Here is a 288,358-nt window from a genome sequence, read left to right on the forward strand (position 1 = left end):
TAGTAAGAGCAGAGTAAGCCTGAGACTCTAAAACTCTAATCATGAAATAAAAGCTTAATATGTAGCAAGATTTTCTTGAAGATCTTGCTGCTCTAGCACTTCAAGATGAGACTTTGCTGAAACATTTTCTGCCCTCCGCAAGGTCACAAGAGACAAAATACATTGCTATAGGATGACAAGGTTTGTCTCTCTGTGGGCTGTGAGGAGGGCTGTTGAATTGTGTATAGATTAGACCCTTAAATCTGGTGTTAGTGTGCTTTGGTAAAGCATATTGCTGTGCTTTGAATTCTAAATATGAGAGCAAATCCAACTAGACTAATAGAGATGCTTTCCAATAAGGGTGATGTGAGCTACTTCATTCAATTTCTGCCTTGCTTAAAGAACTTTTTTGGAAAACCTAATGCTGAAGGCAAGAGGAACATGTTTGCTGGCTTTTTTTCCCAGCTACTAGATCATGGTGAGCAGATTGTTAGGAGAATGTCACTCAATATATACTTTATATCATTTAATTAAGGAATTTTTATACAATACTTGAACACTGTTTGTTTGAAACTCATATCACATAAGTTTCGTTATGTGTCAGCATCTCTTTTGACTCTTGAAGGCGGGTTGTATCCAGAAAAGCTTTAGTATGATGTATTTGCTGTTAAGTTCTGCCTCTACCCAACATTTTGGATTGTGGCTTGGGCCACCTTTTTTTTTTACCTCTGTTGGACACTTAAAAAAACCAACCAAACAAAAAGAACAAAAACCCCACCCACGCACTCACAAACAAACAAAGTTTCTCAAATTTTATTTAAGGTTATACTCTGTCTTTTGTACAGTGAATGGAAGCAGTGAGAGACTTAGAGGTGAAAATAAGCTCTAATCTCTATGTGTGAGCATAACTTCAAGAAGCATTTTCCTCTATTAACATTTTTTAGACTGACTTGGTTCTGTGTACGTTCCTGTTTTACCCTTTAATACACACTACTACAATTTAAAATTAAATGCATATCTCATTCTTCTGGAAAACTGTCATTTCAGAGATTGGGTCAGAAAGTTTACTTCCTTGACTATTATGTTACCAGAGCCTTCTCAGAAGTGTTCAGCAGCTTAGCTAGTTTTTAAGGAAAGAGTGTAATATACTGGGTGAAAATTGTATGTTGTCGTCATTCCTGAAGTGGGAGACATTGCCAGCACAACTACAACAGCAGATTGGTAACATGGACAAGACATTGATGACAACTCTGGAAGGTGTGCTGACGGTGAGCCTCATTTTGTCCTCTATGTTAAGATTTGCACTCCAGTGATATAGTTAAGACCAATTTTTGTTTTGTTTGCTCAACCACCCCCCCACCCTGGGCACAAGGGGAACCAGTCCACATGATCACGCTACACAAGTGTGAGCAACAAAACGAGCTTTCTGTTGTTTCAAGAACTGAGAAATCATAAACCACTGTGTCAGCAACACCTCATACTAGCTAACCTCTTCTTTGATGTATAATCAGAAATTATCTGGCAGTGATTTCTCTGGGTGTAGATCAGGCATACTCATAGTCTGCTTCTAGGAGGCAGAAGAGTAGTTTCAGATTTATTTATCTTTTTTTTTATAATTTTCAGATGAACCGAAAAACTTCAAAATATCAAAAATGAAAAAAATTTAAAAATTCTCTCTTTTAAAAGGTGTAGTTCCCTACTGGACCACAAAAAAGATGAACTACAATATCCCCATATACTAGACCCTTTATATTAATTTAGCCACTGTTGCAGTGGTAAGTCATTTGCTCTGCTGAGAAGAAGCAAGGGATGCTTCTGAACAGGACAGGAATAATTCATGGCACTCAACGTAGGCTGTGTCTCCGAGTGCAAAATGTCAGCTGTAAAAGGTGATTTGTCTTTGTCTCAAACACCTGGTAGAAAAAGAAATATGATTGTGTCTAGGATTGAGTGGGAACATTTCTATTTTATTTCCTCTTCTAACACACCAAGGATAAGTTTTTGATTTTTTGCACAAATCTGCTTTTCCTTACACTATCTCATACTTGGCACAATTTTTGCAGCGAAGGAGAAAGTCTACCCAAATGTCATCATCTTTGCTCTTGATGTAATATCCATCATCACTATGGAGTTCAAGTCTAGACAGCACAATAGCTAAAATAGAAGTGTCCACCCACCAGTAAAGATGACATTATTAATAAACCTGGTGAAGCCACCCTGAGCTGTAGAAACCTCAGGGAGAAAGATGACAGACAGGTTAACACACACTTAGTAAGATTCACGCTTGCCCAGCAAACAAAGGAGAATGCTAGCAGATAAAGACAGCTAACTATAAAAGTAATGTTGTTATGCAGCTTATGCCTTCTGATACTACCCCAATCAGCAGCATTGCTCCTGTACTGTACATAAGCATGTACATTACTCCAGCCTAACAAAATGCTAAATGAAGTAGAATCCCCTAACACCGATCCAGCAGGCAGCTATGATGCTGGGGAAAGCCAAGGTGAACAGATTTCAGGAAGCAGCTAACTCGCTTGTCTCCCCAGGCAGCAGCTGAATTGCCATGAATTAGATGGACCATTAGTCTGACTCAATGGGGCATTTCTCGTGAGGGCTTGATTTTGTTCACAACAATATTCTTCAGAGGCACTCGAGGTTTGCAGTGCTGCACCACAACTGGATATTAGTGCCTGAGAAATTATGAGAGGGCTGTGCACACAGGTCTTACCTTCTGGGAAGGCAGACTGATGAAATGTGGAAAATAGCATGACACCAGACTGAGACAGTACTGCTAACGTGCCCATGTGTTAAATTTTTTAACTATTCAGTACAGCACTCAGAAAAACTGGGAGGGGGTTCCAAGGAAGGAAACTGTAGCCATGCAGAGCCTTGTTTTGGAAAGAAGGGTATGAATGGCAATCTGATTCCTTCCTGGTAACATGCCAGTCATTTCAGCAGTTTCATTTCACAGTGAAGTACCGACTCGCTGTGAGAGAGTACTACCTTCCTATCAGAGGCATTGGAAGTCAAGTAACACCAGCACCTCAACTGATCCCTGTAATTCATTCATCAGACCATGAATTAGGGCTTCCGAAGGGCAGATCCTCTTCAGTCCTGTTGGCTGTGCTATGCAGGTGGAAAACTACAGCAAAAAGGTGAGAATGGTAGAACTTGATAAACTATGCTATTTTTTTGCCTGGGTCTCCAGCAATATGCACCGTGCATAGTGACTTAATCAGCTGACCCATAAAAAGTCTGTACTCCAGCAGGGAAGGAGGTGTTTATTACTGTAGAAATGAAAGATTTGAAGGAATGGGAAGGTCTTCCATACCTACTATACCCACTACCAAACTCCTCCCCATCAAAAGATACTAGACAGGAGTTCCTGAACTTGTTGATTAGGATAGTTAATAGAGAGGACTTCAGGCTGAAGGTAACATAACAAATATAGTTTACACCACCATAACTATTGAAGAGATGTAACCTGCTATGCCTTGTATATGCCAAGACAATGTAATTTTTCACTTATGCTTCAGTGGACCTTACACAGGTGAGTTACTCATGGAGGTCGAAGGTATGAGTGGAGTTCAGAAGTTGTGCTAAGGACTGAGTGAAGGTGGCAATGGTTAACTTGGATGGAACAATATACTTATAGTTGAGAAGATTTTCCCATACTACATGCCTCTCACAGGTTGCCATAGAGAAAGGGGATAAAGAGTGAATGGAAGAGAAGGCAATAAAGAGTGGAAAATGGAAGTTAAGCCAGCTGGCAGGGCTCTGACAACCTCTTGCACAGCTGGGAGATCCTATTGCCACTGATTCTGTGAGGAACTGGTAAAAGCAGCAATGTTGCAGATCACTGAGCACCTGTGGGCCATGCTGAGACCCTGAGGGAGGACATCTGTAAATTCTTAGATTGCTTTGACTCCATCCTCCTGGTCAGCACGAGCCTCAGTTACTAGTCCAGGTGGTGGCACACAGCCTATGGCAGTAGCCTCTCATCCAGGGTAGCTTGTTCTCAACCGCTTGTGAGGGAAGGCACCGGTGCTCACCACAGTGGGCAGGGATCAGGAAAAGAGCCTTGTAGTGGTCACCTACAGTCTTTGATGGCCATGGAGCAGGCAGCTCCTGGGGCTGAGGTGAGGCATGTGTGTGGAGCCTGGTGCTGGTGGCAGCACAGGGGGCTCGGCCTCAGCCATGTTCCCCCCCGAGGGCTGCTGGCCCCGTCCCAGCGCTCCGTCCCTGGCATGGCTGAACATGAGCCAACAGTGTGCCCAGGGGACCAAGAAGGCCAATGGCACCCTGGCCAGTATCAGAAACAGTGTGGCCACTGGGACTAGGGAAGTGATTGTCCTCTGTACTGGTGAGGCCGCACCTCAAGTTCTGTGTCCAGTTCCGGGCCCATCAATTCAGGAAGGACATTGAGGTGCTGGATCGAGTCCAGAGAAAAGGGGAATGAAGCTGGTGAAGAATCTGGAGCACAAGCCCTATGAGTAGCGGCAGAGGGAGCCTGGAGAAGGCTCGGGGGGACCTTATTGCTCTCCACAGCTACTTGACAGGAGTTTGTTTGTAGCCAGGTCGGTCTCTTCTCAGAGGCAACAAGTGATAGGACGAGAGAACATAATGTTAAGCGGCGCCAGGTTGGACATCAGGAGTAGGGCGACTAAATATTGGAATGGGCTGCTGAGGGAGGTGGTGGACTCACTGTCTCTGGAGGTGTTTAAGGAAAGACTGGACGTGGCAGGTAGCGCCACGGTCTAGATGACAGGGTGTTCGATCGTAGGTTGGACTCGACAGTCTCAGGTCTTTTCCAACCCACGCGATTCTGCGCTTCTGTCCCGCGGCGACCCCGGGACCGCCCTGCCCCCAGCGCCCCCGCCGCGCACCCCATTACGTCACGGGGGGCGGTGCTCCGGGGAGACACTTCCGCCTCGGTAGGGCCCGGCCGGCTCGAGCCCCGTGCGGGCACTTCCGCCTCGGTAGGTGTCATGGCGGCGGGGGCGGGCGCCTCACGTGACGCGGCCGGGCCCGGCGCGGTCTCGCGGCAGCTCTCGCGGTGCCTCGCGCCCCCCCCCCCCCCCCCCCCCCCCCCCGCGCGCTCCCCCGCTCGGCGGCCGTTCGCGCAGTCCTCGGCTCGCGCTATATAAAGGGGCGAGGCGGCAGCGCGGCGGCTGCAGCCCCGGGGCCGCGAGCGAGCCCGGCACAGGCCGCGGGGCCGCCCCTCAGCCGGGGCGGGACGCGCGGGCGTTGGGGGGACGCAGCCGGGCAGGTTTATTGTTTTAGGGGCGACTCCCCCCCCCGCGGTTGGGGGCGTCCCGGGGGGCTCGGGACATGGCGAGCTCGACTAACACAAACCCCGTGGTAAGGACCGGGTCGGGGGGCGAGGGGGGCCCCGGGGGCAGCGCGGGCGGAGGGGGCCTGCGGGGCCCGCCGCCCCCCTCCCCTGCGCTCCCTTCCCCTCCCGCCGCCCGCCTCGGGCGGTCCCGGCCCCCGGCGGGCAGGGGTGGCGGGGGGCGCGGGGCAGCCTCGCCCCCGCGGCGGAGCCAACTTGTGGCGCCCGGCGGCGGGCAGAGAGCGGCGGCGGGAGCGGGGCGGTGGGAGCGGGGGCGCGGGGCGGAGGCCCGGGGACGGCCCCGCGGGGAGGCCGGGGGTCTGGCGGGCAGGGGAAGGGAAGGAAGGGAAGGGCCGGCGGGCGGGGGGCGCCGCCGGCGGGAGCCGCCCGGCGAAGGGACGAGAGCCGGAGGAGCGCGGGCGCTGCCGCCCGCCCCAAGGCGAGGGGAAGGGGCGCCCGAGCCAGGTTTCGGTTTTGTGGTGTCGGTGGCGGGGAAGCCCGCCCGGGCTCCGCTGGAGCCATTTTATGTTGCTTTGTACGAAGGAGACGATGGTTGAAAAGCACTTATCCCAGCCCGGCCGGATCGGCTAAGCCGGGCGAAAAGCCCTCAACTCCCCTTTGGCGAGCGAGGCAGTATTTATTTTAAAAAGAGAGAAAAAAAAAAAAAAAAGCCCCAGACCTGTCCCCCCCCCGTTCCCTTCTCGTGCTTTCTGCACCTTGGCGGGTGGCTCGCTGCTGCACTTGTACTCACAGAGGTTTTGCAACAAGCAGTCCCACAGCCCTGCGCTGCCACCGAGCCCCCCCGGCCGCCGCTCCGCTCCCCGGCGCGCCCCCGGCCGCGACCCCCGCCCCGAAGCGCTGGAGGAGACAAACCCGGCGTCCCGGCGGCGGGCTCGGCCCCCTTGTTTGTGGCTCTCAGATCCATCATGGCTTCCCCCTGCCTTTCTGCCTCCCTGCTCCTTGTGTTCCTCCTCCCTGTGGCTGCCCTGTTTATATAGAGCTATTGCCGCTCTCTAATATAGACTCTGCTAGGATGGGAAGGTGCTTTCCAGCCCCACGTCACCGCCTCTCCATTTAAACACCACATCAGCCTTTAAATAGGGAGCGAGCCGCGGAGCGCGGGCTGGGAGGTGCATGCGTCCGCGGCGGAGGCTGTGAGACGGGCGGCTTGTCCCTCGGATCCCAAACGGCCTTTTCCACCGCTTTCTTTTCCCTCCGCGCCGCCCGAGCCCGTCGTTACCGGCCTGCGGGGCGGTGGTGCTTTCTGCCGGCTCCGGCGCGGGCGGGGGTGTATCCCAACCGGTGTAAATGGGCTTTCCTTTGCTTTTACGCATTGTACAAAGACAGTTTTCATCCCCTCCTGCATTTGAATATGTTTACCTTTTTCTTTTCTTTTTTTTTTTTCATTTTCTTCTTTGTTCGTTTTTGAGTTTTAGTGGGTTTTTTGATTATTTTTTTTTGTGATTATTTTTTTTGTCAGTAACACGCAGCTTGCATACCTTCCTGTGCTGCTGTAAGGTCTTCGAAGTAGCTTTTCTGCTGCGTGGGGAAAGTAGTGTTTAAACGGTTCTTACCCAGTATATCAAGGAGAGATGTAGTACTTTATGGCACTTTGCCAAGGTCTGACTACAGCTGTCATCCTAAAAGTGATGTTAATATTAGTTTTGTGTATGGATCATGGGCTCCTGTTACTCAATGATTTATGTGCGTTTCTGGTGACTAAGATGTACTAATATTTTATTACAGTCCAGGCAGAGTAGAGGTTTTAAAATTTTCACTAACACTTTGTTTCATTACAATATTTGGTATACTGCAGAATATTATACAAAAGAAAATGCAAAGCATCCTAATTTTCTTTTCCAAATCTGAAATTTTACAGACTTGCCTGTGAGTTAGGGTCATGCAACTGCAAAGAAACATCTTTGCTTTGATATTTTGTCAGCTTTTGTATCAGAAAATTTTAGGAAAGTAGTCAGCTGTTACACAGATGATGTGTAAGATGCATACTGAATGTGTGTGATCTGAATCTGTTATTTGTCCTTCTGTTTATAAGCTTCTGGCTTCATTTTTTTATTGCAGGAAAGGGATCTATTTCTGTGTAGTAAATGAGAGGGTTTGCTTTTCTTTCTTGATCAAGTTAGTATTCAATAGCAAAAAATATATATGTTGCATAATCTCCAGAGTACTTGTAAATATCTTGGACTCAGCAATTTACTAAGACATGCTTTCTCTCGGCTGTATTTCTGTACCGTCCTAAGTTCTGTAAAGTTCTCTTGAAAGGTGTCAGTGTTTGAACATTGTGTTTGGATTAGCAAAAGCCAAGCTTAAAATGAGCCTGCTTCAATTAGGTGTGCTTTAGGCTAATTTTCAGTTAAGTACTAAAACCTTGCAATGGTGCTTGGTCAACTTTGTCAAATTCAGGTCTCGTTCAATAGCAAGGATCACATTGCTTACCCAAGGGTTACCAAAGATGAATGGGAACATTTTGAAATGCTGCAGCCAGTTGGCTTTAGGAAGCTGGACTTGGAGCCTAATATGTCAGTAGCATTGCGTAAGCATCCAGTCAAATTTGAATTGCTAGAAATCTGTTCTCCCTAATAAAGGACAAGTATAAATGTAAACAGTTATATGCAGTATCAGATTTTGCAGGTGACAAAAGAAATTTTTTTGTAAAAGTCCACAACAACGTAAAAAAAGCTCAAATTGTAGTGCTTGCATTGTAGATATATACGTTACTTCTTTCTGTGCACATCTTTTATCTAATTGTGACAAGTTACCTTTACAGTGTGCTCTTCTAGCTGCATATGGCCAGCTTACAGCAGTAACTACATGGCTGGTAGGAGGATTAACAGTGTTTCGGAGAGAGCTGCAGAAGCAACCAGGAGCAAACTGCTGTCAAATGCACAAAGCATGCTGTGGCATATCTCTCCGTAACGTGTTGGTGATTGGAAACCCAAACTGCTGAAATCCCAAGTGTTGTGATAATAATTACAAAGAATTGCAGTTTTTGTATCCTTGAAATGGAAGGAATGTAGGAAGTGTAAGCCCCCGAAGGCATGTGGTGTTTCTTAAAATAGCTTGCTCCTCAGTTTGGAGTGTGTGTGCATGTGTAGCAGTCTCACCATACTCAGAGTTTTCTTTACAAGATGCATAAGGAAAGTGAAATATAATCATTTCCTTATGTTCCCAGAGGGGGAAATACTAGATTTCAAATCTCTTCTATGTGTTTGTGGTTGTATCTAATAAATCAGGAATTTTAATTGTTGTCTTTTATCTGTAGTAAGTGTTTGGAATAGTGTTTATTGAAGAGTGATTTGAGTATTTTGCTCTTAAAAGAGCTTGAAGTTTACAGCAATGTACTCTTTACGAGGGAGGCACTTTAATATAAACCAGATGAAAACATGATTAATTTAATAGCAATCTTTAAAGTCTCCATTTGTTCTCATTGCTTTCTCTGACTGAATGCGGAAATTCATTGGAAAGCTCACCTGCTATCCCATCTTTAGACTTATTCAAGAATTGTATTACCATGTTTATTTTTTTAGTAAGCAGTGTATGAAAATAATTTTGTCATCCAACTCCAGAGTCTTAGATGGCTTATATAAACAGCCTGAGCATCATATAAATAATGCTTAAAGCCAACACTTAGCGTATATCTAAAACAATACAGTGTGCTTCCTTTTAAAGACTGGAGCTTAAGGCTGTTTTGTAATTTTACTGGGTATGCCTATTGAGGTAGGAAAAGAGTGTTCTGTGATACTCTTCAAAATTCCGCTGTGAATGTCTCTTTAAGGCATTACTGCTCCCACTGTGGAAGATGTTGCATCCACCTGGGCTGGATGCTCAGTTGGAGTGTACAAAAGAGAATGTTTTCAACCAGACAGGATTTTTCTGGGTATTATATGAATGTGTAAAGATAAAATCAGACACTGTTTCATTATAAGTGTGCAGATACTTTCTTCTCCCTTCCTTTCCTTCTAATCATGTAGCCATGAGTGTATCATGTGATCAGAGCAGCATCTGAAAGTTCTGAACCACGTTTAGATCCAGTGCACTGTGTGGCTAATGCAGAGAAGTACATGCCTGTACAAACTGCTTGCAGGCTTGTTAACATGCATGGCTCTTGACTCACTGCACCCCTGCAGGACTGTCGTGTTTGTTTACCTGCTTGCTTTGGCTGCTGGAAGTAGTGGAGAAGGATGCTGTGTCAACAATGGCAGAGTGAACACCTGTACTCTTAACCTGCCTCTCTGCTGTCTTGCTAAGCTAACACGGAACACTAGAAACCCCTATCTGCTTGAATTTGTTTATTCTCTTATTACACAGGGAATAAAAGAAATTCCCAAGCAGATTGTTGGGCTGTAGAGTCAGTTTGTTGTATCTGAATGTTGATATCTTTCTTATGAGGCTTTACAGACTCAGGAGGCTTTGTGAATAAACCTTAGAAAAATGCCTGACTGTGGAGAATAGGAGGAGGTATCTACTGGTGGTAATTATTAGGGCCTGTTTGCGTAAAATCTGTTTTGTTGGAAAAGTGGACCTAATAGGTGATTTAAGGAGAGAAGGATTAAAGGAGAAAATGTGGTCTGCATCCTGCAGGAATTTTTATTGTGATTTCAGGCATACAGGTATTTCTCTTGACTTAAGTAAAGTAACTCATGTGCCCGAGGTTAAGCATGTTTATTTGCAGAGTGTGGTTTTGGCATTAAGAAACAGATGCTTTTAATATAATAAGGACCAATATATGGAATAGGTTAAGTAGTATTTCTGTGCTAGTTGAATCGCATAAGCTTTATGCAATTTGTTTAATTATAGAAATAATAGGACTTAATGTTATTAAGTAGAACGTCTTTTTGCATCTGTTATGAATTAAATCTAAGTGGAAAAATAATCCTGTTAATGGTGCTTGGTATTTCTAAGTTACTCACTACACAGATTTAAAATATTAGCACTCAAGAGTAGTCTGGCTTTGGAAGTCTGTTTCAATGTCTATAAGCACATTTAATGCAGTATTTGAAGCCTGGATAAGTAAGCATACAGTATGGCATGTTTTGTCTATTTGGAGCAATTAAGTTCTGGACATAGGTGCTGTAAATGTACAAAAGTAATTGTAAAGGATGGCAAACTTACACTGTTATTTGAAGCCTGAATTTATTTTTTTTTTGAGTGACAAGTAACAGAAGGATGAATTCTAGCATTTCAGTTACTTGATTTGCAGCAGCATGTTTTAAAGCTTCAAAGTGATCAGTAGCATAGAGTGGTTGAGTTTTGTTGATTTTTTTTCTTTTTCTGTGGTGTTTTTTGGGGGGGAGGGGGTGATGGTTTGTAAGAAAAATCACTTGAGCATGCCCCTATGAAGAGTTTGTTTTAAACAGTAAGGACATAATGCACTAAGCAGCCATCACACTGCTTAGTTCCAGATTTCAAATATGTTTTTTTATCCCCTTGTAATCTCCATGCATTTCTTTAAAGTTTTTTGATTTTGTTTTTGGTTTCTTTCACACATTTTAAAGCAAAGTTATTCAACTTCTTTTTTGTGCTTACTGGCCATTCAGCTTTTTTGTGGACTAGTAAATCATGTGCTGCTATTCTTGCATTATTGTGTAACTTAGGCATAGCATCTCCGTAATGTGTGCAGTATAATCTTGGGCATGTCTGCAACAAATTCAATACTTCTGGAATGCATTAAGCAACTATACATGCATAAAATAAATGTTTCAAGTGCATGCAGTAAATTTGTGTAGTTCCAGCACCTCTGCACTAACTGCTTGATGCAGATTTCCCATGAGTGCATTGGAGGCACAGTTTTCTTGGGGTGCCAAACCCACTGCACCAGTACAGGATGATTGTTTTGCATGTATACAACGTATCTGATATGTGTGGCATCATTAGGGATTTAAGGAAGCATCATTAAGGAAGTTAGGGAATGGGGTTGAGGAGGTGAGGGATGAGGAGAAAGCTGTAGCTACTTTCAGATCATTTTAAAATTGGTGTATGCCCAGCCCAAGAAGCAGCCTTTATCAGTGACATATATATGGTTCACAAGGCTACAGATTGACCAACCCTAATTTAGAGCTCATAGTGCTACCTTGCAATTATGTAGCACAGATATTTAAACCTAGCCAAAATCCCGTTGAGGTTCTTACACAGGAAGAGACATCTAGCTGTACTGTTTAAAAGGTACAGCACGTGCACAATACAATTTTTGTATGGTCCTATGAATTAAATTTTGAGCTTTAATTGATAAGTTTAAGTGTTTACATTCTCTATTTTAAATGGTACCTTCATTTTAAAATTCACAAAATGGCTGATGTTGGAAGGGACCTTTTGAAGCCTTCTTGCAACCTCCCTGCACAAGCAGGGCCTCCTGGAGCCGGTTGCCCAGAACAATGTCCAGGTGGCTTTTGAGTATATCCAGGAATGGAGGCACCAGAACTTCTTTTGGCAACTTACAGTGAACTGATAATTCACTTTATCTTTGATAGTTTAGGCATGAAATCAGTGTAATAGAATAATAACGTATTTGTAGTGCTTTCCCATGAAAACCTTGTAATATAAAAGCATAACTACTGATTGAAAACAGAAATCTGTCTAGCCTAATATCCTGTCTGCAAGAGTTTTTGTAAACAGATGTGTAAGGAAGAACAGAATATGCACGTGAATGCTTCCAGTTTTTTGGGCCTTCAGTGGGTTTCAGCTCAAGATCATTCTGAGCCATATTTGGTACCTGTTAAACTAGCAAGCGCTAACAAGTTTTTTGTCTGTATTTGTCTTAATATGTTTTTGAACTCTTAATGTTCTTTGATGTATTTTGCACACATGCAAGTATTTTTGCATATTCAGTATCTACATTTGCAAGCAGAAAACAAATTGACTGAATGGAAAACAATCTTCTCTGTTTTGAATTATATACCTCATGGCTTGATAACACTTGTGCTGTAGTTATATCACAAGAGGTCATGAGTAGTCCCTTCCATTTTCACCTTGTTTGAGCTGTTCTTGCTTATTTGTACCTCTTTGGATATTTTAGTCACTTGAAAAGATGCAGTGTATTCTGTAATGCAGTTTTCAGAATTTTTTTATTTTAAATCATAAATTTCTTTCAAAACAGTGCTGACTAGTTATTGGTTTTTTTAAAGCCTAAATTGTACAGGTCTGTTATTGAAGATGTCATCAATGATGTCAGAGAAGTTTTTCTGGATGAAGGAGTGGATGAACAGGTTCTTATGGAACTCAAAACTGTAAGTTGCAACTTTAAAGTTCTTTTAAATAGACTAATACAGTAGTTAGTTTCCAAATCTGGTTACTGTTGTACACAGTAGAAATACTAGTTTTTAGTTAGTTAAGCATTGTATTAATCTGCATATCTGTAGTCCCTTATCATTTGAATTACACTGCCGTATAGAGAGGTTTGCTCACCTTGTTTACTTTCCCTAATCTGACAACAGCAGGCATCTGAATTCAGTGTTATTTTGGTCCCCAAAACATTGTATCTTTAAAAAAGGGGAAGATGTTTATTTTAGAGACAGACAGCTCTTAATGTTTCTCTGCAGGGAAAAAAAAAGGTCTGCTCTGCTTGATGTTTTTGTCTTTCTGAAGAAGAAGAGTTGCATTGTTGGATGCGTTGTCAGATTTTTGCATGTATGGTTTGTGGTTTGCAGAAATCTTGTCTTTTGGCAGGTGGAAAATAATAAATCACATTGTATTCATCGCAATTTTGTCAAGGTCTTGGATTCAGAATTTTTACACAGAGTGAGGTTGAGCTGTTTTCAAGAGTCCAAAATAAAGGCAGGATGTTAAACCTGAGCTAATGGGTCTTCTGTGGCTTTCTTCAAATTCTTTCTGAGTGAAAGAAGCCATTCGAAGGGGAAGAGAAAAGACAGGGGGAAAGCCAAAACAAAACCAACCAACCAAAAGAAATAAAGCAAAAGGAAACTGGGAAAGTAGGTCCTGTTTGTCTCAGCTTCTTCAGAGAGTGTAGTGTCCCACACTCAGTATTTTTGAAGTATTAAAAAAGGGATGGAAAAGGAAACAAATTTTGAATTTGACTAGACAGAAACAGGTAAGGAGTTCTTTCCCATGAGACCATGACCTGTCTTGGTGGAAGTGCAGTGAGCGCTATAAAAAAGGCACTTTGGTTTTTGTGACACAGCTGTGTTCAGCAAATGATGTCAGAAAAGATTGAGGAAAGAGACAAGAAGGAAAATGAAGTATTGAAGGGGAAGGGAGCCCTAAGCAGACTTAAGTCATGAGTCCTAGGTGCCTGTAGTCTTTTTGACTCTGATGTATTAGAAATACTTGCATTGCTGTCTTTTTGCAAGAACTGCTTTTTTGCATCTGTGACTGTCCTTTGGAGACACATCAGCTGACATAAAGAACTGTAGGGCTGGAGAAGCTGAATTTGATACTGTGGTAGAAACTGCGTAAATGCTTGTAGAGAGGCAGTATCTTAGGTATGCTGGTAGTTTCTGTTGAAATGTGTTACAAGGCAGTAGTTTTTAAGCAGCTTTTATTGAGGAGTTCCAAGAAGAAATGTCTTGAGGAAAGCTGTAATAAAGGAATTATTTTTGTGATTATAGAGGTAAGAAAGAATGTAGGGAAGTGGAAAACTTGAAGGCTTATTTAAAGTTACCAGTTTATCTCTATTCGTGCTTCTATTAGAGTTGTTATGAATCTTCCACACATGGAAAAAATAAAGAATATAAAAGCTTGAGCTTGGACTGACAGGAGATATTTAACTCCTTTTCTTAAAACATTACCTCTGTGGAGTTACCTCTCCAGTCTATATTTGCCTAAAGGCTTTTTGAACTAAGTAGACTGCACAAAATAAACAGTGAAAACAAAATCAATTTTGGATTACTGTCATTATGTTGTTACAAATCCCATTGAGTAAAAATTGTACACAGATAGTTCTCTTTCCTTTTCCAAACTAGCTGTGGGAGAACAAGCTGATGCAGTCCAAGGCTGTAGATGGCTTCCATTCAGAAGAGCAGCAGCTTTTATTGCAGGTGCAACAGCAGCAACAGCAGCAGCAGCAACAGCAGCATCATCACCACCACCATCACACACAACCTCAGCCACAGCAAACTGTGCAGCAGCAATCTCAGCCACAACAGGTCCTTATTCCAGCATCTCAGCAAGGTCAGACTTAATCTCTAAACTCTCTGGCAAAAGATTCTGAAGTTAGTCCAACTCCTTAACATATTCTAAATCTAGGACAGGATGGAAACCTTTTAGTCTTTCTATTTGCCTCTATTTAATGGGTCAAGAGAGCTGTCTTGGTAAAAAGTATTTTGGTACTTTAGAAGATTTTGGAAAAGCTGAATTTTCTTGGTCTCCTACAACATAACATATTTTGAGAACACATGACTTTGAAAATTCCATTATCAGCTCTAAGTTCAAGCCAATATACTTGTGCAGTTGACAGTTTAGTCATGAGGTAAAAAAGTCATTAGGAGCAAATTATTTCAAAAAAACCATTGTCAAGCATAACTCAATACTAGGACATGAAAACTGCTTGTATAATAGTCTGAGAATATATATCTATAAATATATATAGGTATTTTTGTGGTCTTAGAAGATTGCACGTTGTGTAGATGTGGGTGTTCAAGGTGTATTCTAGGTAGCCATAACAATAAATATTGTTTCTTGTAATTACTGGCCTGTGTATTCTTCATTAATAATTTAAGGAAATTTTTTTCAGTAATTATAATTTTATTTTAAATATAAGAAATATTACTGGATTTAACTGTATATATACTGAGTAAACAAATCTGCCACCTATGAAAGGCTTGATAGAGTTTTTCAGTGCGTTAAGTTTATGGCATAAAATATTTATCTGTGGTAGTCAGACTTCAGTCTTTTTATCAGATTTCATGGATCAGAGAACCTATGTTGTCATAGTACAAAAGATAGATATGAGTTGATTTCCCACCCTGCCCCTCCAAAAACCAGCCAAAACCCAACCACCATATATTCAACACAGAATACAACTAATGTGACTAGAACTGGTTTTTGTGGCATTTTTTTACCGTGGTGTGGGGTTTTTTTTGTGGTTGGTTTTGGGCACTTCTTTGGTTTTTTTGGGGAAAAGGGGTTGATATCTTGTTTTCTTCTTATAGTACTTTGTGTTTTGGCTACACATGAATCAGTTTTTAATGTTGGGATAAAATTAATTTTGAGATTAAGGCCCCTAAATAAATACCTGCGGTTCCAAGGGCTCCGGGAGTCTCTGCCGAGAGAGGACAGTGGCAGAGCCTGAGGCAGCTGCTCACCGCTCCCTCTGGTGGCCCCTTCGCGGAGGAGCTGCGACTTTGCCAACCTAGGTTCCTTCCACTGACCAGGAGTCCCCCGTGCTCTTGGGGTTTTTCTTAGGGTACAGTGAGATCCTACCTATAGTAACACACTTAAAGCCAATTTATTGTTGCCAAACGTTGTGGCTTACGAAGAAGTGACAGTGTGGAGGCTAAATGAAGTTAGGATATCAGAGCACTTTAATCACAGACATGCAGTTTTATCAATTACTTGACTTCCCTGTTCCACGGTGGAAATGGTAGTTCCTCTCATGACCTAGTGCAGTCACAGGGAGAGATCAGAATGATCAATATGATGATTCCTACTGTCCTTTGTGTGGTCCTGGCACAGATTCATGAGATTTCATTAAACTCTTTTGCCCTCCTTGGGTTCCCTGAAACTTGGAGAGATGCCCTCAGATCTTGGTGCAGGGTTGCAGGGCTTTCCACCCCAGAATCTTTTCCAGAAACTCTGTTACCCCTAGTATTCTTAAGTGTCCTTTGTTAGGGGTTTGGATGGAGAATAGCTTGTCAAATTACTGTGCCGTTTTTTACTTTACTGTCACAGCTAATAGTAGCGGCAGCCTGCTTGTTCCATAGGCTTAGGCACTTGTTTTTCTGGATGATCAACAGATTGTTTATATAGTTTAGCTGTCTGTTTCCCTTAGCACACCAAAACTGCTTTGTTGTGTGGGACAGGTAGTTGATTGCATTTCATCTGCTTCTGCTACACGAAGACAGTGAAAATCATGAGCTAACAGCTATGCTAACTGCTTGTAACTCAAGCTAGCTGCAGCATCCTGTTACTCTTCATCTTACAACAGTCCTCGCTTAAGTGTGTTTTAAGAGTTAACTATTTTCAGTTGATGTTTTTGAAGAACTGTGATATTGGACATCATCAAGTTCATCAACATTTTACTAATAGCTTTAATTTCAGAAATACATTTTAAATCTTACTTTACTTAGGTTCAGAGTAGGTAACTGAAGTCCTTGAAATAAGATCTGTAAAGGCAAAGTAGTCATATCACTTCTCAGACCTGCTGTTGTATATTGTCTTGAGAGTAAAAATAAGATCAGAGATTGCTTAGTAGTTGTTTTTGTGATGGATGTTTGGGTTATGTTCTTTCTAAGTTACTCTGGCTGGGATGTTATTTTGGGTATACACTGTATTTTTCATTAAACACTGTTTTTTGTTTCCAGCACCTCAGCAGCAGGTTATTGTGCCAGATTCCAAGCTGATACCACACATGAATGCATCAGGCATGGTAAGAAAAGCAGAAGTTTATACAGGCATACACTGTCATTTTGTAAGTTTTTTTGAGTAAATAATTAACATGAATCTGGTATTGGTCATCAGATGCTTAAAAGTAATTTAAGACACACTGCCAAAGCTATCTGCTATCTTTGAGTTTTGTGGCTGCACTTACAGTCTGGGATCAGTAGTAGTCCATGATGTCAGTTCTGATAACAAATCTAGGACTTAACCTTGATCCTGTGCTTTAACCAAAACTTTTTTTTTTTAAATCAGAAATTGGAGTTCTGTTGGTATACGTGATGATATGCTCTTATAACAACACACCACCACTGACTGATGCAAGCATACCGTATGTGCTAGGTGCAGGGAAAACCATTGACTACTCTGAAACTTAAGTTTATCTCAAGTGAGATATGATTTAGCATTTCACATAGATCTTTGCTGGTCACATTAATTTGATTCACTAATTTTGTGACAGTATATAAAGCTGAGTCTGGGCATTTACCCTTTTCTTGCAGTTTATATCTCTAGAGGTTAATTTTAATTATCTTCTCTTGCTTTAAATTCCCTGGCTTAATTAAAAGAAAAATAAATTGTTTGCAAAGCCATAAGAAGAACAGCTAATATAAGTTAAATATGTGTGTTAAGACTAGAATTCATTCCATTCTTACCAGTTCTGTACTGGAAGCCCATGAAACAAAATTTCATGATGCAATAAGTTTTCAAGTGCAACGGCTTGCTTAGCATTCACTTCTTTGTTATCTGCTGATGTTGCTACAGAAAAGAACCTGAACTTTGTTACTTGAATAGCCTGATGTACCTAGAGGCTGAGAGCACATAAACATTCACGTTTTTCTTTTCTGTTTTACAACCATTACAATGGGATTTGTAACTTTTTAAGTTCAACAATAAAATACTTTTTTCCTGTCTCAATTAGATCTTGTTGAGGGGTATTGCAAAAATAAGTATGCCAAGCTTTTTAAATTCTGCTGCTGTCAAAATGCGGATGAATTGTAGACCACAGGGGACTCCTGTTCAGCAAATGGTCACAATAAATTTGGAAATATTATTTGTGTTTATTAGAAACACTTAAGTTGATATAAAAGAGTGGATCTGACAGACTGTGAATATCTTGGAAGGCAGAGAATAATGAGAGTTTATTTATCTGTCTTTGGGATGGAGTATGCATAGAAGCACACTTCAGTTTTGCTTGGTAATCTCTAATTTTGGCAGTTGTAACTACTATATTGACCAGCCAGTATGGGAAGATCCTGTTTCTTATAAACAGGAAGTATGCACTCTGCCTAGTAATAAAGTTTAAATCCTTTCAGTAGCAAAGAGTAATCAGCCATGGTTCTCTTATAAAGGGAGGCTTTTCCACAGGCAGCTGAAGTTAGACCCTTGAAATGGAGAGGCCTCTGGAGAAGTCCATTGCCCTCTGCGAGTTAAGGGCTTAAAGCAGATTGTTGTGTTTGGAGCTCCCATAATTGTGTTGGAATTCAGTATCCTTGCAGGTTCAAATCATTACCCATTGAAAGTCTTTCACTTTCTCTTCGAATCAGCTGTCTTGAGAGAAAAATGAGTCATTCTGTGAACAGTCAATACACAGTATGCGTGTATTCACTCAAAGGAGCTGTGTTATGTGGACTTGAAGTGCAAATCACTTACAGAATGAAGAAAAGTGCAAACCTGATTACTACTCCCTGTGAAAATGTGACAGGTGAACGTAATCATTGCTTCAGTATCTTACGTTTCTTCAGATTTTTAGGCCCATACCCTTGGCTGCGCTGAAAAAGTGTAACTAAAATTACCACATGAGCCATGCAGTGTTACTGTATTAGTAGATTAGCAGAGAAGGCAGAGGAGAAGAAAAAAAAAATCTGCTGAGCTCGCAGATAAAACAAGAAACCACATGGAGTTAGAGTTAGGGTGTGATACTTAGTGATTTTTTTTCAGCCTTCCTCCTATTAACAAAGAAGGAAAATAATTTTTATAATTAGTATAATGTATGCCAGAAACTGGCAGGCAAAGACTGTAAACAGCAATAAAAAGGTACAGGCAGTAAGTTGTGAGATGAAACATTGGCAATAATGTTTGTGGTTAAAAAGCTTTTCTGGTATTTCAGAGTGCTGCAGCTACAGCAGCTACGTTGGCTCTCCCTGCTGGTGTTACTCCAGTTCAGCAGATACTTACAAATTCAGGTAAGATTGAGAACAAACCATAGTTTAGAGAGTGCTTGGGAGGGAGAAAATCTGAGATTTACTTTCTGTTATTTACTGTTAAAAAGCAGAATCGAGGAATCCACCCTTATAGTAGTGGTAGTCCCATCTTTCAGATATACTTAACTATTTCAGTAAATGGGGCTTGACGTTTTGCTCTGGAGGGAGAACAGGAAATCTGTCTCTGAGGGAAATGTATAATGTTCAAGATTATGTAATTTAATTTCCTTTCTTATTCCACCTTTCTCATTAGAAATGTGAAAAACTAATGTTGGAATGTATCTTAGCTCTTACTTTTCAGAATTGCAGGCTATTCTCAAAGGTGTGTATGTCTTGGACGTATTTTGTGAAGTGATGAAGGGTAATAAAGCTAAAGGATAATGAAAGGAAATCAAGTACAGGTATTATGGGAGCAGAAAGGAGAAGTGGACAAGAAGTGTAAGGATAGATTTTTTTTTTTATTTCCCAAAAAACAACTGCACATTAATACTGCAAAGAAAGTTATACACAGAGTAATTTTTTGAAATGTAATTGGAAGGAAAAAATTCTGAGGAAAGGACATCATCTTACAGGACCCTGGAAATATCTTGGTGCTAGCAGCGGATAGAATTTTTGCATTGTGAATACCTGTGTATTCCTATTTTTGTTTGATTTGTCTTTCTAGCTGTAAAATCTGTCTTTTGAAACATGAGGTATGTATACAGGTGGGAGCTTTAAAAATGCTATGTTAAAGGATTAGGCTGTGACTTGCAAAAGTAAATGCATTTTTGGATTGCATACCTCATGATCATATTTAGATGGTAAACAACCCTATTCTTTGTTTCCGGCACGGTTACTATAGCATAGTATCTTTTCACTGATGAAAGCGAAGCATTTTAGTGTTTCTCTCTTTTAATTGTCATTGGTATTCTTCCAGGAAACAAGCTTCTAGATGAAGATCATTTAAAAAGTGAACTTGTACATTTGATTAATTTGATATTTTACTACAGGTCAGATCCTCCAAGTAGTTAGAACTGCAAATGGAGCTCAGTATATAATTCAACCACAGCAGCCAGTTGTTCTACAGCAGCAGGTCATACCACAAATGCAGCCTGGGGGAGTACAAGCACCTGTTATTCAGCAGGTAAAGGAAAATTTTTGAATAGGTACAGTTGAAAGAAAAAAACCCATAGTAGTAATTACTAAAAAGGCTTGCATTTTTATGAGCAAATTGAAATAGAACACAGTCAGAAATGGTATATCTAAAAAAATAAAAGTGTGGTGTGGAGTTTCTTTGCGTTTGGTTGTTTGTTTTTAACTGACTCATTTTGAAATGTTGTTTTCAATGTCACTTTTATTCTTGCCTGACTGGCTGCAGTTTAAAATTTCTCTTGGGCATCTTCTGATGACAATAATTATATTGTGTGCATAATCCTAGTCTACATACTATATGTTAAAATGTGATTATTGGTTAAAATTATTTCAAGTCCCATAGCACACAGAAGAAAATACCTAAATTCACACCTTCATACCCCTTGGTTATTTTAGTAGTGAATACAGTGTGTTTTACAAGGACTTTTGTTCAATTACAAGGACAACTCTGTGTCCAGACTGTAAAAGTATTGAATTTAGCATAGTGTCACAGTTCTGCAGTTTCAGCATGAATAACAATTTGTAGGGAATTTAAAGTTATATTTTTTTTATAAAGAATGTTTTTTAAAATGATCTTTCACCTGAATAAAGACATTCCTCTGCTGTGCTTGGAAATCTGTGGTAGTAGTGCTAGTGTTTTACAATGGATAGACAGTAGGTTTTCTCAAATTTATCAATGCAAAATGTAGGAAATGAACACCTACTAGTGAAGAAGGGTATGTGATTATAATTTAAACTATGTATCTGATATAAGTGGAATATTTGTAACTTTTTTCTAATTAGTGCAAGTCAAATTGATATGCCTTGATTGTTTGAGTAAGTGATGTGGTCATCTGTCATGTTAGCAACCACAGTACTTGCAATGATATTCCATCAGGTTTTGGCTCCTCTCCCTGGAGGGATTTCCCAGCAGACAGGAGTGATTATTCAGCCTCAGCAGATCCTGTTTACAGGAAATAAAACACAAGTCATACCTACAACAGTGGCTGCTCCTACACCAGCTCAAGCACAGATACCTGCAGCTGGTCAGCAGCAACCACAGCAACAACAGGCACAACCACAAGCACCACTTGTTCTCCAAGTTGATGGAGCAGGGGACACATCATCTGAAGAAGAAGAAGATGAGGAAGAGGACTATGATGATGATGAAGAGGAAGACAAAGAAAAAGATGGAGGCGAAGATGGCCAAGTTGAAGAGGTAAACTGTTATTTCAGAAGACTGGAGCACAGTTGTTTTATTTAAATTTTTTTGTCAACATTTTAAAGAAAAATGTTTCAAATAATACTGTATTTCAATACTTTTGAGAATATAACTTTTATCCTTGTACTTAAGGTTCATTATTTCCTATGTTGAAGTTGTGGAAGTGGTGTGTATTAGTAAAGCACCTTGAAATGCAGCTGAGGAAGGCGGGGGGACTGTGAGCCATCATGGATGCCCTTTTAAAAACTTTATCAGTAGTATTTTTTCATTTCATGGAGAGGTCAGTCATGGAAGTATGAAACCTGCATGAGCAAACAGAAATAGTCAACTCCACTTGATGAGACTGAGTGCATAAAAAAGCAAGGTGTTAAGAAGATTGACAAAAAAGAGAGCATGTGTTTCAGTTCACTGACGGGACCAACAAATACGGTCTCACCTGCATCTTACTGGCTATTCCATTGCATTCTGTTACACTAGAACAAGCTTGACAACTCAAATTTGATTATAAAGCACCTACTAGAAACACATCTGACCTTGATTTAATAAAATCAGTAGATAGGAAAAGGAATGAATTGTTGCATTCTTAATATATGCTTAATTTAGACTTTGAATTTGCTTGGTTATGGACTTCAGCCAGTGGTTCTTAAAAAGCGTGTTGCACCAAAAAGCTCCACAAGAATAAGAAATCTTGAAAAAAGGGGTAGGGGGCAGGCGGCAGGTACTAGTAAGTTAAAAGTACTGATATTTAATCTCTGACAGGAAGCTTGGCACTCCCTAAATCTGTCTCTAAAATGCATTTTGAACTGTCAGATTTCTTCCAGAGTTTTCTACAACTTTTCCAATGATTTTTAGATTCCATTTAAAATGCCAATATGAGCAGTATTTCACAGTAACCCATGCAGGATACTCAGGTCAAACTTGTAAATTTATCGAGGAGTTAAATCAGGTTTTCTGTAGTATATTTACAGTGGTGTCTTAACACTGTTGGGTTCACATCGCTTTTCCATTATATTGATCAGCATTGATGTCAGTTTGAATGTTTTAAAAGTTGCCTTAGAGGTCATGCTTAAATAATAGGTGTTCTTTAACACTTAATGCTAGCATTCTTGAGAAAATTTTTTTTATATGCCAAGACTTCATTATCAGCGTGCCAGAGATCTGTTATTTTTGCTTCCTTTACTCATCAGCAGCTACTTTGTGTGGACTGGTTACTTAAAGCTTTTGAAGTCAGTTAAGCATAGCATTACTTTGAAGGGAATTAGGACCTCTAGTACACTTTCTCTCACTAGCATCTGCTCTGTTTAGCTTATGTACTTGGGAGTAGGTGGGGAAGATGAGGATTGTACAGCAGACTTATTGCTCTGCATTTAGTAGAGGTTGTTTTAGCTTTTGAAGTGTTTGTTACTGACATGGGATGAAAAAATCTTGCTAAATTTCTGCTGGAACAGCGTGTTAGCAGAAAGAAAAAAATAAAATTAATTTTTATGGACATGAAAATACATTCTAGAAGGTGTGGAGAAGTTATTTTTCTGTGTGTCTATGCAAGATCATATTAAAGCATTCCCCCCCCTTGTAAAAATTTCCTGTGTATGTTGAAGTCTGTTTTCATTTGTGGTACATCAATTTCATTTGTGGTACACAAATGTGAATAAGCCTTGGAGTTTTTATTTTTAAGGGCATGGTAGGGAGTGATGTGACTAACATCACCTTTCCACTGCTTAGATGCTTTAGGAAAATAAAAATCTGCATACTTTTGTGAAGAAATTTTGCAAACATCAGGAGCAAGAATTATTGTGACAGAAGGCTGCAGTGCTCAGAATCTGGCCTGGACACTGGAGTCTCAGACTAAAACTGGTCATCTTAGGAATAAGGGTAGGAAGGAAATGTATGTACCTCAGCACTCTACTAGAAAGCCTAATATTCCCAACCTCAGATGCATATTAGGTCCTGTAGTTCATAGACATGACTGTAGCCTCATGTAAGTAATCATCTAATAGCTCTGTAATCAAAGTAGGAGCTCTAATCTTGCTAAACATCCTAACTTTTTGCATGTGTTTGTTTCAGGAGCCTCTGAACAGTGAAGATGATGTGAGTGATGAGGATGGACAAGAACTGTTCGATACAGAAAATGTTGTTGTGTGCCAGTATGATAAGGTAATCTTTACAAAACAGAATCCAAGAGTTCTACTTTCTCTGTTCTTCCTATCAAGTAATAATTTTTTAAGTAGTATCTTTGTGACTGTTAAGTACAGGTAGATCTGTAAAGATTATAATATGATTGGAAATATGTTTTTAAAACAAGTTTATGTGGCATGTTTGTACTAAACTTGGTAATGAGTAAAGCTTGGAAAAATTTGGCTGCATTTTATTTTTCTTCATCGTGTCTTTTTGTGCCCTTTAATGAAAAGGAAAGACCTCTGGGCTCAGGAGAGATGAACTGTTATAACTTTGTACATTTATTGTGGCTATGAATAGAAAAAGTAGCATTAGGATTTAGACTTCTGGAAAACTGTTCCTTGATCACCAAAAATGCCTCTTCTGGATGATAGAGTAGTTACCAGAGGAGAATGTTCTTTCTGTGTTTTGCATTGTGCTATACAAAATGGCAATATGGAATGTTTGTGCTTGTTTTGCTTTGAATTCTGCTGAACTGTCTTACCTCCTCTGGAATTAGTAAATTCTTGCATGTTTTCCCTGGAATATACAAGGATTCATCTGTGCCTGGAATTTTTTAAAGTGTGTCTAGAGGATATCAGACACCTTTTGGCTGAGGTAATATGCAGAAAGATTATTCAGTGTGGATTGTCTTTCTTTTCCTGTGCTAGATTAATGGGACTATGATAAATAAGGATCCTTTTTAAAGCAGAAAAAACCCCGTAAGCCTGTTGAATAAAAACTCCTATGTTTTAAAGAATGACTGTGTTAGAAAATCTTCAGTTATGCCCAAATTCTGCTTAGACTTGCCATCAGATTCAACTGAGAATTGAAGACACAGAAAAGTGTTATCAGTATCTACATCCCAGCCATCTGTCTCCTCCAGACTGTAATCCAAAACTGTTTGGTTTGAGGCAATTTGTAAGGATAGTGAGGGATCTCAGAATAGCAGTCTGGAAAGCTTGTTGGGAGCTGCTGAAGCTAAGTGACAGGAACTACTCTGAAATCCTCACCCTCTTAAAAGAATGGGAACTCAGTAGGGGATAGTGTCCATCATTAACCTCCAGTGCCACATGCTCTGAAAGGACTTCATCTCTTATCAAGCAATCATTGATTTGTTTGTCTCTAAATTACACAGGATCAGCTCAGATCTGAGCAGAGATCCCTTCTGCCCAGCATCCTGAATCAGCTGGTAGTGGATACCTCTGGAACTATAAGAGAAGGGCAGAGAGGTAGCAATGCTCATGTAGAGAGCATTTTACCATCCTTCTGTAAACTGTCTCTTGAGAAAGAGATAGTGGCGTCTTATCAATGACCAGTGGAGAATTTTTTCCTTTATTTGTCAGAAATTATTTTGATTATGTTTGAATCCTTGAAAACTTTCTTACGACAAGAAGTTTCATACATGCATTGTGTGATGTGTGGAGAATCACGTAATTTTTAAACCCGTTAGTTTCATATAATACCTCTTAGTTCTAAACAGTGTTGCCTTTTTGTTTTCTTGGTGTCGTTTATGGTATTGCAGACCATCATAACCCTCTTCAGTCATCTCTTTGAAATCAGAGCTACACTTTGCTTTGTTATTTGTACAGGTGTTCAAACATTTAATTGTTCTTACTTTCATTCTCCAGATGTGTTTTATTTTTCTGTATCGTATTTGGTAAGGGTAGATAAGGTTGAGGGACGATCAGAGCTATTAATAACACAGGTGAACCTTCCATTTATCAAGTGGTGTCTCAATGTTCTGCAATAATTCATGTATGCTTTTGGCCCTGCTGAACACAGAGCTGATATTCTCGTGGAAAAGTCTTAGAACATTGGGATCTCATATCTGACTTAATTGTTAACTCAAACCCATCATTTTTATTGTCCATGTAAATTGAAATAATTTTTTTCCCTTGTTACTGCCTTCATGTACATTGAATGCCACCACTGTTTTATTACACGAGTAAGGACAGTAACATTGTTCTGCAGCTCTTCAGTAACTGTTCTTTTGTATCATCAATGACGTTTTGTCATTTTCCAGATGCTTAGTGAATTCTTAAACTGCAGACTCCATTTGCTGAAATGATCTCATTTCACTGTAAAAACAATGTTCTTACCCTCGTTTTCCCATTTTTATTCAGTTATTTATCCATCTGAGGATCTTCCTTCTTACCTCATGGCATCTAAAATGCTTCTGGTGAGGGTTTTTTGTTGAATGCCATTCGGTAGAGCAAATAGCATATATAAGCCAGACCTTTCCTTGTTCATTTATTTGCTGACTTTTGCCACTGACTTCTTTTTTTTACTTTTTTTAGCTTAAAGTGAGAACAGACCAAGCAGTATTACTAATAAGTAATTGAGTGATATGGTCATATCTGTGCTGGTACTACTTTACTGTTCCTACAACGCTAAGAGTAGATGGGGAGACTTCTTATGCTTAATGAAAATTGCAGAAGGATTTTCTGGTTTTATACCTTTTGTAAAATTTTCTTAACTTTTTCTAGGCAGGCTTAATTACATTTTTGTTTTGTCTGTGAAAGTTTTTTGTAATCTTTCCTCTTTTGGACAGCATTTCAGCTTTGTTAAAGTTCTTTGAGTATCTGGTACTGCTACTTAATTGTACTGGTGATCTTTTGCTCTTTCTGATGACATTTTTGGTAGATGACAAGTATTTGTCTGCTCTACTCTTACAGTATGTGATGGGTTTTTTTGTTTTGTTGGGGTTTTTTAATTTTTTTCCCCCAAAAGTTTACTTCTTGAACTTTACACTGAATTTTGTTCAACTTCCTTTAGTTTTAAATTAAACCTATAGGTTGGACATCAGGAGGAATTTCTTCACAGAAGGGGTTGGTAAACATTGGAATGGGGTTTTTTTGGTTTTTTTCTGTCCTAATATTTCCTGGGCTGTTGCAATTAGTTGAAGTCATCTCCCGGCTTAATCTTACAAACTTGTTTTAAACAAAGCCTTAAAGGGGCCAATATTTTAACTGGAAAGACTATAGCTTAAAGCTGAAGCTTCAGGCCTCATTCCCAATACTGGAGATACTACTTTTCTCATTGATTCTTTACAATGAGAATTGGAATGTAAATCATGGAACAGACTCGCTGTTAAAGAGTGATTTTACAATATAACACTACTATGTATAGAATCATAGAATTGCTTTGGTTGGAAAAGACCTCTAAGGTCATAAAGTCCAACTGTTAACCCAGCACTGCCAAGTCCACCACTGAAGCATGTCCCTAAGTGCCATATTTACATGTCTTTTAAATCCCTCCAGGAATGGTGACTTAACCATTTCCTGGGGCAATGTTCCATGTTCCAGTGTTTGACAATGGTTTTTGTGGAGTTTTTCCTAATATCTAATCTGAACCTCCCCTGAAGCAACTTGAGGCCATTTTCTCTTGGCCTATCACTTGTTACGTGGGGGAAGAGACCCTCACCTTGTTTTGTACCATAGAGATTTTCAGACTAAAAACCTTGTAAATAATCCACTTACCTTTTAACCAGAACTTAACTTTCAGAAATCCAGAGTCAAACGCTTCAGATTAGAAGTGGAATGTTTAAGTAGGCCTGCTATCTATATATACATAACCTAAACTAGTTTTCATGCAGAATAGAAGTTAGATAAGAGGTACAAATAATGAAACTTAGTGTTTTAGCCTTTCAGGGCTGTTTTAAAACATCAGTCTTTTTGTTACAGCGGTTGAAATAAGGATTTCTAGCTTTCAAGTAGAGTTTCATGGCTGTTGTAATCAAAGATAATCAAATTAAAGCATCAGAGGTGGATATATCTTTATTCTTCTTTTCCAGCAACCTGTAAAAATGTGCTTTATGCTTTGGATTTTGAAGTGTCTCTGTGCTTGCATGATTCTGTGACAGTTACTGCCACTGATTAAAAAAACAAAACCAGAAAACACTGATATATGCATAATTAGGTTTTGTTTTTCATACCTAAGTGCACAATTGATTTTCAACATATTTACAGTAACTTAGTAATGTATGTATAATAGTTATTCCATCTTTTCCCGCCCTTATAATTATACATTTTTACCCATTTCTGATGCAGAGTAATAGTTCAACTTTTTCCATCTGTTTTTAGATTCACAGAAGTAAAAACAAATGGAAATTTCATCTCAAAGATGGCATCATGAATCTTAATGGAAGAGATTATGTATTTTCCAAAGCCATTGGGGATGCAGAATGGTGAAGTTTTAAAAGACAAAACAAAACAAAAGAACTCCCTGTAAAAGGAAAAAAATCAAAAGCAGGAAAGGCTGAGACTTGGATGTGTACTCCAATCAAAATGTGTGTCTGCACATCAGAAATAAACAAAAGTATTGGAACAAAGGTAAAATGTGGCAACAAAGACACTACTTCAGATGAGCAAGCCATGGACTGTAGCAGCTATAGCATTGTCTGGGAGCTGGTTTTGTGTGTTAGGAATACCTTAATTATCAATTCTACATACAGGTACCTACAGCTGGTATTTAGCATGTAAGGCTTTGTCCCCCTCCCCCTTGATTTCAGATTTTAAAATACTTCTTCCACTGATTGAAGGAACTATTCCCTTTAATAGATTATTAATCTGAAAATGCTTATTGTGTGTACAAATCTTTGCTTTGAACACTTCCTTTTGGTAGTGAGGATGGTCAGAATGTTACTTAAACTGCGTGCAAGCTTTGTACAGAAGGGTAAGACTTAAGGTGTTAAATTTTAAATAACTTGTATAAGGAAAATATTTTTAATTCTGATATGCTCATTAATTATTATATCTATTTGTTGTTTTCAATGCAGTTCCCCATAAACAGGCTGTTGTTCCTAGCAGTTACAAAATGGTAAAATGATCACTTATATTTCAAAATTATTTTAATTTCATGCGATAGATTTTTAGGGCTTCATTTTTCAATTTCTAGGCACCTGTAGGTCCTCCCTGATGAAAGATTGCTTAACTTGTTAATGATATTCTTGCTCTTTGGTGGTGGTTCAGCATCACTGAACTGAAACAAATAACACAGTTTCCATTGATTCTTTTTTTTAATTATTTTTTTTCTTAGAAAGGGTTTGGAGACTTTTTGAATCAAGTGTAGGTAATGCCGTAATAGATCCATTCCTTTGTCTTCTTACTATGTGTGTAGTCCACACATCCACAAATAATTCAACAGACCACAGGAATGACTAAATTTTTGATATAGAAAATTGTATAAAAATTCTAACTTCCTGGCTGCAACTCTTAATCAAGGATCTGCTTTACTAAAAAGTATAGCCAAAAGTTACCTGCCGCAGTTAATCTCTCTAAAGTTTCCAGATGGCATGTAATTTCATGAAGAGAGCTGCACAGCTTTGAGAACACAAATTTTGTTAGAGTATCTTTAGACTGTCTTGGTAACAGAAAATCAAGCGGTCGGATGCACTAAACCTTGTGTAGTCACTTTTTCACTTGCCTTTTTTATTATTGTTTGTTTGGTTGTTTTGGTTTCGTTTTGTTTGGTTTTTTTTTTTTTAATTTGTGAAAAGCAATGAAGTTGTTCCTCCCCTCCTTCCCTTCCTCTCCTCAGAAGGTGAACAACTTGTCTTTGTGCGTACGTCATTCTTGCAAACCCTGCTTTTACAAATGCAGTTACTTTTGAAAAAGGAGAGGGAATGGGCATTATACTTCAGAAACTCACCATTTCAAAAACAATTTTGTGTTTCATTGGGTGCTTGGAAAGATTATGAAAAAAGAACATAGCAAAGAAATTTTCAGTAAATTAGGGAAGACTTTGAGAAGCAGACATGAATTCTGATTTTTACTTGAGAATGAAACTTCTGAATCATTTAATGAAGTCACAAGCATATTTTAGCAGTATGTAACTTTTATTCACTCTTATTTATTTGCCTCCAAGTGCTTTTGTAGTCTCAATAGTACATAGAAAAATCACAACAAATTGTAAAGAGGTTCTTTTGCTGTGATTTTGTACACCTGTGTTCTCATTGATACAGACTGAAACTGCCTGTAGGCTATGTCTAGAGCCATGTGGTTGTTAGAAAGTCATCTACGTTCATAAGCTTTATGACAAGTTAATTGATGATTCTTCTAATTAATTCTTTATTAGTGGAATCATCATTTAGAGTGCATTTTTAGCTTGAGGCTTCAAGGTATCTCAAACTGATCAGTGTTTGCTTTTCTTCTGAACAAAGCAGATATTCTATTTTTTTTACCACTGTTGACACTTCTATGTACAACTGCAAGGAAATCAATAATATACCAACTAATTCCTTCTCTCACCTTTTCCATGTCTGTTACCAGTAAGTCTTAAGTAGCGGACTTCAGAAAAATTCCCATAATGCTGCACAGCCAAACCAATCAAAGGAAAAAATATCCTTTTAGTTATAGATTCCTTTTTGTACTACTGGAACCCAGATCAATTGTACAACACTTTGTTTTCATACGTTTTAATTATATTTTTCACCCACATACATATGCTAGAAACTGCATCGCCTTTCTATTTATTTTTAAGGGGTAGCTGAACTTTAAAGGTAATTAAGCTTAGTCTGTTCTGAAGGATGTTAGAAGCTTTCTGAACTTGCACAGTCTCTTGCAAGCTAATTGTATGGTATGCTTTTCAGATAAGTTTTGTCTTCAAATACAAATATCTGTGAAGTTTTGGGAAAACCAGTCAGACCATGCACATACCAATCTGTGCTCTTATCGCTACATCAAGTGTTCCTTTTTTTAAATCAAAAAGCATGTTTAATTTCATTTTATTGTAGCAGCTTGCTGTAAGAATGTAGTTTGCTTAATTTTATTATTGTACTTGAATTTTTAATCATGGTTTTAACAATATAACTGAACAGACCATTTCATTAGGTTCAAAAGAGACCATTCCTTTCAGAGGGCAAGGGATTCTCATGTTCATAGTTATTAAATGAATTTTTCCCCCTTTTAGAAATAGCTTTTTTTGTTGTCGTTGTTGGGTTTTTTTCAATTTAAATAGTTCAGTATTAATGGAAACAATTAATGGTTTCAAGAGGGCTTATGTTAAAATTTGCACAGATAATGGAGCACCTTTTTATGATAGAAAAAAATGGGGAAAGATAATTTCATAATTATAACCATGATGGCTGGTGGAAACTTGTAGAGCAACTGGGCAAAATTGAGTCTTGTGCCTTTTCAGTTTGCAGAATACCTGTTTTGCCAGTATGACAATACTTTTTTTGATTCCTGAGAGAGTAAATTTCCTGCAGTGCTTCAATCAGAAAAGCAACTTTTTTGCTCTAGTTCTGTTGGGTTTTAGTGTGTGCAATTATTTAAAAACATCTAAGTGGAAGACAAATTGAAATATGTTTTCTTTTAAGAAGATAATAGAGAATTTAGTCACATAAGGAACTTTATATTGGACTATTTAAATAAAATATGTTTTTATTCCCCCTCAGTTGCTGGATAGCGACAAGATTTCTTTGAGGCTTCATACTCCTTGTTTCCTGCATTGTACTCACAAGTTGCATTTGAACATTATTAAGTTTCCAAAACACTGTTTAAAGTGATAATTGTGGTCCGAATTTATTTCCAAGAACGATATGTGATTCTGAAGCACATTTTCTAGAAGAGAGCAAAAAACATGTTGTGTCACATAACAGATTTTTTTATAAATGTTTTCTTATCTCTCTGCTGCACAATTAGGAGTGTTAAAGTAAACTTCATTGAGTCTGTGAAAATAATTCCACCACTTGACAGTTAGCAGTAATTATGTCACCACATAACACTACCAGAGTAAAGTTTCTTAATTTCAGTGAAGGAGTCAGAGACCTTGTTAACTAAAGTTCATATTGATTCAGTCTCTTCAATTTGTAAAAGCTCCTTTAAAAACAATAAAGCCCCTCAAAATTTCCCCCAATGCAAAAGCTTCCTAATAGATTGCAATAAGATGTCCAGGAAGTGAACAATGGTTTTACAGTAACACACACTGGATTGATACTGGGCTGCCTTACACAGCATTGTGGAGTTTACTGTGTGCCATCCCACCCCACCCACACCCCCCCGACTGAGATTAGAGTTCTTCTCAGACTTTGAGATCAGTGACTATACAAGATGAAGAAACTTGCATATTGTTCTGTATTGGTGTCTGGCATTTAAAGTCTCGTTTTTCCCATTGCTGTGATTGGTTGGGAAATATGTAAAAACCAGTACATTGGTTTCCATGTTGTCTACTTTTTTCAGGCAGTTCATGCAGTGTGTTTTTTAATTATTATTTGGTGGATTAGACGTTGTGAAACAAAAGGAGCTTTTTTAAACAGGAAGAACTACCTTGGGTTAGCTGTATGTACAGTCATCCAATGAGACATGTTCCAGAGTGCATAGGGTACCGGTAGATTATGGAGAGGGGGACTATCCTTTTTTGCTGTTCTGAGCTACTATTGTCAACTGCTGTTGTACATATACTGTTATGTGTAAGGGGGTAAATATATTTATTATGTTTGTAAAATTCATTCTGTACAATTGCAGATCAAGGTTGCTCCTCTGTGATATACAGGATATTATGTTTCAAAGGCCATGCTTGGAATACAATTAGAGAACTTAGTATTTTGATGTACTAAGACCTATTTTAAGTTTAATATTTTGCCTTTGCAAAAACTTTAATTAAAGATGTTATTTAAAAATGTTTGCCACTTCATTTACTATCTTGCATATGCATTTGTTTCGTATATAAGGCTTATGACTACTACGTAATAACACTGAAGGTTCTGAATTGATTTTCATCTCATGCAGGTAATTTCACTGTCACCTACTTCTTGAATTTACCTTGCAGACTTTCCATTTAATGTCATCACAATGTTATAGAAAAAATTCACAGTTTAATCTTGAGGCCAGACTTGTGTATTTGTTTCAGTATTTTCTCCCTGTGGTAACCTGAGTGTTAGGTGTTGAGATGAGACTGATTGAACCAACGTGGTGTTAGGGCCAATGGTATCCCGGGGTGCATCAGGAAGAGTGTGGTCAGCAGGTCCAGGGATGTGATCCTCCCCTTCTGCGTGGCCCTAGTGAGGCCACATCTGTAGTATTGTGTTCAATTCTGGTCTCCACAGTTCAAGAAAGACAAAGAGCTACTGGAGAGGATCCAGTGGAGGCCACAAAGATGATTCGGCGTCTGGATCATCTCTCTTGAGAAGAGACTGAGGGAGTGGGACCTGTTCAGTCCAGAGAGGAGAAAATGGAGAAAGGTGTCGCATTAATGCATACAAATATCTGAAAAGCTGGTGCCAGGAGGATGGTGCCAGACTCTTCTAGGTGGTGCCCCAGTGACAGGAACAAGGAGTAATGTCCATAAACTAAACCACAAGAAGTTCCACCTCAACATGAGGAGGAGCTTCTTTACACTGAGTGGCAGAGGACTGGAAGAGGCTGCCCAGGGAGGTTATGGAATCTCTTTCTCTGGGGACATTCAAAACCCACCTGTGACATTCTGTGTGACTTCTCAGTGCCAGTCCTGTAAGTGGAAGTGCAAGACAATATCAAGAAGTAAAATGCAGAGTTCTTGAATGATAGCTGGCTGATCAAAAAGGTTTCGTCTTCATCAATTAATCTAATCTGACAGAATTGCTTTCTAGCATAAGCAGCTGACATATTTTTAGTTCTTGTCTAAAAGCAGTACCTTGAGACATGACTTGTGATTTATTTTTAAACCTAAGTTTTGAACTTGAAATTCTAATATAATTAGAAAGAAAGTAAGCTATAAGCTAAACTGCCTCTATGGTGATTGTATTTTGTAATGTGGGATTTTGACATAATCTTTTAGTATAGTGGTGTCAAGGTATAGCAAACGAAGATTCTTAAGGAGTGATGTGTCTTGGTTTGGGTTTTTTCCCTGGTACTCAAGGGTTCTTTCCTTCCCTCCCCCATTTTAATACTCCTCTTTGCCTTCCAACACTTGGACAAGTCTGAAAAAACACAGTACTGCTTTTTCCATAATGTTTGCCGTACTTGAAAAGGATTTGGAGTTGATTCTGGATAAATATCAGAAATCAAGATGTTTTATCAAAAGAGATCATCAGTCTCTGAGCTTGCATACTACGTAAGAAAAACAGGTCAGAAGAATGGCCTGTTATATTGGCCAAAATGTTTTCAAAAGGACCCTAAAAAGAGGAGGCAAAACAGAATGATGACAAATTAGTAGCATACTCAAGTTAAAACATATAAAAAAAGCTGGATTTAATTCCTGTAAGGAAAGATGAGAATGTTATAACTAAATGTTAATTGCACTCTCCCAGCTGTATTGGAGCAAAGTATTTCAAGGATTTTTTTTTTTTCAAAATCAAGTATATTTAAAAATACATGAATTTTTTTTTCTGTCTGATTTTTTTTTTTTTTTTATAGCTTGTTTCTTGCCATTGCAGAGGTATGAAAGGATAAGAATCTTGGGACATTAGCGTAGCTTTCAGTATATCCCCATTTAGTTTCAACTACACATCTTTCCTTACAATTCCTCTTCAACTGTATCAACTTTTGAGTTTGTGGTGGTTTTTTTTTTCCTAACTCAGACTTTTGTTTGTGAAATACTCTGTTAAAGACTTGCCCCTTGTTTTCAGAGCAGATCCCAGCAGTCTTTTTTCAAACTGTTTTTATCACTAATGGGATTATGCTAAACTCTAATCCTTTTAGATGTAATGACATCTGTAGTACAGTCAGATGAGCTGCAGTTGAACCACATTTGACCTTCAGTGTGGATATATAACATTCAGAAAATTGTTTTTTATACATGTTTGGCTTTGGAGTGAAATATTTCCTAATTATTTTTGTGTGAAGTGCCTGTGCACTTGCATCCTTTGAGGTAGTATAAATATGGATGCCCTTATGTGACCTGAAAGAAGGTTATCTGAAATAAAGAACATGGAGAGAAAATAAATTAAATAGTGCTTTACATTACAAATGATACTGAGTTGCCCATTTACCCCATAGGTCAAAAACTGCTCTCTGAAGATGGATGTTGGTGAACTGCTATTTTAAAATGCTTTTTAATGATAACTATGTATCTAGCTTTGTTTCCGTTTTTAATTCAGTTTTGGAAATAAAAAGTTACTGAACTGAAAACATGGTGTTTAATTTGGATAAGTATATTTCAGTAGCAAATCCAAAACAAAGACTACCATTGAACTGTAAAAATAATTTTACAAAAATCTTGTAACAGCAAAAAATGTTACGTGTGGACATGTGGTTCTGTCAAGGTAGAAATGCTTTTCCTTTGCTAGAGGAATCAAATGAAGGAGATCTGTGCTGCGGAAAAATTCCTCTAAGTGTCTGAACAGAGGACAACGTTTGAATCCCAAGAGAGCTGGGATGCTGCTTTACAAGTGCCGGAGCTGTCAGGATTTAGTGCCAAGGTTAAGAAAAACCCTTCCTTGCTGGTGATGGAGAAAACCATTTTGACTAGCAAGATAAGGAAGGTAGTCTTGCCTGCCAAGGCTCCTAGCTGCCTGATTTTTCCAATTTCTCCTAGGAATCCTGCTGTACCTTTTCCCTCAGGAAGAACTGGCTGACTGGAGGTGGGCTGTCTGGTTCCAACAGGTAATGGATTCTGGAAAATGTAGCATTCTGGGAAGTGCAGCATTTTTAAAAAGGATTTATTGCAGAATTCACCTTGTGGAAATACTGCTTGTAGGTTTTGTTTTGGCACAGGGTTGCCTTTTGTTTCAGAAAATTCAAATTGTTGCAGAATGGAAGCTCTTTCCTCCTGAGCTCACCTTGTTCAAGCTTTTAACAAAGAAAAGGCATTAGTGCTGGGAATAATATTTTTGACATACTGGTTTTTGTAGGCTGGATTTGTCTGTTTGATTTTCATAAGTAGCTTCAGTCTTAAAACAATAAAGCGGCATCTAATGAAATTTCGTGTATGTTTAGAGAGTTGACAAATGGCTTGATAAGTGTGATGATGGTACTGGTGTTAAAAATGAGTTAGGTAAAGGAGAAGTACATTCACATCACAGACACTTTTGCATGTATCACTTAAGCTGGTTTTGGGAAGGGGCAGAGGAAAAGGGGAGCAGTTCTTAATTTTAGCAGATCAAATGGCTGTTAACCTTTATTTAGTGTGTCTTTTAGTGCTCATTTTCTGTCCTGAATGATTTTCATATCCTGAAACAACTTTCTCCCTGAGGTTGCTGTGTTCCCATTTCGCCTAAATCACTTTAGATAGTAGGTGGAAAATGTAATTCTTCAATCAGAGTATAGGGTTTCTTCCATGGTAGCAAAAGGAGCTGTAAAGAGAAACTGGAAAGAGGAAATGAAGAGTACAGAGGAAAAGGTAAAATAATGCAGCCAGCCTTTGAAAAAAAAAAATCAAGGAGAGACTGCAAATGTTCTTTCTTGTCAAAAAAGAAGTGTATGTATGAAATAAAAAAAAAAAACAACACAAACTTCTTTTTTTCCCCCCCTGAACCTTCATGAGAAAGTGCATATGCCAGTGTATCAGCAATCCTCCTAATTAGTTTTAAATGAAAATATACTTCTTGCTGCTTTATACTGACATGTCATTGCAGGGTTTAATTGGAAATTTGTAGCTGGCTAAAAAAGAATTGATCTGTTGTTTCCACAGCTCCCTCTAGGCAGCAGCAGTAATCCACACATGATTTAGGGAATTCTTACTACAGTCAAACTGAAAGCACCATTGTACATGCAGCACAAATACAGCCTTGGTGCTGCTTTGTATTTCAGTGCTGTTGAGTGTGTGTCAGCAGCAAGCCAGGGAGAAAAGAAACATCCAGATAACACCTCAGAATTTGCAGTGAGAAGTTTTTTGTCAAAACTCATATTACTTCTTAGGTTTGATTTGTTGCAGCTTTGATTTCACAGAAGACATGGAGTACTGTAACTTTTCTTCACTTTTCAAAGAAAAGCCACTGTAATTTCATCTGAAACCAGCATGGGTTTGGCAGTCCAGCCAGTTATCAGTCCGAATGTTTGAAGCGGGGAGTCTCTTCTTGGCAGCAAAGCAGGTCTTATAAAAATATCACAGTGTATATGCAAGTAACAATCCAACAATTTCAGTCACTTTGTAATGACTGTTTAGAGAGCTCTTAGATATGGGTTGTTAATGAAGTTGGTGTTCACAACAGATTTCATTCCTTAAAAGAGAGAAGAAAAACAGAGAACCCAAAGGAGACTCCTCATCACAACTGCATTTTGAATAGCTGAGAACCAAAAATGAATGTGCTCCTTCTCCTCGAATTCATTAACAAAGCTTCACGCGCTTCAGTGGAACTGTGGAAGGTGTGCAGCAGTAAGGATATGATGTCAGATGGCCACGCAGACAAGCCCTGTCATTGCATATAATCTGGATGGCACAGAGAAGTCCTCCTCAAAAAGGTAGGATAAGATTCAAGTTGATTATATTAATCCTACAAAAGTTAAGCTCTTGAAAGGAGTAAGTTCAGGATGGCCTCAATGAGGTCCAAGTGCTGTGCTACAGTTGATAAGACTTTTCCATATTTTGGAATAGTTATCCAATATTTTCAGGGTGGAAAATAAGGATAGGCAGTTACAAAACTCCACAGGATTGGTATCCTTTCTAAGCTGAGAACCTGGTGTTTTGAGGTACTGTGGAAATCCATACCAATGTGTGTACGTGGGGGGAGAGGGGAGGCAGGTGTGGGATGGGATAGGAAGTTAAAACTGATGGTTCTGCTGATGAAATACTGTGTATTGACCTCATAGAGCCTTCATTTGTTCACTTTCATGTCGTGATTTCCAGTCGCACAAAAATAAGTCAGGTCAGATGGAAGGGCCTAAACAGATGAGAAGTGTTTCAGCTTTATGCAGATGTGTTATTGAATCAGTGTGAATTCTAGGTTGACGCTGCTCTCAGAATCTCTTAGTGTGCATCACTAAGACCTCTTAACTATCTTCCGTTCCGGGGCATGATGATGGGCCCTTCAACATCTTGTGCCTTAGCCCACAAAGCCTACGTCTAAATGCACTATAATATCATATATTTTCAGAATCCCTGCCAAGGAGGAGGCGAGGGCATAATGGAAAGGCGTGATATCCAACTAATTTTGTGCCTCGCTCTGTCCAATTTTAACAGCAACCCAGAAACCGTTTGATTACTGAGTGGTTTTAGACTGCAGACACCTGGCATCTGTTAGAAAAACAATACAGATTATATTGCTATCACTCATTGACCTGCCCAAAAACCTGGAAGGGAGGTATTGATTTATTTTAATACACAAGCATAGCGGCACTTCTACTCAAATCAAGCTTCACTTTTGAAGGATATTTTTTTGGTACAGGTTTTCCAAAGACTATGCTATGAGCAGTAATACTTTAATTATTCCACAAGAAAAGAAACAAAAGTGCATCTCATGTTAATAAACCAAAATGTTATGGTAGTCATGTGAAACTTGTCTTTAATTACCTGTGCTGTTTTCAAAATCCAAATACCGTAGCAGCGTGTGCTGTACTTTGATTACAGCTGACCTGTTGCAGATGGTGTCTTCTAGAACCGATACCTACTCAATAAAAACCCCCACATCTGGCTAGCAAAGGTCAGAGAATGTTCCAAGTCTTTATAACTAGGGCTCCAGCTCAACTTTACAGCTTTTTTCCATAATGTCTGTGAATGAAGAAATCTTCAGTAGCATATTACCACCACATAAAGTAAATAGAATCATAGAACTTTATGTAGAGAAAATAGTGGCATTCTCTGCCACCCTGAAAGAGGATTTTCTGTCCTCCAGTCTGAAATCTCAGAGCTATCTGAAGGCCCAAAGAATGGTGTTATTGTCTCTTCCCATTTCTATGCAGAGTTCTGAGAGAAGCCTCTGCCCTCATGTGAAAGCACTTGAGCTATGAGGTCAAATCCATTGAGGCAGCACTGTGAACAGGGAGTATGCTGGTTTTCACTCAGCTGGATTTTTTTATCTACATGGACTCTGAAGTCGGGCCTACTGAAGGAAGATGAAATTGAAGCTGCTTTTTCAGTCTGAATAGGGGACCTGATTGAACATAAGAAAAGTGGCTGCTGTGGAGCAGACCAAAGGTCCTTCTGTGCCAGAATCCCGACTCTGATAGCTGCTAATGGTGTGTGGTTGGCCAAAAATAATAAGCAAGCACACATGATGCAGTCCCCAAATACTGCCTCCCATTTGCCAAATATTTGCAGTTCAGGAGCATCCCCAGTCTTACAGTTTTTGGAGGTTTAGTATGTTTCCTCAGCTTTCTCTTCCATGAATTTTCAGTTTCTTTGTAAACCCATGTAAACATTATGACCCACAGCAACCTTTGAGAGGAAGTTCAGCAACTCAGCTGCTACTCCTGACTTCACTGAGCTTTGTCATTTCCCATCTAGTCTGAGGGCTCCTACTTTACTTAGTGATTGCTTAGCTGTAATTCCAAGCCTTTCATTTTTCTTGCTACCCTAACCGAAAACTTTTCTAATTCCATTATATTAGTTTTCTATTGTTCTACTCTTTTCCCAATAGCATAATGTGATTTTCTTTTTTAATCTTCAGAAAGCATAAGATGGTATTTTCATGAACTTGTCTACTGATCCTGTCCCTGAATTGGGGTTGTCAACTCAGAGCATGTAATTTAAGATATCAATTTGTGTTTTTTTAATCAAGTGTGTCACTTCATCTACATTGAATTCCTCTTCGTTCAGTCTTAAGAAGTCTTCCTACAGTTCTTCATAGTCATCTGTTTTTCTTATTCCTCTGCATATCTTGATATTATAGCAATCTTTGTTATCTTACTGTTCAGTCCTTTTTCCAGGTCCCTTATGCACATACTGAATGGAGGGAGACGGGGGTCTGCGTGCAGGCATTTAGGGAGAGGGACTGGGGATCTGGTTTTTTGGCTTCTCATCCTGGTCAGCTCGGACTGCTGGCTTCGACTTGCCTGGCTGTCCCGCTCCCCGGATCTGCTGTGTTTCATTGGAGAGTTACGTGCCCGCGGGAGAGAAGGGAGGAGTTTTGAGATGCCGTCACCTGGGACAGCGGTGAGTCCCGTGGGAGTGGACTGCTTCCCTTCCCTTTTTTCCTCCCACTGAGGGAAGGGTCCCCCATTTCCTTCTCGTTTTCTCCCACAGTCCGAGACCCCCCCGACCCCTCTCCCCGTGTGGTGACCGCCAGAGCCCAACAGCGCCCCCTGCTGGCCACGACAGAGACCTGCAGGCCCTGCACCTTCAGCGATCCAACAGCGCCCCCTGCCGGCCATGGTTAGGGCTGCGCTAAAGGACAGAGAAGTATTCAGTCAGACCTTTTTTCTTTCTTTCTAGGACTACTATCTAGCTTTTTTGTGTTCTGTTACTGTTTTTTGCCAACATACATGTATCTTTTAATAAAGGGTTGTTATTTCTTCTGTTTTTTCCACAGTTCCTCGATTAAAAACCCTTAATTTTGAATTTACAATTGCTGAGAGAGAGGAGTTCGGTCTACCTTGTAACTCATCCTCTTTAGCAAACATCCCAGTCTCCTCAGACTGAGACACAGGTGTAATTGGCAAGGTGCACAGATAGTGAAAGTCAGGTGTTTTTTTTGGGACAGGGAGGGTACGTGAAGATAGCCAATATTTGATCACATTGACGGTTTTCAGCAGTGGAAGTTGTCCCTCACGTTTGGGAGTTTTGGGTTTTGTTTTGTTTTGTTTTTTCAAGTAATGCAAGGATCCATATAGCAAAGATAGTGATCTTTTTCTCTCTCTCTCTACTGATAAGACTTATGGAACATAAAATTTGGCAGCATAAATTTTGACAAATATGAGGCTAGGGATATTTGCTCTGAGGGAAGACCTAGTGGGAGGGAGAGATCTTACTTCATGTTGCATATGTCCAGATTCGGTTAGTTATTCTGAGAGTTCCTGCAGTAGAGTCCACCACACAATCTTTATTGTATGTAAGTGTTTTCTCATGAAGTATTCAATCCTTAGTCCCTGTGGCAGACCATAGACATTAAGTTTAAAGGAGAATGAAAAGATTACATTCCAGATTTAGTTTTTTGAAGAGGACCTCATGGCAGTTAGGTGATTATTCCGACTGTCCTGGATGTAATTAATTATGGTTTTGGAATCCCAGAGCTCAGCAGTACTACTACCCTTCCTTTCTATCCCTGCTGAACTGTCTGAGATGACCATTTAGGACATCCCTCTCACAGCTAAAGATGGAGGGGGAAAAAACCCAAACCTATGTCAGACAGTGTGTTGTGCAGTCAGTCTTTTTAGCTGTAGATCAACCAAGGAGAACAACAAAGTTGAGTGCAAAAGAAATAGTATTAACTTCATCCATAGAAAAAATATTATAAAACCTTCAGAAAAAACTTGCTGAGCCTCTTTTGAACAAAACATTTTATTCCAATGCTCTGCATTATTTCTAAAGTATTCTAGAGAAAATACTTACCGAATGCCAGAAATAATACATCTTGCTCAGACAGATTTAAAATAGCAAGTATTACATAAAGGTGTGCGCAAAACCAAAATTGGCTGAAAGGATGGATGAGGGCAGAAATGGAAGAGAATATCTGTAGGATACAAACATTTACAAGAAAAAGTCTGACAAATGAATTATTTAAAGTCTATTGCCTGGACCTTTCCAGTAGCTTTTAAAATATTAAAGTTAAGCACAAGGAAGAATAAGCAAGACAAACTGGAAATATCAAACTTCATTGATAAAGGCAACATTGCGTAATTCTTTTAATAGGCAATAATATATATGCAATCATGAGAGATAGAAAGCTCAATAATGTGTAAATATATCTGTCCTCCATTAGTAAGAGCAAAAAGCTGTATTAATTCAAAAGCAACCTGCATCAGTCCAACATACCACATCATTCCAACGTCCTACTAATTTCCATGGAACAAATATTCTGGTTTAATGTAAAGAGATGTTTGAAATAAATGATCCTTGTTACTTTTAAAAGCATTTTTAATGTAAATGTTGATTTAGTCTTTCCTCTCTTTCTGAAAAAGAATATGATTCAAGCTTGGATGTTCTTTTCCGCTGGTATCTGTGAAGTCTGTAGCATAAATGTCCATTACAACTTGATTGTCTTAGCTGCTGCTGAGACACTAAAGGCGCTCAGGAAACTTTTTCTCCCTTTAATGGTTATTCCAGTATCGGAGGGTGGCAGAACCTGGGGGTGGGGTTGCACTTCAACATAGTACTGCTGTGGGACTCTCCAGCACAGCCAGAGCATCACAGATGCAGCTATTTCAAAAATAGGGAACTTTGCTGATCTGCACACTTAAGAAGCTATGTTTCTGTTTCAATACTGAGTGAGTCCTGATTACAGAAAGGGAGGTCATAAATCATTATCGATTTCAAAGTTTGCTGAAAACAAAAAAATGGAAGTGTGCTCCTCCCCCAGAACCAGCAGCTAAATTCATCTATAATGCAATATTGTAGATTTTTTTTTATGGCATTAACAGTGATGGATTAATTATTTTCTATAAGACCATCTCATGGAATTGGTGAATCTAGGCCCTTGTTTCTGCTCACTGAGGCAGCTTTTGTTTATAACCAGAAGTAAGGAATCAAACTGAGTTTGAATTAGAGCATGTGCATGGCATTTGCAATCATTCAGTTTCCAGCTGTAGGAGCTAGCAATTTGAAGGGCTAGACCACTGTGATTTTTTGGATACTACTAGCTCACATTATAAAAGATATGACAATTGTCTATTCACTTTAATTATAGTTCCTCAAAGACTATAATTCCATTAAAACCAGTATAGATGTTAAAAAATGAATTTTACAATACCTACCTGAAGGTAAATATTCATGCAGTGTTCTCCATTCTTATGGCAAGGCTTTCAGATAGCTGAGTGAAATGACCAGTGGTAATCTTAGTAGCAATCTACAGAGCTGGTCTGTGCAGTTGGCTGTGAACAGATCTGATCCTGCTGGCACTCAGGACACACAAGTGTTAACAAGCCAGCTGGGCAGAGCAGCTCCTACCCTGAGTCCTGATGTCTGCAGGAGGTGTAGAGAGGCAGGCCCCAGTTCATTTGTTTGTGGTATATGAATGAACTGAGCACAGCCAAGCTTTATCTTGGTCTGGCCCCATTTAGCAGCAGGTATGGCAGAAGGATGCTTTAGTGCTTCACTGGAGCAAAAGACCAGAGCAAATGAGTTGTTCCTTGTATCTGAGCTTGGATTTCCTTAAGCACAGTGGGGAAAGTATGTGCCCAAGCTACAGACAGGCTGTGGCCAACCAGAAGCAAACCATGTGATTTGTAGTTGTACTTCAGACATTACACAAGTCAGTTAAGAGATCTCACTACAAGATAGATGTTCTTAAAACATGTTGGAGGAGCTGGAGGTCAGCCTTCAATTCAGCAACTGTATGGAGTGAAGTAACCCAAAGGGGTGATCCACTCCTGTGGTCTAAGTGCAGATTTGAGGCAGTTCAATATAGTAAGTGCTAAAGGGAAAGTCATTCTAGCCCTGTAAGACAGAGGTAAGCAGGGATAGCAGTAGTGGTGAGAAAGCTGGAGTTACAGGGTTTTCAGAGCAATAAACATGCTGAGATTAAACAGCACTGGAGTATGGTAAAAACTGGATCAGTCATCAAAAAATAAAAATACAAACATTATGAACTTGACTGGGTAGCGTGATCTTCAAAACAAATATACCACTATATAGCCATATGAAGAAGCTTCTTTTTCCACCTCACCCAGCTAAACCAAGAATGGCAAACAAAAGGCTAGATTTGTTTTAGGTCAGGATGACAGAAGCAGAAGAAATCTGTTCCATTTTAGGCCTAGTGAAAGTTTTAGAAATTTGCTATTAGAAAACAAACTGAACCTTTTGATACATAGGCGTTTGAGAACTTCAACTTTTTTTTTTTAATCTCATTTTAATTATAAAACTTTGTTCTTTTTTTAGTCACGTAAGTACCCCCAAGTCGTATTGTTAGTTTCCTGCTACCTTAATTTTTTTTAGATTAGGGTATACTTTATATTTGTGTAGTTTTTATATATAAATTTTCCTAGTTAGAAAAAGTATTCACATCTACTTCGAGAATTATCATCAGAACAGCAACTTTTGACCTGCACTGATAAAAGTGTGAGACAAGAGGTTCAAATGAGTGACTTGTCCAGAAGAAGACCACTCTGAAGGTACTTTCAGACATAGCAAGGGATATCCTATGGAAAAAGGATATGGAGAATGTTATCTTCTCACTTGATTCACTGTATGCACAATCACCTCTTGACCAGATTTTGGCTGTGATACTTTAAGATGTTATAGCTCAGTTTGTTTGCATTCTTCCATGAGAATTTGGTTCTGCACTGTTACAGCAGGAAGGTAATCATTGACTGGGTCTTGAATGCTTGTGAGAATCTGACCTATCCCTCGGCTGATCCTCTGCCCGTATGACCCACTGCTGTTTTTGGCTGAAACAGTCTGACCTCTGTAGATTTGAGCCTGATGCTCACATATACCAAACTTGCTTAGCAGGATAAACACATCTCTACGAAAAGCTTTGGTGAAAATTGCATAAAGAAAGGGGTTTGCACAAGAATTGAGGGGGTAGAAAAGTACGAGCAAAATCTTGGAATTGGTGACAGTTATCAACGGTTTGTTCATAATGGCAGATAAAGCATGGAAAGAGATGGGAGCCATGCACAGAAAGTCTGTGAAAATCAACACAGCCATCCGCTTGGCAATTTTGGTGTCTTTGTCCCCTGACTTGTACTGAGGGTTTCGCACAGTTACATAGATTTTTATGTAGCAGGCACAAATGATGACAAAAGCAATAATGTTACATATTAAAACAAAGACAACATAGGCTTCAGCCACTGGTGTTTCAGTGTCCATAGGCAAGCAGATGCTGACTTTGCTGTAGCTGCTGACCCCAAGCAGTGGTAATAAGGCAAGCAGAATGCATGAGAGCCACCCTCCTAGCATGATAACCAAGGCGTGCCGGAGGCGAATCTTCCGATCTGGGCGCATGGCGAATGTGATGGCGTACCAGCGCTCCAGGGTGATCACAGTCAGTGTGTACACAGAAAGTTCACTAGCAAAGACTGTGAAAAAGCCAGCTGTGTTGCAACCGGGCCCAGTCTGCCACTCTATGGCATGGTTATAGTACTCTGACCTGGTGTAGAGATCAACTGAGGCGATCAGGAGGAGATATAACCCCATGCAAAAGTCAGCAAAAGCCAAGTTACACATCAAAAAGCGTGGTACAGTCAGTTTATAATGGCTGGTGAGAAGGATAAAAAGGACAAAAATGTTACCTAGGATGGCAAACAGGTTCACAAACCACACCACAATCCTCAGAAATTGATATCCCATTATATCCTCACAGGGATTAAACTCATCAGGTTCTGGTGTGCATATTACATCTTCATTGCCTCCACAGACAGGATAGTCATAATGACTGTCAAAGGTCTGGACATCTTCCGTTTGAGGGTTTTTGAGCTCTTTGCCAAAGCCAAGATTTCCTTCTCCATGTTCTTCCGAGAAAATGTAATAATGGGGATTTTCGTGAAAATTCGTGAACTTGGTGTTTGTGTCATACACAGGATCGATGTGATCTGTGTATTCTTCTGCGTAATCTCTGTAAAATGGACCTCTGAGAGCTTTGGCTGATCTCTTATGAAAGCTGTGGCTGCCGCTCTGGTTACAAGTCAGGTACTCCAGGATCCTGAAAGAGTAGCAGGAAAAATAATTTCTGGCATTTATAGTCAGACTGGAGCACAGTAATCAAAGGGAACACTTCAAATCATCACAAATGAAAACATAGCTATAAACATGTGATTGGATATATTTCTGTTAACAGAACATATAGTGTACAATAAGCTTGAGCACTTCTGGGCTTTTTTCTTTTTAACTATATTTTTACTTTCTGTGTTGCTATCAGCTGTCTCTGGTAGTAATTTGACTTGTTTAGTATCCATAATTCCTCTTCCTTTTTGGGATCTACATTCTTAGTATGTAACAAGACATTAATCTACTGTTTATAACTTCTTAGATAATACAGCATTTCTTTTTTCACTGTTGCTCACAAATCAGTTTCTCTCAGAACTTCCATCAGTTCAATATCTGTTCTGTAGGTTGTTTACAGCTAATTAGCAGTGCGGTGATTTGGATCACTGTACTTCACCGTGTGATGCAGCTGTATTTCTAGTGAAAAATTTTTCAGTAGTCAAAAGCTTTTCAGTTTAAAAACGTATGAGACTTGAGGCTATAATCCCTCCCACACTTTTCTCCAGGTCTTGTTACAGCACTGTATCCATTTCTTTTTAGTTTCTCTTTAATTCTGAACTCAACAAGAGGAGGAACTTCTGGAAAAGGTCCTACAAAACATTCCTTTTCCTGCCAATTTGCAATTGTAATCTCTGTTTCAAAGAGCATCATCTATACCTCGAAAAAAATTGTAACAAAAGTGGCAATAGATGTAATTTTTTATTAATAATAAAACATTGTCTTCACTTTCAAACTTAAAAAAAGAATGACAGTGAAACTCACCCACTTTTTTTTTTCCAACTCTTGAAAGCACAACAGTGACTTGGGTATGATAGATCAGCTCGCATTATCTGAAGAAATATCTTTACAGCTGGTAATTTCTTTAAAGTCCATGTATTTTTGGCCATTAGTTCTTTTAGGCTTTCCATTCCTTTGGCTGGAAGGTTAGAGATAGCTGTTCTGGAGACATCCCTAGGTAAAGGAAGAGAAAGACAAATGTCAGAATATTCACTGAATGGATGAGAATTTTTTCAGATTCTTCCAGTACTTCAGGAGTTTCACAGAATTCTACAGCAAAAATCAAATCCAGAGTAGGTGGAGGTTGCATATTGCCTTGCTAAGTTCAGATACCATTCAAATTCAAGTAAGTTATGATTTCTCTGATTTTTTTATCTTTTAAAGCTCTTGTCTTTAATGTTTCATAGAGCAGAATATGAATTATAAAGAAATATCATGACTTTTAAAATTATACATTTAAAGCCACCCAGAGACAGGTGCATATGCAAACACAAAGCTTTAAAAATTCTTTAAAGAAGTCACATCTTCCACTGGAAGAGCTATATGCCCTTAGACTTCTTTAGACTCATTTTAATCTATTAGCACACTTCAATAGAAAGTATTGCAATTACTAAAAGAATATTCTTTATATACAGAAATTAAAATCTTCTTAGTCCATCCTGAATATCTCAGAAAATTGAGTATTATGTTTGTTGCTTTCTACTTGACTACTGAGGAGGACTCAGTACCACCTCAGCAGACAATTGATGGGGGAGGTGGCTTTCCTTTAGAACAGCCAGGTGAATGTTATCTAGTCCTCATAGTGTTTTCTACTCAGTTTTTTTTGTCCCAAAACCTCTTCTACTGACTCTTGAAGTCAAGATGTTCTCAAGAGTTACACTCTGTGAAAAAATAAACCTGTAAAAAGGGTTCTAGTGTAGAAACATTAAGCACTTTTATCATGAACACCCTAATAATAAATAATAAATAAATCAGCTTTTTTCTGTCCATCGGTTTTTAAGAGTGCTGTTCTCATCCCTCTAGAAGTCTTACCCACTGGCTAGTTTCTTGCACCTAAAAGAAAACTAGTACTAATTTTATGCTTTAAACAACTTCTAAATGCCTAAAACACTTGAGTTTATTTTGGTTTTTTTTTCTCCTTTTGATTTGCTTGTATTTGTTTTTAAATTGAGTTAGAAATTGCTTCTCCTTTTTGTTGGAGGGCTTTTTTACTTCTAAAAGCTTCTTTGCTATCATATGTATTCGACTATGTCACAACTAGTTGATTTCAACTGCATAAAATTCTTTTTTGTTTTTCTGGAGTCCTTTCTGATATGTTTCTAACAAGTTCCTGAAGTGGCTCTTATAAGACTCTGAATGCTGCCTGCTATCATTTTAGCTTCTAAAGAATCACTGAGTAGTTGAGTTTCCAGATCATCCAGTTTGACCTCCTTGCTCAAAACAGGGTCAGGTTGAGCTCAGAGGACTATCTCCGGGACTGGAGACTCCGCAGCCTCTCTAGCAGTGTGTTACATCATTTGACCACTCTCACAGTAAAGAAGTTATTTTTTATGTTGAAATGGACTTTCCTCTATTTCAGTTTGCACTTATTGCGTCTTGTCCCGTCACTGAACACCACTGAGACCCTGACTCTGTCTTCCCAGTACCTCATCCACCCTTCAAGTATTTATACACATTGATAAGGTTTCCTTGACTCCTCTCCAGACTAAGCATTTCCAGCTCTCTCAGCCTGTCCTGCTATGACAGATGCTCCAGTCCCTTACTCAGCTTAGTGGTCTTTTCCTTTTCGTTTTTCAGTAATGTCCTCATTTCCACAGAATTACCGAATGGGCAAGGTTAGAAGACACCACAGTGGGTCATCTGGTCCAACCTCCCCGCTCAAGCAGCGCCATCCTGAAGCACATTGCACAAGATTGCATCTTCAGTGGGAGACTCCACAACCTCTCTGGGCAATTTGGTCCAGTCACTTGCACAGTAAAGAAGTTCTTCCTTGTTTTCAGGTGGAACTTTCTGTCCATTGGTTTCTGCCCATTGCCTCTTGTCCTATTGCTTGGCACCACCAAGAAAAGCCTGGCTCCATCCTCTTGATGCCTTCCCTTCAGATGCTTAAAGACATTGATGAGCTCCCCTCTTAGTTGCCTCTTCTTGAGGCTGAACAGGCCCAGCTCCCTCAGCCTTTCTGTGTATGAGAGATGCTCCAGTCCCTTAATCATCTTTGTAGCCCTTCATCAGACCTGTTCCAGGAGCGCCATATCTCCTTTGTAGTAAGGAGCACAGAACTGGACACTGCACTCCAGATGCAGTCTCGCTAAGGCTGAGTAGAGGGGCAGGATCACCTCCCATGACCTGCTGCCAATGCTATTCCTAGTGCACCCTAGGATACCATTGGCCTTCTTGGCCACAAAGGCACACTGCTGGCTTGTGGACAGCTTATTGTCCACCAGGACCCCCAGGTCCTTCTCCGCAGCATTGTTTTCCAGCAGGTCGGCCCCCAGCCTGTGCTGGTGCCTGGGGTTGTTCTTCCCCAGGTGAGGACCCTGCATTTGCCTTTGAATTTCAGGCAGTTCTTCTCTGCCCATCTCTCCAACCTGTCAGGGTCCTTCTGAAGGGCTGCACAGCCCTCTGGGGTGTCAGCCACTCCTCCCAGCTTGGTGTTGTCAGTGAACTTGCTGAGGAGGTGTCTTCCCCTCCATCCAAGTCAGTGATGAATAGGATAAACAATACTGTGCCCAGTATTGAACCTTGGGGGACATCACTAGTGACAGGCCTCCAACTGGACCCTCTGCCACTGACTACAACCCTCCAAACTTTGCCGTTCAGCCAGATCTCAATCCACCTCACTGTCCACTCATCCAGTCCACACTTCCTCAGTTTGTGTATGAGAGTATTGTGACAGTGTCAAAAGCCTTGCTGAAATTGAGGTAGACAATATCCACTGCTTTCCCCTCATTCAGCCAGGTTAGTTGTTTCATTGTAGAAGGCAATCAGGTTGGTAAAGCATGAATTACCTTTAGTGAATCTCTGCTGACTAGTCTGATCATCTTCTTGTCATCCATGTGGATAGAGATGGCCTGCAGAATGAGGCACTCCAGCACCTTTCTAGGTACTGAGGTGAGGCTGACTGGCTGGTAGTTCCCTGGGCCCTCATTCTTTCCCTTTCTGAAGACAGGGGTGATGTTTACTTTCTTCCAGTCCTCAGGCACCTCTCCTGATCTCCATGACCTTTCAAAGATGATCATGAGCTGCCTTGCTATGCTGTCTTCCAGCTCTCTCCCAACTCATGGATGCATCCTGTAAGGGCCCATGGAGTTGTGGATGTCAAGTCTGCCTAAGTGTTTTCTGATCCAACATTGTTTTATCCTGGTCTCCTGGGTCAAAGATTCCTGAGGGCTGGTCTTGTCAGTGAAGACTGATGCAAAGAAGGCATTCATTAACTCTGCCTTCTCTACGTCCTCTGTTACCAGGGGCCCCCTCCCTATTTAGTAACAGGCCCACGCTACCCTTAGTTTTCCTTTTGTTATTGATGTATTTGAAGAAGCCCTTCTTGTCCTTGACATCTCAGGCCAGATTTAATTCCAGATGGGCCTTGGCCTTCCTTGTCTCATTTCTACTTACTCTGATAACCTCTCTATGTTCATCCAAGTGGTCTGATCCAGCTTATGCTTGAGTAATGGCAGGAGTTCATCCACAGAGGTCTCTTGCCCACTTTGCCCAGTTTCTTGCTGATTGTGATACATCATTCTTGAGCCTAGAGAAGGTGATCCTTGAATATTAACCAACTCTCTTGGACCCCTATTCTCCACAGAACCTGCTCCCATGGGATTCTTCTTCCCAGGGCTCTCCTGAAGTCCACAGTTGTAATCTTACTTGCTGCCATGTTCCCTCCTGACCTGATACTGAATTCCACAATCTCATGGTCACTGCAGCCAAGCCAGCACCCAACCTTCACATCTCCAACAAGGCCTTCCCTGTTTTTTAGTATAAGATTGAGCAGCACACCATTCCTTGTGAGATCCTCCACTACCTGACAGGAAGTTCACATCAACGCTTTCCAGGAACCTCCTGGACTATTTGTGCTTTGCTGTATTACTTCTCCAGCAGATGTCAGGGTAGTTAAAGTTCCTCACAAGAACCAGCGCCTGTGACCCTGAGGCTGCTTCTGCTGCTGCCTGTAGAAGGCCTCATCCACTTCCACCTCCTGATCAGGTGGCCTGTAGCAAACACCCACAACAGTGTTAGCCTTATTATGTCACCCTTTTATCCTAACCTATAAGCTCTCAACTTCCCCATCATCTGTCCAAGACAGAGCTTGATACGTTCCAAGTGTTGCCTCACATAGAGGGGAACTCCACCACCACGCCTTCCTGATCTGTCTCTCCTAAATAGCATGTAGCCCTTCATGACAGCATTCCAGTCATGCCAGCTGTCCCACCATGTCTCTAATCAGGAGATCAAAGCCCTGTGACAACACACAGACCTCTGGTTCCTCCTGTTTGCTCCGCTGTGTGTGTTGATATACAGGCACTTTAAAGAAGTATTTGATTGTGTCAATATCCCAGGAGGGGTGCAAAGGGATGGCCCCATGTCCTGTCTTGAGGTCATATCTTTGGGTGCTTATATTCCCTCTTAAGTCTCCCTTTGCTCCTTGGGTGGTTGCTATAGCTCTCCCCATACCTTATCTCTGAGCTTGGCTATGTCCCTGTTGCCTTTCAAATGTAATTTAAAGCTCCCACGATGATCCCTGCTAACTTCTGAGCTAAGATCCTTTTTCTCTTTTGAAACATTTTATAGAACTCTCCTTCTAGAGCAAAACATCTTGGTAAACTAGATCTTGGAATAGATCTTACCAAGACAAGACTGGCCTTTCAGCAACTCTCACAGGTGTCCATCAAGTCCTCATGGTGGTGGCAGCTATCTGCAAGTAGGTAACGTGGTTAAATGCTGTGTGATGGGAGATGTTGAGACTCTTTGGAAGCAAAGTGATACCTCACAAACTCTTGGGAGTTCTTTGAAGATGTACTGGCACAAGCTATGGAGAAAGGTGATTCCGTTTGTGCAATGAATTGAGATTTCTGAAAAGCCTTTACAAAATCAGATATCAAGGGCTGTTGAGGTAACTAATCTGTTATGTGTCAAAGGGAATGGCTCTCCTGAATTAATTAAAAGATAAAAGAGTGGGGGAAAAGCCTGAGAACAGGTGACAATTTTTCTTACTAGAGGAAGAATGGAAAATTAATTGGTATCTGAATGTACAGGTCACTGCAGCAGGGTCTACAGAGTCTAGGCTAGCACTGGTACTACTGAAATACTCATGAACTGTCTGGAAAGAAAATGAGAATAGCTGCAACAAAGCTTGTTTCTGACACAAAGTCATACAAGGTAGTGAAAACTAAAGGTGATTGTCTAAAGAAGTAGAAGGCTCCTGCAATACTGTGTGACTGAGCAGTAAAATAATTGATATGATTCAATATTGATGAATGTAAAGTGCATTTAGGATCAAGAAATTTTAACTGTACAAGGATGACAATGGGGTTAAATTTGGCTAGCACTCTGGAAAGATCTTTGAGTCCTCTGCAAATGTCAGGTCAGTGCTTTCAGTAATGTTAAAGAATGCTAAGAAGTTTCATGAAAGAACTAGAAAATAGAACAGAAAAATTGCACTTTGAAAATCTAATATGACTAACAAATATTATATGCAGTTCTAAAAATACTATATGCACTTACAATTAGAGTATGAAAAGCTACAGCTAGGATGATAGAAGTAGCAAGTTGTTTATATATGAAGTAATAAGGAGCAGATAAGGACTTTTCTCTTGGAAAGAGCTATGACTGGAAGCAGTAGTAGACTACGGTGCCATGCATATTGGTAATGATGATTCAGTCTTGTGAGATGAGTTTTGGGAGACCTAAGAATATAAGACTTAAAAAACGGTGTAATCTTTTCACAAAACTGCATCATTCTATTGTGAAAGTCATTGCCATGGTTCATTGTGCAGATCAAAAAACCAAACTAATGAGAAGAACAATATATATACATTTTTGTTTTGTTGTGTAATGTTCCCATCAGAAATGGCTGGGTCAGGAGGAACACCCTAGGGGACAAGGGCTCTTGCCTTGGAAACAGCTGCTGAGAGGAGCTTCTCCAGGGCCCTGAATGCACAGGGAAGGGAACTGCAGCTTCTAGAGAGCTGCAAGCAGAAGGGAGCAGCCAGCCCAGGGCTGAGATGGAAGCAATTTCCCAGGGAGCAGAGGTGAACATACAAAGCCTGTGGCAACTCAGAGTGTTATCAAGAAAGATCTGTTCGGTGAGAAGAAAGGGTTTGGAAGAATTAGTAATAAGATTATGTAATTTCTGTTCTATCTTACTGAATCCTTTGAAGTCTTTTGTGTATGTGCATAGGGTTTGTATTTAAGCAGTTAGGTATTGCAGGTGGTGTTTTCAAGCACTCTGCTTGTTTTATACTGGGGAGCTTGGGTAAAAGGTACAGGCATAGCTGCGCTGAAGTTCTTGTTGATTTAGGATTAATCCTATTGCAGAGCTAACAATAGATAGTTGGTCCCATCCATGGACCTTATTAAGCACAATGGCTCAGAAGTTTGGAAGTTTCCAAAATTCCTAGTTTAGGAAGTCTCTAAACTGCTGGTATGGTGGCTGCCACCAAAAAGTCTTGCAACCTCTCTGTACCACTCTATTGCAAATCGAAAAGCCTCCTGGGAGTCTGGTGATAATTTGTCTCCCAGTGGAAGATAACTTCTTATAATGTTACTCTACCTAGGCCCACACTCAGTGATGAAGTGTATGTCAGCTGACCAAGAGGAAAGTGTGGGATTGTCAGGAATTTTTTTACCTTACAAATCTAGTCTTGATGATTTTCTATTGAGATTCACAATCTACTTCAAGCAGCACAGCAGATGTCTTCAAACTGGAAAGCATGGGATTGATAAGGTTTATAAATTAACCATCTTCAGAGCTATGTGAATCCGAGTAGCTGGAGTTTGCCAGTGCTATAGTATCTGTGTCTGCATTGTTATAGAAGACACATTTTCCTAGAAGATTTCTTTGTAGTGTGCCATTGTATAGAATCATAGAATCATTAAGGTTCCAGAAGACCTTTAAGATGATCAAGTCCAACCATCAATCTAGCACCACCACCATGTTCACCATTAAACCATGCCATCAACTGCCATATGCACATGTTTTTTGAACACTTCCAACTCTTTCTGTGAATTTTTTTTTCCTAATATCCAATCTAAACCTCCCCTGGAGCAACTTGAGGCCATTTCCTCTCATCCTTTCACTGGTTACCAAGTCCTGATCAGTCAAGTATGGTCAGTCCCAGTCAGTCAAGATCAGTCCAGATTTTGGTCTGCTCAGGAAAATGGGAACTGACTGCAGTTAGGTCAGTCTCGTTAATATCTAATAATATTGATAACTAAGATGTTGTTTAAACACAGCAATGCTTACATTGCACAGAAGAGTTATATTGTGAAGAGGTTGGACTTGATGATCTCCAGACATCCCTTCCAACCCTAACAATTCTGTGATCCTGTAATTCAACTACTTCCTCCTTCAGCTGCTTCAGAACTTTTCTGGTGAAAACCATCCAGTCCTTGTTACTCATTATCATTCATTATCACAATTTCCTGCCTAGCCTCTTTTATAGTCACTTCAGTTTGAGACAAATCCTCTTGACAAGTCCATCAGACCTCTTGCCCATTCTCTTGTGCAACCTCCAACTTAGCTCCCCTGCAGAAAGGCAGCAAATGAGCCACCAGCTAATATCACATACCTGGGAAAAGTCAGCATGTAAAGGGCTTTTGTAAAAATAAGTCCTGCCTTGCAAACTGCTCTGAGTGTTGTGCCTAAGATCTGCTCAGAGTCTCCTGGGACTTCTACAGGGCCTTTGACAAATGCCCACAAGGCTGATTACTGAAACTGGGCAACCACACTCCTTGTGGAAGGTGTCAAATGTTCAGGATTATGGTGGAGGCAAGCAACATTCACTTCTAGCCTAGATCCAGACCAGACTTTAGCTTTTAAATAGCCATGGTCTAGAGCTCAACTCAGGTACTGGAAGTGGTCTGTCTGCAGCAGCTAGAGCTCTACACTGTGAGGCGTAACAGTAACCAAAGTGCTCTCAACCACTTTTAACATTGGCTTGATAGCTGGTTTGTTTTGTCCTCACGTTTTCTTATAAATCTCATGTAGTGTATAAATCACACTTCTAGGCTGTTCCTTATCTTATATGAAATCTACACATTGGATTAAATGTTAAAGAGACTGTAGAGAGCTTCAGATAAACATGGGAATAAAATACAGCTTCTGATTTCAGAGATGTTGTTTTCTGAACCAACTGTATATTATAGAAGTGTTAAACAGATATTTAGTTGCTCAAATTTTATTTCTTTTTTCCCGAGTTATTATTTTTTTGGTCTAATTCTTTGTTGACTTTATGAAGTCAGAGGAGATATAAGAGATAATAGCTTTTGCCAACAATCCTTTTCATTGCTGTAAGCTGCAGTTGTAGTATGAAATCAAGTAGTACTGATTATTTAAAAGACAGATAATTAAGAAAAAGAGACTGATTGCATCATAGTACAATTGAGAATTTTTGCCTAATCATATACCAATTTCTGAGTATTACAATAGTTAAAAAAGCATAAAATATATAATAAATATATAATAGATGGGCTTAGACTATAGATATTATTTTATTCTCTACTGAAAGGTTTTTTTAAATCTACAAATTTGCATTGTTTAATTAGCAGATTGCAGAGTGCTCCTGTTGCTTGAAGACTTGCTTGTGCCCAGTGGCAGGAACAACAGAATCTCCTGAGGTAGGACCCATTCTTAGATTGGGAAATGATGCTTTAAAGCGCAATTCTGCATTCTGCAGAAAATTAACTAATCATATATATCTTGTGTGACTGTAATGTTTTGAGTTTGGACTGTGTGTTTTGTAAAAGCTAATTGACTAATGAGCCCGACTGTATTTTTGTTGTAATCTATTGAACTTTTGCTCTGGGCAAAAGCTCTCATGCAGCTCTCATTGCATTTAGTAAATCAGGTCTGCTGAATTGCTGCATCCTTGCCAAGATTTCATTTTCAGATGAAGAGCAATGTACTGTTATTATCCTGTTAAAATAGTTTTCTAAAGGAAGCAATCTGTGTATACATCTATGAAGATGCTGTATACATCTGGGTATACATCAGTGACAAAGGAACCAGAATTACTGACTATGCTTCCTTTGCAGGGAAAACCTGAAAATTTGAAAAAAAAAAAATTACCTAACTTTTCAATATCTACTTAAATAAAACATCTAATTAGGGGGTCTGAAAGCATGACCAAACTAACACAACAAAGATATAGACAGGCACAATTCTTTGTAGTTAAATCTTTCTCATTGGTTTTCTTTAAGGTCAAATGGAATATTACCCCATTAGGGTGGATCCATGGTCTGTTTTCAGCCTTTAAGTTGCTGTTGCTGCTGAAATTCTGATCAGAAAAAAGCACCATCTGTGGGGCAGATGTTCCATCAACCATAAATTCTTATCTAAATTCAAGAGTGCATAAAGGGAACTCCAGACAATTAGTTCTTCCAGCTTGCTAGGAGAGGCAAGACAGAGTTTCTCTTTTGAGATCCGTAAATGTTCCTTTTTTTCTTTTTTTTCTTTTTTTTTAGTTTTTTTTCTGCAGACTGCTCCCATTATAAGCAGTGCCATTCATTGCTCCAATAAAAAAGCAATATTCTCACAATAATTTTCCATAGAGTTAAATTTCAAGGCAAAACAGTTTTGAAAGTAGAACTTTCTTTTCGAGGAGTATCCAATGGCCAGCTAACAACAGCTAAGTGCCTGAAGCAAAAATGACTTAACAAATTATTTCTTATAATAAGCCAAGCTGTTTACGCTGCCCAAGGAATATGGACAGGCTGTATTGGTCAGACTTCTCAGACTGTTATGCAAGTTAACAAATCTCTGGTCTCTCTGTAAATGACTCGTTAATATTGATCATGATGGTATAGTGCAGGGTGTATACTAAGGCACTAATTCCAAGAACATTTCTGTTTCCTGTGGGAGATATTAGTGGCCATTGATGTGACACAACAATAAATATTAGATTTCCACTCAGTTTTGGGTTTGACTGGCATAAATTTCTTCACAGCAGCTAGTATGAGGCTATGTTTTTGATTTGTGAGTGCAAATTGTGTTGATAATACAGGGATGTTTCAGCTACCACTGGGCAGTGCTTGCACTGAGCCAAGGCATTTTCTACTCCTCACACCATCTGACCAGCGAAGAGGCTGAGGGTGCACAAGAATTTGGGAGGGGACACAGCCAGGACAGCTGACCCCAACTGATGAAGGGATATTCCAGACCTTATCACATCATGCTCAGCAATAAAAACTGGGTGGAAGTTTGCCAGGACTGCTATTGCTTGGGGGCTGGCTGGGCAGCAATAGGCTGGTGGTGAGCAATTGGTTTTGTTGCATCACTTGTTATTCTTGGGTTTGGTTTGCTTTCTTCCCCCTCTGGTTTGTGTTTTGGTTTTTTTGTGTGTGTAGGTGGGTTCAATGTGGGGTTTTTTTAATTATTAAACTGTAATTATCTCAACTCATGAGTTTTCTCACTTTTACCCTTCCAGTTCTCTCCCCAGTCCAGCTGGGTGCAGGGGTGAGTCAGCAGCTGTGTGGACGTAAGATTCAGGCCAGGGTTAAACTGTGACACCGTATTAAAATCTTTAGCTTAGGACTAGCATATCAAAGTACCATGATGTGAAATACTCTGGCTTTTTAAATCACTTTTGATTTGCTATGCTTATGTGCCATTTTTTGCTTTCTGCCTTTGAAAAGCAATATCTCTCTCTGTAATGACACTATTTCTCTTTAGTTGTAAGTGCTACTAGAACTCTTATTAGCCATGGAGATATATCATTCAAATAGGAGATGGATAGCTGGCTGTTATAAAACATCCTGAGACTGAGGATCAGTGGTAGCTAGGATAGCACAATAATTGTAGAAGATTAGAAAAAATTCAAGTCATTTGAGAGATCTAACTTGAAAACACAGAATAAGAGGGAAATTCTTTACAGTTCAATATGCATATCCTAGGAAGTCATCTCTAGCCCCTAAACCAAGAGGTATCATGTGGCTCACACATCTCAAAGTTAGCCCTTGCAGAGGGAGCTTGCCTGGCAGTGTTATTATTGCATATGATTAACCCACAACTCTTAGCAGCATCTTAACTTGTTCGCATGTCTAGCATAACAGTAACAACACTGGTGCTTTAAATACCCACAGTAACCAAAGTTGGAGTCAAAAGAGTCAAAAATCTGTGCTGCTGCAAGCTCTCAGCTCCCTTTGACTTAAGATCCTCAATATTTTGTCTTCTCCCATCCCTAGGAAACAGCTTTTCAACCCATTGTGCCACCTGTAGCCTCAGAGGAAAGATGTGCAGTGCTATGTTTGGGAGCTGTATGACACCCCAAATATAACAGAAGAGTGCACCTTGCTTGGAGACTGTATTTATTGTGACCACGTAATATCGTAATGGAAATATGTAATGGAAATCCAGGTAAAGTTCTATCAACTGAAAAATGTCTTTCTGGCCAGGAACAAAATGAGAAAGGTGCCATCTGCAATATTCAGAAAAATGCCTTATTATCCAAATACTAATAAAGAAAAGGCTGCCATGTCACCAACCCAGCCTCTATCACAGTTCTCTGACCATGGCCATTCTAGTTCAGGGGTAGGTAGCCTGACCCCTTCTGAAAGCAGAAGCAGTGGAAATGAAGGTGATGCAACTAGCAGAGAGGAAGAGGAGCAACAGCCACCACAGACAGGCAGTTGAACAGCCCCTTTGTGAGCTTTCTCAGCTTTCCCTCTTGATTTGTTGCCTTCTGCTTCCTGAACACACTCTTTTGCTCTGCCTAGATGGCCAGTTCTTCTCCTGATGTTGAACTAGGGCTTTGACTGTGCTTTTCTTATACAAAATGTCTAACTTTTAAGACATGGCCAGAAAATACTACCATCTCTCTGCTGTCTCAGGATCTGACCACTCATGACACAACTGAGGTTTATCTCTCAGGGGAGTCGGTGATAGGAAAAAACAAAAAGGCATGTTTATGTTTGACAGTATCCTGAGGGACACAGTGCTGTGTGTTACTGCCTTTACCTATTCTTCTCATACACATCTGCATCCCAAGGATTTTGCAGCTCCAAATGAAGAGGTCTGGACTAGTTTCCTCCCTCCCTCTGGACCCCCTTCCCTAGTGGTTTGGGGGTTACAGTGGTAGTGCTGGGTTGATGGTTTGACTAGATGATCTTAAAGGTCTCATTTAACCTTAAAGATTCTATGATTCTATGATTATTATGGACTGCCCCTCTAATGTCCAATTATTTGAGGTATTTGCTTCAGACATATGACTCTCTCTCCCCTCACACCAGTGAAAGGAAAACCTGGTATTTCCCAGAACTGGTCTCATGTTTCCAAGGACTCTGCTAATAACTTCAGTGGACCTTGTGGTAAAGGTATTGAGGAAGGATGTGGTCCTGAAAGGTGGGCTTGCAGCCAGATCTTCCTCTTCACCCCAGAAGACAATGTAATTTAGGTGACTGAAGCAGAAGACAGGCTACTATTCGCACACAGACCTTGGAATGCATCTAACTTGAGACATGGGGAGCAGAGAGAACCAGAGGTGTGATGATGACCTTGCCATCAAAGATCTGTTGCAATTTTGCACAGCATAGACACAATTCTTCTTAGCATAAATTGATTATGATCAGTACAACTTCTGCTGTAGTTTCCTATGTTGCTGGTAGCCAGCCTGATTTTCTAGAGTTGGAAAGATTCTGGAAGAAAAATAATATCTTTTGCACCTTTTGTTATTGTAGCTAGCTGCTAGGATCCTTCTGTGAACAATGCACTGTTATTCTGCCATGAATATGCTATTTTCCTGAAGAGCAGAAAGTAAAAGTTATTCTTATATGGACTGAGCACTACCAGCACCATCTGGTTTTGCAGTGGAGGAGGAAGTCCCTCTTTCAGTATTTCAGTTCTCCTTGTGATCAGTCGTGTGCTCTACATTACATACTACATGATTTGAGCCAGGGAACATGATTCTTCAAGAAGTTCTTCTTTAAAGCTTTTATTTTCATTCTGAATTATGATTACTAATTTTAGTGAAAAGTTCTTTAGAGAACTATAAAATCAGACTGGAAGCGAATTACATGAGAAAGAAGAAAAGACAGCACCAGGAGTAAGTATTTTTCTGTCTAAAATTATTTTTTCATCTCTTTCAGTTTCCTTTACATGTGTGCTACTAGGGTCCTTATTTTATATTACAGTTGTACAGTTGTAAAACAGATTGTAGTACAGAATCTTTCAAAAGAAAAATTTGTAGGAACGGTATAGGTACTGTAAGATACAAGCATTTTATAAATCAGTTCCCTAAAGCACAGCTTCTATTGCTGGTATTATTTTTGTAAACATGCTATTCCCATCCCTGCTGCTCTGCTCCTAATGGTTGGAAAGAAAGTGCAACCTAAAATAGTATTATTTTTAAAGATTTCTCTACTTCATTTTCTTCTACTTACAGAAGAGTTGGTCCACTGTGCACTCCCAGAAATGCATCATCATTGATAACTTCCAGGTATTTGTTCTTGTGCAGATAGCTGCAGAAACAAACAAAACACAGTGATGTGGAAATAGTTATCCATAGGTTACAGGAGATCTCCAGTTTACTTGCCTGAACAGATTTACAAAAACAGTATGTATAAGGGTCATCCTACCCCAATAGCATATTTAAGCATAATCAGTTAGTTCATTTTCTGTGTACCCAAGAAACAAAAACAGGTTTTCCATTTTGAAAAGAAATTAAATTCCTCAATTAATAAAGTTCCTAATTTATTTAATATATTTTTTATCATTGTCATACACATAATAAGGACACATGCATGCACACTGTATCTTCAGGTACATATGTGTGATGCTGAGGTGAAATAGTTTTGATTTCTTTTATCAGAATGAGGTATGGGGAATTACATTGTTACAGAATAGCAGAATATTCTGAGTTGGAAGAGACCCACAAGCATGATCGAGTCCAGTTCTTAAGTGAAAGGCCCATACAGGGATTGAACCCACAACCTTGGCATTATTAGTATCATGCTTTAACCAACCAAGCTAGCAAATCATGAACAAACAGGAAAATAATTTCCTCTGTGTTTTGAGTTTGATAAAAGTTTTAAATGCTTTAAAATCCCCATAGTGAAGTGTAGGTTTCCTTATACAGGTCAAAAGTTAAGACTGAAGTTGTGTTATAAGAAGAGCAACAGTGAGAGTAAGGAGAGAAACTTCAAAGTAAAAAAAATAATTCTAAAATCTTGGGAAAACCATGAACAATTTCCTGAGTATCCAGTCCACACTTTCCTGACATATGTAAAGCTGCAAATTTCTCCTATCATTACATGATTGAGGTAAGCAAAAAACAACATTAATTCCCATCAGTCTGTAAACTGATGTATAGAAAAGTATGGATTCAGGAGTAGGGAATTTAGACTTGAATTAAAGGTGCATGATTAAAGATAGGTAATGCAAGGCTACTGAACACTCAAAAAATTAACAAAACCCAAATGGCACAGTCAATGTTAAATTAATTTATGGGGGTTTAGATTTAAAAGTGACTGATCTAGAATGAATCTTGATTTTATTTTTTTTTAAGCTGGATTCTTGTTTACCATGGTCTGAAACTGTCATTTGAAAAACTTATAGATACATGGATTATTATTGCAGATAATTCAGTAAAGTTCCAAATTGCTTCTGAGAGGCTATGCATTTCTGTCTGAGACTTTTGTTCCCAACAGCCTAGTAGAATTTATAGTTTTTGTGAAAAGACTTGGGAGAAATAATTGGCTTCACTAGCTCCACAATTGTAGGTGTGTGAAAACCCCTGCTGCAGGAGCAGCAGAAACACAGTGTTGTGTTTTAACCCCAGCTGACAACTAAGAACCACTCAGCTGCTCACACACCCCCCACCTCCCACTGAATGGGGAGTAGAGTTGGAAAGAAGGAAAAACCCCTGTGTTGAGATAAGATCCATTTAATAATTGGGAAAAAAAATTGTACTGGAAAGGGAGACAACAAAAAGAGAGACAGAAATAAAACCCTAAAAGCCTCAAGTGTTTCACAATACCATTGCTCGCCACCCGCTGACTGATGCCCAGTCAGGCCCCCAGCAGCGCTTGGGCCCTCCCAGCCAAGTGCTCCCAGTTGATATGCTGGGCATGATGTTCTGTTGTGTGGAATATCCCTTTGCCCAGTTCAGATCAGCTGTTCTGGATGTGCTCCCTCACGGCTTCTTGTGCACCTGCTCACTGGCAGAGACCAGGAAACTGAAAAGTCCTGGTCTTGACTTAGGGTGAGCACTGCACAGCAACAACTGAAACCACCAGTGTGTTATCAACATGAGAACAATCCCCTACTATGTCCAAAACACAGCACTGTACCAGCTACTAGGAAGAAAATTAATTCTATTCCAGCTGAAATGAGGATAAATATACAAATATGTATTAGTTGGGTATATTTGACACATTAAAAATGTGGGTTTGGAACAACTGTCCAGCTAAAATGTACTTCACAAAACACAACAGGAATGTTAATTTCCTTGATGAGGTGATTCCTCCTGGTTATCTAGGAGTGAGAAGGATTGCAGTTATGTGCAGCTAGATCTCCTAAACACATAGACAGGAATATGCTGAATTAGCTGAGCAAAGAAAAGAGACCGAAGATTAGGTTGCAATGTATACATAATACATATATATGTGTCTGTTTATACATGTACACATGGATACTACTGTGATAATTCTTTCCCTAAGACAGCAATTAAACTCTGGGTGATGTTTTTATTTAATTCAATCAACTTCTGTCACAATGTTTACAAGAGAAACAACTTGCAGACATCAAACCTAATCATGCCTTTTAACTTAATTTAGATGGAATTTGAAATCTTATGATGAGATTAAGAATGATTTGCCATATATAGTAGTCCCTGGAGGAGGATGGAGGAGCATCTAGCTCCTTTGGCTGACGGGAATGAAGACAAGAAGCAAGAAGACAAAACAGTCCAAGTGTTTTGTTTCTGTACTATGATAAGAAAGGACCTCTGAGAGAAGGTTGAAAAAAGGCAGCAAAAGGGGTGGTACAGTTGCAGGACCACACTTTGGGACAGAAATGCACTCAACCCATTAAGGAGGAGAACACAGAAAGTTGTCAAGGAAGGCTTTAGAGGAACACGTCTGTTTCCCTTGATGAAGTAATGGCAAAATGATCAATCCTGTAAAGGCTCTAAAGGACTAAGGTGCATAGGCAGGAGAAACTTGTAGCACTTTTGACTATTCCATTTATAATTTTTATCAATTTTCTGCATAGGGGAAAGGGTAAAGTGTAATTGCCCCAGTAGCAAACCACAGATGAAAGCATGAGGCTGAAGTTTGAGAGAGCAGCAAGGCCCACAGACTGCAATATTACAGGTAGCTCAGGTCCAGGAGAAGCAGGAGGAGAAACTCATAGAGACAAAAGTATGGCAACAATGGACGACCCAGACCCAATAACCACAAGCTTCAGGATTACTTGACATTTTACCAGCAAGGGCACAGGGCTGGTGGAGGCTTTGTAAGGCAAGAATGAATAAAAAGATGACTGCAGATGATGACCATAAAACATTGCTCAAGAGAAAACAATGTGGTCCTCAGTCTGACTAAAGGACAGAAACTTTACAAGAATTGCAGACAGGCTGCATTATGGAGGTAATGTTTCACAGGATAGAGTAATTTCATAAAATTTCAGAGTGCAGTTGGCGCAGAAATGATAAGATGACCAAACCTATTAAAGAAATTAAGTAAAATAAAAGGAGAAAGAATTAGATTCTATCTGTGCAGGTAGTAATGCCTCAAGCAGGGAGGGATGTTTGGTATTCTATTATAAGCATTTACAAATGAGCTTGCGATGTAACTAAGAAGGCAAAAAGTGCAATAGAAAAATGGTCACAACGAATTTCAGAGGGTGTCCATAAAGTTCACAGAATTACAGAATATTTTGAGTTGGAAGGGACCCACAAGGATCATCAAAGTCCAACTCCTGGCCATGCACAGGACAGCCCCAAGAGTCACGCCATGTGCCTGAGAGTATTCTCCAAACACTTCTTGAACTATGTCAGGTTTGGTGCCATGACTGCTTCCCTGGGGAGCCTGTTCCAGTGCCCAACCACTTTCTGGATGAAGAATCTCTTTCTAATATCCAACTGAAACCTCATCTGACACACCTTCAGGCCATTCCCTTGGGTCCTGTCACTGGTCACCACAGAGAAGAGATCAGTGCCTACCCCTCCTCCTCCCCTCACAAGGAAGCTGTAACTGCAATGAGGTCTCCCCTCAGTCTTCTCTTCTCCAGGCTGAACAGACCAAGAGACCTCAGGTGCTCCTCTAGAGGCTTCCCCTCTAGACCCTTCACCATCTTTATAGCCCTCTGTGGCTCTCTAATAGCTTTATATCTTTCTTCTGTTTTGTTGCCCAAAATTGCACACGGTACTCAGGATGAAGCCACAGCAGAGCAGAGCAGGACAGTCTCCTGCCTTGACCAGCTGGCAAGCCAAGGTGTGGAAAAAATCAAGTAAAGATTCTAATCTGTCCTGGTTGAAGTCATTGGCAAATTTTTCATAACATTCACTGAATATAAGCTTATATTGATCACCATAGTGAGAAATGAGAAGTAAATGCACTTCATCTGCGTTACACAATAGAAAGTCTGAGGGAGCCAAACCAGAATAATGCTTCTGGCATGTTATTCACTGGACATTGCCCATGACTTAAGCCTTGTTTCTTACAGAGGAAAATAGCTTATGTCACCTTCTGCTATTGTTTGAAAGAAGCTTCTATTCTTTAGAAATGTATGGCACTCTAGTATCACTTGGTGTTTGTGTTTTCTGAAACTGACTTTCCTATTCTGTAAATGGCACACTATTGTTGTGAACATTTCCTTCAGTGTACAAATTTCCTAATGATTTTATCTGCAAAACAAATACAAAAATTAAAACCAGAGCAAGAGTTAAGAATTAATCCAAGATTTCAACATCTAAGTTGTAGTTTTGAAGGACACAAAAACCTGCTTGACCTAACAAAACCTATCTGCTTTAGTAACTAGACACTATTATACAACCAGATAATTGCTTGTCCAATCTTGAAATATTTTCCCCTGATATTTGAGCACCATAGTAAGTAATAAACCTTCAAACTTACAAATAGAAACAGCTAGAGACTTTGGGAAGTTCATAACCATGTGTTACTAAGGAGGGGCTGCAATGTTAGCTGCCAGTTTTCACATCGATGAGTCAGGCCCATCAGAATGTACAATTTCCTGATGCTAATTGATTTCAGTTGTTTAAGCTCTTTTATTTTGATAGGTACGGCTTTTAAATGGAAAGAATAAGACTTTGGTAGATATTAGTTTGAGAAAGAAAGCTTATGTAGAGCCAGTATAGTTCCTTCTGAGACTGCCTTTAATCCTGCTATTAGTGATAGCTAAATGATATAGAATGTCACTTAAATACACTGCAGAAGAGAAAACCACAACAGTGGTATCCACATGTCTAAACAAATGTTTGAAGTCTTAGAAATCACATAGTTGATGTGTAATATCTAGCCTCAGTGGGGACACTAGAATAATAGTGGTTTTGGAGCGTTCGTAGATGGCAGTCAGATAGACATGAATACCACAGAGCAAAGTATGCCAGAAATCTGTAGTAGTGCCTGCTGAATCTGGAGTAGGAAATGCTGATGGTTTCATGGTGCTGTAAGTAAATGAAGGCTTTTCCCCCCTTTTTTAAATCCAGTCAGATCAGTAAGGTAACCATACCAGTGATTAATACAGAGTTGTTTTCTCCCACCAGAAAACAACATGACTGCAGTGTGCTGAGCAGGACATTCTGAGGGCATGAAACACTAACAGGACATTTCAAGTGCTTTGTAAAACCAGACAATGTCATGTCAGGGCATGACAGAGATACTGAGTATTCAGACATTACCAGTGCATGCTTCATAAAGCAACAGGTTAGAGAGTCCACATGAGGAAAAGCGGCCTTTGATTTCATCTTGAGTGGCAGGCACACTGTTTCAAAATGTTAGTGCCTCAAGTCTCTTTTAGAAGAGCAACCACCAGGTATTGATAGTCAGCAACTCCCTACGACCAAAAAAGCTGAGGAGGCAAACACAGCTATAGTCTCCAAAAGGTAGAAATAAATATATATGAGAAAACTTCCTTTAAAAAACCCAAAAGTATGAAAATTACATAATTGAGAGCATTCTGGGAGATCTTTAAGGATACTATTTTGGATATGCAGAGCAAACGTGAAAAGCAAGAGGTGCCAAAAGAAAAACAAGATCCTGAATATTCAAAATATCCAAAAGCTTCAACTGAGATGAAAAAGTGAAAAATAATGAAAAATCTGAAGATAATTTTACAAAGTATTTTATTTTTACCAAAAGTGTACTTTATTCTGGGGTTAAAAGATATGAATGAAAAATTCTGACCAGCTACCTTCAACTAAAGAGCATATAGTGAGTGCCACGTACCTTTCTTTAAGTGTGAAAGATTTCTGTTTCTCTTGTTTCATAGTCCAAGGTCATTCATGCCATGCCCTGTGTTGCAGCTGGACACACCTTCCTTAGTGGTTTTTTTTTAAAGCTGGATTATTTCACCAATAAGGTTTTACTGCAGTCCCACAACCAATTTTATCTTCACAGGGTATGATGGAGTAAGAATGAACAGACAGATTAGGGAAAAGGGGAGATTTTGCAAAATTTTCTTCCAAAGGGTCACTCAGTTAAAAAAGAAGTAAATTTACCAAAGTTCCTACTTGGAACACCTCACTGGCTGATGGAATTATTATTGTCTGCTTGCCTGCTTTCAGCTTCTAGTTTTAATATAAGGCAGCAGAGCTTAAGAAACGAGGAGAAGATAAATATGTTGGCCACATATTTAAGTATCACCACTACAGCATTAAATGGGCTCTGGACATGTAACATGTTAATGTATCTATGCATCCAGCTGGATTATGAAATTAAGGTTAAAGAAAGGGAGAACAGGCAAAACAAATGCACTGGTAAGTAAGCAGTGCTAAAGATTCATCGTATAATTTTTCCACACAATTGTTTATCTTGACTCTGAGCTGAGCCAAGCATTATAAGTGAACCCTGAAAGTGTATACCGAAGTAAATATATTCTTTTAGAGTTTATTTTTATAATTAGATTTTGAGATTGCACGCTTTCCATTTCAGTAATTTAGACAGCTCTGTAAAAGCTCATCACAAATATATTTTCCCATTCACTGGAAATATGTTTTAAAATCTCTTTTTACCTCACCAATTTCCTTACAGAAATAAACACTGGTAGAGCAGCACCACTTGCAGAAGTCTGCAGGAGTGATGCAGTTTATGGACCTTAATGATGGGTTAGAATGATGGATTCAAGTTTCAGATGAATGCTTTTCAGTAAAAGTGTCTCTCTGCCCTTCATTCCTGGTTTCTTACTTCTCCGCCTCTACAAATCTTGTACGCTAGTACTGTGGTTTGTTATCAAACACATATCCTTGTTGGATGAGATAATCAATTAGGTAGTGCCATTACTCAGGATGATAATGGAAACCATTTATGCATGCTTTCATGCCTATATCTGCATTGATTTTTTTGACCTTGAATTTCATAGGCATTTTAATATTGCAAGAGTGGTAGAAAGGCATAGTACATAGGAGAAGATAGCCTCAGAGATTCCCAAAATGTCTTCTGATTTATGGATGGAACATGGAGTCTTTGAATAATTTGTTAAAAATTTATTATTATTTTTGATTGTTTTCCTTTTTTACTTATTTTTCTCCTTGAGATCATCATTCCAAACCCATTCAAATTTCCGTCACCCTTTTTCTGTTAGTTTCTTTTTGTTCCTATTTCTGTTGAGTTCAAAGGCCCTTGAATCAGACACAGAGAAAAACAGGTACTTCCTTAACTGTACAGTGGTAGGTAAAGAGAAGTTCAAATTAGAAATATCAGAATAGAGAAAATGAAATATTTGCCTTTTGCATTAGCTTTATGCTGCTGCTAGAAACAACAAATCTCCAAGCTTGCACTTAGCAAAATTATACCTTACCTTGTTGTATGGTAACCAAACTACTTCCGAAAATTAATTTAGAAATTTCAGTGTAGTTTATCAAACAGATAAAATCTTTACCACTGATGTTCAGCTCCCTAGCTTGCCTTGCAAATCTGGAGTAGTGCTTTGCTCCAAGTAAATGTCAAATGATTTAATTAGAAAAGTGTTTATCATAATAAACCATTTTTACTGCTGGTAGATAAAGCCATGAACATAAGTCTAGTTCTAGTTATTTTGTTGTTTTGTTGGTAGTTTTCCTTTTTTTTTTTTTTTTTAAATTTGATTAACTAGGGCATCATAGCCAGTCTCTGGAAAGATTCTCTTAGGATCATAGAATCATAGAGCATATCCATATAACCAGCTAGAAGGCCCCCACAAGTATCATGGAGTCCAACTCCCTGTTCCTTGCAGAATGACCAAAACCAAAATCATATGACTATGACCATCATCCAGATGCTCTTTGAACTCTGACAATCTTGGTGCTGTGACCACTCTCCATGAGAATGATCTGACCACCCTCTCAGTGAAGAACCTTCTCCTTATGTCAAATCTGAACTTCTCCTGATGCAGGTTCATTCTATTTTCCTGGGTCCTATTGCTGGTCACCAGAGAAAGATCAGCACCTCCCCCTCCACTGCCCCTCCACTGCCTCTCTCAAGGAAGTTGTTGGCTTCTCTCCACCAGGCTGAACAAGCAAAGACCTCAAGTTCTTGCTCTTAAGGCCTTTCACCATCCTGATTGTTCTCCTGTGAACACACACTAATGATTTGTTGTCCCACTCATATTGTGGTGCCCAAAACTGCACACAACACTAGAGGTGAGGCTGCACCAGTGCGGAGCAGAGCAGGACAATCCCCTCCCTTGACCAGCTGGTGATGCTTTGCCTGATGCCCCCCCAGGACACAGTTGGCCCTCCTGGCTGCCAGGGCACTGCAACTCCCAGATCTCCCTCTGCAAGGCTGTTCTCCAGCCTCTTGTTCCACACTTTGTATGTATAACCAGGATTACACTGTGCCAGATGGAGAATTGAGCAACTGCTCTTGTTAAACTAATTGTAGTTGGTGGTTGCCCAGCTCTCAAGTCTATCCAGATCTCTCTGCCCCCTACTCTCAAAGCCTTAAAGAATACTTAAATATCCTTAAAGAATACTAATTACAAACTTTTTTCTACAAGGAAGCAAGCAAGCAGTATCTACAGAAGATAGTATGTGTTGTCTGCTTCTCTAGTTCTCAGTCCAATAACAGATGTTTAGGACCCCAGATCTTCTAAAACTACATTTTCACTTGATTCTTTAATAATAATGAGAATTCCAAAGAGGCCAGAAACAGTGGCACTTGCACACTATCAGAGAAACATAAAGAAAAATTGCTACAAAATATTTTCCAACCTGTGTTTCATCAAAATGGAAGAAATGGAAGAGCCAACGCAGTTCATATATTGGCTTAGAAAGGTTTTAAGTATTGCTATGTACAGCTTAGAGGGATTCAGTCAAGACACTGGATTCATTTTGCCATATTTTGTATCTTGCTATTTCTGCAGGCACTAGTACAAACACTATGTCGTCATGAGAAACTTCCTTTCTCATGTGAAAGTTCAAAGTAACTGAACTAATGTGAGTAAAATAAGGTCTGTTTCAGATCTTTAGTTTAACTCAAACCTTTCAAACTTTAAGTCTAGCTAGCTGTTAAGGTAAAAAAGGAAGTTTGGAAAAATTAAGACCACATGAAGGATACTCTATTGATATTCTTACAGAATTTAAGCCCAATTTGAAATAAAGTACTGAAAATAAGCATATCTATCACCATGTCTCTCTGGTTAAGAGCTCATGATGAAAAAAACTCTTTACTCATGAGATTGACAGCCAGACTCTTCAGGAAAGCCCCTGTAGGACCAGAGTAAGCTCTGCCAAAATGAATGGAGCCTCTAGAATTGAGATTTATTCTGTGTTAATGATTGAGGCAGATGATTTGGGGTATGGTGTAAAAAGGATATTCACTCACTAAGTATTACTTTTCCAGAAAATACAATAAGAAGGTGAAGGGAAATATGAAATGGTTGATTCACGCTTTTGAGATGTGTGTCCCTCATTTCTGATACAAGTGACTGGTTCCTCTGAATTGCTCCCAGCAGCTTACACCATTCTCTTTTATGCAGGTAAGAGATTTCTGTGAAAGAGCTGCTACAATTACTAAAATAAACAGTCATGTAAGAACAACAGTATAATTATCTTCCAAATTGTCTTAGAAAAGTTACTGATCAAATGAAATTTTATTGTAGCTTCAAGCCAGCACAAAACTCACACTGAATTACCTACCATGATTTCATTTCTGAGCTATAAATATACATACCAAATGAAAACACACTGGAAAAGACATTAAGCGACAATATTTTTGTTGCTGGCTGAAATTAACATCCTCTTTTTACTCCTTAAAAGGAATTAGAGTAAGATATGTGTTTCAGAACCTTGAATAAGCATCAAAGGTTTTTTTTTTCTTCTGAAAGAAGAGAATGATCTGCTACTTACATAGCATCCAGATTTGTCCCATTAAAAGCATGGCCTTGAATACTTGTAAAACCGTTATTGTAGAGTTTCCTGCAAGGAAAAAAAAAATTAAATTAGTCTATTTTGGTTTGCTTCAATACCTGAATACCTAACATCTTACGTATCATTTTTTTTGGCAACAGCTCATTTATGGATGGGTTAATTTTAATCTCTTGAAGAAGAAGTAGTTATAGTGCAAGGTCAAACCAAATGCCCAGAAGCATTCTTGAATATACCTGATTCAAGGATACCATGTGGCAGGTGTGCCATGTTTTACCTCTTTTTACAGCAATGATAGAATGAGACTAAACCACTGTGCTATAACTTTCCCACCATCAAACTAAAAGCAAGGAAACAAAATCCTTGGATGATTGATTAAGGAAGGCTAAAGGAACTAACAACTAGCCAAACAGGTCTGATTTTACTATCAGGCTTGCCTGAATTCTTAGAGTTCATTCTTTTTCTCCCTTAGAGCAAAATGGGGTTTTTTTAGAATTTTTTTAGAAGTCATTAATTTGCATTCTAGTGCTCTTCCCTCCCCCCCAGTTCAGGTCATAACTCATTACAGTAATTTTCACTCCCTTTCTTGTGGCTCACATTGACTATGACTTGCATAATTGAACTTTATTTAACAATTTTCTTTCAAATATGACTCTTCTAATGTTTGCCATCCATTAATTTTCACGGTATGAGTTATTTAGGTTGCAAAAAGAGTTAGACACAGTTGCTGTAGCTTTACAGGGGGAAAGCTTTGCAAACTTTTTCATTTGATTTTCTTCAATATAATCATTCACTGTCTTTAGGGTCATACAAAACCAAAACCACTTTAATCAAGACAGTTTAAAGAAAAGCAGCAGGACTGGTTCAAATAGCTGTCAAAGTACAGGATTTATGCAAACTAAATTATGGATACTGCCTGTCTATGATGTTTCTCTGTTACAAACTACCGAAGAATAGGACAGGGATAATTTCTTTTAAACATTTTACCATATGCATTACCAGAGAGGTCCTTGCTTTGTGACTTAAACTGGAAGAACTTACAGGGTTAGAGATTCGTTGCAAAGCCCATGGAAAGCATTTGCAGGCACTGAAGTCATATAAGGATTATCTGCAATTTCACTGAAAAAGGAGACAAAATATCACAATGAAACATCTGCCCAACAGATCTTCTCCAGAACATCTTTGTTATTAATTTTTCTCTGCCTTGATAATAAATGAAAGTTTAAAATAAAACTTCATTTATTTAAATAAATAAATTTATTCTATATATATTATTATGTAATTAATAATGTTAAAATTAATAAAAATGTTTATTATATATTATAAATTTAATTTTATTTAAATAAACATTTATTTATTTAAAAATAAATAAAATTTTAAAAGGATAACCGGTTTAGTTATATCTAAGGCCAGAATATACATGTGGAATGAAGAATTGAGCATGTTCCAGCATCCAGGAAGAGAGTTTGTGAGGTAGATGGGTTTTGTAGTCCTGGTGAGGGGTACCAGCCTGTGTGATTATAGTGGCTAATGTCACAGACAGGTCCCTGGTCTCATAAGCCAGAGAATTAGCAGACTGAATAATGCTGCAGTGTGACTTGAACAACCCAAATGGCTTTAGAGCTGAAATCCTGCTCTCTAAGGTCAGATGAGACATCAGATAATACATTATTCAGGACAGAGGCATTGCACTTTAAAGAACTGCATCTAGCACAAGTGAAATAACTTACTGTGGGATCTAATCTAATGATTCTTCTCTTGTCCAAATGACTATTTCATTTTCTGTCATTTCTTAAATATTTTTTTACTCCTACTCTGCGGTCTTAACAAATACTATGTATTTTCAGACCAAAACTCTGTTGATAACGAAAGATAGAAAGAAGAACTGAAGAGATTTACTACGAATAAACTGGAAAAAGGAGAGAGGAAAAAGCTGGTAGAAACAAAGGGTAGAGCAAAGTGTCTTATTGTCCTTCTTCTGATTTTTCCTGAATCATACTGTAGTCTGGAAACCAAAATATTTTGCAAATTTTTCTTTTCTTCAGCTTGTGGATTAGATGTGGTCTAATAAGGCCAATCCCTAAGGTCCATAGGCTGAGAAGTCCTAACAATTGCCCATGTGCCAGGAACAATTTTATTTCTTTTCTGTGCTATATATCTGCATACCTATATGCTAACACTGAGCAGTACTACAGCCATTTAAATTCCAAGTAATTTTCACTGATAGGTGGTTTTCACCAGAAGTTACATTGGTTTGATATTTTTCAGATTGGTTCACTTTTCTAAATAAATGTTTACTTGTAAGTTGCTTGACCTCAAAGACAAACAGTAATATAATGAATGCTTTTTCCCCCACTATACCTTATTCATCATTTAGAGACCTACTGTTTTTCAAGAGCATTTTTTTCTTGATTAAAGAAACAAAAAGGCTACCTTTCTTTGAATAGCAATGTTTAGATATATACGACATAGAAATATCTCCCTTGAAAAAGTACAGGTCTACTCTTTAAAAAGTCTGTAGCATATAGGACCTATATTTATCTTTTATTAGTGATCTTCATCAAAGAAAATTCAAGGTAGAAGTAAAATAATGTTTTGCTTTCTGCCACTTAGAAAGGCACTGAGTTGGTTGGAAGTAAGAACACAGATGGTTGTATAAATTGCTTCTGTTTCATCTAGCCTACTAAATTCTTGATTCTCTCTACTTAGTAAGTGTAGTATCTAATTTACAATCTAGTAGAGTTTAATCTAAGCTAAAGCCCTTTTGGTCTTTGAGAAACTCCCTAATACTTCTTAAGATATAGGTGTATCTCAGAGTTCTGAATCTTGGGGGCCTACAGCCAAGGTGAGCATAACAGCTGCAGGTTAAGGAGTGTGAGTTAGAACAAGGCCTACCTCTAGTTTTGGAAGATCCTTGGGAGGGAAGATCTCATTGCTTACTAGAGGTCTAGACTTTTTAGCAGAACAAGCAGCATTTCTACATTGCTCTCAGCTTCATCTTGCCAATGGCAGACCGTGAATGCAGTAAGAACTGACCATTCTTGACCAAGAACGCCCCTTAGGAGCACTGAGACAATGCCTGGGATAGATCATCAATTATGTCTTTGCAAGTCACCTTCTTGCATAATACTGCTTATTTTTAATAGCCTTTTGCCTAGCACAGACAGCACTCAAGCCTCTTCCATCTGAAAACTGCTACAATACAAGATTTCTAACTCTCCTCTGGGACCAAGAAGTGACCAAGACACTTTTATCTTGTGTCAGCCTGCAAGTCTTCATCTGAGCTGCTCTTCTTCCTTGTCTTGATTATGTCCCAGAATTTGAACTTAAATTGCAGGTTAGTGCACAAAGATGGATGTTGTCTTTGCTTTTTGAATACCAAGAAACACCTGTTGTTTTTTTTTGAGTTCAAAGCAGAACTCTGTGTTTCTGAAAGTATAACGGTGAGAGAACCTTTAAGTATAACAGTGGGAGACCTTCTTTTCCCCATTGGTATTCCCATTCTCTTTCTTAAAGAAATTGTTCTGCAATTTGCTTCACCATGCCGGCACAAATTTGTTGGAAGAATGTTGATAGCAAGACAACTTCACGTTAGCAGGATGTATGCTAGCTCGGGTCCTGTGTGTCACATTGTTCTGACTTCGCATTAATTCAGGAATTGCACAGCCATTACAAAACCAAAACCAAAATAAAAGCAAAAGGCCTGTAGAAGTTGTGTATCATGAATGCTCTTGTGTGTCCATGTCTCTAATCCAGATCAAATGTATTGTGCTAGGTGACCTGGCATTTCCCACATTTGGTACTAATGATCATTTAAATAAAGCTTGAGGAAAACTTCTTTATCAGACTTGATATTTTTCTTAAAATCAGAATCCTTCATTGTAGGTTTTTTGGGATCTGAGAATGGCAGTTATTTTAACCAGCTGTGAGGACGGATACTTACAGTAAAAAATTCACATCAAATGAGTAGATTTTTTTGAGGTCTGGAAATACTTTGAGTCCAGTATTGAAAATACCACTAAAAGAAAGGAGAAACAGAAAAAATTACATGTACTGGATCACTGAACAACAACAAAAAATGTATTTAAAGTGTTTGACAATGTGGGATGGTTATTTCATCCTCTCTATTGTCAATCGATTCGTTTATAATCAACTGTCCAAAATAAAAGAATGCAAGAACAATTGACAAAATTCAAAAGAACAGATTTATGATAAATTATAGCATCTAAAAAATGGGAGTACAGACTAATAAGACAGCTAAGCAGATCTGCAGAGGGAAGTAGCTTGTGAGGTTTCACTTGAGAGTTTAAGGCTGCTTCTGCTAATAGTCTGGACCCCCAAATCCACTATCTTTCATTGTGGTTAAGAGCTGATCATATAGCTCTAAAAAGGGAAACTTTCTTCAAATGTGGATATGCTTAATGTTCCTTCTTTCTCAACTCCTGTATAGTGGAAAACTATCTTTAAAACTATTTTCCTGAAATGAAATTTCTTGACTACTTTCTTTTTTTATTACTTTCATATCTATAGGAGAAACCTGAAAAAATCTTTCCTCCTTGGCCCAGCCCCCCCTCCACACAGAGAGAATCCTTCCTAGTGTCTTCCAAACATTACTCAAAATCAGAGAAGTTTCTTTAGAAATTAATGGGAATTTTTCACAATTTCTTTCTGCCATAGATGATGTATGAAATCAGGTGTATATAGGTGGGCTTTTCACATTTGACTGACAAGTTTGCTTTAAAATCCTGTGTAAATATCTAGCAAAAAGATAAGTATATATCTGTTGTGTCCCTTCTTCCCACTATTCCCTACAAAAATAGAGTATGACAGCACTTATCATAAGAAGAAAGTAGCTGTGGAGTTTTGCCAAGGAACATTAGTGTGTTCTAGATATTTAATCCATAAGACAAATGGAAAAATTACTGATGAATTTGTGAATGTTTTCCTTTCTTACAAAAGTAGTAAAAATTCCAACCCATACCCTATCTAGCTTTCTGTCATTAAAATAAAGCAACAGGGAAAAACATGGCGATCAGTTCCAAAATGAAACGCAAAGAAACAAAACTGCTATAATGTAAGGAGTCATCTGTGAGATTTAAGTGCCAACTTGTTACAGGTGCTAAATACTTACAGGTATTTCAAAACTGGGAGGTTCTTAAACGCGTCTGGATCTATGTAATCCAAGTTTCTAAGATTTCGAATTTCACTGTAAAAAAGAGAGGAACATTAATAATTAATATTTAATTACTTATCCCAACAGAAATCAAAAATGTTAAAATGAATTTTCAGGGACTTAACTCCTGCAACAAGCTTTTTGTACTAGCCAATGCTAGCCCAAGACCACTATGCATTCTGAGCAATCTTACAGTGATGCATTATCATCTGGATAGATGCCATCCTGGAGACTGGCTACTTGAAGCAAGGGGGTAAGAAGCACCTGAGATCTGATTATGGATCCTTTGTCTGCGTGGTCCTAAAATCAAAACAAGTACTATGATGGCTATTACTTTGAACACAGTGAGTGTTTTGTGACTGCAAAGTTGAATAAAAAGAAAAGTTAAGTAAAACTTTCAGTATTTATGTATAATAATCCTATCAAATTACAATGACCTGTATAGCTTATAATTTTATGTTCTATTTTTCTGGTTACTTTCTCCATGTGTCTAACAGTATTTTGTATTATATTTCCTCTTTGTTTTTCAGAACTCATCAAAAGATGGCTCAGGTCACTTAAATTAACTTTGTTCTGAGACTTGAAATGCACACACTATTCGCTGTATAGTCACGTCCAGCAGTTTAGAGGATAGTGTACCTCTGCTATATAATGACACAAAACATAACATGGGCTTCATTCATCTTCTGCCCATGGTTATGTCTTTAAATACTTCTACCCAGGCAACAGCTTGGTGTACAAGTAGCTTTTTAGTCTGCACATGTTGAAAAAACAGTCTGACACTAGTCACAGCTATGGCCATGATGGGTGCTTTCCATAGGTGTTTTGATGGGGCTGCTGCCCCTCCAGCCATCATGATCATTGCCTGGAGTCATGACTCTTCCCCATTTCTCTGAAATGTTTGTCTCTTCCCTTAATGTAATTTCCCCCAATCATTCTAATTCCTCTATTTTCTAGCAGATTTCTTTCTTTTCTATCCATAATGACAGCAGTCTGCCTGCACCAATCAGACTGTGCCAAAATTCCCTGTCTAGACTCAGTAGAGCTACTGAATTTTCATCTTTTATTAAAAAAGTCACACATACCCTCCCCCATTGCATGCAGACTTTTAATTTCCTGGCCTCTTTACTGTCTCCAGAAGAATATGGACATTTATGCATATTTTTTTCTATTTCTTTACCTTAAGCCAGCTCTGGACACTGGTCTCATAACACTGCTGGAACAACACTCAGCCTGTCTTAATATAGAAACCATATAGTAAGAATGGTGCCAGTCTTCTTCCTGATGCTAGCAGTGAAGCAATAGGCTGAAGAAAGCACTTCTGCCTACATATATAGAGAAATTTGATGAAGATGACAGGTAAAGATGGCATAGTGGTGCAGGTTATGTGGATGATGTTCTGGTCTTAAGTCAGTCCAAGAAGTGCTACCACTGGACAGAAACTCAGTGGGCAGAAATCAGTAGTATTTAATTTGCCATGGCCTAACAGTGCCAAGTAATCTACACAATATAAGAATCAGAAAATCAGAGTTTAAGGCTAACTCTGCCACTGGAATTATTTTTACAGGATAAAATCAACCCAGACAAGTTGTCTAAGAAATAAAAGTGGGAAAAGAGACAGAAGACAGTAGATAAAACAGTATGTAGATGCCGGTACGAAGACTTCAACCTCTCTCTATACTGTTGTACTGACAAAACAGTCCTGCTCCACCTTCAAGTCTTCAGTTTGTATTCTGTTTACTACAACACTGCAGGGAAATGAGGATTTACTTTTTACTTGCATGTTAAATTGATATCATTAATAGCTATAGTACTGCTACTATAGTGCTGCATTCAAATATTCTTCATGTCTGTTAGCTACCTTGAACTGTAGATGTGTTTCTGTATTTAAAATAAACCCTCTCAGTGTCAGTTTCTTGCCTCTTTCAAATTATTTTATTGGTTATGTAGCTATCACACTACCAGCAGTGGAACTTGCTCAATAAACTTTAACTGACATGTTTTTTCCATCACTGACTGCCTTCAAAATGTTGGATTCATGAGCTTCCTGGCCTGATACTGCTCTGTTGTGGACCAAACATTTTCCAGGGAAAGACAGTCTTTAGATCAGCCTTCAGCCTGGAAATGGATAATGCATTGGAGTATCACGGAGTCATGAGGTTTTGGTTTGTTGCTATTCATAGTATTCTGCATAAATTATTCAGATGAGAGTACTGGAAGTAAGAATTCGAAATCTGCAGATGGTACTAAAATTGAAAGAGCAAAATAATGTAATGAGATACAATTTTGGTTTATTAAATAACTGGGCCATGAGAGGACATATGCTGTTTAAAAAAGGCAAATGAAAACCTAATTAATCTGGGAATAAAATATTTTAAACTGCCAGATGAGACAGCACAATAATGAGAGAAAAGCTTAAACCACGTGAGCAAGGGAATCAATATGATTCAACTGAACACTGGGGAAAGGTTTATGTCCCTGCTGTTCAATTTACTTGAATTGGTAATGCTAGGATTAGAAAAGAAGTATGCTTTAATATATACTCTTTTTATACTTGCATTTCATCCTACACTTTGTAAAGCCCAAAAGGAAGAAAAGGGCCCATTGTGGAGCAGATAGACAGTTGCATAGAAGTCTCCAGTCAAAATAAATGAGAGAGAGGATAAGAGAGGTATAAAAAGGTAAAAGGTGATTTGACAAAAGTGAATGTTATGCTTAAGGAAAAAAATGAGGAGGAAAATCCAATTATCCCTACTTCTAGTCCAGTCAAATGTGCCTCCTGCATTTAACTGGCCTGAACATGTGGCCTCTCATCTCATCTTCATGAAAAAGAGAAAGATCTTCAGTTCCATTAATGAACTGTACTTCTGTCCTTGTATTAAACATTTAAACATCGTTACTCTTAGAGTACTGGAAGGAATTCCCCCGTAAAATCACAGATTTAAAGGATATCTAGTGCTCCACTGATAAAGGAGCCTATGAAGTTAAGCTGATAAGGAGGAAAGATATTTTAATAGTTCTGAGCTCATCAGTTAACAGGATACTGATACACAAACTGAATTTCACAATTTCTTTTACAGTAATCCATCATGAGTAATATACTCAAAGGTGCATAAATGTTATGTGATACTAATTTTCAAATTGTAATCAAAAGACTCCTGTGGTGTAAAGATTAATCCCAAAGGATCCATAAAGCTAAGAAGAGCAAGTTGATTATCAGTAAATTCATTAAGCAGGGTTTGCACTTTATCATTTAGCTTTTATGGATTGGTGAGTTGAAAAGATTGAAACTCACTAAATTAAAAAGTTAAGGTTCTTTGAAAAGCAGCCATAGGAAAACTATTAGTAGACTTAGCTGCCTAAAATGCAGACAAAGCCAAAGAGTATACTTAAAAATGTCTAGTAAGCTAGTTCCCAGATATCTAAGTGTCTATGAGAACTGATTTTAAATGACTTTTGAAATGCAACTTTGACACACTCTACAAACACACCTTAATCATAGCATACAGCAATGTAACAATTCTGAGTCCTTCTGGGAATTAAGTGCTTTTAAGATATAAAAAAAATCTGAGATTTTAAGATATAAAAAAAATCTGAGATAGGCATCTTTGTTCACCATTGATGCAAGAAGGCAAAAGGTGCCCTGAACAAACCTTGCAATTTGCAGTCCTAACCAAAATTACTTAGAGATGCTCATAAGAAAGAAAGAGCTGCTACCTACCCACAAGATAATAGAATTATTGTAGAATATTTACAAAATTGTTCAAAGTTACTTTACAAACTATTCAACTTCTGCTCTATTTTTAGAAGTGCATAAACCATTTAAAACTGGCCTATTTGTCCTTTAAAGACAATTGATGTTTTACAGTTGATGTTCTGGCATTCAGACTAGGAATTAAAAATGTACTAAGTTCACAACCAAACCACCACGTGACTGTCCATGAACAGCAACTCAGTTTTGCTTTTTAAAGAAAATACACAAAAAACTTTATCATGTCAAGAACAGATATGCAGAGAAAGTCACTTAATGATATAAAGACATATGTCAAGACTTACAAATAATTATGAACTGATGTTCAGTTACAGAGATATAACTGTTTAGTTCTAAATCCAGAAGAATCTAAAAATGAAACTAATAATAACAATTCAAATATTAGTCTAATTAATTAATTGAGACCTATGTTTGCCAGGTAACTTCTAGAAAGATTAATATGCTACTTAACATTCTCTATTAAAAAAAGCACAAATATTTATATATTTAAGTGGATTCCAAATTTCATTTACCAGATCTGTTTTTCATTTCTGCCTTGCAATATTGACTCATCCTTGAGTTTGTTTAAGCCCAGTATTCAGAAATTACAAATCTGGTCATCATGGCTGGGCTTCGCGAACAAAGATTTGGGAAGGGCTCTACCCACATTTGCTACAAGCGCGCTGGTGGCTAAAGAGGCCAATGCGAGATAGACAAGACCGGTTGCAAAAGGCACAGCAGAAAGACTCCCTGGATGGTAAAATCTGGCCATAGAGCAGCAATATAATTATGTTATGCTGAGATACCTAGAAAGACTAAGGATATCCAGGTCAGAAATTATGGAGTGTTTTAAATAAGCTAACTTGGGGCCCTTCTCTACCCTCTTAGACTTATTTTACCTATAGCTTCCTTGGCTTCTCTCACTTCTACATCTACTTCCATGTTTTATTCTCCCCCTACAGACAAACTATTTATGTTATTTCATCTGCATGCACTTGTCCAGCCTTTGCACCACTGGCACCAGAAAACGGGCTTAGGCTATTCCAACAGTCTATTCCCTGCCTCCAGACTGCGGATTTTAACAAGATTTTTCTGCACAACACTTATCCCTGTGCCCTGAAATTCACTGCAGGTATACAGCAGTCCCCCACAAATCTCTTCAGTTTTCCTCTCCAGTTGCTTGTTATATATTTATTGTCTCTCTTTCTTTCTTTCTGCAGAGCTGTATCCCACGGCCTGGCATCACAAGCTGTCCAAGGGAAGTGCAGCCCTGGCCTGGAGGATGGTGGGGCTGCCCTGGCCCTTGGCTCCATCTCACTGCAGCTCACTGCAGAGCTGGAGAGTGGTCCTCCACCAGCTCTCCAAATGACGTCATATACGTGAGGGCAAACCACTTGAACCATAACCTTTGTGCCTCTTCCCAAATGCTGAGAGAGCTTTTTATGTGGTTGTATAAGAGGAGAATACTTTTCAAGTGAGAAGAGAGTAGGGAGAGATCAGAGAAGAGTGAGCAGAGATACAGAGAAGAGAGGAAAAGAAAGAGTGAATTTTTCTGGGGTTCCTTTCACAGGAATGTTTCCCTGAGAAATAAAGACCTAATTACAAAACGTTTTTATTCAGTGTGATGCTACCAAGCTGCAGCTCTACTAGTAAAACAGCCACACAGAAATATTGACTCCTAATCAGACACTTTCACAATTACATCTAGAAAAAATAAACACTTATGTAATTGTGTGGGAAAGACAGTTCTGAATTTGTAAGCAGGTTAAGTTTGACTTACAGACATACTTAAGAAACCAGAAACCATTGTGAGACCAATTTAACACAATTGGGGAAAAAAACCAAAACATCGAAATCTTGTCCCTTATTTACATCTTCATAGTGTGGGACTTTTGCCATTACTTACAACTGAAATAAGATCTGGCTCATTAAAATACAGCATGTGATCAGTATCCTTAGTTTGCAGAAGTTGCTCAGTACTTGAAAGGCATAGATTCATAAAAATATGACCTATACTTAAAGAGAGCTGAAGTCTGGAAGGAAAAGAAAATCAGGACAGAGGCACATGAACCACATAAGGACCAAGAAAATGAATTGCTGAAGATCAAGGCAGAAGCACACTACTAAACTTGGCAGACAGGGATCATGACGAACACAGGTTGCCTATTCACATAACACTTGACTCAAGCCAAAGCAATTAGTTCCTCCCTTCCACAAACACTAAATTTTCTCCTAAGAAGTTCTTATATTTAAAAACAAATGTTTTTAAAATGAAACCCTGTGTATAAGTTTAAATTAGGGTTAAAAGATTATTTTTATTTACGTAAAATTGCACTTTAGGAAAGTTCAATGAAAAACAAGCTGTAAAAATGGAACTCTGAAATGACTTTTCAAAACTGTTAGGGTAACCTCAATCTCCTTTAAAACACCTTGATAACCCAGTATTATTTCAGCAATAATACTTTGAAAATACTATGTAAATGGAGAACATTAATCAAATGCATAACGCAACATATAAATTTAGCCCCATATAGTTCTGTTGTTTGGAAAGTAAATCTAACAGTGATAAGTGTTAACAAATCAGGATTTATGGAAGCAATTAATAAAAATGATCATATTTATAAATGGTTTTCTATCGCATTTATATGCAACCATCTAAGTTACCAGATGCCTGGATATTCCCTGATTAAATGATAAATGTTTTCCAAAACATATTTTAAAAACCTGGTAAGCACTTTTGAGTGGTAGAGCCCTTCTTTGTGGGCTATCTGCAAATCCTGGGGGTTTGCCTATGACTTTTGTGAATTCTGATGTAGTTCTGGGTAGTATTTTTGACTCTTGTGCAGAAGAAAAAATAAAACGTATATCTTGTATGTCTGTGCACAGTTGCTTTTTCGGTAGTGCCTTGTGAGATATATAAGGGGTCCACATTACTATACCCCTTGTTATAGCAGATCAGGAAGCATTCTCACTGTGTCCTTCCCACAGCCTGTGCTATAGGTGATGTGAGTGTAGGTGCCCGTGAACTCTGCTGACTCCTGCCCAGGCCTGCAGCTTCCCGGTCATGGACAACACATCCAGGCCTGGGGTCTGGCAGGGTGTGGTAATGCAGTGATTTTGGAACCTTCTGGTGTGCCCTCCCTTCATGGGAGCCATGGCAGAGGCCTGCTTATGGCAAGGGGCACTGGTTGTCTGCCCAGGCAGGAATCTAAACATGCTTTGGAGGCGGTTAGAGAATGGAAGAGGGTGAGAGAAAAGGCTTCTACTCGTATTCCTCATCACCCTTTAGATAGCAGAAATTGGTGCAAATTAGGCAGTGTTATAGAGTATATCACAAGAATGAGTGCCTTGGGAGGCACTGGCAACACCAGAGCTCCATCCACCACTCTGTCAAACTGGTGACACATTAAAAAGTGCGCATTTTGTGGAAGAGTTCTTTATACTCAAAGGCTTACATTATATTACTCTTTGAAGGAAATTAATTTTGCGTTATGAATTCGGTCTCCACTTGGACTCTAATACAGAAACAACAGAAAACAGCTATCTAGCCAGCTGTCTCCTTTTTCCCTAATCTGTCCTCAAGAAGTCTTTGCATCCATATAAGATAAAAACAACAAGCTACTACACAGCATATTGCATGGAAGAATCCTACAATGAAATGCGATGGCCCAAGAGCATTTTATCTTTAACTTCTAATAAAGTGAACTACAAAAGAACTACCACATGAGGAATTTGTAGCACATAGTGGCAAATGCTTTATTCATTGCTGATAAAATGTGCTGCCAGTAAATGTTTCATTAAATGTTCATTTGTATTAAACAAGAAATCCTAAAGACACAACAACTGTGAAAGAGAACATGAACACAACAGATCTGGAAAAAAGAGCTACAGAAGAAGGAATAGTATTACAACCAAAGAAAAGCAGTGATACTACACCAAAATCTTCCTGTGAAACTTTCAGGAATACTACTGGAGCATGTTATTGGACTGAACTAGGTCTCAGAATCCTGCACTGTGCTTCTAGCTATGTCTGTCAGGTTCTCTTAGAGGAGTCACTTACACTTTCCAGCATTAGTTTCTCTCTATCTTCAGTAACAGTAATGATATTTTCTCCTGTAACTTTATTAGTCTTTCTTTTTCACACTGTGTGAAGTAAAAGGAAAAAAAATCATAGAAAACAGAGCAGTATTAAGTTGATAATTTAATTCAATTTCTTTCTCTGAGTGAAGATTAAATAGATTTATGAAGTTTCTGATCACACAGCCTTGAAGGCCTGCAGTGATAGGGAAAACAATTCTAGTGTTTACTTATGCCAGCCATACTAAAACACTTCCTACAGTCTAACATGAATTTCATATAATCTAATTTAACCTTATTATTACTTTTTCTTTGTCAAACATCAGTGTGGAAAATGGGTGGTAGGTTTCACCCCTTGCAACAACCTTAAAGTATATATCTGCCTCTGGCATGTTTTCTTTCTGGACACAGAAGCCTTTCCTCTCTGACAATGTTTTCGAGATCCATGATGACCAACAGTGCTCTCCCATGGAACCTCTGCAAACAAAAATCTTCTCTGAAGTATGACAAACTGTAGCTCATCCTGATGAGCTTTACAACAGTGGCATACTTTCCATTCCCTCCTCTGGATCAATGATGGAAACATGGAAGAGTACCAGATACAGGATGGATCCTATGAAGCTCTTTATTCAGTACATTACGTTCTCATTTTAACAGGGGCCTGATGAATGACAGGAACTCTCTGGATGCAGGTATCCTACCATTTCTGTAACTATCCTAGTGCATCATTTGGTGAGGACCATCAGAACAAAAGGTATAAAAACACTTCCCAGAAGCCTTTTTCCATATTATTCCCGTTCCATTTAATAACCATATAAACACTCTTCATTATACTAGTGCATTTTCAGAATGATTACTTATTATTCTTCATGTCTCCAGCTAGTGCCATTTTGCTCTGCGCTTTGGCCCTTCTGATTTTATTTCTGGTGCTTATATTACCGTTCTACACTTACCTGCAGTAATTTGACAGAAGTGATTCTTAACTGCCATTTTATTTCAACTTGCCATCAATCTTGTGATGTAGCCCCACATATTTTTCACTATATTTACCTGCATTTCTACGGGAGGACACAGAAGAGCAAGGAAACAAAAAAGATGTATGGAAAGAAAGCATAATAAAATTAGCTCAAAAAAGACTGACTCATTCCACATTATGGAGAAAGGGAATGAGAAAAGGAATATTTAGCTATAAAGGAGACAGGAATGACAACTCAAACATCATCATATATGTTATTTCCACGCGTCTCAAATTTATCTTATTGCTGTATTCATTTATTTAATTACAGTACTTACATGTGAGTGACTTTACTTAAACTGTTGAAGGAATGGGCCTCCAGACTCTGAAGTGTTTCATCTATAGAGATGTAGCTAAACAACAACAAACAGAAAAATAAACAGGTCTCAGACATTGGGGAGCCACTGCTAGCGTCCATCATACCACTTCATTTTTCCTCTCATTATTTTTCTCATCCACCTATCATGACACTACCAGACACATGGACAGTATCTGAGGGACACACTTTTAAAATCCTTTTAAGGATTTTTATTTTGACTGATGCTGTAGATGCACATTATACTGCAGAATACAGTGAAACCGAAACAACACAACAGTGCAAAGTAACAGCAAAAGCAGACATCAGTATTTTACAGTTCGGCATCATGTTTCTTTTCTTTTTCCCCACTTAAGATCACCTTGGATATCTCCAGGGGGAATCTAGGCCTCAGGTAAATTGGCATATTTTTCTATATCAAAGAACTATAAAAAGGAAGAAAAGAAGCAGAAATGATCCTTGGGCCACCACTGCAACAACTGCTGTAATTTCTGTAGAGAGAGACAGGTCATCAGGGCAACTGGTGCTTTGATGGCTGAGTAAAAAAGTGTGCTAAAGCATGAATTTAGAGAGAAACTCTAGCCATATAGTGAGTGTCATAGAGGATGTAAAGAGTAATGTGGCTCAGAAAGCAAGCCAGACAGCAAGCTTAAGAAGTATTTATTTGCACACAGTTCAGACTGCGTTGCATTTGTTCTAATGGTAATCTATGGAATGTGATGAGAAAATAGCTCTACAGAGTCTCTTCACTCTCATTAGGAGAATGATAACATTGTAACTGCTGTTACATGCTTTTCCAACCAGCAGATGGCTAATAGAACTGACTGGATGGGAATTTATGTCTTTTCCAGCCTGGAACTAAAAGCATTTTACCTGAATTAATTTTAACTCTTTAACTATGAGATTTATTTTGTATTGATCACTTTGACAATGTATTCAACTGTCTTTGAAAAGATACCAGAAAAGTAACAGGGAGAGGTTGCATAACTATCAGATTCTCTTTCTAGAGTAATATTGTTTTTCTAAAGCTATTTGCCTCTTCGAAAAGGTGGGAAAATAATAAAAGAGGAATACAATAAAAAAGTATTCCAGTCTGTACCTCTGTGATTGAGTGTTGCAGAGTTAGATGTTTATGTGGGATGTTTTAATTGTGTTCTCCTGTAAGAGAGAAGTCTGTTGCCTGGGAAATTGGGGGTTCAGTCTTGAAAGAAAATTAATTATTCAATTCCAACAGACCCTACATTTTAACATACCAAAAGATAGGTTATGTTAATGACATATGATAAAACATAAAGTTGCTATATGTAACAAACAGAGATATATAAATCAGTTTGACAGAAAATGAAATTAAAACCAGATAATGAACAGAGATTGCAGCCTCATGCCAGGGCTAGAAAGTAGGAGAGTACTTTTTTTGTGCTCTGTAGTCAAAATGAGTCACCTCACGTCAGGCAGGCAGGTGCTTTTCTCTCACATAAGAGAAGAGGCAGAGAAGAGGATTCCCTCTCCCCTCCCTCACCCCTACAGCCATCATGTGCCTTCCCACTATGGTTCATGTTACATTTTTACTATATACTGCCTGACTTGGGCCTGACTGAAGTACAGTTTTGTATTTTCAGCTGTGGGATGCAGTGGGAAGGAAATAGCTTATTTTCTTCATGTGTTACCTCTGCTCTTCTGCTTCATAAACATATATAGTTGTGTAAATTAATTAAACTACACCATCACTGATGGCAGGGAAATGAGTAGTTTTATTTGCTTTAGGGTCATGTAGATAGACACCCAAACCCCATGCAAACACACTCAAAATCTCCTCTGAAATGGGGATGTCAAACAGAAACTTGTGTTAATGGCATATAAACATTTACTTCTAAGTGTTCAGAGTGCCTCCAAATATCTGTGGGCTCTGCCTATTGAACACATAATATCACATATTAAATGTAAGCAATAAAAATCATTGTAATCAGAACTGGAAGGAGTTGCATCAGAAGAACAGGGAAAGCATGTTTAAATTCCCATTTTGAATGCATGTTCCTATTCAGCACCTCCTCTGCCTACCAGCTGTGTTTAAATTGCAGGATTTCAAAATGCCTTCAACACCCATCATGACTGCATTGATAGCTTAAACACCAAATGCACAGTTTCAGAGGACGTCTATTTCCAGACAACACTTTAATCACCATGGCCCATTCAGAAAGAGCCTGAGAGCACAGGATTTGTCAGACTGAGCAGCCACAAGGCCCCCTCCCAGCCCTTATTTTCTTCCTTCTCCCTCTCTCCACCTTTTTTGCTTTTTTCCAGCCTCAGCATCCCCTGTGTTGCAGGAAAATGGTGCATGGGGGAAAATGTGCTTTGCATGGGGCTGTTGGCAGAGAGCACTGTGGGATGCAACTTTGTGTGGAGAGGCTGTGGAAAAAACACTTTGGGGAGCTACAGGTCAGGTGTCTGTGAGGTACTCATGAATGTGACCCCAAAGCACCACCCTAAGCCCAGGAAAAATGTTCCTTACCCCTGCCTTTAAAAATACTGAATGTTCAATGTGTCCTTAAGGAAACACCGGGTGAAGCCCTTCTACCAAGATTTAATGTATTTGCATCTTTAAGAATGTAAACCAGAAACATCTCTTGCATTTGAATATCCTATAAAACCATTTTGTATTCAGTGATGCCTTTTTGACAGGAGTTAGCTTTGCAGTTGAGCATGTAATTAAAATGCTTTTTCTTTCATTCCTGTGGAAAAGCAGCACAGGGAAACAGTCTCTACTTCTAGTTATCAAGAGTACATATATATGCATTAATTTATGAGAAACTGTAGCTCTAAAATTTCTGTTTGAACGAGGTTCATAAAGAGGACAAATACATTTTCTATTCAGTACAGAGGAAAAAAGTGTTTATTTGTGGAAATCATATAGTAGAAACCATATAGTAAAATGAAGTGCTGTAATTGGAACAGTAAACACAATCTGTATCACCCTATTGAAACTTCAGAACATTTTCTAGATGTATTTACAAAACCAGGAATGGTCTGGTAATTTTCATTGCTGATGGAAATTATGGGCTAGGAGAAGCAAATGAGACATGGTACCTTAGATGCCAAGACATACAAGTAAGAGTTGTAGTTAAAATACAGGTACTGGTTCCTTAACCTGAAGTTTATATCAAGAAGGTGGGAGATAATGTTTTGTGGTAGTAGTAATGCCATAAGAAGTATCCAGACAGGCATTGACACTATTCAGATGTAAACTGCTGGTTTTGGAGGTTTTGGAGCATCTTTAGAGAAAGGTTCCCTAAATTTTTCAGATGAACACCTGTTCTTTTATAAAGTCAAAATATTGCAATTTTAAAGATTTGAAATCTGAAAAGCCTCTAGGCAATGTATTAGAGGTCACTGAAAGATGAAGAAGAGTTGACATCCTTTTACATTGAATCAAAATCTGTTCTAAACAAAGTTTATCATGTTTATATATGATATTATACATTATATGAGGGATATTCCCTTCCTCCCTCCCCTGTCCCCAAAACCCCCAACAAAATAATACACCATTTACCATCTGATTAGAGTGAGATGGTAAATGAGGCTGTAGATATTCAAGAACAATTACTTAAAAGGATTTTAGAAAGTCATTACTTCAAAACATCTGAATGAAACTATAAAATATGAGGCAGACCACATTCCCCCAAAGTCTTTTTTCATGAATTCTTAAATGGTAGCTATTCAATCAAAGCTCATATAGATTTGAGACTTGCAAGGAACATCAAGGGCAAGAAGAAGAATTCCTATTGCTACATTAGTAATAAAAGGCTGAACAAGAAAAAAGTGGACCTCTTGCTCAATTAGATGGTTTATTTACTTAACATTGGCCACAGACAAAGCTGAGCAGCAGACTGATAAAAACCTGAGCGTTCTGGTTGGATCTCAAAGTTGGCCCAATTTTGAGCATGGACTAGAGGCCTCCTGAAGTCCCTTCTAAATCACATGGCTCTGATTCTAGGGAGTGAATTGGGAAATGGCAGAGAAATTCCCTGCATCAAATAGTCATGGACAGGATCACAGATTATGGGCCAGCCACCAAGAACAAACAAATGTGGGACAACCTTTTCTCAAGACTGCTGACACCAACGAGCAGTGCAGTGCAAGGGTGAGCTCTGGGTGGTGGGATCCTGAGGCAAGGGGCCATGGAGTGCCAACCCTTTGCACAACAAAGGGCATGGGGGCTTCTGGTGCCAGCCAGGGAACCTGGCACAGCAGAGACACAGCAAGACCTGAGGACCCCAGACAGTGAAGGTATAAAAGCTCAGGGATTTCTTTGTTTGGGGTCCCTCCTTGGAGCCACCCAGTTCAAGCTGTTATTTTGTTGTTAAGTTATTGACCAAGATTAAACTATTTGAAAGGTCTGGACATCTGACACACTGTTATGGGAAATCTGGGGTCCTGTCGGTAAGGAAACCCGGTCTGACTGCATGAGTGCAGGGTGTGTAGCTCCCAAGGGATCTCAAGCCCAGCTCCAGGTAGTGTGTGAATGACTACCAGAGTGGCTCTTGGACAGGGAAGTTTCTTTAACATAGACACCTTCAACGAGACAGATGTTGATATGAGGCAAATAGGTAGAGGCTGCTGGTTCTGCTTTTGTGGACTGTATCCATGCATATGTTTGCACACAAAGGCAGTGACACAATGGAGGTCCCTCTCACATCTCACAAATACTAATATTTTGGTGAAAGTTCACCTCTAGTCTAGAAATGCTCATGGTCTCCAATGAGATGAGTTACAAATCATGCTGGCAGCTGGAAACAAATTTTTAGCCAGGACCAGGAACTGAATATGTTAATTTTTTATGAGCAAAAAAAATCCCCGTAATTTGCAGACTGAAAAAAAGTTTTATAGCCTTATTTATCACATTGACTTCAATAAAGTTGTGGTCTTATCCATAAATGCCTAGAATGCCTTCCTATAGCTGGTTCAGGTTATTAAAAGGATTATTACCTGCAGTTCTAAAATGTAAGTGGTGAGGTAACAAAGGTGTAAGAATATTTTCATTTCACAAGTTTTTGTAAGACAGAATCTTGGAGAAGGAGACTGATTTTTAATAAAATAGCTAAAAAAATAATATCAGAGACAGAACTTACATTCTAGAGATGTTGGGGAGATTGGAAAAAGCGTCACTTGGAATTGTTCTTAGGTGAGTCTCCATAAACCTCCTAGAGGAATAAAAGTTTGTCAGTTAATATCCTTTGGGAAGTACAATTTAACATTAAAAAGTCCTACACAACTTCATGTCTGCTACAATACTTTTATTCTTATCTTTCCTTTTCCCATGTTGCCTTCTTTGCCTCATTTCTATTCCTATTCCATTATGTAGCTTGCTTTCTTTGGCACTCCCTCAATCTGAATTACAACCTTCTGCATCATCTCTCCTAGGAACTCAGCAGTCAGTGGTGATCCATTCAAATGGACCTCCCAAAACCCCAGAGTTTGACCAGCAAACATATTTGCACATTGAAGGCAACGAGACAAGAAACATTTTTTTGATCATTTCAGGCTCCACAAAGATATCCCATCCCTCATTCTGAGCAAGAAATTCAGGTATACCACCCAAAACTGAATTGGAGCAACTGCATACTACCTCCACAGAATTCTCCATTTTCTTTGTCATAAATGTGACGTTCTTCCTTCCTAAACTGCTGATGTGGGAGTGGCATGTACCTTACCCATCTGCAGGAGATTTCAGAAAAGCAGGCAATATTTAAGGGAGATACTTATCAACAGCCAAGTTCTTAACAGAATGAATCTCCAGCAGACTGACTACTCTAAAAAAACAAGGACAAAATGCTTTAGAAAATCAGCCTATGATACCTACTGAATTTACAGTTACTACCTGTCATGATTGGATTAGGTAATCTTTGGTTTTCCAGTACAGTTTGGGAATACACTTTCATAATTTCTAGTCAATGAATAGTATGAAGAACAATCAAGAACAAATTATAAACTTTTCCCATAGTGGCTGTTTAACAGCAGGTCAAGAGAAAGGAAATAAACAAATCAGAATTTTTCCCTAATTCTGTTTCCTGTTTCGTAATGTGAAGTATCTGATTACTATAACTATATTTGATTTAAAGAGACAAAAATATTATCATCTTAAGATTTATCAAGCTTCTGGAATTTTCATGTAAGAAATAAAATTATCTGTAGAAATTCTTAAAACTTTCATCTTGAATAAAAATATAAATTAAGAGAATGTACCTTCCTATAATCCCAAGGGAAGTCTCTACTTCCCAAGTATACCTTCCCTACTTCATATGCTCATTACAAGAATGAGTAAGGAGAATGTAAAGACTTCTACTTTTCTAACAGTAGGCTGATGTTTCTTCTGACCTCAATACACCTGGCTCAAACCAAGCCCCTGATCAGGGGAATGTCAATTGTCAGTTGTTTATTTCCCTGCACTCATAGCACTGTGACATCCATACCAGTGCTCTCCCATCCTTCTCCCTCCTCCATTTCATACTATTGCTTCCTTCTATTATCACAGTCCTAGACAAAAAAATTGTAGAAAACAGCTGCTTAATCCAGCCTGCTGATCTTACTGTTCTGTTTCAAAATCTGTCTGTATTTCCAGGCCTTTGAGGAAGCTGACAGTGATGACTGTGGGAGTTCTGGTTTTAGGCATATTTTAACAAGTCCTAAAGTAGAACAGTGACAATGAAGACCTTGACAGGCTGGAGAAATGGGCCAATCGAAACCTTACACAGTTCAGCAAGTAGAAAGTGTAAAGTCCTCCACCTGGGGAGGATCAACCCCAGGACCCTGTACGTGCTGGAGGCCAACCGTCTGGAAAGCAGCTTTGATGAAAAGAACCTGGGGTCCTGGTGGACACCAAGTTAAACATCAGCCAGCAATGTGCCCTTGCTGCAAATAAGTCTAATGGTATCCTGGGTGCCTTAGGAGGAAAAGGTAGTTCTAAGGCTTCCACCTGAGACTTTTCGAACTAAAAACCCAAGAAAAATATAGTTTAAGTCATTTCTGATTATCCAAACTCACTTTTAACCTCTCTTATCCTTTCTGGTCCTCTGTTCACCTACAAAATGCTGACTCACACATAATTAATCCCCATTCGCAACTATTACAGATGCTAGTACTTAACCTATCACTTACAAATCATTCAATTTTCTAGAAAAGGAAGAATTTAAGCACCCTCCTAAGTCTCTTCTTGACCTCCTGCTCTTATGTCAGACATTCATACCACTCCATGAATGAATGGAGTCAGGCCCATCATTCATGAACTACATTAAATGAGCTCACATTAACCTTTTATTAACATACTTGAAATTTATACTTCCTATCAGAAAAGCCTGGAAATTCTGGATAATATTTATTAATCAATTATATCAAATTATTTGTATTATGAAATGATAAAGAAACATACCCTTCAAGGTTATATTTTGATTGAATAGCTGGTAAATTTAATATATGAGCTGAAAGTGGGAGTATCGTATTTCTTCCTATCTATCTGCTATGGTTTAAAGATATTTTCTGCATTCTGCAAATATAACAAAAAAATATGGGTTACAGGATGTGTTTATGAACACACTTAAAAAGAATAAAGAGAGACAATAAAGTAGAGGCAGGAGAAGAGAAGAAATAGCCGGTTATATGACAAAAACTTAGTTGTGGGGGGAAGCAGTATCAGAGATTGTCAGCAAACCCAAAAGGCTCCAAGTTCATGTAACACACCTACTACATAAACAACCATTAAACAGTAGCACGTAGCACATATTGACATATTGGTGTTTATTAAAGTTGTCATTCCCCCACTACATACTGTCTTAACAGATCGCTGAATTCAAAGTGTCAGTGATTACACAGACCATAAAAGAAATTCTACATGCTAATTTCATTTTTTCTGAGAAAATTATAGCAAACAATGACCTTCCAGATTTTATAGAGGAGAAATAACCATGACAGCTAAGCTAATGGCTAGGCAAACAGATATTGACACATTAGTTTCTAGGTTTTTATATTCAAATATATCCAACACTACTAAACAAACAAAAATATTTTTTTAAAATTATTCCCAAATAAATGTGTTTTCGTCTTTCAGTGATACAAAAATAGCTATAAAAAGGCATTTTACATAGTGAAATGCATCCTGAGCTTACCAGAAGATGATTACCACCTAGTGTCCAATGCTAGTATTACCAATGTGGTAGGAATGAAAGACTTACATAGCAAAGTAACTCTGAAAGTAAGGAATCACTTCTGAATATGCTAGAATACTAAATGGCTTCTTTCCTACAATTAACCAGAAGTCTAACAGAATAACATAAAATATACATCAAAACTGGCCCAGCTCTAAGAAATTAAAGAAATGCTAGATCTTTACAAAATGAAAGTGTGCGGGTCAGTGTTTGGTATAATTCTGTACTGAAAGTGAGTTCTTAGTGCTTATGTATCCTCTTCCTGCAAACTGAGGTACATATGGACACTGTCAGACTGTCAGGGCTAATTTAGAGCAAAACAGAAGTTTGCTAATTTATAGCAAACAGAAAATACCAAACAAGAATTTTGGAGCTTATCCTTGCTCAGTTTGTGATCACTCACTGCTTCTGACTGGATTTGAGTTAGAAAAAAAAAGACTTTACAGGAAGCAATGACCATACTGAATGTTACTTTCCATTTACCAGCAAAACAGTAGGCTGCTCATGTTGTGGCCTGCCCAGTGGATGAGGGAAAGGCTGTGGATATAGTCTATCTGGACTTCAGTAAAGCCTTCCACACTGTCTCTTACAGCATTATCCTGGAAAAGCTGGCAGCCCATGGCTTTAACAGGTACGTTCTTCACTGGGTTAAAACCTAATTGGATGGCTAGGCCCAGGGAGTGGTGGTGAGCTCCCAGGGAGGGAATGGAGTTACCTCCACTTGGTAGCTGGTCACTAGTGGGGTTCCCCAATGGTCAGTATTGGGGCTTGCCCTCTTTAGCATCTTTAGTGATGGTGTAGACCAGGGGATGGCATACACCATCAATCAGCTTGCAGATGACACTAAGTTGAGTGGGAGTGTTGATCTGCTGGAGAGTCAGAAGGCTCTGTAGACGGATCTGGACAGGCTGGATTGATAGACCAAGGCCAGTTGTCCAAGGTTCAACAAGATGAAGTGCTGAGTCCTGCACTTGGGACACAACAACCCCAGGCAGTGCTACAGGCTTGGGGCAGAGTGTCTGGAAAGTGGCCCAGTGGAAAAGGACCTGGGGCTGCTGGTCAACAGCAGCTGAACATGAGCCAGCAGTGTGCCCAGGTAGTAAAGGCAGCCAATGACAGCCTGGCTTGTATCAGAAATAGTGTGGCCAGCAGGACTAGGGAAGGGATCATCCCTCTGTACTCAGCACTGGTGAGGCTGCACCTCAAATCCTGTGTCAAGCTCTGGGCCTCTCACTACAAGAAACACATCTGAGGTGCTGGAGCATGTCCAGACTGGGCCAATGAACCTGGTGAAGGGTCTGGAGCACAAGTCTTATGAGGAGCAGTTGAGGGAGCTGGGGTTGTTATCCTCGAGAAAAGGAGGCTCAGGGGAGACCTTATTGCTCTCTACAACTACCCAAAAGGAGCTTGTTGAAAGGTTTTCCCAGGTAACAAGCGATAGGACAAGTAAGTAGCCTAATGATAGGTACAAATTGCGCCAGGACAGATTTAGACTGGATATCAGGAAAAATGTCTTCAGGGAAAGAGAAGTGGTCAGGCTTTGGAAGAGACTGCTCAGAGAAGTGGTTGAGTCATCAGCTCTGGAGGGATTTAACAGACGTGTAGATGTAGCATTTAAGGACATGGTTTAGTGGTGGACTTGGCAATGTTAGGTTTACAGTTGGACTTGATAATCGTAAAGATATTTGCCATCCTAAATGATACTATGATTCTATGATTTTATCATTTACAGTGCCTGAAACTGATAGTGTGTCTCCACTGTAGGCATTATGTCCTAAAAGGTCTCCTCATTGAACATAAGACCTTGGAGATAAGTAAAAGACCTGTAGACAATGGTGATTAAGGGACATAGTTCAGTAGACTTGGCAGTACTAGGTTTAGGGTTGTACTCAAACTTAAAGGTCTTTTCCAATCTAAATGATTCTATGATTCCATAATGCTATGATTCTCAATAAGACACAGCTAGCCTCACATATACGCAAGTTCTTTGAAGGAATAAGAAACAAGTGATGATTGATTTTTGAACTCATATTTTCGAAACAAATCAGAAAGGACCTCAGGAAAGATTTGAGACAAATTGGCTGTTGGACATAATAAAAAAAGCTGTTTTATGAATTGACAGCAGGTTCAAGCAAGGACAAAAAAAAGGAGGTAGTGAACTCTGAATTTTCAGCATATAGGGAATTAATTAATGGATATTTACTTAGAACTACGACACTGAACAGTGTTGGCTCGCTTTTCAGGCTCTTCCTATTTTCATTTAGTATGGGTGTTGTACTAAGCTGCACATAGATATGTTGTGATCTTGATGAGTCAGCTGCCATCAATACATGCCATTTTTATATCCTGCTATTTTTCCTCAATAGACTCTCACCAGCTATTATCGAGTTAGCTGAAAAGACAAAAATATTTCTGTTCCCTTTGAGTGAGTCTAATTGCCCTTAGAGAGAGCAGGAACTACGCAGATTCACTGTAGGGAGACTAAAACCTATTGTTTACTGGTTTAGTTTCATAAAGAATGATAATGCAACTTTTTGCCCACATCTTTTAGAAACTGGCCTCATAAGATTTCAGTAAGATGTAAACTTAATTACATTGTAAAAAAATATTTGGGTGGGGAATGGCTTCTGATCTACTGCCATTTAATTGTAGCAAAAAGAGCATGCTTGCTTTCTGACAACTGTTTAAGTAAAACTGTCTGTAAATAGTCACATGATAAATATGTTATAAAAAATGCTAAGTGCTCATTTAGGAATTTCATTTGTTTTGCCTTCTTAATAAGTTGTAGAGGCATAGATTTTAAGGCTAAGAGGGCACATGGGAACATCCAGTCTGATATTCTGGATAATAAAAAGCATAACTTTTCCCAGTAGGTACAGTACTGCTTCTCCTTTTTGATGTTTTTGGGGGTAGGAAGGTCATATATTGTTGGTTTAAAAAGAATATTAAAAAGAATCCCATACAACAATTAATCATTTGTTCAAGTGCTCAATCATTCTTGCTTTTTGTCTGTGTTTGTCGCTACTGGTGTGCAGTACAAAGTTGGGAAGTGTATTTAGGCATCGATTTTACACACTTTGAATTGGCACTCTGGAGTGAATTGTCGTTCTCTGCATTGACTCCAAGAAACTCAGGCTTCAGATTTTGATCCTTTGAACTGCATTAAAGAAAAGTGCCAGAATTATCCTTGAGTAAATGGCTGGGATAAATCCTTTCTCTCCCAAGATGAAATCTGTTCAACTGTAGCTTTATGCCACTAGATTTTGTGCAGTCTTTACCTATTAAATGAAAGAGCCTCACATTCTCATAGTTAACATGATTGAATTGCTCCTTTTTTGTTTTGATAAGTTGAACAGCTATGATCACAGAATCACAGAATGGGTGAGGTTGGAAAGGACCATAGTGGGTCGTCTGGTTCAACCCCCCTGCTCAAGCAGGGTTGTCCAAGAGCACATTGCACAGAACTGCATCCTGTAAGGTATATTTTTTCAATACTTTATTTAAACCTGTGATTCCTTTTGAACTAACTCCAGCATTTCTACTTCTTAAACTGTGAGCAGTAGAATTAAACCACCTATATTCTTTATTAAACATTTTTTGGCATAGAGCTCCAGGCAGTTATCCACTGAGCATAACCAATACGTCATTTTCAAAGTCTTTGGTTTTGAGAATAGTGTCTGCCTAACCTGTAGGAAAAAAATTGTAGTTTACTGTTCTTACAAACACTGTTTTCCCTGCCTGTTTATTTCAATGCACATTGGGTGCTTTACTTGGTTTACTAAATGTTCCGGCTTTGTCTATCAGTGACTTGTCCTCTTCATTATTTACAATTTTCACAGAATTTATTCTCTGGGATGTAATTCAGCACCTTTGTCAGTCTCCTCATCAGAAAGTCTGCTTTCCTTCTTTTGTTGAATCTTGCAATATTTCTTGTTCATGTAGGGATCACAGGCAATTTATACCCCTCACCTTTCTTCTCTCTCAGACTGTTGCAGTGCAAATAATTCCTCAGCTGAAAGATTTTTCTTATCAACTTGATAAAAATAAGATGATGTTAATATTTAAGAACCAACTCTGGACTTAACATCAGAGTCTAAATCTGAATGTTTCTTTTAAAGCAGAACCTTTTAGCAAAAAGTTCTAATAATCACTGAAGAACAAAGTTTGCTGAAACTTTCAAATCTTCCTATCTTTGGAGTACTTTTTTTGTCTCTCAAAGGTAATTATTGCCTTCACTGCAAAACCAGAACATTGGTATAATGACATTGCCAATGAAAGGCATGTAAGAGTTGATCACAGTACAGCATTTTCCTTTTTTTTTTTCTCCACAGATTTTCTCATTTCTTGGTCTACCTTCTTCTTGTAATGGAATTATTTTAGAAGTAGCCTATGACAACTTGAAGCCAGGGACAAATATCATCAAAAAATACCTCAAAAGGAAATGCTTTTAAGAGCAGAGGAATGGCTGTACTTGATGAGACAAAGGTGCACCTAGTCCACTATCTTGTTTCTGGTAGTCCATTGGCAGATGCTGAGAGAAGAGTATAAGAAAAGGAGAAGTAAATATTATACTTCCCACTAATATTCTCCTAACCTTTCACAGTAAGGGTGTTAAGGAGCTAGATGTTCTTGTTCCTATGCAGAAAAAACTATTTTCATATTGTTTCTTAGAACTGTCTTGTTTATGAAAACTTTCAGCAATGGAGTCTTCTCAAGTAGTCTTTTCTGCTTCACTCTCTTCCTGATGCTTTTCTTTGGATTGTTTCCAATTAATCCCCAATTTTCCTGAGAAGTGCTGTTTCAAAATGCACCAATATCAGTGCTGATTAGGTACTACAAGTAGATTTGGTGTTCCTAGATATAAAATGACATATGTGGGGAGGTCAGGAAGAGATTTTTTTTTTCCTAAAAAAACCCAAACCATTTCTAGCTGTTGTAGAATGGAATTAGCAAAAATCCCACCACTCAGTTTAACAGATTTAATTGAGGTATAGAAGTGAAGTGAGTTTTCATCTATATAAGAAACAATTATTACATTAGGGTGCAGCAGTGACATTAAAAACATGCAAATAGCTGTGTTGATTGACATGAAGGACCCATTTTGTCAAGTCTTCTTCCTCTTCTTCTTTTTTTTTTTTTAGCATTAACAAAGACAGGCCAAATTTTTACCTACAGATAGACTGAAAGGGTAAATATAGGCCAGGCACATGTAATACTCCCTTAATACTTTCCCAGCTTCACACCTTTTTCTGTTGAAGGAATTTTCTGAGTCTGTTCATTAATGTATTTTTTGCCTATTTCTAATTCTCAGTGGATCTCTCTTTCAGTTGCACACCCAATTTTGCCTTGAGATTTTATCAGCTTCTTGCATGTCTTTTTGGGAATTCCAAAGACCTACTTCCTGTTGCAGGAAGAAACACTTCCCTTTCAGTTTTGGTGAGTTGTTTGGGGTTTTCTGTTTGGTTTTTGGGTTGGTTGTTTGGTTGCTTTGGTTTGATGATTTTTTTTGGTTTTTTTGTTAACTTTCCAAACTTGTCTACCTTCATATATATGACATTTTGTTCTTGAAGCAGGAGTAAAAAGTCAATCCCATTTTCTCCCCACCCTTCCTGATGTGTAGACCTCTATTATCCCTCCGTTCAGCAATTCTCCAGCCAGAGTGAAAGGTCACAGGCTACCCAGTATCTTCTGTGGAAACCATTCCACACTTTTGGTCATCCTTCCTGCTTTCTCTGTATTTCTTCAATTTCTAAATAAATATCCTACTCCAAGTGATAATATCAGTGCTCTACAAGGTATTCAAGGTACAGGCAAACCCTTATTTGTACAGTGGCAAAAGTATGTTATCTGTTCCTTTCCCAGTATTTTCTAATATTTGATTAAGTTGTTTTGAGGGTTTTTTTGATGTTGTTTTTTGGGGTTCGGTTTGGGTTTTTTTGGTTAGTTGATTGATTTGGAGGGGTTTTTTGGCTTTTGGTTAGTTAGTTGGTTTTTTTTTTTTTTTTGTTTGGTCTTGGTTTGGTATGGTTTGGTTTGGGGGTTTTTTGTAGGTTCTTTTTTACTCTTCCTGAGCATTGAATCCATGTTTTACAGAACTAATGCCAAGATCTAACATAATGCCAAGATCTCCTCCTGATGAGCTCAGAACTTGTCATTTTTAATATATGTATCTTTGTATGGTTTTCCCACTGGGTATCATTTCCTCTGTTATCATCAAATTTCGTTTACCGTTTCATTTGCCACCCACTCAGTCCTGTAAGAGCCCTTTGAAATTCTTCACAGTCAGCTCTTAGCACTACTGCCTTAATAACTTAGAACGAGTGAACTTTGTTACCTTAGGCTACCACTGGATTTTTGGCATTGGCCTGGAACCTTTTAAAAGAAGTTACGTGTTGAATGTCCATTTGAATATCAGATGCACTTCTCATACTTACATAGGTAAGTATGAGAAGTGCATCTTGCACTTCAAAGCATTACAACTTGCTTTGTAACCCCAAGTTACAAAGCAAGTAACCCCAAGTCAACTCTAGATCATTCCTTACATTCCTCAAATAGAAAAAATATCAAGCCAATTACATTAATTATTTCATTCATTGTCTCTATTTCTATCATTTGTGAACCAAAACCCTGTAACTGTAGGCACTGTGTGAGGACAGGACACAGACAGTTCTTGCCTCCAAACGTAATGTAGGACTGCATATATAGACAAACATGAGCATCTGTAAGGCAGTAGAAAGCTGTATATTTACATGTATAATATACACACGTATATTTCTGGAATAGGGTTGTTTTCCCTAAGGCAGAGCTCTGCTCTAATTCATCAATGAAAGTTATTTAAGCAAACTGAATGTGAAACCAGATTTACTGTTTCTGTGTTTTTTTCAGTATAAATTCAAGCAGGTTTGAAGTAACTTCCTGTGTTCCTTCTTTATGTACTTTTAATGTACAAAAAAATAGGTCTTAGAGGTCTTTCTGCATTTTATAGTATCTCTAACTGTTCATAAAGGCATCTGAGGTTTTTAAAGCCTATTTCTTTGTCACATATGATCTCAGACTTTCTTTGTCTCACAAAACCAGTTGTTGCTTTTTTTGTTCAAGTGGAATAGCAGGAAATTTCTTAATTTACATTTGAAATGTAAAGAAAATTGTTAACTAAAGCATACTGTTCTATAATCCCTGCTCAGCTAGTCAGGTTCCAAGCAAATTCCCTCCTTATTCTCAATTAAACATAAAAAATTTTTTTTTAAAGGGATATGGTTCAAAGTGGTCTGTAGTGTAAATAGGATCTACTGAAACATTTCCACAGTCTGGGAGAGTGGTTTCTGTACTGCAACATCTGTTTAATCCATATGCCTGACTCATTCAAAAATCAAGAAAATTAACAAAAAAATTGGAAAAAAAAGTAATAATATGCAAATGGCAAGAAAGAAAGGTTAAGTAGAAAAAGAAGATATCATTTTGGTGGAAAGGGTGAAGATTCTTCTCTTGTGGATCTATGGTAACAATTTTTCTTCCTGACAGCCAGAAAAAAAGATAATGCTGTTGCTCAGAGTTGGGATTTTGCAATCAGGATAGATACACATTTTCAGAATTGTATCACAAGGAAACCTTTTATTCTGGGCTACACAAATTTCAAAACTGACATCAGGACTGTCTCAGGCTCAGCTGAATGCGTGTGGGTCACGGTCAGGCATGACAGAACACTGTAGTGGAGATAGCTTCTGAAGAAGTCAGCTAATTTTTTCCTTTGTAACCGAATTTACCCACCAAAAGGAACAGAATTATTTTTCTCATAGCTATGTCAATATATAGGCTTTTAACATTTGCTCACTCTCTTGTGACAGAGATTTCCCCTTTTCCCAACTTGCATCAGTCCTTGTGGACTCCCTCTTATAGGAGAGGAATTTTACCTCTCAGAGAGATTCTGCAGGAAAATGATATTTCATAAATTCCTAGTTCATACTACCATTTGTGGAAACTCTCTAATTTATTGGGTAAGGAGAAAACTGCATTGTTTTACCATGGAGTCTTTTAAACTCTTTTGGTGGGCATTTCCTTTCTGACTAATTCATCTGAGTTCAAAGCACCTTACTTTGTTAGTTACTGGGAGACAAGTGTGTGTACTAAATTTTGGGAGTGTCCTGGAGCACAGAAACTCAAAAATTATCTTACTGGCTCACAAAGCAAGCTCCAAATCACCCAAGATCATGTCCTGAACATTGACCAAAAAAAGTTAGCCAGGGCACAGGTATAAATAATCTTATATGAACGGATCACATTAGGAGAGCAAAAAGTCTGCTGGAGCTGAAACTAGCAATGTATGTGTAGGGTAACAAGAGGGACTTCTGTAAGTGTGCATGGTCAGCAAAAGGAAAACAGGGAAACTGGGGGCCCACTGCTCAAGGGCACAAGGGACTTACTGACAAAGGACACGGAAAAGGCCTCAATGCCTTCTTGGTGTAGTTTAACCCCAGCTGGCAACTAAGACTCACACAGCTGCTCAGTCACTCCCTCCACAGTGGGATCAGGGAGAGAAACAGAAGAGTAAAAGTGAAAAAACTTGTGGGTTGAAATAAAGATGGTCTAATAGGTAAAGCAAAAACCACACATTATCAAAGCAAAATCAGGAATTAATTCAATGCTTTCCATTAGCAGGCAAGTGTTCAGCCATACCCAGGAAAGTAGGGCTCCATCAACTGTGACTTGGGAAGACAAATGCTTTCATTCTGAAAGTACCTCCTTCTCCCCCCAGCTTAATATGCTGAGCATGACATCACATGGTATGGGATATCCCTCTGGACAGTTGGGGTCAGCTGTGCTGGCTGTGTCCCTTCCCAGCTCCTCATGCACTCTCAGCCTGGTGGGGTGGTGTGAGAAGCAGAAAACGTCTTTGCTCTCTAAGCACTGCCCAGCAATAACTAATACATCCCCCCCTGAATTACCAACTGTTTCCAGCACAAATCCAAAACATACCGCCATATTAGGTACTATGAAGAAAATTATCTCAGTCAAAACCAGCACACTTTTGCACCTTTTTTTTAATCTGCTCCCAGGCCTCCCAAGTCCCTCACTGGCAGCACAGCCTGAGGAAACAGAGCATTACCTGAAGCAGAAGACAGACTAAAGCAGCAGTGAAGTGTACTAGGCATACAGCAATCTGTGGGACCTGATAGGCTGCACCTGAGGGCAATGAGGAGCTAGTTTGATGCCATTTTGAGGCCACTCTATCATCTTTGAAGGACCATCGTGTTCAAGGGAGATTATGTCTGAAGAACACAAGCATCATGCATGTCTTCCAGTGAGGTAGAATGGAGGATGTGGGGAAACACATGCTAGTGGCCGCTATGTAGTTGGTTTTTGTATGTAATTAATTGTGTACCTTTGAATGTCCTTTTGCAGGTACTACGTACACAATCAGTGGAAAGATAAATTTCTTTATTTTCATCTATATTTCTATCTTAATAGTTACTAACATTCAGTTTTATTTTTTGACCTCTGCTGAGCAGCTGATAGCAATTACAGGCACTTAGTGGTTCTCTGATTAGACACAACGTAGCAAGCAATTACAGCCTGTTCTTGCTCTCTTTCCCTGTAGGAAGTGAACCTCTTCAGACTGCTCTTTTCTAAAATTTCATGGTCCCCTTTGAACTCTCTTTGCAGCCATTTATAGATTCTTAGCTCAATATTTCAGAAACACGGGTCTTCTCTATTGTATTTTATTGTAGGCCATCATAAAAGTTTAAAGTTCAGGTTAAAATTGTAACAATATCAGTTTTAGATCAAAATCTTAGTTCAAAAGTCATTAAATAGGTATGTCTGTGATCACAATAGAAGGAAATATATGAAGCTGTAATGTTTGAATATGGCAATTAAGTGAAGTCCCAGGCAACTGGAAAAAGGGAAATATTGTATGTATTGTTTAAAAGGGTATAAAGGAGGACCCTGGGAATTACTGACCTGTCAGCCTCACCTCTGTGCCTGGGGAGATCCTCCCAGAAGCTCTGCTAAGGTACATGGAGGACAGGGAGGTGATCTGAGACAGCCAGCATGGCCTCACCAAGGTCTTGCCTGACCAATCCAGTGGTGGAGTGACTGTGTCAGTGCACAAGGGAAGGGTTACAGATGTCATTTATCTGGGCTTCTGTAAAGCCTTGGACACGGTCCCTCAAAGCATCCTTCTCTCTAAATTGGACAGAGATGGATTCCATGGGTGGATAAGGATTTGGTTGGATGGTTGCATCCAGAGACTAGTGGTCAATGGCTCACAGTCCCGATGGACATCAGTGACTAGTGGTGTCCCTCAGGGGTCCGTATTATATCCAGTACTGACTAATATCTTCATCAATGAGATGAACAGTTGGATCAAGTGCACCTTCAGCAAGTTTGCAGATGACACCAAGCTTGACACACCTGAAGGACAGGATGCCATACAGAGAGACATGGACAAGCTCAAAAAGTGGGCCCATGGGAATCTCATGAGGTTTGACAAGACCAAGTGCAAGGTGCTGCACCTGGGTCAGGGCAACTCCCAGTATTAATCCAGGCTGTAGGAGGAACAGATCAGGAGCAGCCCTGCTGAGAAGTGCTCATGGATGAAAAGCTGGACCATGAAGGAGGGACACAAAGATGATCAGAGGACTGGAGCACTTCTCTGTGGGAAAAGGTTGAGAAAGCTGGACTTGTTCAGCCTGCAGAAGAGAAGGCTCCAGGCAGACCCTATTGCAGCCTTTCAGTACTTAAAGAGGATTTATAAAAAAGATGGGGACAAACCTTTTAGCAGGGCCTGTTGCAATAGGATGAGGAGCTAGGATTTTAAACTAAAACATGGTAGATTCACACTTGATATAAGGAAAACATTTTTACAATGAGCATGGTGAAACATGGGCACAAGTTGCCCATAGAGGTAGTAAGTATCCTATTCCTGGAAACATTCAAAGTCAGACTGCATGCTATGCTGACCAACCTGATCTAGTTAAAGATGTCCCTGCTCATTGCAGAGGTGGTTGGACTAGATGACCTTTAAAGGTTCCTTCCAACCCAAACTATTCTATGATTCTATGCTAAGTTACAGTATTAGGTTTCATTTCAATTACCTTTACTGGCTCTTCAACATCTATATTTAAGTATCTCCTCATCTGTGAGAAAAAAATAGGTCAAACTTTTTGTGTTATGTGACTCAATCTGTCTTCATAAAGACTGCCATTTAAAATGCCGGTTTCTTTACATCCAGGCAGATCACACTCATAGACTTGAGATCAAAAGAGAACTAGTCTTACTTTGGCAAGTGTCAGCAGCTCATTATCTATGTTGAAGTTTAAATTGCAACAAATCTACTATAGGTGCTATGATTGCTTCTACTTGAGCCCATAGCATCGTATTTTGCAAAATCCTGAGTATCATTGTTTCACATTGAATTGGGTAAGGTATCAGGGCACTGGCTGGATTGAACAATTTTGAACAGAATAAAAGCTGTTGACATAAAATGGCCTCTTTGCAGATGGGTCACTTCTCATTGAAGTGAGTAAAGCAAGCTACATTTTCTACTCTCTAAATTTTGGCTACCACTTAGAAGACACCTGAGGGTGGTTAACAAGCTGCTACGCTATTAGTAGCTTCACAACATAAATTGTTAGGTTTTTTGAGACTCTTTAATGTGTATCCTGTGAACATAAGGATATGTAAGGGCTGAGTCCAGCAGAACACAAAAGCACGTTTGAAATTGATTTTTTTAAAAACTGAGACTGTACCTCATTTTTCTCATTCCTGTTTTAGCAGATCAGCATCTAAACTGCATGTGGGAAGGTTCAATCACAGTTTGTGATGAAGGCAGATCATTTAGACTTTTTAAAAACACTTCCTGAGACGGTCCAGTTTTCAAAATACAATCGCCTTTTCTTAGACTGTTTTGAGGTTCTGTAAACTCAAGTTATGGAAAATATCAATTGATTTTGCAAATATATAAACAGTCTGTATGAGTCATATTCGTGTAAGGTTGCCCTCTTAACTGATACTAACAGAAAACACAGTATTATTAGCTTTTTGCAATACACTCTGTAAACTATTGTTTAGTCGTTACAGAGGGTTTTTTGTAAAATTTAAGCTTTTTCTTTTGTTTTACAAGTATATCAATATGCTCTGTTCCTCAGTTCAAGAGAAGGCTGTTGTGTGCTTCTGAAGTGTAACAGGTTGGAAATTCAATGTCTAAAGAAAACAATGTAATGAAAACTGACTGCTGTAGCAATTCAAGATTCAGTGGAGTGTAACACTTACAGAATCAGTCTGTTAAACTACTGTTGAAATCATCTCCAAAACCAGAGTTTAACCCTTGTGTAAAACATTTTTTTGCTATCAAGTTGATCAAAACTCATCATCTTCACAGACAAGTAAAAAATGAAAATGAGTTTCTACTGCCATATCACCAGTGTCTCTTGTAAAAATGTGGATATTCTTATTGAGATTAACCTCTACATAGCATCTACAAAAAAACTATTTGCAGTACTTCTGCTTTTCTGTTGAGCAAGCTATATGTGTAGTTAAAGCATGCTGAAGAAATGCTCATTCTACTAGGAATGGGAATGGCTTTTTCGTTTGTGCTTGTACAGTTCCCAGCATTTGATGCGTTTCTGCCTCATGACACAGGAAATTTCAGTGTTCCAAATGCTACTGATACAATGTTACTGATACAATGACTGATAAGGAATGAAAAAAATACTCTATTATTTTGATTTTCAGTAGTTTCTCTGGTCCCCTACTACCCCTCATTCCTGTTCTTCATCTGCTCACTTCTTTGAGTTGGGGTGTGTGTACAGTAAAGCAGTGCACAGTTTGTAAGTAACTTCAAGAACCCTTAGAACAGTTTTTTTAAACTTACCATTGTGATGATGAACAAATTCTTTCACTTTAACATTTCACTTTAACTGAGAGGATAATATATACCAATTTTTTAGACAGTGTATTGGACCTAATGTATGTCAACACGTAGGACTTTTGTATGTCAACAGCAGGATTATAGAAGTAATATTATGTTTTTCCAAGTGAAATGTGTAGGTAAATATAATAACACATATTGGATTTGGTAAGAAAACGTAGGTTTTTGTAAAATGCAGTATTTAGGAAACATTTTATGTTGCAGCATATACATAGAATTATTTAAATCCCTACCTGAAAGACAATTGATAAAATGATTTCATGGATTTGGTAAGTATAATGGTGTTTGGAAAACAAAAAAAAATTAATGATTTTAAGAAAGCTCAAACCTGATTTTTTCTTTAGAAACTGTTAAATACTTCTATAAATGAAAACAACTCAGTATTGGTTGGAAAATGAACTAATTGCAACTAAAACATTATTTCATAAAATGTAGCCATTTTATATTACTTCCAGAATATATAGAATATATGATCCTTTTCATCCAGGCAGCTTTCCAGCCACTCTTCCTCTGGCCTGTAGCTCTGCATGGGCTTGTCATCAGCCGTGTTGAGATCCTTCCGCAGAGCCTACATACCCTTTAGCAGATCAACACTCCCATCCAGCTTGCTGTCATCTGTGAACTTGCTGAGAGCGCATTCAATCCCCTCATCCAGATCATCAATAAAGACATTAAACAGGATGGGCCCCAACACTGAGTCCTGGGGAACACTACTTGTGACCAGCTGCCAGCTGGATGTAACTTCATTCACCATCACTCTCTGGGCCCAGCCACCCAATCATTTGAGCATCACTGATGCAGCAAACAGTACACCTCATCCAATCAGATGGATTCCTTCCTATTTTTCAGAGTCTTCCAAAGAAGAGAGACCTACAAGCATTTAGTTCCCAAGGTATTTTCTAAAGCACTTTTAAAAAAGAATTATACTATACCTGTGACCTTCCATTCTTTTGTCACCATGGTTGATTTAAATGGTAAGTTACACATTACAGTAGGCAATGCAGCAATTTTTTGCCTTTGGAACTCTTACACAAGTATTATCTGGCTCAGGCTACTTGAACCTATTCAAGTTTTCAGTTTGTTTCAAACAAACTTCATACTGATGCTTTAATTTGGTCAAAGTTTTTCAGGCTTACCATTTGATGTGTTTTAAAGGTTATACTGAGTTTTCATGATATTACAAGTTTCTCTTCAAAATATTTTTTTACTGTATTACTTCAAGTTTCCCAAAATTTCCATTTTTGGGCATGACTTCCATTTTCTGAAGGATGCTCTATTAGCTTCCTTCAGTTTTCTAACCATGTCAGTGTTTTTCCTGTTCTTTTAGACTCTCAGTACTTCATCATTAAAATAGGGATAATAATTATATGCTTATGTTTCAAGGTTGTTTATGAAGATGTATTTATGAGGGTCTACACTTAATTCTGAAGTAATGAAGTCTAAAAAAAGATAATAATTAGAATTACCTGAAGTCAGAATATCTCTATTGCTACTTCTAAATATCACATTGTAAATATGTAAAAGATATTACAAAGTTTCAATATGTCCTTTATCAAAAGCTAACAACAACAGGTGGAACTAAACATGCCAGCTGTTTCACTACATCTTGTTATGCTGGTATCCACATGCTCACCCCTACCAGCATAGTAAACATGACATATGTCAGCCTGAAGGCTGAGCTCAAAAATCAGTATCCTATGGCAAATATCCTGGAGCAGATGCAGAACTGTAAATTATACCTAATGTAAAGAGTATATTCTTAAAGACTGTATTGGTTTTGTATCTATTTATATGCCAGTTCCACTGTCCCCTCCAAATTCCCTCTTTTTCAATTTCAATCAAATTTGATTAAGTTGATGTGAAAAGAGCACCTGGGTACAGGATAGAAACCTTACTAGCATCCCTTCCGAAAAGCAAAGGGACAGGGAAAGGGAAAGGGAAAAGAGCAGAAGTTATTTTAGTAAGTGAATGCAGGAGATGTAGTGCAAAATGAACAAGAAGCAAAATTTCATTAGTTTTATTGCCAAAAGAAAAGTAATTAAAAACGACTAATAATAGGCTCATAAAATGAAAAGCATTGGGAACTGCATTGAGATGAATTTGGGATAGTGATACCATCTGAATATGTCATCATAATGATGCCAAAAAGGGTATTACAATAATTCAAGCATTATGATGATTGTAGCTTTGGACAGATGTTCAGTGAGGTTTTGGTGATCCGTAAGTGTAAGTAATTTTTCACAGTCATTAACCCTCCCTTCCTAGTGGATCTGCTTGAACTGAAAGACCAGGATCTCCCCTGGCATATTCCATCAAACACAGAAGAGGTTAGAGCACCAATTGCTGCCCTGCTCCAGCACTTTGCTTGTGAAAGAGAAAAGCACTGTCAGCCAAGGGGTTGGGACAGAGATCTCAGTACCATTGCATGTAGTGGCCCTGCCACAGCATGAAGGAGTGCTGGAGTCAAGGATAGGCAAAGGCAGAAGCAAAGGAGGACCTTGCAGGGGTAAAATAGCAACAGACGAAGTCAAGGTGTCAGCTGTGCAGAGAGAGGTATAAAATATACTACAGATGCAACAAAATTATTGATATATAATTTCATATTTTTTTAGTACTGTATTTCAATACCACTTAGAACTGCTTTCCTGCCATAGTATAGCATCAGTATATTATATAGGGATTACATAACCCTTAACTTCAGGCAACAAGATAAGGATTACCTATGATACACAAAACCTTTTTCTTTCTACTTATTTTGTTTATTCCCCAGGAAAGGAACTAAAAAAAAAAACAACAAACTTGTATTGAAAAAAGGACATCTCCAAGATCAATATCTGTGCATTCAGGCATTCTGGATAATCACCTGCATTAACTATATTTGGATAAATACATCACAGTTTAAAACAAGCACACTTTCCTGGCTTAAGTTCATGTCACTTTTCCACTAAAAGAGTTGGAAATAAACATTTATTGGAATTTCTTATAAGCATGGCTTGTTAAAATAAAGGCTTAGCCCATTCTCTTAAAGTATGGTAAAGAAATGAGAACAGTCCCAACTGTTCATCAGAATGAAATTTTAATTGGAGTTTCAAGATCCTGTGGACTGAAAAGAGCTCATCATCTCCAAAAGCTGGCACAGTGTTCTTAGTCTCACCAGCCTCTTAGTTCTACAACCCTACAAAACTGAATAGCCACACAAGAAAGTTTTAAAATTGGCAGTCTTGAGGTTCACACATTACCACCACCAAGCAAAATTACTTTGCCTAATGTAACAAAGTTGCTGGATTTGGGGAAAATTGTAGAGTTTCAACATACAGTGTGCAGATATGTACAGCTACATGCTTCACCTCAAAGAAGCGTTCATTTGTTCTAAGGTTAGCAGAAACTTACTTCTGAATCTTTTGTCTTTAATTCAGAACTGTTGCCACTTGTAAGGCAGAAGGATGCAAAGCATGACAGAATCAGGGGCACATGCTTTACAATCTCTTAGGAAAACTCTGTGTGTTATCTGCCACGTGCAAGTAATCCTGTCTGAAGCACCCGAAAGCACTCTCAATAACAGACACATATAAGTAACTGTTATGACTCCCATTTAACCTATGGAGTGAAAGAAAGATTAGGTCATTTGCTGAGGGACTACAGAATCAGATATAGTCCCCTGGACTTCAGCAATTCAAGTAATAATACAGAAGGAAAATATACACATTTTATCCAGAGAGAAAACTGCAAACTGAAGTAAAAAAAATGTTGTGGAATATTTTTGTTTGTTTTTTTGTTTGGTTTGTTTTTGTTGCTGTTTGTTTGTTTGGGTTGTGGTTGGTTGGTTGGTTGTTCATTCGGGGGGGCGGGGGGGTTGTGTGTGCAAAGAGCTCTGTTTTCCTTATTTCCTCAAATAATTTTCCCATTTATTTTCAAATAAAAGACTATACAGCGCATGTTCTACCTTTTCAACCATACACTATAAAATCACAATTGTCATTACCCGGAATGTTTTCTTGTCTACAGGAGGGAGTACCTGTGTTGAGAAGTTTGCAATGGTCACTGTAGTTGGTACAGATGATTAAATTCCACCCAATATAAACAGAAAAATATTTCTCAGTTGTTTTTCTTAATTATTTTCCCATGGAAATAAGATCGTCATTGATTGTTTTTATCTTTTAAAAACAGTGGTTTATGATCTTAAAGCTCTCATTACTACAGGTGTTTAAAACACTAGAACTCCAGTGGCCGAAGTGCTTATTTGTGAAGCTGTATGTAGAGAGGTACTTCTCAGCCATCATACCAGCATTTTTTCAAGGAAAGTATCCAATTTCGTTATGTGATCTCATTGTTTCTATTAACTATTTTAAATGCCCGTACAAAGGCATATTTCTCCTATAAACTGAAACTGCTTAATTTTCTAACTTGTCATGGTAGATTTCAAAGAACATACTACTTGGTACATACGGTAATGTTACAGCAATTTCAACTTAAATAAGGTGCGTATATAAAAGTATAATAACCAAATGAAAACCTGTATAGTTTAAAACCTTATTAACTGAAATACTGCAGTCTAGTCATCCAAAAAATTAAAGGCATATAAAAATAATGGAAATAACATAAATAATTTTTTCTGTCTTTTCAGGTTAGTGATCAATTTGCTAAACCTTTACTTTCAGGTGTTAAAGAATCTTGAGAAGTTCAAATTACTTAATGGTTCACATTTTCAAATAAAGTCCTCAGAATCATTATCAAGACATAAACCAATCAACCCATTATTGTTTTATCTTGCAACTAAATCAACTGAGTTTGAGTTTGTTTACTTTATCAGAAAGTAATCTATATATACAGTTGAACCTTCCCTTGGAGACTAGAAACAGTTTTTACTTCATGAGGCAAAGTAAAATCCAGGAGTGATTCATAGTTTTAGCTGACTGGTGCCATTTCAGTTTCCCTACAGTATTTATCTGACAGATACGAAACAAGCTGCCCATCTGGACTGGCAGCAGGAACCTAGACAAAATTTTTTACTGTGCCTGTAATGGTATCACTTAGGCTTAGGTACTTGAATTATTTTATGACTTTGGCAAGCTCCAAATTTTCTGCTTTATCCCACACTCCACACTTTTGTTTATCTGAAGTACTTCATCTCCCAGACGGTGTATTATGATTCTCAATTCCCATGGATTCTTTTTTTTTTTCTGGCTTTGACAAAGAAGCTGAAAATACATAGAAGAATTTGTGGAACTCTTTGTGAGGTGGCATATCCAATTCCTATTATTTTTTTAATTACAAAACTGTGCTTGATCTACCCTTCCTTCACCTCACCTTCTAGGCACTTCCCACACAGAATCCAGCCTTCCACTCAGTTTGCCTATAAAAAGCCCAGTTACTAATTTTCCCACATTTTACACAGAACTCCTATGACCCAGTGGACAGTCATCTCTTCACAGCTCTATAAGGTTGAGTTTCCTACCTCCTCCTGTCACACACAGAGTCCGCATACTGCCGCTCCCGCTATGCTGTAGTGCTCAAGTAAATTGCGGCACTTTCCCGCTCACAAGTTCCTCATCTCGCAGGGCATTAGCTCAGAGCTTCTCCTGCCGGCAAAGTAAGAATACTCAAAACCGGGTAGTGCCTCCCCTAAACCATCCCAAGGTACTCACAGGGTCTGGGTGTTCTCCGGAAGGCTGGGAATAAAGTGGATGTCCCTGCAAGTGATTTTGTAGTCCTCCCAGTCAGAACACTCGCAGAAGGCTGAAGGGCACCTCTCTGTGCCCTGGCTGCACAGCACCAGCACCAGCAGCAACTGGAAGGCTATCGGGAGGCACAGCATCTTCCGCCGCCCGCTCCCGCTCTGCCCCTCGCTTCTCCGAGGGGACGAGGAGACCCCAGAGCTGCAGGGGCAGACAACGCTGCCCCGCCGCGAAAAGCCGCTGGTGAAAGGCGGCACCTTCGCAGGACAACGCCGCCTCCTCCCTAAACGGGTCAGGAGAGGTTTCAGGGAACTCTTCGCGCCCTCGCCATGAGGCAGGCTCCCTTTCCTCCCCCCGGCCCCGCGCCCACTCCGCCGGCCATCCGTCCCTGCCGCTGCTGCCCCACACCGGCCTGAGCCCCCCCTTCCTCTGCACCCCTCCCTCGGGGCCCGTGCCCCGGCAGTGCCCGTGCCCCCGCTCTCACCGGGGCCGCGCCGCCCGGACCCGCCGCTCCCCGCGCTCTGCCCGCCGCCGGCGAGTCCAGCGCAGCCCCAAACGCCGGGGCCACCTGCTGCGAGCGGCCGGGACTGCGGGGGGCGAGCGGGCGCTGCCCTGCCCTGCCCAGCACAGCCCTGCCGAGGCGACACGGGCCCCCGCTCCGCGCCGGCAGAGGGACAAGCCCGCAGAGCCATTCTCAAAGGCAGCGAAGCGACGCCTGGCCCCGAACGCCTCTCCCGGCATCTTTGCAGAAGGGAGGAGGGAAGGGGCTGAGTAAGAGCCATGCTAAGTCACCTGTGAAAGCAGTGAAGTTACGACAGATCTTTACACCGAGCAAAAATTCACTGTCTGCAAGTTAGACACGCAGTAAATGTAAAGCAGTAAAAAAAGCACTGAAAATTCGGAAGAGTGATTTTGAAATTCACATGACAGATCAAAATGAAAAGGAGAGACTAGCATTTTCCACATGATCAGAAAAGATAAAATCCTTTCACCAAAGGAAAAAAAGAAAAACAAATAAATCTAACCCTGAGAGAAGGTGGAATTATTGTCACCTGAAGTAGGTGCACAACAAGAAAAATGTCAGCATAAATGTTTGTAGCCTTGGGAGAAGGAAACTTGAAAATGTAACCTATGCATAGTAAAAAATTAGACCACAATCTTCTTGGATAAATACTTCTTCTCCAGCTAGATTAGAGTTATTCAAACGTTTTGAGTACAACAGATCAGATATTATTTTGATATAAGTCTTTAATTTCAGTTCATCAGTATGTGTTTCCTAGATGTAATTAATCCCCTCAACACACCTTTTTAGGGTGAGAAACTGATATTATGCCCACAAAGAAATACAATATAAATCCTGGTCATATGGGCATATGTTAGCACTTAGATCTTGCGTAAGTGAGGAATCCATCAGATATATTTATCCTGTTTCGGATCGGGTATCCAATGAGGGGACAACACAGTGCAGACAACTTCAATCTGCATTGCATGGAATTCCTTTGGGAATGCTGGCTGCCTTATGCCCTGCTCAGTCATGTCGTTCTGGCACACTGCCCATATCTGTAACTCACCTGCAGCCTTAAGAGCCACCACCCACCACCATTTTTTGGTGTCCCTATCACCTTGACTAAATAACAGTGAAGCCATAGGCAGACCACTGAATTTCAAGGCAAATGAACAAGAGAGCTACACACTCCACTGAGGCATAGATGAGAGAAAAGATGTGACTCTGTCTTGCCAAGTCAGATATGGAGCTCTGTAACTGTTCCCTACTTTGGTCAGTGCTAAGGGAGACTCTGGTACAGTGTAAGACAGACCAAGCTGCTGGAAGCTGCAATGTGTTCAGTGTTGCCATGTTTCAGCAGTGGGATCATATTCTTTCCCAGCCAAGGGCTAATGGCAAATTTCATGAAGAAGAAAGCCACAAAGCAGTACAGGTTCTGAGTGTGGAAGCACACCTACTTCTGGGCTGCAATTCCATCCTGTCCTGTCCCATCCCATCCTGCCCTCTGTGGAAACGAGACACACCATATCCTGTTTGGCACAGTAACTTGAAGACAGCAAGGGCAACATTACCACAGTTGCTAAAAGCCACAAAACAACCTACTCAGTAGTCTACCCCCTCATTGTTGACCAATACACCCAGGTTAATATTACCTGGCATTTTTTAAGTATGGCCTGTCTTCTTGTTTTGGGGACCATAGACAAGATACACATTCTTACTGATCTCTGAGGGCAAGTCACAAGAACAGGGTTGTGGTGCAAACTCAGGGTTCCTTACTGTGTGGTCCATTCAATCCCACTGATCCTTCCCAGACCTGGAAACAACACCTCAATGCCCACCCATGCTGCAGGGAGGCTTTTGCCAGGATCTGCAGAACTTGCCTTCTTTTTTTTCCCTCTCTTCCAGTTTAATCTCTCTCTTCTCACAATCAATCTTGATGACCTAGTATGACTAGGAGCACAACAGAGGAGTCTTTACTTTTCATGACATGACCTAGTTTGCAGGAAGAGAGTAGGGATGTGTATCCCCTCCCTAATGACAGTACCGCTGGGGTGATTTGTTGTGATGTCGTGTGTACTCTCTTCAAATCCCTCTCTCCCTCACTTTTATTTCAGCTTCAGTGTAACTTTTTTATGTATCACTGTATATGGACTAAGCAAATGAAAAATAGTTTTATTGGTGGGTAGATAAGTAATCCCAAGATCTGAGTAATTTCAGTAGGTTTTCACAAACCAAATAATAATAATTCATAATAATTCATTCTTGTGCTACTTACCTTTACTAAGGGGGTATCCTGCATTAGCTACTTGATCATAACTGTGTTTCAGACTCTTAAACTAGAGGAAGGGTAATTTGTTTCATTACTCTTTCACTGGGAGAAAGTATTTTGAATTACCTTTTATTTATTAGGAAAAAGAGCATGCACATAGATATTAGCATAAGAAGCTTTGGCATGGCAACTGCTCTCGGGCAGTGGCGATAGTCCAGAAAAGTGTTAACGGAAGTGCAGCTATTTTTAAGGGATCAAAAAGGGAAACTACAAAGGATTGCATACCAAAGAAGCGGCAAGGCTGATGGAAGGTGTTCTGAGCAGATTCTAAAATAAATAAGGACTGCTTAATATATGGTTTCTGGGCTTGGATCATAAAATGAGAGAAGCAAGGGACTCCTCTCGTTCAAGGCCCAATAGCCTTGAAGGAAACAGGTCAGAACTTCAGCCTGGGAAGAGCTCCAGGTCTGGATGCACCTCCTCCTGGGTTCCATGACTTGGCTTGCACATTCTGAGCCAGGAACATGAATGGAGTTTGAGGACAAAAAAGGACTGTTGCTAACCACCATGGGCACTGGCTTTGCTCTGAAAAGTTATAAGCAAGATGATGTTTACATTGTAGATTCTAGCATGTTTAAGCAATTTTCTGGCTAGAAGTCTGCAATCACACTTCAGTTGTTTCCCTCTATCAGGGCTCTGCCCTGGCCAACCTGCCCACCCCAGCAGTATGCACCCCCTGTGACAGCTCTGGGGCTTTGGGTCTACTCAGGCCTGGGCACCCAAACCTGACCTGAGCTATTTAAAAGCTGAACCCATTCCAGCCTCTTTCCTGCAGCCCTGTCTTGCTGCCTGGTTTTCCTGTGAATACTGTGGATCTGTGTGGAAGGCAGCATTGTCTCTGGTCTTCTCTCCAGTCCTGTCTTATTGATAGACCTTAGACCTGCATTGGAGTCTTGTCTCCAGGTGTCTCTTGCTCTTCCTGTCTGGACCCTGGACCTGTTTTCATTCCTTGCCTTGCTGTGACTGTCAATATCACTGGCCCAGTTCTGCTAAGATGCTGCAGGACTGTGTCCTGTTGCTGTGGCCATGCTTGGTTCCCAGCCTGCAGTCCCCTCCTAGAGCAGCCTGTCAGGGATAAAGACACCGATGGATCTGATTGCCCCTGCCTGGCCTCCTCTAGGACCTTCCCTCACCTTGCCCAAAGCCCAGGACCACATCAGCCTCCAGGGCCATCAGTCCCTGTCCCCGTGCCACCACACTGGGGCTGGTTTCCAGCTGTCCTGCCTGGCCATGGGCCCCGCTACGCCAGTCCTGACACCCAGGCTGACACTCTGGCCCAGCCTTGGCCTGTCCCCATGCCCCAGTGCCTGGGGTTGTGGCTAGCCCAGAAGCCATCAGCTACCTGGCCCATGGCTGGGCTGGTGGGATGGAATGGAATGGGCTGCCAGGCCCTGCCTGCTGCTCCAGGGGGATTCCCTGTGGTTCCTGGTGCCTGGCCCTGAGGGACCACTAGCTTTGCAGTGCCATGCTCTGGCTTCTCCTAGGCAGCTTCTGGCCCTTCCGTTCACCTTTTTCAAGAACGGGCCTGCAGATGGGGGAGCTAAGAGTATATTTATAAATCTACAGATAGCCCCAGGCTAGGGAGGTCTGTGAACTCTAGATCAGAATTTAAATTCAGAAGAGAAAAACACAGGTAGCTACATGCAATAAGACACACCTTGTATGGCAGAAAAATGGGAATACTGTGCAATTATTCCACTTTACTTTGCATTTATAGAGTTGTCTGGAATATTTTATCTATCAAGAAAGAAGTAGACAAACACAATTATTCACAGGATAGTAAGGAAAATGCAAGGTTTAGAAACATGACTTGTTTTGAAAGAATGATGGTACACAATTGCTTATCTTAGTTAAAACCACAAGTGGTTTAAGATGTAAAAAAGAACAACAATCAATAGTTCTGACCACATCAGTATTGAAAAGTGATGGCATCTAGCAGCTTAAAGTGACTGGCAACTTTTCACCCCCTGGAGATAATTAATGAATGTTGCTTTTTCACATACTAAAACCGGTTAATGTATTAAAAGTATCACCGACGTGCACATCCACAATTATAAACATAAACCTAAGAACAGACATTCAAAATCCTGTATGCCCTGAGGCTAGAGAAACTGAGCAGTTTTAATCCATTAAAATGCCTTATGCTCTGATTCTAATAAACAAATAGGAAACAAAAATGACTCTTACATATGCAGTACATTGCAGATTTATTTTTCCTAGCGCTTTTTCAAAGACCCCTGCAGGTTACTAGTAATTTAAACACGGCGAAAATCGACAAGCATCTTTTTCCACTGTTACAGACACTCCCTCTAGTGACAGCCATGGTTGCTCATTTAATACCTATCATCTTAAGCACTGCAAGGTTCAGAATTCCATTGTTTTTCTGGTGCTTTCTGAAAAAGTAACTTTATTATCATCTGCCAGATTTGATGAGGTATCCTGGTTATCTTTGCACCGTTTATATGGTTTATACACAAATCAGATAAAACACAACAGGTTCTAACAAAGAAGCAATTAGCTCTAATTGGTGTTCCACATAGATTACCAGATATCAACAGCTACATCTTGTAATATCTGCATGAAAAAATGTTCAAAGTGGGAAAATTAATCAGTAAAGAGTAGAATAAAAGACTTGGTGGGTTTTTTTTTCTGATTAATCAACATGTTTTGCCATTCTAGACACTTGCAAGATATGCCCGTGCCTACCTCTTTCTATTTCAGTATCTCAAATAATTTCTGGCCTGTCAGAAAAAAATACATTAGACACACTGCTTTGACACAGCATCATTCATCAGATCAAGTGTTTGAATAGCTATAGGAAAGAATTTTATTCTAGGTTCTTGAAGATTCATGTCTTCAAGAATATAAAAAAATTGTCTTCAATGTGAAAAACAGGTAGTTACGGAGTTTTATGGTTGTGGGATATTGAGGAATTCTTGTGCTTTTCCTTTTGCTTTATTTCATGAAAAAGCCATGAAAAACTGCAAAAATTGGAATACTCAGTTGGCTGAAGGCTAAATAGGACGTACTGCTGTGTAAAGCCTTATAAAGCCTGAGGTTGTCAATTGTAAGAGTGCCCAGAGAGAAGAGCAAGATGAAACTCTCTTAAGCAATTAGTTAAGGTAAGAACTATGACAGCTGTTTTCAGGAAGGTATATTTATCTACAGAATCACAAAGTCAGAGTCACAGAATCACTGAGTTTGGAAGGGCCCCTGAAGGTCAGCTGGCCCAAGCCCCTGCTCTAGCAGAGTCATCTAGAGCTGGTGGCCCAGAACTATGTCCAGACAACTTTTCACTATTTCCAAGGATGTAGATTTCACAACCTCTTTGTGCAACCTGTGCCATTGTTTGGTCACCCTCACAACTGAAAAGTGTTTCCTGACGTTCAGATGGAAATTACTGTTCAATTTGTGCTCGCTGCCACTTGCTTTGTCACTGGACATAATTTTATTTAAACCCTCCCTTCAGGTATTTATAGACATTGATGAGATCCTTCAAGCCTTCTGTTCTCCAGGCTAGATAGCCCCAGCTGTCTCAGCTTTTTCTCATGGGAGATAAAGCTCTTAATTATCTTAGTGACCCTCAGCATATTAGTAGCTACCTCAGCATCTGTGGGTGCAAACGCACCAGAGCCTATGGACTTATATCTCTATTTTTTTTCCTTCAGGCTTACATTGCCTGTGCTTCTTCATCTAAAGTCAGGTTTCTAGTCATCTTTGACTTCATTCTGCTCTGCCTGCATCTCTTGCATAGGCATCCATGCTCAGAAATTACTTCCATCAAAAATTTATTTGCCCTTATAATTCAGACTTCAGACTAATCTTGCACTTTTTTTGACTTGGGTCATGGCACATACCTGCTTTGATATGGAGAACAGCATGTTTAATAGAAGAGTTTGACTGTTTATTACAACGATCATAAATCAAAACTGGATTTTAAGCTCACTGACTTAGGTGACAATTCATCTATTACAGAGTGCTTCTTCTTTTGTGTGTCTATGATACCTGTTCATAAAAGAACTCATTTTCTGAGTCCACTAAATGATGAATCTGTAAGTCTTGTGAAAGAAATAGCTAAACAATCTCCTGAAAGCTACATGAATAATGACTTGTCATGGATAAAAAGTAGTATAGCATGAAAAGATGCCACTAGTAACAAATAAAAGAATTAAAACATTTAAATTTAAGCCTAGAACAATGAAATTGTTTTAGAAAAAGTTATAGTACTTTTAGATTTTCCACCTTTATGGCTTGTATTCTCAGACTCACTACACATTTATTTAAATATATGCAGTAACGTAATGGCTCATAATAATCTTTCCTTTTTTTTTTTTTTTTTTAAAGAAAAGGTCTTAGTCAAGATCTAGACTTGTATTAGTCAAGGGGCACAACAGCATTAATCAAGCAGTACTAACCTTAAGTAGTAAACCCATGCTGGTCTCTCTAAATGCAAGCACTGCCAAGTTACTGTCTCAACACAGCACTTCAGATAACAGAATGCTGGCATTTACATGTTTTTGAATTCATATAATAAAAAGAGAGTTTTCTGTTCTTGTAAAATTAAAAAACTTCTTTATAAATCTCTCTAGTATAGTAGTTTGTTATGCACAGTTAAATAATTTCTCAGACATACTCATTCCAAACTGAAGAGATGTTCTGTAGCAATTTTATGCACTTATATTTAACATCCTTATGACAAAAGTAAACAAACAAAAAATAATTGTGGTACTGTTCATCCTCAAAAAAGAGAATTAGAGAAATATGAAGATACTTGTTAAAATGCTAAAGGGGGCAGACAAGGGATCTACTTTATATGTCCCATGGTGAATCTTTAAGGTCACCAAACTGCAAGTGCATATCTAATAAATAACACTCCAGGAAGGGCATAAGAAAGCCAATGTTGTTAACACTAGGATAAGGTCAGTTAGCAAAATCAAAGAATCATACTTCAAAAAGTTAATGTCATGTTTTAGACAAGAACACAAAGTTTTCTTTCAAATGCTAGCAGGCTAAATGTAAAATACTGTAAAACAAGCTCAAAAGCAGCAGAGGAACAACTTGCGAAAAACAGAAACTAACAATCCCATTTCAAATGCAACAAAACAAGGAATGCTGCCAGAGTCTATAAGACTAGTAGATAAATCAGAATATACAAGGAGCATGTAGAGAAGATAAAGCCATAACCCCAGACTGAATGGCCAAATTGAAGACCAGGTTTATATTCAGGGATGAAAAATAACTCAAAATCTTACTTATGTTCCTATTTGACTTCTCACATCGATGCTAATATTTAACAAGATAGGGAAAAAAAATAAGTGCACACAAATCTTGCAGGGTTCTCCCTACTCTAAAAGTGAGTTGTAGCAAAAAAAACCCAAACCCTATTATGCAAAAACCCTAGTTCACACATGGAAATCAAAATAAATGCACAGGCAGAGATAGACTTTACAACGAGCTGACATAAGTAGTCATTGCACCATGGTGGCCAAATGGACCATCAGGGTGCTTTTTTATGTTCCTATTTGAACATCGTGACAAATATGTGCACACAAATCTTAGGGTTCTCCCTACTCTAAAGTGAGTTGTAGCAAAAAAAACCCAAACCCTAATGCACCCATCTAGTCTGGAAATCAAAATGCACAGGGAATAGACTTTACCGAGCTGACAGTTCATTGCACTGGTAAATTAGTAACCTTCTCTGTTGGGAGTGGTGGGATTTTGATGGTTTGGATCTTTTTCAGCAAAGACATACACAATACAGGAATCTTGGCAAACATGCCTGCTTACATGCTTTCTGTAACAGTCTTTAGTATCTCACTTTTTGTACCACGCACGTCTCAGCTTGATGAGGATGAGAAAGCTGCATATTAATCATCGACATAAGCCTTTTTTCATATGCTTATGTGAAAGAGTTACAATATTTGTGTAATGCTACAGCTGATAATATAGCTGTGTGCATACAGCTGTCTGAAGCACTGGAAGCATCTGCTTCCTTCTGTTACAACATTAAACCAATATAGACATAGATAGCATGTGCTGTTTGCTGCCTATCTACTTTCTCAGTTGGTATATGCATGGTTAGCATGGTCTTTGGACCCAGTGGATGTGCTCAGTATGTCCGCCTCAGGTGTTGGCATCAGTTTCCACTGGAACACTGTGTTTGTAGCAAGCCAGATGTGCTCACACTCAGCATAGATGCAAATACACTTCTCGTATATGTACCAGTCACATCCAGGACCTATTCCTTACCCCCTCATCTGCTCTGTGATGACCTTAGAGAGGCTACTAGGGCAGGAAAAGACATTTGCTCATGGATGAATTCTGTTGAGTCTGTGGAGCACCAAGCCTACTGCCAGGTGCAAAACTGAGAGAAAATCCCCCAGAGAGCTCAGGAAAATTCAGGGGCTGTCTCCCAGAGACCACCATAAGCAGGAGACTTAAGCATAAGACTGAATAGAAGCCCTGACCCTCACCCTGCAGTTAGACCTGTCAACACAAACTGATCATGCTGCAGTTTGCAGAGGAAAGGCCGGGACAATGGCCAGGCACTGGAAGCCAGAGAAGACTTAATTCTTTGCTAATTATTCACTAATGCTTCAGTTCACATTGAAGCAAAGTTTATCATTAAATTCCTGTTCTGTGCCTCACTTCTCTTCAGCTAAGATGAGGATAATGCCTCTTAAGCATGACCAGAAAGACACAAAGGCCAGCAGTGATTGCCTGGGCTGCTGGTGGATGCTGCCAGTGTGGAGGGCCTGGCTTACTCCTGAAGTGTGTTGTAATCATATGCCATTCAAGCACGCCTGATTTATTGTGAGCAAACGAAACAGTCCTGCAAGACAGGAATGAAGGTGGATAGTATGGATTGTCATCCATGCCTTATTAATGTACTCAAAGGCCAGTGGTCACTGCCTGGAATGGATCCCAGAGGCAATACACACACACGTATTAAAAAACCCAACGCATTGCGTTTACTCTGGGCTTGAGTGCTCATCTACAGGTGAATTGCATTCAAACATCCCAGTGATTCTGAGACTACTGCAAGTTCTGCCCAAGTTTCAGAGGCCTGGATGACATTACCGGTGATCACTCAGAACTCTTTATCCCTTTTCTCTCTTCAAGGCCAGCACTCCAATATTTGGCCGTTTTTACTGCACAGAAGGGTAATGGATACAACATCTGGGAACAGGGAGATGCGTGGCCTAACGAAACAAGAAAAAGTCAAGAAGCAGGAACGGAGATGCCTCCCGAGTAAGAACCATCTGCTCTCAGTAGCTCACACGCCTTTTCCCAGCTGATCAGCCAGGTGCCGCCTCCTCGGAGCTGGAACAGCCTCGCCTGCTTTGCCAGGGCAACAACTTTTGTTTCTGCTCTCCGCGATCGTTTATGTGACGTGTTTGTAAACACCAGCGCGTATTTGGTAAAGGTTTAGAGTTTAACAACTTTAATAAACGCCACGACAGGTCCTCCACTACCGCCACTCATCCCCCGCGCAGGCCCTCCGGTCTCCCCGCAGGGCGAGGTCCGCCCTTCCCTCTCCGCGCTGCCGGCGCCGCCGCCGCAAAGCCTCTCGGGCGCTGGAGTCCTGCACCCCGCCTGTCCCACGGCGGGGCTGCGCCTTCTGGACTCCCTGTCCCACGGAGCCTTGCGAGGAACCCGGCGCCCGGACGGCGGCTGCGGCAGCGGGCAGCAGGGCGGCTAGTTCAAGTTGCCATAGCGGCGAGGTGAGACGGGCGGGAGGTGCTCGGGAAGCGGGGCGGCCTCGCCTCGGGGCGCCGTGCGGTGAGAGCCGGGGGCGCGGGACGGACAGAGTCGGGACTGCGGCCAGGGCGGCTGTGCGGGACGGGGCTGTGCGGGACGGGGCTGTGCGGGACGGGGCTGTGCGGGACGGGGCTGTGCGGGACGGGGCTGTGCGGGACGGGGCTGTGTGGGACGGGGCTGTGGGGGACGGGGCTGTGGGGGACGGGGCTGTGTGGGACGGGGCTGTGGGGGACGGGGCTGTGCGGGACGGGGCTGTGCGGGTGCGGAGCGCCGCGGGAGGGCGGGCGCGGGTTGGAGCGGCGCCGGGCGGGAGCGGCGGCGAGAGGCGCGGGGAGCGAGGCCGCGGGGGCTCCTCGGGACAGCCCGGGACAGCCCGCGGGCCTGGCGGGGTCCCGGCTGCCGGCGTGCCCGGAGCCGTGCTGGAGTGCCCCGCGGCCCCAAGGCCGTGGTGCTGAGGAGTGGAGCGCGGTGTCACAAACTGATAATAAAATGTGGTACAGATGCCTGAAAGCACGATGGCGAACTGTCACCATGTGGGATCGTCTTCCTGGCTTTTTGAAAACTCCTCCTGTCTCAAATTGAAGGAAAGGGCCTTTCAGGTGTTAGCTATAAGTCTTAGCTATAAGGCTTCAAACCTACCTTTAACAGTAGGTCAGTTACCTAGTGATATATTAGTCTGTGTAGAGCTGGACAAATAAAAACACTTGAGGAGTAATCAGGTGACTTTATCTGTGGTTTCCCCGAGCTGGAGAACTTGCTGTTGAGACGATCAGGTCTGCTTCGTGTTTGTTTTACCCTGAGAGCCCTCAGTGAAAATGAAATGCCCTATTTTCTACAGGAAAGGAAAGTATCAAGTATCAATGCTTTTCATCAGTTCAAGAAAAGTTATGATCTGTTTGGGTAGAACTAAAACCCAATAAGTTGTATGATTATGTGGTAAAATTAGTCAAGGTTTTTGGAAAAAGTGATAAGCTTTTTTTTTTGTTTAAATTAATAGGCAATGTGCATATGGAACATCTGTACAAATTTCTATTCCTTTATGATTTTTTTTTAAATCTAAAATGAAACTTCTGTATTTCCTTTTAAAATGAGGATGTTGCTTTATATGAAACAGAACTGCATCAACTTAAAAGTACTTGTGGTTCCTTTTAGGTTGCTCATGAGAATAAAAAGGAATGCTACTTAATCACAAATAGTAAGTTTTCTTGAGACAAAATGTCCTCCTTGTTCAGTGCTTTCTTTTATGTTTACCTTGCTTACTGGCCTTTCTTCAGTGCTTTACCTAGTAAGTATCTTAATGAACCTATTTTTGGTCAGCTGAAAATGAACCAGTTAATCTTTCCTGTTGTAAATCTTCATTTCCCTTTTTTTTTTCTCTAGTGTCTACTTTTCAGTAGTTGGGGCTCTTATGGTTGAGTCAACTTGTTTGTTGGTTTTTGTAATTTTTTTTTAAACCAAATTATGGTAAAAAATCAGTATTATTCCATGTTGTTATTTCTACCAGTGTTTTATTTGAAAATATCCCGTATTTCCTGTTTCCCAGTGTTTAGTATTTATGCTTACTCAGCATCATTAAGACTTCATTGCAGCTGACTAGAGTGAGAGGCACTGGAATAGTGAATTCTGATACTGTCAGAAAAATGTGCTTTAGTGACATAAGAAGATGGAAGATGAGATAAATTCACCACTTCAGAAAATGTAAGGAATACTGGTGTACTTGAGCATAGACCGAGCATGTTGATTTACTCTTCCTTCATGTTTGAAAGGTTTCTATGCAAGTCCAGGGGGACAGAAATATACAACCTTTTAAAAACTAAATATAAGGATCTGGAAAAAGTTGCCTCCATATAAAATACAATATAAACTTTGGATCCATCCATGGTTTCTTTTGGAAATTTCAGCTCTAATGGCTAGAAGAATGACACCTTTATTTTCTTTTTGGTGGTGTTGTTGACTACAGGACTAAAAGGGTTTCAAGAGTATGGCAGTCTGTTTCCTCTTCCCTTAAGTAGCCTCAGACTGTCTCCCAACACAGGATATTAACACAGATTTTGTGAATGTGATTCCATGACCTTTAGGCAAACTGCTGCAATGTGTAGTAGTCTAAGAAAATATTTCTATCTAACCTACTGTTTGAGGATTGTTATTTTAATCAGTTACTATGTGACTTTACTATACTAGGCATAACTGTTTGCATTTCCCTCCTCTATCTTGCCATACTTGAGACTTATCAGTCTCCATTCTGTCCTTACAAGCTGTATTTCTACTGCCTCAAGTAATTTTTGAAGTCAAGTGAAGTGCCTCAGCATCAATATAGTAATCTGGGTTATGTCAAATTAACATTGGAGAATAGAAAGAATATTTCACAATTCACAACATTACCCTTATTTTTACAACTTGTGTGGTGTTAGCTTTTTCTTTCTAGAAGATGACGCTGTCGATGCGTATTCAACTAGAAGCTTTCCCCTCCGTACCTCTTTCTTCTACCAACTTCAGTTTTTCTAGCTGTATTTGTCCAGTGCAGCTGTATTTGTGTCAGCTGCAGACTTAATCAACTTATTATATTACACTATCAGGTCACTTAATGAAAAGATACAGTGGATTCACTCTAGGTTCTTGCTTGATACCTCTGCGATTTGACAATTTCTGTTAACTGCTCTATGAGTTCTGATACTTATCCAGTTTTAGGAAAGCTTGCTTAGTTCGTTTTACTTCAGCTTACTTTTGTGATTGTCATGTGTGTTCAAGACTTAAAGAAAAAAAAATGACCTCTACTGCTTCTTCCCTGTTTAACAAATTTACTCATTACCAGATTGATTTATTTGATATCAACACATACACTGTTATTGTAAGTTTTTTGAGAACAGATCTTTTGTTGGAAACTTAAAATAGCCCATTTTAATTTTTTCCACTTATTTAAATTGATTAATCTATAACTTCCTGGCCACAGTTTTCTTTCCTTTCCCTTCTATTTAAAACACTCCCTTCTTCCGTAATATTTCTGGTTCTCCTTGAGTCATTAAGATACTGATTCCTAGACTTGCTTAAGACAGTTACTTGGGGTTATTTGTCTTAGCTGGCCCTGGGCAACCTGAATAGAGCTTAGCAATAGTATGAGGTAAAGGGGAATGGCTCTGCAGACTCGAACAATTGATAAAGCATTGATATCTCCACTGTATGTTCTGGGGGGAGAATTTGCTTGGGGCCATGATCTTGCCATGGGTACTGAACACTTGGAAGTATTGAGAGTGCATCTTTTGATTTAATTTGCTCCTAAGGGGCTCTGCCTTTTGCTTTGTGATGTGAATGAAGATAATAACTAAGGAGCAGTTGGAAGGTCTGCTTCAAAAATACATCCTGCTGACCCAAATTAGTAGTCTGTGGAAATGTAGTCTGAGTCTATGAAGTTACTTTGGAATTATTGTGCAAGACTGTTCAGTTACAATGAGGATTTAACATACATTACTTTTTCTGGTCTTCCTACCTAGATTGCAAAGATACTAATGGCAAATTCATCCAGTGATTCAGACAACTTTCTTACGGGTCGAACAGGAAGACGGCTGCCTTTGAGAGCATCCTACAACAGAGCTCAGAACTATGGTGCTGAAGCAGTTACAGAGAAGATCCATACTTTAGCAAGCACTTTACAGGTTGTTTACAAAACACAGTTTTAAAGTATTTATAGAGTCTGCATTTCTGTGACGTAGGACCAAATTTTCATTTCTAAAGGTGTGGAGTATACTGTATAGATGAGAAACCTTGCTTTCCGTGCAAACCAAAAAGGTTTTGGAACATTGTACTGCTTTTGAGCTGAAAGCGTGTAGCTTGTTACACTTTTATACAGCTGTTATTTCAGACAGTAATAGAATGTTGTTAGAAACAATTACATTTTGGGTAATACCTTTATAACGTTAGCAAAGTGAATAAGGCCAAATAAGATTTTTCAGATTCTCACAAAAGGCAATAAATTTTTAGCAGAAATTTCCAGCCCTGTCTTGGTTGCCTTGTACTGTGTAAAATTTCCAAATTTCTGATAAAGTAAATATGTAGGTAGTCAATTCCTTCATCATAGAGCTTACATTTCAAATATCTTCTAGATGTGGAACAGTACAGTAAGAAGCATTATTTCTAAACTTGTAAGACATACATACCTGAGCAAGAAAGAGTGTTCATCTAATTCCTGCTGCTTCAGTGGACGCAGTGGAGGGAATATCTGAATCTGTTTGGCAAGTGGGAGGAGACACTTAGCTATCCTGACAGCATTATTACTTGAGAAGTCATTCCCATTCTTCTCTAGCTGACAGTTCTGAATACCCAAAGTGGGTGGGCATATGTTTTATCCCTTATTGCTTGGCCAGGAATATTTTTTCCCTTTAATATACAGGAAGAGAAAAATCAATAAACCTCAAAACTTCTTAGGTGGAAAATAAACATCAATCTAGAAAAAGAAATGAGTTAATAAGAATGTAATCTGAATATTTTTAAATATTTGGTATTCTTTGGTATTCTGATTCTGTCTAACCTCTTTCTAGGTGCTCTTCTGAAATTCTGATTTTAAGCTAATTGCTTTTTGTTGACTGCTTTTCAGCAGATCTGCTATCTGATCCAGCTGTTCATCTGATCAGAAAGTGCTCATGCAGGCACCTTACCTAGTGTGTTCCTCTTAAAAAACTTGTTATTTCTTAGTTAACTAATTTTGTTCTATAGGCAGGTAAAATTAAGATCTTTGGGTTAAAAAGGTTTTACTACAGAGTTGCTGAAACTTGAAAAAGTTTTTATTTGAAGCTGAGGCCTTACTGTTATACTGAAATTATAGTGTGGGTGTTTTTTTTTTTTTCTTCTTCCCTTTAGCCATGCTGTACCGCTTCACATTGTGGTTACTTGAATAGGATTTTGAATGCATAGACCATTTAAAAAGCACTTGTCTTATCAATTTAATCTGAGAAACCAAGAATAATAAAGGCAACAGTAAAGTTTGATTAGAGGAGGTTTCTGTTTTGACTTTTTTCTAAAACTTTTTTATTTAAGGATACCAACAGAAATCTGAGACATGTTGACCATTTGCTAGGACAGTACAGAGAATATAACAAGGAACAAACCGAAGCAATAACAACGGTGAGCAACTTTCAATTTATCTTAACTTCTTCAGTCTTTTCCATTAATAAAATTTATAGCTGAAAACTTAGTAGTAATGGACAGAATATATAAGGAGTTAAGTAGCTGTAAACAGAACCTTTTCATATTTATTTGAGCAATCTAAATCAAAATATAGTAATGTGTTATATAATGGAACTTGCTGACAGGTTTTGTAGCTTCAGTATTTTTCTGGTTTATGAGCACCCAACAGATTGTTATGTTATGGTACTATGCCAAGCACAAGATGGATAGCTAAAATGGAGTATTGGTGGAGCAAGAGAGGTTTAAAACTTGATTACAAACAAACTGTAGCTTGTGCTTCCTTGAAACAGACACATATGAAATGTAGGAATATTTTACATATGAAGGTAGAGAGAAAGAGTGAAGAAGGCTTGCTTTCCTCAGAGAAAGAGATCCAACATGGTGTGTATAATTCTACGAGAGTAAAGCATCAATTTAACCATTGTGTATAAGCTTCTCTTAGAAAGAGAACCTTCAGAAACTGATGTTTTATGGATTGTCAAATAAAGGTGTGACAAAGCAAGTGGCTAAGAACCAAAGTCAGCAAATACAATTGTAGAAAATGAGATGCAAGTTTGAAAAATGAAGAATTTATTTACAACTATAGTTACTTCTGTATTCTTAAGTTGGCAATGGTTGCCTTTTCCTGGAAGTAAAACTACTAAAAGTAGGGATTGCTGTAAAGCCGCTTAGGGAAATTTGATAGCCATATGTAAAATTGATTCCAGGTGTAGGGCTGGTAGAACAATTCCAGTAAAAAATAATTTGAAGTTATTTTCTGGATTTTGCAGGGCTCTTATTGAGCATTGCTGGCAAATAGGTCTTATTTTGGTTGCAGGAGACAAACTTTTCTTTTGGGTTTTCATTATGGTGCACCATGTGCACCATTGGGTTTAAGAAACTTGATATTTGAAGCTACCAATGTTGGAAACATGTTTTGCTATAATTATGATACAGGAATATGATATATGAGATGTTGAAGAAAAGTTATTATTAATTCATAGCTGTACTTGGCTTAAAAATAATTTCGATTCTCTTAATGACTTTTAAAATAAATACTATTTTCCAGTTTTTGTAAGAAATGAGTCTGTGTTCATATTTCAATAAATTATAACTTTTCTGCAGTTAAAAGAAACACTGGAACAATCTATAGGTCAGTTAAGGAGCCAGCGACTAACACGAAACTCTGGAATGAGAAGTGCATCTCTCTCAAGCTTATATCCTAGTGATCTGGATGGAGAAGGACCGTCAGGTAAAATACTTAAACTGCTGGAATATACTTAAATTATGTCATATAGCTGTGGTATAGAAAGAAGAAATTAAGAATAAAAATGTGTAAGAGATAGGGCCATGAAAAGTCATCATTGATTACTTTAAAGAAATTCAGTTTAGAAATTTGGGAGACCTGCATTAATTTACACAGTTGTTTATTTGGTAAATTCTTCTAGCTTTCTGTTACATAGTATTTTCTGCTGATATCCCGAGATATCTAAATGAAACATTGATTCTTTCAGCTGAGAAGATTCTATGTCCACTGCATGAGTTTTAGGTACATACAAGTTAAAGCTAAAGCCAAAAGATATGGCAGCTTCTGAAGCTTGCTTCATAGCAAAAATGGGAATTTAAATTTTAAATACATGAGTTTATGGATGTATAGATGAAATTATGTAAGGCTCAGTGAAAAAGGAAAAAACAGAACCAATTTATCAACTACAGAAAAGTAGGTTTTTTTCTTGTTTGCCTCTGAAAATTCATTGTATTTTAAGAAAAGGTGTGTTTGGGAGGAGTATTCCTCCCAGAACTAGTGTTTAATGTATTTTAGTAGAAAGCTCTATAACTTTCATTCCTATGTAAAAGCTGTGAAGTACAGCAGTTTGAAGCTCTAATAGATTCACATAAAGGAAAAGTCGTTGCTAGCGCAAATAAAATTTGAGGAAACAACTTCTTACTCCTTGGAGAAACAAAGGAAACCTCTTTCTGGAATACATGTATGTCATAGGTAAGAAATGTTTAAATGAAGAAGAATCCTGAGAAGAGCTAAGAGGCGTATGCTTGTGCATATTATTTAATTTAATAGTTTTTTTCTGTAATGTGGCCTATAAAGATATTGGCAAGAGGAAACACGCATTTTTCTTGAAGCAAAATGAAAAATTTCCAGTACAAAGTTTTGTCTTCCTACTTATTTTTTTTTATCTCTTATCTCATAAAGGGAACCGCCACTTCCTGCCTACTTCTCCTCTCAGGGATTACGGAGACTCACAGGGCAATAAACATCGAAGGTCTAGATCTGCGAGTGTGCGATTTGTCAATGAGACAGATAATTGGGACCAGGTACAGAGTACTAATGGGAATTGTTTCCCCAAATAGGCAATCTGTCCCCTTTTATTCCCATTCTGATTCCTTCTAGCTAAGGTAATTTTGAAAATGTGCTGAGTTTTTTCAAAGTCTCCTAGGTCAGGTTGAAATTTCTGATTAATCACACAGGGGACGTGGTAGAGCCCATGTCTGAATGTTCAGGGTAGGCAGCTGGGTTGTGGAAGATCCAGGTTTAAATCTTAGGCACAAAACAAATGGATATTATAAATCAGGGTTTTGCATAACAATGGTCCTGGCCATGGAACTGTTGACAGCAATAGGTTGGTTTATGATGGATTAATTGTCACTTTTTATCCCATGAAGAATGGATGACCTGTTACTTTTTTTATTTGTTCCCTTAAAACTTTGACTATAAATTGGGAGCCTGCTGAATGAGGGAAACAGGAGGTTTTACAGAGGAAAATAGGCATGTGTTTTTGTTTTTGTTTTTTTCAAGCTCTGAAAGAAAGAGTATGTAAAGTCTTGGGCAAGGTAAAATACCTATTCTTGGTGTTTCAGTAGTTCCTGAAGACATCACAGGATGTCTTCATCCTGTGAAGACAGGATCAATTTCATATGTCATCTGCTTGTTCACTTTCAATTTCATATGTCATCTATTTATAGTGACATATATAGCTGGGCAGAACTTTGTTTCACCTATACTAGCATTTGTTAGCACGAAGGGTGTCTCTCCTGACTTCACCTGTTCAGATCTTTCTACTTGCTTTGCATTAGGTTTAAAAGTGGGTGCAATGTCCAACCTCTGAACCACAGAAAAAAAACATAGTTGGGAAACTTGGTTTAGCAAATAAGTTACTGAAAGTTAAACTTCAATGAGAATGTGTTGTGAAGGGTTGAATAAAAGTGTGCAAACCTCATCCAGGCTCAGCTATAATTAATGGAATTTTATTATTTTGTATTTTATTTTTATCTGCTTTATTTTAGAAAGCGTGTATATATATATTATGTATGTATATATACGTAGATATTTTGGAATATCACAGCAAAAAAGGGTTTCTAAGCCTTGGATTAACTTGTGTATTTTAATTTACAGCTGCATTCTTTCCATCAGTCTCTTCGAGATCTCAGCAGTGAACAAGTTCGCCTAGGAGATGACATCAGTCGGGAGCTTTCAAGGAGAAATCGGTATAAACAGAATATAACTCCGTGTGAAGGATAGTGTGGAAAATAATTCTTAAACCCTTCTTTATTTCAAAAAATAACTTTGGGGAGAGTGAGGGATTGCACAACGTGTAGATGAAAGCAGTATTATCAACTGCTTAATTTATGTCATTTTTTGCAGTATTTTTAAGTGTAGATATCACCCGTCAATTCCAGTTTGTATAGTATATGTTGATTTCCTCACGTTTTTTAATATATGGAGAAATCAACTAGGACTTGGGAATTTCTTTTATTACAACTTTACTCCTTATTTGTTCTTGGTACTGGAGTCCCTTGAGGGCAAGCTCTCATGCAGCCCATAAAGTACATACTTTCTCAACATATGGTGCTTTATTGAATAGGAATAACAGGAATTAGACTTAATTCCTAGTAGGAAACTACTGTTCAGAAGGACTGTGTAGATGTGTCCATAATTTTTTACTTGTTGACCTGATACCTAGCTGATGCTAGATGCTCTGTTGCTTTACTTGAGGAACGGAAATGCTTTTTATCATGAATTTTCCACTTGAGGCTTGTCTCTAATTATGCTAGGAATTTAGAGGCTGTAGAAAAAACTGAGGTAGCATAAAATTCCAGGAGGTTGTTGCTGCTTAAAATTATTATGGTTATTTAGTTTTTGCACTGTAGAATATTGCTTTACTTGTATTTTTCTATGAAGGACTGATGCTGAATTAAGAAAGACTCTAGAAGAATTGTCTGAAAAGCTCACTGAGTCCCAAAGACAAGAAACGGTGAGTGTGACTAATATGAAAAGATTATTTCTATTTAGTATTCTAAGCAGAATGTGGGCTTCTAGTTTAATGTGTGTGTTGGTAATCGGTATCACATATTGGTATGTATATCTGAACATGATGTTATTAAGGCTACTATAGGTTGTTGTGATATTACCTTTCCATAGTGAAATCAGCAAGACAAGTTTTATATTTCAGGTACTTGTTTCAAGTAAAAGTGGGTGTATGTTATGGATTTTTCTGTTTCAATATTCACAGCCTTGGAGAGAGCTGCTTTTTAACTTTGAACATCGATTTGAATGCTGTTATACTTGTTGAAGCTACCTTTGGAAAGATAAAAGTTTTCCCATGTTATGTTGATAAATACTATTGTTTCTTCTTCCTCCCTGCCTCCCTCCCCATCCTTTTCAATCCTTACCATCTGTGTTGAAAAATGGAAGGAGTCTGTTTGGGCTGCACTTTCTGTTCTGCTGCTTTACCAGTGCTCTCCGATCCAAGGTGCAAATCCTTTGCCCTTGTTCAAAGCCTATGGATCTATTACCCGATGAGGCTGGCAGAATGAATGAGATGAAGTAAATGCAAAAGAGGGGAATTTTGTATGGACATTAGGAATAAAAATAACTCTAATGGTGTGCATAGCAAAGCATGAGATTAGATGCACGTAGAAACCATGGGCTGTTATTGTAGGTGTTTGAGATCCTTTAGTACGTATTTGTGTTTAAGAATTCTTCTAATGAGATTGCTTAATTCAGAATTGATATGTCCTTGGTGAAAGTGGGTTGGGTAAGAGTAAACACTGTTTTCCTCAAAATTTCCTTATGCAAAGTTGTTCAGGAACTTTTGTCTTTAGTGCCTTTATAACTGCGCTTTGGAGTGTTTATCACCTCCAGCATTACCATTCTTGTATTTATATTCTACTGTATGATTCTTGGCAATAAATTGTCAACTTGAAATCTTGATAATTTCACAGGATGGAGCTCATGGTAGAAACATTCAGTTTAGTGTCCTTAAATCTTTGCTTTTGTAGAGACATATATCTAAATTCTTACAGCTGTACTGGTTGATATATTTGGTGCTGTTTGAAAATTGCCTGTGTGTAGTTAGATGTGTGATGATAAAGGTCTAGTCACTACAGTTCTTCTGAGTCACTAGTTCAGAATTTATTTTTATTAGAGTTTATGATTCTTAGAGCCTTTTTGATGCTGAATTTGAATACTTTAAGACCCACGCAACACAATGAATGCACATTAACTATACCTGTAAAGAGAGCTTTTCCACCAATATAAAAACCAGACGGCGTCTAGGGTGGTGACACAGGCATAGTTTCATGTTGAGCACTCTCCATGGTCTTGTACTTGAGAATCTATGTGTAGTTTTGGTATAAAGACTTACAGGTCCTATAGCTCTCCCTATATTAAAATCTCTTTCTTAACAAGACATTTTGTAAGATTTCTTTTTTCTTGAAAAGTGTTTGGAAGTTTGCTAGAGGAACATCCATAAGCAATGAGACAAATATTTACTTAATTTATGGTTATATAAGATAGCCCTCTTGGATATTTTGTTGCAATCTCTTGATAGAAGTACATCCCAAATAACACAAGATGCTGATCTTTATACATAAAATTAAGTAGATGCTTACTTGAGATGGTGCCATTAGAAAGTGGTTGTAGGCTGTGTCTCTGGAAAAAGACAGCAATGTCAAGTGAAATGGGACTTACCTGGAGTTACTGTGGTTACAATATCTCAGAGAGCAAGGCTTATTGTCAGATAAGGAACTGCCCTTCAGAAGATCTGATATAAGGATTTTTGGTACTGCACAGGTGACTTGTAAAAGGTGTAACACAGGTTAGCATTTACCATGAGGGAAAAGTTTAACAATATTTAAAGTGACATCAATGAAAAAAATTTGCTGTTTTTGTGATTTTAATACTCCTGTTTTAAGTATGCATTGGTGATAAACTGGGTCATACAAGAAAGGCAGCAAATATCTGTTGAAATAGATTTCAATTAGCAGGACTTGTGCACTAGAAATAACAGTACAAAGCTGAAAAACAGGAGAGAAATTCAAGAAGTAGGATGCTCCTTGTTGAATAGTAAACATCTATCATCTTCCACAAGATTATATTTAGCTGCGTGACTTAAATGTCACCCTTGTTTTAAAAAGGACACTCTATTCTTTGTGTTTAATTGCAGGGGGGGGGGAATTTTTGATAGCCTAATCCATTTTCATAGATTTGGCTGCTACCTGAAAACTTTGTGTGGAGACATAGCTCTAGTGTCATCATCATCATTCCCATGGTCTGTATTGCTAAAAATGCATGCTTGAAATCACATTCTAATATGTTCTGAATGCAGTAATTTAGTGCTAGTATTTTATGTCGTTCTTTGTACTGTTCTTTAGCGAATCACTTGCCTACACTAAGATTTTTTATTAGATTCAGAGGTCAAGATACATACTTTCATAGTACAAAGCTTGTCCTAAGTCAAGGTCATTTGGGACAAAGGCAGACAAGCCAGTTTTAGAGTTTGTTCTGCATGTACTAATTAATGAGTTAACACTTACTGTTTCTAATTTTTCTCTTTTTAATCCCTGTTGTTGTATGTTACAGGCTCTGTGACAAACTGAGGAAGGTCAGAGAGGCTACAAAAACAGGGAACATAATTCTTGTGGGAGATAACACCTTGCTAAAGTGCCAATATACCCATGCATGGTGTGGGAAACAAATAGGAAGATGTAGGAATTTATGTGCAGTTGCAAGTCTTGAATGTCTTCGAAGTTACAGAGCTACATGATTGGAATGTTGTCATGAATAGCTAAGTGCTTTCTAGGAAAGATGGACCAGAAAGGCAAGATGGTGGAGTAGCCCATTATGCAAGAGAACAGATGGAATTTGTGGAGCTCTGCCTCAGGGAGGATGATGAGCGAATTGAGGGTGTATGGGTTATTACAAAAGGGCAGACTAGGAAGGAATGATACTGTTGTGGGTGTTTGTTACAGACGGCCTGATCAGGAGTAGATTGGGCCTCAGAATCAGCTGGAAGTAGCCTCAGAATCACAGGCCCTGGTTCTTATAGGAGACTTCAACCATACTGACATATGCTAGAGAAACAGCACAGCAAGGCACAAACAATCCAGGATGTTCTTGGAAAACATTGATGATAACTTTCTGATGCAGGTGATGGAAGAACCAGCGTGGAAAGGTATGCTGTTGGACATTATGCTAACTAAGAAAGAAGGTCTGGTTGGAGATGTGGAGGTTGGGGGCAGCCTTGGCTACTATGAGATTGTGAAATTCAGTCCTCACTGCCAAGGCCAGCCCTTGGGAATCCTTGACCCAGGAGATGAGGGAGAACGTCCAGAGAAAGGAAGACTTTCCCTTGGTCAATGAGAATCAGTCAAACTTGACCTCTGAAAATCTGTGGGCCCTGATGGGATGCATGTCCACACGCTCCCATGTACACTCTGCACTGCTGTGAGTGCAGAGGGAACTGGCTGACATCATTGCTGGGCCACTCTTAGTCATCTTTGGAAGATCATGGCAATCAGGAGTTGGTGCCTGAGGACTGGGTGAAAGTCACTGACACTTCAGTCTTCACAAAGGGCAAAAAGGAAGACCCAGGGAACTACAGCTTCACCTCAGTCTCTGGAAAGGTCATTGAACAGCTCATCCTGGAGGCCGACTCTAAGCGTGTGGAAGACGAGAAGGGGTTCAGTGTAGTCAACATGGATTCACCAAAAGGAAATCATGCTTAACAAACATGTTTGCCTTCTACAGTGGGACAACCCGATGGGACAATCCCCAGTGGATGAGGGGAGAGCAGTGGATATTGTCTACCCTGGACTTCAGCAAGGCTTTTGACACTGTCTCCCATGATATTTCTCAGGAAGACCAAAGCAATTGGTCTGATCCCTGCAGAAGAGGGAAAAACTACTGACACAGTGTGCCAAGAAAGTAGGTTCTTGTTTAACACCTTTTTAACAATGATATTTGCCAGCAAGTTAAACTGCAAGTTAATGACCAGCAGTGGGGGTGTAAGACTTTTGTTATATTTGCAGATGAACTTCAGGTGTGTTGGGAAACAGAACTTAAATCCAGAATCCGGTCTTGGATGTGGCTTACAGGATAAAGCTTAGTAGCTGTAAAATTCAACAAGGAAGACTAAAATTGTGCTTTAAGAAAAACAGGTAATTTTAGAGGCAAGGTAATCAAAGCTGTTAAGTTTTCTGTGAGTGTTTTTGAGCAGGTAAATAGACTTGTAGAAAAATGATATAGATATAAAAAGTCATGTGTTTAATCAGGCAGCAAGTTTGCTAGCCTTTGAAGTCCCTCCCAGCCTCTTCTTTCTGTGCTTTCTGCACAGAGAATATAAGCTAGCAATATGCTAGGTATACTAACTATAGTTTCTTGATAGAAGGGTTTATTTTCCAGTAAGTGGCATCAAGATGTTTGATGGTTTGTTTTGGTTGTGGGGTTTGTTTTTGTTTTTTTTTTGTTAGAGAGCATTATAGCTGTAATGCTGAAATTTCCCTGCACGTGACAAATATAATATATAATGCATCTTTTTCAGTATCTTGTTAGAAATAATACAACAATTTTATTCTGGAATAAATTGAAGGGAGGCAAAGGCAAGACAAATGACTTGACAAAGTTGCTTTCTTACTTGCTCTGAGTTAGTGAGAATTTGCAATGAAATCTGAAGTTTGCAGGAATTTAAAGCTTGTCTAGTGCTGCCTCGTGTCATGTTATCTGTGCGTGCTGTGAGCTAGACCCATGACAGTGAGGAAGGCGCTGAACTCTCCTTTTAAGTGTCATCTTTGGGGGTGATGTTACTTCTGAATTTTTTGTCAAGTCAGAATTATACGTTTTCTTTCTTGATATCTTTAGTGTTTGCTTGTTTAACTTCACTTGAAAAAGATGCATGAGAGAGCTGAGAAGGCTCCTGCCTTCAAAAACACGTAGCCAAAATTTAAAAAAATATGTAGAAACATTACAGTTTCATTTTTTTATTTTAGGTGTACACGGGGAAAAGGATGACAGCTTATTTCCTGGTTTTCATCAAGGATACAAGTTTATGGACAGTGTTGTTTTCTGTTCCTGATACATAGTATCATTTTTTATGTCAGCTGGAGTATTTTGTGACTTATTAAAAGTAACCCTAAGTAGTACTTGTCAAAACAAACATCGTGTGGTCTTTATTTTTTATACCTTAGTTTTTATTCTGGATTATGACTGCAGAGCTTTCATAACATACACGAAGGAGCGTGGTTTGACACAGTACATTTCTAATGCATCTCCTGATGGTTTTAGGAAAAATACCACATTCCAAACTGTAAGCTTACTATTTATCTGACTGTGCAAACAAGAAATGTTTTCCAAAGGATGTATTCTGTTGTTAAGAAAAAGGCTGTTTCATTCTTTAAACCTCGTGAAGCCCAAAATATGTGTAACCTTAATTATGTTTCTGTTGCTGCACCTGTGTGTTGCTCATGTTAAAATTTTCTATGTGTGCATATGCCTAGAGCTAGTAGAAGTGTCCTTAATAGAGCAGGATGAGAACTTGTTCCCCGCCATGTACATTAGAAACTAGTAGTTGAATGGTGTTTTATGTCTTTCTCTTTTTATCTAAATACCATTTGATAATAGATACATTGCTTTCTAGTGGTTGTTTAAAATAGTTAGTTTTAAGGTAGGGAGGAAATGATACTTAAATATTTTTCTTGCTAATCTTTAACAAGATAAATTTAATTTACTGCCTCAAGAGGGTGCTGTCTGCTAGCAGCTTGAATTGCAAAAGTGAAGTAATTCTGGTATTGTATTAAGATTGAGCTATTGTGTTCATAATCCCAATTGCTTTAATAAATAACTACTATTATTTGTATTGGTTTGTGCATGGATTCACAAAATATTGGGAAAAAGGCTTAAAGTGATGTAATTATTTTGTATTGTTACAGTCATTCTCTTATACTTGGCTCTTGTTTACTACTTTTCACTCACAGATTTCAGAGTATAAAAGAGGCAAACATTGGTCTGTTTTGCAGACTGGATATGTGAAAGAAATATCCCTTGAGAGGTTAATCAGGCTTGTGACAGAGAAGTTAAGATTTTTATATTGCAGCTTCATGTTAGGCTGCACTAAACTTGATACTGAGATATTTAACACTGGAATAGAACCACCACTGTAGAGGAAAATATGCATATACCTAAAGGAGGATATTGCTGGCAAGATAATTATTTGGTTCCCTGCTTCTGGAGTACTCACTGCTGTAACTAGTTATTTTCTCTATCATTCTAAATCTTTTTTAATAAAATACAAATTCTTTTTTCTTTGTGCCCCATACTCTACCCTTTTTTGCCGTTGTTGCTTTCAGATGTAGTAAAAGGCACACTAATTTCCTACAGCATGGTTTTTTTCCATTTGAAGGTATCAGAACGCGTAGAGAGAAGACTTCAGGAGATAGAACAAGAGATGCGTGCTGAAAGACAGCTTGTAGAAAGGCGCCAGGACCAATTGGGACATATGTCTCTTCAAGTACAAGAGGTATGCAAATGAAAACTTCCCCTGTGTTTGGGATTTAATTAGGAATGTGTTGCATTTGTGAGCCTGTACCTGTCAAACTGGCAAAAGTGCTCATATCTGTGGCACATTTTTTAACTCTATCAGTCCAGCTCAGCTTGTTTTTATGACTAGATGATACCAAGTACAGTTTCAGTTCTTCATTATACTGTCCTGACTATGTTTAGACCTTTTTGGTAACTTCCACAAGTGTTCTAAGAACCTGCCCCTATGCCCTTCCTGAAACCCCAAGCAAACAAAAGCAAGACATTAGCTGGATTTTCTCAATTAAAAACATTTTGTTTTCTAAAATGTTTGCTTGCAGTGAATCAATTGCTTGCAGTGAATCAATCACTGCTTGCAGTGAATAGTTTATTTTAAATTTATTTCAACAAACAATCAAATGCACTGTAGTGGCCAGACAGCTTTTCATTGCTTTTCAGTTTCATTCAACAGTATCTGATGAAATATAAAATATCATTTAGGAGACAAATAGAAATGTTTATAAAATAAATTAAAATTTGAGACAGCTGCTAGCTTTTTTTTCTGCTTGTTTTAGGAAATGTATGAAAAATACTTTTTCTGATTTTACTCCTATTTTGAAAAATCTGTCTTAACATGGTGTAACGTTTTATTTCACTTTCCTTAAGATATTATTTGTGATGTTATCTCTAACTATGCAATAGAATATTATAGTTGAGAATAAATGTGCAATTTCTTGTTTTTCACTTTTAGTATTAGCAACAGTATACATGCTTTTTGGAAGGCATTATACTGTACAGTGATACTAAGGAACCTTAATGTAGAATGATGCTATGTATTTCATGTAAAGCTAGACACTGTTCAAAGAGGTAAGGTGCTTTGTTGATGTAGATAAAAAGTAATCAAAAAGTTATCAAAAGGATTGTAGTTCTTCTGCTTTCAGTCTTTCAGAAAGTCTTTCAGAAAGACTTACTGTTTCATTTTTCCCCCAATTGGTGTCCTAATGGGTGAAAAGAACTAGAGTGCTTAATTTCAGTTCTCATTGCTCTTTAATATGCCCACGTCCATTTCTAGATTCTTCGGTTGTGCCTTCAGTCTGGAAAAGGAATGCTAAGTGAAATGAATTGGTGTGATTTGATAGTGTTATCTACAGATTGGAACAACCTTTTTTTATCCTTTTAAAGGGATGATGACTTGTATCTCTAAAGATTCATTGATGCTGCCATGGTTTCCTTAGAAGGAAAATTTGGCTTCAAGTGAATGAGTTCAAATGTAGTTCAAAGAATTTTCGTATGGTCTTTCACAGATCGTATGAATGATCATGGTCTATGTGATCATGAACCTTCAGGCTAGGTACCTTTTTTTTTAGTTGCTCATCTTTTGAATTTTATGCAAAATGAATATGAAATACTAAGTACATCCCAGACCTTCCATTCCCCTAAGATGTCCAGCTGGGAATTAAGATGGTTTAATCTTTTCTGCTGCAAATTTTATTTTATTCTGTACGTATTTTTGGGAGTTATTTTTCCTGAGGAACCCCGTTCTAAAATACAGCTTAAGTTGCTGTATTTTAGAAAGAATGTACTTGAGTTGCTTTGTGTACTTTTGCATAGCCTAGTCACAATAAAATAAATGTTTTGCTACAATTGTTGTTTGAATGAAATGTGTTTCTGCATAATTTTAAGAGTTTATTACTTTGTTATTCTGTTTCTTGTCCTTTGTAGTTTGAATTGTGAGTTAGATGGACTCAGCTCTGTCAGTGGCCTCAGTCTTGTGGTGATCATTGCGTGGGTGTGATGTTCTATTGAAGTCTATTTCTGTTTAATTTCTTCAAGATGCTTCCCAAGTAATATTAATGGAAAGGAGGGTAGTGTTTGGACTGAGTTTTGAAATCCTGTCATGTAATATAGCCCGGATGATTTATAGATAAATGCTATTTAAAGCATTTGTGGCTATTTAATAATACAATTTTTTCATTAGTTTGCCTGTTACACATTTCAAACCAAACAAAATAAAATTTAACTTTTGGATGTGACCAGTAGTTGCTTTAATTAAGAAATCTTGTGAAGTTTATGTGAGGTTTAAGTGTTATTTTTAAGGAAAGTGCAGTGCCTGTAACTGACCACTACTTGTCAGTGTTTTACCATCTTAAGAGAATCATCTTCCTAAATTGTAGTTTTTAAATTATATATTTTCAGGGTCTAACTGAATATAACAATACATTTGTTTTGGTCTTTCCCTTGTCTGTCTTTTCCTTCTATCAGACTTTTGTATAATGTGCAAACTTCTTATTTGTATTGTAGTATTATTATAATTATAGACTAATTATTAACCAAGATGATATCTAGTGATATCATCTATACTGATGATATCTCTATACTGACCATAAAGACAGCTTTGTGTATAACATTTTACATGTTTCATTTCTAAATATGCATTTTTATTTTGAATTTGTTGTCTATCTATGCTGTGTGTAGGCAGATAAAAATTTTCTCTACATTTTCATGTATCTTTTAACTTAATGTGTATTGATGCATTTAAACAGCAATTACTGCAAATTAGAAAATAGCAATTAGCAAAAAAATCCATGCAAATCTTATATCTTCGATTATTTCTAAATTCATGATACAAACATGTTTCTGATTAGAAAGGAGAACAAATATGCACATCTTGCCAGTGCTGTAACATGTATACATGGATTGCTTTAACAACCTTATTAGTTGTGTAAACTAAAACTATTTTGAGATTCCTCAGTGCTTTTTTTTTTTTAACATAAAGATACCATCACCTCTTCCTGTTTGTTTGTATTTATGCATCTATGTTCTAAAAAAAGATCAAGTATCATTCTGAAAAATGGGCTTTAAAGAGCTTTTATATACATTGGGTATCCTGGATAGCTTTACAAAATCTTGTGCTTGGCTTCCTGGATTTTGGTGAAATGTGTCCATGTGTTCATGCTTTGCAAGCTTCAGGCAAACAGAATCATCTTTATAGAATAGTTTGAACCCACTGACTGTGGTAAGGCAATGACTATAGTTAGTCTTAAGGTAGCAACTGGATAGGCCAGGAAGCATTTTTTACTTTTTCTTTGTGCATCTATATGCTTAGATTCTGTTTTCCCCCCACTGCAAATACCGTGAAGTGCAAGAAGCTGGTGGACAGAGTGGGGTAAACTGATGGTCAAAAGTGATATTGAAAATTCTTTTTTACATATCTTTATCTCTGATCTTTTTAGACAAACATAAACTTGATCTGTGCTCTGAGCCATCTGGATATTTTAGGGCATCATTGATACTTGCTCTTTGGCTCTGTGCTATGCCACCCGTGGATAATGGTTTCTGTTTTGGTTGAATCTGACTCTTTCTTGGAGCATGAGCAAGTCTCATACCTATCTGTCACTGAAATAGCTAGGTAGTCTGTCTTTAGATGCCTGGCTGATACATCTAGGTAGCACAGTTGGACCCATGCTAGTCACTAATGTAGCAGGTTAGGGAAAGGATTTTCATTCAAGTTAGGATGTGGTACATTTTTGCCTTATTTTAAAATATAGTGTGAGGCTGGTCTGCTTGTGTATTTCTGATAGTGTGAATAACTCACTGATCGGTTGCACTTTGAAAGAGCAAATTGCAGTTTGTGGTCTGTGCATTGCTTTCAAATAATCTGGTTTTATTAAAAAAAAAAATGGCAACACAGCAAAACCAAAGTAAGACCAAACCCCAAACCCTTAGAAAAGTCAGCAGACTTAAATTGCGGTGAAAGTTGTGATTTGCTCTTGAAAGATTTTCATAAATTGGAAAGATTGAGAATTTTTGTTACAGAATCCTCCACATAGTTTTCCTCAAGCATAGGAAAAATTCATCTGTCCAGCAGGGAGTAAATTATTTTATCTTTTTGAAGTTTTGGGGTTTGATATATTCTGTATTCATATGGATGAGGTATACTGAGTTGAGGTATACCAGTTAGGTTTATATTCTAATACTGTCTTGTGCTAGTGAGCTCTTTATAAAGACCTGTAAGAAATTTTCTCTTTGGTCAAATCAAAAGTTCATCTAACTTGACCACCTAGGCAGGCAGTGGAATATCTAGCTGGTTCATCCCAAAACCATGCTATGAAGACCTCTTTACATGGAAGTTCTCTGTTTTCTTGTTTTCTCCTCTATACCTGCCCCCTCCAAGGCCTCATCAACCTCCTTGTCAGCCTCCTCCTGACCAACCTGGATACTAATGCTTTCAAAAGAAGGATCTTGGTGGGCAAATCCTGTTGACTGTAGGCCTGTAACCATTCCTTGGTGCTTCATCTCTTCTGTGCAATGTCTGCCTGCTGCTTGGGAGCCATCAAGGAGGAGTGTGTGCTGGGACTGTTATCCTTAGCATCCCCTTCCTAGTTCCCATATTTGGCATTTGACTCCCCCAAACCCTTCTTTGGAGACAACAAATGAAATCAAAGAATCAGTGGGGTCTTCATATGTTTTGTTTGTTTCTTTCTTTTTTCCCAAGAGAAAGCTTACATAGAGATATCTTTAGTGGATAAAAACAAGAATGGCGCAAACCAGGAAGAGAGAATTATTTAAAAAGGAGTACAGGAAAGAGGAAAAACATAGAATTAACTATTACCTATGCAATTTCTGAATTGTCAGTAACAGCTGATGTTCGTTGGGCTGTGGTGACCAGATGTTTCCATTTAATGGCATTTAGACTGATTAATTGATTTCCTACCTAACACCTACTGGAATGATGCATTTTTCTCAGTTGAAGCAGTGCATATGTAGTATGTTTATCTTCTTATAACATCACATTCTTTTTGTAGTATTTTAACTCTGGTATATATATATATGAGCTGTTTTCTTCCTTAAAATGAAATAGGTATGGGCTATTTTTACAATATGCAGAAAACAAAACAATGTTATATTTGTAGTATCAGTTACAGGAAATACTGCCTTTTTATTTGAAATTATTGCTATTTAATAGCCTAAATATCAGTCAGTGATCCTGATAAGTTGAAATGGCATATTTATTTCTGTGGTTTCTTCTTGGAATTGGGATGTACTACAGATGCAGAGACATACTTTTTGCCTTCAGCAGGAAAATCTTGGACAATTTTACTAGTATTTCTAATTTCAACCCAGCTTTAGTATTTTTCTTATGATGCTCACATCTCTAGGCAAATCTGCACATGAAAACATGCATTTTTGATACTATGTTAATTCTTAATTTAGTCCCAAAATGTGGTTGGCATAAAGTTGACTGTATATAACAGAACTTCCAATTTTGCTAGTAAGAATGAAGCTCAGCTGGAGGTAGTACACATCATATATTCAAAGTAGACTGTTCTGAACTGGTACTTCTAGTCATTAAAATAAACAAAACAAAACAAACCACTCAAAGAAACAGAAAGAAACCTAAAGAAAAACCCCAACCCAAAACCCAGCCATCTTGTGCAATAATGGCATTAGTTGAAGTGATGCTCTTTGACTTTTGTTTACATAGCTTTTTGGGACTTCTGCCGAGAGTCTTTTTGAGTAAAATATGTGCAGTGTTGAGTTTTATAGTTGACTGGAATGATTGATTTAAATCTCTACTGAATACTTAGGGAAATATCTTAAATATGTTACAGTCTTCTAGTATCTGATTAGGGATCAGTATGACTAAAAGTGTAACTTTATGTAGCATAATATTTTCAGTGACATAGGTATGATTAATATCTTCCACAGTTTCAGTTTTTAATGTAAGCTGTTCAAGCAGGAGAGAAACCCAAACTATACTGAAACCCTTATGTTTCCTGAGGTGAGGATGTAAGAGTGAGATAAATATATAAATCCATTTATTTTCTCTAAAAAGCTACTTATGAAAGCAAAACTTCTAAAGCTGAGAGCCTAGCTTCATTGAAGTTGATTAATATCTTGCACTCTGTTTTCATACTATGAAATTGTTCTCCACTATACAGTGGAGAGAAAATGTTCAAAAACTGAATGATATTGCACTATAAATAGAGGCAAATTTCAGGGATATTTGTTAAAAGAGATATTTCTTTAAAATGTAAAATGAAAATGCTGCTTGGGAAGAGCAGACTGGGAAAAAGATGTTTCATTCTCTACAGGCTATGTTTTTTGTTGTTCTGTTGTAGTTTTAGCAAGGAATTGTGAAAGGAATAGGTGTACTTATGCTTCATTATATGAGATGAAAGTAAAAGATTTGTACTAAGGTCTCTAATTGATTGATTTGTAACTAGTGTGAAAGACAGGTGGTCATGTTGTGCAGATAAAGAACATGATTTATTAACAGTTGATCAAATTCATGGTGGACTATCAGTATGTGGCTACTGGTCTCTCTCAGCTGATATTTAAAATGAGCCAATGACATTGTTGTGGCTTAAGATATCCAAACTCGGGTTACGTATGTTGCAAATTGTACATGTCATTAATGTCTGTCATGCCTAATGCTTCCTTTGCCAGTGATTGTCTGTGTTCTGCAAATAATGTTGGTTTGCAGAGGGAAAAGATTTTGAAATTGATATTCAAGGCAATATTATTTTTGTAAGATACTTTACAAAATGTACATATGTGGTTTTAGATACCTCAGTCTGAGAGGGAACAGGAAAAGTCCCCATGGATTTGTTTTGTTTGCTTTTTGTTGTTGTTGTCAAAGTAGGGCACATCAATGTCAATAACTTTTGATTAGGAATGTTTCAGTTGATTCAGTTGTAATACTGCGATTTTAAGCATCTACCCAGATTCAGATAAAAATAACCTTTTCCTTTTTTTTTTTTTTTGAGTTCCAACACGACTTGTGGTAGTGTTTTCTTTACTACAGTGCACTTTATCATTGTTTTTCATAACATGCACACCTTATATTAGAAAATATATCCATCTTCTCTGATATGTGCACAACTAATCTGTAGAGTATCTGCCTTTTAGACCTTCATCTCAAGGTGTTTGGGGTCAACCTTAAGCGTCTGAGCTCTATACGTCGGAAGGATGTTAGTGCTAGTTTAGACTTTTTATTTGTCCCTGTTCTCTGCATGGGTGTGTTTATGTATGCATGGACTTATATTTATTTTTTCATAACAATATACATTGGCTCTACATGGAAATACTAGAAGCAGACAGACAGCATTTCTCTAGATCTTCTTTCTTAAATGTGTCAGCAGATTTTTTAATTTTAACAGCCTTAGAAAGACAGCTTCTGTAACCTTTGTAATGAAGTTTACAATGTATGTTTCTCCTCTAAAGGCTTTAAGGAAGCAAGATGCTAAAGCAGCTGAAACAGAAGAACTCATGAAAAACAAACTTGTGAAATACGAAAGTGAAAAAAAACAAGTAAGACTCAATTTTTTCCTTTTTGGTTGGTTTTAAATGAGTTTGTAGGGTCATCTGTTACAGTATATGCTTCGTTTTTCAGAAAAACCAGCAGGATAAAACTTATTTTACTCTTTAAGAATACAAGGTTTGGGTTTTTCTCTGCGTCAGAGGCACTGTGAATATAGCTATGCTGAACTTGTGTCTCTTTCAAAGCTCTTTAGTTATAGTGTGTTACTTCTAATGACTCTTCCATCCTGCTAGGCAGACAGATTTATAACTTGGGGATTATCCTTGATTTCTTTCTCTGATTTGCCTCTAAATTTATACATAGTCTGCTGTTGCTTATTTGCAGCAGCTCAGAGGTGCGTCTTTTCTTCATCTCTGCAACTAACTTATGCTGGTTATTTTGCACCATAGTTATTATTAATTGCTCTTACTGAATATGTTGCCATATTGCTCTCTTCCTGTTCATAGAAAACAAGATTTCTTGTATTTCTAGCAGGATGCTAGGGCTGTAGTTATACCCCTTTATGCTAAACCTTTATGGAGTATTTTATGTTATGTTGCTCTCTTCGTGCCCTTAATGCTGGTCTTGTTTACTTTGCCGATTTGCCAACCTCTCAACATCCTCTTTGAGATTGCTATCTCAACAATAACAATTTCTGCTGTCAAAATCTATATTTATTTCCATGTGGATCTTTGAACTATTTATGGTAGAAGTCAGAAAATATTTTGTAGATTTTGCTTTCTGGTTTTTTTCCAAATGGTCCTAAGTTTGACTATATCTGATTATCACAGTTTTAATATTATGTTTTTAGGAAAACTGCTAATTTTATGAAATTCAGGGCACTTCAATTTTTAAGTCATCTTGTTTCCAGAATAATTCAAATATATCATCTTGTACAACACAGAAAAAACACTGATTTTAGTAATTACCAGTTCTACCAATGCATGTCATCTTTAACACTTCTATGAATAAACTATGTAACAAAGGTGTCTTCAAATACTAAATGTTCATTTTGAGTTTGAAAGTATGTTTCAAGTCCAGAGACAGTGTTTTTGAAACTTGATCTTCCGTTATTTTACTTTCAACCCAGTAAAAATTTGCTTTTGTGCTTTTTTTGTTCTGGATAATACAAATGACTTTGTATCTTCATGTGATACAGAATATTGTGCAAAAATTATAGACTACTAGTTAAATTCTCTTCATGTAATTTAAATAAATGTAGCAGGGATTTTGTAGAAATGAAAGTTTGCTTTAAGATTTTGGACAAATAAAAATATTGTGTATATTATACCTTGTTTTAAATAGATGCTTATATAGATTAATTTGTGTCAGAATTAAATATTTAAAATACCTTTTTATGCTATGATGCATACATTGCTTTTCTATCTTCATCACCCTCTGAAATGAAAGCTTGAGCAGGAATTGGAGCAGTCTCGAAAAAAGTTGAGTGAATCTGAAGGCAGTAGAGAAGTTCTTTTGCATCAGGTAACTGCTTTGGTGTGGTAAAAATCTTAAAGTTTTCATACTAGGTTGTGTCTGAGTCTTTTTGCTTAATCTTCCTATTTCATACTCTGCTAACATTGTTTTGTGAGGGGGAAAAAAGAAGATACAGGTTTAAGTGTCTAAAATGTGTGGACTGAGCTCTTGTTATACTTTTTCTGCTTTCCAAACTTTTATGTATATATGTTCATATATAGTAATTATAGTAGTGGTAGCAATGGTACATTTCAGTACATAAACACGTTATTTGTAACTTCTTTTCATAGTATGCTTTAGAAAAACTTCTATATTAGTAATTATTGTTATGCAAAGTGCATGCTATAATTGGTGAATTCAGATAAATGAATGACCTAGAAATATTTGCTGTATTATAACGTGATAAAAATATATAAGCAAATATCTGAAAAACTAAAGTGTCCTCTAAACAGTAGCTATTGATGCACATATGATTAAATTTAGGATAGGAAGGGGGCAATTGGTATACTTATCTTTTAACATTAGTTGTTTGACTTGTGTATCTAGCAGAAGTGTGAGTTGGCTGTATTACTGCTTTGAATTTAACTCACTGGGCATGGAATATAGAGTAATAAGAATTAGAGGTATTTTTCTCCAATTCAATTTTAGCGTGTCTTATTTTCTTTATTTTCCTGTGTCATGACGCCTTCTTTGTAAGTGCTATCTGTATATGATAGAAAGAAAAATGTTAAAAGGCTCAGTGCATGTTAAGAATAAATACATTGTATTTTTAAGGAGCACAATTTAAATAAAATATGTTGTTTATTGACAACAACAAATATTGTGATATTTTCACTAGCTATGTAAAAAGACAGTTGTAACATATACTATGGTAGCATTTTGTTTGGTTTAGAGAAATTAATGTGCAACTGTGGTAAACATAACAAATTAAAATGTTTCCTTTCATTTTGAAAAATCACTTTGTGGCCTGTAATTAGGAAGTAATTTGTCTTTTTGTTTACGATCTGCAGTACTCTCAAGATTCACTTATAAATATTATTTGTGTGTAGTATTATTTCTTCTAGTGCTTGATAAAAGTATGCTGTTTGCTCCTTCATTTTGGTTTTTATTAAACGTTTGATACTTGTATATACATTTTAGATTGAGGATCTTCGTTCCCAACTTCTGAGAGCAGAAGAAGACCGTGTAGAATTGCAACATCAAATTTCACAAGCTGCTATGCATCGCCAAAGCTACCAGGATGTACAAGATGATGACAGGAGAGTTAGAGCAGGTACAACTTGTATTTTGCACTTGAAGCCTACAAATTAATAAGACCGGACATTAACTGTCTTAGAATTGCAGTCTAATTCTTCTGTTGTTTCAGCAAAAGCAGCCACTTAATTCCTCAGATTTAAATTAATAAGTATTGGCACCTGAATATTAACAGGCAAATAGCAATGATGGTTAATTTAGGATTAAATATCTTAATTTGCATGGTTAAAACAGATGAGACAATTTCAGCAAACTGGATAGTGTTTTTACAGAAGAAAAACATTTGTATTATTTTTAACTAATAATTTTTCAGAAACCTTGCATTTCAGTCCTTGTGTAGTTTGAATTCTGCCATCTTGAAAATCATAGCACGAGTCATTTATTAGGTAGTTAATAAGGCTGAGGACTTTCTGGTAGAATTTCTAAGGAACAATATGTTCCTGAGTGGTTTAGAAAATTTTCCTGTATGGTGCAGTCAGGGCTTCTGTTTGTAGTATGTTGGAGTTTTAGAGTTGGAATAATTTTATTTAGAAGAAAAATACTTTAAACAATTTCAAGATATAATTGCATCTTAAATTACCAGTTTAGCAAGGTCTTAACTTAATTGTTAGTTATCTATCTGTATTTAAACTTTTCAAACATAATCAGAAAGGCATTAGAGAAAGTCTTTATCTTTCTCCTTATTAGCATGGAAATGTATTACTCAAGATAATACAGGAATAGTGTCCAAGTCCAGGGTTTATGTGAATGTTTAATTGGTTTGGCTAATGAGTTATTTTTGTATTTTAATACTTCAGCTACTGCATTATCTTGATTTTTAAAATAGCACTCTGACTCCCTGTTTTACAACTCTTATACAGAGCACTGCAAATTGACTAGATCATGTACATGGCTGAGCTTCAGAAATGTAATTTCAATTTTTTTTCTCCAATCAAGTTAATGTTCTACTGAAAAGTCAATTTACTTGAAACAATATGCCTTTCATGTTAATGAGAGCATGTTTTAATTTTCCCATTAATTATATAATAATAAATCAAGGTGATTGTAAAAATATGAAGAAAATAAAAATGTACTGGAACTATTAAGATGTCTGCATATATTTATATAATTTTTGCAATTATGTTTTACCTTACTCTGTTATTTTTGTTTTTTCAAAGATACATGGGAAGAAGACAAATGGAGATTTATTTTTTTTATGCCTCTAGTAGTTGTCTATGAATAAAGACCTTTGAATTTCTGGTTGAAGGAATTTATAGCTTAGTCTTATCAAAAACTTTGGTTTGACTTGTAGGATTCAGACATAAAATTCACAGATAATGTGACTTCCAAATCAGGAGGTGTTACTCTGATGGGATAAAATCTTGGCCTTGAAGCTTATGGCCAAATTTCATTTACATCAAAACTTCTCCATTGTTTTTTCTATCCTATTTTATTTTATTAAATTTTGTTGGGGTTTTGGGTGGTTTTGTTTTTTACGGGAGCTGGGGTAAGGGGTGTGTGTGTGTGTGTAAGAGTGGAATACCCCTATAAAATGACTGAAAAATACTGTCTCATTCAGTAAAAGGTTATGAGGTTATGATACAGGTATAGCCGTTTTTCAGGTATTTTGATCAAAATCAATAGTTATAGAATAGTCTCAAGTAGAGAAGAAAATTGCCAAAAGAGAAATGAGATAAAATTAATTTACCACAAGTCAGTGTTTCTACTGAGTCTGTTGCTCTGTTCTTGCTGTTTTACAGTAGCTGAAAGATACGAGAGAGAGAAGCAAGATCTGGAGAAACATATTTTGGAACTTAAAGCAAAGCTGAATCATAATGCTGTAATGTCAGAGGTAGAAGAACTAAAGAGATGCATAGAGCGTAAGGACAAGGAGAAAGCACAGCTTGTAATGCACATACAGGTAAGTTTGGTTTTGTTGCTTTTTGTTTGGCGGTGTTTTGGTTTTTTTTTTATAATTTTAAATCTGTTTAACATTAGATGATAGATTAGGAATTAATGTTTCAAACTAGGAGTTACTGTTATGGTCTTCTTTATTGTGTAAATAACTTTGAAAAGTCATTTGAGTTTGCAGAGTTTTATTCTCTTCCATCTTAATACCAAAAAAGGTATTTGCTATTGCCCATGATTTCATGGTTTGGATTACTTCTTTCCCATGTGCAAAGAAAAGGTGATCTGATTTTTATCAGCAGTTATCGTTAATAATGGGTTTTGGAATTACTTTTATAAGGCAGTACTTACTTCCTTATTCTCCATACCATCATGCTTCAGAACTAAAGTTTAATTTCAAAAACTCAGATGCCTTGGTCTACAAGATAGTGCGGTAGAGTAACAAAAGCAGATTACAATTTCTCTTTTTTAATCAATTAAATGCAATATAGTAATGTAATTATTATTATAAGTATTAGTGTTCTTATGTATGATAAGCAATACTATTTAACGTGATTCTCTGTGAAAAGAATAAAAGCAGTCTTTGGTACTGGAATTTTAGTTTGAAGACTTTTACCACAAAATTAGATCTAAGTAGGCAGTAGCCTTTTTTTAAGATGGGAGATTTCTGTATTTTTTGATCTCGTCTAGATTTGTCATTAGTAGTAAGATGCCTGAACAGTAACTATTTTCTTCTCTCTCATGACTGTCAGAGAAATGAGATTGTTTTCAAAAGTGCATGTATTATTTCAGTATTCAAGGACTTAACATTTTATTGTGCTTGTATTGGGGTGTTCTGTAAGCAAGGGGGGTTGTAATTTGTATTATTTTTCTAGTGAGGATACTTTGAAATGATGTCATATCACTTTGGAAATTCAAATGTAGGAATTTATTTTTTGGTGTTTTCATAGATTTACAGGACTGTACTGTTCAGTTTACTTCTACTGCTTTTTTACCTTGTCAACTCCTGTGCTGTTTTGAATGAAAGTAGTACATCAAATTACATTCGGAAAAAGTTGCAATCTCAAAATAAGTTCCTACATGCTTTATGAAATTTGGTCATTGAATAGGTTTAAAAAGACCTCAAGTGCTTCTATAGAGGGTAAAACAAGTAGAACTCGTTTCCTGATGCCCATCAACATTGGTATTATAGTTGGCCTATAAACTCCAGACTAACCCAAACCATTCTGTTTTTTTGGTTTGTGGGGCCTGAGAAATTCCAATTATTTTGGAGGCAGGAATTATGGAATAAAAACCCACAGAAAACCAATTACTTTAAAATTCTGCTTGTAGAACATGCTTTCTTAAGAGTCAGAATGATCTTCTAATACTAATTTCCTGCTCTGAAAATACTCATGTGAGAGTGCTCAGTCGGGGTCGTTGTCATTGCTCTGAGTTAGAAATCTTTGACTTCCCTCATTTTCTCAACAGAAAATACTTTGTTCTTCTTATCTGCTTCCCACTGCCTTTCTCCTACAGAGGCAGTAACAGGAAAATAGCTAGTGTGTTTTTCTTTTAATGAGACATCAAGGAGTGCAAGGATGTGAATTTCTAAACTCATGTTCTAACAAAGCATTTTGTCAAGCTTTTCTAACAGCTGCTCCTCTCAGATAGTCTCATTCCCAGTTGGAAGTGACCAGTCATGTTTGACTTTGGTGTAATTTATCTTTGTTTAATGGGAGGATCTAACTGCGCTTGCCTCTGATGTAGATGTGATACTAGAAATTTCTTTTGATTTATTTAAATGTCATTGTTTTCAACAATTTGAGTTATGTGTTTTTCATTTAGTCCCCAAGAGTTGCCATAAAATCACGTGATGTAAAACAGAGAGGATGAAAAGGTTAAAATGTATTCTTAAACTCATGTTTAGAAGTGAGTTCAATCTTAAATTAATTTTTAAATTTAATAGAGAAACGTTTTATTTCAGTTATTGTTTTTTATGTGAGCATGCTGCTGTGAGATCTTGCAAATGTATACAACTATCTTAAATACACTTTTCTGAATGAAACTGTATAGATATTGGGCTGTTATGGTTGACTATTATGATCTAATTATTATGACTAAGAAATAAATGAAGTGCACGAATTATAAGGATGCAATACCCTACTTTCTCCATAAGTGGTTTTAGACTCTTACGCCTGTGAAATTGTTTGATTTACTACGTCTTCATTCTAATAAGGTCTTAGTACAGTCAGTTTGTTAAAATATTTCAGATTTTCTGAGGGAAAATTATTGATGTGTTTATATAATATTAGAATTCTTCAGTAATATGTCTTTCAGTCTTATGAATATTGATTTGTATTCTCATTAAAATTCATTTTATGACTTTTCTTCTACAGATGAAACTGTTAGCCAATTATTGTCATTATACAAGCCAATTAAGGTTTCTAAAAATCAATAAGTAACTATTTTCTAAATTTAAAGATATCTTACAAAATAGAAGAAATCAGTACTTCTGCAGACCAACCTGTATTGCCATGTCAGTGTTCAAATACTGCAATAGTGCTCCAGATAGATCTAAAATGAACAGATGCTATTTGCTTTGATGAACTTTCTCTCTAAAATCACATATCAACCTGGGGGGGGGAAGATGGTTTTGGTGTATCTTGTACGATGTTATCTTTCAGGAAGATTAGCAGTTCAAGCTTTGGAAAAATATAGAGAAACCATCACTTAAAGAAATTGATTTTGTGCAGCATACTTTTTACCGAGTGAATGTACTTTTTGACTGATTGAATGTATCTGTCTTTGATTCTTCAATTCACAGAAGTTATACTTGCATGAAAAATCTAAATCTTCTGGATTAGTGGTTCCTAGTGGTTAGATACATTGTTTTGCAAGAGATGCAGATCAGATTGTGATAATAAATTAGTATCTGGGGTCTGTATTTGGGAAAAATTAGTTAGAGAATAATTAGGTTCAATAATTAATTGTTGAAAGCATTCCCAATGACAGTAGTATGATTGCATAGCATTACAATCTGGTGGCTGTACTGCTGAGGTACAAGGCACCAAAAAGAAATGAGGGAGAAAAAGACATATAGATCCACTTTAGGTGACTGATCCAATTAGTATGGTGGGGTGAAATGTGACTTTCTGTGTTCCTACTGGTGTAGAATGTTTGCACATAGCTGTGATGTAAGGCACTTGTTCTGTAAACTGTAGCAAATGAGTGGTCCTCACTTGCATTTTAAATGTTCATGTGAGTTTTAAGAAATTGTATACTGAATACTCTATATGTAGTTTTCTATACCTAGGATGAATTTTGTTTTGTAGTTTGTGGTGATTTTATTTTCAAATTGGGTGTCAAAAACAGGGCAAGAGTATGATATGAGTAGTCAAACTAGGGACTAGAAGTCCAAACTGCAGGAGTTTCTAAAATGGTAGTAATCACATGTTTTGTGCCTGTAGTGATTAGTTTACACTTCAGGTAAATAACTAGTCTATAACTGGAAAATGTTGTTCTCTTTCTGTGCCTCCAGTTTCTTATGAAAGTTGAAAGCTAGATTAGATGCTGGGATATTGGATCTGTAGAAAACTAGATGCACAACTGTTTTACCTGGGGCAAATGTTGCATCTGAGTTTGTTCATCACTTCTGTTCTGTGTCAGCCCTAGCCAGAGCCTCTCAACTGAAATGTCTCTGGCAGTGTTGTAGTCTGAGGGCTCATACAAACTTTGTAATTGGTACTTGCATTTAGATCTCTGGAGCATTAATATGCTGTACTCCCAGGATTTAGTAGCTAATCTTAATGACGTTTTTTAACTGTTCCACAAAAATAATTATCTCTTATAAAGATCTTCAGATATTAAAGCCAGGAGGAGAGTATTTGATGTTATATTGGGGGTGAATTAGTTGACATGAATATTCTAATACCTTCCCTTGGTTCTGTTAGCAGTGAAACTATGAAAATAATCAGATTAGAAAAACTGAGACCCAGAATCATCTTGTGTAAAGATTGAGAAGAGATAATATACCACAATCAGTTTTTTTTCTGTAGTAATCACAATGCAAAGTATGCTAACAATTGCTGTATATATACACAATGTATTTTACCAACAAAATGTCCTGAATATCCTGGGTTGCTTCTGTCAGGAGAACCTTCATCCATACTGTTATATTGTATGTCACATAATATTATCATACTTCTGTTGCATCTAGAGAAGCTCACTGAGTTCTCTGTGTGACTGACCTTGAGCTACAGAAGACACTGGATACTCCTTGGAATCTGAAGTGTTTAATCTATAAGGTCAGCATTTGTCATCTGTATAGAATTTTTTTGGAATCACAGGTGCTTAGTAATTTGCCACTTGGAAGGGAAACTCAAGTGTCCAAGGAATGTAGTTTTTTCTCTTTTTTTCTAATGAGTGCCATCTCCTGAAATTGCTTGTCCTTTCTCTTAGATTATCCCAGTCTTGTTAACTACGGTAACAATTGAGAAAGAGAAAATTGGATTAATATTAGAACAAACAAAAAAACCCTCCAGCAAACAACTCCAAAACACCCTACATCTCTGTATTCTTGTCATGGAGAAATTCTTAAAATATTTACATTCTGAATTGCCTAGAAGGGTAATTCCAAGATAGAAGTGTGAAAATTAGGGTATTCTGCATGATCTAAAGTAAGCATCACTCTGCCAAATTCTCCTGCCATAGTAAAAGGGCAGCCTGCAAGGCTCAGGGCACAGCTGTATCAAGGGGAACCACCATCAATATGTGCATAGACATGGTTGTGACACTGAGCTCATTGTCCAAACTTCAGTAATACAGAACTGAAGAGGATATCTTCAGACTCATTCCACTGGACATAGGCCTGCTTACAACTTTCAGCACAAAGTTTAAAAATGTTCTCAAAACAAAGATGGAGACTGAGATCTTTGATAATTCCAATTTCTTTAGCACTAACACAACTCTAGGCACTGTAAATCTGAAGAGACATGGGAGCTGGGTTAAGGTGTAGTCTGTGATCAGGACTGATGTTTCTCTTTGACCAGTTCCCTCAAATCCCACAACTCTGGAGGCTGAGAGCAAACTTATGTTTGTTGTGTTAGATGTTTAATTTATTTGTCATTTAGTGCTATGTACTTTCTCTTCTCCCTACTATGTCATCCTAATGAAGGGCAACTCCTTTCTGACAGGTAACACAGTATTTCACCCTTAATGCAACCTCCCAAACAAACCAGCAAAAAAAATAATGAGAACCCTGTGGTGCAACATTTGATTATAATACCAGAGTGGGTTCCTCCCAGTCCCTGACCCAGCGTCTATCTGAGTTTCAGCCTGTGCTGAACTTGTATTCAGTACTGCTCTGGCCACGGCTGCAGTGGAATGTGCATACAAACAGCTTGGCAAAGGAAGCCGTCAAACTATGTGTCTTACATTAATGATATGCAAGAGAAGTGTAGGGAACACAATAAGGGTCTCTATGTAACCTTTGTGGATCTCACCAAGGCTTTTGATACTGTGAACAGAAAAGGTCTATGGCAGATTTTGGAACGTTTAGGATGTCCCCCCAAGTTCCTTAAAATGATCATCTCACTTCATGCGGATCAGTGCAGCCAAGTCAGATATGGCAACACACTTTCTGAGCCCTTTCTAAAAAGCAATGGTGTGAAACAAGGCTGCGTTCTCGCACCAACCCTATTCACCTCAGGAAGTCTTTCATCATCCCCATATCACCATTGGCCAATCAGAGCTCAAATCAGTCCAGCAGTTTAATTACCTAGGTAGCCTCATCTCCTCAGATGGTAAGACTGACGGAGAGATAGACAACAGATTAGCAAAGGCATAGAGTGCCTTCGGAAAGTTTCATAAAAGAGTATGGCATAATAAACACCTGAAGAAAAGTACAAAGATCAGTGTTTACAAAGCCATTGTGCTGTCTACTCTTTTATATGGTTCCGAATCATGGGTCATCTACCGCCACCACCTGTGTTTCCTAGAACGCTTCCATCAATGCTGCCTCCGTACAATCCTAAACATCCACTGGTCAGATTATGTGACCAATACATCTGTTCTAGAAGGAGCAGCAGTCACAAGTATTGAGGCCATGTTACTGAGAACACAGCTGCGTTGGGCAGGGCACGTCTCCAGGATGAAGGACCACCGCCACCCTAAGATCTTGATTTATGGTGAACTGCCGCATGAGAGGAGCCCCGAAGAAAAGATACAAGGGCTCCCTGAAACAACATCTCAGCCTTGACCATATTGATCAACATAACTGGTCTACTCTGACCTCCAATCGGGAGGTCTGGAGACACACCATCTATAACGCTGCTGCTTCCTTTGAGAACGCACGCAGGATCACTCTCGAGGAGAAAAGACAACACAGAAAGAACCGTGTCTTGCAGAATATACTACCTAAGGAGTCTTTCTGCTGTGCCTTTTGCAATCGGACATGTCTATCTTGTATTGGCCTCTTTAGCCACAGTGTGCTTGTAACAAATGTGGATAGAGCCTTTCCCAAATCTTTGTTCGCGAAGCCTGGCCGTGATGACATTAATTTTATGATGTATTGTCTGCATGCGTTTTTAATTTACTTTACAACTGAGAGTCTGAGTTTCTGAAAGGAAAATGAGGACTAAAAGGTTGAAGGGAAACAGAATTGGAACTCTGGCAGATGTCTGTATACAAATGATATAATATGTGATGGGGAAACAGTTACCTCCTTACTCCAGGTGTTATTCCAATATTCAAGGATGACCATATGTGCATCCATAGTAGGATGCAGATATAAACGTTTTGTGCAAGATACTTTGTTATTTTAAGAGAAAATGGGTACCTTTCAAGACTGAAGGTCTTGACAAACTTAAGAGAGTAGGCACATAGCATTTACTTCATTAAAATTTTATATATTAAATCTAATGTTTTTTGAAAGTATGCTAAAATTGAAAAATGTGATGCTATGCATTAGCTTAATTAACAGGTTTTTTTAGTTGTAAAGATTGTTTAGAGAGAAATTAAAAGCTGAAGTTTATAAGATCATCATTATGAAATGAAATTGCAAGGTCATACTTTCACAACACACCACTGCCAAGTATGATGTTGTCCCAATGACAACAGCAATTTGCTTAACTACTTCTTGCTAACAAATCAGTCTTCATTCTCATAAGGTCAAAATTAGGGACTAAAAATATGTAGTATGCTTAATGGAGTTTTATGTGTTGTATTAACTACTTACTCTTTGCTGATAATACAATTCCACAAGAACCAGTGATCAGTCATTTTCTGAGTAGTGTTTGTCTGAAAGGGATATCATATTTAGCAAGGTAGGCTCTACTGACCCAGTCATTAAGTGAAAACAACATGCTTTAAAATGGTTCTAATAACTTTCATTGTTGTAAAGGGTTGCTTCAAATCAACCACAAGGTTGATATGTGTAGGCAGGTAATGACAAATAGTGAGGCGATCGCTTGTCTATAAATGTTCTGTTAGAAATGTTACTTTGAAAATTACTATTGTAAATAGTCATCCTGCTTTTTTTTTTTTCACAACATGCCTAGAAATTGGGATTGTGTGTTGAGATTTTTTTCAGGAACCAAAAGGCACGACCATAATCTTCGGGTTTTGTAGACAACTAAACTGTGTACATAGACAGTGAGGTTTGAAGTATGCTCTTAAAGATAAGAATGTGGAGGCCCTCTGTTTCTCTATACTCTTGCTTTGCAGAGAAGGCTGCAGGAAATTTTGACTTGCTTTGCTGCTGATTTCAACTGTTGGGTCTGTGCTGGCTTAACTTTTCTAAGGAAAGTGCAAACTATTTGCTAAGATCTATCATATTTACACATATTGTAAAAATAAAACATTAAAATTCATATTTTTATTGGCACATCTGTGTCAAAATTAATTTTTCCTCCTCATGCAAGTAACTCATATTGATAAATTAGTTGCGCTTCAAAGTAAATAACTAAAACAAATGTTCCACTTTTTTTATTATACTGTAAATCAATAAATTGGAGATTGATTTGCTTCTACACAATTACATGAATGTTTATAGTTAATTGAACATTGTTTTTTGTGTTTAAGCTTAGACTCATTTCAGTAAAAAGTCTCTGGGGGCTGTACTTCTACTAATGAACTGTATTCTCTGGGGGAATTATATATAAATAACTATTTTTTAATGATGCAGAGCTGAGCAGTACATCAATTTAGGCTGATATCCTCTATGGTGCCTCCAGAAAGACACAAAATGGGAAGTGATAATGTTATTTATAATCACGATTGAAGAAATGTTGAAGGGTAAATGTAATATCTGACTGTATTTTATCAGGCTGTTTCTAACTTCTGCTATACTCAGTTTATATCTTTATCTTTAAAGAAGTATTATAATCTCTATTTTCATTGGAAATTAAGCTTGTTTTGATTAAAATTGTAGCTTGTGAGCTTTTTTTTTCGTTGGTTGTTCTGTCTTACGAATCAAGACTTTTTACGAGGTTAGACCTGGTAATTTTGCCTGATGAGCTCAAAAATGCAGTTTAAAATAACAGTGAAGAAGAATACACGTGGGGTTTTTTCTAATGTGTAGAACCATAAATCTAAAAAGACTCCTGTTTTATTTTACCACCTGGGTAACATTTTCTCCCAACTATTCCATAAACTTTACCTATTGTTTTGTTATCTGTATCTAAGTTGTGTCTTAGAGCAGGAATGTCCATCCTACAGATAAGCAAGTGACTGTCCAGTGGATAATCCTACTCCTGCTTTGCAGCATGGGTACAAGTGGCAAGATGGATGAATTGTTCTTGGTTATAGCATCAGTCCCTTCCTGTCTGTATTTTTTGACCACAATCTGTCACATGCAAGAGTGCACATGCAGTTGTCTTTTCAGCACAGCAAATACCATCCTGAAAAGATTGGTACAATTTACTGCCTCCCAGGAGGTGATGACCTGGTTTTCAATAAATAAAACAAATACAACAAACCAACTAAGAAGGAGCCCCAACCAACAAACCCAAGTCTCCCTCCCTCCCCCAACCTTGTGGAAGGATCTTTATCTAAATAGTTATTCTCTATACATCTGTAAAGTTGCTTATTCTTTTCTAGGCAAAGTACTTTTCCCTTGTCTCTTCTGAATTACAACCTGTTTCTTTTAGTCTATATGTGCAATTTTATTCAGTCATTCTGAAATCTAATCCTCTTCTCAAGTATTCAGTCCCTTGAAGCTTGATAATATTTTTTACTATAGATCAGGTCCATCAAATTCATCTACATCATTAATGAAAATACTGAATGGTATGAAAACAGTCTAAATAGACCCAAAATACAGAATACTAATATGAATTTCTACATGATGATCTTAGTAAAATACAGTTTTGCTAGTGTAGCTTCAGTAGCTGATTTCTGAAAATGTCCTTGCAGAAGGTTTATGAAGAATATTTTTCCTGAGTTGATTATGAGTCCTGAAAAATGTAATTTGAGAAAGGCAGCACTTGTTATTTTTAAAATTAATGGTTCAAACATCTTTGCACTTTGTTCTAGAAACATCTACCAAGCAGCTGGATTCTCTTTGTATTCAGTGCTTTCAAATATACCCTTATTCAGCATGTTGCTTTCATAAAAGCAACTAGCATAAAACTGGGTAACAACTAGCTCATATACTGTAGATTACTTTGGGTGTGATGAATACTATTGTTTCCTTGCCAGTTTTCTTTTTTCCTCTTGTCTGCTTACATACGTCTCCTTACATTTTAATCTTTGATTTATTTCTTATTTGTGTAGTGTGTAACATATGGTCAATGACTCCATCTAAAACCTATAATACAGAAAAATAACAAGAACAACCAGAAGAAGAACAAATGAAGGAAGGATAGAGTAACGATGTATTTTACTTCATCTTGAAATTAATTTTTCACCATTGCAGAGGGGGAGATTCTCTGGGCTAACAGGGCTTTCCTTCATAGTCAAGCAGATCTTTTATGCTATTCATATTTTAGATAGAAATGTGATTTAACATTGCTGTATGTTGTTTGATAAGGTTTCATACTGCATATCTTTGGAGTCAGAATGTTCGTATTTTTTTATGATGATTCCAGGTGTTAACGTCTGACCTGGAAAACAAGGAGAAGCAGCAGGAAAAAATGCTGGACCAGCTAAAGGAGATACAGAATTGCTACAAGGCTTGTGAGAATAGGTGTAGACAAACTGAACTCCAGTCTTCTGAGTTAGCTCAACAGGTTGAAGAAAGTACCAAAGAAGCAGAACGGTGTCTCTCTGAATTCAAGCACTCAGAGGCACTCAGGCTGGAGACTGAGAAAAAAAGAGAAGATTTGAAGGTGAGAGCACAGGAAGCCATCCGCCAGTGGAAGTTGAAATGTAAGAAACTGAGTCGTGAGACGGAAAAACAAAATGAAACTATCAATGACCTGATGGAAAAGAATAGTCAGGTAAGGTTGGTTGATTTTTTTTTTTTTTGTACCCTTTCCATTTGCTTTAGAAATGAAGATAAGGGATTTATTTATGCAAACTGTGACTTAAAACTGCTTTCTGCCTTAAGTTCTGAACCAAATTTTTGGTAAACTGGAAGACAACTAATAGGTGGCAATATTTTTTAGCTATTATGGAGTTCCACATTCTCTTCTTTTTCTGGTATTTATTCCAGTTTCTTTACTTAATCAAAGCTTTCCTCTTGTAAAGAAGAAAATTTCTCTATGAATGCTGCTCTTACTTTTCGGGTGTTGATTAATGTAGTTTAGCTTATTTTTTAGTTAATTTTTGGGGAAATAATGTGATGTTATTTTTTTAAAAAGCTTGAAATCCTACTACATAATAACCTTCATTCAGCTTATGCTTTATCTCATGTAATGGACAGTGGTAAGATCTTTGAAAGAAGGTGTTTACTTTCACCATGTGTGTCAGATTGATAACAGACCTTAATGCTATGTGACCTTTGGCACAACTAGAGTACTTTTAGTTCTTTTCTGTATTTAAGCTCTTCTCAGACTCTAGGCTTAGTAATGACATCTTCTGTTGCCAGTAAAGACTATAAGTTCTGAAATATTATAAGGACTGCAACTCAGTTTGAATTTGGTATGTGGAGGCAGAAAAATAGATATTTTTTTGTTTGAGAATGTGCAGAGATTTTTTAGCAAAATGGAGATTTTAGCCAAAAAAGACACCTAACCTGCATTTGGGATGAGCATGCTGCTAACATCTACCATGCAGTTCCAAGGTTTTTCCATTGATCTAGTTAGAGAGTCTGTGTTCCTTATATTTTTGTAACTTCTCTTTTTTTTTTTTTATTGCTCTTCATGTGTATTCAGTTTCAGCCTCTGTATTTTTCAGAACTTGTTATTTGAAAAGTCAGTTTGTTAAAATTGATCCTGTCACATTTCTGGGCCTTTAATTTACCTTTGTTCAGTATGGTAAACCACTTATTCATCTCTTTTTCCTCCTATAAAGTTTCTCAGGCAAAAAATAAGGGTTTTTTTTGGGTTTTGACTTAGAAGAATTTCTTGATTTGTTCAGCTGCTGACACTGCTTTAAAGACAAACACTCACATCAATGCTAGTGCTGATCATTCTGTCTTGGAATAGTAGTAGAAACCATCATTCTGTTGGCAATGAGTCTGTGGGTCTGTATTTTCCAGTGGCTGGGTCAAAAGTTGCTTGCTGCTATGGTGGCTAGTACAGTGCTAAGCTCCATAATGTGAGCTTTAATCTTAACTCGCATGCTCTGCTGGTGCAGTCTATTATATTGTATGGCTTTTGTTTTTATAACACTTCCCTCACCTCTTTTCGTGTATTTTCTCATAGAAACTGTAGTTTAAAAAACTGTAGTTTAAAAAAAAAATTAAAGTGGGTATACTTCATATGTAATATTTTAGAAAGTAAGCAAAATAAATCAGCATATGGAATGGACCTATAGGTAAGATGTGTGTGACCAATAGTCCTCCCTGTATTCTGCTGTAATACTTCATTTCCTCCGTCTTGCTAATTAGAGGAACCAGTAAAGAAACTCTTCTCAGTCTGCAAAGAGAGAATGTGAGAAGCAGGGAATTAACCAAAACTATCCCTGCTTGTGAGGCTAGATAATTTAAGGACAAGTACAGATTTGAGATCACACATGTTCTGTGTCTAAATTTAAAGAAACACTGAATACATTTGAACTGAGTTCATGACAAGCAAAATTTTTGTATTTTCACAGAACAAAGTATGTTAATTTTTCCTTAGACATTCCTAATGTCTAAGGACAGCTGTCCAACAATTATCTTTAAGGACTTTAGGTCACAATGGATTTCTTTTTCTTATTTCCTAGGCCATCAAAGAAAAGGATGATCTCAGAAGTCAGCTTCTCTCAGCTATACACCAAATAGAAAACCTCCGGAAAGAGCTGAATGATGTGCTTACAAAGAGAGCCCAGCAGGAAGAACTCCTGCACTGTAAAGAGGTAAAACTGAATGAAATGAAGTCACACGAGGTATCTCTTGAAGAAGAGATCAAAGAAGTTCAAGGTACTGTAAAAAAATTGGAGAATGAGTTGAAAAAGCAAGTCTTTCTGCAAAATCAAATGCAAACTGAGAAGGAACACTTGAAGACAGAACTTGCAACTATTAACTTGATCCATAAAAAAGACCAAGAACGACTCTTAGAAATGCAAGCAGATGTAAAAAATTTAAGCTCTGTACGTGTGGAACTAACAAACAAAATAGCAGAAGAGGAGAAAGTCAAAAAGGAATTACTTAAGAGCCTCTCAGATCTCCAGAAACAGCAGGAATCTAAACATGAAGAGATGACTTCAGCTAACAGGCAGCTGAAGATGGAAAGAGAAGTTCACCTACAGGAGTTGGCAGATCTTAGATCAGAGTTACAAAATGTCAAAATCAAACATGAACAAAAGGTTCAAGAACTCATGAAACTCCTTAAACAGGAAAAGGAGGATGCAGAGGCTCAAATTAGAATGCTAAAGGTACTTATTGTGAAGAATTCCAATGTCAGACTTCCCCCCCCTTCATACACACCCCCCACATGCCCCCTACCAATGAATGATGAAGATAATAGAGTATGAGCTTTAATGCACATAACACACATTTTATTCCAGGCCATCATAAAAGCTTAAAGTTCAGGATAAAAAATGTAACAGTATCAGTTTTAGGTCAAAATCTTAGTTCAACAGTAGTGAAATAGGTATGTCTGTGATCACAACAGAAGGAAATATATGAGGCTGTAATGTTTTTATATGGCAATTGAGTGAAGTAGCAGGTGACTGAAAAAAAAAGTGAAACATTGTACCCATCTTTAGAAAGCGTAGAAAGGGGAACCCTGGGAACTACTGACCTGTCACTCTCACCTCTGTATCTGGGAAAATCATGGGACAGGTCCTTCTAGAAGCTATACTAAGACACATGGAAGATAGGGTGATGATTTGGAACAGTCAGCATGATTTCATCAGGGGCAAGTCCTGCCGGACCAACCCAGTGGCCTTCTATGATGGAGTGACTTCATCAGTGCACAAGGGAAGGGCTGCAGATGCCATTTATCTGGACTTCAGTAAAGCCTTTGATATGGTCCCCCACTGTAAGGCTTGATATGCATGCAGGTAACCCCAGGCACCTGTTTTAAAGAAAATTTATTTTTACAGTCGAAAACACTGCAATACAACTGGCCTAGAAGGCAAAGGTGGAAACCCATTTTGGTGCTTTTATAACAACAGCTTTTGCATGCGCAATAAAAGCCCAGGCTGAATTCTTCCCCTGGGCTTTATGGCCTGCCTGGCAACCCTGCAGGGGCCTCCAGGCATGTCTGTGAGAATTTTATCACTTGTATCAAGGGAGTTACCTCTCAGCAGACAGATAATGAGAACATCGTAGCACCCTGCATGGCTTTTCCCTGGGAGCAAAGGTTTCCTTGAATGGGTGCTAAGCTCTTCCTCCTTGATATTTCTTCTGAAGGTCTTCTGCTCCTACAGCCACATCCTTCTCTTTAAATTGGAGAGAGATGGATTTGTGGGTGGACTGCTAGGTGGGTAAGGTATTGATTGAATCCAGAGAGCAGCGATCAGTGGCTCAGAGTCCCAATGGACATCAGTGACAAGTGGTATCTTTTCTGTATTTGGACCAGTGCTGTTAAATATCTTCATTAATGACATATATGAAGGGACCAAATGCATCCTAAACAAATTTACAGATGTCACCAAGCTGAGTGGTGCAGTTGACACACCTGAAGGATGGGATGCCATCTAGAGGGACCTGGACAAGCTCAAGATGTGGGCCCATGGGAACCTCATGAGGTTTAACAAGACCGAGTGCAACATGCTGCACCTGGGTCAGGGCAGCCCCTGGTATCAATACAGGCTGGGGGAGGAACAGATCGAGAGCGGCCCTGCTGAGAAGGACTTGGGGGTGCTGGTGGATGAGAGGCTGGACATGACCCAGCAATGTGCACTTGCAGCCCAGAAAGCCAATTGTGTCCTGGGCTGCATCAAAAGAAATGTGGCCAGCAGGTCGAGGAAGGTGATTCTGCCCCTCTACTCTGCTCTTGTGAGACCCACCTTGGAGTGCTGCATACAGCTGTGGGTCCCTGGCACAGGAAGGACAAGGACCTGTTGGCACAAGTCCAGAGGAGGGTCACCAAGCTGATAGAGGGATGGAGCACCTCTCTTGTAGTGAAGGCTGAGAGAATTGGGCCTAGGAAAGAGAAGGCTTTGGGGTACCCTCCTTCCAGGATCTGAAAGGAGCCTACAAGAAAGATGAAGAGAGACTCTTTACAAGGGCATATAATGAAAGGACAAGGGGAAATGGCTTCAAACTAAAAAGCAGTAGGTTTAGATTAGATATTAGGAAAAAATTCTTTACTGTGAGTGTGGTGAGGCACTGGAACAGGTAGCCCAGAGAAGTTGTGGATGCCCTATCTCTGGAAGTGTTCAAGGCCAGGTTTGATGGGGCTCTGAGCAACATGGTCTGGTGGAAAATGGGAGTTGGAAGGAGATGATTGTTAATGTCCCTTCCTACCCAAACCATTCTATGATTCTATGATGTTTAAATTGCAGAATGCAGAAGTACTGTCATTGTATCTGGAAATACTTTCAGAATGTGAATAGTAATGATGTGTAACTCTAGTTAAGTTTAATTTTGAGAGTTGTTTCTATTTCTAAAAGTTTTAGAATTACCCATATCTGTAGAATTTCTCAGAGAAGTGTTTATATAGCAAATGATGAAATATAGCATTTTATTAATGAAGAAGCAAATTAATGTCTTTAGTTTGTATCATTTGCTTCTGATATAAAGCTATTGCTTTGGAAAGAAAACAAGCATTTTAGTGGCTTTAAGTGCTCTGAATAAAATTGAAAAGTTAAGTTGAAGTGCTCTAAACTGCAGTTAACTGTCAACAGCTGTGTAAGTTTACATTGCACTTCTATTGAAACAATTTTGATTACATGGTTAAATATATATATGTAGATGTTTATAATAATAATATTAAATTTTATAGTTATTTTAATGGAGGTGTTGGTTTTCCACGTAAGTTGTAAATTACCAACATGTTATGAGTGACTTCTGAAGCACTGTATACATATAGTTTTCACCTTAGTACCGTTAAATTACAAATTTGCTCGTCAAAATTCTATCAATTTAACCATAAAAAAGCTATGAAATCCTTAATCAAAGCTTAAGTAATTCATGATCTACTTCGTCATAAGTAATGCAAGCATATTTTTCCTTTATATTATCACAAATATACTTGTTAAAAATGCATCTTTCCTACATATTTTACAGTTATGAATTGACATAACTTAGAAAGGATATTTAGTTATTTAATATACCATTAAAGATATAAGATATAATGTACCATATATGGATATAAGAATTGACAGTAATTCTTAAGCATCTGGTACCACAGAAACCATTTAATGAAGATAGCAATCAAAAGAAAACTAGATGATTGTTAGTGGAAGGATCATTAAAACCAAATATTTTGACAGCACTGTTTAACACAGAGGACTTAATTTTTCATGTGTATAGCATTATTTAAATGATCTGTTGAAAAATGTGTTTTGTCTTTGATAATGACTGAAATTAAGGGTGTACATTTGACAGGGGAGAGAAGGAAAGTGTATTTTGGGTGCTAGAAAAAAAATTGGTTGATTGTGACTGTGTTCTTCTATGAAATGGCAAATCTTACGGTAAGGACCTTGATATTTTACTGATTGTTGAACCTAAACAGAATATGAAAAAAATTGACTTCCTTATTTCATTTACAGTGCCATGACTTTCCCAGAATCCTAAATCTACATACATTTTTTTAAGAGCAGAGGGTTTGAGGGAGATGAATTTTCTAAGCTATTAGAGTAGGCAACTTTTTTTGAAGTATACAAAATGATAATGCACAAGATTCTCTTGATTGAGAGAATCAAGATTGTAAGTAAAACAAAAAAGAACATTATATCCATCTGTAGGAAGATCTGATGAGAACATATCATCCTGCAGGTGATTTTGTTACTTTTTGTCTGAACTCATCATTACATGGCAATTGGATTCCAATTTTATGGACATACTTTTCTTCCAAATTAAGGTAAACTTAAATGCATTTTATCTTTTTTTCTTTGTATTTAAATATTGTGGGGTTAGGGTAGAGTTTAGGGAAATCCAGCAGAAAAGGCTGGGTTTTTTTTAACCTGTTATCCTGGGGTATATTGAGGCTGGTGTAAGTTTTTGTACCCAGCAACCAATTGTCTTTTACAGTAATAATCTTGCCCTTATGCCTCAGCCTCATCCAACCTTTGTAACTGTTTTTGAAAAGGAACATACATTATCCTATCCAAAGATAGTTAAAGCTTTAAAAAAAAAGGTCATTTGGGAGACACTTGAGGAGTAAATGGAAATTTAAAATATTTGTAGGACCCAAAGCCTTAAAAGAGGATGCATTTATGAATTACTTTCAGGAAATCAAAGTATAGAGCCCTGTGTTTAGAGGACTAACTGCTGCATAGGTTGTAAAAAGAGGTGACTTTTGATTCTTGCAGTTCTTACCTCCTCTGTGTGGTAGTTTCTGCCTCACTTTTGCTTGATTCTCTGTAGTGCTGCACTGGATTGAAAAAATATTAGGTGGTTAAGTAGTTTTGGGGTAGTAGGGAAGGTACCATAAGAATAATGTATGATGCAATAGAACTGGAGAAGAAAATAAAATTTTGTATGAGATGTCAGTGTTAAGAAGGATCTTACTGTTTCATTACTGAGGCTCTGGTACTTTAGCTTTTAATTCAGTTTCTGCTAGAACATCCTAAATGATTCGCAACCAATGCCCATATGATGTCTTATTTATTATTTAAAATGATAGGTACACTAGGCATAGGAAAGTTGTTTGCTTAGTGGTCCCCGTTTGGCTATGTGCTCAGAAGCTCTGAATCTATCCCCTAATTTTACAACATATGCTTTAAAAATACCCTTGTTTTCTTAGAATGATGACATGCAAAATGTCCTTATGCCTGACAGTGTTGAAATATCTGAAGTATTAATCTTTAAGGTTATATAGAGTTGTGTTATCTATACGTATAAAATTCTGTACATGTATTTCTTTTTCAATTGTTTTCTATACACTTTCTAAGTGTGTAGTTCTTATTTTCCTGAAGATTGTCAGGTGTGGAAATTGGATTCAATAAAGATCAATTAAATTATGGTCACATCTGCCTTGTCCATACTGAAAATTAATAAAATTTAACTTTGTCCATTGTGTCTCAAAGGTAAAACAAGTGAGGAATTTTGTTCTTGCATTGTCCCCATCTGCAAAGACATTATAATGCAATTACCTTTGGTAGGAATTGAAAAGTTGATTTTGTAAGCATATTCACAGAAAATGTTTTGGGCACTGCAGGCTTGTCTTTGTGGTCATAAGTCTTTGTAGACCTTGGATGCCAAAGTTCTTTCTCAAATTTTCCTTCGGAAGAGTTTTTGTATGTACTCTGTTAGCTTCAGCATCTAAATTAACTCATAAAACCTCTCTCCTTACCCTTCTTCCTCAGAGGAGTTATATTTATAGTGTAATTGGGAAATAGAATTTTTGCTTTTCCTCAGAAAGGAATTTACTTTGCAGGTTTATTTGTGTGTAACTGCATCCCACAACTTATCTATTATGAAACTGGTTTGAGTAATATGCATGTTAATTTGCTTCTTTGTTTTGTGGTTGGGGGTTCTTGTTGTTTTTTGTTTTGTTTTGTTTTTTTTTTAATTTATTTTCTAGATATTTTAGAGAATTTCTCAAGCCTGTCATTTTCAGTCAGTTATCTTTTGCACTGGAAACAAATATACTTTATTCACTCACTCTCAGGGCTTTCAAGGCCCTTAAATGTTTTCTTCATTTTTCTCTGCAGTGTTTTCATGAACAGTGTTAACCCTGCACTATAATAGCATTAAACTGACACAATTTTAGAAATTAAAAATACTAAATCTTTGCAGTTGTTTTCTTGCAGATATAAATTCAATATTAGTTCCTGAAATAAAATGATAGTTTTAGACTTTCTGATTCCAAATTATTTCAGTAATGGAAAAGTTGCATAAATGCTAGGCTTCTCAAAGTGATGTAAGCTGATGAGTGTAGCAGAGTTGAAATGCAGAATGTGAGACTTCTTTTTACTGCTTTTAAGACACTATATGGTTCTACAACTCTATGATACATATTTTCCATGTTCAGATAAGTGATTGCACTTAATATAACTTAAATGTAAAAATTAAATTGAGTTATCATTCAGTAATAATCTTCCACTGATTTAAAACTTTAGAGTCTGGGTGTGTTTTAAAATAACCCATAGAGTGACTTTGTAATCCATTTTCCCTTTACCATCAGATGGAACTTTTAGAAGAGAAAAACATAGTCAAGACTCAGTGTCGACAACTGGAGAAGATAAAAGTTGAGTGTGATAAATTGACAGAAGAATTAACCCAAAATGAAGAAGAAAATATAAAACTAAAACGGAAATGTGAGTTTGTAGAACAAGAACTGGAGAAAAAGGTAAAGTTAACTGGTTTAACCTTTGGTCTCTCTGCTAATAAATACCTAAAATAAGTGATGGATTATAGAAATAGATGGTAAATTTAAATTTAAAAAAATACATGTATGTATTAAAGAATATACCCAATCATACTGTAGTACACAATTTCAGTATAAGTGAAAGAAGACAAAACTGCTTTGTCTGGGTTATGAATTGTATCCTCCAAAGAATTCAGTAATACTATTTCGGACTTGAAATATAAATCCTGTTCCTCCCTGATATCTAATATAGGTAACTAACAACTGTTTAACCAACCAGTTCTTGTTTTCTTCACATTTTTCTTAAAGATGCAGTGCAGTTATGAATAATTTAGAGCTAATTTGAAGTAGGTACAATGTAAGCACAGTAAAAGAAATTCTGACTAATTTGGGGTGGAAGATTTTTATTTTTTGAAGTATGGAGATAGAAAAATCTTAAGCCTGGAATTTCTTTAGCTTGTTAAACTAATAGGAAGTGTTTTAAAAGCTCAACTTGTCAGACTAATAAAAAGTACCTCAAATGAAAATTCAAAATATGTTTTTTCTAGGTTGGCATTTTAGTGCTAGAATATCTATTATTCAGGAAATATGTTTGTAGGAGTGTACATAGGCTTCTTTAGTTGGTTGTGAACTAGCTCCAACCTTACCTAATGTTGGGAAGATACAGTTTTTAGACCAAGTTTTTGTCTCTGAACTGAAAAAGAATGTAGAAGCTTTTGAGAACACAATCCTATTATCTCAGCCTTTGAAGGTAAATGCAGAAGGAGAGTTCTACTTGATTACATTAATTGGTTAACTTAAGGAAATATTTACTGTTGTGGTTTTGTTGTGGATTGTCAGAAGGAGTGTTAGGATGGAGTAAATAATAAATAAATTTGAGAAATCTCAAACTAGCATAGTGGCATTGACATGTGATGGACTCTGTTCAGTGAATAATGAGATAACAGAATACTGACACTGGAAACATACATAATATGATCCTATAACTTTCATAGTACTGATGTAGGTCAGAACTGGTATTTCAACTGTCATTTTCATAGTACAGAAATACTGAAATCTGTGCATCTTAAAAATCTTCCTTCAGTTTGAAAAAACTACTAATTCAAGTATTTTTGTGTTATTTAAATGAAAAAATCAGACTGTTTATCAGGTATGTGTTTTCACATTTGTAGGTCACCTGCATTAAAAACACCTATTTTGCTAGTAGAAGTAACAGCTATGCGTAAATATGTATACAACCTCATGAAAGGAGGTAGCAAGGAGGGTGTTGGTCTCTTCTCCCAAGTAGCAAGTGATAGGACAAGAGGAAATAACCTCAAGATGTACCGGGGAGGTTTAGATTGGGTATTAGGAAAAATTTATTCACACATTGGAAGAGGATTCCCAGGGAAGTGGTTGAGTCACCATCCCCTATTTAAAAGATGTAGATGTGGTACTCAGGTGTGGTTGACTTGGCAGGGCAGGATTTGCAGTGGATTCAATGATCTTAGAGTTCTTTTCCAACCTAAATGATTCCATGATCCCATATGTATCCCATTCACAGAACCTGTATGTTAGACATACCTAGCTCCATATTGGTGTCTCTTAAGAGCAGTGTGTGAAGATTTCCAACAAATACACTTTAAACAGTTTTACCTTGTCATTGTGAAGGTCCACAATTAATAAAGTTTCATAATTATTATTCTTACTCTTCTCACCATTCTCAGTGCACTTGCATACACTAAAATATTCCTGTTAAAGTGTTTGCCCTTCACTGCACTACATCCTCCTGATCTCTGCAGCAGACAGGTGTGTTTCAATATCACTTTTTCTCACAAGATGAGGATTTTTTTAATATTAATTGCAATGCATAATTCAATGTTTTGTATAATCTGCCAGAGGTTTTCTTCAGTTTTACATGGTGGCGCTATCACAGATATAAAAGAAGTGAATCTGAATTTTAAAAACATATCTAACATATTTAATGAACTTTCTGACATTAGATAACTTAAAATGCTTTCCTTAGTGCTACTCACTGTCCTATGAGATATTTTTTGAGTAGTTTTCCTTTGAGAGCACACTGACCGCCAATAAAATTTACCTGTAGGGATCTCTTTTCTGATGATAGAGATTAGATGCTTGTAACTGGTTCATGGCAAAAGGTAATAAGTATTTGTTATGGGCTCTCTTTCTACTTGTGAGAAGGAGATTTGTAATAGAATGTTTATTTTTGTCTTTGAAAATAAGCTTTTTGATTGTTGAGTTTGGATTTGGTAGCAGTTTCTTCATAACTGATTTACAAGAGAATGGGGAGAATCAAGAGAAGAACTTATGAGTGCTACTAGAAGGTATTGTTTTCCCGTGGCAAGGAATTGAACTTTGCATGAATGAGTATATTGTGATTATAAGATTGAAAGATATATTGCTAATGATGTATGTTACATTACTAATGCAGTAATTTCTCTTTGTATTGTTTTTCCTCTTTCACTCCAGGAAAAACAGATCAGCAATGAGGAAGATCATTTGAGAAAGATGAGTGAGGCCAGACTGCAGTTTAAGGATCAGCTGCGTCACTTAGAAATGGAACAGCAATCCATTCTCTCCATGATAGGAAGTGAAATTGATTCTGCTTGTGAAATTTTTTCTCGGGACTCTGTGGAAAAACTCAAAGTAATTCTAAGTTTTAACTTAGTAATTCTAAGTTTAAGCTGCAGACTTTGTTATTTTCTTAATGAAATTTGTAGTAGAACTTGTATTCATTGTTGTCACCTATCACTTAACTGTACAGATAATTTATGGACAATAGAATTATGGATATTTAGGTGGTTTGGAGAGACATTACTAGGTATTAGAATGGGATTCTAGGAAGATCTGTTCATATATCACCAGTACTGCTTTCTTTTGCAATTTCTTTTTTAATAGTTCTGCTTTTGCTTTAGTGAGAGGACCTTACATCAGCCAGAGTTTTGAGGCAGGTTTTCCTAGGCCGTGTTCCTAGAGTTGGGAAGTCCCCAAGGAAGACCTAAAATGCGTTTAAAGTTGGGGGAAAATGAAAGAAAACTGTTGTTAAAATTCATTTAGATGCTTTGTTTTTTAAGTAGAGAAGTAAATGCTGGAAATGAAAAGAATTTATAACCTCCTCTTCTGGGGAGCAGGTCCTTGTATCCAGAAAACTCTGACTCAGATTTTCAGGAAACTGGTAGCTTGCTGTAATTTTTTCTTCACTATTTTATTACTTCTTCTGCAACCCCTGTCTCCCTCTAGCTTTTCTCCTGACCGTTCTGGTTTGCTCCCCAGGTACAGAAACCACTCTTCCTCCCTGCACATGATTCTACAAGACTAATCCTCTTAAATCAACACTGTACATTGCTGAGAATAAAGAAAAGAGAGTCTGACTCAGCTTGTCACCACACTCAGTAGCATTTTGGACATTCGCAAATGCTTGACCTGGTGGCTTTTTCCAGAGTACACTCAGATTACATCTTTTTCTATTTTGCTGTTTAAACAGAGGATACTTTGTAGTTGCTCGTCACTTGACTGGGCTGGGCTGCTTTTCAAACAGGAATTTTTCACCATTGACACCATTTCTCCACTTAGCTATGGAGCTGGGATGTTGCACCACAAAAACAGATGAAAATTCTAAGAAAAAGTATTTGATAAACAAGCTTTCTGCTCTGTATCCTTACATATAATTTTTTTTTTTATTAAATCTTTATCTGGTATAGTTGCCACATTCTTGATCATTGAACCATGCCTTCTTGGACTTGCTTCCCACCTCCTGCTGAGTCTTTGGCTTCTGGATAAAGTTTTGCAGATCTCTGATACAATTCTTCTTATTTATCCCCTCTAAGTTTTGACCAGTGACAAAGTTAAACCAGTTTTGAATCTGAATTTTTGACTAGACAGCAAATATGAAAACAAATGTTAAACAGTTTTGTGGTGCCTGGTATGATTTTTTTTTTTAAAGTAGGTAAGAAGGTTTCTTTACTGTATTTTCCTCTGCCCAATACTTAAGATATTGGCAAGGTTTCTAAAAGGTTTCATACAAGTTCTTTGCTTCAAGAAGTTGGCACTGCAACTGAGGTGAGCAATGAGGAATTTGATGGATAAATACTTGTATTAGGAGAAGTTAAATACTAGGCTTAATCTTTCCTGACAAAAAATGATTTGTTTGATTTAATTCCAGTAAGCAGAAAACACTTTCTCCTTTCTGTGTCTCATTCCCATTTTTATGTCTTTCTTTCATTCTTTTCCATAGGCAATATCACTTACACCAACAGTTCTGAATGATCCTCATCGCTGGTTAGCAGAAACAAAGGTAATAGTCAAACCTCCTGAAATTTTACTGAATAAGCTAATATCCAACAGTTGTGCACCCTGAAATAGTGGGAGGTGTCCCTGCACATGTCAGGGGGTTGGAACTAGATGATCTTTATGGTTCTTTTCAACCCTAACAATTGAGTGAGTGGATGAGTCTGTGAATGGATGGGTCTGAATCAGTTGAAAGTGTGTTTGAAAAGACACTTTTGGCAATAATTCTGATATTCCCAGACTGTTACTTCAACTGATGGAATAATTTTCCAAATTTTTCAACAAGAAATACTGTCTCTATAGCAAAATAAATAACAATGTTATTTTCACAAAAAAATGCATTGAAGTAACTGCAGTTATAGCCTTTAGATCTGTTTCAATTATTTTCAGACAATGAAAACATGAGAATGTAGTTGTCAGGTTAAGTTTCTCTTGCAGCATTATCACAAGGCAAGAAATTATTTAAAATAAGACTGTTATTAATTAAATCTAAAAGATATTAGATTAGATTCTTGGGAAATGAACTATTTTCCTTTCCTCTTTGTTTGAATCTTTTGAATCCTATAATGTATGTGCAGACATGCTTGAAAACATCTTCAAGGTGATGACTGGTAACTCATAAATCTTACCTTTCATTTTGCAGCTTTCTTCCAGCTCCCCCAACTGACACACATAAACACATTTCTTATCCAATATCTTTTAAAAGAAATAAGTTTCTCATGATCAGAGAAGATCACAAGAAACTGTGGAAGACAGCTTCAATTTTTTTTTTTTTTTTTTTGCTTCATATGAAAAGGAAAATTGACCTAAGGAAAAAAAATTGTAAATGTTTGCATGTAAGAGAATTTAAGGTTATTGTGTCAGACTTGTAGACCAAGAAAGACTACCACTAGATAGAAGAGATAAAATTAGATTTGAAGGAGAAAGGTTATGCAAGAAGTATTTTCTTCATTTGAAAAAGTGACAGACATATTATTAAAAAGAACTTTCAAAGAGCACCTAAAATCATTTGCGTTTGTTTCTCACCAAAGTTCCTTTAGCTGCTAGAGGGAAGTCTAGAATGAATGACTACTTAAAATTCCACTTTTATTTTCTTTTGGTTTTAAATAGGCAGTGTTAAAGTATTCCATTTGATCACTTCTAGATTTACTATATTGATCATGACTTTATCGATGAGCTCTTATTTTTCTCCTCTATGTGAACCTTAAATATTAACTTCTGCTGACCGGAAAGGATTGATGTCACTTTTTTAGAATGGATAAATGCTTTAAATTCTGTCAACATGAAATAGAGAGAGAAAGGTATTCTGAAAGGAAGAAGTATCTCTTGGTGTCTATGTGTGCACTAGTTCAACCGGAATTTCCATACGTACACAGGAAACTCATACTTCTGATTTAAAAAGAAATAAAATCATATAAAACAAAATCAGTGTATTGGTTTTTCACATACAATTATCAACCAAAATATGTCATTTGAGACTATTGAAGTGACGTCAACGTATGTTCTCTTAATATCTCTGAATGTCCCCTTCTATTGTTATTATTATTCAGTAATAGGTACAAATTACTAATCTTTGACTCCAAAGATAATTTGATCAGTGAACGGTTGTGTCCTCTTATTTTCATTAGAATTCTTTACTTTTTATTGTCCCATTTTTTTAATGTAGACTAAGCTTCAGTGGCTGTGTGAGGAGGTAAAGGAGAGAGAAAGTAAGGAAAAAAAGCTGCGATGCTACTTACTGCAAAGCCGAGAACAGCTCCAGCACTTTACACAGATGAAGGAGACTGAACATCAGTCTCTCTTTAAGCAGTTAAAAAAACAAGAAAAACTTTTGGAAGAAGTTCACAGAGAAAAAAGAGGTATGTTGCTAGTTCCATTTTTCATTTTTGTTAATAAAAGGGAGAAAGAATTTAAAAATTGTAATTCCTGTGGCACATTTGGATATATTTAATCAATTAGTTATTGAAAACTGTAATTTGATAATCTGCTAGTGGTAACTAAGAAAAAAGTTAGGGGTTTTTGTTTTCCCTTGCTGACAAAAAAAGGCAAATATAATCAACTATGTTTCAACCCAGTACAATGGCTGAATAACACGAGTTCTCATCATGCGCAGTGGATATAAAAATTATTTTTCAACTGTACCATCTGAGACATTCCATGACCTGGGCAAAGAGGAATATACAAGAGTCTGAGGCAGTGTGAATTAGATTGCTGTTTACATAGCTCCCTGTGTCATGGTACAATCTTTGATTGTATTCTATTACCTCAGTTTCCAAAGGAAGGTGTTACCTCTCAGGTTTTCTTGTGTTTTCTTTAAAAGGCTTTTTCTGGCCTTTATTCAGGGCTCCATACTGATATGATAGGACAGAATAAGTACTGTCTAATAATTTTGGTAGTTGTCATTTTATGTTGACTCTCAGATGAGAGTAAACTTTTAGTAAGCATACTTATAGCTTCTAGTAGCTGACTTATTATTGAAAATGTTTTATGAAATGTAATGAAAATAAAACAGCTGCCTGGTTTGGACTGGAACAGAGTTAATTCTCCTCCTAGTAACTGGAGCATGCAGTGTTTTGGATTTAGTACGAGAATAATGTTGTTAGCACACTGACGGTTTACTTGTTGCACCCTAAGTCAAGGACTTTTCAGTTTCCCATGCTCTACCAGCGAGCAGGTTCACAAGCACCTGGGAGGGAGCATGGCCAGGACAGCTGACCCAAACTGGCCAAAGGGATATTCCGTACTACAGAACATCATTCCCAGTATATAAACTCAGGAGAGTTGTCCAGGAGGAGCCAATCACTGCTGACGAATGGGCTGGGCATCACTCAGCAGTGAGCAATGGTATAGCGCATGACTTGGGGGGTTTCTGTTTTTATTTCTAGCTTTTGTTGTCTCCCTTTTCATTACAATTGTATTATTTTTGGTTTATTTTGTTTTATTATTTTATTTTTATTAGGTTTTTATTTATTATTTTATTTTGTTTCAATTCTTAAACTGTTCTTATCTCACCCTGGGGGTTTTAGCTTCTTTCTTATCCTCTTCCATATCCCACCAAGTGTATGTGTGTGTGAGCAGTTGGCTGCATGGTACTTTGTTGCCATCTGGGGTTAAACCACCACTACAACAGCAGTAACAAATAAAAACATTCTTGTAAATATTTTATAGAACAATGCAGGTTATTTGTTTTAAAAGAATAAGAAAATTCTGTCAAGATTTTCTTCCTCCGATTACAAAAAAATTAGAAAGAGAACGTTTTGATCTTTCAAGCTTGAATGTTTCTACTGTTATTGTTCATTTTTTTAAAAAGATGACACCCAAACCCTTATATGACATTAATAGTGCTTTAGTGTTCTTATATTGGAGTAATTATCTGCTAAGATGATATCCCTGAGGCCTTATTTGCCTTTTTTAATAAATAAAACAAACCTTATTTAGTTCTTAATTCTGTTGAACCGTATTTGGTTTAGGCTTTGTGGAACAATTCAAAGCCTGGATTTAAATTTCAACCTATAGGTGAAGTTATCATGGGAAATTATTAAACTGAAAAGAGTGGTAAGAAGTAATACTATTCACTGAGCACAATAAATAGTATGTAGTCTCATACCTTCTATTTATAAGGGCCATGCCTTTTTCCCCTACAAGTATGCGCAGTTCCATTTGTTACTTCACAAACTACAACTTTTGCAATTTTAAGTTCTGCTCTGTCTATTTCTAGAGGTGGATGCTGGTTAAAAGTAGATAATAAAAAGAAATAAGTTACATAGTTGTTAAAGTTTTCTATGTAACAGAAACCAGTAAACATTCTTTAAAATTCAACCCAATAGAGGATGAGAAATAGGACTTTAAAAAGGAGGACAGGTTGCCAACAATGCAGGCCAGTGTTAGGTTTAAAGCCTGGGGTCAGGGTACACACACATGCTAAGGATCCAGAGCCACATGGGTACAAAGATAGCAACAGAGGAAGATAGGTAACTTTGACTGTTGCTGGTGGATTTTCCCCAAATACCCTCCTTGCTGTCTTCACTTAAAAATATTCATAAAAGATTAATTTTTGTTTTGAATTTTATTTCTAATTTAAATAATGGTAATGCAATTTACTCTTTTATAGGAAAACAGTCTGAAAATACTCAATTAAAGTTTACATAAATCAAAACTTATGAAAATGAGACAGAGAAATTGTATTCTTAAGAAATTAATTTGTTAATTTCCTTTCAATTATAGTTCTGATTTTATAGTTTATTCATGCTTTTTAGGGAGAAAGAATAAAAATAGAGATTTTTGGTGGACATACCCAAATTAAGTAGGATGAATTATTTAAATTGCTTTGTTGATGAACACATTTAAGGAATTTTTATAAGCTCAAATAGATCTACTAAAACTTTTGACTATGTAGGTTTTTGTCTTTCCCCTTCACCAAAGCATTTGTAAACATCTAGGTTACTGTAGGCTTTTGCATCCTCCTTATGAGTTTCTGTAGAAGTGTTAACATTATCACAGTCCTACCTTTGATGGAATAAACTGGCTGTCCATGTGGTATAATCCTGACAAATACAAGTATGATAACATAAAGATTCATGAGTTAATGAATGGAGAATGAAGAAAAATGAAGTCCTGTAGCATAGACTTTCAGGATTGTTTACAGAGTAGAAGTTGTTTCGTAGTTATCTGATGATGCTACAAGGTCAGCTGCAGTTTTCTTTCCTTCTTGATAAGCGTACCATGCTGGAGAGTATAGAAATTCAGAAGTCTAGCCATGTTTGTAAATTAAGTAGAACTGAAGAGGATGTGAGTTCTGATTTCTGGTTTGCAGATTTGTACTTTGGATACAGTTCACTATTTAACAAGGTACTTGTCTAGCATGCTACACAATGGGATATTTCATTAAGTAACAACTTGGATAAAAATAAAAATTTACTGGATTTTTCCTCCTAAAGTGATTTTGTTCTTACAATCAAATTTATTTCAATAGCATTCATTACTCTAGATATTCAGTATTTTAACAAAATGAACCGAAGTCTGAAACAAAAAGTATGAATTCCAGTTTCTTAATTAAGTTTCATTTGCATTCTGGGATCATTGAGCATTCCAGTGTTCTTACAGATCTGTTTAAAAATTAATTTAGGTAAGAAGGATTTTATTTTTCTTATCTTTTTAATACCATACTCACAAATTACACCCAAGACCTGGCCCAAATTTCTTTCATTTATTGCCTTTTATATGGTCTAGGCACTCTGGGTAGTCTGAAAAGCTTATCATTCAAATCAGTGAAAGTCTGTATTTGATCCTGGGAGCACCTATTGGTCTTAGAGATTTAGATTTACTTTAGTTGCCTTTCCAAGAAAATCTTCTTGTTGTATATTGACATGTATAGAAGGTAGACAGAATGTGGTATGTAGTGGTGAGACATGGAGTCTGCACAGTTGTTTTGTTTCAGGATAATATACTGCTACTTCAGAATAGCAGTACTATCATGGATAGTCAACAAAGAAATGTTTTGCAAAATAAGATGTGATGTATTTGGCAAGCCTGTATCTGTTCTTTTTTTTATAAAGCAATGTTAGTAAGGCTGTAGTGATGTAAGAAGAGCAGGTGCATTTCTCTCATATACTGACCTTACACTGATTTAATTTAATTTGGAGATATAATATTCTGCAAATACTGTTTTACATAAAGTCCCAGGTGATGCAAGACGTATTCTGTACCAATTATCAGTGTCTACTGAGGTAATACTCTGTAATCACACTTAAATTGTTACACATTTAGAACTTCTCTGATGTAGATTATACTGCTAAGTAAGGCTTAAGAAGGTAACAATACTAGTCCTCAGATATGACAGACTAATGTTACATGTTTTTGTTACAAGCACAAATCTATACAGGGCAAGTCAGTTGTGTTTTGTTTATGCATTAAGATTATCATTCATGCATTTGTCATTGTGTATTGTCTTAGATTTGAGGATACAAAAATCAAATATTGGAAGACTTACATTTTAACTGGTTTTACTGATGGTGTCATCTCCGTGAATCATATGGGTACCTGCTAGTTTTATCACTTTTGATGAAAATAAGTACAAAGATTTTGATAAGTGATCTGTGAAGCAAGATATCAATTTATTTTAATTTTCTTTTTCTGCTAGGCTCCGTAAGGATTATTTGTTACATAACTGCTGTGGAAAATGTAGACTCTAAAGAGCCTGTTATATTAAAGTTGATTCAAAATGTAGGTAAAACATTACTTTGACAAAACCTAATGTATCAAATTATATTCCCTTTTTTTCTATTTTATAGTCAGTAAGTACAGTTTTTGTTTGAGCCAGGAATACTAAAGCAGAAAGTGTAAAAATTTAAAATACAGAAACAGTGTAGTATATTGAGTGCAAATATACTGACAATGAACAGTTTCTGTTGCTTACACTGAGGCAAAGTATGAAATTGGAAACCAGTGAAAATCAAAACATTATAAAATCTTTCTATTATGATGTATTATGTTCAATTTAGTAGTAAAGTACATGTGCTGTTCTGAAGATACCTTTAAGACTGCTTCTGCCCTTTCAACCTTGTTTGTTTCTTTCCCATTCATTTTCTTTTTCCCATATATTGCATCATTTTGCCCCTGTATGACAACACAGTCCTTTCTGTGGCAACAAGAAACATCTCAAGGTATTTTCAGGTCATCTCTTATTGAACAGTGAATGGGAACATCAAGTAGAAAAAACTCTTAAGCATGCATACATACAGGAAGGAATCTGAAGGATTTCAAAGAAACTCTCCATAATACTTGGTTTTCATGGTGAACTTCAAAATGCATAAAGTTGAAATATTATTACTATTAAAATAATTGATTTCTTCTTAATAGTGCTCTTGCCCTTTAAGTAATGTTTGGTTTTTTTAATGTGATGGGGGAAGGAGGAGGGAGGACTTCTAAGTTATTTTAAACTTTGCCAAAATGAACCTGCGTTCAGAGTCTTAGAAGAATGGAAATAAGCCCAAATAATTTGGAAATCTTACCCTGTGGGGTTTTTTTTTGTACTAGAAAACTGGAAAGATCAGTCTGGACATGGATTGCTGTAATTATCTAGTATTTTTCTGCAACTGTTTTCTTTTGCCATTATCTTTTTATGCACTCATAAAAATATGGCTGCCATTGTGAAAAAGAGAAGGTAAGAGATGGGATCAAACTGTAGCTAAGATGTTTTTAAGACTTCCTTTGATTTCTTTTTTCTTTCTGAACCACATGCTCTAGATGTTTATCTGAAACTTATGTATGATTTATAGTTTGGAAAGCGTGATGTGTCCTTTAAACATTAAGTTGCTGAGTTTGTGGTGCTCACTAACAGTAAGAGACTAAATTTATTAGTTTTACCTCTTGGTTTACCTGTGCATAGTGGAAACTAAATCAATATTAACAAAAGTAACCTGGGAGATGGGGATTTAGTGTATATTAAATAGTTAGAATTTATTATTTAATCTTTTCTTCCTTTTGTGAATTAATGACTTTCTTCTTTAAACCAAACTAAAAGAGCTGATGTTCTATGAACTACTGGGGTTTTAGGTTTTTTACAGGTGTTGAAACGATTGCATAGGACTGTTTATAATCACAGTTATAACTTAACAATGGTTTAACACTACATAATAAAGAGAATCTTGTAATCAACTGTACAACTTTATCAGGACTGCTTGTAATTAGTATGAAAAGTGTTGTCATGATTTCAGGTTATGTAGTGTTTCTATACCAAATTGATATCACTGATTTACAGGTATTAAAGAAAAAAACTCAACCAAAACAAAAACCATCCCAACACAGGCACTTTCACTTGTCTTGAATTTAATACTTTCCTGAGAAATATATAACAGAAACATACTCTTTGTCACTCAGTCTTCTTTAGGTAGAAATAACATCCCCAAGGAACTCTTTAGTATCTGATAAGATGCCTGTTTAATTAAATAAGATGCTGTTTTATATGAAATGAAACTGAACCAAGGGCTCTGTGGTCCTCTCATCTATTGCCATAGTCAAAGTCATATTACTCAAAAATACAGATGAATCAAGTTGGAAATTTGAACAGAAATAAAAAAAAATTACTGCCCAAGATTTTAATATACCAAAGCTCTTGAAATTAAAAAAGTATTTGAAATCTTGTATATTGCTATATTATAGATTCAATATCTTTCTAAATTAGAGCTTGTGTAATGGTTTTTTCAGGGTCTATTAGAATATATTTTTCGGTGTAGTTTATTGCTGTGTTAACAGCTTTTATATCCTTTATATTCAGCTGATATGCTATTTAAAACCCTTTTTTCCCTAAAGTGAATGCTAATGACATTGCCCATTTGGAGAATAGAAGTTCAAGTCCTATATCACTACTAAAAAAATTCTCATTTTAAGAAGAGCTTCGGTCATGACTAATACCAATTCTTAATGTTGGCTGTACACAAGAAAATAATTTTAATTACAGAATATACTTTATAAGTGAATCCTTGAAAAAAGAAAAACTGGCTGGTTTTGGTTTTACTATATAAAGATTAAATTAAATGTCATATTTAATCTCCTAGCATATTTTTCCTTCTACTAGTTTAAATATGACAAATTTCTAGGTTGAATGTTTACTCTGATCAGCATGTTCAAGGTAACAACTGTCTATAACTGAAATTATCTTTTGTTTCCTTCTTGGTTTTGGTTTAACAAAACGGGAACTGTGATTGATACTTTTAAATGCTTTACATATTTTGTAATTAAAAGGCAAAATTCTTAAAAATGTTTTAAAGTCACATAAGACAATCAAATTAACTGTATAGTTCATACAGTACCAGTGATTAGAACAATAAGCTACAAAGTGTTTTTATGAATTTAACAAATTCTTCTCTGTAATTTATTAAAAATGCACTTGTAATAATGGGCACATATATTTGAATCTTCTTTATTGTGGGCAGAGAGAGTCACAGTATTTTTCTTGTCTACCTCTATTATGTCTTTAGGATAAGGTCATGCAATATTTGCATTCTTCTACCTACTTTGAAGGACTCCAGTTGCAGGTTATCAGGTTATTAGGCACTGTAACTAAACATTGTTGCTGTAAAGAATTGTTTTCTTGCTGAAACAGATACAGTATCTGAGTCATAGAGACAACATGCTAGCTCCTGGTTATGTAAAAAAAATAAAAAGAACTAAGGATAAAGCGTGGTCCCCTATTCTTCATTCTAATTTCTTGATTCTACACCACCTTTCTACTCTGAAAATTATTTTTTAAAATACAGATGTTCATATTGCAGTACTTATTTTCCAGTATTTGATCAGCACCTTTGTGCAATATTATATGCTGTCAGTATGTAAATCTCTGTTTAATGGAAAATATTTAAACATAAAATTTGTCACCTTAATTCTTGTTTCAAAATTCCAACATTTTAAGCAAGATTTTGTTGTGGATTTTTTGTTTGTTTTAGTATATCTGGTAAATTGAGATACCTACCACTAGAGAAAGAAACAAATTGCAAAACCAAGAAAACATTCATTGAAATATAAATGTATTTCATGCATATGTACATACTACATCAATAAATGTTGTACGTACTTCAACTGCCAGGACAGACATTTTGTCTTCTTGATTTTAATTACGGTTGATGACTTGGCCATGAAACATTACTTTCTTGATTAGTTTGAAGCTCTAGGAGCAGGATTTTCTGCAAAGAATGTTTGAATGTTAGCTGTATGGAAAAATGCTTCCATTTGCAAGGTCAAATGACCAGACAGGATACCATTTCTTGCAAGTACAATAACAAGATTTTCCCACCAAGGAATAACTCAAAACCTAACTACAGTTGAGAAAATTAGAAATAAGCATTGCTATTATGGCTTTCTTCATAATTGACAGCTTAGTTTCTTGCATCTTCCTCTAAAGCGGGTGTGGTAGATGGGGTATTTTATAACTGCGTTATGTTTGGTTTCAATGAGCCATACTAACCTCTGTGTGTATGTGCTTTGTTGAAGTAAATGTTTTCTTAGAAGCTGTTTGGGTCTTAGTGATACATAGGGCCATGTAGTAGAATTAAGCTTTCTTAAAGCATTTATCAAGGAGAGAATCTGTGGAGCTATAACTCTTTTGTGTGCTTTACTCCTCTGATTTATTAAAATGTCCAAGCTGCTAAAAGATCCCCTTTTTTTCTGAGATTGGAAGGGAAACTTAATTTCAAGACCAGTATCTTTGAACTTCCTATGTTATCTGCTCTCCTCTTCTGCGAACGTTGAAAATGGATTGTTTAGCTCTGATCTTCAAACAACCCAATTAAGAAATGCACTTATAAGTTCCAAAGAATTACTCATCTCAAGTAAGAAGTGACCTTGGCTAGAAAAGCTTTCTGTTTTGCCTCCTTCAGTTTGCCCAGTTACTTCAATTCAAATGACTTGTACTTGCTGCAAAAACCTTGATACCCTTAGACTGTTCCTTAGCTAATAGGTCCAAGATCAGTTCTCTGTATATTTCCATTAAGATGTGCAGCTGCCTTTCAGATGTAGCCAAAAGGAAATTTGCTGCTATGCATAAATATGGTTGGGATGATAAACATCAAAAAAAGAAAAGCCTAGGATATTAAGAGAGAGAACTCGCTGCAGAAAGTGGCATTCAATTTCCTGTTTTGTCATTTATATATGCCATAACATAATTTTTATGTAGCTGCTATGCCCATAAACATATCGACACAATTTTCTAAAGCAAGAAATGACAAATTATCTTTTCAAGCTTGCACTTGGTAAATGAAAACAAATTAAGTTTCAATTTCTTTCTGTGTACTCCTGGAAAATGTTATTCATTATCAGAAAGGAAATGTTTCTCCATTCAGGAGAGAATTGTAACAATTATATATTATATGCAGTGACAAAACAGAATGTTCAACTGTATTTTCTGTTTAAAATGTCAACTATTTTAAGGCCTCACTTTGAGAACATTTCTCACTATATTTTTCTTTATATAGTGATGATTTTTTTTGTTGTTGTTTATCTTTCCAGGTTATTCAGTAGGGTTTCTAATCAAAACTGTCGGAGAAAAAGTCATTGTTCAGTTATCTTGCATAGGTCTGCTACAAACAGAGGTGTGATGACAGGTCACACATACAAATTCAAAATAATCATGAGTTAGTGGGGCAAATTGCAGTTTCCCATTCACAGAGGCATTTAATATCACTGAATTCATTCTTCTGTTTCTCTCACTACCCTCTCTTGTACTTTCTCCTTCCCTTGTTCCATGTCTGCCCTTATTTGGACCCCTCTAATCATATTTGACTCAATATTAGCCACATAGGACTGTCTGGTTTCTGCCATTATGCTCTGATCTTGTTGTAATGAACTAAGACCCTCGTGGAGGTCCAGGTTTGTCCATTTTGTCAAACCAGGACCAAGTAAGCAAGAGGAATGCACAACTGGAGTCAGGGAGCAAAGAGACCTCCATGCTTTTTGGAAAATGCAATCTGCAAATGCCATCTCTGATGTGATCTGACCACATCTGGTGGAACTGGAACATTTAGTGCTGGCACCATGTCAGTTGGGGTTGCACTGGCTTCTGTGGGACATGAAGCAGGAGTAATTACATGGTCATTAGTACTCAAATTAGCTTATTTGAAGCTATCTCCTTTAAGTAAAGAACTTTTTGACTGTTAGGCTTAAAGTTTGCTGCCTCCTCAGCAAATTTGTAAAGTAAAATTTGAAGTGTTTATTCACTAGCATCATTCATTAGATTTTCTAAAAAAAGTCTGTTCTCAAGATTTATTCCTAATAGGAACATTTTTGCCTCCTTTCCAGCACTGGTTGGCAATGTTACTGCTGCATGAGTAATCAACACCTATATACTGGATAACTGTTTCATCTTGAAGTAGAATCAAGTAATTTTTGAAACATCATTATTTAAGGCCTTCTAAGCATTAATAATCATCATACAATGCTTAGTGGCAGAAATTCAGCATGTCACTGTGACATGTGTTTTGTTTGAGTTTCTAGAGTATCAAAATAGTTTCTAAATTCAGTAAATCTCAATTATTTCCTCAATTATCTTTATTTTTAGGGTTTTAAATCTTATTTTTTTCCTTGTAAGAAACTGCATAGTTATAACTGAAAAGAGATTTCTGTGATTGTAGTCAAGTCATGCCAGGCTTATGATAGTCTGAAAGAAGAGTTGGAGTCTTTTTATAGATATTTCAGTAAATGGTAGCCAAAAGAAAAGCATTACAGCTTACTCTAAATCAAGTGTTTCTGTTCAAATACTGTGCGTATGTGTGTTAATGAATTCTCTTTACCACATGTATCTTTTGATAATAAGCAAGATGAACTTTGAAACTGCTTTCCCTGGTACTGAAATTAAAATAATATTTTATTGCTACATTTAATGGTACTAAAAATGAGGAAAGTTCATATTGCACTTAAAAAAATTTATGGTTTTTTGCCTGCAAGTAGAAGGCATAACCCAGAAGCTACAATGACTAGAAGGATTTCACTGTTTTGATTGTTTGAGGTTTGGATTTTGTGTTGAACATGTTAATGTTTATTTACAGGGTATTGTTCGCTAGCTTATGTAAGAGGAGGGCATAGACAGTAAAAATGGTGGGTTTTCCTGCTATATTCTATCAGGTTTTTTATCCCTAACTTGAGTATGTTAAATGAAAAAAAAAATATTGACATTTGAACCTTCAGGTTTGTTTGATCACTGGCATCTTTATTAAGATGGCCGTGATGATTGTTGGTGCAACTTTACACAGAACACAAAGAATGTTACAAGTGAGATTGTTTCAAGGCTCTAAATATTGAGCACTAGTCTCCAAACTTTATTGATTGCATGCCCCATCAGTAAAAAATTTTTGAGCACACCCCCTTAATATATGTATATTTATTTATTGAAAATATGCACACACAAATATAAAACTTGATAATACATAAATATAGACACCTTTGTAAGTGCAGCCCTACTGAGCTAGAAAACCATTATTCTGTGCCTTGATCACGTTTTCATAATGGAGCCATCTTTGATTCAGAATGAGATGTTTTTGTTTTATCACTTCAAGGTTAGTCTTCTGATTTGTCCATGTCACTGTTTCTTAATGAAATGTACTAAAGCATCTAGGAAGTGATGCTTGCTTGGGAAGCTGTTCTTCAGTGATTTTTTTTTTTTTTTGACTAGACACCTTAAGGTCCCTCAAGAGTTTTTGGAATCCTCTACAGCATGTCTGCTAGTACGTAAAAGTCATTCAAAGGAAAACAACAGAATGCTTATAACCGTTCTTCAAGATATGTTAAATACATATATACTCACAACTCTCCCTCTTACTCCTCCTACAGTAGCTTCCAATTGAGAATCAATATGGTCCAAAATAGATATGGTAGACATAGTTTAGTGTCTCCCAGGTAATAAGTTAGGCATTTGCTAAGACATAATGAAATTTTGTGCTATTGTTACCTTTTGTATTCATAAGAATGTTCATAGGAATATTTTGCATGGATTTCAGTGCACTTCACTTAAGCGTCACGTCAGCTCTGTGAAGATAGGGAAATATTTTCTTAAGCCGTGTTTAAATGAAGCTCAGAAAATTCCCCAGGAAGAGTGAGGAGCCAGAAATAGAACTCAAAAGTTTCATGTAAGAATCAGGAAAAAAAATTTTCATTCTTTTGACAAAGACCTCTTAAAAATATATAAGCAGCACATTAGAACCTATATTTTTTTGTTTGGTAACCTTGTAGTATAGTTTTTTGAATAAACTGAATCTCATATTCAGACAAACTGTTCCAATGCAGTCATATTTGGACTGTAGAAGAGGTTACAGCAACTCAGCCTAGTATCTTGTGTACTTAAACTGCATATGTGAATATATCAATGCTTGAACTTTTGAATTCACTATAAGGCAGACACTGATATTTATGTAGAACTGATGAGGAGAATTTAGGACATAGAACTGATAGAGAGTTATAGAACTGGGTTATAGAACTAATGAGGAGAATTTAGGACAGTTTCTTGGGACAAGAGAAATGTTGGGAGTCATTTTCTAAATGAAGTGTTGGAGATGGCTCACTTATCAATATTTATATCAAATACAAATCAAAGTGAAAAGAAAATAATAAAGAGAAATAGCAGAATGAAACATAAGGAAGAATTATCAGAGGAAGTAAATTAGAAGCAAGATTTATACATGTAAAGAAGTTTTTGACAGTCCAGACATTGTGTCAGAAACAAAAAGAAACATTTTTTTTTCCACATTGTCCTAAAATTTCTAGCATCCAAAACAACAAATAAGTTAAATGAATTGTAGAATATCCTGGTTGTAAGGGACCCACAAGGATCATCTAAGTCCTTGTCATGCACGGTACAGCCCTGAGAATCGCACCATGTACCTGAGAGTATTCTCCAAATGCTTCTTGAACTCTGTCAGGCTTGGTGCTGCAACCACTTCCCTGGGGAGCCTGTTCCAATGCCCAACCACCCTCTGGGTGAAGAACCTTTTCCTAACATCCAGCCTAAACCTGCCCTGACACAGCTTCAGGCCATTCCCTTGTGTTCTGTCACTGGTCACCACAGAAAAGAGATCAATGTCTGCCACTCCACTTCCCTTTGTGAGGAAGTTGTAGATTGCAATGAGGTCTCCCCTCAGTCTCCTCCAGGCTAAACAGATGAAGTGATCTTAGCTGCTCCTTGTATTGCTTCCCCTCAAGGCCCTTGACCACCTTTGTAGCCCTCCTTCAGACACTCTCTAATAACTTTATATCTTTTTCATTTTGTGGTGTCTAAAACTGCACACAATACTCAAGGTGAGGCTGCACTAGTGCGGAGCAGAGCAGGACAATCCCCTCCCTCAACCAGCTGGTGATGCTTTGCCTGATGCCCCCCAGGACACGGTTGGCCCTCCTGGCTGCCAGGGCACTGCTGACTCATATTCAACTTGCCATTGACCAGGACCCCCAGGTCCCTTTCCATGATGCCATGGTCATCCTTGCCCTTCTTGAAATTTTGGACAATGTTAGCCAGTTTTCACTCATCTGGGACCTCTTCAGATTCCCAAGACCATTTAAAAATGGTATTCTTTTGAGTTTGGAGCTCTTTGTATATGTGGAAGAGAAAACTATTAATTTAGATACATATAAGCAGCTGTTTCAGTCTTGGTGGTCATGAGTACTTCATTGATTGCAGTGATGGAAACTGAATTAAAATCTTTAAAGATAGTGCAATATGCTCAATGTATAATAATTATAATAATGCTCAATGTATAATAAGTATAATAATTTGCTAATGGACTAGAAAGCTCTAATCAGTATTAAAATCCCTTTAGACATATAGGTTTGGGTTCTTTTTTATATCTTGCTTGGGGTTACATAAATGCATTCTGAAATGCTCATAATTTATTGGCCTTGTTTTACTCTAACAAAAATTAAGGTTCTAAGAAATACCTATTTCTCTAGAGCTCTTTAAAATAATAATATGGTTATGTAGAAATTCTTTTAATGGTTTGCATGCATGGCAAGTACTATTTCAATTAAAATAGTTTGAAGCACATACCAGTACTGTTTTACATCTCCGTTATTTTAGTCCCAGGGTGATTTCTGGTGTCTAGCCTGATAGTACGAGGGTCCAGCCTCATTGAAACATCTTTTAGTATTGAATGTTTTTGAACTGTGACAGTTGCCATTCATCACAACCTAACACAGGTACAGGGCAAAATTGCAGATGTTCTGCCTCTACTAGCCATGAATATATCCATTCCGAAACACTTTGTTTAAACTGGTTGAATTAGAAACATCTTGATTCACCCCTCAAAACAGGCCCTTCATGTCAGATTCATTGTGTGAAGGGACAAACTTGTAAGTGGTATAATATGTGATTAAACTTGGCTGTGTACGTGTGTGCAAGATAAGTAATTTCTAGCTGAGAGAAACTGGTTTATTCAGCTGCTTGAAAATTCCTTCATACTGGATTGAAACCTGCCTGGTTGCCTTGTGCATCTCCCAGAATGCTGCAGTATCTGTTCAGTAGCTTTGTGGGAAACATCCAAATGATGACTGAAACCCATGGGATGTGTATTGGAAGTGAAAATGATAGGAAATACTTGACATTAAAAAAAATTATGATTTTGAATCAAAGCAAATTTAAAGATAATATGATCAGAGTGTCTAACAAAATTATTTCTCAGGGATTTGCTATACACTTATGTAACTTAAAACATCAATATCTAGGGTTACAAAGTTTGGGAAATCCATAATAGTTTTAATGTATAACTGAAAACCCTGACTTGTGTTTTGGAGAAGAGCTGTTCTTAGCTTGATGATGCAAAAAGTGTGTTGACAATTTTCTCCAAACTGCCATTTTTTTCCTAAAAATAACCTGGATTTCTTGCTTTAATGCCGCATAGTAGCAGTATTTTCTGTGCTATATGAATTGTTTTATATTTTCCTGCATGATCTGCAACTGCTTCAGGAGGTGAGAGTCTTGAATCAGATCTACATGCAGCCTGCAGATATTGGGGTAGTTTACAGCATATTATCTATGTAAGCAAAACTGAATTTAAGTATGAATGTCAACTTCAGAGTACATTTTTCACTATATGAGTAGGTATTTGTGACTATAAGAACTGATTCTGTGTACAGTTCTGTATTTGTGCATTCCCCTTTGCCAGAACAATGTGAACATAAAAATGTGTTATTGATCCAATTTGTAGACTTCTCTCTGGCACATCAGTGTTCTCTGAGAATGTGAAGCAGAATGAAGCATTATCTTCAGTTGCTTAAAATGGGAGGTCATGCAGTGTTTGAAATCAAGAAGTTGCTGCTCCAGGTAGAATAAAGTCCATGTCCTGTTTCCCACTCTTGTTACACCCAGAACAGATGTAAAGAAGTCGAACATTCCAGTTCATGAGGGAGTTTAACCATTCTTGTTAGTTATTGGCACATTAATGGATCAGCTAGAATAAATAAGATAGTACTATTGTATTTTACTGATTCCAATCAACAAATATCTGCTCCTAAATCTATTTTTTGATACTTTTCACCAGCAGTAAAAATTACAACTGGGGTATGTGTGTGTGGAAAAAAGTCTGTCTGAATAGCTGCATACCCTTTTTTTCCTCACTTATCTGAATGTTATGATGGAATATAAAATCTTCATCTCCAGGTTAATATTTGCAGTATTTTGCCACATACTGTGTTGGTCCAGTGTCAGGCAAACTGCAAAAGATAATGATTACTTCAGAATGTTTTAAATATGTATTTTTCCTGGAAGTTTGATCCGTTAAATCTAAGCCGCTGTAGTATAACTTGAAAGACACTTAGTTGGTGTTCACTGATACATAGCTTAATGAGATATAATCTTTACATCTGGATCTGGAATTTAACCATTGTAAATAAATTGTTTTTGTAAAACTGCACAAAAGTATGATCCCTAATTTTGCAGGCAATATCCTGAACTTGCTGGTGATTTTGAGTGGTATTAAACATGTAAAACATTTGATTTTTTTAATAGTTTTAGCTTATAGTTCATATTTAGTTAGCTTCATATTTAGTTAGAAAAGGGAATATCTTTATTTCTACATCTCATTTCTCTTGTTATCTTTTTCCATGTATTATTCATCTTTTGGGAAGAACCATCAATGCCTTTATAATGCTTTTTCATTAATGCTCATTCTTCTAGACAGTTTATAAATTTATGTGTTCTGTCTCCCATGAGAATAAGGATATATTGCTTAGAAAAAACCAACAAGAATCCTATGGCTACATTAGGCCTTGAAAGATGACGATAGCAGGATTGTCGACGATAGCGACCCATGCCACTGTGCAATCTCCTTTAGGAAGAAAGTTATAATTACAGAAACTCAGAGGCTGTTCATAGCCTTCACTAGGGCTAGTGACCATCTTTAGTCTGTTGCAGACACAATGCATTCTCTGTCTGAAATTTATTGCAACATTATTTTCTGGCACTGATGACATAAAACATGCTTGCACAAGAAATTAAATATGGGAAGTGTTTTTATAATTTTAAAACAAATCAACAGAGCTTTTCAGATCAAGTAAGCAAAGTTGTTCTGTCATTATAAATAACAGTGTCCAAAAGAATGATGTAATATGCTATATTTTTATGGGACTTTTTGTATAACTGTTTAATATATATTGCTTTAATATTTATTTTTTTGCTTTAGGTTTGGAGAAATCATGCTATTATTTTAGATGGAGTACTAAATGGAAGCATCAGTTTAAATGCAGAACTTGATTATATTTAAATGGTGACTGTACAGTAGGTGTATGTTTTGTCAGTTAAATAACACTACTTCAATACCTACCTGCCCTTCTGGGGACAGAGTTTTTTGAAGCATCCTGCAGGACAACCAGTTTAGGCAGTGCTATAATTAAGTAAATGGATTCTAGATAACCCTGATGTCAGACGCAAAACTTTCAGATCTAGAGACTGTTTTCAACCCAAAATTGTCACATTAACTAATGTTGATGATGGCACATTTGGCTATGGTAATTTATATGGCAGTTGAATGACCGGACTGAAAAGCATACCAAAGAATAGTCCAGAAAAACATAAGTTTACCAAAACAAAGTGAAAATGAACAATTTTATTAATTTTAAGAAAGGATTTGAAAAAAAAATGCATGGAATCTAGGGAAAAAGAACAGCAAGTCAATCTCTGCTTGTGAAAGAATTAACTAATTTTTTTTACATGTTATCTACATTGCTTTTAAAGGACTAGTGTCTGGAAACGAGTATCAAATAATCTGCATGCAGTCAGAAATGAATAATGAACTATGAGAAAAGAGCTAACAGATTGGGGTGCTCACAGTGAGGCTTCATAATGAGAGAAAGAGAAAAAGTAGATTAATTTGTCTCCTTTCCTTTATATCTCTAATGTCAGTGGAATATTTTGTATTGTAAATCACTGAAGCTTCTTTATGACTGAACTATGCAAGTATTGGTAATCTTTATTTCTTAAGGAAGTAAACACAGGTACTTTCAGTTAGCTGTTCTGTACTTGGATCCTGAGGGACTTGACAGTCAGAATTCAGTCCTGTGAGGTTGCCCAGGCAGTTTCATAATCTCATAACTCTCGTAATTGCTAACAAACTGGAACTTATCTGAATTCAGAGCCAGTCTCTGGGTTAGATAAAGCAATGCTCTTCACGTACAAAGCTTATGAGCAAACTTCTGATAGTTGAAAGATTAATAAGCCTGCAGCATGTTTTTTTGTTTTTCCTGCTCTTCATAAAGTTATAACTTCAAGGTTTCCCAGAATTCTAAACATGTTGCAATTTATCAAAAACATGATTTTAATCATAAAAATATGTGCATAAAATAAAGTAGAAAAGCAACTCGTGACATATCCTGCAGAACTCAAACAAAATTAATTTATAATGTGAAGTGTTACATGTGTGCATGTATGTACCAAAGTCTGTAATTGTCACACTAGTGGTAATACAAGGTATTAGGATTTTATGGTGTAAAAACTATAAAAAGCTTTTCTACTATTTTGTCACAGTGAACTGTTTCCCTTATCAAAACTATTCCATTTTAGTAAGAAAAGGTAATTATTGTCATAACAGTCAAAATTGTCTGCAGTAACATACAGTAACTTTTCATATATAATTGCATAGCTTTGATGATCTGCTTTAATCAATTTTCAGAGTGAATCTCTGATTTTTTCATTCAATTCTAAAAATACACCAGAAGATTGATTTAAGCATAGAAAAGTTTCTTTGTGAATTTAAATGGTGTTTTTTCCCCCAGTCAGGCTGTCTTCTTTGTGTCCTTGTGGCTATTTTCAGCCACCTCAACAGCCCGTACCTGGAAACAGTCATATCACTGATACGTTTAATCTAATAGTTTATTCCGCTGAAAAGGAGTGTTGTGAAGGGTGTAAAATAAAAACCTCAATGACTATTTTACACAGTACTTCTTCTATCAGACCATGAGACAGGAAGTTGAATTTACAACTTTTTTTCATTTTGCAGAGTTACTAGAGAAGACACACAGAAGAGAGGAAGAAATGGGAGCTCTCCAGGTATATTTTCTGCTCAATTAAGTAGCTACCTCTTTGTTCACCCTTAAAATTACCAAATTGTATTACAGATTTTCTGAACTCCCCTGTAGCTTAAATTCAGATTTGGAAATATACGCAGACAGATAGAGATACAATAGCTAGTTATACTCACTGCTGAGGTTTTGCCCGCCAATTAAGTTGCACGTTAGCGAAGATTGAAGTAGTCAGCATTCTCTTATGAGTCTGTCAATCTAGTCTACCAGCGAATGTAAGGTTGCTTTTAAATCACACTATATACTTAAGTTGTTATGTTATTCTGCTGGCTTCACTGAAACTGTATCTGAATGGGGGCAGGCAGTGCTAATCTGCATTGCGAACTGCAAAAATGCTGCATAGTCTACTTCACTACTTGAGTTAAATTCTCTGGGCTGTGTTACTTTCTTTTGTATCTCTGAATAAAACTGAAAGTAAAATGCTTTTAGTAAGTATTTAAAGTCTCTAAAACAGTGTATGTCCATAATCACCTTCCTGAGGAAGAAGGGACCAGTCAATTTATGCGAGGACTTGATACGGTATAATAAAGTCTCATTGTACGTCATCTAGCAGTGAAGCTGTTTGTGCTAAGCACTTTAAATTTGCGCTTAGAAAGTCAGATCTACCCTAAGCTCAGCTTTGGAATAGTATTTAAGCATTACAGTCAAAGAAAACATACTCCTTTCAAATTAAAGTGGCTAAGAAAGCAAAACTGGGCTGGAATGTCTGAGTTGTGAGGCTCAGGAGACTATTAGGGAGGGTAGTGTATATATCCTTCAGAATGCAGAAGGAAATAAAGAAATTTTTAACAAATTACTGCAAACAATACCCAACACAGATATAAAAATAAGTTTATATACAATATGAAGAGTGTATCCATGAGGCAGCATTCTGCAAGTGTACTGAAAGCAGGACACTTGCGAGGGAATTGATAAGGCTCATAAGGAAAATGAAGTTATGTATTGACTGAGTTTTGATCATAGGAATTTGTTTGAAGGTAACCCTTCTCATATAATAAATAGAAGGCATTTTGAGGGCTAGAGGTATCAAAGAGTGAACAAATAGTTTGATCCAGTAAGAAGAGACAAGTTGCAAGGCCCAAAAGTTACACAACACACCAATCCAGCTGTTTCCTGTTCAAACAAAAATCTTGGCCTGGCTTTCTGGCAGCTCAAGTTCAACAAGGTTGAGAGCTTGTCTGCGCAAGCAGTTTACACAGGTGCATATCTAGTTACATCAATGTAAAAAGATCTCCTTTCATGTGAAGCAATTCTGCATCTGCTTTCATGTGAACCTTTATGGTTGACAAATTGTTCTAATGATGTGAGTTCTGATTGAATGAGGAGTAATTTTATACTGCAGGAAGTTGCATCATAATCGTGTCTTGTATGGATATATGTGCCTGCCTATATTTCTGATGGTATGTAAAACTAAATTACCTTATGCCCTTCCCTAACTGGCAGTTCTGGTTAAGTGTGTGAATTGTAGTGCTCTGGCTGCTATTTTTGTATTCAAATGCTTGATAACAGTTTTTTCTTCCTTCAGTTATCCATGCATTCACAAAGTACTCAGCAAAAACATTTATTATTTTTCTAGATAGTATAGCATCCAGCTTAGTCAATGTGTGTCAAAGTATTCCCCTCTGTTCTTGTAATGTTGTATTCTAAACTTGCAGTGATCAAATATGTACAACTTTACTAGCAAATGGTTGTTAAAACCAACTTGTGTCATCAAGACTGAATCTCCCCAAACTGTTGCATCTTCATAGAAATGAAGAGGAAAGTGAGAGTTTTTTTTAAATATGACATTTCCAGGAGCTGAAACTTCTTATCCTCTTGTTAATCCAGATGACATGGAATATTTTTATTCTCTGAGCCCCACTTAAGCAAAGCATGTGTATAGTTGGTTAATGTATGAATGCTTTCATTGAAGTAGATTGCTAGAAGGTACTTGTTTGTCAAATTAAGGGCTACTAGCAAATAAAATCTTACTCCTTCCCCCAAAGCCTCCAGTCTGTTGATAGAATTCCCTTAATATGAGGTCCTACTCAGTTAGAGTCCTTGGTTCAGTAGACAATTGGTCATGTTGATTTTTGTTGGGGTTTTTTCATCTACAATTCCAGGGATTCTAGTTTGATAATTACCTTATAAATACAGAGAAATATATGAAGAAAGTCAATCCTTGCTCTGTACTGTTTGCAGTCCAAATAGACCACATGTGTAAAGCATGTTTGGGAAACAAGCGGATAGAAAGATTGTGCGTTTTAGACATTATGGACAGACAATTCAAAGCATTCAAAGCAGGCTGTCATTATTTAGGAAGTTTTTTCTTGTTACTTGAGCCATGAACGTTGACCACAGTCTTAGAAAACCTAGAGACATGAGGAAATCTGTCAGAAATCAGTGTGTTGCTGTGGGAAAATTATGACTGGGGATACCATGGTGTTCTCTGCCATGTCTCAGCATCATATTCCCTAGAACTAAGGTTATGTGTTTTATTATTCTTTCAGTTTGCTTATTTTTTGAGGAGGGACAAAAAGCACCTTTTGTTAAAAATAGTTGGAATTAAGTACAATTAGTGCTACAATGCCATCAGCTGAAATCTGCAAAGGACTGAAAGAAAAAAGCAGTTCTATGAGGCTTGTTCTTGGAAATATTGGGCTAGTAGTTTTTTCTTGTGTTCCTCTAGTCAGGGAATATGTTGGGCTGCAACTAGCATGACAAGACAAAATAATACCTCATTAAGTAGACAGTGAGAATTTTTATAACTACATATTTCTAAATGAACCTGACTTGCCTTATGTGTCAAGATGGACACTGCGGTTCTTTGGTATAGGGTATTTGGGAGGTAGGAGGCTGACTCTTTGTGTGACTTTACTGTATTCTTGGATTTTCATTTTGAACTTATTGCATACTTTTGACTAGAGTTTCACCACTCCAAGAATATAACCTCTCTTATTTTCTTACTTTGGTGGAAGAAAAAACACTTAAGGTTTTCACCTTTCTTTTTGTCAAAGCTGTTCCATGGTACAAAAGGTTGGATTAATGAAAATAATATGCTATGCATGACATGGTAATTGCAATATTCAACTGAATTATACTCTCTGCAAAAACATTTGCAAGCCGTTTTCTTTTGCTTTCGAATTAGTGACATGCTAATAGGAATTTGAAAAATAGAGTCTTAATTGGAAAATATATTGATAGCGTATAAATGATCCGTGGTAAATTTACTAATACATTAGATTAAATTGGTCTTCCTAAAATTGTCTACTGAGGTTGTAAGAATTTATTATATTTTTAGAATTTGGCAAGTAGATCAGGCACTTTATTTAATGTATGAGTCATTTTGAAAACACTTTATTGTACCATTTAAATCATCCTACTGATACACTCACTCTAAGACTTTATTTTCAAAGTAATCCTCTTTAGCTGAAGAAAGTTATATCTGAATCGCTGTTCATTATCGCCACAAATTTATGAGATCTGTAATTAACATCTTTTTATAGTAATGAGTTTGAGTTTTGTTTCAGAATCTTTAAATAAATATGGGTGTCTGTAACAGCCACTGCAATTTTGTGGAAGAACAAACATCTCAAAATAAATATTTTTGGGTTTTTCACATAACATTTTTTGTCAGAAGTTTGTTCTGATGTACAGAAATACTCAGTCTGTTTCTCAGATCTCCTTCTATGAAAGAATAAAGACTCTAGCATTTCATACACTACCTTTCATGAGAAAAATTTGAGTAATATTTGAGCAAGGTAAGAGTTCCTGTAATGGTTATGCACTCTAAATGTGGGGTCACCTAAACACTTGAATGTGTGTTTTGTCAGGTTGCTTAAAATACCATACCTAGTCAGTATGTAGAGCCAGAGTACACCATCTTGATTTTGCTAGCTTAATATTTTTCTTAAAGATACTTTTAAATGGAAAAATAATATTTAAATATATACAGTAAATTTGCAAATTCTGGTTTCTCTGTATCCTGTGCTGGATTAGAATTGACACAAGCTTATTTTATTTGTAGTTTATTTTTGTCTGACATGAGACTATGACTAACGTCATCCTGTTATTAATAAAACATTATTCAGAGCTATTTCTGGATAAAAGAATAACGATATGGAATTTACTTTTTAGTTTTCTAAGGAAATGCCTAAAAGAAAACTAAACCAGATGCTAACATGACATGAACTCCAAAATATGCTAGATTTAAAATCAGAGATGATCAAAAAAAGAAATAATTCTTTTGTATACATGAGAGTAAAATCAACAATATTGAAAATCTAATATACTAGTTGAAAAAAATATATTTTGGAGTAATTTTTTTCAAATCCTTTCCTTGTTTCTAGGGAGTTTCTTTTTTTTTGGAACAAATTTCTGAGTAAGTATGATAAATAGATTAGACATCCAGTTAAGTACAACAGTTCCTATTCAGTGAGATTATTACAAAAAGCTATACATATGACCACCAAAAAACCAAAATTAATCCTATTCATCATTGTTTGACTTACATTGTGTTTATATTCTTTGCTTTCTAATGGCATCTTCTACTTTATTTTTAGGAACGTATTATGGCCTTGGAAATGGTAAGTTTCTTAAATTAATTTCCAAACCTATCACAATGACATTGCTGATAATTTGTCTGAATTATGAAAAATATTGGTTTTATATATTTTTTTAAAAAAAGGTTGCAGTTCTGGGGTTTCAGCTGTCATTTTACTTTTAAGAGAAGATGCGATAATTTTACACTGCACCTTTCGGTGTAGGTTTTTACTACAGTATTTTTGCATTCATTATATGAAATACAGTGTATTTCAGTGTTGTAATTTTTCTGTGCAGTTCAGTCCTCATCCCATCCCTGGGGAGAGAAATGTTGTAGATTTGATCCATACAAAAGATGTTATTTTTCTAACACTTCTAATGGTTGAGGTCCATATATATTAGATAGATCTAATTATTTCAGTAACCATTACATGTACTTACTTTTTTGGACTGGGAGGTGCAAACAGAATCAGTTAATCTGCCCATATCAACATTGCAACTAAAACCATAAAGTGATGCCTTAAACCCCTAATGTTTTTTTTATTTTTCTAATATTTGTAAGACTTGTAAGTTTTATAAGTAGGTTTTAAAAGCAGCAACCCCTCCCTCCTTTGTCCCTTGTCCCTTATCCCTTTCTCTAGCACCCTTGTTTATACATTCCTTAACCCTCTTACCCCATTCTATGCTCCCTATATCAATCCTACTCCTGAATACAGCAGAGATGTTTAGTCTTTTGTCAAGGCAAGGCCTAGATTGTTGGCAGAACAGCATATCAGGGCCTAAACCACAGAATATGGTCAAGAATTAGGTAACTATGTGCCCTTTGTGCTCTGATGATGATGAAGGTGGGATGAATAGGGGGTCCCGAAATACACCCCAGACCCATTTTAAGGGGGTGGACCCTGGGCGGACCAGAGTAAAGGCCACAGGGTGGACACATCTGGGATTGGATGGATGATGTTATAAAATGTAACCTCTCAGGCACGGCCTGCGCGCTCGTCTTGTAACATCTTAGCCTTGGCAAAATAAACCCTTTCTTATCTCACCCCTAATTAACTGCTCTGGAGATTTTTTCAGCACTAAAATTCCATGGCAACAAAGGAATATAATTTTAATCATTAATTAATATAATTTAATAAGATCCTAAGTTTGAAGGACAAAATTTCATGCTTGTACATGCCATGAATGGAGCTGGATTATCCGGATGTCCCAAGCTAGTAAGTCTGTCAGGTGGAATAGCTGAAATGGTGCTCAGCTTGTCCTATAATTTCTGAACAAGGCTTTCTTCTTATATATGAATGCCCAGTTAGACATCACAAATTGTATGTATCAGGCCCATAGTTTCTTTTCATGAGCAATCCAGAAAATTTCTTCTAAAGAAACCACTACTGAGACAATATCAATGCTGCAAATATAAACTTCTAAAATTTACCAGTGCAAATTATAATTTTATTCTCTCTGATGGTTTGTACATCTCTGAAAACAGTTTTTTATTTAAAAATATATTTAAAATATATTTGACATCTTAAAATGCATGCATTCACTCATAAAAGGCCCTTTGGAATTCAAAGTGTCATGCTGGAAATCTTGCCTTATGGAAGTAGGAAGCTGATGCTTGCATTCAATGTCCTGGCACTTCACATAGTGCTATGTGAGTGTCAAGAGTGTCAACAGGACATTAATTCTGTTCAGGGTCATCTCTTATTCATGGTTTGCTTACATGACAACCAGTCAGGCATGTATCCACTGTCAGCCATTTCTCACAAACCATGAGTTAAACTGCCTGCAAATTCCTTGTCCTTTCTGCTCCCACAGCCATTTTGACACAGGCAGGGGATAGTTGCTTGCAAATAGCACAGTATCATGCAAATTCAGTCCATATTTTGTGACAGTGTTTGTTTCTGTTTTTTATGGAGCTTTTTTCATTTTTATGCTTCCTATCTCTCCAACTTTTAAAAGGAAGATTTGTAAGTTACTGTTCAGATAGAATAAAAGGATTATCAGTAAAATATAATTTTCTTTCTTAATGCAAGTTGGTAGGTGACACATGAATACAAATTTGTGATGCTAAATCCTAGAGCTTTTGTTATTGCTGATTTAAGAAGATATGTAGTGTTAAGCCCTGAGATTGCTAACATGACAAGTATGTTCATCACTGAGGTTGTTGAATACTCCCAAGGCATTCATTTTACTTTTGCCATAAACTTCCTCTGTGATGTCAGGCAAATAACTTAAACTGAATTTTTCAAATATGTTTAATTACTTTGTGTTTCTCATTTTCTGGGTGTCTGATTTTGTGATTTTTGAGGCCTGATTTACAGAAATGCAATTTACTAATAGCTAAATTCAGTGGGAGCTTTGGCTATCTGTAGTTGCTAAGTATATTCAAAAGTCAGATGTTAGATTGCTGATGTGAATGCTTTGAAATAATAAGTGGGTTTAACCTTTATATCTCTGTTTTAGTTCTGAGGATGGCAGCATTCTCTCTCTCCTCTCCCCCCTTCACTGATCTAGAAAAGAGGAGTAATGCTCACACAGTCTGAATGTGTCAGGATGAGCTATGATAGAAAAGCCCTTGAGTAAAAGAATGAATAAGGCTTGCTGTTTAAGGGATCCTTAAGAATCTTTAAATTTCTAGTGTGTATGTCTGCATAGCTGTATACCTGTGGAGCATTTATGAGTACATAGTAGTTACGGTACTTATATATTTGTATAATTTTCCTATCAGCTGTTATTTGAATGCTCAGAGCATGACATCAAAAAAAGTACCAGTTAAGTATTTTGTGATGATTCAGGTTATAGAAAATGGAAATGGAATAGAGATGTAAGGTATTAAATTCAAACAGAATCCTTAATGAAAAAAATGTTTAAATTGTGTACAAAAAGCATTTTCTTAGAATTTTGACAGTGATGCTTCATGAGATTCACAAGATGCAAATGCAAGAAGGTGAAAAAGAAGGGAAGAGACGCGCCCGCGCGCCCATGCACTATACAAAATGCATAGGAAAACATCAGCTCTCCAGAACTACTCTCCTACTCTCCTCCCTTTCTCTACAATCTGCTCACTTCTAAGTCCTGCACTTGCCAGTAAAATTGTTGTAGTGACCATGTGATGAACTTGGCAACTTAGCTAATAAAAAAAATTGGGAAGGAAATGTAACCCGAACCTTTCAGATTCATTTTAGAGCTCTGGGTGAATAAGCCTTCCAGGCCTAGCTTAATCTAATTCAGTGATTTTGTGAGTTGCTGCAAACTACAGGGTCCATTGCCTCATCTCTGAGCCCTGTCAGCTCCTTCTCCTCTCAGCAGTCTGTTTGAGCTGGAAGCTCCATCTCCTGTCTACTGTGCCAGACAGTTTCTTGGGTCTTCTATTTCCTTAGCCAACTCCTGGTTCCCAAAAAAAGTGCTGTATTACCACCCTCTTTCAAGATATGACACATGATCTGATCACTCCCTTAAGGAACCTGAGAACAAATACTACCCATCAAAGAAGCTTTTGGATTTTTTGGCTCTTTTCCTTCGATCAAATCAATTTTGCAATATGATTTAATAGGTAGGTACACAGCTTCTTGCTTCAGCAGGTAGTGGAGGACAGGAGCAGAAGCTGGAAGGTAAGAAGGAAGAACAGGGTTAATTAAACAGACTCACTAGTGAATCTAAAAGGAGCTGAAGAATCAAGGTGTTCTCTGGAATAATCCTTCAACTCTTGAGAAGTGCCAGGGTAACAAGTACAGGCAAAACTGAGGTTCTGGGTACCTAGAGGTTATGTGTTTGGCTCTTTTTTTTAGTTTAATGCTGTTCAATAAAGTGAATTTAATTATTTCATAGCTGTTAACAAGTAATTTTCTTTATTACTTTAGTAATCAATTATGTAGTCTGACATTTTATGAGAATGAGTATGATTTTATCTTTAAATAAGGTGATTTACTTTATTCTTGAGTGTAGCTTAGTTCTGACATACAGGATTTGGATCTATGTTATTTACAGAAAAAGGTGTATGACTTTTTTTGGGGAAAATCTGTTTTGTATTCTGAGATGTGGCTACAATGGGAAGTGTATGTATTTCTCATAAAGAGGTCAGGATGCATTTTGTAGGTGTACACTGTTACTATACTGTGCTTGTGACTTCAGTGGGTTTCTATAAACTACACACTGTTCTTTGTGAGCATACTCTGCAAGTCATATTCCTCTGCCTTAGCAGTACTAGTCTGACTTAAAAGACTGCAAAATTTAATTTGAAATCAACCACATCCTGAAGTTATTCCAGTGAACATATGCGTTCTATATCCTTTGATCAATAAAACAGTTTACTGCTTTCTGTAGAGAACCCAGAAGTGAGGTTACAACTTTCTTAGAATACTTGGATCTGACTTTTCTGGACACAATTCAAATTTTTGTTACAATGTCCATAAATCTAGGTTAACTCCAGTAATGCTGTAAGTATCTGGCAAAATTGTTATTAAATATGAGTTTCCTTTTCAGAATGAACATTTCTGTGTCTTGTAACTCATTTTTATGTTGAAGAAAGTAAGGTTTTGAATAACAGTAAAACAAATTTCTGTCTGCATGCACTCAGCTATTAGATTATTCTCTGTAGTAGCAGGCTCAAATTTGCATCAGTTTTCTGGTTTATCATCCAATTTAAAAGAAGAATTGGAAGGATGACAATACCCAATACATTTCACAGAGAGATTAAGCAAGTGCCTGACACCATCCATTTTAACATACTCACTCTATTTCTCAATGTACCTTCCATCAATAAGTAAATCTTGCTGTTAGCTCTTGAGATTAATTCATTATTTTTGTACTTTGTATGTATGAATGTTTAGGAAATCTTGAATCTAAGGGTTAATACTTTCTTTTCCCCTTGTTTTGCTTCTGTAGTGTCTTGCCAAAACTAGCATTACATCAAAGGTCTTCTGGTCCTCCCAGAATGCACCCATTCTTTGATCTTATAAAAATGACCAGGAGAGGAGCAGCAGTTTGAGATCCTCTGTCCTGCCTGCCTCGCCTTTTCCTTTCCTTTCATCCGCGAGCCAGTGTGCCACTTCCCTTTGCGGGGCTTCACTGAGTCCTTCCTCTGCTCACTCCCACCAAGTAACTTCTGCCTCCTGATGGTGCTTGCAGCCAGCTGTTTCTTTTCTCGTGATGCTCACCTTTCTCTTTCCTTCTTCCTAGGTGTTGTCTTCTTACCCTACAAATCTATTGCTCTTATTTAATACCCAAATACTTGTCCATCCTCTGCTCTCTACTAGTTGGTGCTTTGCTTGTTCTTTCAGTTTTTTGCTAATACAGCACTTCTAGTTTTGTTCTGCCAACATTTTGACTTTTTTTACTGTAAAAGAATTTCTTTTGCTGCTAAGGGTATGCGCTTTTCAACAATTGCCTTTCTCTCCCATTCATACTTACATCTCACTTTCTGTTTAGTTCAGAGATTCAGATTGGAAACCAAAAATGCGGAACAAATAGATTTATAAGATTTTCTGATTTATGGATTTCATTTAAGGCTTTGTAATTGCACAAAGTCCACAAGCTAAACATATATGTATATTTCTAATATTGCCTTCCTAATCCTCCTTTCCTCAAAAAACTGATATATAACATGATTTTTAAATTATGCTCTATTAGAAATGTTCTTCACTATTTTGTGAAAAATAATTACTAAATAATGCAAGAAATAAAATGATGTATTTTTGAAAATATTTATATAATTGCATTGAGACTTTGACTACTAAATTTCATCATGGCTAGGCTTCGCGAACAAAGATTTGGGAAGGGCTCTACCCACGTTTGTTACAAGTGCACTGGTGGCTAAAAAGGCCAATATAAGATAGACAAGTCCGGTTGCAAAAGGCACAGCAGAAAGACTCCTTAGGTGGTATATTCTGCAAGATATAGTTCTTTCTGTGTTGTCTCTTCTCCTCTAGAGTGATCCTGCGTGCTTTCTCAAAAGCATCAGCAGTGTTAAAGATAGTGTGTCTCCAGACCTCCTGACTGAAGGCCAGAGTAGACCAGTTATGTTGGTCAATATGGCCAAGGCTGAGATGTTGTTTCAGGGAGTCCTTGTATCTTCTCTTTGGGGCTCCTCTCTTGTGGCAACTGGTGGCAAGTTCACCATAAATCAAGATCTTAGGGAGGCCGTGGTCCTTCATCCTGGAGACGTGCCCTGCCCAACGCAGCTGTGTTCTCAGCAACATGGCCTCAATACTTGTGACTGCTGCTCGTTCTAGAACACATGTATTGGTCACATAATCTGACCAGTGGATGTTTAGGATTGTATGGAGGCAGCGTTGATGGAAGCGTTCTAGGAGTCGCAGATGGTGGCGGTAAATGACCCATGATTCAGATCCGTATAAGAGAGTAGACAGCACTATGGCTCTGTAAACACTGATCTTGTACTTTTCTTCAAATGTTTATTTCACCAAACTCTTTTATGAAGCTTTCCGAAGGCACTATATGCCTTTGCTAACCTGTTGTCTATCTCTCCATCAATCTTACCATCCGAGGAGATGAGGCTACCTAGGTAATTAAACTGCTGGACTGATTTGAGCTCTGATTGGCCAATGGTGATATGGGGATGATGGAAGACTTCCTGAGGTGCAGGCTGATAGAAAACTTCAGTCTTCTTTAAGCTAACTTCCAGTCCAAAGAGCTCAGCAGCATCTGGAAAGCAGGATGTTAAACGCTGCTGAGCTGCTTCTGTGTGAGCGACAAGGGCAGCGTCATCAGCATAAAGCAGCTCCCGGACAAGATGATTTAAGGTCTTAGTGTGGGCCTTCAGTTGCCTTAGGTTGAATAGGCTTCCATCAGTACAATATCAATTTACAGATAAGCATAATCAAGAATATCTGTCTGTGTATTTTTTAAATATTTAAATTTTTGACCTAGGAATTAAGTGCTAAATTGCTTGTAAGAGGCAGGTTACAGAATGTAGGTAACTAAATTTTATTAAGCTACTCTTTGTTTGATGGTCAGGATGACAGTTTTGTATTTGTTTATTGACAGAAAATAACCATGCATGTCTACCAACTTGGTGTAATAACTTCATAGTTTCTCTAACAGTTATATCAGAAATATAATATATTACAGAATCACTAAATGATTGAGGTTGGAAGAGACTTCTACCAGTCATCTGGTCCAGTCCCCCTACTCAAGCAGGGTCACCCTGAACCAGTTGCCCAGGGCTGCGTCCAGCTGACTTTTGAGTATCTCCATGTAAAGATGGAGATTCCACAGCCTCCCTGGACAACCTGTGCCAGTGCTGCGTTGCCCTCACAGTGAAAAAGCATTTCCTGTGTTCATAAAGAACCTCATGTGTTTCAGTTTGTGCCCACTGCCTGTCACTGGGCAACACTGAAAAGAGCCTGGCTCCCTCTTCTTTACACCCTCCCTTCAGGTACTTGTACTCATTGATGACATTTCTCAGAGCCTTCTCTCCACACTAAACAATCCCAACTCTCTCAACCTTTCCTCACAGGAGAGATGCCCACTCCCTCAAGAAATTAGTTACCCTTTGCTGGACTGTCTCCAGTATGTCTCTCTTGTACTGGAGAACTCAGAACTGGACCCAGCACTCCAAATGTGTCTCAGCAGGGCTGACTAGAGGAGGATCACTTCCCTTGACCTGCTGGCAACACTTCTGCTAATGCAACCCCTGCATTCTCTATCTATGCTCCTTTCAAAAAAAGGAAGGATAAAGACTTACATTATCTAAAGTTACTTATGTTAGTTGAACTCGGTGTAGTAGTATGCAGTGTTCTTCACTTTTTTTTTTTAACAGAGTAGATATGTGTTTGTAAATGTAATTTTAAAGAGAGATCCTATGAGTTCCATCCACAGGATTCTCTTTAGGAATCATAGAATCACTAAGGTTGGAAAAGACCTCCAAGATCAAGTCCAACCTTTGACCAAACCACCACCATGTCAGCTAAACCATAGCACTAAATGCCACATCCCATAGTTTCTTGAACACTTCCAGGGATGGTGACTCTACCAACCTCCCTGGGCAGTCCGTTCCAACGCCTGATACCCCTTTCAGTGAAGAAGTTCTTCTTAATGACCAACTGAACCTTCGCTGGAGCAGAGTGAGGCCATTTCCCCTTGTCCTGTCTCTAGTTACCTGGGGAAGAGGCGGATCCCAGCCTCACTACAAGCTTCTTTCAGGTAGCTGTAGTGAGCAATAACATCTCCCCTGAACCTCTTTTTCTTCAGACTAAACAACCCCAACTCCTTCAGCTGCTCCTCATATGAATTATGTTACCCTTTCATCTGGGGAATATGTATCTATGACTTCTTCCACAGAATAGGAGGTTTATAACTTCTGAAGGCATAGATATATGTGGTATAGCGTGCTTGCTTTATTTTTATTGGTTTGGTTTATATATCACAAAATAAGTTGAATTTTGTTTGACGGCAGACTACTGACTAAATGTTTCTAATGTGCTGCTATGTCCTTAATTTTAGATTTAAATGTTTTGTATTTGATCTAATTATAACCTCAGGAACACAGCCGTCAGAATTCTCTTTGTATTTCAATTTTTCTGACCTGAAAAATCGAACAGTATTTCTTCTTTCCCCTGAAGGCTGTGTTAATTGAATTTTTGTAGTGCTTTCTGGAAGGTTTGATGAAATACTGTTAGCAGACAAAACTTTAACATAAATTACATGTAAAGATTTTTATGCTGCAATGCTCCATAATGTTGATGATGGCATTCAAGAATAAGCAACAGGGAAGTCATGCCTTTTAAGAATATGTTCCCCCTAATATTGCTTTACTTTACACACTCTTCTCTTGTGTTATATTTCTTTTAATTTCCAGGAATTATGTCTGGATATCTCTGATCAAAATCTTAATAAGCGATAAAGAATAGATTCTCAAAAACTAGTCTTACAGATGCTCAGTAGTACTTGGAGCACTAGCTGATGATTCACAGAAACCTGTCTTGCCAAAAGACCACACTGTTTCCTCCATGTTTTCAGCTGCTAGTATGCATCAAACAACTGAAAATTCATAAACCCCTTTCCTAATGTTTTCCCGTGTAAGCAGTTCCCCTAGTTAGCACAGGGAATTCACGTGCTCATGAATGAGAAAAGAGACAGTCCATGCCATTGCAAACAGGAGAGGAAGCATCCATGAAGCTCCCTTAATTAAAATGTGGTCCAACCCATTCAAAAACATCTGGAGTCTTAAATTAAATGTTCAATTAGTTTGACATTTGCAATGCTTTTGTTAGCAAAGATCATTTGTTTTTCATTAGTTTAAGTGTAGTTTTTACTTAAAAAAATCTTACTTGTTAAAACTTTCATGAAACGATGTATAGCATAGAAAAAAAGCTAATTGAACGTGCCTGTTTTGTAATTTGATAAAGTTATATGTGTTGCCTTTGTATAGAAAAATTGATTCTTGATGTGCTGAAATCATAAAAACAGTGGTACAACTGGAGTAATGGTATACATGGAATATAAAGATACAAAACACATTTTTTTGTTTTCTATGTTCCCTCTCAATATATGATGTACTATGCACAGAATGTCCCAGCTATCATGGAGTTTGCCTGGCATATGAAAGTCAGCAGGGCACCTCAGGCTTCCTAAGCAGACCCACACTGTGTAGAAGAAGAGCATATGATGTCTCAGTCTAGAGCTGGAGAGCAAAGTCGACAGTTTTACAGATCTTAACAGGGAAAGCAAAGGATACCTTTATACATGCTGAGTGCATCCTGTTCTTGCTATTTAAGTATCCAATATGCTACGGTCATTTAAAAATAAGTCATTGTAGGTCACCTCTAACATTATATCTTTCATCTGATTTGTGAGTAAGTGCCTGCTGACATGCATTGCAGTCAGTTAAAATTACATCGCATTTAATCTTTTAATGGCTAATCTTTGGGGATTAGGTAACTGGTACTTTAGTCAACTCTAATTTTAAAAAAATATCTGTACAATACAGATAGCCGTTTGTTTTTACCTACCTCAGAAAAGAAAGGAGCACTGTACTTGAAAGTAAATGAAGTTAGGTTTATATTTATATGTTTTCAATATATTGACTATAAAGGCAAACTTCAAGAGTACTATATACAAACCTGCTTTGATTTATTTGCATTTAGCATTGCAGCTTTGAGACTAAAAATAAAATGTGTCTGATTTTGATTTGGATCTGTCCCTTGAGACAGTGTGAAACTATCTATCACCAAGAACACATCAATATAGGAGGATTAACTGTTCACATGCAGTTTAAACATCAAAGTGTTTGTATGAAGTCATGGAAAATAAGTAATTTGTTTTATCATTCTCTGTGAAAACATAGAACGCCCCTTTTTAAAGTAAATAGTCTTTATTTTAAAACCAGAAAGATTAATAGTACTCAGTCTATGGAAGAGACTGCTGTTAAGTAAAATACCATTTATACTTCCTCAGTCAGTACAACCGGTGCTTTTTCCTCTTATCAGTACCATCAGTGCAATGAGTCAGTCAGTGCCTGCTGTTGCCTGTTAAACATAAGCAGACAGATGTGACCGCTGTCTTTAGGATTATTTGTATGCATTATGACATAGGGCTTTCCAATTTCTGGGAAAAAAATTAACAGTACTTAATTGCCCCCTATGTCAGGTGCTTCTAACATCCTTTTTCACATTTTATCTTTGTGGCTAAATCCATCTCTTTTAATAGAATAGAGTGCAGTCATTAATGATACAAGTATGGCATTTGAACCATGTTGAGGAGGTTGCTGTGCGTTTCATTAATTACCAGAATTACCCTTAATTCTGTAGGCCAGCTAGAAGCTCTTTCATCACTTTTCCCTCCCATTCAACAGTGTGTTTTATTCTCACCTTCTTTATTGCATTTCCCCTAACAAACTTGGCTTTTTTTCATTTTCTGTTTTTATTTGCACATCACTACCTTTCTTTTCATCAGTTTTACGGGAGAGGCACACATTTCTGTCCCTGAAAATGTTTGCATATGAGTAATTCAAGTCACTCCACAACCTGCTCAGAAGACTGTGAGAATTTTAGAATATAAAAGGAACCATTCTGGTTTAGAGCAAAGGTCACTCTAACCCAGCTATAGACATCACAACAATAGTCAAAATAAAATGCTTAGGGAAGACTGTATGATCAAGACTGGCATATATTTTGTTTCCCACTCATTCCTTCTGATTCCGGCTGTTCAAAGCTCAAAGACATACAGACTGAAATGAAGTTTCTATGAATTTGGAACTGCTCCATGGTCTTCCTCATTCATTAAATTGCACAGTTTTCTGCTTAAAGCCATATAAAATTTTCTATCTTTATGTGACTTCTTTATGTGATTTTGTGCAAATTGGTTATTATTCCCCTCATGCATCTCGCTTCCTGGCTGAAGAGTCCTGTTCTTTAGAGTAAGTGTATTTAATAATTTCTCGCTTGGAAACAGTACTCCATGGCTTTGATCATTCTTATTGTACTTCTCTGACCTTTCCGTGTTTCTCTTCTGAGATAAAAGTCCATCTCTGCACTCAATAGTCAAGGTGCAAGTGGATTCATACTCAGTAATAGTTTCTCTGGCTTTTTTTTCCTTTCCTGATTAAATTGAGTGTTGATTTTGCTTTTCTGATTGATACTGAGCACTGTGTTAGCAGGTTCTTGGTAATATGTATCATTTCCCCATGGTGTACTTCCTGAGTAGTAACGGTTAGCTTAGAGCCCATCATTTTGAGTTTGAAGTTAGGTTTAAATTTTAGGAATCTAAAACACCTTTCAGAAATCCAAGTAGCCTATGTCATCCTTTATCTACATGATTCTCAACAAAACCAAAAAACCAAGGGCTGAGTATGCATATAATGCAAAGGTTGATCTTCTGCTTCCAAGATTACATTTAATAATGTAGCTAATGAGGAATAGTGGAAATTTAGCTAATTTATTTTTTCTTCTACAACAAGTGCATGAAATAAAGGGGATATATTTAAGAGAGACTTTGGAAGAACAGATGATTAACATCTTCCTTAAATTTGTTTACAGACATGAGGTCTTGGCATTGGAATTTAGAGAAAGAGTTGAAAAATAGGATGGCTTAAGGCAAGGGCTTATACCTAGGGCCTAAGTTCCTTTTTTGCTCAGAATAGATCACAGGTCATCTTTATTAAAATGGGGCATAGTGGGGGGAAATGAAAAAATCTTTGTAGTTGAAAAAAAATGCTATAAATTGAATGTACAGTATATCATGATGAGGAACCACTCCATTAAGTCTGTCCTGTGTCCCAGAAAACTTTATTTCAACTATGTGACATCTCAAATTTACCTTTTTCTGCAGTTCATAAGTAAAAGACTTTAGCGAAATGCGTTAGGTAATACATACCATAAGTTTAAAATATTTGTAGTTTAATTTGGTGCTGGACCAAGAAGAGAGATTGCAGGGTGTTACAATTTTGACGTTATTTCCTGTGAGGAAGCATTGTATTTCTGACAGGGTAGAGGAGTTGCTGGTGTTCAAAGTAAAAAAACTTTGTGGACATGTCTCCATCAGATCAGTGTGATACTAGGATCATGACTGAACATTAGGATTCAGTATTTCATTTTACATATAGTTAAGTTTGTATTCCTTAGGGTCTGTTGTCTCAACTTAGAAACCCACATACAGACCATTACCAGGGGCTACTCTGGGAAGAAGCAGCAAACATTGCATCTCATCATAAGTTAATGGTGTGTAAAATCTCTGCTTTGATGAACAAATGGCCACTGTAAATGAAGCACAAAATACGAATGAATACTGCTTTACTGTGGTAAAAGTGAAATGGTTGATTCTTATAAGAGGAAAACATTAGCGATTGATAGATACCGCTAGGCAATTTTACTTTCAAGCGGAGATGTTTAGAGGCATTTGAAAAATTAAAAGAAGAAAGAAGCTATTTTATAGCTATAAAAACATTTCTACACTATAATCTGTGAAAACCACTTCAAATGTAATGTGTAGGCCTCCTGCTTGATTGCGTTTAGAAATATGAAGAAGAATCCATTTTATATATTCATTATTAATATATAACTACAGATTCTGTAATTATTTTTTAGTGAAGAACCATACATGTTACAGAAAAAGTAATTTTTTTCTCTTTTTTCTTTATAAAATCTTAGGTGAATTTTTCAAGTAAAAAAATCTTATTCCAAGTTAAGTTACACATTAAAATATGAGACTTCTTATGAAGATAATAAATGGTACTTTTGGTCCAAACACAGCTAGCTAAGTGTGAAATTCACTGAACTTCCTTTCTCATGCAGCAGATGTTTTCTTGCTGGAAGAAGTAACCTTTACTAATTCTAACTTTGAGTTTTGCAAAATTGATTTGCTCTACTTTATTTGCTGCAAGTCAACACAAGTAGGCACCTTTCTGTCCTTTCAGGCATTTTACAACATTTACCATGGGCAGTATTCGATGCTGCTATTAGGGACTTCTTCATACTGTGCGTCCTCAGTGCTGCCCATTTAAGGAAGCATATTATATTATTTATTATACTTACCTATCTTTCAGGCATAACTTCATACAGTTATTCTTGTATAATTCTGTAAATTTTTAAAAATCTAACTGAATGAATGTGTTAGTATAAAAGAAAAGCAAAACGACTCATTCTGGTTTTGTGTTCTTACCTAAACAATCTTCACCTTATTTTCCCTGTCTCATTTCTGTTTGCCTGTTCTCACTAAATGACTAAAATCTTTCTTTTACTCTGTTTCACTTTTGACAGTTCTTCCTGTATTTCTTAAAATCTAAAAATATCCTTGCTTGTGGGTCAGTCCTTTTACCCCATTTTGTAGGTAGTTTATTCTTCCTATTGTTCTTGAAGGAACAATTCATCCAACCCTCTTGTAAAATTCTTTCCCTTTACCTGTGATAATGTTATTGTTCTAACACATTTAACTGTAATGTATTCTTTTTCTCTTCTGCACTGCATCATCTACTCTACTGTGAAGTGTAGAAATTATCCGGAGATAAAAGGGTCAGATTTGGGAATTCCCAAATATTTCTCTCCTGCATTTTGCATTCCTAGTGCAGAATGTAACAGTGGGATAAGAGAGTCTTTTTTATCTAAGCGTATAATCTAAGGGTCAAAATTTATTCCTAGAAAATGGGAGATATTATTTGAAACTTAATAGTCTCAGAGGAAAAGATCCCCCAAATATCTGGAAAACTGATTTAACCATATGGTTGTTTTATAGAAATATGCCCTAATATTGTCAGCATATTATCTGTCAGTACAAATTTTTCCTAATTACAGAAAATAGAGAAATACTTCTGTGTACATAATATTTTTGCATACATGTAATTACAGAAGAACGAGTCTCACATTCTCTACCTAGTTGAGTTTATTGGGACTGAATATCAGTTACAATTTCAGTCCTGTGAACTGCAAATCATAGAATCATAGAATCAATGGGGTTGGAAAAGACCTCTGAGATAATCGAGTCCAACCCTTGATCCAACACCGCCGTGGTTACTAGACCATGGCACTAAGTGCCACATCCAGTCTCATCTTAAAAACCTCCAGGGACAGTGAATCCACCACCTCCCTGGGCAGCCCATTCCAGTATCTGATTACTCTCTCCGTAAAAAATGAATCCCATTGTTTATGAAACTTGACCTTTGTTTGTTATGGGAAAAATATTTTTTACAGTCTTAAAAACTGAATGTTTGGAAGTGACAACAAAGCAGACATCATTGCTTCTAAGTTGATGGTGTGTCTGCATTTATGTTACTCTGTTCCATTCTAGTTCTCCACTCATCATCTCCATCTTTTTGAGTAGATTGCACTTGGGCTGAGAGGTTCCCATTGATTTTTCTTATCCTGTTGTGACTGAAATATTTAGTCTCTTCAGATCTTAAATATGGGATCTAAATGGAACGTTTTTCATGTTGGTCAGATTGAGACTTTCCAAGACTAGTAACAGAGCTTTTGTAATTAAGGGCAAATTAACTCAGTTTGCATAGACTTTACACCATAATGATATTTGACTTCAGGATTGATGAATTTTATTTGTTTTATAGATTTTTCCTTTAAAGTACCAAGGCAGTAATATGGTTAATGAAGCCCATTATTGGTAGATTGAATACCAGGTTAGCAGAACCTTATCCAAAGAGGTATGATTTATAGAATTCTGGAGGAAATACCAATTGTTCAGAAAGTGCAAACAGTACTGGTTTTACTGGCTCTTCAGCAAATAATAGAAGGACAACCTTTGAGAAGCTGCAGAGGCATCTGGCCTATGGAGCATGACTACTCTTTATGCATGACCAACCAACTTCGTCTGTGTCCAAAACCAAAACCATGATACTTACTTTCTTCAGTTCTTTGCAGCTTGCAATAGACTAGATTTTTGTGTTTTGGGTGTGGATGTGAAATCTTGAGTCCAACCCTAACTTTCCCTAGAGTGATAATTCATTTTTCAGCAGTACCTACCATATGTCTAAACCAAAAATAGGAAATTTGATTGTTCTGTATCTAGCTAAGTGCTCATTGCATATGTTTGTATTTGAAAAAAAATAGAAGGATGTTTTTACTATTTTAAATGTACTTTACTCCCTGAAGTGCAATAAAAGAAAATTTCATTCTGAAGGCTACATAAACTCCAAAATTGTAGATAAGTATTGTTCTACTCAATAAACTGGTAACCGATCATGGAGATTCAAATTAAGGAAGCTGTGCTATGTGTTTTAGTGTGACTATTTTCCTTAACAACCTGTTTACTGTTGACCTGTTCAATTTACAGACACATACGTACCTATAAACCTGTTTCCATAGCTGCAATAGGGCTTTAATGTTTGATATGGAGGAAAGAATTGATTATTTTTTTATGTTTTAACTTGTATTCTGTTCTCTAGAGCACTCGAGCAGCTTTAGACCATCTGGAGTCTGTTCCTGAGAAACTGAACCTGTTAGAAGATTTGAAAGTGAGAAGGACTTTGACTTTCAGTAGTTGTAAAATATTTTAGTTAATTAATTTTCTCTCTAAATGTACAGATAAATTGTTTAATAAGACATTTACAATTGTATATGCACATGTTATATAGACAAAAACATACAGAAATTAATTTTCATGATTATACAGATTTATTTGAGGCTATAAATTTAGTTCTAAATAGTAACATCAGTGAGGTTCTCCAAAATGTAGGCAAACGTTGATAACAGGGCATAATGGGTCATGTGCTAGTTACTGGTTCAGAATATTTGTGTTGAGTAGTAAATTCTGATATTACATGTTAAAAAATGAAATTTTTGTAATTAGATAAATTATTTCAATATTTAACATAATGAGCAAAGATAGATGACCTTTACAGCTTTTTGTTTGTTTTGACATAATGACAATAATTATAATTTATTTTCTCAGTTCCACTATCAAATCAGGTGTGTTTGGACACATTGAAACATATTGACAGTAGTGGTGACATACTGTCAAGAATGATAAGCCTCAGATTAGATCTTCAGTAGCTAAGTGGCTAAACCCCTATGCCATAATTACTTTCCATATATGAAGTTGTTTTGGAACCTCCTTGGAAAATATAAATTTTAAATCAGTGGTAAACCACAGATCAACAAATGCATAATGATTTGCATTTGATTTGCTATATTGAATTTTTCATCCTGAGGTAGTAATAAAAATTTCAAAAGATAATTGCTTGGAGCACTCTTTATTCTAAATGTTCTTGCCTGAGGTCATCAGCTAATAATTTTATTGCTGTCATCATTAACAGAGTTAGGAATGGAAATGCTGGTTAAAATGCTTGGGTTTTTTTACAAAAAATATCATTGAGATATATAGTTTTAATTTCATGTGCGGATATCTCCAGAAGAGCTTTTTTGCTCTGACAGAGGTTGGTGTTTATCTTCTGTTTCTGCTAAAGGAAAAATTCTGCTCTCAGCAGGCAAAGCAAAGGCTTGAATGTGGGGTTATCTACAGCCTTCTTCACACCTGCCCTTTCTTGCTTAACATTGCTGTGAGAAGGATGTCAGATTAGAGTTTCATTAATGTTTCTATTCAAAAATAACACTGGATTTTTTTGTACAATAGCACGTTTCACTCTCAAATGGTATGCATGAATGAAGTATTTCAAAGCCAGTCATTGCCTTCCACTTCTAGCCAGTTCTTCCCTTAATGTTTTCATAGGAAGAAAGAAGGATAGAGAAAGTAAATCTTTGATAAACCTCACAGGTTATCTTGGAGTTCTCTTAGTTCAAGTAAAACATTAACTTGTTCAGTGAGAAGCATTATGTTTTCTTATTGAAAATACTGTTTAGTCCATATCCTTAGAACCTTTTTTTCTTCAAGGGCTTGTTTCTACAGTACTATAATTAATTTTTCACCATTACAGAATTTCTTTGTTAAAAGGTATGATATTGCTGAGTTTTGGAAAGAATTACAAGTAGTCATTCACCAGTTAAGGATAAGACCATTTCCATTTTAATTTATTTTTATTTTACCATTATTTTTCTGTACAGAACATTATGCTTTCGTATGGCCCCTGTATTTCAACCTCTGGAAGTTAATATTTAACTCATTCTTGCTGTATGGAAAATCCTTGACAATACCTGTGTTTACAACAGTCGGACAACATTCACTAACTAATTTTCACATTGTGAAATCATCTAGATTTTTCAATAATTTCTAGGAGTCCCATTGCCGAAGGGAGATGATTGAGGAAAGGTATATGAAGTATAAAGAGATAGTGAGTTCTTTACAGCAACAGCTGGAAGATTCAAAGCAAAGAGACCAGCAAGTCAAGGTATGTGTGTGTACTCCACTTTTGTGTCCCAATTACTTTCAACCAGCAACATAACCTTATTTGATGTATATTAACTCCTAGTACGAACACGGAGTAAAATCATACTTAAATGTTTTATTTAATATAACTGCCACGGCTGACGGAATGGCAGCTATATTGGCATGGCATGAAATTTGATGACAGAAATGTTGCCTTCATTGTAAAGTGCCATGGATACTTCGCAAAAATCTTTCAAATTTCACAGAAAAGTGTCTTACTGTGTCTTAATACTCTGAAGTGTTTACCTACTTCATCAAATTTCTGTCTACAGCAATTTTTTTAATTGTTTTGTTCAATTTTCTCTTGTCCTTTCAAGTAAAAAATAGATATAGAAACCTGTTTCCTCCATGAAAAGGATGATTAATTTGTAGGTCCCATATAGTAATTTTTCAGTAGTTGATCTTTACATTCTTTACAAAATAAAGATATGATGCCTCTTCATATACAAATGAAATCCAGGCAAATGGTAGGGAAGTGATTTGCTAAAGGTCACTTAGTGGACTGATAGCAGAGCTAAACATGAATAACTACCTCCCTGCAATGTAAATCCAGCACTCTTGTTTAGAAACATTGCCTGTAATGAGTTCACCTTTCCATTTTTTAACACACTTTCTTTCTCATCTTATTAGCTTGTTCATTGTCATATCACTCTTTGCTGCATGTCATTGTGACAGCAGGTTGCTTCAGCAGAACTACGATTTCTTATGGATGTGATTGAAATAAGTAATCAGAACTAGAGAGTCTTACTAGTATTTCTGCTACTTATTTCAATCAAATCAGATTCTTTGGCAATGACTCATACCTCTGTCTCTAAGCAGTTGAGCTCAAATCTAGGATCACACACACTCTGTCAAAACTTTAATATGTTTACGTTCTCCACCTCATCCGTAGCCATCTTCCTTCTGTAAAATGAGGACATACTTACCAGTATGTCTTTGTAAAAGTGGAAAAGGTAAGATAAATACAGAATATTTTAGCTTAGTAAGTTGCTGTTGTAAGAAACTATTAAGCTACTTGAAAAAGCCATCTTGCTCTTCTCTAAGAAAGAATTAAAGAAACAGGGCACATTCACTTTCAGTCTGTTGCTGATGATAATCTTCAGTTTCTTGAACTTCTCTTGCCTCCACAAAAGAGTTACTAAATCAATAGCCATTGAAATTCAGAAACATTGAAAAGCAAAGTGGAATGCCATCGGCTGATAGTAGAACATACTGTTGCACTAAGCTGACTGAACTTGCTGAGCTTGTGTGATTTGAACTCTATATTCAGAATCCAGTATAAAGCTGATTCCAAAACAATATTTCCTCTTTCTTTAGACAACGAAAAGCATTTAATGGCTTCCATTTAGTCAGGCCTAATTGGGTTTTTACATGACATAGAGTACTCTTTGCTGTCACGGCTGTTACAAATAGAACAGAATGTTCAAAACCAAGTAACAGACGGGTGCTAATCTGATTTCGGTGATCAGGCTAGCTTAGACTAAAAAGCTCTTTAATGCTTGCCTTTCTTACCCTCCTTTGGAACTAACTCAAATGCATTGTTGTTTAATTTTTTTTATTTTACTATTTGTCAGTTGGGAGTCTCTAAAATTGATTGCTGGAAGAATGTAGGTTTGAAGGCATCAAAGTTCATTCTTTCTGATATTTTTGATTCATGCTCTGTACACAACATAGTGTCTCTGCGCAACAAAGTAGGCAGATATTTGATATGGGATAAGATAGTGCATGTTTCTTGTTAAATTTTTATGCTGACCATTTTAGATAAAATTACTTGTGGAATTAATCTTTTTCCTGTGTTATGGTCTTCTTTGTAGCCTTTCTTATAATGCACTTCTTTCAGCTTGCTTGCCAACATTAATCTTAGACAGGCATGATCTAATCCTGTGTCCCAGCCTTTTTTCATTTTAAGGAGGAAAAATTAAACCACAGTTGAATGTTTCCCTAAAGGCAGTTATTTTTCTTCCTTTCCTATAATTTCATTTGTCCACACTCAATCTTCCTGCTCTTCTGTAGTCTTGTCAGATGGCTATAAAATACTTGTTGCTTAGAAGCCCAGAAAAATCACAATTGCTATTTGTATGTGTTGAAGTGTAAGATTTCCAGTAATAAAAGGAGGCCAGAGGCTGGCAGAATACCATCAGGTATAACAATCTTGATTTTTCAACTAAGAAAAGGCCAAGTGATAGCAGATAAAGAAGAAATTGGGAAAAAGAAAAAGGTAAAAATAACATTAAAATAAAATAACTACAAACGAATATCAATAGAAGCTAAATCAAACCAGAAAGCTAGAGGAAAACTAAAGATAAATGTTATTATGGAGAGATACAAATATTTTAGGACAGTTTCCCAGCTAGAGATAATTGACCATCTAGTCAAACACAGCATACAGATGTAATTGCCCATGAAGCACATGAGAAAAGACACATTCTCTAAGTTAAAATTTCTATAAAGATAAAGCCATTTTGTGCACAGATACTGGTAGAAGCACCTTGCTTGTTTAAAAGCTCTGTTCTAAGATAGCATTTCTGGAAGCAGAATGGAACAACAAAAACTTTTTTGTATCCTTTAAAAGTTGTTATTGTGCTATGAACACCTTAGGTATTAAGTCTCTCATCAGCACATAAGGGGATTAATATGTATAATTCCCATTAGTCTTAATAGGAGTAAATCCTTCTTCAGTAATGGAACAGAAGTTCATTGTATCTCTAAATTAATGTTGAATTTTATTTTGTTTTCTATTTATTTTACAAAACTTAGTATCAGCATGAGTGATAAATTGCAAATGTTTTAACAAAATTCACTGAGCCTGTTTATGATAATAACTCAGTAGCAAAATTGAGTGTTTTATGAACTGATGCATTTGTGCATTATTACCTCTTCTCATTTCAAGGAACTGAGTAATTTGGATACCATGCCAAACTTTTAATCTTATTTTGGATGGTATTGTAACGGGAGACTACTTGCTGCTGAGCTAATAGAGATTTTTCAGGGATTTTGTTTAAATGACCTTTTTAAAATTATCTTTTCTTCTTAGCTTATAGACCAAGTGACTTTCCTTTTCCTTTCCTATGCTGTATAGGTTTAGTCATAAACAGTAGCATTGTACTTTAGACTTTATTTAATGGTTTAACAAAAAAATTAAAAAGCACCTTCAGGTATTTTTATATGAGAAATCAATGAAGTTTGAGTTTCCTCAGTGGCAGGGAAAATGCATTTAATATTTATTACTACTTACTTGTGGAACTTCAGTGAACTGATTAGGTATTCATCATTCACTGATGTCTGCCCTGCCACTATTATTTGCCCTGAACTGTGGATGTGATGTGAACTGAAAAGAGAACATTTTTACAACTTACTGTAGTGGCAAAGACTTGCAATGCCACTAATGCTTTTCTCGAGGCAAAGCAGTTTTTTGCAGACATTTTATAGTGATGAAATGGGAATGAAATTCATATGCAAATTAGTTTGAACCTAACTGCAATACTGAGAATTCTGAGAATTCAAATCAGTATTTTCCAGCATGTGTGAAATCACAGCATATGCCTGTATGTGTGTTACTCTATGTTTTTTGTTAAAGTTTACAGCTACTTGATAGTAACAGATAAAATTATTTTTATTTGGCTCCCATAGGATGTGAAAATGGATGCTGAGATTTCTGATATAGAAGTGGCTCCTCACTCTTCTAGTTGGCAAACTCAAAACAACTTTTTGTCCAGCTCACTGCTCTCAGATTCAGGCTGTAAGTATTATATCACAGAAAAAATCTATGTAACGTATTCTTCTCTTGTAACACCTTTTTTACTTGAAAAAGTAAGGCACTTTACTTTTAAAAAAAAAAAGTGCTAGAACCATCTTAAGCATCCTTCTGTGTTTTAGCTTTAGATACTGAATATGCCTTCGTCTAGGAAGTACTTCATTACGTCCTGCTGATAGTTGTTTGGGGTTTTCTAACTAGGACCTACAGTATATTCTGTTCATCACTTAAACTTGTGCCAAAGAATAGGGCTGCACTTGGATTATGAATCTCTGCATGATGAATCATACCTCTGTAAGCTGTGTATCTTTTCAGGCACCAGAGACATCCTAAACTATGTTCTTTCCCAGATCTTTCATAGGTACCAGTTAGGCTCATGCTTGTGTAGCATTTTCACAGTAAAAGCTAAATTCACTGTTTCCACTTCAATAGTGTTTGTTAACTGTTCTTTCTATCCCCTCATGCATATACAACTTGTGGTCATGTAAAGTCACAGGATCTCTGATACAGCAGGAACTTGCTCAATAAAAGATAGGACATGGTAGGTCTTGATCTGGTACAGGCACATCTTTGCATAAGTGTCAAAAATAACTTACAAAAAAAAGGTTTTAAGGGTGGTGGTTTTTTTGAGCATATCAGTACATGAGTATCAGAATACTTTTCTTCGGAAGGGTATCACCTTCCATTTCTTTTCAATATAGCCAGTTTGTGTACTGGCAACCTATTCAGTAAGTAGCATTCTATGTAGTAAGTCGTATTTCAGGCTTCATTGTGCTTTGAAACTGCTGCATCTTAGAATGAGTGCTGCAGTACATTACTGCTCACTACTAAGTCCTGAGTTGATCTGATGAGGTTAAAGGTAATTGGTTTCTTTTCCTTTCACAATCTGTGGGTTTTAGTTAGTATCTTTTTGCAGAGCATACTGAATAACAATAATGGGCATAAAGCATAATAGCAAATGCCTCCATCCCATCTGTATTTCAGGAACACTTTACTCTGACTCAGAGTTGATTTTTCCTTTTTCTCAAACTTCATCCCCGTCAAAGTCTTGCAAATAAAAGTACAGTTCAGCCTCTTTTTGGTATAGAAAGTAAGTAACCCATGCCTTGCAGGCATGATGGACTAGATGACCTCCAGCAGTCACTTCCAATCTCAACAATTCCAAGAGTGATTCCACTGCAAAAACTTACTGAAATTTAAAAATACAGCATAAATGTTCCTAAAATATTACAATGTCTTTATATTGCTTAACGTGAATGGAACTTGCTAGAACTTTGTTCCTTTAAAACTTTTTAATAAATTTTAGGCAGTTGTAAGAGAAATAGGATCCATGTGATCTGAATACCAATCTGATTAAACAGTTCTGTGTATTTATTCTCTTATTCAACTGTTTTTATCAGCACTAAGCACTAAGCTTTCTGGATCTGAAAAATAAGTGATGAATGAAAGACAGTAGTGATTCAATTCACTGCTTAGTGGTTATGGCAGTAAGGTATGTGGATTACTCCATAGACTTTGGTTAGTGACCTGTTATCACTTTATGCTGAACCTGATCTTCACCAGTCAAATGTGTATTTTGAAGTTGTTGCTGAGAACAGTGAAAATTCTGCAGTGGTATTAACACTAAGGGGATTTTCCAGTGAGTGGCAAATGAAGTCAGCTACTTCAGTCATGATAGTGAACCATGAACTTTTAATTTCAGTAATGATATTAATTAGTTATAATTTGAGACTTTGACAGTGAAGTATAATTTGAGATCTTTGCTCCCAAATCTCTTGTAGCTTTTAATAAATCTACCTATAGATGTCATCATCTATTTTCTGTGATTAATTATCTCCTATCTTCTTAGGAGAGAATGGACTGGTTTTTTTTTTCATTTACCTTTTGTAACTGTTTGCAGGCCTTTGTGATTTATGTTTCTTCATTCCATCTTTTTTAAATTCATGAAACCCTACAAACTATAGAGTCAATAAATAGTACTAGAAACTTTCTTCCCAATATGGGTCTCTTTGTAGAGAGCACCAGGAAGAAGACATGTTTGATATAATTTAATTGTCTGTGAGGGGGATCCTGAGATTGAATCTTAGAAGTGATTGAAGAAAGGATGAATAATATGAGAAAATAAATAAGGGAACAACAATCTCCTTCCATATATATCTTTCCTAAAAACTTGCCAATGCAGCAAACAGTTAAAAGGAAAAGTAATTAACATTCTGTTTTGTTTCTGGTATAATTTCTGCAACTATAACAGCTTTTCCATTACAAACTATTTCAAAAGATGCTGTGGGAATGTGCTTTTATTTCTATACCCATTTTCTTAGAAAGGAAGAAGTTTAACTGAGAAAATAATTTATTCAAGGAAGCATTCATTAAACATGGTTTGCAGTCTGTATTATTATCAGCCCAAAATGGTTGCTTCAAAAAGTCACTACTAGTTGTTATCTAAAGAATAACCCTCAGAAACTCTTTTTAATGGCCACTGTATTTTCCTGAAATTTTTATTACAGGAGTCCCTAGAGTTACACATGCTTTGCATTAGCTTCGTGAATTGAGTCCTGCCTTTCTCTTTGTACGTTTCATCACTTCGAGTTTTTAACCTGGATGGTTTCCCAGAAACTGTATATGTCTTACAGGCTTTCTGTTGTTGTTGGAATTTATGTTCCAGGGCATCATAAGCTGTGACTCTACAGAGAAGAAAATAGCCACCAGTTTTCCCAACTTCTGTAGCTGAGGTCGCAGTCTTCTCTGACCTTTAGGCTCTGGTGATAGACAACACTCTTGTGTCAACATGATATATACTGTGAATGATATCATGGTTGAATGAAAATAAGTTGTCCTGAATGCAGATTTTATTGTCATAACAATTAACTCCTGCAGTGTATTGCAGATACCTCTCTTTATCCCTCTTTGTATACTTTTTCATAAGTTCTTAAGACTATTTGTTTTGGCATTTATAAATAAGTAACAGTTAAAAGTAAAAAGACACTGCAATATCATTATGCCACGGCACACCGTTCTAGAACAAAACCTTCTAAGGCTGCTTAAGGATAAGAATCTGGAATGATTGGAAACCTGACATCATCACTTAGAAAAACGCAAATTGATTTAGTTTAGCAATGAACTTTATTGTTTTTCACCTTACTTTGAATACTGTCTGCAGGAGGTACCACTGAAATAGCATACAGTAGCACAGTTTTGGACCAATACTGAAAACTTTATGCTGCAAACTTATAACTCACTGTTATACTAATGTCCCAAACAGAGTGATTTCATTATCCTTCTGAAAGTGAAAACATATCATTCCTTCTAATCAAACTGTGAAGTCTTGTTCCCTTTTAAATAACTTTTGGTTATATACTGCTACAATTTGCTGGATCATTAAAAATTGCACTCTACAATTTATTACAAACAATCAGGAGTACCACTTTTCTTACATGCTTATGATGTAAGGAAGGCCATTAGAAGAAGGGTATGTTGTTGTATAAGCTGATATCTGCTTTCCTTTGCTTAATTTCTGCCTTTTGCCACATCTGGATTTTTTTTTGTTAGCATAAGATGTTTCGTCAATTTATATTGTCTAGATTTTGATGCAACATAATGTATTTAGAAATAAGCATTATGTATGCAACCTGCCGTGAAGGTATATACACAGTATGGCAGCATATGAACACCTATTCAGTGTCACTTGTTGACTTTAGTCCATGCTTTTGGTTAAGATAGTCCTTCAGAAATTTTTTGAGTGGTTTGTTTTGTCTTATTTAAACAAAAATTCTGGAAAACTAAATGGAAAATATCTTACTGAAATTAGAAAATATTTTTAAAATGCCGTCTATGTTTCTTCTGTATAAGAAAGCTCTTGACTGTGCCTGTATTATAAAGTATTAAAATCTGTTTCTCTAGAAAAATAAGTCAGTTTCTCAATTCATAGCCTTGTGAATATCGAATATTTATTAATACTGTATTACTTGCTGCATAAATTATAATATTGAAAAATGAAATTGATATTTTAAATAAACATCGATGGTCAGTCAGCAAATTTGGAGAATCATAGGTTCAAAAAGGCCTCTAAGGTCATTGACTGCATGTGTTTCTTTGAAGATGCTTAATTACTTTTTTGTGTGACTTATTTCTAGCACTTACGAAACGAATGGTTCCTTTTGATACAAGTGCCACCAAGGAAGATTCTACCAATGTTGCTGTCAGTGAAATGAAGCTGCAAGCAGAAAGAGGAAAGCAGTAGAACATTTATGAAACCACACCAGTTTTCTCTGTGGTAAATTCCATTCCACTCTTTTATTGGTTTTGAAAAGTAATAATTCCATCTGCTATAGGAGTGATGCACTCTTAATGATTCATCAATTGCCAAACACTGAAATGAAAGAGCACCAAGAGTGATCCTGATGAAGTCTTGTGAAAATGTACGTGACTTGTACACCAAAGGCTTTCTGGGATTTTGCTATTCTCTTGTATTTATTTCTCCAATACTCCTAGACTGAATTTATTGTATTCCTGAAATATTATGAAGTGAAATACCTGTGACATTAATCTTAGCTATGAGCTTATTTATCCCTATACAGGAATTGTTCTGACAGTTGGCTTTTTATTACATTTAATAACATTATTAATAATGAAAAAATATCCAGAAAATACCTATTATTATGAGAGTCGTTATACAGTGTTGTACAGACACATTTGTGATTGTAGGTTCTTCAGTTTGCAAAAATCATTTAAGAAAGAAGTGATAACGCAAAATTTTCTCAAATTATTGAAAATTCATATCTTGGTTTCAGGTTCAGCATATATCTGTTATAAGCTGTCTAGAATTATTCTTCTGGCCAGAGCAGTCTTACCAGATAGCCTCTGGCAAGGCACTTTAAAGCATCTGAATCTCACCCTTCTGTATTAAGAGTGTGGAATGACACTGCTATGTGGCTGTGAAAATTTTAATATTAGGGTTTAATGATAGTTTATTTATTCTGGTTTATTCTCTATTAGAGAAGATGTGGCATATTGATTGTAAAATGATATGGAAATATGATATTGCACATTTTTATTTGTTCAGATATCTATATTCTAAACAAATTGGATATAATTTTGCATTACAGGAGTCTCAAATAGCATATCACAGAAGAATTTTCTGCTGTCAAAAGAAATGCAAGTGTTTCTGATGGTCCTTGTTTTATTCTCCTCTCGAGTGCTTCTGGGTCAATCACTACTAATGTGCTTTAAAAGATTTGCCAAATCTGTCAGAGTACTGTAGCAACATTAATGCCATTGAAACCAGGTTTTTTTGTAGACTTCTTTCTATTTAGGAAGCCTACTTCTTCTCTGAAACAGTCATTTATTAGCACCGTAGGTGTCTCAGGCATAATTCACAGGTCACCATGTGCCACCTCAAGACAGGACCTTACTTTTTCTTTTTTTTTTTTTTTTTAAATTTTCTAAGAAATGTTTTGCAGTCACAGTGGGTTCTCTGGACAGTGCACTTACTTAACAATCACATTGTATTTGTCCTGTTTCAAACAGAACGTGCTGACAACATCAAAATGAAAATTCCAGACATGGAAATGAGAAAAAAATTGAGTTCATTCTCTTTTCATTTTCTATGCATTTAAGTTGCATAAAATTAAAAAAAAAAATCTGATTTGGTTAAAAAAGTTTTTCTTACCTTTTGTATGTGTATAATGCTGTGCACGGCAGCGCTGCCATTGGCTTTTTTCAGACTTCTGGCACATCTGTTTATTCAGAAGGTCAAGAAAGCAAAACAGGCATATCCATCTCTTCTGATCTCAACAAAAATGACAGGGACGAGAAAAAAACAGCAAATAAACTTCTATTCTCTACAAAGACCATGGATGTTATGAAGCAGTGTTTAGCTCAAGCCACAGTTACCTTAAACTAAACTTACTTTTAGTGGATTCAACATTTGTAATTTATTTTTTTAATTAGATAAGAGCGGAGCTGGAAATACAGTATTCAAAATATTTTATCTAGCTTTTCTGCTGAAACATTAAAAATTGCAAAATGAAATGTCACCAGCTTGCAGACTTTATGGTACTTACAAATTATCACCAAAATATAGAAAGGTCACTTTAAAATATATTATGAAACAGTAAATCATGCTCTCAAAACACATTATGTTGTAATGGGGTCTGGTACGTGGATTGCTGATGGATAGATGTATGCTCAACCCATTTTACTGAAGTTCAAATGATTTTTGAGGTATAAGTGCCTTTTGGTAAATGAATTGGCCTTTAAGAATGGACCTTCTCAGCTGAGAAGTAATACACAGAAAAATATTGTCCTCTCTTTTTCCTAGGAAATTTGTAAAAATCTTCCACTTTTATGTTTTTATACATTTTTTCCTCACCTGTAACTTAGAAATCTGAAGTATGTTTTCTTAAAGCAGTATCACTACTGCTTTAGAGTGTTAGAAAACTAAGGATAAGCAGTCTGATCTCCCTCACTATTACATCAAGTGTTGAATTGATTTTTGTACTATGCAGGACAGAAATTACTGCTAGGTGAATAATTTTAGCGTTAAAACTTTAAATATGCTCAGTACTTAGTATATTTGCCATTGGCTGTGTGACTGGGGTTTCTGCGGAGTTTTATATCCTTTTATAAAATTTTCTAGAAGAGCTGGAATAACAAACGTCAAACTACACTAAAAAAAAAAAAAAAGAAAAGGAATTTTTACTGACTAGACTTATGGACTCCAAAGCCAGGAAATTCTTTCTTAAATTTACCCTCTTGGCATGGCAGTCTAGGTAGCATGTAATATTTGTCTATCTTCCACCTTTGATAGAGGTTCATATTACAAAGTGAATTTTGTTTCCTCTTTACTGAAGGCTAAAGTTCTATTCATGACATTATGTGAAACTGTCCCTTTGTGGTTTAAGAAATAATATTTTTTCCATATTGGCCCGAAATAGTACTCTACTGACCAGTTTCAGTTTTTAAAGTAAAAAAACAGATAATTTTTAAATAAAACGTTTTGTATATTTCAGATCATAAAATTGCTGTCCCTTCTGGTACTCAGATATTTTCTACACTTTAATTACCTGTTCCTCAATTCTTGCCCAAAGTAGTGGTTTTCAATAATCAACAAATGTGGTATCATACAAAAAAAATGGTGGTTTGTTTCTCGGTTCTGTTTAGCATTTGGTAAATCAGGAACCTTTTTATATATGTACTAAGTACATACAAATCTGACAAGCTAATATTAGGCATTCTTTTTTTTTTTTTTAATGCTGTCCTGAAATACAGTTGTTCATTATTGTGCTTTTAGAAATGCACTGGCCCTCTATTTCAGCATCAAATAATTGACACTTGAATAAGCTATAAATTTTATGCCATTCAGTTCCTTAATGTTTTACAGCAGACTTGAGAGTACTTCATTACTTTTGAGATTATATTTAGTTGATAGCCAAAATAATTTATTTTTTATTATGTAATTATGTCATCCTAAGAAGAAATGTCAAAATAAAAATAAAACTTAGTCCAGGATAAAAAATAATTTTTTACAGTGTTTTCTTACATTTACTTCTCAAATTTTTTATGGAAGCCAGTCTACAGTGATGGTGAAGGTACTCCTTGGATATTCAAAGCTCAGCCATGTTTTTATTAGCTTCTCCAACAACGTAAATAAAGAAGATACATGAAAATCCCATACAACAAAGAAACTACTGTTCTAAAATCAATTTTTGAGTTAAGAGATCTGCATATCAGTTAATTTCTGGCTTACAAGGCATAGTCTCTGCACTGCGTAGCACTGAATGTTTTTTCTTGAATGAAAATGCCAGTATTACCCTGGTATAATTTTTGTTGCTAAAAATGAGTAGTATGCAACCTGAATACATTATCATATCAACAACACTCAGAAAAATTTATTCATTAGTTTATGTGGGACTGCTTGTTACAGTCAAATTTTGGTATGACTATGGTAAAGCCATCATGTTTGTAGAATGTTAGTACCATATTCATCTCTCTCTAAGCCCTGTCTTCACCCCACAGAAGCAATTGATACTGAAGTTAATGTGAGCTGCAGGCCAATATCTAGGGATACAGCCTTGTCAAAAATGGATGTGCAGAAGGACATCACACAAATTCCTATGGTTTTGATCTAATTGTAGAATTTAGAAGCAGATGTAGAGGAAAAGTAGTAGCAGAAGGAGTGGAAAGCAGTTTGTGATTAAATTAAAATTTCAGAACACTTTTATTCTTAATGTGCCTTAATTTAAAAACTGCTTTAGAGCTAGTATTTACACCTGAATGAAAGTGATCCCTGAATAAAATTCCATCTTGGATATTTTTTTACATGCTAAAATACTTTCTACTCTAGCACAACTCAACTCTTTACTGTAAGTATGTCTAGGCTGTTGGGTGTATGAACTTATTTGCTTTTCTATGTAAAGACCTAAATTGGAATTTAAATCTGAAGAAAATTTTAGTGTTGTATACAAGAGTACAGCAGAGCTGAATCCGATAAGCTAAGTCTTTCAAAAATCTCTAAACTAATGCCTCTGGGAATGTTGACAGCAAACTCGAAAGAGATTGCTGTGGTTAAAATCCAGCAACATCCAACATTTATCATTTATGCTAACAGCAAAAGCTCTCGTTTCTAAAGCTGAAATTGCACATCTGTCATTTCTCAATCTGAAATAATGAGATTTTGTTTTCTCTTGCCTTAATAATGTCAAAATCTATAATATGAAAATACAGTGATGATATTTTTAAATTTCTAGTAATTTTATTTAGGAATCTAATAGCTACTGTTTGGATCTAAATATTTTTGGAACAGGGATGTTAACATTTTTGTTAAAGTATTACATTTAAATACAAGAACTGCATAAAGATATCTCTCTTAGGTTAGTTTTGCTATCTTTTTTTAGGGACATGGCTCCTTAATAGGTGTTTTGTTTGAAAAAGTACAACAGTTGTTCTAGAGTTGTCTGTTACTTTCATCTGTCTTCAGACCAGAGCTGTTTTGATCTTAGACTGATTTTCTCATCTGCCACCTACAGTGCACTATTGTGACAGAAGACATTCCACATTGACTTACAGAGTTATTGTCAATAGTTTTGGTAGTTGATATTCCTATGGAATTACATCAGTTTTGAAGGCAGTTGTTTCTTATAATATAATCTCTTTTCATATGAATTCTCCCACTCTTACTTCTTTACTAAAATAAAAGCTACTTAGTAGATGGACTAACATCAGGTCACATGCTGTCTAATGTTAAAGATTATCCCACAGGCCAAAGTAAATGTGTGCTACTACATTTGTCTAGATTTTCTGAATGGTACCATTTGATTCTACTATGATTTTGTAGAAGGAGATGGTGAAGGATAGACTTTGCTGCAATAACTCTGAAATATTATTGATTCCAGGCAAAAAGTGAGACTAATTTAGGATGTCTGCCCAAGTGCTTGTATTACGAAGTATATTTCTGCAGTGTGTAAATATCAAATTGCCTTAATTGTAAACAGTTGCTGACATCTAAACTATTTCTGAAAAGTGATACTGAAATTTGCTAAAAATGATCACAAAGTATCATTCTGCAAACATGGATCTCTGTGTCACTCACATTGTTAAACAAGCATGGAACTGGGAAGGCAGTCTGATCTATGTTCTGGCATTAGGCTCTTCACAACAACCACCAGTGACACAGTTTTGTACTTAGTGTGGAAAATGATGAAGATGAGCTGTGTTTTACTGCTGGCCGAGAGAACCTAGAGAACAGTTTGCATCCGTGGCATGAGGTATTTTCTGTATGGAGCTCAACGAGTGCACCATTTTTATTGAGGCTTTCACTGCCAGGTACAGCACTAACAGCAGTTTCATTCAAACAGCTGCAACCATGAAGACATCATGTAGCTGGCAGAACTTTTGTTGCATGTTTTGACTAACAGAATGTCAACAAGTCCATCAGAAACCTTGGAGTTGTTTGTTTTGTCTTCACTGGAGCAGTCTCCAGCACAGTCACAGAGCTATAAAATGCAGAAACCTTCATCAGTGTGGGCTACATCAGCAGGGAGGCTCCCTAGCCATTGAAGGTGAATCCATTAGAACGTTGTCCATTGATTGATTAGAGATCTATAAATTAGCAAAAAACTAATCCACAAAGTTTTTAAAAAGTGAGACAAATTATTCTTATTTAATAGACAAAAAAATCTCAGTGAAAATGGAAAAATGAAGTATCAAAGTCAAGAAACATTACTCCCATTCTGTTTTTTCCAGAACGGGAGTAATTTCTTAAACTTCACTAGAGTGGCAGCCTTTTATAGACTGAAATGAAGCTCCTGAATATTTTAATCAACAGACATCAATCACACTTCATGTCATCTCTTAATGTGTGAGACTTGCTCGCTTTGATTTAGACTTAACTATGTTCCATACTTAGGGAAATTCTGTTAAGTGTGCTGTTCACTGAATAGCAGAGTTGAAATAATTCCACTGGAGACAACTGATGTGCTACAGAAGGATTGCTGGCTGGTACAGTGTATTTTAACATATAGACCAAATGTTCGAATTTCAGCTGTGGTATTACATTACCAGAAGAAAGTGACAAATAGAAAAATATTTAGACTGTAGGTAGGAGTATCAATTGAGTGTATTACTGTGGTTTTGAAGGCTGAAATTTCTATTTGTGCTTATTAGCAAATGCTGATGTTCTTCTTTTTTTTTACCTGGGAGAGTGCATGAAGGAAACATGTTATTCACATTTGAGTTCTGGAACATGTTTTACCATTTTATGCTGCCAGTTTCTATTTAATTTGGGGTTAGCTAGAAAATCAACTGATTCTGATACTTCATTACAGTCACTCCTGATTAAGTTAGTTGATACATGAGTCATTTTCCTCCAGATCTTTTGTTTTCACTTAATTTGAATGAAATACAGTGGGTTTTGCACTTACTATTCTAAAACTGGAGCAAAATTAGTCTTGTGAACTAACATTTAGGTTGGGAAATTCTAAAACTGAGATTACCTGAGTGTCTCATACATGTGACACTGAACATATTACATTATATTTCCCAGTCAAGTATTGCTACTGCAGTACAGTATAAAGTGACCATAAGGAATCTGCAGAATTTCAACAAATTGTATGGATGCAAAATATCTGTGTGCTGGTGTGAAGTCAGAAAGATTGGTTTAATACTTCTAAACCTTATTGTATTGGTTAATGTAATAGATATAGGCATAGTGGAATAAAATTCCTCAAAATTGAATTTTTTCTTGACATAAAGTCCTTGAAAGTTAAGCAAGGAGTCCAGCTCCTCATACATGTTGAAGCTGACATTGCTGTAGTAACCAAGACTATTGCATTTTCCTTCAAACTTGATTTCTGAAATGTAAAGGTATGTTCAGACTTTTAATAGCTATGTAGGCATCATGTACAGTCCCGTTTGCATAATTATGTCTCTTTCTTATAGACATAGACACGTATAAACATGTTCATACACTGTAAAATTTTACTGGTCAAAAAGAAAATTAATCCTTTCATGCTTGGAAATCCTGACTGCAGTAAAGCTAGCAAAAGCTCTGTCAAATATCAGTGGAGTTACAATTTCATGCTGAGTTTTAGAAAAGGGGAGAGAAATATTTTCTCAGACTGCTTTTCATTGCATTTTGAAGGTCTGCAAATCTACAATATGTATTGGTCTCATGAGCAGCAAGTACTTGCTGAAAAATCCATTGTCTTATAAAAATAATTTGATAGCAAACTGTAAAATTTTGAAATAATTTGGCAGTATCTCATTTTTCTATTTTAGATTTTTTCCAAAGTCTGAGAAATGGGATTTTGAGTTCATTTGCATTCTTTTATAAGTACTTCTAAATTACATCAATACAAGCTTATGAAATTTGTAAAATTCTGAAATATTACAGCTATTTGTTTCACTCTAGTGTGGGCTACTACAACTTTTTCAAAATAATGAAACTGTCTCCAAGGAAAGTTAAGGTGTATCAATTGTATTTCATACTCACGAATAAATGTTTTGTTTCATATCAGTTTTTCAACTGATCTAGTAATTCATTGAGTACCCAAAATGGGAATTTTTATGTGAGTAGGGAGAAGCTAATTATATCTTACATCTAAATGCCAATGCTATTGATAGACTTTTTTGTAACAAAAGACTCACAAAATAAAACCACTTTTGACTTTTTTGTCCTAAGATATTTTTGTTCCAAGATAGATTCACAAGGTGTTTGCAGTCCATTTTTTCCCAAACTTGGGAAAACTTGGCTGCCTTGAGAACAATGTAGTGAATCAAAAAAATGTAGAATCATATAATTATTTAGGTTGGAAAAGACCCTTGAGATCAAGTCCAACTGCTCAAACTACTGCTTGATTATTATTTCCTGTAAATCACATGGATACATGTAAAACTAAGTCTGCAATTTGTATTTTCAGAACACCTCTTGCAGGTTTAGGAACAATGTATTGTAGAAGTGTGAAAGGAGGAGCGTGCTGCCCTGTTGTTATGACACACAAGTCCTTACCAACCTGTGAAGTTTGTGGTTACACACACAGTGTGACTCATGTAGTATCAGAACACCAATTTTATTGTTGAGTTACTACATTGACTTCAGAATGCCTGTGCCTGCTTGATTTATACCAATATGAAGCCAGAATCAAATCTCATGTATAAAGCCTAAGTACCAATCAGACTACTAAGTGCTGAGATCTTGTCAAGTGGTTACAATATAAAGTATATGAAAACTGTCTTTTGTACTGTGAGTATGTTGCTGCAAACAGAGAGGTTGGCATAGAGTCTGCAGGTATGTTAAAGTTTAGTTAAGGCTCTACCAGAAAAATTCATGTTAATTTAATGTCAACATTTGTACCTACTTTCTGCAGTCAGATTGTAAAATGTTAGCCAATGAGGCAGTAACAAAAATATTAAACTACATTACTATTTTGCTGGCTTGGGTCTTACTCCAAACTATTCCTGAAGGCAGGGTCACAAGTCTTTAATGCATCTCAGGAGATACTTAGTACCTTTGCAGGTTCAAAGTTGCTAGCTGTACTTCTAATTTAAATAATAACATGAAAACTTGTAATTTTTGTAAGCTAACAAAATAAATTATTTTTCCAAGCAGTGCATAGCATCTCTATTCATTTACGAAAGACTGCCAAACTTTTGTAAAGATCTGTTTTATGTAATTGATCTTTTTTGTTTTTGTGAAATACAGATGTGTGATGTGGATTTGTGTTGCCCAATTTTCTTTTGAACTTGCCTCTAGGAACAGTAATATGATCTTGGATGTTTTCTTTTGTTTTTTTTTTCTCTCTTCTACTATAATATTTGTTTAAAAACTAACATGTTTTATTACAAGAATCAGTAGTTTTCTTCAAAAGTACGTGTTTAAAACACTTATTTAGGTTAAAGATTTGTTTACCATTAAGGACCAAAAAATCTGGCAGCAGTGTTATGGTGTTACAATAGCAGTGGGTCTTTACATTGGCCATGAATGACAGAGTGTTTCCAGAGGTATCCTTAATTAGGGCAAGCTGTTGTGCCTATAGCCTCTTACAGAGTGTGAACAAGATTCATCTGGCTGAATGTGAGTTTGGACAGAACACATACCTCCATATAAATGAACCTGCCTTTTTAGTCAACGGGATCTGTGGCATCCTTCATCTCACCCCAAAGTAAACAGCCAGGGTTTGATCAAATTGCAATAGCAGAGTTATTTCTTTCACATATGCTCTGTCCTCTCTTTCAGCTGTGTTGCACAACACTTTTTCCCCCTTCTTAAATCTGCTATTCCAGAGGCTCTACCACCATTGCTGATGGTCTCAGCCTTGGCCAGCAGCGTGTCTGTCATGGAGCCAGCTGGTGTTAGCCCCATTGGACATGGGGAAAGCTTCTCTCAGCTTCTCACAGAAGCCACACCTGTAGCCCCCCACTACAAAAACCTTGCCATGCAAACCTAGTATAAATCAGTATATTGGTTCTAGTTTTTACCTGGAAAACTAAGGTCAGTAAGGGTGAAAATACAGCTGATACTGGACAGCGTCCTGTAGCTCTGTCAACAGAAACTGCAACGCGCAAGCAGTACATGAATAGGAGGAGTCACTGATGCCACAGAAATGGCCTCAGGACAAGTTTTACTGTGAATGTTTTATTTTTTATTGGAGCAGATATTTTACAGAAATGTATTTTGAAAGCATTCTTGCCTTTAGCATAATGTTGTGGCCTACTGCACTGTCACAAAGTAATGAAACAAGTCTTCAGTGCTTCTGAAGGAGGCACCAGCCTACAGCTGCTGATGGAGACTTTATTTGAGATGCATCCCCTGACAACAGAGCCGTTGTCATGGCAGACAAATAGACAGGGTCCTTTACAAGGGAAAACAAGTAGTTTATGCCAGTCTCCTTTTGAGTACCTTAAGAATGTGATCCTTAGGTGGAATTTAAAAAGCAGCACATACTACTGTTTGTAAAAGGCTGCCTGAAAACTACTACTAGAAGCATCAATGATTCTACTGGACACAGGATGACTATGAGGACAATCAATCAACATCTCTGATGTGCTTGGCTGTGTACCCCACTACAGCTCAAACAACATTTCTCAATGGGTAAGGAAAGTAGGTTGATATAAAGAATGGGCAAATTGGTTTCATGGGAAGTTTAGTTGTAGTCTCAGGAAAATGCATTTGTTGTTTCCTCAGATACAAGGCCCAGCTGGCCCAAGGTCTGTAGTGTGGACCTTACCTTATGCTTGTTTTATAAGCCAGGAACCCATTGAACTATAAAGTGGTAGTTCTTCCTGGCCTGACCCTGTGTACCTCCTTATGCCTCAAATTCAGAAAGGAACTAAACCAAGAGTATAAGGTTGGGCCTACAGAAGATTCCTGAAATCTGTGGAATAAGAACAATAGATAATGTTGAAAATTACAATTTAGATTTTATTCAGGAGCTGAGAATTCTGAAACAGTCTGTTTACAGCAATGTGCAAGGCATAACCAATTTTGTCAGTTTTATATAGTAATTTTCAATAGCCAGTATTGTGATAACTTCCAATCAGGCAATTGTATATCTAATACTGAATCTAGCATAGACCTGCAACCAAAACCAGTGATAGAGTGCTGCTTATGATTTCCTTACAGTTCCTTGGAACAAACTGTACTATGAGATGATTCCAAAAATTCTCCCCACATATACCCTGCCTAGACAAGTAGTGCTATTTCTCTTAGTTTATTGTAAACTCCATTTCGTGGTAGAAATAGAATAAACTCAACCTTTAAGACATCCCCCTAATACATGCATAACAAAATTTACCAGCATAAACCAAGTTAGAATAATATGTTTTTAGATTTTATAGCCAGGTTTTTGGTAATTTTTTCAGAGTTCCTGAGAGTTGGTCTCTTGGCATCCCTTCTTTTGATCTTACCCTCAGGGTACATGCAGTTTCCCATTTCCCAAATCCTTTTCTCTTGTAATCCCCATGCAACGGGTCACATTTGCTTTATTTGTTTGAGACCGACAGGAACCTTTGGAAAAAGCCAGGAAGATGACTTCTCCCCAAGGAGGAACTGAATGTGCTTAGGCAGAGAAGCTTTCAGCATGAGGGATGGAGTGCTTGGAGAGGGAGAGCTCAGCTTTAGGTGAAAATAGGACATTGCAGAGAGAAGGAGAGAACAGATATACAGCCACGCCTGAGAGGTGATGGAAGTAATAATTCCTGGGGACCTGGGGGGCACTGTGCATCGTTTGCTGCATGTCAGAAGACTGTCATGTTGTTGAGCCTGAAAGAAAAGACTCATTTATGAGCAGGAAGAAATTTGTTTTGAGATGCTCTAAATCTTCCTGTTTTACTTAAACATTTGTTATGACTTGTTCCTGAGGCAGGGTAACTAAGGTTCTTGTTAATAGATCCCTTGGTGCACATTAGAACAAAACAACACAGGATGACCAGTGTATATGTATACATACAGCAGGTTTATTTTGGAACAATTTGGTTGCAATGGAAAGGAGATACGTAGCCATTTTTGTTATTATCTATAGTCATAAACAATATAAAAGTATAAATATATCACTTGAGAAAAAATATAAGGAAATAAAGAGAAAGAAAGGATAAGAGTAGATGGTGGAGAGGAAAGATATCACCACCTGTGAATCCACCAGCTAGAATTGATTGTTGCAATTTAGATGTCCATTGGTTGAAGTGATAGTCACAGTCTTGATGTGTCAGGGGCTGGGGGAGCCTGTGAAAGAAAAAGTTCAATGGGTTCAAAGGTTCAATACATTCAGGTTCAAGTGGGAATGCCCAGGTACCTCTCCTGGTGGGGGATTTTTACACTGTCTGATGAAACACTGAGTCATGTGCAGTCCTGGTGGAAGGCCCCAGAAATGAGTCCAGGGGCGCTTCCAGGGGTCTTTGATGGTTTGTGACCCCTTCTAAGATGACCATGATTTCTCAGGCCTGTGTAGCTGAGCCAGTTGTACCTTATCAGGAGGGATTAATAGCTACAGATTAAGGCCAACATGTGAATGTCCCAGTATCTCCCCTGGGGAAGGGGGGGAAAGATTTACACCTGAGTCTTGTTGTAAGGGAGGACATTGGCATGATAAAAAACATTATCCCACCTCACTGATTCTGCTTCTCATTGCCCTTTTCCCTTATCTGGCTCAAAATCTGGATTGTTGTCATCTTCTGGTGGTGGGTGTGTACTCCCTCTGCACCTGGGCTGTTCTTATGCACATCAGAGGTTTTGCCACCACATGTCCAAAAACTCTCCTCTTCCCCTTCTGTGTGAGGGTGCAAACCTAACCTCAGCAAAGCACTTGCTGCTTCTGCAAATGGCTAATTGAGTCATTAATTTTGAACATTTCAGTCTCTCGCAACATTTTAAGATTTCCCCTTTTTTTTTGTAAGGAAAGGATAATTATTGTAACCTGTGTTCTGATGAAGCCTCTTTTTTCCTGCTTAAAATCTTTGTAGCCTTGGAGAGGGAATTTGCTCTAGGTTGATTGTTTACAGTGATCCACCTTCCATCCCTGGTTGACTCAAGGCCCCTTCATGGTGTGTCTTCAAGCTTTTTCTTTTCAAGAATTCTCTCTCTTTTCAGAGCAGATCAAATCCTGGAGCTGTGCTACTCATTACCCTTTACCTCCGGGTCTCCATAGAGCAGCCTGCTGCTCAGCAGGATTATTTACTTGCACCTGTCTTTCTTTTGCTTGTTCCTGTTCATTCTCTGCCAGCTATTCTAGTCTGTCCCCTAATTCTCCTTCCTGCTTCCTGTTTCATGGAATTCCTGAATCTGTGGTGATAGTCTTGTACTTAATAATAGGCTTGAGGTTTCTTTTTGCTTCCATGAATTTGTGCTGATACTTTTTGAACTTGTATGAACTTCTAGAATCCGCAAGATTCTTTAGCAGAGTTCTGTGACTTAACCATGGAGTGTGGGTATAGTCAGCCTTCTAAATATGCCTCCTGCAAGTTTCTAACTCAAGTGACCTAATCCTTACTACAGTAAAAGATAATTCTGTCTCCTGAAGACCTTACTTTTATAATAAAAATGTACTCTTCTAAAAATAATGTAGAAAATCAAGATCCAAATTGTTTCTTTCCTGGTCAGTTTCTGCTGTGGGTACCTGTTATGTTGCAAGTGCTTCAGCAGCAAGGATCCCATCTGGATGGGATTCTTTTTCATAAGCAAGAAAGATGTGTTGGAGTTGTTAGCTACTGGAAAGAAGTTGGAGCTTTCTGTCTTTATTCTGTGGCACTTTGAAGACAACATGTAAAACAGATCATGTGACCTCTGATGGAGGGTCTGTCCCTTAGACAGCCTTCTCTCAAGGGAACATCTTTTTTTCTGAGGAACCAGGGCTATTCTGCTGAACAGATAAGATCAGCTAATCAAGTAAATGAGACTAGCTTATTTGGATGCTCAAAGGGAATGAATGGACAGAAGACACCTGGGGCCAAGCAAAACTGCTTTCTTCAAAGTGGGGTTTCTGAATGAAGTTGAAAAGAATAGATGTTCCCTGTTCCCTCAGTTAGCCTTGACAACTGCAACTGTCTTTTTATCTCACAGTAGAAGATTGCTGTTTCATATTGGGTTGTTGTTTTATACTAGAATTCAAAACTCATGTATTCTTTTGTTGGATCTCAACAGACTGCTCTAACATAGGATCATTAGGAATCATAGAATCATTAAAGTTGGAAAAGATCTCCAAGATCTTCAAGTCCAACCTTGTTAAATCCTGTTAAGAATGTACCATGTTCTAAGATGTTTCTGCAGCCTCCTAGATAGTAAACATCATTTTTACTGTAATTTAAGACAGTTTTTATTTCCCTGCTGCTTTCAAAGCTGGGAACAGGTGCGTATTTACTGTATTGTCCAATAGCAAAGGCTCATCTAGCTGAGTACCCTGTCTCCAACATGGGTAAGGAATAAATTGCTAGACAAGAGTTAGGACAAGCATTTGACCCTGCCTTCACGAACTATTCTCCCAGCTTCTGGTAAACTCTGTCTCAGAAATCTCCTAAACCAGAACTTGTATTTTTGTGTTCTGTTTCTCTGGTTAGACATATATGGGGAATGAGTTGTTTTTTGCAGCTAGGGAAGAGACTTTTTCCCTATCAGATATATGAAAGGAATTACCCTTTGTGAGATACTACAGAGTGCAGGCAAACCTAAAATATATCCACATTTTTTTTCAAGTATACACAAAATTTAATCTGCAAAATAGCAACCACTGCTGCACAAAACGTGGCTCCCATCACTGCCTATCTGGAAGTGTTTTCATCCTTGTCTAATCCTGAAGGATCCATGTTTTTTCAAACTTAGCATTTCTGGGGAAGTCCATTGTTTTGTGGAATATAGGAGTGTTTTTCCCTAACAATTCCTCTGACCACTGGAGTCTTGACCTACTGCTAGCCGTGTCTGTGCTACAGGCAGTAAAGAGATTATTGCAGGGAGGGGCTGTTCTTCACTGAAGTCAGTGCTGACAGCGGTATCCTCCATGGTGCCAGAAGGACTGATGTGAGTAGCTCAACAGGGGTTGCTCTTCCATTTGTTTCAGTACCAAAACAATGTCACAGCAGGATGCTGGAAGCTATATGGGGGATGAGATGTAAAAACCCTCTTTTCAATGCTCCATTACTCTGCTTAGTGTTTGCTTGCCTTCTCTATTGTGTATTTGATGAAGTTTTAATTATTATTTATTATGTTGTTAATGCTACATGCCAAATACTGTGGATGCAAGGAAGATGGTTGATAAATAAAATAATCATCATTATGCATGAGAATAATGGCCCCTTGCACAGTGAATGGCATGAGTGAGCTGGTACTTCTGCAAAATGTTTTACTATTCATACTGTTGCTGTACCTTTTCTTCCTGTGTGCCAAGTCTGTAATTAAATCTGCCCTCTAGTTTCTCGTGATAGATAAAGAGTAATATCTACTTTGAATTTTCATCTAAATTTCCAGGTGTGTAAAGTGTCTTGGCCAAAGTAAAGCTGCAAACTGGTGGCTAAACCGGAAAGAATCCTTGTCCCAAGTCTCCTTGCTTTATCTGAAAGACTCTGCAGTAATAGATTTAAGGTATTTATGGATAAAGATCTTTATCTGCACTAAAAATGACATTAAAGAATCTAACAAATTGCCTTTGGTAGTAGGCTAAGCAGAAAACAAAAGAGTGCAGTGGCGCTTTTTTTCATCAGAAAATGTAAGATACCATTCAACTCTCCAATTTTGAATTTTTTAAAGGGAATTGACAAGAGCCTTGGATTAAGTCTATGTAATTAAGCAGCTGAGCAATGCACAGAAGAGAATTAGATATCAGTTAGGGGAACTGGGAGTAAATCAACTCAGGAAGACCTTGAAAGAAAAAGCACAAATCACAGAAGGAAAAAAAAACCACTTCAAAAGGCAGGAGTCTGTGACTGGTTACAGCTGTCAGGAAACATCAGTCCTGCTCCCAGTCTTCTTTGCTGTTTAAGGAAAGGAAAGAAATCTGAAGAATTTAATTTTATTTATATAAAATAACATGCTAGGGAAGTTGACTATGCCAGGGCCTACTGTGTATCTATTATTTCACCTAATTTGCCTGCTGCCCTGGCTGAGAGCTCCTGTACATGCTTGTCATGTGACCTGCAGTTCCCCAAGGCTTTGGGATTATTTGGTTTTGTGCCATAACACTCTGTTATTGTTGATTAATGTTGATTACTCTGTTACCTGATTAATGAATTGGAAGTTGAGTTGATTTAGTACTTCAGGTACTAGGATAAAATTAATGGTTACAGTAACTTTTTCAGATTTTTTTCTCAGTAAAGATTGCCTTATTCTCCCTGTTGTCCTTGAAGAAAGGCAGAGAAGAACAGTAGGTTAATTTCAATATAACTCTGTTTCATTAAGCTCTGGAAACTCAGATGCAAGTCGAGGGGACAGAAATTGGGTGTAAGTTATCCCTCCCAAGGAAGTCTCCAGGCAGTGTTAGAACAGGTACGTTAGCTGCAAAGACATGCAAAATTGCTTCTGAGTTTTGTTCACCTTCCAGCTAGGAAAACGTTCTTTCCCCCCTTAACAACAGAAGCAAAAAAAACCCCACAAACAAACAAACAAAAAAATCAAGGGAGCGATCAAGGTCTGCCCAAGTAAGAGCAAATACCTTTCTTATCCTCCTTGGTGCTGCCTGGCAGTAGTGAGACAGTAGTGAGTGTCCCACTGCCCTGGTGGGAGTTCAGAGCATAATCCACAGTACAGCCTGGGAACAGGAAGGGGACCTGGGGAGGCAGCTTGCCCCTGCTGCTATGCCAAAGTGCCACAGAGCACTACTGTGTTTGCTGTGCCCCCAGCTCAGAGAGGAAGTTTTGTTTCATCTGTTCTGGCAGCTTCACAATTTCCCTTCTAAGCCCCTGAAACTGAGCCGTGGTTGTGTCACATGAGATGCAAAGGGCAGGAAAAACTGGGTTGGGATCAACAGCACAAAAATCACAAGTGAAGCTAAAGCACTACTGAGCTTTTAAATTACAAAATCATAAAGGTTGGGAAAAAAAGCTGCCCTTTGCGTATATGGAGCAGATAAAAGTCAGAAATCAGGAAAGAAAAGCTTCTCTGAGAGCACCAAAACTGTGCCATTGGGATAGATTACCAAGAAACCCATCTGCATCTTCTTGGGCTAAATCTACTCTATGATCAGGGAGGCAAGAACAAGAAGGTACCAAGCTATTGCCTCTGGAAAACAAACACCTTTTTCTAACCCTTTCCATCCTTTCCTCTCTCTGTTGATGAAAGGAAAAGACAACAGAGTGTAAAGTTCATTGTGATGGAAACCAATAAACTGGCTACACATATATAGATAGATAGATACATATATATATATTTATTAATGAGTCAGACTCTATTTTGAGTTTTCAAGGATATGGATTGTAGAGACTTGGGTTACTGACAGCACAATATTAATATGTTCTAAATCCTAGGTTTGTCATACAGATTTAGGACATCTAGTGAATGGAAATCACACTAACTAAACAAACCCAAATAATCCCAGGAGTTCATGTAGGAGAATGTCTCATCTTCAGACATTTTGAACTTTGGGTGATCGTTCCCTTTTATGCTAGTCTCCAAAGGTCTGCAGTTCAAAGGCAAAAAAAAGGGCTGAGCATATGTGCTTCAATAACACTGTGTACTGTTTATTCTATTAGTCACGGTGATCCAGGCACTTGTATCATTCTTTGTATCTGACTTCGACACTTGGATGTCTATTGTTGGATTGGATGATAGTTACAAAAGGCTATTACTTCAGTCATTGCTTGAAACACTGGAATGAAGCCTGAGCCTCTTGGACATTTTAAGTAGCTGGTTTATTTGTCTTTCCAAAGCAATTTATCTAAATAGGCCAACACAATCAAATTACATGGGATTCTAAATACATTCCACTGCCCAGTCTGACATCTTAATTAGAACTTTTAAAAAATAATGATTACTGCTTGGCTCCCAAAATTTCACTAACCTTTCTTAAGAATTGGCCAGTGAATATCACTCACAGCCACACAAAGCTATTTGTTTTTTAAAGTTGATCAGACTTTCCATTGGCACATTATCCTGGAAAAAAAAAAAAAAAAAGAAGAAGAAGCTGCGAGGAGAAATACAATTTCTGCTGGTTCAAAAACACAAAAGCAGAGAATGACTGGTAGTTCAAGTTGAGATCTTTATCATACATAAAAGCTTTTTTATCCATCTTTGTCTAAAATACTGTCTTATAAAAACATTTATTTTCTAACGTAGTGTAACGTAGTTGTGTTGCACAATATTGTGAATTATTTAAAATACCACAATGATTGCATTGGCTTTTCTATGCTGCTTCCAAATTTTTTTGCTGCAGGGACTGTGAAAGCAGAGCTATTGCTGTTAAGTGTCACTTTGACTTTTTCTGTATTCATTTATAAATTGCCTCATGTGCCTCAAAGCAGGCTATCATCTGTGAATGAAGGATAAATATCTAATCAGATAGAGAAGACTTTGAGGTGCAAGAAAGACAAACAGCATCAAAGCTCAATGAGGATTTAATAAGATGTTAACTAGCATTACTACCTTCCTTAGTTGTCTATGGATTGTTAAAGTGAAATAACTTTTAGGCAGTTTACAAACCTCTCCGATGCACAGACAACTCATTTACGCTGATCTTTTAAAACAAAAACAAACAAACCAGAATTCGGTTTTCAGAACTGCAAATGGTTCTTTTAGTATTTTGCTCCAGATGTGTTTCTTTCAGTCTAGATACTGAGCTTAAAGATTGACAGTTTCTCTTTAGATTGTTATACCTGACTACAACTTATATCAAAACTCCACTACTCAAAGTGAGTACAATTTTCTAGAGATTAAAATTTGCTAAATGTTAGTTCAGTGGTCAGCTTTGATACATAAGAACAAGGCTTCATTCAGTGGAAATTAAATTAGAAGTTTCACTCCAGCATGCCAAATGCACAGCAGTCCCTCAGAGACACCAGCAGCAAGAACTGGGCCTTGAGACAGCTTCAAACCATATCCATGACCGCTTTCATTCTAGGTGACCAAAATGAAAGTCTGACATTGAATCCTATAAAAAGCAGACAGGTGAGATATGGGAGTTTCAGAACCAACTGCTTTGATCTACAGGTCCTCTTGTATTGTTTGCTAATATAGACATAACCTTTGTGACTTTGGGAAGTTCGGCTGCTTCTTCATTTACAGTAGTTGGCAATACTTACTGTTTTCTTGAATATCACTTTAACCTTCATAGATACATGGTACTGTTTGGTTGCAAACTACCTGAATGAAAATAGCTGGACAAACACATCATGCAGTGAGTAAGCAACTGGCTCATGGGTCGAGCGCAGAGAGTAATAGTCAATGGGGTAATGTCAGACTGGCGCCCTGTCAATAGTGGGGTTCTGCAGGGCACCATCTTAGGCCCTGTGCCCTTCAACATCTTTATAAATGACTTGGACGCAGGACTTATAAGGATACTAAGCAACTTTGCAGATGATACAAAGTTGCAATGACCTGTCAACTCCCTGGAAGGCAGAGAGGCCCTGAAGAGAGACCTCAACAAATTAGAGGGCTGGGCAGTCACCACCTATATGAAGTTTAACAAGGGAAAGTGTGGGATTCTGCACCTGGGATGGGGCAACCCTGGATGTTCATACAGACTGGAGAATGAGATGCTGGAAAGCAGTGCCACAGAAAAAGACCTGGGGATCCTGGTTGGTGGCAAGTTGAAGATGAGTCAGCAGTGCCCTGGCAGCCAGGAGGGCCAACCGTGTCCTGGGGGGCATCAGGCAAAGCATCACCAGCCGGTCGAGGGAGGGGATTGTCCTGCTCTGCTCTGCATCAGGGCAGCCTCACCTTGAATATTGTGTGCAGTTTTGGACCCCACAATATAAGAAAGATATAAAACTACTGGAGAGTGTCCAAAGGAGGGCAATGAAATGGTGAAGGGCCTTGAGGGGAAGCCATATGAGGAGAGGCTGAGGTCACTTGGTCTGTTCAGCTGGAGAAGGGGAGACTGAGGGGAGACCTTATTGCACTCTATAACTTCCTTGTGAGGAGGAGGGGCAGGCACTGATCTCTTTGGTGAGCTGGGAGTGGACCTGAGAAAATGGCCTGAAATTGTGTCAGGGGCAGTTTAGGCTGGATTTCAGGAAAAGGTTCTTCACCCAGAGGGTGGTTGGGCACAGGCTCCCCAGGGAAGTGGTCACAGCACCAAGCCTGGCAGAGTTCAAGAAGCATTGAACAATGTTCTTGGACACATGATGTAACTCTTGAGGATGTCCTGTGCAAGGCCAGGAGTTGGACTTGATGATCCTTGTGCATCCCTTCCAACTCAGAATATTCTGTGATTCTTTTATTCTGTGAAAATAATGAGCATCAGAAGTCTGATGCTGTGTGTATAGAGACCATAATACAACTCAGTTACTGTAGTCCTTATCTCCTTGTTGTAATTCTGTGATCATACTTCTTTTATTGCACTGAAGACTCATATTGTGTTTCTATTATCACAGCTAGAGTTATATTCAGTATTTTCCACTACATTTTCAGATTATTTTACAGCCTCACTGGTTTGGGCTGGAACAGGTTCTTATCCTGCTGTATTCAATACAGTCAGTCTTATCTCCTTTTCTGTGTCTATATGGATAGAGTTGAGGGCTGGGGTCAAACCCAAGGGAATCTGCCATCCTGAAGCCATTGCTATTCAAACATGAGCAAATATTGGCAGTTGGAAGGATGGAAGGATGGATGGATGGATGGAAGGATGGAAGGATGGATGGAAGGATGGATGGAAGGATGGATGGATGGATGGATGGATGGAAGGATGGATGGATGGATGGAAGGATGGATGGATGGATGGATGGATGGATGGATGGATGGATGGATGGATGGATGGATGGATGGATGGATGGATGGATGGATGGATGGATGGATGGATGGAAGTCCAACAAACACAATACAGCCATCAAACAGTGAGGAATGCATATAGGAACCTTCATGAAACAGAACAGAAAGAATTAGACGAATCAGAGACTTGTGAGCTGCAGAAATATTGAAGAGATGGCTGCAAAACGCTGGTTGAGGAGACAATGAAATAAAAATCCATTAAATGCAGAGTGAGAAAATGATGCTAAATGATTCAAGACAGAGAATGTGTGAGGACAGAAATTCAACTTGATCACCTAAGAATGTCTTCTCTGCATACGTGCATCAGCTTGTATTTGTACAGTAGATCCAGTAGCTGTGCTGCTTGCTAAGGAAATTGTAGCCAGTTGGCAGGTCCAGGAGATAGAGAAGAAAAAATTATATCAAAGTGAGAAGTCTTTGCTAATGCCAAGAAAAATATGTGAGACAACAGTTAAAAAAAGCTTCACATTATCAGTGATGGAAGAAGGGAGTAAGAGTAACAGAGCTAAAAAAAATACCAGGGAAAATTGAAGTGGATAAAATGCAGAGAAAAGGGAGAGGTTTAAGATCTAATGTAGTATATGAACCAATATCACATTATCTCAGTCAGAAAACAAACAGAGCATGCTGAAATCACTGAGATGATGACTTAAGGAAAAAATACTGATTTTATTAGGAAGAGGAAAAAGAAAAATTAGATTCTTATTTCTCTTCCTAAAAGGGTGAAAGGACAAATATGCTGAGTATAAAGAAACACTGCAAACATGATTTTGTTTATTGGCAAACAGGTAAGTGATAATGCAAGATTATGACTAATAGGTCAAAACAGGTTGCAAGCTGTTTATGGAAAGCTTTGTGAGAAACAACAACTAGAGTTGTCCTGGAAATGAAAACTTTACTATTGTGCACACTAAAATACCTTCCTTCATGCTCCTGAAACAAACCAACATTCTTTAGGTATACTATAAATAAAAGAAAAAGACAATGCTTTGCTAGCCTGCATGACATGATTTTCAGTTTATCCAGGATATGTAACCTGTCAGGATCTGTACTTCTACAGCAGGACTGCCTCCAAAGCAGGGTAAGTCAAAGTTTCTCTTAGTTTCCTTTATGAGTAAATTAGCCTTCTCCACAGCTATTGAGTTGCAGGTAAAAGAAGAGTAACTTTTATTAATTGAATTTTTCATCTTCAATGGCACATGTTAAAGAAGAAATGAAACTGTCAAAACCTTACTAACAATAGAAGTGTACCAATTTCAACAGCAGAGAATGTGAAAGAGAAGAGAACAGAACTGGATCTTTCCAAGCATTAAAGATTTTTTTTAAAAACATTTTCTTTGAGAATTCCAAATACCTTTGGAATTTTGTTAGCTTAATCTAACCAAGTAATGGATGCTTGCACAGGTACTGAACAAACACCATGCTGGAGATAACTGTGCATTTCTTTACAACAGTAAACACAAATAGTTACTAAGCTGAGCAAACATTTGTTTTCCAGTTGAATGAACAAAACCTGATGTGCTTAATCCAAACTGACTAGGCAGTGCTTGAACTTATACTTTCATATAACTTCTTTATTTAGGTGTTTCTATTGGCAAATATTTTAAATATCCACTAGTTTGTTTCTGAGATGCCAGATGATAATTGACCTTTGAAAAGAATGGAGAGAAGTCTAAGAAATCTAGGTAGGAAGCAGAACTTCCACTCTTCAACACAATTAGTTAGAAATGAGACATCACCTAACTTAATCCTCTGCAATCAAAAGGCAGGCAATACAGCAAGGCATCAAAGTTCAGTTTCTGGATGTCATATATAGACCATGGGTGAAATCTTATCCTAGTAAAGTACATTCCAAAATTAAGATCAGTTTCAGGAAGGACAATCAACTAGGATCATCTTTATCTTGACTATACCCCCTTTTCGTATGCCTTGGAGGAGTCTTTCAATTTCTAGTCTTCTGATTCTTGTAAGTCAGTGATAATGGAACCCTGACAGTTCTCACAAGCAGGGTCTAGTGCACAGGGTTCCATCTTTGATCATACAGGCTGGATTTTGGAACTCCCACCATAATAACATGAAATTAAATATTTCATGCTGCAACCTAGAAGCTATTGTCAAATTACAAGATTTTCTGCTCTTGAAATTTTGGCTAGCTTAAAAACATCAGAATTCTTGACCGTGAAATATTCTTCGGTTTAGACATATCACAGTTCCAATTCTTTCAAATCACTCTATAATATTAATATACATATTGGGTTTATGTTTTTATAATTAAAGCCTATGAAAGAATTCACAGCTCCAAGCAACTAATATCTATAGTGGAGCGGATAATTCATTAGGCTGACTCAGTTTGCAGAATTCTCATAGTTGACTCTAGATGCCTTCACACAGAAGTAACAAAACTTTGTTATTTATAACTTGAGATATTCTGATTATTGCTATCAGTTCTGCTTTACATTTGTACTATAGTATAAATAAATAGCAGGGGTTTTTTGCATGATGGAGTAGTTTTGAGAAGGACCCTGAAGGTGATTGAAAAAATTGCTACATATGGTTTAAATCAGAAGCAGCCATCTGAAGGGAGAAGTAATAAGCAAATCAGCCAGCCAGCTAAACAACAGAATACAATTCCTGCTAAGTCTTTGGCATGGAAGTGCCCTCCCAGTGCCCCAAAGCATCTGGGAAATGAGTATGATATTCAAAGCCTGACAGATGGTGACAGCATCCTGCATGTATTTGGACCACGCCAACTGAGGATACCTGGTCTTTAATGGTCAGAATTGCACTTGAATGCAAAAAACTTTTCAATCATCTTAAAATTGAGACCATCTAGATGAATGCAATGTCTGGTAAATCTAGTTTTGCTGGTTTTGATGAGAAACAGAACAACGGGTTTGATATTGGAACAGAACACTAGAGGCTTCAGAGTGAAAATTGAAAGTCTCTCTGTGAAGCTGAATTGTTTCATGATCCATACTCTTCCTTAAATGATCTCAGATTAGAAACCATGTGTTACTGAGATATTAACTCTTTCCCAGATAGATTTTTAATGAAGTTTTCTGCCAGTCCTATTCCTTGTGGAGAGCTTCCTTGGAGCAGGAAACAAATTTAAGTGGTGTTCTTAGAAGTTTGGCTCCCCAGAACACAGTCAAATAAAATAAACAATGCATGTCTGCACTGAGCAGCCAAATAGCCTTTCAGATGGCTGGCACTTCCACAAGGTGGGTAGTCTAAGAGGCTTGTATCATTCCAGGGCTTGATCTGTGACAGGCAGGATACCCAAAACTGTTAATTCAGCTTAGGTCCACCCTTTGCTAGAAGTTGGAGGAAAAATGAAGTAAATAGGTTTCTAAAATATGCCTGTCAAAGTGAGTTTTTATTTTGTAGGAGTGTTTTTTGAATTACGCAGAGGACTCATATGGCTCTCCACCTACTTCTACAAATAAAATACATTGCATCTACAAATGCTTGCTAAGAGGGGAAAGGATTAGAAAGCTGAGGAATTGAGGTGGATGGGGTTATCTACTGGCTAGAGGATGGACAAACTGAAATGATTTTCAGTACTGGAAGCTTGGAAAGAGAATATGCCCATCTGACCTTGTCTCTTTTGTAAGCAGCAGGAGCTGTGAAGTCCTACCTCTCTGAGCAGTACATTTGATATGCTCTACTGTCATTCTATGTGTCATCTGAGAGGGAGGAATCCTGGGACTTCTAAGTTTATCTGTGCCTTAGCATGTGATTCAGGAATAGAAGTTTTGCGTATATTGTCATGGAAATATATTAGATGTTCTGTTTATCTTTGTGAGCCAAGATTTGGCAAAGAGAACAGAACCTAACCCCAAACTTAATGTCTATAAATGATAAAATACAGGCCTAAAGTATGGCAACTGGGAAACTGTCTCAAGGAATTTCTTCTAATAGAGGCTGTAGAATGCTCTGGATGGCCCAGGGAAAGCAGCAACAGCAGCAAGATGTGGCCAGATTGTCCAGGCTGAACATGTCAAACAAAGTTCACCTACTCCATATTGATGATTCAGGGCTTGGTCCAGTGTAAAGCCTCAATGGAGAAATCCCATTGTTTGTATCTATGTGTACCTAGAATTTCAATAAACAATCAGTCTCTCTACAAACTGTCTCTAATGCCAGTGATTTGAAAAATTTTTCATATCCTCCTTCCTCTACCATCCCAATCATAATTTTCCAAACTCAAGAGTCAAAAACACCCTACTGGTATTGATGCTTTGTGGATCAGTACTGTTGTCCTCTGAAAATATTGCTAGTATATCTTTTAGTGATAGGGAAACCACAGCCACATCATCAATTCATATACACTTTCTGTTTTGTTCTTTATTTTTTTTCTAATGATTTCTAATAAATATCAAGTGATCTTTAGCCATTACTGAATTTTAAGAAGACATTCTCTCAGAAGTATTGGCAGATTACGAGATCTTTTCTGGATGTCAATAGCTAGGTCAGGTCGTATTATTTTAAAAGTGAAATTGTAATCAATCTTTTTTTCCACCTGTGACACTTTCCATTTACATAGATGACATATCACTTTCTGTTTCTCCAAGACATGAAATTTTTGAAGTCCTTATGCAAGTACTTGACTTATATTAATCAACTGTGTAATTATTTTATTCTTCTGGGCAAATTATTAATATATTGACCAGCACAGCTCTCTGTGTTTCTTGGCAAGTGGTCTTCATTTGTAATGAAAACTTTGAATTTATTCATACCTCTACTTCTTACTATGCAAACCTGTTATTTCTCAAAAAAGCATCTTCTTGAGTGATGACTACTTATTTTCCTTAAGAGTCTTTGGTGTAGAACATTACTGTAAGTCTTTTGGAAATCCGAATAGACTCCAGTCAGATCTCTTGCACACACATGCTTACTGATTTCCTCAAAGAACTCTAGTATGGTTGTAAGCCATGGCTTTCTTCACCAGTAATCCTAATGTTTCCCCACATTTATCCATGTGTTTATCAGTTCTAATCTCCATTACAGACACTATCTCTTTTACTCACCTCTCGTTTGCCACTTCTCCACTTAAATACGTTAAGAATTGGTACAAAAGATGTCATCTTCCCATTCTTAGGTACTAAGATTGTATCAAGCAAGAACCTGTGCTACAGTATGTAACTATTTTGCTCCAAGTGTTTTTAGTTTTTTAAAAGTTGTTTCCAAAGTTGATGTCTTCAGCATGGTGGTTTTAACGGTATTTTTGAACTTTTAACTCATATGATTCAATGATTTTCCTTGTTTGGTTGGGTTTTTTCAGAAACATTTCATTTTTCCGAATTTACTAATTATGTGTATCAGCTTCCTACCTGACCTTGTTGATATAATTTTACTTCCTCGTAAGACTTCATAATAGTCAGTATGCATTCACCATGTGCCTCTCTAGACACCTTTAGATAGACACCATAATGCTTGAAAGGTGTTAACTCTCCTGGATGCTCCTTTTGGTTGTTTCTAAAAGAAACATTCTTGGTCTTATCTGTTTCTCATTTTTGAAAGTGAATGCAACTGTGTAAATTTTTTTATTTGGCTTTGAGGTTTTTTTCTGTTTCATGGATACTGAATCTAAGCATGTTAAGGGTGATGCTACAATTTTTTAATTGTAAAGATTTTAAATGTGGTTCTGAGCACTACTCAGCAACAACTGGAGGGCAGCTTCTGTTTTGGGATCCCTAATCACCTACCCCATTAACCATTTGTCGATTTTCTGTCAAAACATAGGACCAGTCTCAGAAGCCAGTGTGATATCCATTCTCCATACATGGAGAATATTGAAGTCTACGTTTGGCCCTTGCAAACGTGATCACTTGTTAGTGTTGAGGCAGCGGCTGATACTTCTTTCAAAGAGCTGAACTGTCATTTGCAGTTCATAAGAATGATGCAACTTCATGTTTATAGAAAACAAAGAGCTTTACTTCGTGCTGTAGATACAGAAAAGAAAGACTTCAAATATTTCATTAACCTTGAACAAGTCTTTGGTGAACACTTTTATTTTCTATTCCCTGCCCACCTCTGGAAGCTTGAGTGCTCTACCAGCTTTGCCATCAAAATCATTGCTATGGATTGCTGTTGAAATCAAGCCACCTTCTGAAGTCAACATTGAATATGAAAAAGTTGTAAGTTAAGAAGCAAGGCTCCGTTTTCCATGATTATAATTTTTTATTGGTTATAATATGAAAATAAGGTACATTTCCCTTCTAGTATGTATACCTTTTTTCTTAATTGCATTTTCTTTTTTTACCAGACAGTTTATAGAACTGTTACAGCTTCTAACTAGCTCTAATTAAAGGCGCATTTCCTCTGTACCCATGTACTTTTCAGCACGAATTTGGGAACTAGATCTGCCATCATGGCTAACAGCCATGCCTGAGCAAGTTATACTCGAAGACCCCAGGTTCACATCAATACAGCTATTAACAAATTTGGCTGACTATATCACGATCAAGACTGTAGGCTAAATAGAACAATGAAATAGAATGGAAAATCATAGCTAACACCTCTCAATTAAGATGGAGAGGTATTGGTAGGGTACAAAGATATTTGTTGTTTTATATCCCATGCAGAACATGTCCTAAATACTTTAGGTAGAACTACAACACCACAATCTACTTTAAGATAAGAAAATAATTACTTCAGTACCTTTGTAACAGCAAAGGTAAACAATCACAGTTAAGGAGACTAATATCAGGATGGCAAAATCTGAATATATTTGTTTGCATTCTCCAGAAGAAATTGATATTACAGCTTTTGGTCTGCAGGTATATTATTTCTGACCAACAAGCATCTGGAGACCAGTCTTTCCTCTTCATTTTCTTTGTGTGGAGAAGCTTTAAATGAAATTACAACCTGGCTCCTGTCACTTGTAGGCCAACCTCCACTACCTTATATACTACCTAAGCTCAAGACTGAAATAATAATTGAAATGAAACTCTGAAGCTGAAAATAACTTTTACTGTGTAGCTGGTAGAACACATCCTGCTTATGAGCATTGTGCTTAATTCGCGTTGTTTCATGCTGTGTAATGGAAAGGAGTCTATAAGATTCTGGAATCTGGACCACAGTGTCTGCTTCCATTGTTGTAGAATTCAGTCCCGCTGAGACAAATGCAGTTGTCATCTTTGCTTTAGTATTAACCAGTGCTCCAAAAAGACATTTTAGAGCTACAGGCACCGTTTTGAGCTGTGACTGCAAATTGGTACTTGGCTGGTAAGAATCACTAGGGAGGTGTTAGAGCCATTGTCTGAAGTTTATTTTTGCATGCCTTTCCATTTAAAAGGCAAGGCGCCAATCTCCTTTGGGTTCTTTTTTTCTGGATTTCTTTTGGTTTCCCTAATGGACATTCCCTAAATGTCTTCTGATGCTGACAAAAATCTTCAGCATGTCTCTGTTCTGAAGTTTTCACTCTCATTTAAGACATGGAGTAGTGTCTCCAGTGATACACAAGTTTCACATATACAATTAAGTATTTTGTGGGGAGGGATCTTATTGTGCTCACTGATTAATTCCTGTTGAGAGAAGAAGAATCTATGCTCAGTGTCCCAGATTCAGCACATGCCTTTAATATCACATACCTTAAGGTGCTATTGATGTTTATCCAGACCTTGACATGACTGATCACAGTCCATTCTTGAATATCACTATTCATTTCTTCCTGAATATTCACAGGGAGCAATAGTGCACAGCTGCCGCTGTGGGAGTAATGGACTGTTTAAATATGAGGTTCACAAAAATATTTTGTCTGGCTGCTTCTCTGTCTTCTCTTCTTCTGTACAGTACGTGCCTTCCTAGGCTGAAACCTTTGTAGTGCAATACTGCACTAGCAGAGATCTGTGTCACGTTGTGAATGCAGTCAGTGCTGGTACTGGCAGAGACCTCAGAAGGGTATTACAGTCCATATGCTAAATATTCATATAACAGTATGTTAATAGCTAGGAAATATTTCCCTTAATATTTAGCCAAAGGAACAAAAAGTTTAATGTATTTTTTCAACATTAGGATAAAAAAGTATAGATAATATGCTAATATATGGAACCTTTAGATCTTTTAACTATGAAACCCCTTTTCTTACTAATCCCATCAGATTAGCTGTTAAAGTGATCTTAACTTCCTTGCTTCACCTTTGCTTTCACTTTCACCTTGCAAATATTGTTAGGTTCAATATGAATCTGGCAGCACAAATGCTCTCTGTGCTAGCAATGCCCAGTCCAAAAAAACATTAATGACTGACATTTATAATGTCATTCAAGAATTTCAAACTATCTTCTGCCAAAGGTTACTTTACTAGTCAATCCATCCTTCATCTCCTTTCCGCACTGACAAGGAGTTTAAGACATCAATCAATTACAGAAATGCTAGTGTAAGAATATATGAACAGCCATTCCTTGTCTGACCAGTGACCCATGCAGCTTATCAGCCTGTCTGTGACACTGTCCAGGAGAAAAGGCTTAAAGAAGAACGTATCAAGTGAACTCTGTATTTAGTTTCCCTTAAACGGTGGTTTAGAAACTGAGAGCACTTTCAGTGATGATAATACTTTCCATTATTTCAATTCCTCAATCCTTTGTATTTATTTATTTAGTGCTCAATTCATGTGGAAATGAATTGATTTAATATATTAAATATATATTGTACATTTTAATATTTATATATTAAATATATAAATATTGTGGTTTTAATATATAATATTATTTTTATATTTAATATAAAATATAAATATATTTTAATAATTTGTTGAATGAAAATTTCTTCCTTGTTTTTTTTGCCTTAACCCTGCTGCCAGATCACCCATTTTACTTCTGCAGCCTGGAAAGCTATGAAGAGTAGCAGAACAGGATCTGAAGGATCCTACCCAGATCCCATTAGTGGAAGGACAGAAGGTCAAAGTATCAAGAATGGCCATGACTATCAGACTTCATGTATTGCAACAGCACTTGCAAGTGTCAAGGCTCCTTTGTCCTAGCAGTGGTACAGATTTCTGAGAGAGAGTATGATGCAAGGAATTGATAGTCTAAACAGAAGAAGATGTCAAAGTGGAATAATCAAAAACCAGGAGTCTCACTCTGTCTGTTTGGAATGACATAGAAAGTCACAATTACTGCTGCTGCTTCTCAGACGGTAAGCTGGGAAATGTCTGAAATGTCCTTGTGCACCATCCTCCCACTTTTACTCAACTTTCTTCAGCTAGTTTAGGCCATTCCTGCTTGCAGAGGCACTGGAAATTAGAGTGTAGCAAGTACAGCAGCAGCTCTAGGAAGCAGTGAGAAGTAGAGCATAGGAGAAGAAGGTGAGCAGGAGAGACCGGAGTTAGGGGGGTAGATAGTGATGGTAGTAAGAAAAGTCACACCAGGTCAGACCAGAGATGCATCTAACCTGGTGTCGTAATTCTAGCAGGACTTGTATCAGGAAAAGAAGCAGAAGTTATGTACTGGAGTCATAAGGTCAGCAGAACAGTGGTTCCCTCACATGGTCCAAACCTTATTGCACCAGGATCTCTGAGACAGGGATGTTCATGAAACCAGCTATTGCTCTCAGCATAGGACCACAATGGTGAAGAACATAGACTCCAAGTTGGCAAGTATTGATTGCCCTCATGGAAGCAAGCAGCTGCAATGGGCAGGAGAAGGTAGAGAAAGTTTCGGATCAAGTGTTCTATTAAGTATAACTATAACTACCTTATGCCTAACACCATTCTGTTGATGCTCCCTTGTGTAAAACTGCTGTCAATAAGGGTACCTTCAGAAACCAAGTGCGAAGCCAAGTATGAAGCTGAGATAAAATTTGAGGAAAGATTCAAGACTGTAAGACTAAGCAGTTCTTCCAAAATCTGAAGTTCTAAATTTGTAGCCCAACTGCATCAGTGAATGTCTCAGAAACAAATCAGAAATAGTAGCCTGTAGAAGTTGACAAGAGAATGTGAGTATGGGAAAGTGCACACTGATATTTCCCTAAATATTCCCAGCAACCAGGAATCTATGTATCCCTCTAAGATTTTGATGAATTTTTCTTCTGTGAGTTTTTCATTCCCTTTTTGAACCCTCATGACCTTTGGTGCCTACAACCTTCTATGACCATAGCTTAAACAACACAGTGATCAAGAATTATTTCCTTCTGTTAGTTTTGAATCTAGCCCTGATCATCTTGCTTCTTGTTCTTTATTATTATATTGAAAAATACACTGAACAATCTTTCACATTTTACTCCTTATCTTTTAAACCACTAGTATATTTCAGATTAAATGGTGTCAGTTCCAGATTAACTAACTAAAGAGGAACGTTAGTTAGTTAGCATTTTTCTGGTTTGGGCTCCCTACAGTAATACTACATGTCCTTTTTTCATATCTCTTCCAATTCTACCTTATTTATTTTGGGAAAGAGAGGTCAGACCCACTGACACTTTTCCCAACACCAATGAGTCACGGAATTATACGGTGGAATAATCCTGTCCTTGTGATTCCTGGTGTTTGACAGTCTTTTTTTTTTTTTTTTTGGCTGTTACAAGATATTGAGATTATGTTTTCATCAAACTGTTTACTAAACCCTCAAGATTTTCATCCTGTCTCGTAATAGTCAGGATGGAGCAACAGTTTTTATGTGAAGTTCAGGTTGTTTTACCCCATATGCATTTATCTAAGCTGAATTTCAACTGCCATTTGTTTGCAAAGTCACTCATTATCATGAGGCTTTTCTGAAACTGCCTCTCTTTATTGCCTTGAATAGTTTACTGTCAGCACCATTCTTTGTCACCTCAGTATTCTTCCCCCTTTAATTCATTTATGAATACACTAAGGGCCTCAGGTCCCAGCACAAAACCCTATGGGACTACACTGGGTTTTTGTTCTTAGGCTCTGTTTCTGATCTCTTAAACTGTTCTTTATTCATCCAAAGACATTCTCATGTTGTTTAGATTATTTGAGAGTGTTTGGGTGAGGAACATTGCTGAACACCATTTGAAAATACAAGTAGACCATATCAAAGGGGGACTCCTTGTCCCCATTTTTAATTGCTTCTTCAGAGAAATTAAATAAATTTGTGAGAACACAATTTTTTGTTAAAAGAACCCCACAAGAAACAAATCATATTCACTCTTCGCTATTTATATTTCTTTATATGCCCATTCATTTTAATATGTAGGATAAATTCCAATAACATTTCAGAGAGTTGTGAGGCTCATTGGTTAGGTATTCCTTTGGGTCTCTCTGGAACTTCTGAAAAAAAATTGGCATCTTGTTAGTCTCTTTTTAGAACCAAAACAATTTTAGGCAAGATGCAATGTACCACAATTAGTGCTTCCCTGCTTCATCTTGAGTTCCTTTAGAACTTTAGGGTGAACAGAAGTTGCTGATGGCTTATAATTAATTTCTTATGTCTTTTTTAAGTTTCTTCCTACGCTTTTCCCCCCCCCTTCTTTTTGACTCACCTTACTGTGCTTTTTTTTCCCCTTAATGTGCTAGTACTGGAATTTTCTGAAGGGGTGCTTTCTCACCTTAAAAGCTGATTTTGTCCTGCTTTTTAGGCATGCAGGCTTTCTTCTGCTGCATAAAGTCTTTCTTTATGTGCAGTTCTGAGAATCCATTAAATGGTGGCCATTCTAAGCTGTGGGAGGAAGCTGCTGATAGGGAGAGTGTAGAACAGAACAAAGTAAAAAGAAAGAAGCAGTGAAGAGGAAGGGAGTGTATTTCTAGTGACCAAGCCTCTTGATGTGGCCCCATAGGAGAGCAGGAGAATGTTACCTATACTTCACCGATACAGTTTGGATGCACTCATGATATTTTGCTAAAAGGCATACAGGATGTTTACTGTGGAGCAGAAAATTGAATTCAGATCTTTAGAGTTCAGGACTGTCACACAGCCAAAGCACCAGATGGATCTCTCTTGCTCTTAAAATAAGTGCCATTGCTAGGCTGATCTTAGTCCCATTAGCAATTCAGCATTTTCACTGGCAGAGTGGCTTGAATAATATTACAAATGAACTATAAAGAAAGGAAAATAAAAACAGAGAGATCAATGCCAATGACTTTCAAGGAGTGTGCTTCCTTCTTAAACAGTTGGCTGGCTGCTTCAGAGGCAGTTATAGGAAAAGAGGATTAAACAGGGAAAATACGAGAGATGCAACTGGGATATGTACAGCTTCTCTTAAGAAAGAAACAGAAAAATGTGTAGGGAAAAATGTATACGGGGAAGAAAAAGTACTTTAATCTGCTAGCTTACTATATCAAAGAAAAAAGACCAGTGTCAATATTTCTGTTTATTCTGAGGATTTAACTTTGCTACATGCAAATAATAGAAAGACAGACATGGGGTGAAGGGAAGAAAATCAATATGCTCACCTAAAGAATAGTTTTTATTTTTCTTATGGAATTGAAGAACACTACTTCTATATGTTAAATTATGGTGCATTATAAAAAGTCAGCCAATGAAAAATGTTTACCGAGAGATGTATTTGTACGGACCTGTTTCTTACCTGTGGTTTTGCTATCTGCTGATTAAAAAGCAGGGTGCCAAATTGAATGCTTTTCTTCTGCTCTTAGCTCAGGCACTGATTAATTTGTAAGCTCTGGCATGTTACTTTGCATGTCCCAGCTGTAGAAATAATTGGACATTATAATACAACATGAAATATTTTTACAGTAAGTGCTTATAATAATCTAACCTTTAGATGATTAGTGTCATAAGTCCTTAGCATGTTCAGATTTCAGTATATGTTGTTTATTTTTAGTTTTCTCCTTTTCTGTAGTAATTCTTTGTATGAGGATAAGCTATCTGGACTCACTTTGACTTTCATGGTCTATTTTCCAAGGAACTGGAAACCACCAATTACTGTTTTGTATTCAAAGCAGTTTCTTATCTACATTTCTGTTAATTCTGGCTTAAATATTATGGGTTGTATGTTTACTTTTAAAAGTATTTCATTAAAAATAAATAAAGGACTTTATAATAGTATACTATTAAAAATGTTCTGAAGTTAAATACATTAAACATTTAGTTTTAATATAAAAATTTTAAAGTGCCTCAGATCCGTTGTATAGTCTTGGATCTACCATGCCTTAAGCCCCACTGAAGTACAATGTAGGAATGCATACAAAGTGTAGATACAACACTCTCATATACAGAATTATCTTTAAACCCTCTCTGCTTGAACCATCTATGCCTCTGCACAAGACTCTTAAGGGGAGAAAGGAATATGGAAGAGAAAAAAAGAAGGTACTTCAGGTAATAAAATATAAGCACTTTTGCTCTACACTTCTGAATACCAATTTTTAATTGATACAGTAACTTGAAAATGATTATTCAGTTGTAAAATAACATTTATTTTGTAATGAAGACAGCTGAGCTAGATCTTCTGTTTGCAACTCAGGTCTCAGAAGCACTTCCTTGTCTTTTTATGAGTTTATTTATGGTTTTGTAGACTTATTGTGCCACCTTACGTGCCACCAGTTTTCATGTTGAGAACTTGCCCATCCTCAAGCCATCAGAAGCACAGAAAATAATTTTCCTGGCAACATAACATTACAGTTTAGCTTCCATAATTTTCTTGCCCTGAAACTTGCCAATGTCTTTCTTTCTTGCTTGTTCTATGATGATTTCATACCAGGCCCCACATTTGTTAAGTGTGGCCCTGGCCTCATGAAAGTGATAAGCGAATACTGTGAAATGTTGGGACCTTCCAGTTTTTCCCAGATAAAATATAAGACCTTCACCTCTTTCACTGTTCAGAATAGGAGTCTCTTGAATCTATTCCAGTAACGTAAAAATAAATAAAAAATCAATACTTCCGAGAATATAGTACAAAGTTTGGAAAAGCAGCAGAGATAAGATAAAGTTCCCATGTGTGAAGTCCTTTCACTTTTGTAAAGGCTTTCCTGTGTCCTGAATTTCTAGTGAAAATATTCTCAGGAACTGATCCAATGTCCTGAATTAAATGGAGTAGATCCCTTTTCCTATCCAGCTTTCACAAGCAACACTCATGGGCTGTGCTATTCTCCATACTGAAACCATTGACAATGTGGACGTCAGAAGCAGAAGGACAGTTATGCAGCCTTAAAACTCTAAGAGGGTACCTACTGCTTCTGACAGGCAGAACACACAAGGATGTTATTTTTTTATCAAAACTTCTGACACAAGTCTCTTGAACTGGATAGACAATGGACCTATTATAACATAGAAACTCTTAAATAGAATAAAAGTGGTGCTGTTGAGACAAATTTAGACATAGAATAAAACATCTAACATAATGGCCGTAAGCTGAAGGGTATTTTCCTGCTTGCTTTTTGAATGAGCTCCCAATAGAAAAGAAAAAAACAACCTAATATTTAGTCTTGACTATAGCTATCTAACAGGAAAATATATTGCATCATTTGTCTGCTGCTTCCAGGTGCTTAAAAAAGCTCAATGGTTGCTCTCTACTGAAACTTGAGTGCTGTCCAAATGTGAAAATCAGTTTCTAAAAAGCTTGGTTCATTCTAGAAGGCCATGCCCTATGGGACAAAACCCAAAAGACCCACTGCCCTACTTTGCTGCTATCATTGGCACTTCCCTCTCAGTTTTGTTGGCACAAATCTTTGTGAGATCATGTAGCAAACTGATCAAGGACTGAAAAAAACACCCTTCTTTTCTACTGGCTGATTTTGAAGCAGGATCATTTCCCTTGTTCAGTTTAAAATGTAATACTACAAATAGTTGTCCTATCAGTGGTGAAGGGATACTACACCTCTGTCTAACAATGAGTGGTGGAGATAGGAACATCTCAAACTTCGTTGTTCTGGATGGAAATCTTTATTTGATCTAGTCCACCTGATCACTAGTTAGATAAAGCTGTTATACTACTGAAAGACCGCAGAGGGCATATAGGCAACAATATCCCACATGCACTGAAGTTCATAGCCTAGAAAATTTCTACAGGGAAAGGACACGCTATGATGTCCTTAGAAAAGCTATTCATGTTTGTGAATAATTTGTGGCATTTTTACTCCATTCCTTTCCATTTTTATTCTTTTCCCTCAAAAAAAAAAAAAAAAAAAAAAAAAAAAAAAAAAAAAAAAAAAGGTGTCTTATTATTTCCATCTAAGGAGTAAATTTTTTTCATTTATTATACAAATAAGACAATTTGATAAAATGCTGGAAAAATAAAATCATAAAAATATGTGTTCTAAATATGAAAAACTAAAAAGACATGTGGTCCCTCCTCTAGAGACTTTAAGGCACCATTTGGAAGAAGGCAAAATGAATGCAATAATTAGAAAGAAGAGCATAAGGAAAATATAGCTTTGAGATCAGATTCTTGTAAATTGTATCACATTGTTATATTAATAATCTATCCAGAGAAGACTGTCATGGTTTAGGAATGGTACTCTCCAATTTAGTGCTCCCACAAAGACTCTCCAAACTATGCTGCTGCTTGCTCACGCCCCTCCTCCTCACCTCCTGCTGTGTGGCATGATGGAGAGGAGAATTGGAGGCACAAAAGGTGAAGATCACGGGTTGGGCTAAGAACAATTTGCTGGAAACAACGAGATAAGAAAACGAACAGTAACAGCAACAATACTAATAACAAACTGTACAAGACAGGCAAACGATTCAGACATGACTGCTCAGAACCAGCATTACCCAACCACTCCCTCCAACTCAGAACCAGCACTACCTGACCAGTCTCTCTGCCACACTTACACCACTGGAAGGAACCACTTCTCCCTAGAAGAGAGTCCCTTCCCCCAGCCTCTGGCAATGATGTGAAATCATGTAGAATAATGACCATGTCCTGGCTATGTCCCTCCTGGCTACTGCAAAAATTAACCCTGTCCTGGCTGGAACCAAGACAATTCATAATCCATCCAAATGAAAAAGTACCTTTGAGCTACACACCATGTAAGTGACTGTGAACTTGTTGATGAATAATTCTTTTCTGTGTGTTGGTTTTGAGTGGCTGCAAGGTCAACCATCACCTGACACTGTTGGGAAATGAACTGGTGACTATCATGGATTCATGGCTTGTAGTAATCCATCTTCCAAGATCATAGTACAGCTAGTGCTGGATCAGTAGACACAAAAGGGACTAGACTCCTAATCCACCCAATGCAGTGTCTTGCCTTAGAGAGAGTAAACAATATCAGTGTTCTGAAAAAAAGGTGTAAATACCAATCCAGGCTGTATATTGATGATTCTTGCTCAGTTTTGAGAGGTGAAGATGCAACCTGAAAGTCTATACATGCCTCATATTTCTAATTGTGTACATTCTTATGTCCCATAATATCCAGCATTATTCCAGGGTGGGGAGCGGGCCCGTTGACAAGAGGCTGTGGAGTAAGCTTTCAGTTCAGCTTCTTGCACTGTAACAAGTGCTGTGAATAAATAAATCTTCACTGCTTTAGGCTGGTAACTTTCAGTGAGTGAATTTACTTGAGACTGATCCTAGTGTTTGGGTTTGGGTTTTTTTTTTTAAGATCTGTAGAGCAGATGATGTTGAAGGGAAGTCATATGAAACAGAACCTAGACTCATCTTGTGAGACTTGGTCTTTCCCACCTGATCCTCAGTTCAATTACCACAAATAGGGTGTGGCACTAAGCAGATAAACCCCTCTCCAATAGTACAGCTGAGTGTTGTTAATCTTTCAAATTACCTTTAACACTCTCATTCTTCACCTTTGCATATACTTCATTAGAAATGGAGTACATCAGTAGTGGAAATAAAAAATAGCTTTCTTTTCTCAGCTGAGAGAATTAATCCTGGAGAAAAATGGGAAGTTGTGATGACACTGATTCATGTACTACCTGAGGTATGAAATGCAAGAAACTTGTTGGAATTTTTTTTTCATCTTTACTAACTGTTTAAAAAACATTAGTAGTTAATTCAAATGACTGGTAGCTTAAGAATACTAAATGTGGTAAATTTCTTATCTATCTAGGCCTCATTTCTAGTTTGGCTATTGCTGCATGTGTAGCAGCAGGAGGGGCCAGTCTGGTGTACGCATGTGTACCAGAAAAGTCCTTCTTGCTTGTAGGCACATGTGCATCTGTAAAATGGCTCTGAACAATTAATGTAGAGTAGCTGTAGTTAAGTACAAACTGCTTCACAGTGTTTGTTCCTTCTCATTCACCTTTGTCCTTTTCTTCTTTTCCCTTTTCATATACAGTGTAGTATTTGAGCCAAATTTCAAGTTCGGTATGTGCTCTGATGTATCTCAGTGTTGATAATATGTTAAAAATTATGTCTGTAAAGGCATCCTGCTTGAATGTGTAAGCCAGTGGTCTTCAGTCCTGACAGGTTTCTGGATGTACTATAAGAACTAGTTATTTGAAGAACAGTTCATTACATTCTGATTTTCCTCTGGGTTTTTTGTTTGCTTGCTTTATTGTATTGAAGCTCCTCTATGCTGAGGCTGGCTCAAAGAGGCAGACTTGTACAGTGTTTAAAAACAGACTTTTAAGATTAAAGGTTCTTACTCAGAAATTTCCCAGATCTGAGGTCTTTACTGCAGCTGTTCTGCAAAACCTGGGTCTGATTTCCTCATACAATAAAGCATTTTTTTATTCCTTTAGCTTTTTTAAAATACTATAAATATGAACAAACAAAATTCCTCTCCATGGTCTCTTACTTGCTTGAGTGGCATCATTAGTCTCAGACTCAAAGACAGCTTAAACCCTTTATTTATTTTATAGTTTCGACTAAGAGACTAGGAGTATATTAAAATTTTCACCAAAAATGGAAGCAAGAACAGAAAATAATACAGATGCAAATGTAGCTAACCTTTCCACTGGAATTTCCTGATTTTGAAAGTGGTTTACCAGACTTGGATCAGATTTTGAAAAATTTATGACTCTTTATAACTTTGTATATACATGGATAACATTTGTCATTAGATAAATGTCTGCAGGAACATAACAATGTATTCACTTTATTTTTTCATTTAATTTTCTAGATTTTTCTTAAGAAAAAAGAAATGCTTGAAACTTCTTATAAAAGTACTCCATGTAGTATTGCCAAGACTAAGGGATGTCAGTACATGGGAACTTTCCTGAGACCCATTAGTCATTAGGAGCAAAAAAACTGTGGGCAGATGGCACCTGACTGTCCTGCTGTTCCCTTGCCCCTCACTCAGTATTTATTGCCAAGCACTGAGTAGTGGGATATGAGAGACTAAGAGTTCATGGAAGGAATGCTATGGGAGGAGAAAAGAACTTGGGATATTGAGAGTGTTAAGTGAAAATGTGTTTGTCCACAGGTTGGTGGTTGAATAGAATGAGCAGATGGAAAGCTCATTCTAATGTAATTGAGAGACCTGTATTGTTTTGGAAAAGGATAGTTGTTGCTCCTCTTGTGAGGAGAAAAATAAATTAAGTATCTTCTCTCAAATGGGCTTACCAATTTTCATCTATTTTGCTAAGAATAAATTTTGGGGAAAAGTCTCTCTCCTGTCTACACAAAGGACTCTCTCTGGCAAAAACTGGATCATTTGAAGAAGCTGACTGAAATGGAAAGGTTTTTAAAATTATTTACATTATGTGCAGAAAAATGTATCATGACTTTTCCAGCACTGTAAAACATATTTTGTGACTTTCCCTTGTCTCAAGACCTCCTTTAACCAAGTTCTTCCATGTGTTGAAAGATCTCTCTGCTCTCGCAGCAAGAATGGTGCAGTAAGGTTTAATGCTCTTTCCTTTATAGCTGCTGAGGCAAGAAAAGCAGCCTTGTTCTTTGCTCTGGAATCCTCAGATCTCGGAATGACCCTTTGGGACCAATAGTAGCAGGTGTTAATTGGAACAATCTTTTGGCTGCTTTGATGCACTCTAGGGACAAGCCAGGGTTTTAAAGCCATATGTGTGCACTCCAGGTCTGAATAATCAAGCAGAAATTTGGATGTTTCACATTTCAAGCTTTGTCATGCTTTCTCCTAGTACTGATTTTTAAATGTACAAATGGAATTTGTAGCACAGGGATCTTGTCCAGCAGCCACAGCGTTCATTTGCTTCAGGGTATTGCAGATAATGATTTTTTTCCTTTATTAAAACTAATAATAAAAAAAAGTCATCCATATGCATTTAGAATCTATCTGCCTTTGTGTCTTTTCAGGATAGTTTGAATAAAATGGGATTCCCTTGGGCACTTACTTTTTCAAAGATGTGACTTATTCTTCACTCATTTTGGTTGCACTGGTAGTTAGTACGTAGCTATTTGGAAAAAAAAATCAACCAAATTTCAGTATATTTCATCATACTATCAATACCTTCCTACTTGATTCCACTTTCTGTCCTCGAATAATGAGAACTTGGTACCTGAGTTTGGCCATCCAGCATTTTTTGCTTTCTCATAGACATACAAAGGGATATGTCTTGTATTCCCTCCTATAAAGATTGGGGTTTGACTTATTTTGGACTCTGACCATAAGTCTTCTGATGGAATGAACAGTGTTTAAATATGAAAGTCTAGGCTTGCCTCTTCTACCTCTAAGCAGAACTTTTTAGACTAAATGTTACTGTGGAGCTTAGGCTTTGAGGGAAGCCATGAGATGACCAGTGCTGGAGACTTTTCCCCCCATAGGATTTCAATCAGCCAAGGTATCTGATAAAAATCTGTTATTACTCTAAGGAACAACTGTATTCAAAGAACAGTAGTAAATGTATTCCCTGTGTGACCAAACCCAGAAAATGCCTTAAAATAGTTGCTCAGTGACAATGCATTAAGTTTCTAATCTTAAAAATCAAAGCCACGTCAAGAGTTTTAAAGTTGCCTGCAAGTTTTTTTGAGTGTTTAAAGAAATCTGAGTAGTAGTTTTTCAGCTACTGTCTCTTATTTTATCTTAGGTGTAGTGGAACTTAAAGTGCTTCTGTGTAATTTGAAAGAATCTGGCAGAGAGTCTGCAGACATCATTCCGGGAATGCTGCTGCACCTTGTAGGCAAGGCACTGGGAAAAAAATATCACTGACAGGTATTTAGGTGAGGTTACGTTGCTGATCCTCCAATAGCAAACCAAAATACTTCTTAATGCTATATATCTAACACACTAAAAATGTGGCAATGCAAATGCTGGGGGATGCTGGGCAGCCAATTGGCTGTTGTGTGCTCATGGTGCAGGGTTCTGACCCAGGAGTGGGCACTGCACTGTTCCCCAATGTTTGTCAGTATGTTTTTTGATATCACCAAGCACACAAAGCCCATTGTGTGGGCTGTTCAGCTAGAAAAACAGTGGAAGAGCTTGTGAATATATTTTAAAACAGATTTTGCTCAAATGCTACTTCTATTGTAGAGTAAGGATCACAGAATAAAAAAATTGAGCTAAAGAGGCTGGACTGAAAGATATTCATAAATACATGTAGTTAAGGTGAAGACTTGATATTTAAGTACCAAGTAGTCCCTTCCCCATGCACCACCCTAAGTGAGAAGGGATGATGCGGGAAACAATACTGGACATAGGACTTCCCATTCTAATGTTGCTGTAAATTTAACACATGGCGATACTGTACATTTTTAAATTTCCCTCTGTTTCCATTTCTCATTCTGTAAAGGAAGGGGTAATGGGGAGACTATTTGCACTTAAGGGAGTTTATAAATGGAGAAATTTCACAGTAATTTTTAAAGATGTTATTTTTTTCATTTTCTGTAAACAAGGTTTTACAATCTAAACTAAATAAATTGAAAAAGTAAAGCTTGAATTTAAAAAGCATTTTGTCAAGCTTGTAAGGGTTTGATAATTTTTCATCAGGAAGCTCCATGAAAATTTTTATATTTGTATATTTTGGTGTTTTGGTTGCGATTTTTTTGTTTTGTTTTGTTTTTTAGTGAAATGCAGAAAATGCTGATACAAAAGTCTCCTTTTATGAAAATTTAAATTCAGTGGCAAAGATATTTTTTTATGTTGCCATTTTTCTTCTAATCTGCATATACTGTAATAAATTCACTGGTTTGGACGGTTTTGTTTTGGTTTAGGTTTGTTGTGTTTGTTTTTTTTTTTTCCCCCAGATATAAATGACCAAATAAGAGCAAAAAAGAAGTAAATCTGCACAATTTTTAAATTACCTCAATCTTAACCCTCCCCACTTTTTTTATTTCTTTTCTGTCCATTTACCATGTATGCCAACTTTTCTGATGGAATTTATATGGTTGAATACTCTAAAGAAGATGTCACAATGAACCATAAGTCTTTTTCTCAGCCCTTTTAATGCCCACAACTTTTGATCATGTCTTAGAAGAAGCAGTTGTGACCATTTGATGATAAATCACTTACTGGCATGCAAGGGTCCACTGGGCTTTGCTCCCACTCATGTTGTCTTTCATCTTCAGAAACTTTTTGTGCAGAAATATTTCTTTCTGACTAAAAGTTCAGGAAGTTCAGTGCCTTTGGCGGCATTTTCCTCTCTTTCTTTCTTCCCTCCCTCCCTCCCCGGCGCCCCCTCCCCAACAAGTACATTGTAGGGACAGGGAGATAAAAATACTTAATGCTATGTGGATTTGCAGGCTCTGATTTGTAAGCAGGCAGCAGTGACTTTACTGTCACTGGACTCACAAAATCTTGGCATCAGAAAGACTTTGCCCATCCCTCCCTGTTTCCTACTTCCACTGTGAACTTTGTTTTGCATAATTGGAGTACCTCATAGTTGCAGTACAAAACCAGCTTTTCAACCATTCAACCATTTACATTTGTTAAGTTGTGCCAAGTTAGCACACAGACTTTAAAAATTTTAGTGCATACTATGAATTCCTGATTCTTATAAACCCTGAGATGCTCAACTAATAAAATCATCAGAAGATAGTGGTGGCCTAAGATTTACGACAACTTTTAATGGGACATATTCTTGTAAACCCTGAGGAGGTAATTTCTGCAGACTTCTGAGCAAGATCAGTGTGAGCTGGGGCCATGGTAAGAATAAATAGATCTGATAGGCAGAGAAACTAGAGCCTGGTCTCACTTTTGTTCCCTTTTTACTGCTGCCATGTTAAGAGGTATGTGGAAAGCAGTCAGGTTTCCTTGGCATAGTGATCCTTTCTGTGTACAGATCCCTGTTAGGTGTAATTTTCCTGCATACTCTGTACCAATCTTACACATGGAGATTATAGCAGGGGAGAACCTGACTGGGGTGTGTTGCACCAAGTCCTGACCAACATGGGGCTTTGGTGATGCAGCTGGTATAGATTAGAATAGCTCTGGGATTGCTTTCATCTATGGAAGGGTTGGGCTGGTAAAAAACTGCCCCCAGGATAAGAGAAATGCATTGGCTTTTTATGCATCTCAGCCTCCTCCTTAGTTACATCTAATGAACAATGGCACAGCTGAGAATGTGGCCACACACAGTCTGGAGAGTTTCTTTTTGTAACTAGATCTTGGGAAAGATTTCCCTTCAATACAGAATTTCATGGATTTCTTTTGAGATTTGTGAAAATAAACAAATAAACCACGTCCTGCAGTTGGAATGTTTCTGACACGATGAAATGGATTTGATTTCCCTGTGTGATGGTACGCCACTGCTCCTTTTAGAGGGTCTTGAAACAGATACTCTAATGGCATCTGAACACATTTAGATGTGGTTTTTCCAGTCAAGTGTCAGGTATCTGAAATGAATGTATACACTGAATATGAGATTTTATTTTTTTATATATTTGTTAGATTAGTAGGAGTTTGGCCATCAGAGCTAATGTAGTGCTTCACAGCATCTGTCTTTAGGAGATTAACAGCTGTGTACCATCTCTTGCCCACAATAACTGCAATTGCTCAGACCTCATCATGTTTCCCACAGCTTTCCTGAACTGGCTGAGCCAGTTCTGCAATATTGAAGTTTCACTGACAAATGTTATTACTTGATTATTACACCTTGTTCAGGCATAGCAGGTTTTCATATTTATATTTCTTTTACAGTATTAGCAAGAATTTATTAATGATAATTTCACTTGGTGTTCTATATTTAGAATGGCGTTGCCAGCTGGTCTGATAATACAAATGTAGTATTTTCTTTAGCATGTATAGTATGTTACATGCCACCACTCCTATGTGTGTAAAATACTTATCTCCAGAGAAGATGCACAAAAGAACAAATACAATGTTTTGAATTTTTACTAAATGTGAATAGTGCCAAACCTAACTCCATCTTTTGTAGTGATGAAGGTTATTCTAGTCCAACAAAATGTCCTTAGTAAATAAGAGGAGGAAAAAAAGACAGAGATTTGGGTATGTGTAGGGAGGTTAAGCATAACAATCCATGGGGTTAACTTTCAGCATTGTCCCAAGGCCCTTCAGCTTTTTATGTTTCATTTTTCCCTCTGTTGAATTGGCACCAAGGGGTTTTATGCAACCTGTCTATAACCAGCAGTATAGGGCTATGGAGCAGAAAGCGTTAAAGAAAATCACAGGGCGGATGTATTTGAAAAGAGGAAGGACAAAAAGAGGGTGAGGTTTCATAAGGAAGACCACAAGAAAAAGGGGGACAAAAAGAGGGTGAGGTTTCATAAGGAAGACCACAAGAAAAAGGGGGTACAGTGAACACACATGCTGATTTTTGAAGTCCACAGAACAGAACATCTCTGCAAAGAGAAGCTTCAGAGACAAGGGACTGGGTGGCACCATGCAGGTGACAGTAGGGAGGAAAATGTAGGATCACTTCTTTCAGCATCAATGCTCTGTTGGATCAGCTTAAATTTCTAGTGTAATCTCAAGTAAGACCATGTGAGTGCATCATAGATGACTGAATGCCAGTGCAGAGCTATATTACCTTTTTCTGTCCATGTATACCCAGGTCTGGTTACATCTCTTTCCAGAGTGAAAAAACCAGCCAGAAACCACAATATTTAGTCATGTAATGCCTTTGTAGGATGTCTGAAAGAATTTCCAGCTATGATAGTTGTGATTTGACCTTCATCTGTTTTCTGTGGCTTGGTGTAAAACATGATTTTCCAATACTTTCTTATTTTTATTTGTGGTCAGGCCAGAAAAAAGATTGCACCTTCAATTTCCTGCTTTAAAATTATTATTTTAAAATGTTTGGAAGGCGATGTAATGTGAAGAATTGAAGTAAAGAACTTTTCTCAGGAACTTGTAAACCATACTGGATTCCAAGAACACAATGTGTAAATGAAATACTGGTTTCAGAGGCCACTAGGGAGTACCAGAAAATAAAAAAGGATTAGGTTGTTCATTTGCAAACATGTGTATATACACTAGCACAAAGCATGAACTTCAGTGAAACAAGTAATTTTAGACCCTAATTTACCTCCACTCATTTGCTTTTATCTAGTCTTAGAGCTGTTGCTGGAAAAATTCAATAACCACTGTCGTTTAAAATTCTTATACACATTGTAAAAACTAATCCCATGTCTATACGTAGCCACAAATAAATCATATGTGCTGTAATTCATTCTGTTGCTGACACACTAGTTTTCTGACTGATTTTGAATGGCTAAGGAGTCCCTTTCGAATGTTTTTATGTTACATGATAGAAATGGCGGCCTCTCTCTGACAATTTCACTATTGTCTACGACTATGTTAGAGCTGTTTTAAAGTTGCTGGTCTGCAAAGACATGTACTGATGCCCAAACTGAGGCCTTAATAAAGACTGTGACTGCACTGCTATTTTAGTAGTTAATGTCACACCTAAATGAGAAGATGAAAGGGGAAAACCCTTGCAAAGGGTGTCTTCTCTCGATGTTCTTAATACTTGGCAGTACCATCCCTTTGAGCACCATAAACGCATCATTGGTGTAAATAGATCCTTTCAACAGCTGTGTGAAGTACCCAGTACTGCTGCCTCCATGTTTCTGATGGAAACTGAAACACTTGCTCTTCTGTTTTCTCTGCCTGTGATTTAACCTTGTGGACTGCACCTGGTTCTCCAGTGTGAGAATTGTTGAAAGTCTGAGGCAAATCCTATTAAAATCAGTGTGAGTCCTCCTTCTGGCTCTTATCAGGCTCTCTATTCTTTGGTGTTATGGTAATGGTATGACCCTCAGTTGACTTATAATTATACACTTGAGGAACAAAGGGAGTGATAGAATGAAGTTGATGTTCCATTCCAGTAATAAGCTGACTGAATATGGGAGGATTTACTGCAGCTGGTCAGGGCTATGGCTGTGAGTATTGTGGTGGCTGAGAGTTCCCTCTCTCTCATCTGAGGGGAAATTCTGAGGAAAAACTGACTCCACCAAGACCAAAACATACTTTCTAGTGGGAATTAAAGGAACCACGTGATATGAGGATATCTGTCTCTGGGCTGGGAAGCTTTCCAGATAAGAGATGAGAAGTCAGTTTATTGGAAATTTGGGTGAGGACACGCAAGCTGCTGCTGAAGGGGCCTGTCTACAATCATCTGCACATCTGAACAGGGGATCTCCTCTAAGGGAGAGCAGGGTTTTTTTCCCCCATTATATTTTCCCATTGCTGATCTTCCAATTCTTTGATTAAGTGAGCAAAATGGGGACCTGCTTACATGCAATGATCAGTCTAATCCTTTTTAGGTGGTGGGAATTCCCACTGAAAGCTCCCTACCATGTGGGTGCCATGTCTTTCCTTTTCTGGCACACTATGATGCAGCCTGGCTTGCTGGCATGCATGCCATTTGCACTTAGCACAGGGAAAAAAGCACATTCAAAGAATTTTGACAGAAGTCCTGGTGTGGATGAATCCCCCTTTCCTCAGTGTAAAAAATGCCCTTGCCTAAATGCTAGGTGAAGTTTCTTTTTTTGTATAGAAGGCTGGAATAACTTAAAAGCTACTGTAAAACTTAATAAAACAACATTAAATATATAAGCCTGTGGTCTCCACCTTCATCCCCCCTACATCCTCTATAATCAATAGTGATTATACAGCAGTGTCTGAATTTCTAGCACTGCTTTTTCCCTACAGGTGAAAATGTTTACTGTGTAAACTTTCCTTGTAGATTTTGAGGTAAATTAGTGTGTTTAACATGTTGGTCCACATATATTTATGTTGCAGTATTCACCTAGTAATGGCAAATGTTGTTCTCTGAGATAGACTTTCTCTTCTGTGTAGGTACTCTGCTTACACATTTACAAGCCCCGTAATTATTTATGTGTTTATTGTAGCTTTGTTCTGTCTCAGCTCAAAAAATGGCATATTAAAGCAGAAGCATCACCCTATCAGTTTCTTTTGTGAGGTGTGGAGGAGTAAGAGACAAAAAAAGCACATGTGTGCACATAATAAGCGTATAGGGATTAATATCCATGTACCTTGATAAACAAATACTCATTAACTATTCATCTTTCTTCTACCCAGGCCGTGCTTCCTCATTTTTATATTTAATACTAATACTTTAATTGCCAACAGCTGAATGACAAAGAGCTACTACAGTTTGAGTATTGCTATTGAGATTTCTGTGCAGTAATCTATTAATTTTTAACCTGAAAGAAAGAAAACAAAATATTGTAGGGAAGTAGCACACTTCTTTCTTGGATTCCAGCAAGGTAATTCTTTTCTTTTCTTTTCAGAGAAAATGTTCTGATTGATAGACCTACTAAACGAGAAACAAATGCCTCTATCAAAGTCACCCTTAAGATGCCTTCTTTTACTCAGTTGTTACCATCTGTTGTGAGGAAAAGTAATTTAGACAGATATAGTTGACACTCATTTTATCAGGGCAAGATTTTTATTTTTTTTGTAATTTGGGACAAGGACCTTCTGTTGGATGAATAATTAGAGTAAATGTTTTGTCATCCCAGTGGACTGTCTTACGCATTGTCTGGTGGAATGGTGTTACTTCAGTTTTTCGTAGAATATACTTGGAAATTCCAAGTATTCTGTTTCCCATTTTGCTGCTAATGTCTGCAGAATTCATAGGCACTGTACTGTCTCACAGAATTATTTACTTTTCTTTTGTCATTGACCCGATCTAAAAAAAAATATTTATTTTCATACTGAGAGTGAATGGAAAGTTTAACAGCTTAGAAAAAACAGCATCATGTTTTCTGTTTGATACTTCTTGCTTAGCCCATTCTGTGTAATTTCCATTCCTCACATTCTCAGAAAATACACAGCACATCTTCCACTAGAGATTTTTCTTGAGACTTGTCTTGTACATATTTTTTGCTTCCTTTTGGTTTCGTAATACTCACTCCCCACTTAGCGGGGTCATTTATGTCACAGAAGTACCTTGGATAGGAGGGCAAAGTCTGCCTCTTGAGATATCAGTCCCCTGGGAATAACATGGTCTGAGTATATATTTATGGCTTCAACCTTCCTCTAAAGATAGAACACTTTCTCTAATCAATTGGAAAGACTGAATAGCTGCATCTGCTCCTAATATGCAGGTGGTAATGGCCCTGCATAGTAGTTTCTCCTTTACTTTCCATTCATTTTTCAATTCTGCTTGCCACTGCTTGAAACAAAAGATATTTAATGATGTGATTCAACTTGAGGTAGGCAATGGACAGCTATCTGTAGTTTGATGTCCTTGCAGTACTTCATAACAGATGTTATGGACAGTTCATTAAAAAATATAAATGAACAGTTTATCTGGAAATGTGCTAGGAGGATGTATGAAGCTGAACAAGGAATTAATAATCTTGAGGTAATACCATCCAAAGTCTTCTGGCCTCTTCTTTGGACTCTTTTAATGCTACACGAGTGCCATTAATTGCAGATCATCAAGTGAATTGCACTCAGTATATCAACACAAGCTCACAGGAGTAGACAGCTCAGCCTGTTGATGTTTGTGGGCATGGAGGTGCTGTGTTACTGTGTCACTGAACTCAGTCTCCATTCAGGGCTTTGTTTGGTTTGAAATTGCTAGGTCAGAAATGTGCACCTACTTAGGGGATATATGTTCTTGAGCTAGATATACTGAGGGGAATAAAGAGAAAAGCGTATCTCAATTTACATCTCCCTAGAATCAATTGGAAAGGCTTCTGGAACTCAGCTGTGGCACTAAATATGTGAACAAATTCAGTTTTTCAGCACATACTCTGTGCAACCACACTGAGTTAAGTAGGAAGATGGATTGTTATAACTGAAGAATGTTCTGAGAGTGGATCTATAATGTCACTTATCTACCATGCTCAAACAGTAGCAGTAAAGACTAAATTATTTTAATGCTGAAATATCGTAATTTTTTACATTATATTCTCTGAATCTGGCTCATTGTGTTGTCACCTAGTATGTTTTTACAATGTAATAGAGAAAATGAAACTTGTCCTAAAATGTTTCCAGAAGATCAAAAAGTGAAAATAAACAACAGAGATGATAGTCTTATAGTTCTTTCTACTTAGTCTTTTTTCAGACTAGCATAAACATTGGAATTCACACTCAGTGGCTGTTTAATGCAGTCTGATATCTTTAAATTCAGCATATGTCTAAGGTCACACTGCAGAATTGTTGCACAATTTCACTTTTTCATAATTGAACTAAGTTGATTCTGAAACCTTTTACCATCAGGTATAATTCTGCTGTTTATCTTTCTCTTCCAAACACATGCAGAATGGTCCTCCCTTCCTGGCTTACATGCTAGAGAAGATGTGAGCGTCCGTGCTAAAAGGCATCCTATAGCAAATAGAGTTACTATTATTTTTTTGAGCTACACCTAAAGAGGTGGATAAGTTTGGAGCAGTGAGGGTTATGTGGCAGGAAGGTTTACCTAAAACAATCTGTGAAAATCTCCAGAGTAAGTCAAAGCTGGGAAAAATCTTATTTAAAGCAGTGCCTCACTTGTTACAGCACTTAGTCTACCCTGGTTTTCTGTGTACGTTCAGGGAGCAAACAGGGGGAAAGGTTTAGCATGAAAACAAAACATCTGAAAGAGCTATTTTCTTCTTTTTGGTCTCCACAAAAAAAGAAGACAAGAATTTGAGGAGGTCCCACCCTTAAATAAGATTGAGAGCCAGGCCTCATTTTAAAGATGTTTTGGCCAAAGACACACAGACAGGAAAGTTTCCTGCAGATAGTTTGTTTAAATGGTGACCTTTATCTTTCTCCAAATGAAAATGAAAACTCCTCCTATGCTGCATGACCTCCAAAGAGGTTTAGTCAATTGCATCATGGTGAGATGATGTTATATATCAACATCTGTTTCTACGGTGTCCCATGTGTGTTTTCTGTGTTACAAAATTTTCCTCTTTATCTTTCTCTCTCCTACTTTTGCTCCTTAATACATTTTTTTTAATTGTACCTCATCTGTTCTTCTCTTGCCCGATAATGTGAAAGTAAGAAGGAAGCTATATGCATGAAAGATGGATGAAGGCATTTGCTTTTAGGGTTTTTTTCCCCAGTTTTATCATCTTTATCACCAGTTTAACTAGTTACCTCTGCTGGAATGAATCTCTGCAATGACTTTGCCAGACTGCAAGTGTTACCGTGGACTCCAAATTAAATGAATTTCAACATTGGCTCAGAAACCATAGCTTTATATGTGTTCCTCCTAATAATGGGTCAGGGAAGGACTTTATAGATGCAGTTGGTAAGAATGTTGGCTAGGAAAACATTAACTCTCCAATAAGAATGAATGAACTTTTAGTACAAAGTAGCATGCCAAATTCAAGTCTTAAATGTGATCTTTTTCCTGAATTCCCTCTTTTAATCTAGTTTTTTAGTTAATTCTGCTTTCCAGTAGCTGTTTCCCTTGGAAAACATGGTGCTTACAAAAGTCCTCTTTATGTGAAGAGCTCTGATTTTGGCTATTGTTTCTCTGGTAGCTGACTAGGATATAAAATTCTCAAAGTTAAACATACCATACAGAATATGAGCACAGCATATATAATTTGAAACCAAGTCTGAAAAGATACAACTTATGGGAAACATTGAAACAGATACTTAATAGTAATATCATGGCAATTAACCCTTTGTGATGTTCTTTGTAATCTCTGAGGGATCTTAAGAGTATTAAAGGTTTACTGCACACTGGCTTTTCTTTATCTACAAAAGTTTTCTATGCAGATGATTTTTCTCTTCATTGTCATTTTGATACCTTTTTCTTGCAGATCAGGTCCTTTTTTACTTGTCATGTGGAGGCCTATACATCCCCTCTCTTTGCAACAGCAACTGTTTTTCTGAAATTTGCCCTCTCGTCATGACAAATTTCTGAATTTGGTTCTGGGAAGACAGGGGAGAGAGATTTCTTATCTGAATCAGCAATGCTTTTCACTAGTATTGACAGAAGAAAGACAAGGACAGTAGCTGAGAACACTGATTGTTGCTTTGTTACCCTTCCTGGACAGGGGCTGTCCATCTGCTTGCATAGTGCACAGCAAAATAAAACCCTAATTCCAAGAGAGACTTTTTGGCACCAAGATGAGTGGTTAATAGTAAATCTGCAACGGAGCATGACTCAGCCTTGCTAGTAAGATAAACAAATGGAAAAAAATAGGTCTCTTCAGTCTCAGGTTTATGTATGCTGCAGTTTTAAGCTGAATTCAGCCCTGAAGCATGACATCTAAGAAAGAACATTTCACCAGATCAAAAGATTGGTGAGTCACAAGAAAGCCATGAAACTGAAATTAGTATACAGAAAAAATGACTTCTTAGGGGTCAGAAAGAATACTGTGAAGCACTGAGAATACTGTGAAGTACTGAGGTATATGAGGTATATGGACAGATGTAACTTACAGATAAGGTAGCAGTAAAAAAAAAAAAAAAAAGTTTTTATGATTCCTTGAGTTAAGAAATTTGAAATTTGTGTCTGCTAAGGTCCCTTGATGTGTTGATGACAGACAAGAACATAGGTAGTACTACACACCAAGATGAGATTTACAGGAAGCAAGCATATGGGAAATAGGATCCCAGTGCTGCTGCCAGCTTGAAAAACCTAAAAAGCTCTGCAGAACTGCCACCACAAGTACCTTTTAAATTCAAGGTGAACTCATTAACTAGTGGCTTCTGGTAGCCTTTAGATTGGCTTTTCCTGGTGCTATAAGAATTGGTTATAATAATTTTAGAAAAGAAGGTGTGTAAAAGCAGCTTTGCCTGTGGAAATATTTGGTCACTTCCAAGGCTATGCTGTAGACACAAATGGGTGGAAAGGATGAGCCCTCTCTTTTTGCAATAGTCTGTGAACAGAAAAGGAGAAATGTCACACAGACTGGTTTCATCTTTTTCTATCTTTCTCGTCCCTCAGGGATAAGTTCATGTGTAGCGAGAAGAACTGAATGCAGAGCTCTAATAGGACACGTTAGTTTCAAGATATATAATCATCAGGAAGCCTAAATAAGGGGTACATTATGTCCTTTTTATACCTATTTCCAAGATTGAATCTATCCAGATGAGCAGTGGTGTTAATGTTTCTTATACTACTTTGTTGTTTTTCCAGGAGCTGCTCTTACCCATAGTGTGAGTACTTGTGGTTGAGCAGCTGCAAAGAGGTAGCAGACTCAGCATGACACAGCTTTATTCCCACAAAGGCAGAAATGCTGAGTCTTTCTATTCATAAGGCTGTAAAATGAAAACTGCTTAATGTAGAAATTGCAGTGCAAGCAACCTTATCTGTGCTTTTATTAATATATGTGCACCTTATTTTGGCAGGGACTACACTGCATTTAAAAACTGTTTGCAGATGCTTTTGGGGGATCTAAACCTGTCCATGTGTGTGGTGGATTTTTTTTAAACAGCAAAAGGAGATTTCAATCATGCTGGAAATGTCACACTTGAAGGAATTCACAAAATGTCCCATCCTCACTGCTGAAAAGCTAGAAAAAGTTAGGCTTAACTGGTCTAGCATTGGGGAATATACAGAAGGATTTCCATCTAGCAAGCAAACGAAGGTACATGAGAATGAAAAGCAAATTCACATCTAAGGAAGAACTGGGAAAAAAAATTTAGTTTTCTTATCTTTAAATGAGCTCTTGGATGAGAGCCTGAAAATTGAGTTTCTAGAAGGATTAGGAGGTAAATGCCTTCACTTTTCAGTCTCTCTATTACAAGAGGGTATTATCAGTGTTCATGATGAGTTGCTAGGGTGATGAAATACCAGAATTCAAGGCACCAAACTTCTGCTGTTGGCTGTATTTGGTAGCTGTTAATATAGCTTCTTATAGCAGATTTAGAAAAATTAATTGTTTTGGCTTAATCCCCTCTCCTTGGAATCAGCAGTGGTTCAGAGATTTATATGGTACATGTTTACCTTTCTCAAAAGCTCAGTATTGTCTTTCCATCTTTTTTCCCCACATGTCCACTTTTCTGTGACAAAGATATAAAGAATTAATGCTGTCTCTCTTCTCCCACCCTACTCAGTACGGTTTTGCATCTTCCTCAGTACCAACAATAGTGAAATTTCAAGCAATGATCAATCAAGTTCATTCTGAATGCCTGAGGCTTCACATAAAGGGAGCAGCCATGTCACGTCTCTGTGCCTTTAGTCCACAGTTTGGTATTGTGGTTTCTTTGGAATGCAGAACTGGATTTCATCCCTGGTTATTGAAGATCTGCTGAAACAACAATGCATGAGATGTTGTTAACCCTCTCTGAATGTGTAGAATTATAGAAGCTGAATGCATGAATGTTTTCTTCACAGACTTCACAGTAATCCATCTCACATACTTTCTAATACATGCCTGAAAAAAACATATTGAACAATTAGGTGTTTTTATCTATTGGGAAAAGTTTCTCCTTTGCACCTTGTCGATATTTCATACACACTTTCCAGCAAGGAAGTTTATAAATTAACAGTTTCTCAGAGAGAAAGGACTAAGAGATGCAGCAAGGTGAGAGTCATTCTCAGATTTCTTAATAGACGACTCACAAAACTCACATTCCTCATGCAATACTACTGGTCCTGTCTAATTCACCTCCATGTGCCTCAGATTTTGGGTAGGAAGAGGCAAAGATGGGTTTTGTAAACACCAGTGGTTGCAGTGCCTGGGCAGAAGTGTGGGTGGGAGACAAAATGACCTTGAATTCTCTATCTGAACACTCACTTTGGAGACTTGTTCCATCAGGGACCAAATCTGAGCACCAACCTTGTGACCTGCTCAGACTACCTAAGGAGGACCAGTAGACCTCATGACCCTCTTTCACATGAGGGCTGTTCGAGTTTTATGCTCCTTCTATAAGATTTTTGTTTCTATTTTATGTAAATCAGGATGTCTTCCCTAGTCGTGGGTGCACTTCGTGTTGTTCTAAATCCTACAAATTTCATGATGTGTTATAGTCCTGAGCTCCATTGATGCTATTTAAGTTGAGAAAATTCATCACAAAATTCTTTTCCAGCTCTTGGTGAGACATGGAATTGCATGCTCAGGGACAAGCTGACAAGTCATAGAATCATAGCACATCCTAAGATGGAAGGGACCAACAAGGATCATCAAAGTCCAACTCCTGTCCCTGCACAGGACAGCCCCAAGAATCCCACCATGTGCCTGAGACCATTGCCCAAATGCTTCTTGAATTCTGTCAGACTTGGTGCTGTGACCTGGTCACCAGAGAGAAATTAATGTCTTCCCCTCTGCTTCCCCTCATGAGGAAGTTGTAGACTGCTATGAGGTTTCCCTTCAGTCTCCTCTTCTCCAGGCTGAACAAGAAGATACAAGGGAGGTATCTCCTCATGGTATGAAATTTCTTAAATTCTATTCCCTTAATTCAACTTTTTTAAAATGCCAATCAGTGCAGGAATGCAAATAATATAATTTACCTTTATCCTTAGCGATCTTAAGGGTACTAGAGTTACATTTTTGGAAGATTTCCTGGAAATGTCTGTCCCTCAGATATTTTCTCTCTCTGCTGGTTTGCCAAATCCAGCCACAACATAAAAAGAGTGATTGGAGACGACACAGGTTTCTTTTTGGCTTTTTATTTGGCCATATGACTCAGCAACAGTTGTTAACTTGAACTCCAGATAAATGGTGTTAATACACACTTAAAAATGTGCAGGGGTAGCCCAAACTGAATCATCATTTTTAGCACTTTCTGTGACTCTCCTTATTTTCTGTTGTTTACAGGAAAGCGCTATGGGAGAATGCAAGGCTGGTGAGGTGGTGGTAATAAAAGGACTGTGATACCTGTTTCACGGTAGAAGCAATGGCAATAGCATGTTTTATGAAACTGCTTCATCTTCGTCACCTTTTCCTTTGGTGCATTTATTCTTTTCTTCACATTGTCCTATACCATAAGAAGACACTTCTTTTATAAGAAAGTTTGCCTTGTTTCTCTCTTCCAATTCTTTCATTAAATATATTTAGGGAAGTTGTTCATATCAGATATTCTCTGTTGGCTTCTCCGTTGTATGTCCAGCCAGATGTTAGATAGGATTAGCCTTCACTGGTTGTGTTACGACCTGTCCCGGAGGGTGGGGTAATTGAGGTATTGTTAATAATAGATCTCTTGGGATGGATTGGAGTGAAATTACACTAAATGACTGGTGTAATATATGGCAGGTTTATTTCAAAACAGTTTAGTTGCAATGGAAAGCAAAGAGAAAGAAAGGATAAGAGTAGGCAGATATTACCACCCATGGATCCAACGATGAAACTTGATAGTTGCAATTTCGATGTCTGTTGGTTGAAGTGCTGGTCTCAGTCTTGATCCATCGGTGGTGGGGGAAGCCCCTAAACACAAAGTTCAGTGGACTAATGTATGCTGAGATTCAGGTGGGAACGCCCAGGTACCTCCCCTGGAGAGGAGGGGTTTACACTGTCTGGTGCAACACTGTGAATCATGTACAGTCCTTTGATTAAAGCCCCAGAAATGAGTATGGGGGCACTCTGGGGGTCTTTGATGAATTATGACCCCTTCTAATACCTGAACTACCTCTGCCTCAGAGTAGTTGAGCTAATTATTCCCATCAGAAGGAACGAATACCTTCAGGTCTGTGTGAATGTCCTGGTACTTACCTGGGGGTGTGGGGAGTTTTCACACCTGAGCCAGTTGTGTAAAGGAAGACACTGGCACAGTAAAACCCACTATCCCACATTGCAGGATGTGCTTCTTATTGGCCTCTTCCCTTATGTAATTCAAAACCCAGCTTGTAGCCTCTGGTGGTGGGTGTGAACCCCCTCTGCACCTGGGCTGTTACTTTGCACATAGTCAGCGAAGCACCCTACTGCTTTTGCAAATGGCTGATTGTTTGAGTCATTAACCATTAACAGTTCAGTCTCTCACAGGTTGAAAAGCCCTTTTGGAGCTGAAGCTGGGGCTGGGAATATGTGTGCTATTTATGCAAAGCAAACAAGCAATAGGAGTCAGCAAGGCAGAAAGGATGACTGGGAAGCTGGACATGGATGTCTAAAGTGGCAGCCTAGGAGAGCATTTACCAGCTCCTAAATCTGGTGGCATTTAGGGGAAGAGTGAAGTATGTAACAGCTGCTGGTTGTCGCAAAGGAAGCTTGGATATACAGAGCTTATAGTCCCTGTGAGGGGTAAACTCAAAAACTACTTGGATCTAGTTGGAGACAAAAACCTAGTATGAAAAGAAGTATAGTTACATTGTCATTAGAGTTTTATGATGAGGTCTGTTCTCTTATGTGAGGTCAATCTCTGTTAGATCAAGCCACCTGATCTACCTATACGTCAGGCTACTTTTCCAAGAAAGAGGTGGTGGTTTATATTCTTAACACTTTAAAAAAGCTTTGAAATTAACAGTAGCAAGGCAAAAAGTGCTAGTGATATTTTCAGTAGAGATTTATTGAACTGTGGTAAAGATGAAAATATTTTCAAAATATCTGAAGAAATGGAGCATTATGTTCTCACATGGTGAGAACTGGAAAGGCTCCAACTGATGTCAGTGGATCTGTCCTAATCTATGCATCAGCTGAGAGTCAGGCCCATTCTTTATGAAGACCATTTCATAAATGGGTGGAAATACAGCGTGCAAGACCTCTGCCTCAGCATAAGCCCTTGCTGCTGGAAGAACACAGTGCTTCAAGTGTCAAATGGGATACTGAAATAATGAAAAAATGGAACAATCAGAACTCTGACATCTGAGAAGCTCTACTTTTGCAGTATTTTCAGTCAGTTTGTAACAGTGTTTCAGAACTGGCACACTAACAGGTTTAAATGTACTTTAATCCGCTTGTGTAATTTAAGCACCTCTGGGAGTGGTGAGCATTCATTAAAATATTTGTTATGGTGGGAGTTCTATCATATTGAGCCAGATGTTGCTTTCCATGAGATATGCTATTGTGTCTGGCCCAAACCAAGCTGAATAACTGCATCAAATTTGATTAGGTAATAAAATAGGTCTCTGCTATGTATTAAAGTGCATCAGAGCACATCCTTGGCTCTTCTAAGCACATGAAAAGGTTTCCTGAAGGTAACTTTATCAGCCATGCTACAGTTGACAGTTTTTCCCCTTCCTTTGATATTACTTTTGACTCTTTCTACATCATTACTCATCCTACAGATAAATGTTCATAATGGCTGATTTAGTTAAGAAGGAGAAATACAGTGGTGTGAAATGGCTCAGAGATCTTCTTTATTGCTGTTTATTGCAGAAAACTATTGAAATTAGAACAAACTTGATTTTGAAGGGAACAAAGAAAAATTATTCAAGTCCATGTTCTGCATTATTTACTCTGTCTCTCCATTTGGTGAATTAATACACTTGAGAATAACATAGCCCTGTGTAATTTGCAAATATAGATCCAGTCCTGTGTTTATCCCATGCCCAGATTGCCCTTGATCTGGGCAGGAGTTTGGAATTTGCTTGGAATGTGAGAGCAAAACATCATATATGGCATGTGCTCTCTTGACATGGGTTACAACTGAGATAAGACCAGACCAGAAACCTCATATATGCAAATAATAGACACAAATGCAGTATAATTTTTTTTTTTTGTACCTTTCTGAAACATTTTCTCTAAGAGCTTTACTTATTTATTGTTGAAATTGTCAACATCTACTGGATAGGCCTGAACACTGTTTTCTGTCCTTATCTCTCTGCTGGCTCCCAAGGAAGAAGAGTTGTGTCTATTTGCAGAGCACCAAGCACTGTTCTTTTGTGGCTTTGTACTCTGTAATCTGTGCTTGAACCAGTTCAGTTTGATTCCCTTGAACTGACTGCTTAGATTGAGGCCGGTTTCCAAAGCCTCTATTATAACCCATTCTCCAGTGTAGCCTTTTCTTTTACCTTTTCCTTTTCCATCTTCCAGGACCAGTTTGACATTCTGCTTCCTGCCATTCTGCCCAAGTTCTGTATCACCTCTTACAGTCTGTGGGCAGGTGGGACACCATCTGTCACACTCTGCCTACCCAGTCTGAGGCACTTATATATTTGTCCCCCAGTTCTTTAAGGATCTGGATCCTATTCACATCCCTAGTGCTGCTCCCCATACTCCCTACACTCTCACTAATTTAATCAGTAAAGTATCCAAAAGATAGCATGCCAATTCAAAAATCATAAAACAGAATCACTGCTAAATAATGTGCCCTACAAGATCTATGTGTAGGTTTCTGCAGGTGTCAGCAACTGCAAAAAGTGTTGTGTTTGACTCTTATAAATCCTTCCTTCAGAGAAACATTTGTTGTTTGAGCACAAGACAGAGATATTTTTTTTTCTGAGTCAAATAAATAAAAGTATAAGTTCCTATGTTACATTTGGAAGATTATTCTTCTCAACTCGCAAACATTCAGGCATCTTTTGGAATAAATATAAAATATTTTATGGAGTGTGAAGGGAAACAAAAACCCACAAGAAACATGATAACTATATATATCATCTGTGTGATAAACTGAAAACTAACAAGTAGTTTAACAGGAAATTTGGCCAGTTTCAGAGTCCCCAGCTTCAACTATCTGAAATGAAGCTGAAAGCTGTCACAGAGCAACCCTGAGCCTCTTAAAATCCATATGTAAGTCCAAATAGGTTTAAAACTGAAGGCCACTGGGATGTGTTTGTATTTGTCTGCACCACTCTTCCTGAGCCAGGCCTCATTTGATGAGGAACTCCACAGTCCAAAACTGACACAGGCACTGGTGGGTCTCACTGACCAAGAAGTTTAGCTCTGTGCTGTCATCCTCTGTTTGGGCTTGGTAAAATCAGCTCTAGCCACCGTGGTTCTGTTAGGTTCCATGTTTAATTAATTTGGCACTATCTGCTCAGCAGTGCTTTGCTAGTCTAGTCTGGGCCACTTCTGAGCAATCTCCAAATGGAGAACATTGTGGGGAACCCACCCCTGGAAGGAACCCAGGCTCCCTGGCACAGTGTCAGACAGACACAGAGAAAGAGAGAGAGGGAGGGAGGGATAGAAAGAGTAAATGTGAGCTCTGCTTTCCCTCTTGGACCTGTTTTCTAATCTCAGACTGCAGAATATAAAAACAGGAACATGTGCCTAGTTCAGTGCCTGTCTTGTGCAGCTCCTGTGCCTTTTCCTTGACTGTAGGCACAGCAGCACTCTCTTGTAATTTATATTCCTGGAATACCAACAAATTAAGCAGTGCTCATCTAAGGTAACTACTGTGTTGAACACAATCTCCTGCAGCCAACCTTTAAAAAGTCACTGAAGTTAAATAAAAATGTTTATATGCACATGGAGTTTTATCACATGCATCTGGAGCCAATCAAACACTTCCCTAATGAAATGTATAATGGCAATTCAAGGACAAGTTTTAAAATTACACACCAATTTTAGGAAATGTCTTTGATGGAAAGCCAGTTTTTCAACCAGTGAAAAACAACAAACATTACCTTTGAGGAAAGGTGACACAAGTTTCAGTAAATAATTTTAAATGAGGTTCATTAGCTCTGAAATAAATACTATCAACATTACTACCAGATATAACAAGGGTGAAAAGATGGGATGTTTCTGAAATGCCCAACTCATTTAGGACTAAGAACATTTAACGAGCTCCTGAAATGGGAGGTCTAGTTCCAATTAATTTCTCAGAATACCTGGAGTATATTATCCCTGGTATTTTCCCACTGGAGTAGAAGGAAAAGCTACCACTACTCTGCGTGGGAGAAAGGCTGACCCATTATTTACTACCTTATGGTAGCCAAAGATAACATAGCATCTTGAGTTTCTTGTGCTAATTTTGAGATTCCATATGGAAAGTTATGGTGTTTGTTTCTATTTTGCTGTTGTTTCTTATGTTTGTACTAAAATACAAACATGGGCAAAATGTAACAGTCAAGATTTTTTTTTCTTAAATCCAAAGGCAGATAACTCATCACAGATGCTTTTGGCTTACCTGACAGGAGAAAAAATGTTGTTTTGGCTTTCCTTAACTGCTTTGATGCTGAAAACCATCCTGATTTATAAACAATGTTTTACTATTAATAGATTAATCAAATGGAAGATATTCCATTGCAATGTCAGAAAAGTGGTTATATATTACCGGCTGAAGTCTTTTTTTGGCCCCATGAATCAGATTCCTTAGATAACCTTGAAGAAATGTGATTATATTGATATAAAAGGAAGGAACAACAGGACTATGAAGAGAATTTAATAGATCTCAGGGTAAATCTTGTTTTCTTGAAAGGTGTTTTCTTCTATTAGTCCCTCTCACAGTGAATTTCATGGTAGTCACCATCCCCAATTTGATTTCTCCTGAACGGAAATTCTCTGCAGCTAAAAAGCAATTGCATTGTAGCAGTAGAGGCAGATTTGTCTTTTTTTGCCAGAGCTTCCTTGTTCACCTCCGTGTGTTCAGATATTGAATGAAGCAGCAGTTTCCAAAATTATTTCACTATTTATCATGTCTCTGGAGTTCCTATCTTGAGACATCTTGAAAGGACACATTATTTGGGAAAAATCAAATTGTCACCACCTGATAACTTAAGACAATGTAAATACACCTTTTGAGAAACACCCAAATACTGTCACTCGCATCTGCAGATCAGTTCATCCCCAGAGGTTAGGTAGCTCACACTGATAGAACAGGTAATAGAAACAATCAGAAGAAACTAATTATAAATTGGTCCCTCTGCTTCTCAGTAGGGAAAAATTTTCCCAAATATAGTTTTGTGAGTTTGTGTTGTTACAAAACTGCCTATATAAAACCCGAAATTACATGATTACATAAAATGATACAGAATAGAATTATAGCATAAGAGCCCTAATGCAAATTCTCGTGTGTGGCTGAGTAGCAGAACAGGTAACTAGATGCTGAGCAAACTGTATATGCTGTTAGAGAGCCTGAAGGGAAAAATACTAATTCCTTGCTAAAGCATGTACCTGATAGGAAAATATTTTATGAAGAAAACATCAGAACTATTTGCAGAGTTTATAATTCAAGAAAGGCAGGGTTTTAATGACAGAGCAGAAGAGTACAAATTAACTGAGACAACACAGTTCTAGTGTAGAACACAAATGGTGTCATTTAGGAGTGGTCTTAACCTCAAAACTACTCCCAGCATAGGAAGAATAGCTCAAACAGACCAAAACAATCATGGATGATGAGGTCTGAATGGCAGACATGCCTACTGACATTTTTCTATCTGCTAATTTTTTATAACTTTATAAACAATCAACAGGTGCGGCAAACACCACAATTTCTACTTTTAGCACCCACAGAAAAAAATTGCTCCGAGACTCAAGAATTTCTGAGATTCTGGTGAGCTTGGAATGAAATACAGAACTAGAGCCTTGTGGTTACTGATGCTTTTATGGCACTTCTTGTGTGAGCAGGAGTGTTGGTGCAGTGGGGGTCAACACATTCTGCTGACCTGAAAAGACTCAGTAGTGTTTCACTTCTGTGCAGTATCACAAAACCCTTAGCTTGTGCTGTGTGCAAACCAAACAGCTGCGAAGTCCCACCTTCATACTGTGAGTAAAGAGAGGGTTGATGTGATTTAAATTTGTTAGGTGCAGGTGCTTATCAAGGAGATACACATCAATGAGATATATAGAAAAAACACCAAGGCGACTATGAAGAACCTCAGAACTATACCACGCCTGCAAAGTACACAAGTCTGCATAGCTCTCTGGATCCCTTTCAATAAGAAAAGGTCCATTAGACCTCTAGAAAGGTATTCTGATCTGAATGCTTATTTTAAGAGGATGGAAGAGGGAAAATGTAATGGAAAATTGGACTGGCATTCCAGCCCCAATCAAGCTAATGGCAAAGAGCCCTCTGATTTAAATAATTTAAGATATTGCCTTTAATTAGTTCTGGTTACAATCTTCTGTTAATGTCTTTCTTCCCACAGTTTCTCTGAAGGAATGTGCTCTAATGAGAAAATGTTCTGTCCATTTTATTAAGGATGGAGTGCTAGCCATAAGGAGAGTTCCCATAAAAATCACCACACAGAGGTGGAATAAATGACAAATACCAGGGCCAAGGGCCCCAGTAGCAGAAGTCATGTCATTATCAGAGAGTTTAAGCTTCTGTATTTTGCTGGGAAAAAAGAAAAAGACTTTAAAAACACAAAGACTGTGTAGCCATGGAAGAAGCATTTGAAAACACAAACGTGCCTGAGATGTATGAACTGTTTGCTAACGCAACAACCCTTTTCATCTCAAAAAGTTCTTTAAAGTGCTTTGCAAACACATATTACCCTCCCTTATCCCCCCAAAAAAGAAATCTCATAACTTAACTGAGGTACTTCAGCTCAGGCCACCTATTGGTATTGGCCCAGAGGTCAGGATCAAAGTCCTCAAATTCCGTTCTGTTCTGTGGACACAAGAAGAAGCCAAAATTTTACTCCTGACCACGTGTGCTTCTTCGTCATGTTTTGTACACCTGAAAGTCAGGCAGGCACGTGTCATTGTTGCTGCTTGGTTCAGGCAATTTAGGCTGCCTACAGAAATCACTTGCAGTGAGCTGCCCTTCCACACCCCAGTTTTAGAACATTGGCTCTGCATGGGCTGCGAGTGAAAGTAATTGCAGCCAGCAGTTTTGCAGCAACTGAATTCAAGGGGCTTACTTTTTTTTTTTTGGACTTGCTACTTTAGGATATTTTGTCTTTAGTTAACCTCTCCTTGCAAGGGAAAGTCTTGTCAGCAATTCACTATAGAGATGGGAGACTCAACTAGGCGGTTACACTGGGTTGTCGCTGGTGGCCCATATGGGCTTAAGACAGTAAAACAGAAGAATTAGCTAAAAGTGTCTGTTCTTCATGTCAGAACCTTGTTACATCACTTAAGGGCTCATCTATGGGAAGAGACTGACTGGTAAGAAAGGGGAAAAGACAGGAAGTAATTTTGGGATGAGGGAAATGATAAGAACATCTCCATTGTCATTCTTGGGAGGATGGGGACTGGAAAACTGGCCTTTGTCTTTACACCTATCTAGGAAAAGAAGACCACGATGGTCTGGGAGGGACTTTGCCAATATGATTGCAGAAGATGAAAACAGAGCCTTCTTCTGTGGCTGTCTAGGATACAGGCTGTCCCTTCCAGCTGTGCTGGGTATTCATGGTGAACAATTCTCTTTTCCTCCTGTCACGGCTTAGGAATCGCATTCTCTACTTTAGTCCTCCCACTGAAACCACGCCAAGCCATGTACCGCTTGCTCCCCCCTCTGTCTCCCCCTCCCCTGCGGCAGGATGGAGAGGAGAATCAGAGGCACAGAAGGTAAAGATCGGGGCTGAGATAAGAACAACTTATTGGAAACATCAATGAGATAAGAAAAGTAACAGTAGCAATACCGACAGAGAGTACAAAAAAAGAAACATCATTGCCCACCATGGAAACCCCTGACAATAGACAATACCTGGCCGCTCCCTCCTCCAGGCTACACCCACTGCTCTCTCCTGCTCAGAACCAGCATTACCCCATTACTTCTCCACCGCGCTTACTCCACCAGGAGGAACCCCGTCTCCTCTGAAGAATCTGCCTTCTCCCCACACCCAGCAATGACTGCGGTCATAGCTGTGCCCCATCCTGGCAACTGCAAAAATTGACCCTGTCCTGGACAGAACCAGGACGCTTCCCCACAGCAGTAGGTTAGAACACAAGCATTCTCATTTTCCCAATAAGAGAGCAAATCAGCTTACCTGATTTTTGGATGGGAAGTTTGTTTGTGGGCTTAACGTTTGTGTACACGTGGCTTTGTGATTATATAGCCTGGTTGACATTTTACTGAGGAGCTTAAAGAGTTACATACCTGTAGAAAAATTCATGGCACCTATTTTTATCCAGGCACCTCTGCCTTTTCTGCAAACACTGCACATAGTAGATTACTGTTAGGTGAACTTTCAGCATGAATAATAATTTCAGCAGCTTTCATCAGCAAGCTGTAGACACTGAATCTGCTTAATGGCTTGTTTATTATAAGGATCTTCAAGATTTTTCTGCAACTTCTCCCTGGTGCATTTTGGGATATGTCCTTCATGATCCTTAATATTAGCCTATTGGCAAATATACTCTTGTCATGTTATATATGTAAACAGATATGCTTTTAAGTCACTCATCTGCATTTCTTCATGTGCGTATAACCCTGCCAAGGGCTATAAAGGCGCAGGTGACTTAGTGTTGTTTCATCTCCAGAACAGCAGGTTTATTCTTTTGAACATTTCATCATGTGAACATTGTTCTCTAATACTATTTCTTGAAAATTGGATGTCAGATCAAACATCTAAATGCAAAACTTGGAAATCTTATCTGACATCCAGGTTCATGAAAACATGCCTTGCAATTTTGCTTTGCATGGCTTAAAACTTTGCATCCACTTATTTTCCAGTGAAGTGTGATCCTGATTTAAGTTTTGTAACTTTCTGCTATGTATTTCAGGAGGACTCTTAATTTTAGACATACCCTTATGAGCAGACAGAATAAATTCTGTTCCCCAGCATTACCTGTGGTTAGAGATCAGTGTGTCAGCAGCACTGCAGTGATTTTTATTTGGAATGGCTTTGTTGGAAGTGACTATGTAAAATGAGTTGTGGTGCTGCTCACACACCGAAGAGGTGCCACATAGAATCCTTCGCCAGGGATAAGCAAATGCTTTCCTCTCACTCAGACTTTCTGTGGTAGAATTTTTTGTGCAAATATAATGAAAGAATGAATGTTCAGTGGCACAGAATACAACCTCGATATTGATTGGTGTTACTGTTGCATAACATTTAGGTACTCTGTAAGAAGCAGGGTCAAATGTGTTTAAATACTCAGAAAAAAAGCAGTGAAAAAATTTTGGGAAAAACCAATCGGGTCTTACCAAACATAATGTTTATTAAGCACTGAGCCAGACAAAACTCTCCTTGTCTTCAACAAAGCCATGATTTTAACAGCTGTTTTAATTCTGAAGCAGTAACAACAGACAATGAGTATTGAAATTAGTGAGAAGCCAAGACACTGTACATATCAAAATACACTTTGCAGATTTTGATCCTTATTTAGCAAAAGGAATAATGGGGACCAGTAAAAACCTTCATGCTCATGGCTTTTTAATGTAAAAATATGTGTAATCCCAGCATATATATTATATAAATATGGAAGGTCTCAGATTTTTAGAAATAAATACATTTATATCATGTTGAATAAACACATGGAAATATGAGGCACAGAGACCATAAATGCTTTGCCTACATCACTTAGAAAATTAACAAGCAAAGTGAGCTACAATCAGCTTGTCTTTTTTCCCCGTTCCAGGGAACAAAAGCTAGCCACTGTGGGCAGTAGGCAGATAGCATGACATGAGACCCTCCTGCTTTGCCATTGGATAAGACTTCTATTGCTACATAACTGTCCCTTCCACTTTGAAAGCTGTGGCTCCTTTATTTTATCTAAAAATGCACTCTGTCACTTTGAAAGACAACCTTCTTGATACATACTTTGTCTTTAAAGCTGGTTTTGCATGTGAAAGTATAGATTTCCCCGAGACTATTCTGGTGTGACAGCAACTAAAGCTTATGTATGTGCTGGCAATATGTTATAGACAGCTAGGTTAATACATTAAATGGAGGGTAGGGACAATTTAAAAGATTAAT

The 288,358-nt window shown here is 37.5% G+C and overlaps 3 protein-coding genes and 1 long non-coding RNA gene across 7 annotated transcripts; 3 read left to right on the forward strand and 1 right to left on the reverse strand.

Annotated features, from left to right (window-relative positions):
• Window positions 1–5,072: 5,072 nt before the first annotated feature.
• GTF2A1 (general transcription factor IIA subunit 1) lies at window positions 5,073–32,188 on the forward strand. The gene is made up of 9 exons (XM_027732805.2): window positions 5,073–5,340; window positions 12,451–12,552; window positions 14,245–14,452; window positions 16,804–16,868; window positions 18,984–19,059; window positions 20,067–20,200; window positions 21,086–21,406; window positions 23,474–23,563; window positions 27,649–32,188. Exons 1-9 carry the CDS (start codon window positions 5,311–5,313, stop codon window positions 27,754–27,756), a joined length of 1,134 nt encoding a protein of 377 aa, XP_027588606.1. The 5' UTR covers window positions 5,073–5,310; the 3' UTR covers window positions 27,757–32,188.
• Window positions 32,189–34,963: 2,775 nt separating this feature from the next.
• LOC114001844 lies at window positions 34,964–57,699 on the forward strand. Of its 3 annotated transcripts, none has more exons than XR_005566744.1 (4): window positions 34,964–35,088; window positions 36,359–36,885; window positions 54,764–54,835; window positions 57,401–57,699. It is a non-coding gene; the product is annotated as an uncharacterized LOC114001844 (long non-coding RNA). The 3 variants fall into 3 exon arrangements; XR_005566746.1 differs by having other exon boundaries at window positions 54,767–54,835; XR_005566745.1 differs by having other exon boundaries at window positions 36,653–36,885.
• TSHR (thyroid stimulating hormone receptor) lies at window positions 40,849–111,153 on the reverse strand. 2 transcript variants are annotated; one of them, XM_039390025.1, is made up of 10 exons: window positions 110,836–111,153; window positions 89,194–89,265; window positions 84,030–84,104; window positions 74,867–74,941; window positions 73,679–73,753; window positions 70,777–70,854; window positions 69,718–69,786; window positions 59,594–59,671; window positions 45,983–46,171; window positions 40,849–45,158 (listed from the first exon to the last, which is right to left on the reverse strand). In XM_039390025.1, the coding sequence occupies exons 1-10, from the start codon at window positions 111,003–111,005 to the stop codon at window positions 43,751–43,753; spliced, it is 2,289 nt and encodes a 762-aa protein (XP_039245959.1). In that variant the 5' UTR covers window positions 111,006–111,153; the 3' UTR covers window positions 40,849–43,750. The 2 variants fall into 2 exon arrangements, with proteins under 2 accessions (XP_039245959.1, XP_039245960.1); XM_039390026.1 differs by having other exon boundaries at window positions 110,646–110,917.
• A 10,285-nt stretch (window positions 111,154–121,438) lies between these two features.
• Window positions 121,439–238,291, forward strand: CEP128 (centrosomal protein 128). Its single transcript, XM_039390023.1, has 26 exons — window positions 121,439–121,481; window positions 122,613–122,655; window positions 124,949–125,110; window positions 126,489–126,575; window positions 127,743–127,869; window positions 128,827–128,948; window positions 130,027–130,118; window positions 130,813–130,885; window positions 137,309–137,425; window positions 144,652–144,738; window positions 146,138–146,212; window positions 147,344–147,476; window positions 149,197–149,357; window positions 159,412–159,762; window positions 161,633–162,283; window positions 168,151–168,315; window positions 170,806–170,982; window positions 172,571–172,630; window positions 174,290–174,482; window positions 192,588–192,637; window positions 197,211–197,234; window positions 213,038–213,106; window positions 214,823–214,936; window positions 218,605–218,713; window positions 222,862–223,001; window positions 238,176–238,291. Exons 3-25 carry the CDS (start codon window positions 124,964–124,966, stop codon window positions 222,966–222,968), a joined length of 3,291 nt encoding a protein of 1,096 aa, XP_039245957.1. The 5' UTR covers window positions 121,439–121,481; window positions 122,613–122,655; window positions 124,949–124,963; the 3' UTR covers window positions 222,969–223,001; window positions 238,176–238,291.
• The last annotated feature ends 50,067 nt before the right edge of the window (window positions 238,292–288,358 follow it).

Source organism: Pipra filicauda, unplaced genomic scaffold (assembly GCF_003945595.2).
Source record: "Pipra filicauda isolate LSUMZ 115617 unplaced genomic scaffold, ASM394559v2 scaffold79_size2787110_pilon, whole genome shotgun sequence".
In the NCBI taxonomy this organism is placed as follows: domain Eukaryota; kingdom Metazoa; phylum Chordata; class Aves; order Passeriformes; family Pipridae; genus Pipra; species Pipra filicauda.

Bases quoted from the DNA above. Each gene is read 5' to 3' on its own strand.
- GTF2A1 (XM_027732805.2), top strand. From the start codon at position 5,311: ATGGCGAGCTCGACTAACACAAACCCCGTG. The intron at 5,341-12,450 runs GTAAGGACCGGG...GTTTTTTTAAAG, and splicing joins CGACTAACACAAACCCCGTG to CCTAAATTGTACAGGTCTGT. The intron at 21,407-23,473 runs GTAAACTGTTAT...TGTTTGTTTCAG, and splicing joins AAGATGGCCAAGTTGAAGAG to GAGCCTCTGAACAGTGAAGA.
- TSHR (XM_039390025.1), bottom strand. From the start codon at position 111,005: ATGCTGTGCCTCCCGATAGCCTTCCAGTTGCTGCTGGTGCTGGTGCTG. The intron at 84,105-89,193 runs GTAAGTTCTGTC...GTTGTTGTTTAG, and splicing joins CTCCCCAACATCTCTAGAAT to CTACATCTCTATAGATGAAA. The intron at 45,159-45,982 runs GTGAGTTTCACT...CTACTCTTTCAG, and splicing joins AGTTGGAAAAAAAAAAGTGG to GATCCTGGAGTACCTGACTT.
- CEP128 (XM_039390023.1), top strand. From the start codon at position 124,964: ATGGCAAATTCATCCAGTGATTCAGACAACTTTCTTACGGGTCGAACA. The intron at 172,631-174,289 runs GTAATAGTCAAA...TTTTTAATGTAG, and splicing joins GCTGGTTAGCAGAAACAAAG to ACTAAGCTTCAGTGGCTGTG. The intron at 214,937-218,604 runs GTATGTGTGTGT...TGGCTCCCATAG, and splicing joins AAAGAGACCAGCAAGTCAAG to GATGTGAAAATGGATGCTGA.